The sequence below is a fragment of the Zonotrichia leucophrys genome, chromosome 5 (genome assembly GCF_028769735.1).
Source record: "Zonotrichia leucophrys gambelii isolate GWCS_2022_RI chromosome 5, RI_Zleu_2.0, whole genome shotgun sequence".
NCBI classification, from domain to species: Eukaryota; Metazoa; Chordata; class Aves; order Passeriformes; family Passerellidae; genus Zonotrichia; species Zonotrichia leucophrys.
Genome location: NC_088175.1, coordinates 5,961,779 through 6,250,136, shown reverse-complemented (window position 1 = coordinate 6,250,136; position 288,358 = coordinate 5,961,779). Strand labels below are relative to the sequence as shown.

The window sequence follows — 288,358 nt, the reverse complement described above, 5'->3', positions numbered from 1 at the left end:
GGTGGAAGGGAGAAGGCAAGAAAGAGGTCTGCTGCAGGGAGCAAGTACAGACAGAATCGCTCTTTGCCGGCTCCTCTGACAGAGCAAGTGCATGATTATCACATGAGCCTCACAAAGACTGGAATTAAAGGGGCTGACTCGGCTGTCACATCGCTTCAGCTGCACTGAGGTCAAAGGAGTCCAGACTAACCGGGGTCAGCAACACACAGCCTGGGAAGTAGGGGTCTCTTTCTCAAAGCAACAATTGCTTGGGTCGATAAAAATAGATACCTAGAGCCCATGGTGGCTTACAAAGCTGTCCGTTTATACCAAATTCCCACAAAGTGCTGTATATAATCAATAGTGCTCTGAAAAGAACAGAACCACAATGAAGGCAGTCAGGTGGTCACTAGAAACAAGTGTAAAGGGCAAAACACACAAGGGAAGTCACCACCTGTGCTCACCCCTTAAAGACCAAGGGAAAAAATAATAAGTCTGAACTACTGGCACACAAGTATGATAGAACCCAAATGCAAACAGGTGTCAATGGCATGACAGTAGGGGAGTCTGCTATTTGCAGGTCGCCACATGTCTTCTATATATTATTTCTTGAATCATGTCCCCAACAGAGACTTCTCTTTGCTGATTTCCAGTGATGCCAGGGCTACTGATAAATGTCTCTGTGCTAAAAATAGTACCTATTCTCTCCCATGCCCTCTGTCCCCTTTCAGCCTCCACTTCATATGAATCAGCTCCAAGAGAGGGGCACTGACCTCATCTCACCAGGAATATCAAACATCTCCACAGCTTTGATGAACCTTTTGATGAGAGTGGAAAAAGGAGAAATGTACACATCAGCTGTGTAATCATGTGCTGGATGGGTCTGGATGCATCCTAAGGTTTGTGTTTAAAAGCAAAACCGATACACATCTCCTTTGGTATGCAAGCACAGAAAAGCACCCTTTGTTTTTGTGTGGTTTTGCGGGGGGGGTTTCTGGAGCCTTCAATAGTACTTGGATGGGGTCCACAGAAAAATCTGCTAATTTTGTCATAGACATAGAATATATCATCTTTGCCATTATCATCACTTTCCAGATAAAATCAAGATCAGGATATTAGTGGGCTTGTTGCTCCACAACGTGGATTAAATAATTGTTTCTGCCCAACAAACTCATATTGACCTTTGAATCCTGATTTTTGAATCAGGATTTTCTATTGTGACACTATTTGTGGAAACATACCAGATTTTTATTATAATTTTTACAAATACAATCTGTTTCCCCCTCATTCCTCAAGCCATAGCACTGGGGCATCCTGGTAAAAAACTACATCTGCTGTGACACTGATAGAGTGAACAGAGACAGGTTTTCAAACATTATTCTGCCACAGCTCTTTGTGATCAGGGAACTTGCAAAAAAAAATAAAAAATCCTGAGAGCAAAACAAAGCAAAGAGGGCAACCTGCATGACTCCCAGGGCATCTTCACATGTGTGCTCAAGCTGATTGAGCAGATGAACCTGAGAAACCAAGTCCTTGGGTAAGCTCAGTTACCCTTTACAACCTGACTGTTAATGGCTATGTGTTTACCTGTCCTTGAGGAAAGAGCCTCTGTTGTGGCTTATCAAACACAGAGGAATTCCTGGTGTCCTCAGAAAAGTCTGGGACAAAAGTTAAGTTGATAATTCCAAATACACTATTTGTGCTTAATCATTTGACTGAGTTTAAACTGGAAATCCTGTTCTATGTCCAGTGCTGTAACAGCAGAAAACTACAGGGTTTTTTAATTTCTGTTCTTTTAATCCAATTGTACTGCATATTTTCTGTTCTGTTGCAAAGCTTTAGGCACTGATGGTGCTGTGTCCCCCAGGTCAGAATCACCTTGCAGAAGGAGATGCCAATGCCTGTTGTTAAGGGGTTTGTGTGTGTGTTGAGGCCAGGTGAAGGACAACTGTCTCCACTGATGCTACCTTAGAGGATCCTGGACAAAGCAACACAGAGAGATTCCACAGAGGGAAAGCCAGCACCTACGATGCTTGTGAAGGGAGTGGGTAAAACCACAGACCATGGAATTTGGGCTTTCTGATACAGATGGAATCCAGATTGATGAGAAGATGAGAAGCAGGCACTCCAATCATGTACACTGTGGGCAAGGTGAGGGGCTTGTTCTTAGGGACCTGGAAGTGTTTACTCCTGAGCTGCTGGACACTGAGAAGGGTGCAGTCCACCCAACAGTAGCACTTTCTGTTGAGCATTCTCCACTGAAAATGTTTTGGTTTTCTCTGTAAGCAAGCTTATTCTTGTATCTCCAAAGTGATGGCAAGTAATGCCAATTTGTCTTTCTGTATGTTGTCACCAGCTCCTCAACTCAGCATGTCTTGCTGGTAACTTATCCTTCCATTGCAATAAAGCAGCCTTGGTCTTTCACACCATGTTAAAGAAAATAACCAGCAGAGTACTTAAACCAGGCTTGGCTTGACTGCAGATTTCAATTGAGTTCAGCAGTAAAAGGAAACCCTGTTAGTACTACTTCCCCACAGCTAGCTTTGCTCAATGCCTAGTGTTAAGATAAATTATGTTCTTCAGTGTGTAGGATGAAATAAGAGTTGCTATCACAGCAGGATGAGTTTTTCAAATATTACTTACATTAGGCAGCAATCTTTTGTTCCCACAAAAGGAAAAATTTTGAAAATAGATAACCAAGCTTATCTGGGAGATCTATCACTTGGGGCCATCATCCATGATCTATGTAGTCTCACTTAGTGCAAAGTATATCATTTTGTCTAACAGCCTTTAACAGGGACTTTGAAAGAACTATTATTTTGTTCTGAATGATATACAAACAAATCCAGTTCTACAATTTAATCTCCAGTCATCTCTCTTCATTGTTCTTTTATTGCAAGTATTCCTTGGCATGGTTTAAGAACTACTGAAGTATTTAACTGCTGTTTAAAAGTAGCAGCTATTACTACTTAGACTAGAGGACATAATAAGAGGACAACTAAACAGGTCATTACCTTTGCAAGTAAGGTGTGTATGGAGAAGGATTTAAGATCAAAGAAATTATAAATCCAGTTACTTCCCTATTCTTTGTCTTTTAAGTGAGAAAGCAAAATGAGTTTGCAAGGTTAAGTACAGGGTAAGACTATTCTGAGTCTAATACAAATATGAAGGTACTGTTAGAGAGAATTTGCCAGTGGCTTAGCCCTTGGAGAGCCACTTCTGGGACTGCTTAGGTAGGGATTCTTGGCTCTACATCTCAAATGTAATCAACATTTTGCTTGTAATTCTTGGTCAGTACAGGGGACGCCAGTTGTGAACAAGAATGTATTTTTCATTTAGATGGAGAAAGTAGGGGGAAAGGTATAAGATGGAGTGTCTCGTTTCTCTTGATATCTATCCAAGACCCTAAAAAACCAATGGAAATGTTTTCTGTTGAGTTCACCATGCTCTGGATCATATCCTTACAAAACTCATTTTATTGTCAAGTCCATTCTTTCTTCCCCATTCTGTTGCTCAATTTGCTCTCTGCTGTTGAGAACTTTTTTGCAAATATTAATAAATCTGTATAATCTTTGGCCTTTAGCTGAGTCTCAATTCCATGGCACACTGTTGCACTGTGTGCGTGACTGCATGGTTGAGGGTTGCTCTGGAAATTACTCATAAAAATTAATTGTCTGGTAATACCACAATTGTCAATATGTGTAGGTTGCAGCATTCCCCCTGTGGGCTGTTGTAGCAGATCATAAAACTTCATTTCCAGGAAAGTTTCAAAACTTTTATTTTCTAGGGAACATTAATTATCAGAGTCCAGATGACCTGTCCCATTTCTCTATTAACTTCATCTCTTTTTTTCTCTCATCAGACATGGTAATTTGAAGGCAACTGGCAACAGATCACAAGTCAGGCTCCTGGTTTTATATCAATGTCAGCTAAAGTGTTTAAAAGCAGCCAGACTCATAAGCCTAATCCCCAAACGAATGTTTATATGTGACCATTTCCCCATTGTTAAACTTTTGTGCCAACAGCTGATTTACAAGTCTGACACTTATGCAGACATATGCTTTGGCATTCTGCAGGCTTCCTGAGACTCATGCCCTCCAGCACTGCTTGTTGACCTCTCCTTCAAACTTAGGGCCTTAATGGATCATCACAATGGGCAAACCACTCTGGACCTACATGGTAGTAAGAACTCCAGTCACATCCCCTTTGGAGTTTATACCGATGCATTCTTTCACTGAGAAATTATATTCCCTTGAGACCAAACCTTTTGCAGGTTTTTACCAGTTCTTATGAAGTTCTTACCTGGGGAAGGTTCTCATGCCTAGGATGAAATACATCGAAGAGCAAGAAAACTTCCACCCCTCCTAGATAATCATACTATGATCAAGGCACTGACTGGTGACACAGGAGTCCAGATTTCAAGTTTCTGTTCTGCAAGATGTCAGAATCCTGTATTCCAGGCAAACCTCCTGGCCACCAAAATATCAAGCTCTTCTTGTATTCTGTCTCTCCTGTAGGACCTGTTTCACTTTGTATAAATAAATAACCATTAATGGAACAAGGGCTTGAACTCAGGCTGCCCATTGAACTATTGCATTGGTCATTCCCCAGGTCAGTGAACAGACAACTGCTTGTGTGAAGTTAGCAAGTTGCAGAGCAACAGAGGTAGCTGAGGGGTCCCAAAAATGCAAGGAAAACAAAGAAAACCACTTGGTAAAGTCATCCAGCAGATTATGAAGCACCTGTTTTTCAGTCCTTGATCTGAATGAGGAAGAAGGACTTCTAGTTGTTCTAGGAGTGCTTTGTCCAATCCTATGAAAGGTCATAATTCCACCACACTTTGAAAAGAACTAATACTTAAAAGTCATACTTTCTTCCTTTCTGAAGTAAAAAAAAAAAAAAAACTGAGTGATCTCTTCACCTAACATTCTTCCCAGCTTTGCTGGCATTTTCAAATGAAGACTTAAGTCTATTACTTACACGCTATTTTCACATGATAAATATGAGTTTTACTCATATTTAGTCACGCAGAAAGATAACTGAAAGCAATAGGGAGAATTCAGTGATTTAGTGTAACATTGTTATAAAAGATCATTAAAAGGTAAGACAAGGACTGGAGAGTTTGAGTCCCAATCTTCTTACTTGCTGCTAGGTAATATATCACAATAACTTCAATATTTACATTTGATGGTCAAAAATATTTATTTTCAAGGATCTCTTTCATAAGGAACTTGGATTAAGTTCTTTGGTTAGGAATGAAAATCCACATTTTAGTCAGATTCACCTCTCTATAAGCACATCAACAAATTGGCATTTCTGTAGACATAAGTCTGCTTTTTCTTTAATGTTATATAATCCTTCTCATAAGCACTTGCATAAAATCAGTTAAGAGTTAACCAACTAAAATATACAAATATGCGGGAGGTTTTATGAAGAGCTACAACTTCAAAAGGAGTTGGTTTAGGGGTCATGACCCCATTTTTTGCAATAACTTATGCATCACGAACTTACGTAATTGGCAGCAGATAACATATCACACTCTCAGTTTTATGTCCTTGGTTTGACAACAGTGTCAATTGAAGTATTTGCTAACTGCAGAACAAATGGAGCCTCATAGATGAAAATGTTTTCATTCCAAAACTGATGTTTGTAACAAAACATTCCCCCTTTATTGTTCTTTTTTAACATTACAAAATTCAGTATCAGGAATGGGTAGGGATATACACATAATTTTCAACATCAAAAATATTTCTGAATATTATTTATCCTAGCAAAATGGAAATACCTGAGAAAGGAAAGTATATATTTTTCTAAATAAAATAGCATCAGCACAAAAGAACACATATGAAGTGGCCTTGGATCTCTAAATCTTTGTTATCTTTAGAGCATGAATCTGGTTTAAGATAAATTATCGGGAAATAAGTGACCTGGATTTCAAAGCATTTAAGTAGGGTAGGTTTAAGTCTATGTTTTCCTTTTCCCAGAGATTACGTTAAACAGCAGCCAAGAGGCAAGTCTAGACTGCATCTCTGTGTCAAATCTGGACACCTTTACCATCCACTCACAAGATCCATCCTCTTGGGACACTGGAATCTTCACAAGCCACAGCAGAAAATGCATAAAGCAAAAAATTACTGTACAGAAGGGAGGTATTTAAAAGGAACCTTAGTGACTTCAGGTCTTAATTCCTATTTAAATTCAGTGGTAGAGAGGCCAAAATTCATTGAGTCTCTTTTTGAGTGATCTGAGGCTTAGGAGTAGGATTTGTTTGGGGTTTGGCTCTGACATGTGTATTTTGTAGGGTGCAGTTGTCTTTCAAAACACTTCTTTCTCAACAGTGAGCACACTGACACACATTATATTGACCATAATTCCCAAAACTGTACAATAGAGAGGAAGGGAAGGGTGGCAATTTTATTAATGTGAAATTTTCTGCTTGACCTAATTGTAAATTAACGTTGGGAAACAATTATATGCCATCAGTTTAGTAAAACATTGTGATTATTTTTCATCTGAACCTGAATTTAAACTGACCTAAAGAAAATATGATATGTGTTTTGAAATCTAGCTCAGAGTAGATTATCACCTATTATGTATATTATTTGCTAGACAAGATTTTGAGTCAACTTTGTTAAAAACCTTTGGAATCTGGGAGAGTAAATTGCCTGCAGTGAGACTCCATGATGTAGCTAAACTAACACAAGTTATAAGTTACAGACAAGGAAAAAAAATTATAGCAGGAAAGATGGACAAAAAAATTTAAAAATGGAAAAAAATTAAACTGATATGCATAAGAAAAAGGGATGCCCATTACAGAGTCATAGAATTGTTTATGTTGGAAAGGCCTTAAAACTCACTGGGTCTACCACTAAACCATGTCCCCAAGTGCCAAATCTTCATGCCTTTTAAACACTCCTAGGATAGGTGATTTCACTTTCCTGGACAGTCTCTTCCAAGGCTTGGCAACCATTTTCATGAAAAAAATTTCCAATACCCAATCTAAACTTTCCCTAGCACAAATTGAGTCTCTTTGCTTTTGTCCTACTGCCTGTTACTTGGGAGAAGAGCCTGGTTCCCATCTCGCTACAACCTTCTTTTGGGTAGTTGTAGAGAACAATAAAGACCCCTCCCACAAGCCTCCTTTTCTCCAGGGTAAATTTGGCCTGAAGGGATGCCATAAACTGACCAAAATCCATTTCTGTTTTTCTGTGTAGGAACAACTGTATCTTTCTTCTCAGCAAATTATTTTTTATTTATCCTTTTCCTAGAAACCTTTCAGCGTGGATTTTATTAAACTTCCATAGTGCTTCATTGCCCTTATCATTACAAGCATTTTCCTGATGTCTGACTCAAATATCTCTTGTTGGTATATAATGTTGCATTCAGCTCTGAACAACACACAGTCAAAAATATCTGGATTGTATCTGCCACCAGTACTTTAGTTCATCCTTACATATCATGCTCAGATTCACATAACTAAAAAAACTCATACTCACAGACTTTCAGGCAAAGCTAAATCAGAAAATGCATTCCAGAAGTCCATATAATAATCTCCAAACAGTACATACATGCAGTTTGAGGGACCAGCCCAGAACTACTGCAAAACCTTAAAGCATGCATGACTATGGATTTTAAGCCATCAGCACCAACTATTTTATTCTATATAGTTTTGTTTCCACCCCACACTCTTACAAGGCCACACTACTTCCTAAAGTAGATACAGCTGCTGGCAAACACTCACAGAAGAACAGCAATAGCTGTGATGGGATGGACAAAGCTGTTAATTAGGAAAGAGGAGGCCAAATACAAAAAGGCAGCAAAAGACATTTTACAGCCATTGCTTGCCCTGGCCCTTGTAATATAGAATAATTATGGTCATGCAGCTGTGCAGTCCTTTGCCTTGGGGTGATCAACATCCTGGGTTTGAGGACACAAAGGTAGACTGTAAGAGCCAAGAACTATATTGCCTTTAATAATGTCAGATTTTGATTTGGTATCTTAGAACATTACCAAGGATAAGATGTAACTAAGATAAGAAAAAAAACAAATACTTAATTTCAGAAAACAATGAACTGGCATGACGTTTCTTAAACAATGGAACAGTCTCCCAGACTCTTCCCAGTAATGAAGCCTATTTGTTTGGTGCTTTTATAGCCAGATTGGCAAATGCTAGAAAACAGCCTGCAGGATATAATCTTGCTTTGGCAAGACATTGGGCTGGATGATCATTTCCATCTAAGTTTCCTCCCAGTTCAGGCTCAAGTTTTGGAAACAGAATCTTACTGTCTTACTTTGTATTTACCATTTGAAGCCATATTTCAGCTGGAGCTCCAAGATATGACGCTTAGCTTCAATAAATTCTGGTTAGAGTTCTTGGGATATGATACAAACCTCCTTAGAGACGAGTGGACTGCTTCCACTGCTGTGGGGACCCTCAGAACAAGCCTTTGATACAGAAATGGATGCATGTCTGTGAATGTGTGAGAAGCCAGAGTCACTCACCCCTTTAGGCTGGCAAGAAGCAGCCCAGCATTAGCAGAAACATTGGGCAGCACTGTGAGCAGGTGACTTTGAAAGAGCTACTATTTCCTGCAAAGCAGTGGAACACTGACACAGTGACACAGCTTCTGCATTCAAGCTGACTTGTACCTTGTCAGTCTGCTACGTGCTCAGAGGAAGCGTTCACTTGCTCTCATGGAAATGTCTTCAATTAATTGTTAATAAGCAAAAATAAAATCCCAAAAACCCAAAACAGCTTCTCCCTTTTGACTCATAACATGGTGCCTTATCTTTAGTGCCTGCCATCAGAATGTCAGGACACTGAGGCATGATGCAATATTATTTAATGTCTGATAAGAATCAAGCAAGATGCAATCAAGCATCTTGACCCAACAAAAGCAACAGAAACCAAGGGAGCTGCACTGCACTCACAGACAGCAGTTGAGAGTGTTACTGCTTCTTTGGGGCCAGCTTGTCCTGTCAAAATTTCCATAGTAGTGTTGAACATCCTCCTCTAAAATTTATTTCTTAAAAATATCCCAGTTTAGCCAGTTATAAATGGGTCATCTAAGCCTTACAAGTAAATTTGAAAAACTACAGCCATATTCTTGAATGGAGAGGCCACATTTTTATTTCAGCAATATGGATATAAATTAGAACACTTCCTTCTCTTTCTCAAAATAAAGAACAATGCTATTTACTGGGCTATATATTGTAGCCCTTCAACACAAATACATGCATACTAAGACCAAGACCACCAGTACTAAATGCAGAATAATTTATTGCCATGTGAAAGATAAGTACACACAACACAGCAAACAGAAAAAAAAATTGAGAACAAGTTTTAAAATTAAGATTAGAGAGCAGAAATAACAGGAGAAGAACTTAAACACATTGCTGCCCCAAGAGGATATGAATTTCAATGGAAAATAACTACCAAATGTTTCCAAAGCCAACCACAAAAAATCAAATAAGATTCAACTTAAATGCAATTTATTCTGCAGATTTTGTTGCTATAGAGTCACACATGCATGTAGGATTCATGGTTATTTCTCAAAAATTAAACTCTTCTGGGCTCAGATTTGTGTAACACCAAAAAAGGGTTTTAAAAAGAGAAATCCCTCTATTCTGTGAAACAGTTTCTGGGAACCTTCCTGGAAATCCCAGCAAGACCAGCCAAAGAAAATTATCTATGGGGAATTGTGATTGTTGCAGCAAATGTGAGCTTATACTCTGATTCATTTAATTAAGCTCTTTGAGTGAATAATGGGATACAAAACAAGGGATATACTGAAGGAGAATAACCAAGCTATAACAGGATCTCTCCAGTTATTAACTGTAAATTACACAAATGTAAATCTAGATCAGCAAAAAAGCCCTACCACACTCACATGTTATGATTTTTTAATAGAAGCTTTAAAGCAGCATTTGTCAATGGTGTTAATTTTGAATTATATGGCTAGTGACAATGCTGTATGCCACCCATGATTTCAGCATGCTGGGAAAATCACATTTCTCTTTTGAAGTTATATTTCAAAAAAACCCAATCATTTTTGAATTATATTAGTGGATACAGAGTGAGAGAAGAAAATATACACAGCAAATAAGCTAAAACAAAAAAATAGATGTATAAGAGACACATTAAACGTCCATATTCCAAAGCCCGAGTGACTTTTCATTTCTATTTCAATTGAAATGAATAGTAATGTGCAATAATTGTGGTAGGAAAACAGAAACTGTTCTCTCATAAGCAATACTGCTGCTTCCAAACAACAACAGCACTGTTAACACATTCATTTGTATTGTACTATATTAGTAATAGTCAAAAATTGTTATGAACTTGTGGTTATTGAGTGAAGTGCATTGATAGGTCCATGAATTCCTCTAGGACAAGCACATAAGACACTCAGCAACTATGGATCTGTGGCTGTTGTTAGCATTGTCTTTGAGTAGGTCAGCAGCTACATTTGGGGGAAGACTGGTCTCCAGTGGTCCACAAGTAGATGTACATCTACCCATGCTTATTGTGGGACAGCTTGGAGAGGAACCACTTTGGAGAAATGACATTACACCCTGGGAAGAAGGTGTAACAGGAAGAAATGCAGTACTGAGATGGAGACTGAGATGCTGCTAAGTTAAAACTGATGCTGATAACCTTTTAATGAAGCATAGCAACAGAGATTAAAAGAGGCACAATGCTTTATATTCATCCCTGAAGTTTCTGATGTACCATTCAAAACACCATAACTAAGGCATGCCAGCTTGGACCAGGACTTCCAACAGGTTTTTTTCAAAGTATGTCATGCCTCAGTACGGCCTTGAAAATTTGCCTTAGTCACACCTTGTGTTTCAGATTACTCACAGGTTCCTATGACATTTTTATGTTCAAGCTGGGAAAGATCAAACTGGCCAGCTGAAAAAACTTAATGCACTTCATTTTTCCTTCTGAAGAAATTTTTTAAAAATTTAAAAAATAAAGGTAAACCAAAACTTCAGTGAACAAAAGAAAAACCTACCAGATATAATTTGAAGAGAAGAGTTGTATTTTGGGCATTTATAACTATCCAGTTAAAAATACACCAAATTCTGGGGTGATTTTATATAGCTCAATTACAGCAGAAAAGGAAGGGAAAATTTACACCCCACATTTCAAATGTGTATGGGGAGAGGAATTCGGCATTTGAACAGCTGTCTTATGTGGAAAGGAGTGACTTCATCCCCAACACACAAGATATCTGAGCTGTCAGAAAGCTGCTAACAACCTCTTTAGTACTGCCATCCTCATGTACCTCAGGATACAAAGACCTGGGCTGAACTCCAAAATTACATTGTTCAGCAACTGAATGACAAAAATCCATCTAGAATTTTAAAATTATACATCAAATTAACATGCAGTAAATAATGAATTTTGTGGTCCTTACTTAGTAAAACAATATCCTCACATCACCTTTCCCAGAAAGTGAAGCCTGAGACATTACTGTGCTAAATTAAATCTCATACAAACATAACTTACGTGTGCAGAAGTACCCTGCTTCGAGTGCTTACTCATTGAACGCCATTCAAACAAATGGCAAGTTATTGGGGGTCAGGGGCAAGCATTGCATGAGGACTTTTCAGCTATTCAGAGCTGTGAATCTAAGGTGATGTATTGTTAAATTGAATATCTATACAAGAGGGCTGTGGTTACAGTTTGATGGCAGTGAGCACTGTACTGAATTTAAATGTCACCTTATTTATCATCCTGTATTATTTTTAGAATGTTTAGTGCTAGGAAATATACTTATGCAACTTTAATTCTGTACTAAAAAGCTCTCTATAAGAGAAAAAAGTCAATGCCAGAACTTTCTAGAAAAACTATTTTCTGTTTCTACAATTCCCATAGCTGTGAAAATAAGTACCTTTACAACTATAGTGTATTACCATATTCACCATATCAGGTCATATTGGGAAACTTCCATGCAGGTGTTTCACAGATTATGGCTTGATGTCCAAATGGAAAAAAAAATGCATCAAACGCTAAATAAAGTAAATCATTTCTACACACAGAATGGAGAATAAATGTTTTATAAAATCCTTCTCTGATTGATTAGAACCTAGAAATGAGCACAAGTTCCAAACTCCTTTAAAAGTTATCCATTAAATGCTGAAGGCAGCATCACTGCCTCCTATTGCACGTGCTCAAATTTCATCATCTGCTGTCAGACCAACTGGCCAAAGTGATGGTGGCACCCACTAACTAAGCAACTCCTGTCCTGATTACCCAGATGAGCTGCTGCTCTCAAAAAACAGGGCTGCTCAGCACAGGACCCCCTCCTTTTTCCCCAGTACACACAATTTTCCAGCTTTGTTCCCCCTAAAAAGGTTTCATATTCATGGAGCCTGCTAGGACTAAATTTGAGTGGTTCTTAGCAATAGACAGATATTAGAACCAAAATATTCCCATTAAATCAGCCAGATCTAGGATCCTCCCCTTCTTAATTGTCACCATGACAATGTCAACACTTCAATCATCAGTGCTGAACATATGTGAGATGTGGCCCAGCTTGTCTCTTGGAGTCGTTACCTAGACTGCTTTCAGATGTACCACTGCATTCAGTTTATATTGCTGCAGTTTTCTTCACAGTCAGAAAGCTGGAGAAAAGAGATAGGAATCAGACAGCTCTTGTGGCATAAAGAAAATAGCAATATAATGCCTAGTTCTTAGGTTAACAGAACAAAACTGCTTTAAAGGCCAACTTCAACACCACTGTTGGAAGGGACCGATGGCAGGACTGATTGTTGCAATATCTCTCTGGCATCTGATTCAAAAAGAGGTGTGTGCTTTGTCGCAATAGCTGGGGTCACTGTAAGTCATATGAGGGAGCTGGGTTGTGCAGCCGGGAGAAAGAGAGGCTCAGGGGAAACCTTATTGCTCTCTACAATTACCTGAAAGGAGGTTGTAGCCAACTGGGAGTCAGCCTCTTCTCATAGCAACCAGTGACAAGAAGAGGAAATAGCCCCAAGCTGCACCAGGGGACGTTCAGGTTGGACATCAGGAGGAATTTCTTCTCTGAAGGGGTTGTCAAGCATTAAATGGACTTCCCAGAGAAGTGGTGGAGTCATCATCCATAGAGATGTTCAAGAAAAAACTGGAGGTGGCACTTACTGCTATGGTTTATTTGACAAGGTGGTAGTCAGTCAAAGGTTGGACTCCTTGATCTTGCAGTTCTTTTCCAAACTAAATGATTCTGTATATAGGAAAAAGTTGAGGCTGAGTCAAATGAGGGCAAATATTCCTCATAATGGAAATCTAAACCTTTAATATTGTAGTTCCTTTAATATTATGTTACATCTTTAGTGTTAATTTGGTATAAGAGTAAGTGTTTCATAAGCACAGTTTTATTTTTAAGCAAAGCCTTTGGAATTCTTTTAAAAGATGTTTACAGTAGTTAAAGAAAGATCACATTTTAAAGGTACATTTCTAATTACATTCTGGCAGAACCTTAGCTGGGAACACTACCAGCACTATTTTGATAGCAAAAGCTGTGACAGTTACATCAGCTAAGGTTATCTGCTGTCTGCTTATTATCATGATCAAATTAAAATACAAGAATGTGGTCAGCAGACTCTATATATATGACATAGAACACCAGGGTGCAAAGATTGGGAACAACCTTAGGAAATCTGTAAGCGTACAGAACAGGACTGGAGTATGTCACTGGAAGAACTAAACAACTTCAAGAACTGAAGCAGTATGAACAGGATGAAATCCAGAACTGCCTAGCTCAAATTCATGAAGCTGGCAGCAAAAAATATCACAATAAACTGGGCACTTGCCAGCTGCACGTGGAGGAGAAAACTCTAGATGGTTCAATCAAAGTCAGGGTTAGTATAAGTCCCTAAAGAGAGGCAGCAATGGTAAACAAGTACAATTCAAAAACACATGGGGCATCCAGCAGTGAGGGATGTGCTCGTCATACGTCACTGGAATACTGTGTAAAATTTAGGTCACTCCTTTCAAGGACAGACACAGCTGTGCTCCATATGGGGAAGCCACAGCCACAGCCCTGTCACACGGCCCCCGAGCATGTGCCTGGGCTCCCATGTTTGCGCCTGGGAAATCCCATGCCATGAGCAGGAAACCCAGCCTGTGGAAACGTGAACACAGATGGCCAGCGAGCACACAATCCGCCCAGGCCCCTTCGGTCACACCAGGCTCACCAAGATGGGTTGACTCTGTGGTGTGCTGGCTGATACAACAAGAGAGGCTTCAGAACAAAATGTACCCAAACTTTTCATTTGTCCTTTGAGTTTCCAGTAGATCCAAGCCATATTGCAAAGCAGTGCTCAAACAACACAGCACGTGTAGGGTACACCCAGCATGTCCCTGACATGCCACGCTCCTTGCCCAGGTGTTCAGCTGTCAAGCTGCATCTGTGTTTGTCTGTGACTTCCAGATGCCAACCTGACTGATGAGAATGATTGTGCTGAACCAGTGACCATATGGTCTGCCAAGCCTGCACATGCAAGGAAAAGGCGGAGAGGGTAGAGCCATCTTTTGTTCTCCAATTAATTCCTTCCTATATGATGCAGCAAAATAGACTTGTCATGAAACAGGTGCAGAAAATTGCTTCTAGAAGGATCAGGGAAATGGAAAATCCATCTCATGAGAATAGACTGTGCTCACATCTGAACAAACAGGTGCAGACCAATGTGAGCCTCAGTTGGCCTCATACTGTCCCAAAATCCACATGGCCTGAATTAAATCATTGCTAATGAAGTCTCCAGCAGAATTCACAAGCTCAGGCTTAGCATTCCACTGCCATAGCCCTACAGGCAGCAGGAGAGGCTCAATTCATATCCCAGCCCACTGAGATCATTGGCAGAGAGCTGGGTCTGCCTGTCCCCATCAGTGCCAGCACACCCCACAAGAGTTTGGCTTGATAGTCCCAGTGGAGTGGGGCCCCGGGGGGTAGGACTGCTCTCAAGGATTTTAGAGATCTTTTCCAATCTAATGATCCTACAATTCTTTAATTCACAGAGAAATGGGAGGCAGGATAACTGCCTCAGCAAAGAGACAATGTTGGCACACCAACAAGCAGTGTAAATATGCCATAGATAGAGTTAAGCTGAAAATATGAATAATTCTATCCATTATAGCAGCAAGATCCTGGAAGAGCTCTCACAAGTAATGGAGAAAAACTGTAACAAATTTTAAGGTGATGCTTGATTTTTCTGAACACATCTCCGCCACAGAGGTGTCTGAAACACCCGCAGATGCCGCATAAGACCCCATCCTGAAAATCTCTGTTAGCTGTGAACTGCAAACCAAAATCCAATTGAAATCAGAAATTTAATTAAAAGCAGCACTTCTGAGCCAGCTGCTGGCAGGCACTGTGCTGGTAAAAAGTGACAGCTGCTTCATTGGCAGTACAATGTCAACAACTGTAGAAGAGGCCAAGGAATAGGCATGGGCCACAACTGCTCAAAGATCACCCCACTTTGAAGAAGGTACTTGTAAAAAGGCTTCAGAGGCTTTTGTCTATAATTTCATCAGCTAAGACACTTTACTCCTAGTTTATATCTATATTTTGCTGCTGTCTTCCTTGTTTGTGTGGGGTTTTTTGGCTCAGTGGGATCACAATGCCAATTAAAATTAGTTAAGAGAGAAAATGTCAGGTTTTCCAAATACAACATAATTGTTCTTTAAAAACTATTCCCTCACTACCTTGCAAATCCAGGGTTTGTTTGCAATAAATGCGCACTTCAGAGATCTTTCCCTTTTATACAAGTGGACTTAGATCCCTTTGATCCATTTTATTTGCATATGTAAGTATATTATTCCAATTTTTTAAAAGGAGTTATTAATACTTTTCTTAAAAGGCAGCATTTTCTTGTTTTAAAAAATACAGTCTTGGTTTCAAGTAAGACAGAGTAGCAAGGGATTGGTAGTGTAGCCGTTAAATTAATGGTCCACATGGAAGGGTAGACCATTCCAGGTATGCAGAATAATTCATACATTGAAGACAGTGAATTGGAACCCAAAGTTTCATATCTAAGTTTAAAAGTAACCATTTAGTATTTGGTTGGGGTTTTTTTATCCTGCTAGAGCTTCAGGTAGATGTGATGTGCCCTCAGAAATGATGAGCTGTATCACATAGATCAGCTTGTCACAGTTTCTCCCTGTGAAGAGACTATACTGCTTAGTCTAAGAATAACTTTAAAATTCACAGAAAGTGAGAACTGTTGAGCAGTTAAAAATAAAAAGTCATAGGAGGACACACTGTTAGGCATAAACATTAAGACCCTTCAAATCAACTTGAGCTGTTGAGCTAACCTAAACATTTCAGGTCAAATCCTGATCCCAGTGAATTCAAAATGATTGGCAGTGATAACTAATGTTTCTCCTTTTATTTCTGTTTTGCTGCTAATGAGTATCAGATATAACATTGCAAGACTACACTGTAAACAAAGTGCAAAGTTAATCATTTTCAAAGGAATGCTTTATTCACAGTAGGCTGTGTAGGGAAGGAATTAAGCATGAGTAAATAAACCATGAAGGTAGATGAGAATATAAAGAGAAATCAAAAAATAAGAAGATGCAAGTTAAAAAATTAGTGGGTATATGATGAAGGCAAAATATACTGCTTACGAGGAAAATTCAACAACTGAGTAAAATGCTGAGTAATTTCATTTGTGCATTAAATTATTTGCAATTTCCTGCATAAAAGTAAAAAATAGAACAGAAATTCAGAATTGCCTTGCCAAAGATCTTTTCTTCATCCAAGAGCAGAGGAGCTAGAAGGTTTACACAATTTTATGTCAATTAAAATATTCCATATAAACAATGCATACTTGTCCAAACTAACTGACTTCCAATTCTTTCTGGGCAAAGTCTGAGAAAGAAATACTGCATCACAATATAAAATAAGCAAATTTCATCTATTTTGGAACAAGTGAAGAATTACATGTAGTTCAGATACATCAAAATCTTTCTATCTGGCTGCAGATGCCTATTATTAGGATGTGTTAAACCTGTCCAGAAACTTCTTTCTACTATTGATAAACAATCCACACATTAAATTAGAGATTAAGACATGTATTCCTTCCAGTCCTTATGTATGTTTGCCATTAATCCAAAATAACATTGCCAAACCTCAACCACAGAAATAGTAAAAATAAATACCAAAGGTCTGGGAAGAGAAATCCTGAGGTCACAAAGAGAAGGTAACTTCAAGGGAGTATCCTGGAAATTATGTCCTATAAATCATCATGGTCTGAAAGAAACAAATTCAGCAATTGCATAATGCCATTTTACATGGCTAAAAATAATAAGAGTCGTGGGGTGAATGCCAGGAAAAAAATCACTGGAAAACTTCACAAACATTTATGTTCAAATAAAGGGCTTGAAGCAAGAAAGTTGTTTGATGAGAGCCTCAGTGCACAGCACTGGTGCCTTCCTGCCTCCTTGCTTCGAACGAGTCAGTCATGCTTACAGCAATCATTTACACAAAACTAGACCCCATTATGTTCATAATATACATTTTAGTGATGGTGGGGATAAAAGGTCAGCAGAATAATCATCTCCACTCTATATTCAAAGTAGGCTGATACTCCTGTCTTTCTGGGTAAATTCCTCCATTCTTGCTAAAATGTTTGTTCCTCTGCTCTACAGCTTATTCAAAACCATTAAACCACTGCTGGGTAAAACCATTATATTGTAGAAAATGAGGGTCACCCTGAAGAAGATTATCCTATACATGATCCCTAAAGATTTCCCTTGAATAAATGTTTTTTTAAATGCTATTTTTTCCTGCCTTTCCCTCTGAGTCTGTTAGAGATTGAAAATTCAAACATGTGTATCATTTCAGGCAGGGCACATGCAATCACCTTATAACCTGAGAATTATTAAACTGTGTTATACTGAAATTCTTTATATTCTACTGAACTTGCTAAGGAAAGTGAGATGATGAATATTGGACCCTGAGTTTCCAGAGCCCCTTTATTCTGTTATCATACTACATGGCTTGGACAAAATCACAATCACAAGGGAAGCACCAGGAGTTTTGCTGCTGATCACTCACAGCTTTCATCACACAAACCTTGGGGTTCTGAGGACCAGCCTGTGACAAAGACTGCCAGACAGCAGTAAGAGCCCCCCTTGGCAAAGGATCTCAAAGGAATGGTGTTCCCCTTACCCTGACAGAGTAGTGTTCCCTTTACCCTGACAGACCCAGTCTTTCAACTCTAAACCATCCCAGTAACATTTTGAGAAAACACTCTTGTTAGGCTGCCTTTTGAAAGATGAAAAACTAATCTGAGTTATCAGCCTGCTGTTCCCATCTCTCTAAATAGTGTTAGTATATTGAATTTTTATGTCGTGCACTGAAACATATTCTGTTGTAAAACACTGCACATGGTGAGTTTTGTTACAATCTTCTTAGAGGAGATTTAGATTCAAGCAAATTGCATCTCCTTATCCTCATCTACAGCACACCTGAAACAAAGACAATGGTAGAAGTATTTTCTGTTTTCTGACAAGGACTTCATCTGTATTCACCGTGTATAAAGCCACTGCTTAAGCATAACTCCACAGGGCTCCACTTCTGGACTAGACTGTTGTCTTTGCTGCAGAGCAAACCATTCAGATGGCTGTAATTGTACTGTACTACCAGGGGGTTCAGTCTGAGCTCTTGAGCCACAGAAGCTTTTGAGCAGTTTGCTTGATGGGTAGCAGGGATGTGCTTGGCACAGGGGGTTCTGCATAATCTGATTTCCTACTGATGGAGGTGTGTTAGCAGCTGCTGTTGAAGTTGAAATTGCTGGCTCCCCCCAGAAGCCATCTGTGCACCCTATCCAGCTACATTGCCCAGCAGGACCCTGTGACAGCCACTGTTACCTCCTGTACATCTCCTATGCTCTTCCACTACACCAAAGGGACACTATGCACATCTGCAGTGAAACTTGTTTCTACTCTTACACATTCTCACTATGCAATTCCACCCAGGGGTGGATGGATGATATTGCTAAGTCAGTCTGATGGGATGGTCCTGTTAACCCTGCCTTGGCCACAAGCTGCGGCCATTTCTCTTGTGCTTCCCCTGCACCACAGATGATCATTTCCTTTCATCATTAGCAAGTTTAGGGAACTAACCTGTCAGGAAATAACTCTTTTTATCTAAAGCCAAGTTCTTCTGCCTCCTTAGTCCCCAAAGCAGATCCCTGCAGATAATTTCAGGATCACACAAGACACAGTGCAAGCAGAAGTGAAGAAGAATTAATGGGATTAACTGTTGCACCTTTTGTCATTCAAGTTGCACTGAAAGTATGCTGTTAAGTTACACTATTTTAGGGGTTCTAAAGTAAACCCACTCACCAAAACCATCTGGGTTTAAAAACAGTATCCTTTAATCCAGAATCTTTTAGTTATCTAGTTTCTACCCCAGCCTGACAGGTTGCTGGCACAACAGGGGCACTAGGGAGCAGCCATGGAGAGGCAGGTGCAGAAACCCACTAACACATCAGGGGAACTGTACACTTGGTCACATGGCAAAGCCTTGGTAGATGGCTCACAGGCTCAAGAAAATGTTGGTTTCCACTTACTCAGGGTGAACATTGCACTTACAGACATTTGGCTGTAGAATTAGTTCTCCCAAATTAAACAGCTCTTTCCCAGTTCAACCCAAAGTCAGCAAAAATGAGGGGGAAAAAATTTGAAAGGTTCAGTGCAGGGTTCCTCTTTGTCATATATGACATGCTTGTCATGTATTTGAAGGTAAGAGTGACAGGGTGGGTAGGAAATTCAAAGGCCATGGCTCTACTAGAGATTTTATAGACAAATCTGCAGCACAGAACTTTTTTTCTTTCCGTACTCAAACCTACTTCAGACATTGCCTAGGTGCTTGGATTTGTAAGTTTTTTTCTGAGTCATATATATTTTATTTAAAAAAAAAAGACAGAAGAGAGCAAAACAAGAACAGGTGTCATCTAAAAGTGGGAAAGATTAAGCAAGAAGCAGCTCCAGAGAAACCAGACCCATGCACAATCTCCAGCATATGGTAACTTTTCCAGAGGTGTTGCTCCAAGCAAACAACTGCAAATGGAGATTATCCACCACCAATTTCAGCAATATAACATTTACCCACTTCTTACAGATACCAAACAGGTGAGTAATTTACCACTGCACCACTGCACCTCTCTTCAGTCACCGGGTAGCCACTTAGAGGAGTAGAAATTGTCCAGCTCTTATTTCAGGAAAGACTTTTCCATTTCCTTCACATAGAGTTCTACCACATTAATGACATGGAGCTTAGATGACATGAGAAGTGGAACTCTTCCAAAATACATTTCAGTTCCTGTCAGAAAGTATTGCGTGCCTTTGTGCAGGAAATTATAAAATAGAAAATAAACATGTAAATATACCATTTCAACACATCCTCTACATCAAAGCAGACCTGATGGTTTTAATTTCAGCTTTTTGAGGTTTTGCTTTTATAAGTTGCTGAATTTATTTTGTAGCTCCTGTTTATGAAAAGAGCTTTAAAAGAGTTATAAATTACATTTATCAAATGAAGAAAAACTACAGCTATAAAGTTCTCAGAAAAAAGGAAATAATGTGAACCATGTATGTGCACTTGTGCGAGGACACACACACACAAACTTATGTATTTTTAAGTTAGTGACTGCTGAACCACAGACCACATGCAGAAGAGTAGAAACCACCCATAACCAGATGTGCCACTGTAAAACCCATATTTTAGGATATATTCTATGAAATCCTCAGTATACAGGAAGACATAAGTTCCCACACTATTAATATCAGTGATATGGATTCCTAGAAAGACTGACTACCTTCACACACCTAAAAATAATCCAAGTTCCAACTGGGAGGTGCAGCCTTGGGGAAGTAGAGGGGGTTTAACTGAGTTAAAACACAGGATTTTGAAAACCATCCAGCTCAACGCAGACATGAGAACAGCAGCAAGACGTCACTTCAAACCTTCTGAGAACCAAGGGGCTGCAGAAGGAATTCCACCCTTTCCCACAGAGTTAATACATGAGCACTGCACCTCGGCTGAGCCCATCAGAGCATGGCTTGTAGGACCATGCAGGACCATGCAACCACTCTTTGTTCCACCTGGAAACAGTGGCCTCGAGACATGCTTGAATTTTCCTGCGGCAGCAAAGTGCAGCACTGGGCTAGTGAAGCAAAATGCTTCAGTTCTCTGCTGTATCCACAGCTGAATAGGAAACCCCAATTCAAAGGTTTCCTTCAAGCTATAAAAACAAAGCAAAGCTGTTTACAGGGAATGGAGAAATAGTCATTTCCAAAGTCCCTATCCAGCTGCAAATAGAGTATATAAGACCAGATAGCATTTTTACCTCAGAATATCTCTCACTGATCTAGTAGAGCAAAGTTTGTTGATATTCAGGGTTGCAAACCCATCTGTTTACTCAGGCTTTTGTCTGTCAGCATAGTTTGAAGAGGTCACTTTGAGAGATCAATTTTTTTTCCTGGGGGTTTCTTCAGAGCTACCACAATTTGTTATTGCATCTCTTTAGAGGCTTTAATTTGTGGTTTTCAAGATTGCATAACTGCACAGAGAGGTGGTGAGAGGCCCACATGAATAGTTCAAAATAAGTTTGACAATATAGTAAATATCTACTCAGTAATTTTCCCTGGACTGAGCACCGTGGAATGCCAAAGAAGTTATTAATCAGGCTAGTGGATGAACGTGGCTTTATGAGGGCTGGAGCATGCGTTTCCCCTCAGATGTTAAAATGCTGAATTACCTTGCTGCTGACTCCAACTAAAGATGATCTACCAGGGCACTACAAACCAGCCATCTGATCAGACTGCTCTAAACCAGCCTATTCAGACCCAGAGAAAGAAAAAAATAAAAGGGGATTTTAATTTTGCCTTTTATTTAGGGTTCTTGTAATAAGTTACATAAAAATTAAGCAAGCTGCCTAGCCTCCCATGAGGAGGCTCAGCATTCATTTTTCCATTTCACAGAGGATAGATGGGAGGTACAGACATGCAAAGTCACTTTTGGAACACAAACTGTGCCTAGGGGAACTGCAGGTCCTCGAGGTCTTTGGGAATCTGCAGCCAGAGACCTGGCACTGGCCAACAGGCAGAAACAGAGCACTCAGAACCCACAGGCACATTGGGTTGCATGTCCCAAAGTCAGTGTGACAGGCACCTGAGTGAGTGGCAGCTGCAGCAGTAGCTCAGGGTTGCATGAGCCACATTTGCATAACAGAGGGCAGTGTTCAGCGTTTTGGACAAGTAATGTTCCTTTCTGAGGAAGCTGGTGAGAAAATGAAGTGCATGCTGCAAGCTGGGAACCCTGCAACAATGGAGTGGCAAAGTTCTGAGCAGAAACACTAAATTACATTTAAGCTCTGTACTCCTGGGACAGGTCTCCATCTAGTTCAGCAGGAAGGAATTTGCAGGCCATAAATTCCTTCTGGTGGGTGAAGACTGAAGGTGGCCAGTCAGTGCTCAGCCCTGCACAGTGAGCACTTTGCTACTAGCACACAACCCACCCAACCCACAACGACTCGCGTGTCCACTCTGGGGACAGCACACAGGTCTGCCTGGCGATGCCAGTGAGGTGACACTTGAGCCCTCAGTTTAAGGACTTTGCCAGACCCAGTCCAGTGAGAAGCTTGTGTTTGTCACTTGACAGGTGCAGAGAAGTCCTGCCGGCTCCTCCTGGGACGCCGTAAAGGAGCGTCTGCCTGCCCTGACTCGCTGCTCTCGGGGATGCAGCAGGACCCCAGAGAGCAGAGGGACATCGCAGGCGCGACGCTCTCCTCCTGTCGCCTCCTCCGTCCCCTCTGCCTACCCATTGTCGCGCTTCCCGCAGCACCGGCCCCACAGCGGCCGCGGTGCAGCCCCGTACTCCGAGTGCCGCGTGGGGCAGGTGGCGGGGCCGGGGCAGGTGGCGGGGCCGGGGCCTTGCGCGGACGCCCCGGCCGGGGCTGAGGGGCCCCGCGCTCCCGCCGCCGCCGCGGCTTCTCGGCCAACAGCTCCCTCTGGCGGCCGCCCGCGCCCCTCCTCCGCCCGGGGCAGCGCCCACCGGCCCGCGCCCACCTGGTGCCCCCCGCGCCGGGGCCGCCGCCGCCGCCGGGGCCCGGCCCGTCCAGCGCGGGCCCGGGGGAAAGGGGGGCCGGGGCAGCGCCCGCCGCCCGTCCCGCCGCCGCCGGGGGATGTGGCGGCGGGTTCGAGACCCGAGTGCTCCCGCGGCGCCGGGGCGTGCGGTGGGGCGGAGGCTGCGCTCAGGGGGCGACCGGGCTGCCGGGGCGGGGAGGGGAGGAAGGCGCGGGAAGGGACGCGGCGATGGCGGCCTGTCCCTGTCACCTGCAGGCGCTGCCGGGACGGCCCCGGCCCCGGCTCCCGCCCCGGCCCGTGCCCGCGCAGCCCGTGGGGAGCCGGGCCGGGGACGGGCTGTGCCTGTTGCATTGTCCTTGGTGGGGCTGCCCGTGAGCAGCCGCCGCTATCTGAGGCCAGGGACCCCGGCGGTGCCCTGTGTCGGACTCTCTGCCCAGCCTGATAGCGGCTGCACCCTGCTCCGTTGCACGTCCCTTGCGGCTCCCGCCGGGGCTCTCTCCCCTTTTGTCTGTGTATTTTTAGGTCATTAGAGTGGAGGGGTAGGTAATCCCCAGGCTCAAGTTCCAGAGGGGCGGGTTCTGGACGGAGGTGGAGTCACTTTTCATTTAAATCCCTGACTATAAAATGGGCTTAAAGAGAAGCGGGATCTCAGCTGTGCTGCACAGACCCCGGCACGCAGGGTGCGTGGGGGCCCCCCGGCAGCCAGCGCCCTGCAGCACAAGCCGCTGCGATGCTCCACTCCGTCGGCGTTCACACCTTGCAGCTGCTCACCCAGGCGGCCGCCTGCATCCTCCTATTTCCCCGCTTCCTGCTCACCGCAGTGATGCTCTGGCTCCTGGATTTTCTGTGCATTAGGAAGAAGATGCTGACGATGCCCACGGCGGAGGAGGCGGCCAGCGCCAGCGAGGAGCCGCCCCCCGACGACCCCCCGGTCTGCGTGTCCGACTCCAACCGCATGTTCACGCTGGAGTCGCTGAAAGCCGTGTGGCACGGGCAGAAGCTGGACTTCTTCAAGTCGGCGCACGTGGGTTCCTTGGCCCCTAACCCCGAGGTGATCCAGCTGGACGGGCAGAAGAGGCTCCGCATCCTGGACTTCGCCCGCGGCAAGAGACCCCTCATCCTCAACTTCGGCAGCTGCACCTGACCCCCGTTCATGGCCCGCCTGAGGTCCTTCCAGCGCCTGGCCGCGCACTTCGTGGACATTGCTGACTTCCTGCTGGTGTACATTGAAGAAGCACACCCGTCCGACGGCTGGGTCAGCTCGGATGCAGCCTACAACATCCCCAAGCACCAGTGCCTCCAGGACAGGCTGCGGGCAGCTCAGCTGATGAGGGAAGGGGCGCCCGATTGCCCCCTGGCCGTGGACACCATGGACAATGCTTCCAGCGCCGCCTACGGTGCCTACTTCGAGAGGCTCTACATCATCCAGGAGGAGAAGGTGATGTACCAGGGAGGCAGAGGACCAGAGGGCTACAAGATCTCGGAGCTGAGGAGCTGGCTAGACCAGTACAAAACCCGGCTCCAGAGCCCCAGCACGGTGGTCATCCAAGTGTAAAAAGGACCTGGCAAGAAGCGCAGGGGTGGAGAGGCGAGGGAGGGCGGGAGGAGAGGTGGGGAGGGAGAAGGCACTGCGTCGCGGATGGCAGGAGCTGTCTTCCCGCGGGGACACTCGAAGGAGGCTGCTGTGCGAGCTTTCGAGCAAGACGTGCCATAGTCCTTTCTCTATTCAAATCATGTTGATTTGCCAGCCACGCTCTGTCAATACTGTATTTCCGTGTGCGTTTTGTAAATAACTCTCTTTCTTTCCTTTTTTTTTTTTTTTTTTTTTTTTTTTCCTAGCGTTTACTATTTTTTAAGGAGGCTCTCTTCCTACGGGATCTGTTCCCGGCTGCGTGTGTGCGCGGGTGTGTGTCTGAAAAGTTGTGTACAAGTGCTCCGTGCTGCCTAGCAAGTGCTAACTGGGATTTCTAGTATTTCTTTGTGATGACCGATTTTGAAATGGGTTTCTCTAATGCCAGGAAATCGCGTCTGATGTTGTCAAATACTAGAACTGCCAATAGCCAGAGCTGGACGGAATGTCCTATTTATGTGGGGGGGTTTTGTAAGACGTTCGTTCACCTTCCTTTTTTTTATGAATTTTTTTAAATAATAAAGGTTGAGTAACTACACGTCTAAGGTTGACTGCCTTTCTCTATCTTCAGAGCGCTGCGTTCACTTTCCCTTTTGCCTACCTCGCGGCACCCCCCGCAGCCGAGGAGGGGCCGGCGGGAGAGGATGCGCTGCCGGGGGCTCGGGGGCGGCGGGCTCAGCCTCGGCAGCGGCAGGAGCGCGCACCGCCCGCGACCCGCAGGAAAGGGAGAGGACTGGGTGTCCCCATGGGGAAATCCAAACCTGCGGGGCTCCTGGGGGAGGAGACCGGTCAGGGGGACCGCGTGGTCCCCCAGTGACCCCGGGTTGAGCCCTGAGCCCTAGAGGGCGAAGGTGCAGCGCTGACCGGAGCCGCGCAGCCAAGTGAGTCCCGGCCGAAAGCACAGGCTGGGGAAAGCTGCCCTGGGCGGGAGAGCCGCCCCGCCAAGGACACCTCGTCTCGGGCAGGCTGTGCCGGAGCGGAGCCCGGCCGGGGGCAGCGCGAACCGCACCTGCGGCGAGGCGCGGCTGAGGGGCTCGGGCAGGAGGGCAGCGCCCAGCCCGGCCGTGCGAGGCTCAGCCCCACCCTCGGGGCCAGGCAGATACGCTGGAAAGGGCGCGGGGTGCCGAACCTTGCTCGCTTGGACCCCGACAGGTGAGACAGGGAGTGGAGAGCATCCCGCAACCTCCGCAGGAGCCGGACAAAGCTGCCCGGAGACAGTGGGTCTTTAAGGACCACCCGTGGCGCCTCTGAACGCCTCCACGTCCTTGAGAGCAGCGGGACGAGGCGCCCGAGCTGTTGAGCCCCTAAGTTTTGGAGAGGGGTGCACGGCCCGAAAGCAGGGCAAGCTGCGGACGCCGCTCTCCGCAGCTGGGCACTGATTCGCTCCCGCAGTGCTGAACTGAACCCGCGGGATGCTGTTTGTAAGGGCGTTACAGCCCCTGTCTTGACAATGCTCCTCTGGACCCGCAGTGTTCCAGTCTTTCAACATGCACGGTTTAGACTAGCACGCTTAACTGCTCCCGCCTCTCCCCGCAACAAAAGCAGCACCGAGTGGTCCCTCACAGAGAAACCAGATGCCCCGACCCTGCTCATCCTTCCCCTTCGCCCCCGCATCCCCCCTGAAAATAGGGCCGCTCTGTTGAGGTGTCGAAGGATCCGGCTCAGGTGCCCGCTCCGGGCTCCCCGACCCGCCCGGCCACTGCGCCTGCTCTGACGCGGTCTAAGCCCTTTCAGCCCTTCTTCACCTTTCCGCTGCCCCCAAGAGCCGATCCCCTGGCACCAGGCTCAAGGCACCGGTTCCGCCCTGCTCAGGTGCCTCTGGCTGATGCTGGGGCTGCGGGGCGAGAGCCCACCCTGCGGTGGTCTTGCTTCCCTGGCCGGGCGCTGGGTACAAGCACTGTGAAGTCCCGGAGCGGAGGGGTGCCTCGGCGGTAGAGCCGGTAGGACAGGCTGCGGCAGGGCATCGCCCCGCTCCCCCCTGGCATCACCCCGCTCCCTCCGGAATCCCACCGCTCCCCCTGGCATCACCCCGCTCCCTCTGGAATCACACCGCTCCCCCCGGCATCGCCCCGCTCCCTCTGGAATCGTCCCGCTCCCTCCCCAGGCACGGCAAAGGTGTGTGCGTGTGCCTGAGCCGCGGCCAGCGCCCGTCAGTGCCTCCCGCCTGCACGGGCACATCAGCCTCGGCTCCCTCCCGGCACCCCAGGAGGGTGAGCGCTCCTCCCTGGTACGAGGCTCCCGAGCCCCGCGAAGCTCGCCCTGCCCCGCTGCGGGACAGCAGAGCCCCCGCTCCGACTGCTGCCCGCGGCTCTCGGCGTGGCCCCGGCCCCGGCCCTGCCCTGCTGCGCCTTTCCCAGCCCCACGCACGCCGTGCCGTATAAAACAAAGGCAGAGGAGCAGCGGGTCTCCTCTCTCGGCTACAAGGGCAGACTGTGTACGCGATTGCTTCTTTTTCTTTTTTTTTTTCTTTTTTTTCTTTTTTTTTTTTTTTTTTTTAACAGCTTAGTTTTCCTGACTTTACAATAAAGCCATTCTTTGCTTTCTCACCTCGTTATCTCTTTCCTTTATCCGCTTTTGGCAAGCTTTAGTAGTAATTCCTAAGTTACGGCAAGACCCGGGCACATCCCCACCCCGGCCTGGCCCCCAGGACATTTTCCGGTCATACAGACAGAAATGGTCACTGTGGGCTTTAATAATAACAGAAACAGCCTCATCTTTACTCTCTACTACTAGCAGATCTTGGTCAAAGGCTATATGAGGTCAGGATTTTTTTTTTCCCTAAATAAGTCAGCTTTCTAAAGCTACATTCCTCCTTTAAAGCGAACACAGAGATCTTATTTATCACTTTCTCTTTAATCAGCAACAGAAGAAAAATTTGGTATGAATTCCTGGAATCCCTGAAAGAGATCACACTTTTCCTTTGCACAAATCAAAGTTATCTGCTTCTATTATATCCTCCACTTAAAATGAATCATAAGCCTCCATCCCACTGAGCTTTCTCGGGGATACTTGTTTAGCACAGACGAGAACAATACGCTGTACATCTAAAGAGCCCCGGGCGGCAGAAGCCTCCCCGACTGATACAAAGGATTGAGAAACGTCCTATCTTTAAAACGCATTTTTAGTGCCTTTCCACCTCCCTAGTGCACTACAAACAGAAGTCAGAGAGTGCAGAGAGATTTATCAGAGAGAGATCTGAGTGGCAATTACATGTTCTGTCAATAATTAATTGAATTATGTCCTCATCATAATTGCATACAGTCCTCTAGCCAGGAGGAGAAAGGAAAGAAGGAAGTTGTGGTGTGGTCAGAGGGGGATCTCAGGACATGGTTCCAGTCATTAAAAATGTGATGTAACATTGCAATCTGGTGTATTCTGAGACAAATGGGGAAACACAAACGAAACCAACTACTAAAATCTTATTTGATTTACAGCAGGGAGACAGAAAAGGCACTTGCCTTCATTAGTTGTTTTCATTACTACTTTCTGCTGGGGATTTAAAGGTACTTTGCCATGCAAAGACCAAAGGTCTTGCTCATTTGAACTGTAACCTATATGTTGTAGTCTTTCTATTGTTCACCACATACTACCTGACTACACTGGATGTTTCTGATGTTTGAAATAAAAATTTTAATTGGTCCAGAAACTAAAATTAGTCCAGCAAAGCATCCTATACTCAATACAAATGACACATTCAAATAGTCTTGCGAGAAAATTCTTACTCTGACACTTATTTCTCTGTACTTCATCCAGTCATAAGGGAGATCATCATATCATTATTAATTTATTATTTACTAAGAGCTGTTAGAGTCCTCTTTTGGTACACAAATGCAGGAAAACAAAGAGCTTGATTCAGTTCTCACACAAGTTTTGCACTGATGTAACTTCAATGACACGGGTGTAGTCACTTCAGAACCACCTGGGTGTAATTATGATCAAAATCTGGGCTATTGCACTTCCTTTGCTTTTCTAATGGTTCAAAACCTCTATTTTTCTACAGCACACTGTGGAAGACAGACAGCTGTTTGCATATAGAGCTCAAAAATCATTCTCAAGTTCCTCCTCACTGCCAGTGCCAGGGTCCTATATCCTGCCACAATTTAGGCATGTCAGCACATTTCCTCACCATTCTGCATCCTCCCTACAGCATGAGAGCTGTAAACCCCATCAATATGTGTTTTCTTCCACTTGTTAAGGCAGATCCTCCTGGTGTTTTGAGCTTTAGAGCAGGTAGCTTTTCATTCTAATTGCTTTTAAGACCCAGCTGCCAAAAAGGAATTTGACACCTGCTTCCCTCTTTGCAAATTTCTCTTTTCAGACAAAAGTTTGATGATGCCTCTTAAAAAGGGGTTCATTTATGACCTCCACTTAATTGACTAACTCATTTATTTCTCATCTTCATGGCCTTCCACCTGTTTCTTCTGAGATTTTGGAAGTGGTTTACGTTGGTAAATGCACAAACACTTACTGGCCAAAAACATCTTAACTGGAATTACAAACAGTATTCAGTACTTCCTAAGTGAAAATGCAATACAGGACAAGTTAAAATCCTTCAGCCAGTGTGTTTTGCACAAGAATCCCTCTCAGGGCTTGTGCCCTCAAAAGTAAGGCTCCCTCATTCTGGTCCATGGAGCTCCTGTGCTGATCAATCTTAGAAGATCAGATCTGTATGTTGTTTCATCCCTCTTTGGCAAATTAGGAACTCTATCCTGATTTTGCTCATGAAAGCATTTGCTTCCATTTCCTTTCAAGTAATAAATGTCCTCCATCTGGAAAGGACCTTTAGGACATGGCCATATAGGGTAAGGTAGATCAACCCCCTGCACAAACCCCCAGTGGCCAGAATTACCCCAACACAAAGGTGATCCCTGAAAGTCTCATAAAAATATCCAAGAGCTGCATTTCTTACTGGAATCTCCAAGAATGAACTGGCACATAGTTCCCAGCAGAAGAGCATTCCATTATCCGTTATAAAGCAACGGGCGCCATGGAAAATTATAAACAGATTTGGATTTTACTGAAACCCCTAGCAATGAGGGTAAGAACCATGACAAAGCTTTCATTCTTTTATGCCCATCTTCTCACCATCTTAGGTTTATAAAGCATCTAGTGCTTCAGTGGTCTGCATTTGATGAGATTTTCACATTCTGTTCCAAGTCATCCCGGGCTGGAATTTTAGGGTCATATTTCTATTTTTCTTGCATCTTGATTTTCTTGCCTGAAGAGTTAATCAGGATATATATTCAGGATCACAACATATTCTGAGCCAGAAGGGACCCACAAGGATTACCAAGTTCAGCTCTTACATGAATGGCCCACATGGGAATGACACCCACAACTCTGGCACTATCAGTGCCATGCTCTAACCAGCTGAGGTAATCCCTTGCAATGGCAAAAATTCAGTATAGTTATTTAATCAGTACAGGTTGTCAGGCACAATTTCTCAAATTGTATACCACCTTACAGAAATTAAATGAGGTGTCATTGCATAGAAACTCACTTCAAGTACCATAAATTTTAAAAACTTTGTGTTGAAACATCTTCCAGAGCTTTATCTAAGTTCATATAACTTCACAAGCATAATCATACCAAAGATATCATTAATGCCAAAGACCTGATAGTGAGAATAATTCCTAAGAATAAAAAAATTCAAAGCATCTGGATAATTTTTTTTAAATATATGTGTATTTAAAATACATTTTATTAAGTTATAGATAATGTTTTACTGTATATATTATTACTTTTAAGAATTGTTCTAATGGAAGTGACCCTTAAAAATCTATGGGACTGAGCTGAAGAGATTCTGGAAGCTGCACAATTCCATGCAAGAAAAAAATATTGTTTATTTGATCGTTTTCCATTTGTGATGAAGGACAATCAGGAAAGAATAGGGTGCAAGGCTGCTGTCAACCAGATTTGCAGCACATGGACATAAAGAACATACTGTGCCACCAACACACAGACACATACAATTGCAGAGATCAAAATTAGCCCAAAGTGTATTTGGAACATTGGAAAGGGAGAGGCAGGGAGTTGGGCATTTTATAGAATAAAATAGTTATTTCAAGAAGTGATAAATATACACAATATTTTTTAAATTACTAAGTTAATTTCTGTGTATTCTCACTCAGAAGTGGAACACATCCATTGCATCGTGAATAATGAACATCTTTGAGGAAATGGAAGAGATTAGATGAAACTCAGTTGTCTAGTTCCCTCTATTTCATTTAATCATGGGGGTTTTTTTCCTTTTAACTGTATATTGCCTTCTCTAGAAGGCATACCACTGGAATTATTATGCTGGGTTCTAGTTTATTTGATGTTCATGCAGATCTGTGTGCGTTTCTGTCAGTGTTTAGTTGACTGAAGTATTTTTGATACTAGATAATCGACCATGACATCAAACTTAGTCAATTGTTCTATCTACCTGATTAGAGCAAAAGTATGGTAAGCAAATGCAACAGAAGAATTTGGAACTGTTCCCCAGAACTGACCGTCCAGACCTCTCCTATTCCCATGAGATGTTTTCGGTTGATTCATTCAGCCATAATAAATTCCAGAAGTTATCTATTGGGAGGAACAAAATGGAAGAAAAAAGAGCAGATTGAGGAAGAAATGTCATGAATCTTGCATTTCAGGTTTTTTTACTAACTGAGTAAAAGTCTTCTGCTGCCTTTTCATGAACACAAAGACAGGTTTGGAGGAGCTCTATAGTGATTTACCAGTAGAACTGAAACAAATTGGTACATACCTTAGAAGTACATCTGTTTTCTAAATCTGGGTATGAAGCTACCCAGAAAGATGTATATTAGCACTTCCTGCAGCCACTGCTGGAAGCTGGAAAGATCTTCTTTCTTTTGCCACATATTCTGTGTCACTATGAAATCACTTTGAAATCTTCTGATTTGTTAATAAATCTAATCCCAAGAAAAGAGACTTGACAAAAAGGAAGTTCCAGTTATTGAGTGTGTCCGCTGAGTCACAGTTCATTCCTACATCTGTCAAGCCCCTCTTGCTCAATGCAGTAGGGCAGTGGTTCAGGGGCTGGACAATGGGGAAGAAGCCACTGAGGGCTCTGAGAGGGACCACAGCACTGCACTACAAATTCCTGAGACAAGGGCCAAACTATGGGACAATGAGAAGAGGGAGAAGATTATCCATTCCCATGCACAGATAAATACTGTCTCTGAGACCTGGGGATATTTTTGCTGCCAGGTGAGAAATCAGGGCGTTCTTTGCAATTCCCATGTCATTCCTTTTTAGACGATGGATGCGTCATCATTGCAAAATGGAATTTGGGGTTTTTTGGAGGAGAAATCAACACTTAAGTCATACTTTTGAGCAAGTCAAAAGACACCCAAGGGTATGATTGCCTTGTGTGCTGTTCTTCTTAATAAGGCCAAGGAAAAGCATCACTGGATGGGATCATAATCATCTGCTACTTTAATGCAGACAATCGAAGAAGTCTCCTTACTGATGGCTGTAAATTCATCATTATGGATACCACTCAGAGTCATTTGGCATGACATTTTTTATGCATAGAACAGAAAAGTGCAGTATTAGCTCCTGAGTGATTGGATGAGTTGTACATCCATTAATGTGCATAACAGAAAATGTTTCCAAGCTCTGACTTATCTCTCCTACACAAACTGAGAAGATGCAGATTGACTTGCTGCTGTTTACTCAAATTTTTGGTGCATTTTTTCATTTTATCCAAAGTCCTGTATATTTGAGAACCTATTATCATCATGCATTGTAGATTTTACTGCTGACTCTGAGATTGTAGCAGTCTGGCTATGTTCACATATTATGAAATTTACTGGATGATAGTGAATAGTTGCACTAACCCCATAATGAATAAACATTTCTCAGTTCACTGCTTTGGGAAATGATGGAATTGGTAGACCATAAGCCCAGGAAATCTGGAAAAATGTTTAATCAAATTTTTTATCCACCCAATTGTTAGTTCAACCTAGTTAAAATCCATGTGTCATTCATCTGAAAACTGCAAAATTAGTCCACCAAGAATCCATTATAACATAAAAACATTAAAATTAAAACAAAACACCTTTTGCTCATTTTCATAATAGACCACCTTTTTCATTTAAGATGTTTCATTTCTAAATGTAGCTATATTAAATTTTCCAGAAAAAAAGAAATTCATTTTCCATTTTGGCCAACTCAAAAATATACATTTTCCAGTTATTCCAGCGAAATAAAATATACATTATTCAAATTCCCTAGTCTGTAGTGTGTCTTCCTGTTCATGAATTCTTCAGGAACTGGTTATAAATTAACTGATCAGTTAATTTATGCAAACACTTCCTCAATCAAATTACATGAAGAAATCTCAGCCAAGAATGTATCAACTAATTGTTCACTTAGGATATTTATTTGACTGTGATATAGAGCCATCACTTACATGAATGGTGTCATATTTGCTCCCCTGCTGATTATAAGGCTTTTTTTTTTCAGAGAGGAAATACCAAATATTAAAGTAAATATCAAATATCAAGCAATGGCATTTTTTAGATGTGAATTATCAGACAAATAATCATTAAATGTTTATGAGATATACAAATTTTCTATCTAGACAGCAGCATTATCTATGTTTAAGCCATTGACACATTTTCAGAAGTCTGAACCAACACCTTTTATTTAATAATATGCACAAACTAGAGTTTATAAGACAGACCTAGGTTATAAGAATGCTCTTAAAAATAATAAATAAAAAAGCCTACATTTTAGCATTTAGGCTTCCAATATAAACAATAGGGAGAACTCAACCCTACCTCAGCTGCCAGATAGTGAGGGCACTTACTTTAAGGAGGATGTTCTGGTACAAGCCCAGCCCATGTCCATGGATCTGAACCTGGAAATTCCATAACCTGGACAATGTCATAGCCTGTGAAACACAGAAACCATTTTCTTGGAACTTTAAGGGAAGAGGTACTGGTCAGCACTTGTGGCAAATGGCTGGAGAAAGACTGTTCATTTTCCTAACAAAGCTACTTACTGAGGATATAAAACAGCTGTGTTACAGTATTAAGCAAAATATCAGGTACATGCCTTAACTGTGAGGCTACTATTTAATTCCAGATGACCAACATTCTTTATTTTATTCTGACCAGAATGGCTATTCTGACTTGAGAAAGCTTCCCAACATTTAACCAATATATTCCCTCATGAAAGTACTTAACTCACCAGAAATTTACACATGCTCCAAAAAAAACAAAACAAAGAAAAAGAAAAAAGGAGAAGAAAAAAGAAAAGAAAAGAAAAGAAAAGAAAAGAAAAGAAAAGAAAAGAAAAGAAAAGAAAAGAAAAGAAAAGAAAAGAAAAGAAAAGAAAAGAAAAGAAAAGAAAAGAAAAGGAAGAAAAGTTTTATCTAAAACTTTAAGGTCAGCTCTGCAATAGACTTTTGGACTCACTTATAATTGCTTTCATTGTCTGACTGGTCAACATGGTTACTTATCTTCCCCTGCTGTGCATATGACCAAGTGTTGTGTAGGCAGGCGTGCTGGCCAATAAAACCTCAAAAAGCAGTGAAACATTCCCATCAGTGCAAGCAACCGTTCTCAGTATAAGTAATTGTCTTGTCATATCTCCCCAGGCCCATTCTTTTCCTTTCTCTCCCTCTCTCTCTTGAATTTCCTCAGAAATGTTCTTTCTCCATCAACATAGCCTCATGTTACTTCTCTGCAGCTCTGCTGCCCTCCATTCTAAAATCTGGCATTACATTGAAACTTCCAAGAATTCCATTCTCTGAAGCATTATGAGTCACACTGTAGTCCTCAGCAATATTTTTAAAACACCAATGTTTTTTTAATCACTCTTGAGACCCACAGAAGAAAGTAAGGATATTATCTTGCTAACTTACAGTCGTGGTTGTTTTTTCTATTGCCACCCACACTCTCTCATCTTTCTCCAGATACTCTGCTCCAGTCTCTCAATAGTGCAGGCATATGGTATTCAAGCATGCCAGAGTCTGACTTCAAGTTTTAGTCATTTTTCTTCCTGTAAAAAGGATGGAGGGACATTGAGCCTTGACCATTTGAGAGCTTTCTTTATGGGACAGTTCTATTTGGGTTTATACTTTCAAAAAATTATATGCTGTACTGTAAACCTAACAAAGAAATATCAGGTCTAAGCCATATTTCATCTTATCTGAATCCCAGCAATGCCATGTGTCTGCTATGTCAGAGGCAACACAGAACTCACTGGTCCAACTGTAGAAAGGGGAGAATTTATGCCTGCTTCTGGCAGTGATTTCAAAAAAAGGCATTTTAACAGAGGAGATGGTTATCTTCACGAGCTATAGTTGTAAATAGTATCCCTGATAAGAAAAACATAAATCTTTTTTTCTACTGTTTGAAGAACTTTCCATTTGAATTAGAAAAAATAATCTAAGTTATTAAGCTATAGTAAAGTTATTGGGTTTCAATGCTTGCTTTTTTTTTTTTTTTTTTTGAGCACGAGGATGAGACAGCTTCTATTATGAAAGAGTCATTTGCATCTTAGGACTGAAGTTCCACAAATTGCTGTTATCTGCTGTGCAGATGCTCATGTGACACACTGAATAAATATACCTTAAGGTAAGCACATAACGCTGGACAATGGGTGTTCAATAAAGAAGATCCCTAAAGACAACAGTTATCTGAGTTCTGTAGAGATCAGCTTTTGCATGAAGCACTTGAGGATGGCTGGCTGCCCCATGATAGTTTTTAGACAAAGCTGCCAGGAAATAAGAGGATGAAGAGACCTAGATTCTAAATTACCAGCAGATCATGTGAAGAAAGTACATACTTAGGTCTCAAAAGTTACTGAAAAATGGTCAGTGAGTTTGCCTGTGCAAGAGATGGTTGAGAGAACTGTGAAAATAAACACATCATTGAGAAATGGAGGTAGGATGAGTGAGATTTACTTAAGAAAAGGTGAGAACAGTGTTAAACAAGATAGAAAAGAATCCATATTAAATAGTAGCATTAATGCAGTAAGCCAGGAAGCTACGAGTGATCAAGACTCCTCAAGAGTCACAGTTAGACACGTTTACTCATGTATTTATTTGTCTACATAAAATAAAACACAATCATACTGAAACTGCTCATTTTACATCCTACTCATAGAGGGCTTTTCTGTCTCACTGCCTCATACCAAAAGGTGTGGAAAAGCAATAAACTTGCTTTTTATTTTGGTAGATCTTGCTTCTACTCTGTTTGTCTCTGAGAAATCTTGACCAATTTTTTATTTGATTGTGCCAATACTAAAATTTGGAGTAAGATTTAACTCCTGGGCTGCACCCAAAGCAGTGTGGCCAGCAGGTCAATGGAGGTGGTTCTGCCCCTCTACTCTGCCTTCATGAGACCCCACCTGGAATTCTGCATCCAGCTCTGGGGTCCTCAACACAAGAAAGACATGGACCTGTTAGGGTGAGTCCAGAAGTAGGCCACGGAAAGGAGCAGGGTGTTGGAGCACCTCTCCAGCAAAGAAAGGCTGAGAGAGTTGGGGCTGTTCAGCCTGGAGAACAGAAGGCTCCAGGAAGAATTCATCGTGGCCTTCCAGCACCTAAACAGTGCTTGTAAAAAAGAGGGAGTGCAACTTTTTACACATATAGGACAAGGGGGGATGGTTTTAAACTAAAAGAGGAAAGATTAGTTATAAGGAAGATATTCTTTATGCAGAGGGTAGTGAGACAAAGGAACAGGCTGCCCAGAGAAGTTACGGATGCCTTATTCCTGGAAGTGTTCAAGACCAGGTTGGATGGCTTTTGTAGCAATGTGGTTTAGTGGAAAGTGGCAGGGGGATTGGAACTTGATGATCTCTAAGGTCCCTTCCAACCCAAACAATTCCATGATTCTAAGATGCTATAACTACCAGGCCAAGACATTTTAAAATTGCTTTACTCACTGTGGGCGTTTTTAAGATAACAAAAGAAAAATTTCTAGGAAATAGGTCAAAATATTAACACATTTACTAACCTAATGTTAAACTTTTAAATCTGTATTTAGTCTCCCTCATGTCAGTAAAGTCGTTAATTCTCAGTGACAGATATCCACAAATCTCAATGAATGAGCACGAGCTACAACTTGTCCAAACATCACACTATTTAACAATTCATTATCATTATAGATTCAGGAGTCTATTTAAATACAGGCATCCAGTTTTGAATGTTTGTCACAAGAGTGTTGCAGTGATGAGCTCAAATATTTGGTAACTGCTGATGTCATTGATGAGCGGCAGAGATTTCAATTTTCCACAGAAGATGCTGTTACCAAATAGAACACGTCCTTAAGCCACTTGTTTCTTTATTTTTATTATTTCTAAGAAAAATAATATCCTCACCATCTCTGAACCCCCATCAGTGTGATTTTGTGCCTTGGGCAGAAGAGACTCTAAGGACAACCTGTGGGCTGGGCAGCACTCTTCAGGCTTAGCAAGGAGAATGTCGTCAGTCAGAGAACAAGAGCCGAGGATAAAGATCCAGAGGTTACTCTGAATCATTCTCCTGAATGATACTTCATACTACCTCTTACTGGCTTTTCAGGAATAATTAGAAACAGGCAGCAGTTACACCATTTCTGTAAGTTTAAGGCAAGCTGAAAATCAGAACTGAATTGTTTGTTGCTACGTTTTCAACAGCAGAAAATGTCAAGAGCACAGGCAATTTCCAAATGAATTTACCGACGCTTTATTCAGTGCTTCACAGGCAGAGACGCCAAGTGACACAATAGGGAAATCCAGCACAAAGTATGAAGGCCTGAAAATGAAGATTGTTGTGAAATTTAGAAATGTGATACTGATGTGAATGTGCATGCCTCTAAAGCAGCCTCTTCTATTACAGATCTCAGAAGTGTATATGCCAGACGTAGTTGTGTGAGAGCCAAAGCCTAGATTAATTTTCTTTCTGTAAAAGTTGGAAACATATGTATCTGAAAATCAAAACACAGAAAATAATATCAGAGAGCTCATAAAGACAATAATATTTAATTAGTTACAGGTTAGTAACTAATTAGTAGAGATGCAGGACCTTACCTTAAATGATTTTTTGTTTCATTTTGTTTTCCTTGCATAAAATAAACTTCTGTACTTTGATTTTCACTATAAGCATTGTTTAATGAACTTTCTGGTGCTAATTATTTAGTCAGAAAAATAAGTGGTATTTTGCTCACTTTTACCTTCTTTCTCTATGACAAAAACAAAGAAACAAAATAGTACTAGGAGGAATCAAAGGGTAAGTACCCAAATAATTTAGAAGATAAAGACTGCATATTTTAACAAGTCTACCCTAGTATGGCAATATGATGGGAGTTACAGCTGTGACAGAGATTTTAACTGGAGAAGAATCAATGCAGATCTGCAGATGGAAGTCATGTCTCAAAAATGCATTAGGCTTGTCCAAAGGAGCATGTGGATAGGGCGATCTGGTAACTGCAGTGTTGCAATTCTATACTTGGATACTCTGCTGCATATCTCATGGATTTCCATGGAGCTTGGGGAAAATTCAGGCCTTTTAGAGAACAAAGTTACCATGGCACAAGAGGAATGGTCCTCTTGAATATCATTAGCTGTTCTCAAGTTAGGTGGGAAAAGAAGGGAAGAGCAGCCAGTTGTCAGAAGGGAAGAAGCTGCTCACAGGGTGTTGCAAGGTCTCTGCTGGAACCTCTGCTGCTCCCACTCCTGAGTAACCTCAGACAGAGAAAACAGAAACTTTATATGTTCTGCTGGTGATCCAAAATTACTCAGGACAGTCAAAACCAAAGTTGTGTGAGGCAGAGTACAGAAGCACCTTGCAGTCCAAAATCACTTGATGGTAAAGTGACAGATTAATTTAAATGCCATTTCTAACTAGGGAAGAAAAAGGTGTGTAGACATTTTTGCACATAATGCCTGCCTGATATAACTCTGAACAACAAAGTCTACAGAAATTTTAATGACTTCATTAAATGAAATATTAATTTATATCCATGATTTAGGGTATTTCTGACAGTGCCTTTTAGTTTCATTTTGTCTTTTGGACAACCACAGTATTTTCTATAATTCCATTCAGAGATTAATCTTCTCTGTCTTTAAGTGCTTCATAAGTGCAAACTAATTTTCTTTACAAACTAAATAACTATCATAGAATGAAAACAGATATTTCAGTTAAAGGAATTGCACAAAATGCTAAGAATATGTCAGATAATTCTCTACCAGAAAACTGTCATTTCCATTGAGCCCCTTCTTAAAAGAAACTAAATTAAATTTATGCATTTCTTGGGAAAGTGGAAAAAACTTTTAAAATGTAGACATATTTCAATCAGACATTTCTGGAAAAGAAAAGTTCAAATTTTCACATTATAAAAAATTGCAAGTGTTTAAACTGAGTGTCTTTATTTTAACCAAACAGTACAATTCAAATAACCCAAAGTAGTTTTAAATTGCATCTTTCCCCCCCGCCTCCAGGAGATGTTAAAGAATTTGTCTTTCTTGTTTCCACTTGGGGTGACTTTATTTTACAAAGTAAAATTTAATTTTTTGAAAAACAAACAAATGTTCATTCACTGACCAAATCAGGATCTGTTTGTTCATTACATGTCTTGAGTAGACAACACCACAAAAGCTGGCTTTGAGAAGTTCTTAATATCTCCTGTGTATAAACATTATCTGTCTAGAATTACCTCTTCATAGATTAACTTTCCTGGGTAGAGTATGTCCTTGTTGGTTATTGATCCCTAAAATATCTTTCAAGAGGTTTTTGTGCTTGTAGTAGATACTGAAGCAAAAAAAACGAAGTGTCCAGACAAACCTAGGCTGAAACTAAAACTTTTACTGAAAGATGAGGAAAAATACTGAAAAATTCCCACCGAATTTTAATAGAGAATTTTATATTAATCTTAAAGTTTTTGGTAGTAAAGCACTGAACCATGGTCTGAAAAATTTGCTTCACCTGCTCAGTCAATCTGTAATTTTACATACAGCCCAGCTAAAGCTCTAGGCATATGAATAGTTTATATTAACTACCTGTTTTTAGATTTCTTCAGCTGCTGTTCTTTACCCTTGCAGGCCCTCTGGTTATGTAAGAAATTTAAATGTCTTAAAATAACACCATGCACTATAAAATGTCTGGAGAGAACTGTATAACCTGGAGAAAAGAAGGTGTCTAGTGTAAATAAATACCTGAAGATGTGCAGGTTTTCAGTGGTGCCCAGTGAACAGGACAGGAGGCAATGAGTATCAGCTGGAACCTGGAGTTTCAATCTGAACATCAGGAAACTCTTTTTCCTGTGAGGGTGACTGAGTGATGGCACAGATTTGCCAGAGAAGTTGTGGAGTCTCTATTCATGAACATATTCAAAAGTCATTTGGACAGGCACCTGGGCAAGTTTCTCCATTTGGTCCTGCTGGAGAAAGGGATGGTACCAGCTGCCCTCCAGAGGTTCCTTCCAACCCCAACCATTCTGTGATCCATGATTCTGTGAAATATCACTCAAATTGACAAAATATTAAAGAGGAAAAATGAAAGAATAAAGGAATAATTAAAACAACCATCTTAAACAAGAAAACTAAGGAAAATATGCCTGAGCAACTAGAGCAGCAGTATCTTACTGGTACATTTATTTATAACAAGTACTTAATAGTCAGCTAGGAAAAAATATAAACTGAAAAGAGGACACATGCATCCACAGGTCACCGAAGAATTTCTTAGATAATTTATGAACCACTGACAATTAAACTGGTATGGCAAGAGGAACAGGTACTGAGAAACAAAAAAATTCCGAAGATAGAAATACGGTTACTACTTTTCACAAGGAAGTCCAAGGAATTCCAGTACTTGCTTTCCACTATCTCTTTTCCTTCCAGAAAAGCAATTGGATACATGCTATTAGGAAAAAAAAAATTTATGGACCCAATAAGAGGTCAAGAGCAGACTAGAACCATAAGCAACAGTAGAAAATGAATAGGATCAAAAGATCACAGGATAATTCAGGTTGAAAGGTACCTCTGAAGTTTATCCAGTCCAGCCTCCAGCTGAAAGCAGGGTCAGCTGTGAGATCTGCCCAACATATTCGTATGCAGCTTGGTCTTGAAAAACCTTCAAGGACTGCGCAATTTCTCTTAGCAATCTCTTCTGATCCCTGAGATCCTGAACTGTTATTGACTGACCAAACTGTAAAAAAGTTTTTCCTTAAATCCAGCCTGACCTTTTCTTTTTTTTGAACTTCTGCCCATTATCTCTAATCATCCCACCATGCAGCCACTGGCTCCATCTTCCAAGACCCCCTGAAAGCCACATCTTCTCCATGTTGAACAGGCCTCAGCTTCTCCTCCTGAGGCAAATCCTTCAACCCCTGACTATCTTGGTGGCCCTTTGCAAAGCTTGCTCCAGTTTTAAATTGAACTCACAAATCCTGGGCAAGATGTATAGCACTCTCCCTTCAGATATAACCATAATGCAGTGATGAATAGTCTTTTTAGAACAGCTTCATTGAAGAGAACTGATAATATATAAAAGACACTATTTGAAAAGATCTCCCTATTCAGGAATGAAGATAAAGTATTCCTTAACTTTTAATGAGATTGAAGTCCCACTTACATTATTACATTTAAGAATCTAGTTGCATTTCTTAACAGGGATAGACTTGAGCACATGTTAAAGCACTTTCCTGAATCTGGGCAAGAGATGCTATATGTAAAATACAACCTGTAGCTGGACTTCATATCTGATTACAGTGCCTTTCAAAACTTTACCCACAAATTATTCATATTTTCCCAAAGCCTTATGAACTGCAAAGTAATTAAAAGACCAAAGCATAAGGTAATGGAAGAACACATATCAAGTTGGGAAAGAGGTGGTACCAAATGCAATGGAGTTCACTCACTTAAGTATTACTAAAGATTTCCATTAGCTATCCATGGTGACAGATAAACAGCACTTATATTTGTAAATTATGTTGTGCCATTATAAATGTTAGTGAAAAGATTGAAATACTTTGCAAAGGAGTCTGAAAATATCAGACAATGGAAACCAACACTGCTTGCCTTGCTGATACAAAATTCCTATTAAAACAATAAGGTGTGCAGAATTTGGCTTCTGGAAATAGGAAATAAAGGAACAAATCCAAAGCTCGCTGAAGTAAAGAGGAGACATTCTTCTGACCTCAATGGGCTTTGGATATCACCCAAAATGAGATTCATTCTGGAAAAATGCAAGCTGAAGGAAATAATAATTCAAAAATATCTGGGAGAGAGATGTTTGGAAAACCTGGAAATCAAAGAATACCTAGGAGAGATTGTATAATATGTGATACGTGACAAGAGCTCATGAACACTGTTACATGACTTTTGTAAAACCTTATTAGTATAGAAATGAAGAAAGAATAGATGATAGAAGAAAACCCATTCCATCCAATGAGGGAGCAGAAGTTGCAGGGATATCACATCACAGTGTAGGCAGGTTGTTTTGTATGGAATCTAAAATGTGACAAGCATCAAATCAAAACACATCACCAAAGGCAGTTGTCCATTTAGGAAACCACTAATTTCTCAGCTGTTTCCCCAGATAAGAGTCTGCCAATATCTACAAAGATTAAATGCACACAGTGTTTGCATACAGGAATCCATGGTCAGCCTTCAAAATGGCATAAGTGTCACATTTGTGATGTGGTCCTCTTCTCATTTCAGTGATGGAGGTCTACAGAGACTTTTAAGATTCCATCTTTGCCATTATACACAAACATCCTGTGCTAATCCAAGAATGTCCTCGTTTGGTGGAAGGACACCCACTTTCAATCTCCTGTACACCTTGCTGCTGTCAGATGGAGAAAAGGTTTCAAGGATATAAATACACCTCAGTGGAATGAAGGGCTGACCGTATTGTCAGGATTGAATAGACTCAACATGCATGTTAGAAATTCTCAGGATTCCTGTCCTCAACAATTATTTCCTACTATTTCATTGATGAAAAGTGGATAAGGATGTCTGTAAGCATGGTTTATATAGCAGAAGATGATAAAGGTAGTCCCACCCCAGCTGGTCTGCTGAAAGAAGCACCTCTTCTGTCTCCACTTATTCAGTAAAGGAACCTAAGAATGGTTTGCATAAAGAGTAAACTGAGACTGGCAGGCTGACTAATGCATCTACTGAAATTCAGAATGACTTGATCCTTCTTCTGTGTCACTACTGTTGGCTGTTGAGTTTATTTCTCACCAAAATAACCAAACAAATCTCTCAAACCCAAAGTGCAGCACAAACCATGTGTAGCTCAACAAATAAGATTAATGTGGCATTGCAATTTACTGCTTCATTTGTCCTATTGGTCCTATTGGTTCTATATCATTTTTCTTTTCAGACTTAGATAAGTGAAGACAAGCAGAAATTTCTGATTAAATATATTGGAATAAATGATTATAAGATGATTGTGATAATGATTACAAAGCTCCAGGTTAATCTAGAATGTCTTAAGGTTCTTACACTGTAGATTACATGCTATTTAGTACCATCATTTCTGGTTTAAAATCCTTCTATTCTTAGATTTTAAAGCAAGAATCTTTTGGGGTTTTTTTTTTTTGGAATTGTATAGCTGACTCTTCAGAGAAAATGTTGGAAAACATTTTATTTTGAAATATTCATCCTTATGCTTCATATATTCTTGGACCACTTCACACAAAGTTCAAAGGCTTTTGCTGGAAACTTATGCCTCAACACGACTGCAATTCTGTCAGTGGTCTCAATCCTATGAAATCCTGAGCACTAATTTTGATCAGTTCTCAGGTTTTCTCTGAATCTAATCTTTTGTGACATCATAAAAAGTTTGCTGTAATGAAACCACAGAGAAAGAATTAATTCTCTTGGGCAGGAAGAAAAAGGGGGACATGGATTTTAAAACACAAAGATTGTAAAGTTCTACAATAAAAATGGGAATAGAGAAATTGTGGATAACATGACATACAAGAGAATCCTTCTGAGTAAGCTGCTTTGGAAAATCTTTTTATAAATTTTCAGTATGTTTTTTTGAGAGTAGAGTCCTATGCTCTTACTCTAAATCCTCCCTGACTTTATAAAATTGATACTGGAAAAAATCAAATATCTTTCCTGAAAGCTATAGTTTCAATTAACAAGGATGTTAAGCATTTTTTTCGGATACATGAAAAGAGTGACAGGATTATAGACCACCAAATTGGTGGTATTTTAAGAATCTGACAGGCTCAGCACCATGTGCCATTCTAGCCTCTCTGTGTATCCTTTGTGGTTAAAACTCTTAAGCACTTTAAATTCTTTTGGTCAGTATTTTTTTCCTTTTAGGGGAGACAACTAGAAGCACATTCCAAGTAACTATTTATGGTGTACAGAAAATTATAAGATACTAAAATCACCTCTTTGAAGGTGTTTCCAGGCGTTGTATAGTAAAACAAATATTTTATTTGTACAAAAAAAAAAGTTGTTGTTTTAAATCTAGAATATAATTATCTATGTTCCAAATCAAATGGAAGACAGAAACAGCACAAACAGACAGCAAAATAATACATGTCAAATCCTAAAGCCTCTACTTGGACAAATCTCCCATCAAGCTTTGGTGGCAGCTTTGCCTGATGAAATATGGCTGAGCCAGACCTGAAATAAGGAAAAATTTAAGAAACCACATGAGTGGAATAAGTTATGGAACAACACATGAAATATTTATTTTTGTTTTCTGGGAAATAATGACAATTTAGTGCATTATTAGTATGAAAGTAGAACTCCACTAAACCAGCAGTCCTCAGATACATTTATCCAGATACAACAGAGGACCAAAAAGATGTTTGAAGAAGCAGATGACTTTCCAGAATATTTGATACAGGCTGGAAGAAATATGCGAACAAATTTTTCAAATCATCAAGCTCTGGCAAAAAAAAAACCTGACTGTAGCTTTGCATAACTTCACTTAAAAATGGCTCCATCCTCTCATGTTTCTCCTTTTCCAATGAACAAGACAAAACTGTGGACTGGTCCTGCGCAGATGACATATCTGCTTGTCGGGGTTTGTGGTGGGAAGGAGGCCAAAGCTGCTGTGCTGCAGCCAGGAAACAGCCCTGGGAGGAGGTTCCCTGGAGCTGACACCTGGGCAGGGGCTGGGGGACATGCAGAGTGTCCCACTGGGCAGAGCAGCACTCTGGGAGACAGGGAATGAGAGGAGCTGCCAAGCACCTGCAGCTGGTATATCAGGTCATGCAGCAGGAGACAGATTCTGGCACTGTGCTAGGAAAGTCTGTAAGACATACCCCTATCTGTGGGGGTGAGTGCGTTCTGGAGCCAAATCTATGAGTCTCACACTCGGTGCACAAAAACTTAGCAGCTCAGATGGATGGGTAAAATCTGTATCAGTGTAGAAACTGCATGGCATGAAAGCTTTACAGTTCTGCAGAGGAATCTGGTTCTGCTCTGTACCATCTGTGCACCAATTGTGTGGATTGTTTGTTGAGCTTTGTTTGGTTGGGTTTTTTCATTCGAGAAAGATACATAAGTCAGTAAAAAGAATGCATTTCAGGTCAGTTTAATTCCTGAGCTACTCTTTTTGGACCTCACCACTTCTGATTATAGGCTCAAATTTTGTACAAGAGTTAAAAAGTTTATTTGTGCCTAATTAGAGTTTTCTGCAATTTATTTAATTTCAAAGACAACAATTTAATTTCAAACTTTGCTCAAATTAGAGGGAAAAGTAGAAAAAAACCTGGAAATACAGATAATGTAAGATTAGAGATCTGATTTTCAATGTTAGATCCTTACAGCTGACAGTATATTTCTATGTGCACCTAATACACTCACAGTCTGTTGAAACACAGTGACCATGTGATAGTAAATATTTGGCAGAGCCAGACCATGAAATGGATGCTTCCATTAGGTTGTGCTTATACCAATACTGATATAATGTGTTTGTTTGCATGTTTTCTTACAATATGCACAAAAATTAGACTGAACAATTCTTAGCAACAAGGAAATGCAACAACAAAAAAAATAATAAAAGCTTATACATACATTAAACATTTATATAACAATGCATGTTTTATGCACATATCAATAAACACATTTCAGTCAAGGAGCATGCAGTAAACACATTTCACATGACAATTTAAAATCAATGTCCACAGGTACTTCAAACATACTGTGCCACTCTTGGAGTGAAATCCAAAGTTATTAAAACAAATAGGAGCCTTGCTTAATCAGGATTTTGCAGACTGCAGAAGTCCAGAGGAGGATTCAAGGGAATCCTTGAGGAAATTTAAGATCCTATGACATCAAGGTGAAAAAAGGCATCATTTCTATCTGTTTCTCAAGAGGCTTCTCTTGACTCACAGGAAGCACAGTACCTTATGCTCTCAATCAACTGAAAGCATGATGGACTAAGACTTGCATAAACATTGGTAAATGTCTTACAGGAATGTTTTTTAAAATCATGATGTTCTTTTCTGGCTTCTGGGGTTTTGGCAGGAACTCCAGTCTCTAGGCCCATTTCTGCATACACAGTTTAATGATGGGCTTGATTAAGAGACAGTAATTCCTGAGAGGTTTTGCTATCTTACTTATTGACATGAGCACGAGTACAATGCCAAAATCAAATGGTTACAAATCACAAACCAATGAAAATTCACAGATACAAAAAGCGTGATGGATTCTTTATTTTTCAGGTTTCATTTATTTCTATTGTTTCCCACTACATATGATCTATAATGCTTCATAATATAAGCAACAACCAATCTGGCCCTGCAAGACCTTTTGCCAAACAACAAGTAGCAAAAATGTCAGCCTACATCTGCCCATGAGGGAATTACATTGAGGTCCAGTTATATTTGTCCCAGTAACTCTGTCTGCCAAGTGAGCCAGCTTCCCTCAAATGAGAATTTAAAGGAAGAGCACAGATGTTGGTTCTGGGATAAGCTAAGGCAAGACTGCAAAGGCAAATTCTAGACAGTGAACTCTGTTGCTGGGTAGTTCAGGAGTCAACCTCAAAGGAAAACAAGGCAATAAGTTCATAAAAATGAACTTGTTGACCTCCTACACAGGACTACAAATTTACAGCGAGGTCAGTAGGATTTTTAGGCATATAATATATCTCAGGACAGGACTTAATATGCTTTCAAAACTGGATTTTCATAACTGAAAGGCAATATAAAGCAAACATCCTTGACATCCCCTATATTTAACTAATGACACTGAACTTCAGACCAAATAATTTTCTTTTTCCTCTCCCTGGCAGACTCAAGGAGAAGAATCCTCTCCTGTGGCACTACATTCCATAAAAACTCAGTTTCCTGAAGTCTTCTCTCTTGCAGGAGAAAGTGGAGATGATCCACAGTCTGCAACTCTACCATATATTCCTTTGCTGGAATAAGAAATGTTTTTAGATCAACAGCTTAAGAAGCCAATGGAGCATCTGTGTGCCAACATTTAAGTCTCTTTTCAGCTGTGAGAATTCCATCCTTTCTAAAAGCCTTGCCTTCTCATAGGAAGATGGCCAAAATCTCCCAGATAGGAGTTTGTGGCAGAAATCTACAAATTTGGATTACTAATTACTGCTTTTGAATATATATCATTGCACATGAATACATTATTCTGCATTTCTTGATTTCTATTTTATTATTTCCTTCAGTTTGACCTCCATCTGAATTCCAGTTTATTATGAAATTTTGAATGTTTTATTTTTCTTTCTTTTTCAGTCTTGTGGTTGTTCTCATTCTGGCATTTAGTGACTTTTCCCTTCACTTGTTCCTTTGTATTGCTTTAAGGCAACAAGCCATTCCTGTGGTGCTGGATGGGGATGGGGAAAGTTGCCAGAAAAATTTTTGGTGCACGTGCAGTAAAAATCCTCTCCCCACAAATTCAGGTTTGTAAAAGGTAAGTCTAGGTGGAGTTTCCACAAACAGTGGCACATTGTTTCAGTAGGTAATTGTAAAGTCATAATTTGTCTCAATTATTCACACATATTATATGATTATGTATTTATCACTTACTATGATAATGTAACAAGTATTTATTAGAGATATGAGGCATATTAGACACTTGAATAAGTGCAAGCATAACATTTTTCAATATTCCAAGTATTCCACAATGTTCAATATTCCAAGTAGCACAATGAACTCTCAAACATCTTAGTGCTTACAAATACCATTTCACTAACAGAACAAAAAGTATCTGTCAACCAAATGAAAACATTCATATACAATAAAACACAAATATGTTCTTTGTATCTTATAACATTTGTAGAAAATTTTTAGACAATTCTAATTCTCACATAAAAATATTTTCATCAAATCTATCTATATGAAATTTTATATTCCATTTGCTGTACTAGAAACTCAACAGTATTATAGTCTTCAAGAAAAAAAAATAGTGAAAGGAACTAGATAGATAAAATCCTTGCTTTCTTTTTCATTATTATGACAAACTGCAAGACTCAAATATTGAATCTGAGAATTATACATTATATTGTACTTAACATAAGTGTGATGCAAAACCCACAGATATATTTGGAAAACAAATGAGTTTTACAACTCACACAGAAAGCCATCAAACTGAGAATCAAATACAGCAGAGAAAAAAGCTGGAAAGCAATATAAACTGTGTAAAGGTTAGTGATGGTGCAATGAAACTTTGACTATTGTGTTCCATGCCACTTCAAGAGATGTTTAGCTGAAAGAGAAAGGTGTCAAAGACAAGTAATGAAAATGTGGTTACAGGCACAATATGACCCTATTATAAGAAGAGACTGAAATGAATAAGTGATAATATGACACAGACATCAGATAATTAAATTTTGGCAGTAAATGCCAAGAGCAGTTATGTCCACAATGTTATTTCACAGGAATTCTCAGCTAAGAAATACATAAAGGAAACTTCATGGTTTTGATCACTACTGTAAATGTAACAAAGAAAGAAAATGGAGGGGCTCAGTCATAACCTTCAACTGCCTGCCAAAGTAAACAAGAAGGCGTTTGGTTTTCAGCCAATAAAGATGAAGTGAAAAATGAAAGTGGGAAAGCTCTGCATAGAGCTTTTTCTGGTAGAGAAAGACAGGCAGATGTGCATGATGCTTTATTTATGGCTTTGGTAGAATACAAATGATTTAAAACAAATTGAAGCCCTTTTAAAAAAAAATTAAAAATTAGAGAGTATTAGTCCTTCAGATGTCTGTTGAAGATGTTAAACAAAGTACAGAAACTTGGCAAAACTTGGAAAATCAATCGGGAAAATGCACTTTTCTTTATCAATGTTGTTTCCCATAGAATTCAACTGTGGCATTAAGCTTCCAACTGCATTATCAGGTTATCTAATAGACATTTTTCAAGACAAAACTACCAGAGAACACTGATAGATGATAGATGAGAAAGAGTCAGCAAGGCAGAGACACAAACTTTCTGGAGTTAACACCTTGTACAACAGGATATAAATCAGCACAGTAATGAATTCTGCAAAACACTTTTTAACACATTTCATCAGATCATAATTCATATTTCCACAGATGTTTGACAAAAAGTAATTGCATTTTCCATTTTGGCCATTACACAACTTCCCCAAATCAGTTTTGAAGTTAGCCCTCACACTGCTTCTGCAGATGAATAAATGATCAGTGCTTCCTCCAATTTAGGAAGTGTTGGCACACCACACCACTGCATGCAAATTAATCTTGTTTTGAAATTGAAAGCAGCAGTAGTTTGATATTAGAAAGATTTTTTTTCTAAAATAATTCGCAATTTAAGGGTCATTCAGAGGCAGAGATCAACAGTCCCCAGCCCCGTAAAACTGTACTAGATTGTATAGCAAGAGAGAGACACTGGCCTTTTAGATTCAGCCTGCCTCTATCCATTTGTATGGCCATCTCTTTCTCAATTTCCTACTTCCTTTTTCCCCCTTAAGTAGATATTTAATGATTTCTTTTATAATCCTTCCTGGTAGAAAGGTGAGAGAAGATTGTTCATTGTTAAAAGTGATAAAGTGCTCATTTCCCATTGTTAAAGAAAAAGAGTGGGGTTCATTGGTAATTGTCTTATTAAATACTTGTATTTAATATTTGATGTACTCTTTGACACTATGACAGATCGTTGACTGCAAATACTCCCAGAAATTCTGTCTTCCAGCCGAGGATGAAACTTACAACATTACTTTATGTCAAAATTGAAAGGGAGGAAACTGAAAGATGCAGGAATGGAGAACTATTGCAATACTGTCTCACGTTCTTATTGTGTTCAGTATCATGTAAATTAAAGCATGCTTATCAAGACATTTTCTATATCTTTCCACTAAGTATACCATTATGTTCTATGACATGACTTAAGAAAGCATGAGATCCTAAATTACAAGGAAAGCAAGCTGAAGGAATTATGGAAAAAAAATACTTCAATAAGCAATATTCACCACTAGAGAATCTAAACAGAAAACATGACTATCAGAAGTTCTACCTATTCAGGAGGAAACATTTTAAAATAATTTTAAAACATTTTACATTGACATGTATTTATCTTCCACATACTGAACACAGTGACAAACAAGTGTAACACAAGAAACAAAGCCAATTTTAAGGAAAAAGAAATGTTTGCTATTCAAGCCATGGATCTAGTAACAGATGGAAATTGAACCTTTTAGACTGTTCTTACCATAATGACTACTAGGAGAACTCACTAAGTCCAATTATAGCCACAATTAGCACTTTTTAAGGACATAGATGTATAAAGAACTGAGACAGATCTAACACCAATAAAAAACTACCCTGTTTTCTGTTATGTTGGCTTATCAGTCTCTGCAACTGGAAAAGGATTCATCTTTTTCATCACTTCCCCAGATTTTCCCTGTTCTGGCTTCCAAGGAACAGATTTGTCTTCATGATTTTTAGTGACACCTTCAGTTCTCTAAGAAAAATGCACTACACAGTTTTTTCCCCGTGGTGCAACCCCAGCCCAGTGCCCTCTATCCCATTTCTCCACCAATAACAAGTCACTGGGCAGAGCCAGAGGGCACAAAATGAAGCTTTCCTGTGGTTTTTGGATCATCCCAGTGGGGCCATTGGCAATCAGCATACCTGGGATTGACCAAATCAGAGCACTCTTCTAATAACAGAGAATTTAAATAGAACTTTCTTCCCTTTCCCTTAGGCAGCTCCACGGTACCTCCCACTTGCAGCTCAAGGTCCAGCAATGTCTCCTAAGCTATGACAGTACAGACAAACAGAATCCCAGCACTGTTTAACTCTCACTTCCCAACACTCTCTGTCTTCCTACAGCTCCTTCTCGCAGAATTTCATCTCATGTCATTTATAGACACATTTTAGTTAAACATTATCTGGAGAAGAAATATTAAGCCACAAAGCAGGCTGAATGCCTCTTAAAAAGAAGAACTTCTGACATCAGGAGGTTGTTGATACACAATTATTGTTTATTTAAAGAGCTTCTGAGAAACTGTGAGAAGGCTCATTGCTATTTATCCCAAAGCATGGATGTTAGCCTGCAGTTGGAATAGAAACAGATTAATGTTTCCAATGAAAAAAACCCCTTCTAGCCAAATTTTAATTGAAGCTAGATAGCAATTGAAACATTTTTTTCGCCTGGGGAATTGAAGACTCTGAAAACAAAATTGTATCAATGAATTTGGGATTATTTTAATACTAAAAGTCTAAACAATATAAATTATATACAGAAAACTATTTAGAAATTCTTTTGTGAATAGAGAAAAGCCAAAACTTTTTTGCCAGATAGTACTGAGGTGGATACTGATATGTTTTTCCAATGTGAAAATACTTATCTGTTGGCAATCTGATATCCCCAGCTCCGTCTGCTCATGATCATAGACTAATTCTCAAAATTAATTCTTAAGATCTTCATTCCACAGTTTTAAAAGAAGTATCAATGTGTTCTGAAGGCTTTGTTCTCTCTTAGAATTTCACATTCGTCATTAAACAATCACTTTTCATTGTATACGCTATTTACAACTTGAAGCAATGTTCATCTTTAATAAACAGTGGTCCAACAAATATTCTGGAACAGATTAATTGTTTATCACTACAACTCACAGTCTTGTCTAAAAAGGAAGAGATGCTGATATGCTGTAATTCAGAGAAATAAAAATATAAGGCACCCAAAAGTGCAATTTTTTGCTTTTTTTTTTTTTTTTTTGCTACCAAGACAGATATATTAAAATCTGTTCAGCAAATCAGTTTGGAATTCTTAATTTTTCTAGGAAAGCTTTGTACAGAAGCATCCTCTGTAATTCATACTTACCTTCACACATACACCTTATTAGATCCTAACTAAATACTCTGAATCAAGACCATAGTTGCAGTGTTCTATAAACAAGGAGTGTCTGGAAAAATTAATCTTAAAAGTGTTTGGACCTCTGAAAAGATCAAAACAAGTTAAAGTGTGCACAAAACCTGAGATCATTGTGAAATCAAAATGGAGGGCATAGCTATGCAGAAAAGTTGTGGAGGCTTGGACGGGGAACATACAGGTGTGTCTTAGCACTGCCTAGACTAGAGATATTATACAGAGATTCCATTGTTTTTAAAAGACAAGAACATCATGAGTCCTGAAGAACTGTTTTCTAAGGGTTAACAGTAATGCCATCATATAGAATATTACTGTTATGCACTACTATCTATTCCCTTCAGTAATTAATTATCTCTGGTAAAAGACAGTTTATTCACTTTGAAATACTGCTTGACTTCTTCTCTCAAGTGTTTTGATTGCTAGGCATGCTGAAGCCAGGATGCCTAGCTTGCCAGTTATTTCAATAATCTCTTTCAGTAGCCAGAGTCTCCATCCAAAATCTGAGTACAGAATGTAGAAAATAGGGGCATCCTGTGTCTATTGCAAGTTCTCTGTCTGGGAGGAAACATAAATCAAAAATCTAAAATGAATAATGCATTGCCAAGGCTTACAATCTTCAAAGCCTGTGAAGGCACAGATCATCTCCTATCAGTAATTAGTAAAACATTGTTCCCTTTGCAAGAGAACACTCCTGGCCAACAGAACTGGTCTGAGAATTCTAAAGACTGTAGAGTGAAGCTGAATTCTGGAAATGAAAATGGAGGAATGACTAGACAGCAAATTCTCTGAGAGTATTACATGTCCTAAGGTGGCCAGTGTTCTGTGACTATGTAAATCATCACTGCTGAACAGGTAGGACAATAGAATGGGAACCATGTCTGCCATAGCAAGAACAGTCAGGAGTGATGTCATGGCTGAGAGACCATCTGGCCTTCATTAAAACAGAGAAGGAAGTATTAGGAGAAAAAAACAGAGAAGAAACCATTTGAATCTGTGTCTAGAAAACAAAGCCAAATACTTCAGCAGCCAACACTGCAATGGTGTTGAGAAATAAGCAAGCCCACTTAGACTGAGGAGAGAGGAAGTTGGTCCATATAATCCAATTCAAGAAGCAGACAGCCTTGGAGTGAAACACACACATACCACTGGGTAGTGATATGGAGAATTTAGACTCTCTGGAATGAGCTCTTTTAGTGATCAGAGAGAAGATAAACATAATACAAAAACTTTCATAACTCCTGAGAAGAAAACCTCAAAGTCTAGCTGCCTTTTGCACAGTATTCACATCTTGAACAATTAGCAAAGAGAAAACCCTGAGAAATATGGTCCTAATTGAGAAAACAAAGGTAATCCCACATGTAGGCTTGGTCAGGTGACTTAACCTTTGCATGTTCTGTACAATCGAAATGAGGCTTTGGACTAAATCCTCAGTTCAGGAGAAGCAAATCTATTAATTGCAAAAAAATCCACAAATCATTCCCTTTCACCAAGAGAAGTTCCTTATATGAAGACCAACACCTCTTCTCATACCACAAGGACAAAATTTTGGATCTTGAGTGCCTGTGATATAGCAAAGCCATTGTAATAGCTAACATGGACCTATTTCAAGAACTTGTGGTTTGAGAACAGATACTGTTTAAGACCAGAGGGCATATCTAGGACTTGACTTTTTTCCCCAGCAACAATAACCTTTGAAGAAAGACTATAGTCTCTGAAAAGGTTGATCAGGCAGTAAATGGAAACAGCAGTGCTAAATATGCAAGGCATTTTGGGGGCCTGTTTCTTCAAATAAACACAGATTTGGGGCAGGTGCCAGACTTAGAGGGAGAACAGAAATTTGGGGACTGTTCCTCATCAAAGAGATTATCCAATAAGAGGGAAATACCAGAAGAATCCCCTTCCCACAAGGTAAACTGCACGTCTGTTCTTTCCTTAAGCCACAAGTAACATACCATGCCTAAAATATGAAGTTGTTCAAAGGAGTAACGACACACATTCTTGGTGCACACAATATCACCCTTGAAACTACAGTAGCAATAGGCCTGAAAATGTAAATAGTGTTACAGTGTTTACCTCTGTAGTTGATCACACAGAAAACCTTTAATCCTTCAATGTGTCCAACTGCACATTGGTGCCCAAGGTCCTGCTCCTTAAAACAAGGTCAAAACAGAAAACCATTAATTCCAACAATGCAGGATCCAATTCAACATGTAACACTGGAGGAGAAACTTGTATTTTCAGGTACGTCATTAGTCAAAGACCAACTTCTTAAGTACAGTATTTATTGCAAAAATTCCATGTTAACATAATAAAGGGTTAAGCTGAAATATTTTAAATCAAAACACTTATCAATTCTCTCCACTTTTATCCCTATTCATATCATAACTCCTCAAAAAATGGTGAATTACTTAAACTGTTGCAGCTGGTACAGAATGCATTTTGAATACCCATTAATTTCTACAGCTTAAGCAGCAGTATGCTTTGGCTTGAACAGCCAAAGGATGCCTCAAATTTGATTAATCTCTTCCTCAAATAAGTGTTTTCTACTTTGTGTGAAAAAAAATTAGTAGCCAAACTAGTCAAAGTAGGAAATTAAACAGTTTCAGAGTCAAGAAAGGGCTGAAAAAAACATAAACTACATTAGATATGACCCAATAAAAGAGTGGAATGACCAATTAATTGAGATTCTAAACAAATGTAGAAGTTTGAGGAACACTAATTGGCTTTTTTGCTTCAATTAAGTCTAATAGTATAGGGATAGAATGGGGGGCAGCATTACTGATGACAACAATTAGTCAGGACAGTCAAATCTAAAACTTACTGCTAGCATCTGCAGAATTATGCCATACTGAGACCAGGAAGTAAAATTCATTAACTACAAAGACAGTATCTCTGACTTTGGAATTTCCTGAGCTGTAAACTGCTGGAGCTGAGGAGAATATTCTGACTAAGTAGCAATACATTATTGCCCTGTTTGAATGCTTTTTTTTTTCCAGCAGCATTTTATTTTAGCCAGTGGCAGAGGTAGGAAACTGGCCTAGGCTAACCTCTGTTTCAACCTAGGACAAACATTCTCAAGTTCTTAAAATGGATCATGGATGCATAAAATCAAAAAAGGCAGCATAATACACGAGGTCAAATAATATAAAAATATAATCCCTTTATATTATCATAATGAGGGGTGGTCTGAAGAAGACTCATTCTGGTTAATTCTTTGAAAATAGCAGTTAAATATGCACCAGCATTCAAAAAGACACACAGTACAAATTACTAGGAAAGAAACAGAGATAATTCTAAAACAACATAAACCTATCATGTTCCCAACATCTATAAAGTATGCAGTTTTGACATTCCATCCAGAAAAAAAAATCCTATAAAACAATAATTTTAACTTCCGCAATCCTATAGTGTCTATAAAACTATAGAAAGAGTATCAAAGAAAAAAAGTATGGAACAGCTTCACCTGGCTGTTCAGGGCCTGGATGGGTGCTCTTTTCACTGGGTAATGAACTGGCTGGATGGCTGGGCCCAGAGAATGGTGTGCCTGGATTTGCATCCAGGTGGTGACCAGCCACCCAGGGGTCAGTCTTGGGGCCAGTCCTGTTTAATGCCTTCATCAATGCTCTGATGAGGGAACTGGGGGCACCCTCAGTTGGTTTGTTGGTGCACCAAGCAAGATCTGCTGAGGGGAGGAAGGCTCTGCAGAGGGATCTGGACAGGCTGGGTCGATAGGCCGAGGCCAATGGCATGAGGGACAACAAGGCCAAGCTCTGGGCCCTGCCCTTGGGTCACAACAACTCCTGCAGCGCTACAGGCTGGGGACAGAGAGGCTGCCCAGCAGAAAAGGACCTGGGGTGCTGGTCGATAGCAGCTGAACTTGAGCCAGTGTGAGCCCAGGTGGCCAAGAAAGCCAAAGGCACCCTGGCCTGTGCCAGCAATGGTGTGGGCAGCAGGGCCGGGCCAGGGATTGTCCCCCTGTACTCGGCAGGTCCTGTGCTGAGGTCACACCTCGAGTGCTGTGTCCAGATCTGGGCCCCTCAGCCCAGGAAGGACAGGGAGGGGCTGGAGTGTGTCCAGAGAAAGGCAATGAAGGGTGAAGGGTCTGCAGCACAAGTCCTGTGAGGAGCAGCTGAGGGAGCTGGGGGTGTTTAACCTGTAGAGAAAAGGCACAGGGGAGACCTTATTGCTCTCTACAGCCACGCAAAATGAGGTTGTAGTGAGGTGCAGGTCACTCTCCTTTCCCAGGCAACACATAATAGGACAAGAGGGAATAGCTCCAAATTGTTCCAGGGGATGTTTACATTGGATATTAGGAAAAGTTTCTTCACAGAAAGGATGGTCAAGCATGGGAACAGACTGTGCAGGGAAGTGCAGGGTGAAATCATCATCCCTGGAAGTGTACTAAAACCGTGTAGATGTGGTGCTCAGGGACATGGCTTAGTGGTAGATCTGGCACTATGTTAATGCTTGGACTTGGTGACCTCAGTAGTGTTTTCCAACCCTAATGATTTTCTTTTTCTATGAAAAGAAAAACAAAACACCGCAAGACGCTTCTCTTAAAAAAATCCAGAAGACTAGAAGCAAAAGATGACTAATATTAATGTTGGGATAACTGAAGTCATTAATGTAATTAAAGAGGCTAACAGAGAAGAATAATCTGGTTTTTGTTGCTCTGCAAATAATAAGGCTCCCCAATAGAATCATCACATAGCAAGTGAGAAGAAATATTAAGCTATAATGACCTTTAGTCTCATTTCATGTGACTGATCTGATATTCTAAATTACATTTTGTAAATGGGGTCAAGAACTTATATGTAAACATTCATATAAAAATAATATAAATAGAGCAGTTGCTTACAATAATTATTATTTTATATACATTTATTTTTATGGAAAGAGCTACTTAAAGTTGAATCAGATTAGCAATTAGAGTTCGGGAAAATGCCAGCCACAGTAGTTTCCTGTACATTTTTACACCTTCTTTTGAAAGCACAAATGTATCAGCAATTTTCAGAGACAGGATACAGGACCAGATGGAATTCTTATATTCAGATGAACATAAAGTACAAGCCTTTAAAGTTCTGATTTTTCACAATTCCTGAATAATTTTCATCTCATAGAGCTACATATTATTCCAGGCAATATATTTATAAGGTATTGTTTATTGTTCTGTATGGTTGATATTTCTCAAACCTGTACCCCAGGACTACTTCTTTTAAAATATACTTCTTGTCATGTCCCACAGCCCAAGCATATCCATGTTTTACTTTTTCTTTTAAATTCCAATATGATTTGGGCACACTGAGTAAACAGACTTAATAAGCTGAACTCAATCGTGACTTCTCCACTTACATTTTTTGGCAGAAAATTCCTTTCTGAGTTTCTATTTCAGTGAGATTCACTTAATACGTCCAAAGCTGTGTAGGCTTTGATCCACAATTACAAAGTTAATATATATGGAGAAAGAATAATGCTGGGAAAATGCTCTCTTGGCAAATAGAAGCTAGAGCAAATTAATCCCACAAATTTCCCACCTTTAATGAGTTCAAATCTTGCCATCATTAATAATACTGAAATAGTTATTAACATTTATATAAATATAATGAGAAAAGGTCTTTGGACCTGCCAGCAGGATCGAGAGCTATTGGAACTTTTATCACATGAGCAAGATCAAAACCAAAGCAGCTATACTCATTTTTTTCTTTTGCTTTAAGTAACTCCATAGCCCAGGCATCTGACTATGGTCTTGACTTAAAGTCCTTGGCTATAACCCAAAGCCAGGTTCAAATAAGGTTCTTTGATTCCACACACATGCACATACACACGTTCTTTGAATCCACTCTCCCTGCATGCAGAAGTCAACAGGACTTAAGGGCAGCTCTTCAAAGTATGCCCAGCACTTTGCAGGATGTGGCCCTTTATCCTTATTTGACCCCTTCTTCTGGTTTAGCTCTGTTTTTCCCAGTTCTACTAATAATGTTTCTCTGTATCAACAAATAGTGTCCCAACCCCACTGATGCCTACTGCCATCTTTCCTTGAAGTCCTATATAGCACCTGTCCCCAAGTTACTATAGTAGCTTCTATATTCTATATCATTAATTTTAGAAACTAAGATAATTCTGGAAACCAGGACAATAAAATTCTCACTTGAATTTGAAAGGTTGGGAAATTCTTTAGTAAATGCATAATTTTTCTCTGACATATTGTTTGTTCTATTGTAGTCTGTAAGGAGATGTCTATTTATTTTTAAAATTATCAGGATTGAATTCTCATTGCTCATGATGCTAAAACGTGGATTAGAGTTTATCTTGTCATCCAGTTACTGTAATTTTATTCAGACTGGTAATCTGTCTAAACTGAAAACTTTCTGCCTGTATCTTTAGGTTCTCATTCAACACAAATGACAGCATTAGATTAGTGGGAAAGCAGAAGGATATACATCTAGAGCTTGTTCTGACAGTCACTTAAGATGCATGTCTGTATCCAGGCCCTCACAGACACCACAGCAGAATTCAGTAGTTTATGCACAGCAGTTTTACAAAATTAGTGGTGATCGGTGCATTAAAATGTCATGATTCATCTGGATTTTGTTTATGGATCATCAAATGAACTATTGAAATTTCCTACAAATCAGCCACCAGTGCCCAAAGGTTGCATTTTTAAATACATGTTTAGATACTGAAACAAAAGTGACTTGAGCTTTTGGGAAGACAGTCAGCAATTTGACTGTGAGTCTACAAAGCTGTGAAGGAATCACATTTTAGCACCTAAACTTGCAAATATGAGTTCAAATGTTTTGGACTTTATTCTTAGAGGTCATACTGCATTTAACAATGTAGACATTGAGCGTATCAATTCCCTAAAATTTCTGTTATTAAAGTAATCAACACATTTCCCACAAAGTTTTAGAAGAGACAGGACAGAAGTTTATCTGATTGGAATCTAAATTATGAAAACAGCAGTGCAGAAGGATTTTTCATTACTGGCTTTTTAACAAGAATGTTCCTAATTTCTAGAAGTTAAGTAAAAGGAAGAAAAAGTTGTCCTCCATTTGAGAGACATAAATTCTTTAAAATTTTTTAAATTTTTGCTGTTTACATAAGTATAACCACTTTGAGCTTTGTTTCCAAGTAAATTAAATATTAATTGAGTTTTCATCTTTCCACAAGTCCATTAGTAGCTGTGGAAAGAAAGCAGCCAGCAAGACAGAGAAAAGCACCCCTACTGTAGTATTTGAGACTCAGGTTAATGCATCCCAACTTCTTTAACAGATCTTTTTAGTGTTTAACCATCACACCTCCTTTCCAGACCTCTTTCTGTTCATCTGCAAGAGATATAATATTATTATCAGAGTAATCAGATATTTACTATATTAATATTTTTAAGTGCTTTCACATTCTTAGATTATTGGCACTAAATAAATTTAAATTGCTACATAGAACTTGCAGAGACCTTATTTAGCAAGCCTCATGAGATAGTTTGTTAGCAAATAAATTCTCAGTGAGAAAACGAGCACATTGCTCACATACTAATGTCTAAATTCAATATTTTAAGAACTCCATTCATAGAATCATTTCTTTTTTGGAAAAAATGGCACTAGAAATTGCTTAGCAGCAGTCCCTACTATTGTTATTTGCACTATAACCCATATCTACTGCATTATTAGTACTAGTGCATTAATCATATTTATTAATAGACTATTATTAATAGATAGAGTAGGTGATTCCTGCACGCTTGTCAGAAAAAGTTACAGTGCACACACCAAGTCACACATTACAGATGTTAGATGATATTACAATATAACATTATATCACATTAAATGCGGTGCAGAAAATGAACTAAAATAAAAAGATGGGTGGCAGTACCCTGTAGAAACACTACTTTCCCAAAGTCTGTTTTATACACTACAATGACTTTCTATTTTTAAGTACAATTTAAGAGACAGAATTCTACAATCCGTTTTAAAATTCTTAAAAGAGAGATATGAACGATGTTCACTACAGAGTTTTGGAGCCACCAATGCCTTTGGAGGCAAATAGTACAGCTGAATGGTCTAATGGGTGTTTTCAATCAAAATATATTGTTCTTATTCCATGTAGGAACTGCATTTTAACATATGCCACAGCTCACTCCTACCAATGAATCAGTGGTAGAAATCCTAAAAAAAGCTGACCTCTTTTCAAATTTGATATTGCTGCACTATTGCTGATCTTGAAACAGGCAATTGATTCACCTTGATTTAAACATACTTTTTAATCTGTACTATGTAAAATAATTATTGATATCTGTCCCTAGTTTTGGAGCATTTAAATGTAATCAGTTTCCAAACTAAAGACTATTTTCTTACTCAAGCACTTACCAAAAAATCAAGCCAAAACAACTACAAGAAAACAAGGAAACTTCAATCTGGAGCACACTCCATAATGTTCCATAAGCCATAGGCACACATGTCCAGAATGTACAAGGATATTAGATCTCTACATTTTCATAATAAATATCCTTTCATTCATCATTTACTTCATTCTTGATATCACTCAGTTTTCAGAATCCTTCCTTTTGATATGAAACCAATTTTTGTTTTTCACTGAAATCAGTGAGGGATTCAAGGAAGAGGCAAGTCAGGGAAAAACCCCAACTCTGTGCTTTTACCATTATATTAAATGGACTAAAACAAATCAAGAAAAATTTTAAGCAGTTAAATAAATACTAAGGGAAGTTCAAACATGAACATTCAAGAAAAATGGAAGTTGTAACATACTCTAAAAAGCGCCTGATTCTTTGATCGCAGATCATTTCTATGTACTCAAAATTCACAATAACAAAAAAAGGAATGAAAGGGCAAAGAGAGCACAGTAAGGACAACATCTTGGGCTCCTCATCCAGGTGTTTTTCTGCTGCTGATAACACTGAAAGGAACACACATTCCATTAAACACTTCCCTGTACAAGTGAGTGTCTCTAAAACACCTTTGGAGGCATATTTTGTGGTCCATTCAATATAATCAACTCCTACAGTCTAAGCTAGTGACTAGACAACTTTTAAGGTCCATTCCCTACCAAAGCATTCTATGATTCCATGAACTGACAACATGAGCAAAACAATTCCAGCCTCATGTGTATCATAACTAAGGTGAAGAATTTGACTGGTCCTCTGTCTGTAATGCTGCAAGAACTGATGTAAAACTGAATTTAGAATCTGAAATTTCTAGGGTTATCCCTGCTGGTCGTTTGCCAAAAAACTCAGCCCATTATCATTAACATATTTTGAATCATCCTTCAGCAGTTTTGTCAAATAATTCTTACAGAGGCAGTGCTCACATATACATCTGGTTATTTACTGTAGTGAAGCTCAGGAACATAAAATCTTGCCCTTTGGTTCCCACCCAGGCACCCCCCACTATAAAATATCTTCTATTCAATATTCTGAAGTTTTTTGTGCAACTTGTATACATTAGAAAAGAATAATAAAATATGCAGTTCCTTTTAGCAACAGCAGTACTCTTCTACAAATCTCAATTCTTTTTTAGAATGATTTGGTAAATCTGTTAATGCCAGTGAGAATTCTCGTTGTGAAAGAACAGCCACATCAGGGACTAGTCAGGAATACAGAAAAAGCAGAGTACTGTGACTAATATTGTTAATGCCTCTTTACACAAGATTACAGAGTCACATTCTCAAATCCTGAGGGGAATTTGGCTTAGTAGTTCACCCTCTCTGATACTTTTAAAGAACAGAATGTAAGGTGCTAAAAATATTTTTTGGCAAGAAAATAATCTGAGACACTCTTAGAGGTAAAATAATTTCACAGTAGGTGGGTGCAGGCACAGGAAACAGTTTGGAAGGTAATGAAGAAACTGCAGTTTGTTGTGATTAACAGACAAAATAAAATTATGGAGTCATGTTCTCCATTCCTCAAAAGAAATGTGATTAATAACAAACTTTTTGTAGAAAGTATCTACTTAATGTTTTTCCTTTGAGCAGCAAATTACTTTAAATAGTGGTATTATAAACAACAGGCATGTAATGAAAGAATGGTTAGAATGCAGATTCCCATGGGATTTTTTTAACTGTCTTACAATATATCAGAAGCCATGAGTTTCTTTTATTAGCTAAACAAGCAAAAAAAGTACACAGCATATAAATTAGTATTTAGTTAAGCATCTTTAAAAGTACTATTTGACTAATATTTTTAAGTCCTCTATTCATAAGTTTGTGTTCTCAAACTGTAAAGGAGCATGGGGAATTTAATGATTGATTTTAAAAGGTAATATCAATAAGGAATGGGTATTCTGTACTGAAGAGAACAGGAAGTGACATAATTACTGAGAAAAAATTAAGAATTCATGTTATTTTAGATTATTATATCAACACTACAGCACTACTTGGTTTAGGCAAAATGTTTCTTATTCCTAAAGCACTTAGTCCTCTCACACTCTGTTACCAGCAATTTTTGTAGCAGTGATTCCCAGGAGAGACCTGCTGAAACACAGAAATAGGCACTCCCTGGAAAAGCTGTGTGACTCCTCTGTCTGCTAGCACTTTTGTTACACAATATTTTGACCAAAACATTAAGAACTCTTGCTTAATTTAGAAATTTGTTTTCATTTCATATCAGTTTCATTTGTTAAGTTATTCAAATATAGAAATATCATCTCCCATCACAAACCAATATGTCAGTGACCATATTCTTCATTCACTCCTACACTCAGCAACTTCTCTTTCAGAGAAGGGCAGTAAAACAAATATGCACCCAGAAATGGTGCCATTTTCAAGCTGAAAAAACAACTCCCTCATCACATCAAAAGAATCGTGGTTTAAAACATGAGGCATTAAATTTAATAGCAAATGGCTCCCAGAGCCAGATAATGAAGTATTTTCACAATGGTGAGTACTTACTCTCTTATTCTTATAATCCCAGCTCAATTAACAGGACAACTAATTTTTTAAGTGGCCATATTCTGGCCTTCTGTTCTACTTGGTAATAAATTAGTAGGGTTTTTTTTTGTTTCATACTACTGACAGTATGCAATATTATTAAAAAATTAGAAGGACATAGCTTCTTTTTCAACATCCCCAGTCAACTTCTCTTTTCCTCATATAAGATTCAAAATCTCTATGAACATGAACCTGCCTGTAACCTAGGCCTCCACTGAATCTCAAGAGGAGCTATGCCTTTCACAAGCCAGATTCTGATTTATACCCTATTTAGAGATATTTGTTTGAAAGTCAACAATGTGAAAAAATAATGCAGTATTTTTTTCCTCATAAATTCCAGAAAGCTATACATTCAAAACAAGTTGGTTTTGCTCACAAATTGTTACGAAAAAATACACCACCATATAAAGTATCTAGTAGTAAAATAGATTTTTTTTAATAAACACTTTTTTTTTCTGACTTCACATTATGGAAAATCACAAGGCTTTTTTATCCCAGAAAGATGAAGCAGCTGGTGCAGAACCTGACTGGAAAAGGATTCTGCTCTCTGTAGTTCTATAGTATAAAAACTACTTTACAGCCACACTTCATTGTACTTTCGGCTCTTATGCAGCCTATTCAAATCAAATAAATTCTCAGCACATGCTTATATGATCTGTCTATTCAATTTATATTAAAAAGTAATTCTTAATACTTTCCAGATATTTAGCTTGGGCAGCAATACACATAAGAATGAGCTGATACTTAATAAGTTTTGCATCAAATCTAAATTACAGCAACTGAAATCAATGAAGACAGATTTTCAGATTTGTTGTCATAGCCCTGCCACATGCAGTTGGTCTGCTTTCTCTGACTTGAGGTCTCAGGGCCCTTTGTTTAAGACTGATTGCTTCCAGATGTATGGGATAGTGTCAGTGGAGAGAAAGAGAAGGTATACTTCACACTGGAGCAATTGAAAAATACACTCTGCAAATGAAAGTCAATTTCTTCAATGTATTTATTTATCCTCTCCTCTGTTACATGCTGAATTATTCTTTCTTATGTTTTTTAGTCAAACTCCAGAAAAACAGAGACTTTTTACCTGCACAATTTCTTAACCATAGGACTCTGCGCTGCCCTATTCAGGGCAAGACAATAATCCTATATCCACTGGAGAGCACTGGAGAGCGCTGGAGAACACTGGAGAACACCTGCCCTACTGGATTGCATTCTGGAAGCCTTCTGAAAAGTGACACATTTGCCATATGAAAGATCAAATATTCTAAGCATTGCACACAGTACATTATTACACCATGACAGGGGCTGTGGTTATTAGTGGGAACAGAGTAAAATTGTGCCAGACTGCAAGGTCCCATTCTCCAGATCGTTGGTATTGGCAACTGCTATCTGCACATGGCATTGTAGCTCTGCATTGACCTGTGAGAAATACACCTGACTATTTTATTTCCTGTATTTCACAGATTTCTAACTGAAGTGAGCACTCTGCCCTTATTGGACTCTCTTTTGTGCAAATCAGCTAGCAGCAGGAATTTCAAAGGAGCAGATAAAATGAACCATGTTGTAGGTCAACAGAGGAGGATACTATCCAGGGAGCTTTCACTATTCTTCCTGTGTTGTCTGCCCTGCTGATCCATTTCTGCAGAGCTAGCAGTCAAGCTCCACTTGCAAATAGGATATTGGGTAAGAAAATCTGTGTTTATTACAGAGCTCTTCTACTGTCCATTCTGTACTTCAATGAAACACTGAGAAAACTCTGCACTGGAATACAAAGCAATAAACCATAAAACTTCCTAGCCAAATATAATGTTTCCAAATGTTTCAGAATAATTCTTAAATTCCTACATTTGTATTTAAGGTGAGAGTCTTGCAATTATAAACATGTGACACTGCAAATTATAATTAACATTTGGTTTTATTGTACTTCTTATTACATGAACAGTATTTTTTCAGAAGAAAACTTTGAAAGGGGAAAAAACATACATAGAAGAAAATATTTCAAAAAACACGGTCATCAAGTGCATGCAATTTTCAGTAACATAATATCAAATTAATTTGGTTTTAGCCAACAGGAACATTAAAACATAATAACCCATATAATCCTAAAACTCCATTTTCTTATGCCCTTAAGTTATTAGTTCTGGATACAGAGAATCAAGAAACACAGAATTCAAGAGAGTCAGGCAAGTGGAAATAGAAACAGGAGACAGATTCACCTGGTGGTACAGACCTATTGAAGAGGATGTGGAACTTAAGTAAATTTTTTACTCTTTCTACATCACAGGCTTATTTTTACACAGCTCAAGGGATAAAGAGAATTATTTTGGTCGCCTAAGATGTAGGACCTGTCTTCATATAAACAGATCACAGCCTGTCACAAACACACAGTTCCCTTTTACAGATCCTCTAAAGCCTTTCCCCCAGGATATCTGGATATTATTTCTTCCTGACATAGCTCTTCATTTCTTTATTTATCTGCAGAATACACATAGCTGAGGCAGAAATTCTGGGACTTCTCTCTATTTCACATGGACAATGTGAAAACATTCAGAGAAGAACTAGAGGGAAAAAGAACAAGTCAATCTTCACTGGCAATTCAAACATTGCCAAAAAAATCACTGAATGGCGCTTTCTGTCATTCGCCAATCTGAAATGTAAACTTCTAACTGAATTTTTGGGGGCTGGAGACATACAGTTAAGTCATGAAACATAGTGTTATGCTCTGACATACAATTTTTTGTCACTAGCAATGTGAACTGGAATTAAACTCATGAGTCAGAAGCAAGAGGATCCATAACTCAGTGTAAGCCCCTGAGTAAGACCTTTCAAGAGTTGTAACATCTGAACTCTTGGCACAGTGTTTCTAAAACAACAGCCTTCAGTCATAGCTATATCCCACCCTCAGTGGTGCACTGCTTACAGTACTACGAGTTCTTATTGACTCCTTAAAAATAATTGTTGCCTCTTTCAAGAGAATTGTTTCTTAACTGGTTATTGTTCTATAGCTACAGTTATGTTGTCACAAATTTGATGTTTTCCTATTGCAGTTTACCACTGCAGTTTACATTACTATAGCAAACACTGCTCAAGAGGGTTGTGGAACAAAGGCAACAAGACAATGACTTGTCTCTGTGCACATGAGCTGTCCAAATCAAGCATTTCCTTTGGTCCAAGTACAGACCTCAGAAGGAAAAAAAAAAAGGCACTGCAAAAATTTTGCAATATAAATTGAATGCAGGAGAAAAGTATGCTACATTTTTATGTTCTTTATTTTTGCTTTTGTTTTTTAAGAACAAGTCACATAGAAATTAAGAATGTATTTAATTTGAATTCTTTGTACAGAACTGAAAAGCAACTTGGCACGGTAGGAACAAATACACTTGTGAATTAAAAAATTAATTTTTAAAAAACAGATAAGTTATATGAATATCATATATATCATTGCTAGTAGAAGCCCTTTAGTACCCAGTGCTCATATTTTATGGAGCATTAAATGGTAACATTTAAAAGGTATAATGCCACCTCCTAAAACATGTCTGCTAAATCTGGGTATAGAGAAGAAAAATGGAAGCATTGTTAAGCCAGGTATGTGGTCCTCTCACTGGACCTGATACACAAGTGAGCTGGCTGTGTGTCAAATGGTCTTCAAAAGTAAAATCAGAGCAGTGGGAACATCAACATGTTCATTCCAATCTGTTCACTTGCTTCTCTGTTTCCTGCTTTCACTTGGCCTTGGATCTATGTGGGGCATGCATGAATCATGAAGCATCAAAACCTCGTTATTCCCAAAATACATGATGAAATATTTAGATAAGATTTATGCAAAATGGGTCAGAATTTCTAAAAAAAAAAAAAAAAAAAAAAAAGACCCCCTAACAACACAAATACACAAAATACACACAGAGAAAAAAACCCACATGGAGCAAAAACCCACAAAAAATGTGACATAGGATTTTTAGCATTAATAAATTTAGAAACTTCCAGAGCAGGAATATTTTTAGAGAATGAGTGAGAAATAATTTAATTTTTTGTACTATCTATACTCACAGTAAGCAAATACTCTTTCAATCTAGACCAGCCCTTTTAGTGAATAAGTTTAAAAAACTGATGCATTGAAATCTGAGTTTGTTCTCTTACACCAAATTTTTCCTTTACTTATTTTTCCTTAAGTCATATGCTGGATTTTTGAAATTTCAAACTGAAAAATAAGAAATTAAGAATATTTTATGTGGTTGTGGATAACAATATCTAGAGACACTCTCACCATGAGAGTTAGACTTTAACAGCAGGGTTGATGAGGAGACTAAAACCAGCTGGTGGTCAAACATGTTAAACACAGAACCTATGAAAAAGTGACCATAGCAGAATACAATTATATAAATTCAATATTTTGGAAAATCACAAAAAATCATATATATATATATATAGGTAAAATATATGTAGTGCCACTGATGCTGGTGGCTAGAGCACTTATTACCATCACTTTGTATGCAGCATTCCGTTAATTGCTCCTTGTTGTGTTATGCAGATCAAAACTCTGAATTTATGAATAATAACGACGACACCCCATCTTTTCAACACACACAAACCAGTCCCCAGCGCTGGAGCTGGGGCCTTGTGTTAATACAATCTGCCACTAGAGGATAGTGTTGCCATATGGCTATGCACACACGTTAGGAACAATGAGTACATGAAATTACTGTAAAGTTCAAGTTGCTTGTTTTCTAAAGCCAGGGGGGAAAAATTGTTTCAATAAAGATTTTTTCCCCTGAGAAGCCCTGAAGACTATATTTTTAATAAAAATTATAGAGTAAAATCACATTGCATAATTGTTTATTAGTTATTCTTAGTAATTTAATATGTAGCCTTAGTAATCTCTATTATGTTCTTTGTTTTCAAGGAAATTGGATTAATGCACCTTGGGGTGAGTGTGCTACCTGGGAATCTCTTGAAAGGACACAGCCTTGGTGCAGGGGTCTGACATAAAGCAGGTAACTGAATTTTTTTGTAGTGGTACTTGATATGAGTGAGAGTTACAGGTGTCAGACTTGAAAACTGACTGAGTGTTCTGAGCTGTAGGAGCCAGGTCAGGCCAGGCTTGGGAATACTCACTTATGGCAATAGCAGGGAATCAGAAACTCACTCCTCATACATTACTGACACCTTCACCTCAGCAAAGCAGAGATAGATTAGCCGCAGATTTTAATTAAAATGTGCAGATCACACTTAGGAGAAAAACCTGTGCAAGTTTCAGGAATAGGCTGTATTAAATAAAAAGTCACAGTGAATTGCTGCCATCAGGAATAAGAAAGGAAAGGAGGGGATACTGTCTCAGTCATCCCCCACAGTTCTACCTGACACTCCACAAGTTTCTCAATGTTCAAAATAAGAATTCTAATTTCAATGAGACAAAAATCAAAATCTAACTTCAGTCTGGTCATGATATGGAGAGATATTCTTCCATGAAGAGGGCCAGGATACATTTTACATACATGTTTTCAGCATACATGAGCAGAACCTTCAACTCATTTGGACCTATGATGACCTTATGACGTTATTTTACACAATGAACACCATACCCTTCAGAACCAGAGAGCATTTCTTCTTCATGTTTCTTAAGTGCTCACAATTTACATTACTAACATAACAATACTTAAATAAGGTGTCGATTTACTGAGTTATTTTGTATTACTTTAATTTTTAAAGTCCATAGAGTCAGGAATTGTTAATATTTGGAGAAGGAAAACAACAGTACATGTGGCCTAGAAAACGCAACCTATGAGAGAGATGAAGAATCTGAGAGTGCAGAATTTTAGTTCTCTTTCTACAAGAAAAAGGCAGTCATAAAAAGAGGATCATTTATTGCTCAATGTATTCACTAGAAGGAGGACTGGAAGAAGCACAGGAAATATTAGTTAAATATTGAAAATAATTAAAATATACATAGTGATAATTCTGCCAAGCAGTAGAATTAGACTCACCAAGAAGGCTGTGAAACCTCTACCAAAGGTTTTCAGTAAATTTAAGGATGTTTGTCATATATTATTCAGGAGAAAAATACTGACAAGAGTCATAAGTTATCATGGATCATCTCTTCAGGCATATTCCACCTTTCATACGTATTTGTAATTCTTGTATGATCCTAAACTGTTGCAAGACAAAAATTTCTAATCATTTGCAATCTTACTAAAATCAATAAAAACTGGGAAAATGGTATTGTGTCTGACAGGTCCACTCATGTTGTTAGCAATAGTAATATGGCACTTTTAGGAAAAGGGATCTGAACTAGGTATATACAAAAGCTATTAATAATTAAGAAAAATCTGTCCCCATTGTTGATGACGTTCTTTCAGTTATGAACACATACTTAACACACTTTCTCCAAGCCCTTGTACAAAACCAACCATGTAAATAATTCCCTCCTCTTCTCTTAGCTATCAGTTCCCCAATAATACTGAGCAACATCCAATCTCGGAAACTACTAACAATTTCTGAAAGTTTTTTCACAGTGCTGAAACCAGTCAGTAGAAAAAGTAAATAGTAACTACTAAAAACAAAATAACCCAAATGCTTCAGCTTTGTCATGCCACAACTGAAGTATTCTTCTTTCAAATAGAGTTATTTAAATTCACTTATGAATATAATTTTTTTAGGTCTTCTTAATTTAAAATTAAGCAAATTTGGGTAATTTTGAACCCAGCAAACTCCAAAAACATTTAACAGGGATTTTTTTCCTGTGAACTGTTTCATTATGCATTATATTTCTCCAGCTATAATCAACTTGCTGTGGTTGTTTTCATAAATGTATTTTACCCCCATTTTAGCAAACTTTTGTATTAACATCTTAATAATCAAGCTTTACACTTTATTGTTTGAGAGGATATTTAAACAATAAAATTCTGTGTGTGATCTCTGTATTCTAAAGAAATCCACCAAATCTATCAGATCTTCTATACTATGAACTGTTTCTTTCAGAGAAGAGTTTGGGTTTTTTGGCTATGACTCCTGAAACTGGTTTTAAGTTGCAGTTCTCATTTTCTTACAAATTAATTTTATTTTCCTTGAAACATCTGCAACAGCTATTTAATTGCATACAATGTCAGAACATGTGTCCTGGGTTGCTCAATTAAATCATTGTTATTACTATTACATAATGTTATTATATCTGCACTAACAAGGTGTTTGGCTGTAGGTATGAGTGTTCAGGCACATTCAGTTTTGCTTTTAAATGTACACGATTAAGCAACTGTGAGTAGATAACTGCTGGCAAATGATCTTCACAGAAATGGCCAAGAGCTTTCATAAAAAAAGAAGTTCAAATACATGGTCAACAGAGGTACTAAACTCTGATCTATGAAGTATTTTAATCAGCATTAAGTGGGGTTTTTGGGCAAGGAGACCTGAATTTCAGATTCTAGGCTATGACCACTCACACATTACCAAGGGTCATCAGTATGATTATTCTTTAAATTTAATCAGCAAGTCACAGAGATATTAAGAAATTATTTTCTCTCATATCTCCCCTTTCAATCTCTTGACTTTTGTGATATGGCTATGAAATATTCTCCAATTGCCAGTGACTGTGGAGGACCTGGATTTTTAATGTCAGAGTTGCAGCTGGCTTTTGTAATTCAGACACTTTTTGCATAACCTAAATAATGAAAACAAGAATGTTTCATTCCACCACAACACCCATTTCATCATTAATATAAGGGCTGTATCTGAAGCTGAATTTGAACTCAGGAATTTACTCATGCCACTGAGTCAAGCAAGGATGTGACCAACGAGTTACAGTGAACAAAGTGGTGTAGTAGATGTAGAAATACTGATACTAGCAAAAATGAGATACAATTTGTCCCACTTGAAGAATAGCAATAAATAAGACTGCTAGAATATTCCCATCTAAACCAATTTAGGATTGCACCTGTTTATCTACATAACCTCTTTAGAGTTTCTTACAGAAAAATGAATACCAGGAGCAGAAAAGGCCTGGATGCTGGTCCTTGTCCTGAATGTTAAAACCAAAATGAGCCATCAGACCAGCAAGGAGAGCAGTCTGCAGTGAATCCTTAGAGATGCTGTAATTCATGCTGTCAGTAACCTACCAGGCACTGGTTGCCATAGCTATAGCTCCTCTGTCCCTGTGTACTGCAGTAACACAATCTCAAAGCCACAAAGGCATTAAACCTACAGAGATCTGTGGCAGAGGTAAACAGCCAAGCCTTTGGTGGTTTTGGCAGGTCACAATATCTAATATTAAAATTAATTTTTAAAAAGTAATAGTCTAAAAAGAACTTTTATTTTGCAAATGTCTTGGATCAAGGATGAAACCTGCATGCCATTTTCTCCCAGGCACATAATTATTTTCCAAGTGTATACAAACCACCCTTTGTAAGGAAAAAAAAAAGATCAATACTTAGAAAAAAACAACACTTCCAGAGACATTAAAAACTTAACAGCTAATACAATCTTGTTTTGGCTGGAGGCTTTAATCTGACACTTTTCAGACCATATTGTTCATCAATTTAAAAACTAAACAGCTCCTCCAAATGATAAAACTGTAAATTATGGGTTTGAATGGCTTAAGCTCTAATGCAATAATTGTATTGTGCTCCGTGAAACTGTCAATTAAAAATGTTAAAACAGTGTTCAAAACAAACAAAATTCTCTAGATATTTCTGGCTATTTTTCTAGCACTGACTTTTCAACAGAGCTGCATATGTCATATGCATTGTCAGCATTCATCTTAAGTCTAAAGCATTGCATTACTTGTTTCATAGCATTAAATGATTTATATTATCAAGCACTAGATTGGTTGTTATAGTTATAATAATAATATTATACAAGTTACTTTTCTTTTTTCACACTCCCTGTTTTGGAAAACTATTTTGAAACAGTGATAAAACTTATTAATGTAGTATAGATTCTTATGAAAAAACTAAGCAAACTCATACTCCTAGATCAATTCTAATTTCAAGTCATATGCTTTAATTCCTTTTATCCCCCAAAACAGAAAATACAAAAGATCTTGCCATGGCTACTAAGGAGATCCTGGAGCTCAGAAGATAAATAATGCTGCTATAGCTCATGCTGGAAGAACTAGCAGCAACATAAAAGCTAGAGCACATTCCACAAATACATTATTAATGATGTTTTCTTCTCCAATCAGCAGATGGCCACTGAACAGCTCAAGTGACTGGTAATGGGATACTCAGCTTTTCATCTCCAAGTATCTGCGTCAGGTCTGTCTCGAGTGGGTTGTAGCTGAAAGGTACAATTTGACAAGCATTCAACAGCAAAAATGTGATAGCCAGGCTCAGTCTAGAGACTCTGCTTTTCCTGTGCAATCTGGTTAACAAAGCTGCCATGTCCTTTTCAAACTCAGGGTTGAGTAGGCCAGGAGACTTGATTATCCTTTTACATCTAAAGGGTCAGCCCAGCAAAACAGTTTTGAAACCCAGGTGCAAGTGGGACAATGGACTCAGTGGTCAGTTTCCTTTAGTGTCCATCAGGTGTTTTTTTCAATTGCTAGATTAACTTTTAAACACACAAACAAACAAATAAAAAGACAACAAGAACAAAAAAAAAAAAAACTGAGATGAAGGGGGAAAAAAAGTAGTGTAATGAGACAAACTACTGTTTTCACAAAGTTTTTCATGAAGGATGTGACGTGTTCTTCTGCACACTCAAGGCACAACATTTTTCATATGGATACAGTATGGATGCAAAACATCTGTACTGTCAAAAAAAGAATTAGTAAATTGATAAAATCAAGGGACTGTAACTCCCTTCTGCAGGATACCTGGCATCTGCTGTTCTCAACTAAACTCATTATGTTCAGCAATTTCCATGAGCTTTGAATTTATTAGAGGTTTTTTATAACCTCACTTAGGTTTTCAGGGAATCCAACTGAAATTCAAGGGATTTCAATACAGACTCAAAGGCTGCCTTCATTACCTTGAATCTGATAGAAAAATTAGTCATAATGTAGAAGCCTTCTTTTTGTGAAAAGAAAATTACCATCCAGGTATACTTGGAGTAAGCCTAGAAATAGACATCTTAAACATAATTAATCAGTCAATTTCAAGCATAAGGTCAGTATCATGAAATGTTTTTTTATTATAATATTTTTGAAAACGTATCAGGAATGAAAGGGAATTCTACATGTAAAAGTGCTGCAGACACCTAGGAGTCGGTGATAAGAGTTGTTGAGTCAAAATTCTTAAAAATACAACTTTGTTACCTCCTTGGCATCCACGGACATTATGGTTTCTTTCATGTCAGTACAGAACATGAAGACAGGTGCTAAAGACTGCTCTCTGACAGGATTGAATCCCTTAGGTTAAAGGTGGCTAAACACATAATTTAAATTATGTGTATAATTTCTTATTAATTAACTCTGTATACCTACAAAAACTGATTACAATCATACCTCAACATAACAATTGAAATTCAGTTTGTACTTAAAGCTACTGGTCATCACTGTTGTTAGAAACACAGTCCAGATTGCCTTCTTCCTTATTCTAGGCACTGTAAAGACAAATTGCCATAAAGATAGACAAGAGAGATAAAAGATGTGAAAAAGAAAAAGAAACACAGAGATTAACTTGCCAAAATCACACTGTAAATTAATGGTCAAATTAAGAATAGAATTCAGATAATTCAAACTCCAGTCTGTTGCTGAGCTCACAGAGTATTCCCTCAGGCTTTTTCTCAGACATTTTTATTAGCCGTCAGTGTTTACCGATACTAATTAATGTTAGACCATAAAAAGACCTTTTAAACATGAAGCATCTGAATTTACTATCTATCAAAATACCACTTCCTCTGTAACATTTACAAAACAATCAAGTTGACTAGGAGGCTCCTGAACGTTCTTACTGCACCAAATGTATTTAAGGTTTTCACTCAAGCCTATGAGAGCCTTTTGGGCCAGCTGATGCCTCACCCTCTTCTGCAGCCAAGAGCACGCACAGGAGTGCAAGGGGCAGCATTAGGTGATGGAATTTATCCTTCAGGCCAAGCAGCACTGGTCTAGACACAGCTGAGAAGCCTGGAAAGGCACCATCAAAGCTTGAACACTCATGGCAGTGACCAGCGAGCCTTTGCATCCCTTAACTTATGCATACTTAATAAATTTTACTATTTACTTGCTCAGCTTTTGGTCACTTCCCCCTCATTCTGGTTTCTAAGCTACAACTTATGCATATAGGTAATTTAGCACATTTAATTCAACAATACCATATATGGAACATACTGCATGGGAAAGACATAGCTAAACCAGATATTTCTGTGAAAATTACATTTTCTTACTAGTATTTCAGTTACAGTTCTATAATGCTTCAGCCTTGAATTAAAACCCCTGGTTGGGTTCATAATACAACTAAATAAATAAAGAAATCTTTAAAGATTTGACATTAATTCATCTAGTTTCTGACATTCTAGATAAATATTAAAACGCCATGACATATTTAGCAGAATGAAAATTCAAATGCATGTTGGTGTTGTCAGAAAACTTGAGGTGATGAGTTGGATTTTTATATAAATGTGTGTAAAGAAACCTTTATTTATATATCTTATGTACCTTATCTCGTTTCTGTACACATTTTATTTACCTTATTACCATTATCCTCTTTACATATATGAAAGAAGCTTTAAATGTAAAGTGCCTTGGGAATTATGAACAGCCACTTACCAATATGTTTCTTTTCTCTGCTAACAACAGGGATTTTTCATTTCAATTTATATTAAAAAGCAGATAATTTTAGTTCAAATGCCTTTTAACTCTTCCTTAAAAAAAAAAAAAAGATTACATAAGGAAATCTGGGCATTTAGTCTATAAATTAGAGAACACAAGACAGGCAAAGGGCTGCCCATAAAACCATCTTGATAGCCCCAGTGAAAAAAGAGAAGAACAGCTTTCACAATTGGTCCCTGAATCATGTTACAAGCGTATGGAATGCTTCCCTGAACAGCCAAGAAATGTATGAACCTAGAATCCTCAGATAAAACTGAAAATAAATACATGAGAGTAGCAATAAAAGCAAAAGCAGACAACATACAGCATGCTGGAGAGACCAGAGCTGGTTTGGAAAATTAAACTCTAGGAGAAGAGTTGTAATTAATCAGCTGTGCTGATATTGATACATGCCATTTTCACAGCAAAAACTGTGGACTGCAAAAGAGGAGCATAAAGTTAAAAAAACCCAAGAACCTCTGTGAAGGAAATGGATGAAATATAAAGATTATGTGTCATGATTCTGTGGAATGCATGCAGGAGAAAAATCTGTGTCAAAGGCCTTGTTTTATGACTTAGTAATTGTCTACCCAATACCTCTAATCAACTTCCTGATGTTCCAAAGAATTTCTAGCATACCTAAGAACTGATGATAAAATGTAAATATAACTCATATCTGTGTCAAATTTCTGAAATAAATACCAAACATAAGATGCAAACGAATTTAATGTTGGGGCAAAGTTTGTACAGGCATACCAGACAGTCAGCACACAGCATGATATAAATACAGATGGAAGAGAAATCTGCAGTAAGTTGGTCTAACACTTCCTATTGTAAGACTCTGGTTTGAAATGCTTATAAGCTTTGCCAATGTTTAATTGCTCTGTCTAAATTCTTTCAGAATATCTGATTTTTTAAAACCTTCAGTAAAAATGGAGCTGACACCTTCTAAAATGTGACTAAGCAAAAACATTCTGGTTTGATGAAGGTAATTTATTCTTAATGACTCTTATATTGAAATACTGAATTTAGAATTATGAATTCCTCAGACTAGACTGGAGCTCCTGGAGTGGGCCCAGCTGGAGGGCTACAAAGGTGATTAAGGGACTGGAGTGTCTCTTTTATGAGGAAATGGGTTGAGGTAGCTGGGCCTGTTTAGCCTCAGGAAAAGACAACTGAGAGGGAACCCCACCAGTGTCTACAAGTACCTGAAAGGAGAGTGGCAAGAGGATGGAGCCAGGCTCTCCTTGGTGGTGCCAAGCAACAGGACAAGAAGCAATGAGTGGAAACTGATGCACAGCAAGTTCCACCTGAACATGAGGAAGAAATTCTTTACTGTGCACTGACCATGCATTGGAGCAGATTGTCCAGAGAAGCTGTGGATTTTCTCTCACTGGAGCTACCCAAGAACCATCCGGATGCAGCTCTGTGCAATGTGCTCTAGGACAACCGTGCTTGAGCAGGGAGGTTGGACAAGATGAACCACTGTAGTCCTCTGAAACACAACCTATTCTATGATTCTATGGCTCAGGATTTTTACCAACCAGTAGAATCCACAGCTGAATTAGAAGCCAAGGCTTCCATCACAATGCATAAGGAGATTGTGAGCGCACCTGCAGTATCAGTTTGAATTACTGCCTGTTTTGTTCCAAGGTCCTCTTCATTAGCATTCACTTTGTGCACATGTTTGATTATTCCTGGAATACTCTCTGAATCAAAATAACAAGGCTTGCTCTTAGAAAAATTCTAGAAGCCATTCAGTGACTAGGTAGTTCTAGGAAAGGTATGAGAACAAAATCTCTTGGCCCAAACCTCCAACATTATTCTTGCAAGCCTTTGCCCAGCATGACCCTGTAACATGTCTCTCTGAAACATGGCATAGTAGGAGATAAGTGGTGTGTCAAAAGCATTTCTCCTTCCATCTTGGGTAAACAAAAAGATTTTGTTATTAAAGAACCTTTCAGAATTGTTCAGATGTCTCATATGCAAGGATAGACTTTAAAGTGCCCAGAGGGAATCGGTCTGGCAGAGGCCTCTAGATTATCACAGCTTTTGAAGACAGGGAACCCTGACTGCAGGAGTTACCCTGCCTACCAAAACAGACCTGGTGAGGCTGCTTCATACTGAGGGATTTTGGTGCAGATCCAGGACACGATACTTAAACCCAAATTTCATCCTTCCTAAGAGCTGGCCTGATCACAGGATCTGAGCACAGCAGAAGAGCAATGTCTGTGCCACGCATGCAGAGAGGCTGTGGAGGCCTGCAGAGCTCTGTCAGATCCCTGCAAAACTCTCTGAGATCCCTGCAGAGCTCTGTCAGATGCCTGCAGCTCTGTCAGATCCTTGCAGCTCTGTCAGATCTGTGCAGCTCTGTCAGATCCCTGCAGAGCTCTCTGAGATCCCTGCAGCTCTGTCAGATCCCTGCAGCTCTGTGATCCCTGCAGCTGTCAGATCCCTGCAGAGCTCTGTCAGATCCCTGCAGCTCTCTCAAAGATCCCTGCAGCTCTCTCTAAGATCCCTGCAGCTGTCAGATCCCTGCAGCTCTCTCTAAGATCCCTGCAGCTCTGTCAAATCCCTGCAGAGCACTGTCAGATCCCTGCAGCTCTGTCAGATCCCTGCAGCTCTCTCTAAGATCCCTGCAGCTCTCTAAGATCCCTGCAGAGCCTGCTCGGTGCAGCGGCAGGCAGCCTGCCCTAGGGGGAGCGAACCAAAAGCGCTGCTGGTGGAAGCTGCTCCTCGCATTCTGACAAGGCAGCACGGATTGCTCCTGAAAATCAGAAATCCAGGGTATCCATCATCTCAGGAGCTGGACACTCCTGTGCACACGCAGACACGGAGCCTCCGGAGTCCACAAACTCATGGCACTTGCAGGGTTAAGTCCTGAGCATGCCTTCTGTGTGTGTCTTTCAACTCTTCCCACACTGAGATAAAAATATACGGCTATATTAGCTATGACCAATCCTAAAAACGGCAGAAAAAAGATCTGAAGTGTAGAAGGAGAAAATCTTGTATGGCATCAACAGGAGGTACAATTAATTGGATGTCTTCATTCATTCTATAAATACCAACTTAAATATGATAAAAATGAAAATGTAGGAGTTTTAGCTGCAGTCACCTTTATGTTACTAGTCTCACTCATCTGATACAAAATTAATCTTTCCTTTGATATCGTGTGGGAAGAAAGAATGCTAGTACATGTATGGGAACATTGTATTTAATGCAGCAAAATCCTGGAATGAACAAAGACTGCTAAAAATTGCACCAAAACACACCATAAAAATACTAAATTTGGACATGAAAAAGAAATGAACTATCAAAAATAAATATGTCCCTTCTACCTTCTAAATGTTAGTCAGATTAAATTTCCTAAATTTCAAACAGATTATTATATAATGTTTTCAAGTAATGCTTAACTCATTATAGAGACAAAAAAATAAACCCACAGAAATAGAGGAAATATGAAAACAGACATCCTAATTTATAAATGTCACAAACAGAGTTAACAGAGTTGCCTTTGAGGTTTTTTCCTGAAAAGATTCAAGTCCATGACATACAGCAAAGTCTTGCTTTTAAGATCTTTTTATTTGCTTCACTGAGGCAGAAGAACATCAAGAGATTTGTACAAAGTGTTTTAATGTTACTATTTTTGTAATTCCCATCTCTCTCGAATTTGGGTATCAGCACACAAATTCAGGCAGTCCTCATAGGAATTGGCATTCTGGATAAGACAAATGGTTCATCCGGCTTAATAGCCTGTCTTTTACTTTGATCATCCTCTGAATTCCCCAATGTAGGTCATTTTAATACTTAATAACCACTGTGGTAACTGTGGCCACAAGCAGATAAAAATGTTTTAACTTTCATTAGATATCATTAGATATTTTTGTGATATATTATTTGTCCAGAATACTTCTGAATCTCTGTATAGATGCTTGTCATGGTTTAATCCCAGTAGTCAGCTCAGCATCACACAGATGCTTGCTCACTTACTCCTAGTGGAATAGGAGTGAGAATCAAAAGGGTAAAAATGGGAAACTTCATAGGTTGAGAAAAACACAGTCTAATGTTAATTAAAAGAAAATACACAAAGAAGAAAAGATTAAAAAAACCCAAAACAATTGCTCACCACCAGCCAACAGATGCCCAACCAGTCCCCAGGTAGTGCCAGACCCAGACAAGCTCCACACATCTCCATCCAGTTTTAGTGCTGAGCAAGACATCATAGAGTATGGGACAACCCTTGGGTCAGCTGGGGTCACTGTCCCAGTTGTGTCCCCTCCCAACCTCCTGTGTACTCACAGCTTCCTCATTGGTGGGGCAGGGTGAGGAGAAAAGGTCTTGAGGTTGTGTAATCACTGCTCAGCAATAACAAAAACACCCTTATGTTCTTAGCACTGTTTTCACCACAAATTCAAAGCTCATCTAGCACCATAGAAGCTACAAGGAAGAAAGGTAACTCTATACCAGTTAAAACCAGTACGATGCCTTAGTAACATTCTGCATGAGTTGTCCATTCTCATTATTTATGTTTTTCAAGTTTATTTTAAAATTAAGTTGGCCCAAATAGAAATCCAGAATCCATGTGCTAGCTAATACTGAAAATTCTTAAAGCTAAGATCCAGATAGCATAATCAATCACACATGAAATTTTTTTCATTTTTTACTAACCCAAATTTTCCAAACATACAGAGCAATATTACTACTAGAAGGCATCAAATATGATGCTACTACACATACATATATTAATTATGGTTCTGAAAATGTACCTCTGATTCTGTGTTAAGTGATGCCAATAATTGCCATTTGTAATTATGTGGTCACATAGAGGGCTAAAATATCATGTTGTTTAGATGCAAGAAGCGCCAAGCTCGACCTATTACTAATAACCTCAAGAGTCTGACTTTTATACAGCTGTGAATAAATTGTTTTGCAACCTTTACAATACTGCAGATTGTGACAGCAGGGCATCCAACACTAATGGATTTTAAAATAATTGAGAATTAAAGCTTTATAATTTAGATTGAGAGCAGCACAAGAATTATTTAATGTGATTCAGGGTAAGCAGAATGAATTTGTGCTTGTAGAGAAAGTTCCTGAAAGATGTTTAAGCTTTTTTTGTGAAGTTGAGTATACTGGTTTTGCAGCTTTTGGTGTTAGATTGCATAGAAGCAGAATCTATTGCAGGTGCTGATTAAGTAGTTTGTTCCCTCAGTTAGTTCCTTCAGACATAATCTGCCAGTTCCACTATTCTTGCCAGGAAAGTTACCTTAAGTAGTATTTTGGCTCGTGCAAGCATGAGAAAAAAATGTTTCTATTTCAACCCATCTATTCCAGCCTCTTTACTGCCATTGGTCCTTCAGGTTTCAGCTCTCTCTGTCTGACACAGTGTGCCAGACAACCAAAGCCTGCACCAGTCAATGAAGAGATGTTTTGGGAAACAGCCTGACAATGTTTGACAATTATGTATTATGATGACAGTTCACTGGCTGCTAAAACCTTGTCCACAACTGCTGTTGCATAGTTTCAGCTGAGCCAAATTAAGAGCTTCCTAGCAAAAGGTCTCATTGTCTCCTGTCACCACTGCTCAGTTAGTTTTCTGCCATTTTAACAAGCTGAACTGGCACACCACCCAATTAAACCAGAGACAGGGCACGGGAAGCAATAAAGCCATGCAACTGGGGATGGAAGATGTTATCCCTGTCACAGTGACAGTGGTCTGTTCAGTAAACTCAGGCCAGAGCATGACTGCTCAACCACTGTAAAGGGATTAAAAAACAAACAACAAAAACAAATGAAAAGCAATCAAACAGACTAGAATATCCAATACAGCTGGAGAAGACTAACTGTGTAAATATTCCCCTTTCATTGGCACACAGGACACTTGGCCCAGATTCAAGCTATTAAGTATTATCCAGGTGTTTTACACAATACTTGACATTATTTGGTGGCTTAACTTTTGCAGATTTAGAGAATTTGATCAGTACAGTAAAAAATGCAAATTGAAAACTATGCTACATGCATTAGTTTTTGACATTTTAATTAGAGTGATAACCTAATCCATGTGAATATGTTCTGGCTTTTGAAAACACCCAATTTGCATAAAATGGTCAGAAGTTAATGCAAATATTAATATAGTCATATTCACACTCAAATGACATCACCTTATTTACATAGTTATTCCTACTCCATAGCAGAATAATTAGGCCCACAGTGCCATATCGTTGTAGTAAAAGTAAGATTTCATCACAGAAGTCACATATCTTAGTCTCAGGTTTTAGGAAGGCACTAGAGCATACAGACAGAACTATTTTTCTTGTAAACCTCCTCCACCCACTAATTATTTCATATAATAGAGCAGGCCTTGAAAAACACAATTGCTTTCTGTTACTGGTGAATTAGACTCTGCAGCAAAGCAAGGTGAGGGGGAGTCAAGTTTTCACAAGAGTTTCTACATCTGTGGTCACAAAGAAAACCTCATAAATGTTAACTGAGTCAGTGCCAACTTTTGAACCTGCATTCAGTTCAACATATTGATTCAAGGTTTCCCAACTAACAGCAAAATAAGGACAGACAATTCTTTCTGCTCCTGCTCAGAAGTACTTGGGTAAGAATGACACTGACAGAGTTTTTCCATTATTTAGAAAAACTATGAGCCCTAGCAGCACAAAAGAGGCCAAGAGCCAATGAGAAACTCATTAAGCTGCTTAAACTGATCTAAATCTAGGCTGTTGAGGTCACATCCCGCCCCCGCCACATATTTCCACCCCCTTCCTTCAGCCAGTGTTAGTGTTTACAGAAGCAGGTGGTGGTGTGCCAGTTCAAGGCAAAAAACAAAACCAAAAAAAACCAAACAACAAACTCCAAACCAAAACTAAACCAACACACCAACACATCCTTTTGGGAGGATAGTTTTCAACCTGATCAATTCTATGAGCAGGTTTAAAGAGCACCAGCATCAGTGCAGGGGAGGGAGACAGGAGCACAACAGCTGGGAATTAAGAGTAGTTTAAGCTTCTACAAAACTGTAACCTAACAGAGAAGTGGAAGCTCTTGAGTTTATCCCCAGCCATGCAAACCCTTTCACACACTGATTAAACTCCAGACTACAGATGGAGGTAGATTTCTTTCCTTTGCTGTCTATTACTATTTCAAAAGCCCATGTTATTCTGTTAGTCAGAAATGTCATTTATTAGTTGCAACTCATTCATGACTGGCTCTCAGCAGAGGCACAATGGTGATAACTGCACCTCATTTCTAAGCTCTCAAACCAGAGATGAAAGGATAAGAGGCAGACATAATTTGTTTCCTAGCACTTAAGAAACAGGAAAGGAAGAGGACTGAAGTAAGAGGAAGCAGCACTCCCCAGCCAGTAAATTCCTTTGCAGTGCCGGGAAAATGGTAAGTTTGTCTTTTTCACCACAGCAAAAGCAGTGTTCCAATATAGTGGATACAAGCTGATACAAGTATCTAACATTAGGTACCATCCCATCAGATACCAGGGTTTGCTGGATTTCCATATCCCAAAAATGAGAGAATATCTGTTTGCTCTTGCTGGGTTCGATACTCACAGGCTGGGTAAGGAATGAGATCAATGTCACTTTTACACTGTATTTATTAAGGTGCAATTTTTCTATCCTTTAGCAGTACAACACAATTAGAATTTAACAACTACATCCAATCTAAATTTAAAATATTTTATGTCTTGATGCTATTAGGACTGCTAATGTCCTTTGCACTTTTTCCTCAGCCAACAATTAATTTGTGGCTTAATCTGACCATGGGAGAAATACAGTTTGTACATTTTCTAGATGGAATATTTGCACATTTATTTGGCATCAAGATTGTTCTAAATTTTGCATTCTGGTTTTGGGAGATTAAAAAGTTATTTGTTTGGACAAAAAAATTATCTCTAGTACAGGTGGGCATGACGAAAACATGCACAACTCAACTCAGGCTTTTAAAAGCAATCCAGATATCGTTTCAAAACGATAGTCTGCAACTTCCCAAAGTTCACCTTCCCCACCCACGTGCTGCAAGCGCATATTGAAGTACTCAAAATGATGATGGACACGCGGGATTTGCACGAGAGGGCCAGCTAACTTCAGGCATGCCCTATGTTGGTTTTTTGTTGTTGGGTTGTTTTTTTTTCCCCTAACGTTTCCGCTCCCCAGTGACGAGTGCCCCTCGCCCAAGGGCGGCGGAGGCAGCGGCTGCAGGGACTCCCCGCTTCCCACGGGCCGCCACAGGACGAGCCCGCCGGAGCCTCGGGGCCCTGAGGGCACCTCAGCCCGTCCCGCTGCCCCGCTCAGCCTGCGGGAACACCCCGAGGCGCGGCCGGAGCCCGGGCGGAGCGGGGGAGCCGTCGGGAGAGCCCCGATCCCGCCGGGAGAGCGCCGGGGGCGGAGGCGCCGCCAGCCCCGCCCGCTCGGTGACGAGCGCGAGCTGCGGCCCACGTGACGCGCGCAGCCAATGGGCGGGCAGGGCCCGCTCCCCGCGGGCGGGGGAGGAAGGGGGAGCACCAAGGCCGCCGCGGAGCGGGGGAGCGGCAGCGCGGGGCGGGCGCGGCGCGGAGCTGAAGCGGGGCCGGCGGGGGCTGCGCCTCCGCGGCCATGCCGAATAAAAACAAGAAAGAGAAAGTGAGTCGGGGGGGGAATCGGGAGAGGCCGAGCCCCGCGGGGAGGCTCTGGGGTGCAGGCCCCGCAGGGAGGAGGGGCCTGGGGTGGGGGGCGGCAGCGGCGAGCGGCGCCCGTTCCCAGGCGCTGGGAGAGCCGCGCGAGGGGCAGCCCCGGGTGAGGGCAGCTCCGTCCCTCCCGCCCTCGCTGCGGAGTGCCGGCCTCCCCCGGGTGCCGGGGAGGGGGCAGCTCCCGGCGGGGCCTAGGCCGGGGGTGCCGAGGCGGGGTCCTGGTACCGTCTCGCCGGCGGCCGTCGGAGGGAGGGAGTCGGTGGAGGGCGGCCGTGGGTTTGGCGTGCGGGGGAGTGCTGGAGGGAGGGGATGGGAAACGTGTCCTCAGCCCGGGCTGGCTGAGGCGGAGCGGGGCTCTCGCTCGGGGCTGGCCCGGGGGCGTTGGGGAGGGGGAAGGGATTATTTCCATGGCAAGGTGGGGGCGTCCGTGCCCACGGCTGCTTGCCGGGGCCCCGTCCTGGGAAGTTTGGCTGCTGCGTAGCTCTGGCTGCGGTGGGGGTTGCGCTTTTGGGATCTCCATAAGTATTCAAGGAGCGCTGATCGCCCCTCGGAAGCTTTCAGCTCTTTCTCCTGACAATAGAATGAACCGAGCTTTGGCCCCGCTTTGCCTCAGGCTCCGGGGAGCGATTTGTCTGGCGGCTACGAAAGGGGCTTGCACAAGTAATGATGGCAGAAAACTTGTAAACCCGGCAGGAAGTTAGCTGGATTGCACTTTATTTTGTGTGATAGGCAATTAGCCGTGAGTGGCAGTCAGAAACAGTGAAGTGTGCTGTCCTCCTCTGCCAGCTGCTGTCCCTCTCCACCGCTTCTGTTTAGCTTTTAGTTTGTCAACGTCATTTTAAAATTGGGTGTAGGGAGGTTGAGTGTTGAGGTTTTTGGGAGTTGTTTGCTTTAAATTTTCCCAATATCCTTGCCCCTTTCGATGTTAAAAACATTGAAACTTTTTTTTTCACTTTTCTGAGAGTAACAAATCTCAGAAGTGGTTGAAGGACTCAAGGTAAGTACAATGCTGTGATGCAGAAAATTGAGTTGTGGGCCTACTTCTAACAGTGGACTTTCTAGCCCCTAGAAGAGACAAAATAATAAAGTGTAAAACGTGTACTATATTGATGCTAGTTTCAAATCTAAACTAAATATAAATATTTCTGAACCAAAAAACCAAAGACAGCAAGGTAGTAAAACTAAGTAATTTCTTAGACATAGTTCAAAACATTTGCATTCTTTGTCCCTGCCTGCTTACCTATGTGAAAGCTTATCTTTATAGGTGAATTTTGAGGCATAAATAAAACTCCAAAGTCTTTCTACCGATAAAAAATGATTAAAGTGGCTTTGTGGAGACTTACAGGTCAATATTATCATCTTCCAGGTAAATTGTATCATTTTTATTCTGCCAATTTTATTACTTTTAACAAGTATCTAAAAAAGCCTGATTCCTCGACTTAAGAATCTGTCTCGATCTCCTTAAAAACAAAAACTGAAACTGCAAACTTTTTTTTTAAGGAACCTGCAAAATCAGTTAAGAGTGGAAAAAGTGGCAAAGATGGACAAGATAACCAAGAACATGAGGTAAATATTACTAAAAACCATAGTATTTTTCACAGTTATTTTAGTAACTTCTATAAAGTGCTTTAAGGTTTTCTACATTGTTATTTTGACATTATGATAGTTTTGAGGGAAAATGAGGCTGGAACTACTGCCCTGGTATTTGGCAAGATATAAAATGATGCTTTTAAGAAAGTCAGTTTTATTTAGAGTAAATAAATATTTGCTTGCTACGGTCTTAAATAGTCATGTATGCCCTTTTTTGGTTATGAGATATACATCTGTCTTATTTTCTGCTTTTATTGTGAGTTTTTGGGCTTCTCTTCTTGTTGCTCAATGTCATTTTTAGAATTCTCTGTAATTCCCAGAGGTCTCTTCTCTCAAACTGTCGATGCTGGCATGTCAGTGAAGTGTCAGTAGCCTGGTTTATTGTCAGGAGACCTTAGGCATAATCAAAGGCTGCCAGCTGTTGTGTTGTGTAGTTCCTTTTTATAGGTATATGATGAAGTGTGCCATTTTTGACTAATTATTCTGTTGATTTTTTTTCTCCTCCTTCATTTCTCTCTCTTTTGCCCACTAGCAAGGCACAGCAACTTGAAAAGGGATGATTAAATCATTATTTACTCCCTTGCACACGTTCATCCAGCAACTCAGAATTAGTAGTTTGTTTGATTTGGAAATCCACCATTTACGTTAATTTGCTGAAATGTCCTTTAAAATGTTCTTGGTAGTTTAAATGTAAAATGGTATTCTGAAAAGTTATGTATTTCAGCCTCTGAACAATTCTTGATACTGAAAGATAATGTTTGAGAACAAACCACTGATCCAGCTTTCCTGTTTTTGCTGTCCTGAAATGACTGTTAGGGGTAGGTGGGTTGGACTATTTATTGTATGCAGCTCAATGAGTTCTCATTTGTCTGTTGTGCAGAGTGATTCATGCTACTGTCATAAATCAAGAAGATCATTAAAACTTGTAATTTGCGTGTAAAAGTATTTTGGTAAATTCCTGTAAGAGTGAGTGAGTTTTGATGGAGGGAAGCTAGCTACTAGAAAGGATCTCAGCTGCCAGGGGAGAATGTAGAATGAAGTGGGAAATGTATCAGTGTAGATGTTCATAGTGGTGTAAATAGGTGTCCTTCATTGTGATGTGTTCTGTCTTTGCAGTATATTGCTATGATAACAAAGACAGTGTCACTTGGCCATAATTTTAATTCCTGGGTAGTTGTAAGACTCATTATTATCACCATCTTTGGAGTACATTTGTTGACTACTTGTTTTCTCAAGCTTCTGAATGACAAGTTTCTGAAACCAAGACTAATTTTCCTATTCTCTCTTGGTACTTCAGGATTGAGTGTAAAGCTCCCCAAGATAAGTGAAGAGCTTTGTATGGTAGCCTAAAATGTGTATGTGGGTTTCTTTGTCATTTCTTCCTGTCTTTGCAGATCTAGATTTTTGGGTTTTAAACTTGAAATGTGAGAGAGATGAATCTCAATTGAAGAATGTTTTACTGTTCATACACTGTTTCCTTTGTCCATTCCGGTAGAATTCCCAATGAAAAGTACAGTTTACTTGTCTAGGATACTTGGCCATATGTGAGCAGGGGCAGAATGGGAAAGGAACTGGGAATGTGACTGGCACATGCAGTATGGTTGTCATTCCCAGTGGGCATTATTTAGTCTCCATACAGTTTTAAACACCTCAGTGCTTGACTCATTATCTTAATTAATAGAGTAATTGCACACAAAATAGTAATGTAGACTTTGCATTCTAATGTGGCTGGCTGTAATCCTGCTGGATGTTAGTTGGTGCTTGTATGAGCAGAGAGGAGGCTATTTATTAACACAGTGAAGGTTGGTAAGTACAGAAATATTCAGGAGCATCCTGTTGATACATTTTTAGGTTTCCTTTCTCTTCGAGAAAGGTTGTTGTCCTGTGTCGTTCTACATATGTTTTAATATGGCTTTTAAAAAATCCTCTCCTAGACTATGAGTAGGTTTGGAAATATGGTGGTTCATTTCAGCTTTTTGTTTCTCAAAATGCATTTAATGCATATGCATTTAATGCAAATGAATTTAATGCAAATGGCAGATTGTAAAGACTAGAAACCGCCTGCTGTTCAAAGAACAGGGACAACACAAGCAGCAGCATCCCACAAATACTTTATTTATAGATACTTTTATAGCACTTAACTAAATTCATGATGCCTTGAACTTCTATAGATAAAAAAAGTAAAACAGATCTTAGTATTTACAAAAATGAGCATGTGTTTTTCCTGTCTTGCAGTCAGAGAAATGAGGTTTCAGTTGATGGAAGCTGTACAGCAAGTTTGAAAAGGGATTGAAATGATTCCTGGTATACCAGGTCCAGAATGCCCATGCTAAAAGAGGGTGAAAATCACTGAAGCTGATGGTTTTTGCATTAGCTGAGTGTGTTTACTCTAAAGAAGCCTTGCTACATGTGAAATAGCAGGGACCTCCCTTCTGAATTGCTGTGTGGTCAATTGCTGATGTTTGAGGAGAGAAAATCACAGTAATGTTTATGTAGGATCTTCCATCCTGGTATACTTTCCTTTAAGCCAGTATGTGGTTTAGAAGGTTGTTTAACTGGAAGCTGTGTAATATTAGTATTAAATTATTAATTATGTAATTGATGTTTATATATATTTTTAAGATGTATTTTATATTTAGGGTTTTTTTCCCCAAAATCCTGCTTAATGTCCCCTACGTAGGAGCACTCCTGTTACTTTGATTGTCCTTCTATTGTTTCCATTTCGTTTTGTGACAGAAACCAGAAATGCACAGTCTGTATGAGGTGAGGGCACCTTGTCCTTCTGTACCCAATGCCATTACTCCAGTTTCCAGTTGCATGTTGCTCATTTATTGAAGACTTGAGAAAAAAGCTAATATGATTGATCTCCTGTCTAAGTTTATTTTGTAACCTGTTAGTAAATGGTAATAAATTAGACTAAATAGTTGCCAGAGCAGTTAAATCTATTCCTTTAAGTATAACCTCCTATTTCATCAGTTAGTCCAGCATAGTAGGGTCTTTAGGTTGTGAACAAAGACTTAGTCTGTTGTGTATTGTTTTTCCCCTCTATGGGAGTAGTGTCTCTGCTCTGGTAAATTCTTGGGGCCTTTGTTTAACAGTGCCCAAAAACTATACTTGCACCAAAAACTGATACTGAGAATTAAATCCACCTGGATGTGGTGATTGGCCATTCCATTGGCTCCTTGTGGACATATGCCCTGTGATCTAACTGGCTTTTGAAGGAATTATTTATCTGCTGGATAAGCTTTGTTGCAGAGTTTTGTTTTGTCACAGGGGTGTGGAGGTCTCCTTTTGAGTGGAGGCAGTAGTAATTTATGGACAGTCTTGTTTAGAAAAGGTGACTGGGTCATAGTTAATGACTGTTGAAAAACATAACCTTTTTCTAGCTCTAGAAAAACCTAACCTAACACCTTAAATAATTCAAGTGCAGTACTTCAGCAGTGGTTTTCAAATACTACCACAGAGGAAGGAAGTTAAAATTCTAACCCTACATACTCTTTATTTCTGACTTTTTTTTGTCTGTGGGAGAGTAGGTGGTAAAACTTGCTCTTTTCAGCAGTCACTGGAACAGTTCAGGACAATTAATTCACAACTGTGATTCACCTGGGGGATGGAAGGGTCAGAAGTAGCTGGTGGCCTTTCATCCATGACAATAGTCTGGTATAAAACAAGGTGACAGGGAGTGATGGCTTCTTCTGTGTCTAGCTGGACTGGCCTAAATTGGCATCTAAATAAAACATCTAAATTTAATTTGTTTTTATTTTCAATCCAGATGCTGAGTAGTCTGTAGAAGGCAAAGAATATTTTTGTTGTTTGAGAAAGTATTGGCTTGGTGACTATCAGCAAATGAAAACAGAAATTATAAGTCATTCCTCTGCCATGCAGAAAAGCAAACGGAAAACTAATGTGGTTTTGAGAAGCCTCTCTCTGTGTGTATATCCTCTTGTTTCCACGTGCTGTCCTTGTTGGTTCTTTCTACTTTAAAGGTATTTTGTTGTGGGGTTTTTTTCCTTCTTTTTAATGTAGGTAAATCAAAATGTAATAAAATGCAAATTGTATTAGCCATTTTTCTTGCTGTGCAAGAAATGGATCTATTGATAGCATATGTTGCTGATGTTAGACTGTAATCACTGCTGAGACCAATTTTAAAAATAATTTAAAGTCTTTTAAGTGCTGATCCATGCTTCTATCCTGCCACTGTCTCACAACCATCACTTTTCAGTAGGTGTATTACTGTAATGGGTTCCAGTGCAGAAATTTTGTAAGGCTTTGTTTTCAGAAGTTTTTCTTCCCTGCTTTTTGAGGCCTTTTTAATTTAGAAGTTAATTTCTTAAGCTACTTAGCATAGTGGGAATACTTTTCAGTAAATGGATTTTCCAAAAAATTCTAGAAATCTGTTTGCATCTTCAAAACACATCACCACAAGTAATGATTTTCATCCCTCTGAAAGAACCTCCAGAGGTGGCTCTCCAGTTTTCCATGATCACCTTTCCTCTATTAGCCAGCACATGGTGGGGAAAGACTGTCAGTATTCTCACTACTTCTTTAAATAATTCCTGACTATATGAGCACAAAGGATTGTCACTTCCATTAACGGTAGGAAATTGCAAAAGGAATGGTAGTAGAAGCAGTGTTGATGTTTTTTGCATGGCTTTTTAAGCTGAGATCACATGTGGAAGTATCCTAACATTTAAAGGAAAGCAAGGAATAGACAAAAGCAATAAATCCAGCACTATTTTGTGTTAACAGGTTTCTGTGATCAGCTGAAGTTACTCAGAATGTTGAGTGGATATTCTCTATATATGCTGCTTATTTTTGTCATGTTTACTGTTTGTGATTTTCATTGTTGTGCTATTTACCCTGAGAAACAAACATACCTGATCTTGAAGATGGGGACTGTTACACAGTGTCCAGTTTGAGACTGGGATTTTCTACCTCAGAATTTTTTTAAGTTACACTTGAAAGCCTTGGCACAAGTAAGCACTAATCTGGCAGTTCATTTAGACACCAAGGCAGAGGAGGTTGAAGTTTGGGGATTGGGGAGGGGACAAAGTTCTGCAGTTGTTTTGTCTTCCTTGTTAACATGTATTAGGACTGCTCATAAATAATTTCTTGAAATACCTTCTTGTCACAGGTAGGTATTTATCCACTCATGTGAATAAATCCATCCATCATTTAGGTCATTTCTGTTATTGTTGTTCAGTTGTAGAATCACACAATGGGATGGGTTGTGTTGAAATGGACCTTAAAGTCCATCTAGTCCCAATCCCTCTGCCATGGGCAGGAACACCTTCCATTAGACCAGGTTGCTCACAGCTCCATCCAGCCTGGCCTTGAACACTTCCAGGGGTGGAGCATCCACAACTTCTCAGGGGACACTCTTCCAGTGCCTTACCACTCTCACAGTAAAGAATTTCTCCCTGATATTTAATCTAAACTTACTGTCAGTTTAAAGCCATTCCCCCTTCTCCTGTCCCTACGTGCCCTTGTGAGCAAAAGTTTCTGCATCTTTCTTGTAGGTGCCCTTCAGGTACTGGAAGGCTGCAATTAGGTCACCCCTAAGCCTTTCTTCTCCAGGCTGAACAAACCCAATCCTCTCAGTCTTTCTCCTAGCAGAGGTTCTCCATCCCTGTAATCACCTTTGTGATCTGCCGCTGCACTTGCTCCAGCAGCTCCATGTACCTCCTGTGCTGAGGCCCACACAGGTGGATGTGGTGTTCCAGGTGGGGTCTCAGCTGAGCAGAGCAGAGGGGCAGAATCCCCTCCCTCCCTGCCTGCCCTGCTGCCCACGGGGCTGTGGGTGCAGCCCCACACACGGGGGGTTTCTGGGCTGCCGGTGCCCATGGCTGGGTCATGTGCAGCCTCTCATCCACCAGCACCCCAAAGCCTTCTCAGCAGGGCTGCTCTCCATCATCCAGCCTGGATGGGCACCAGAGTTGCCTGGACCCTGGTGCAGCACCAGCACTTGGCCTTGTTAAAGTGCATGAGATTCACATGGGCTCACAAGCTCAAGCTTGTCCAGGCCCCTCTGGATGGCACCCCATCCTTCAGGTGTGTCAACCCTCACACCATTTGGGCAGTTTCTGTAACTCAGTAGCACTGCAGTTTGGAAACGTGCCATTCACCATCTTTGAGGTGTAAGATTGTTCTTTACTTGTTCTTGCTAGAAGCTGGTGTCCTCAACAAAGAGATACATTCAGCACTGACAGGCGTCTTCATCTCATAACCCCAGCTGGGCCCTGCCTCTTCTCTTCAGTGGTGAGCCCCAGCTGGACAGGCTGCAGGGCCAGTGCTTTCATGAGCCACTCCCATGCAGTAGTAGATAAAGGTGATTTAAAACTGCTGGTCTTGCATTTGGAAGAAGAGATATATTATGAAATAAAATTGAAATTTCAACCAACTTGTCCTCTCGAGTTTGAATCATGGAATGACTATAAATAGACCGTGTTAGACACATTATGTAGCTTTCTAGGGCTATTAGTTTGGGATTTTACTCATAACATTAGCAAAACAGGATTTTAAACCAAAACTGTGTATGAAATTGGGGTGGATTTTCTCCTGAATCAGTTATAATGGATACAAAATAAAGTCTGTAGGCTTTGGAGTGGGTTTGTTTAGTTTTAAATTGGTGTGCCAACTTCTTTAAGAAATTAATTTGAAAGTTTTGATCATATCTTGAAGTTCTCATTTTCTTTCCTAGAGAGATTATTTTAATGGGTTGATATAACCATTAAAAAATACTTGAGTGTCTACACCTACTTGAGTGTATATACCCTCAGCTACTCTTTACTGAGTAAAGAGGTGCCATGTGTTATTCTTAGAGCATCTGCAAAACTTTTTATTTGTCTTTAACTTCTGTAATTTTCCGATTTCCAATTTTTATTGACATCTTGGCGTTTTGATTTTGGCAACTGGAATTGTCTTCTGTCTTCTAAGCAAAGGCACCTTCATACTGAATAGTGGAGTTACCTTAATGGTGTTTGTTATGTAACTTTAACATTATGCTTCTAAAATTAGTGGTGTTATTAAAGTGTACCAAACACTGCTGTATACGAGTATTTTGTTACCGAAAATGGGACACTTCTGAAAACAGGATCTTATACCCTTCTACTTCTTACACAAGGCTGACAACTGCTTGTGTAACATATGAGGTGTGAGAACAGTGTGTGGTTTGGTACTTGCTATCCTCTGCTTCCTAATGGTGTTTTTAAGCTCTCAGAATCCTTTCTGAATGGAAGCAGCACAGCAATGAAGGTGAAGGCTGTTCTAATGGAAAGGAACAAAGGGACTTTCAAAAATGGATACTAGCATTTTGTAAACTGAAAATATCCTTTTCATCCTTTGTTTCAAATTGCTTGTCTTAAACTTTTTCATAAGAGTTAAGGCCTACCACTCAGAGTACTCAGATGTACATTAACACATGTAATACAGAATTATTAATGTAGTTATCTCTTAGAGAATACAGTGAGAAAAACAGGTAGCTGTTGAATCTACCCATATGTTCAGACTACAAACATACCTTGTGTGCATTTTCCCCCCCTCAATTTCATTTGAAAACAGAATAAATTTGTAATTCTAGAAGTGGGATGGTAGGCTTTGGGGTTTTTTGTTTGTGTGTCCTTCCCTACAACAGGCTTAGAGGGCCATTTACAGAAACCAACCAGCCAAAAGCTAGGAAAAAAATCCTGGCCTATTCCTGAATATGCTTCTTAAAAGATGACTGCCAAATATTATAATTTGCTACACATTTATAGTGACTTTTATATACTTCCTCATCACTTCTCAATTTAGCAGTCTGAAATACTGACAAGTATTTCAGCAACATGTTAAATAAAAGCATATGAGAGCCAAAGATGAAATGATTTGGTGTAATAGTTCTGTAGGAAGAGTTACAGTTATTATTCACACAATGGCCTGGTTGGAAGAGACCCACAAGATTATCTAGTTCCAACCTGCCATGGTGAGGGACACCTTCCAAAAGACCAGATTACTTGTCATGGACTGTAACTCTCTCAAAGAGCATCTCATACAAATACCAAATTGGTGGGCAGGAGGCAAAGTAAAAAAAGATTTCAGTATGACTGTGTGAAGTGAGAAGCTTCTATGAATAGATCAGGGAGCACAAAAATATGGACCTCAGTGGTAAAGCCACATGTGAAGTTGCCTTAGCTCATCAGTAGCTGTATATAATTAAAATTTACAGTGGTGTATAGGAGTTGGTGCCTAAAGCAAATGTGTTAGTGTGTGATTTCCTTCCTTACATATGTGTGTGCATATGTATATGTACATACATATATCTAAAAAGAACAAGGGTAGTTTTTGTTGGTTTGGGGTTCTGTAAAGTAAAAGGATACTTCAGGCTCATCTGAGAGAAATTATAATGAAAATCAATAAGTAAAGTAATTGAAGCCAGGCCATCCTTTATCCAGATTCTTCATCCCTGTGTTCGTATAAATGCTTTGAAATAATACTTAGGACATTATCTGGTTTAAATCTTATTTAATCAGCTAACTGGTGGTTGCAGGTAACAATTTTTTTTTTTCCTGAGGACATTTCTTGCATTGAAGTTTTGTGATAGAAGATACATTAGGAACCAAGTGTTGCTTTGCTGCTTTTTGTGAAGTACCAGGTGCTCACTGATGGTGGTGTTTCAGCAAAAACAAAGCAGTGTCAATCCACTTGAAGCCTGAGCCTGGGCATCCTCTCATCTTTGCCACTACTCTGCAACCTTGGGCTGAAGATCTGAGCTCTGACTAAAGGGAATCAAATGTCAGCTTATTCCTGGAGTATATTAGTTAAAGCAAAATTAAATTTACAAGAAGCAAATGGAAAACAAGCCTTATGCTACTGATACTTAATTGTGAATGTAAAATTATAGTCTATTAATGTCAAGGATGCAGCACACTGAGCTGAAACATGGGACTGGTTTGGTGTGTTGCAAGTCTGGTCTGTTACACAAAGCTGTGATGATACAATTCTTTAGAAGATAAAATTTGAGCCCTGTGTATAAGCAGCTAACAGGAAATACAAGCAATGCTTTGTGTTATGAAAAATAAACAGCAGCAAGAAAGGCAGGAAAGCTTCAGCAAGTTGTGGATCAGACTTCTGAAGTGGTTTGTGACAGTAAAGTTTGTTGTGGGCTCCACAGCAAAGAGGCCCAGATGGCCTTTGGTGCTTGTAAGAAACATCCCAGGCACTGACACAAGTGAGCAGATTCTGTGCTGTCTCTGGGAGAACCTTAATGCAACTCCATAGGCAGCCATTGAGAGTAGCCAGCATAGCACTGCTGTATGTAAATGCAAAATCATAGTTAAACAAGTACTACAGCATAAATCTCTGAGTGCTAAAATACAGAGTTTGGCATTACTATCACGTTGAAAAGTTAATCTTTTTGCTTATCATTAAAACAGCATGGATACTCAAAGCTTTAGGATGCAGCTCTTGCTGTAATAAAAACATAGTAAGTAATGCTGAGATAGACTGGATAGTAATCTCCAGCAGTAATCTCAACTACTGAGAGTGTTTAACAATAATAAGCATATTTGCTAGAAAGGCAGCTGCAAAGATCATTCTAGCAGCCAATCCAGGTATCATTCTGGCAAGTGATTTTGTTGAGGAAAAACAATAGACATCTAAATTGCCATCTGTGTGAAACCACCCAGAGTCTTCAGCACCGTAAGCTGCCTCTCCAGAGACTCCTCCCTAAGATGTCTGTCCAGACTGGCTTGTGGTGGTAAAACTGGTGAACAATAATGGCATAGTAGCAAGAATCTTCAACAAATAACTTGGGGAAACGTCTGCTGTCCAAAATGGTGCCCTGCAAACTTGTTGTTTCCCTGCTGTTTTTAATTGTGTTGTTTATGGATCAGTGTTCCCTTTTATGTACCCAGTGTATTCCCTATCAAGCTTTGTATAGTTTGTACTGATTCTCTGTAGATTGAAAATATTGATGTTAAAAATCATATCTACTTGTTCCATAATAAACTCTGCCAGCACATGCATGTGCTAGAATTACTGCAGACTGTCTGAAAGCTCTGTCAGGCCTTATCTTTAGTACCATTAGTAAAAAGAGCTAATTCTGATGTTATCCTCTCAGAAGTCATGTTGAATTGCTGCTGGTAACAACACAGCCTTGAAATCAGGTGACACATAACTGCTCTCCTGCTAGTGATGTCTTGAACAACTTGCCTTGGTCTCAGCTGCTGATGTCACCAGCCCACTTCCTGTAGGTATGGTGTGGATATATTTACCAGGCTGATGGCAGCTGGGCCATATACCAGATACTATCTGTCCTTGTTCCCACTCCAAACCAGTAAATGAAGATCTGCCAAGGAGAGAGCTCTGTGGTAGTGTTCAAGAATTCCTGGAGTGTTCAGAGATTTTTCACACTACTTTGAAGTTACTGCAGAAGGGAAAAGACTACATGGAAGGCTCTTTAGCTGCTCTCCACCCATTTTTGACTCCTTGATCTTTGATTTCAGTTGTCATCTCAAGAGATTAAATTAAATTCAGCTTCTCAGCCTAATTACATTGATTATGTATCAAGCCTCAACCTGTTAGCCAAATTATTTTGGTTACATACTGGGCCCTCATACAGTTTTGAAAATCAAGTTGTTAATGTCCCTTTCATGTTTTGTGATGATCTGTGTTTAGTTTCAGTAACCTGTATTTCAATTTCATTTTAAACATGTTTTAGATGTAATCCAGAATGCTTTCATAGCATTTTCTGAGGCTGCCTTGGCAAGAAACAAGCTCTTCTGGGTGTTGTAGATCAGACCTCTCTTTATCTTAATGAAAAATAAGTCCATGGAGGCTATTTACTCTACCAAAAGGAGAAGAGGGAAGGGATTAATTCTGCATTAAAATAAGCATTTTCCTTCTGTTTCAGATTCAGACTGATGATTCTTTTAAAGTGTTCTGTGCTTTTTGCTCTGTGTACTTGTATTTCAGAGGGAACCTTAATCATGTGTGAATTGGTACAGGGCTCACCTACCAGATTCCATGGTCCAGAGCTTTTTCTCAAGGTTTTGCTGTTGCCATTGTGGAATGGTGTGCACACTGATATAAACTTGAATTCAGTGGTGATACTTATTAGAAGGCAGAAATGTGTCTATTAGTCTTAGAGTGATCTGTGTGAAGAAACACCATATAGCCTGTTGCCCAGCACTGTTTCTTCAGGCAGAGGATCTCTACTGCCTTGTGCTTAGGAGATCTGATTTTGTCACTAGTAAGCCATCCAGTTTTTTAAGTATTTTAATGACAGATGCATCAAGATGATTTTACTGTCATTTTTAAATCCTCACCCTGCTCTTATATCTTAGAAAGCAGTATGCAAGCTTGCTGCATCATTATAGAATTGACTTCACTTTAGGCTTGGCTTGGTTTGGCTTTTGATTTTGTGGATCAGAAGGCTTTGTGTCCTTTGGTCTAATTCAGTTACTGTGCTTTGAAAGGTAAGGTCAGACTGAGTTCTTCTGCTTGCCCTTGTTTGTTGAGGTAGCTTGAAAAGCATTTCTGGGAGACTGTCAGAAAGGGAAGATGGATTCTCCTGAAAGACTTCCTGATGTACACAGCATGCAGGGTGGATCCTCCTCCCAGGTCCCACCATACTCTCCCTTGTGTCTCAGGTAGTTGTCCAGAAGTAAAAGTTGCATTGTGGGATGCTTGATGATGATCAGATTAACTTAAAAAGAAAGACTGGCTATAACTGTAGATGTGCTTGCTCTACTCATGTCTTTCTTTCCCTGGTTGCAAACTTGGTGTTGTGTTCTTATCTTTACCTGCCTGTATAATGTCAGAAGAGTGAAAGATCCAACTTTGCTCAAAAGAGTGATGTTAAGAAAAGGAATGTACCACGTCCTGCTTGGTGCAGGATTCAAGGGATGCAAGGGCTCTCTGCCTTGGAATTGTTGTGACTGGCAAAAAACCTTCTCTCCTCCCCACCTTTCACTCTATTGAATTAATTTTAAGCTTAGTCATGGCCACTGAGGAACATAAGCTGTATATCTTCAATTGTTAAAATCAGAATTTAAAAGTTGAAACCACACTTAAACTGATTGTCTTAATGTTCATTGAAGTATGTATTTAAAGCTCTAGCTTTTCAAAAATAAATTGATCAGAAAACCTGAGGGTTGTGTTTTAATCATGACTTGAAGAAACATTCTCAGTGTGACATTTTTCAGAGCAGTTTGTGCACATTTTTAGATGTTTATCAGAACTTTTGGAATTGATTGTGTCTGGTGCACATTTTTAGATGTTTATCAGAACTTTTGGAATTGATTGTGTCTGTTCATATAAACATTTGGGTAGGAGGGAGTTGTTGCCAGAACAAGGGCAAGAATAGGTTTTGCTTCTTCTGGTCATAGAAAGAGAATTGATAAAAAGGTGTCTGTAGCCTGACTGTTCTGGTGTCAAATACACTGAAGTGTTCACTGCTGTGGCAGTGTCCAGCACTTCCTCTTGGGAGCTGTGGTGTCTGTGCTAGTTTGGTTTGTTCCTGGGAGGAGGAAGCTGAGCTTGGCTCTTCCATCTGAACTCAAAATCTCTGTACTCTCCAAGAAAGTGCGTTACCTTGAAATCTTTAGCAGATGAATACACAATTGTTAGTCTGAATTTGTTTGCCTTTTTTAAAGAGATGTGATTAAAATTGCTGAGCTTTGTGGCTTAAGATGACTTAACTCACTTTCTGGGTGCCCTTCTATCCAATGTTGCTGCAAGCTCTGGAGCCCTGGAGCTCTTCCCTGGTAGCACCATAGTGCCAGTTGCAGAGGTCATTGGGTACAGCTGCATGGCACTGAAATCATGGTTTAGAAATGATTCTGGCAGCTTTCTGGCATGTGCTGGCTGCCTGGAGCATGACTGAAAAGCAGGGGTGATCATGCTTGAGGTGTAGGAAGGAGGAGGAAATCTGATGGATAAATGGTCCAGTGATTCAGGACTAGAATTACTCTGGAGTCATCGCTTCTAGATGGGAAGTTGCCATAGCAACAAAAAATGCTTTCTTTCAACAGTTCTAGTCAGAAATGTTACCCATCCTCTTAAATAACCACTTCTGGCTAATTTTAGAATTTTTCTGCAATTTAGAATACTTGCTTCCCTGAGGTGTGTGCATGTGTGCAGACACATGACAGCACCTGTTAATTTGAAATGAGAATTTGTTTGGAAAATAGAGGAAACAGGAAAATGGCTTTTCCTGTTCTAAGTAATGAAAAAATACAGGTGGCAGTGGAAAGTAGCCAGTTCAGAAAAACACCATTAGGCTCAAAAACAATATTGAAAGTACAGAATCCTGTGCAGTAAAAATGTTTATGATGCATCTTAATTAGCATTTATTGCTTAATACTCAGTAAGTTATTGCTTCCTAATTCTTAGTGCTTTTTCTTTTAGTTTAGTCTATTAATATTTTGGTTTGTAATGCTTTTTAAAATTTCAATTAATGGATAGAAATTACCTTGCAGATCACTTGTATTTCAGCATAAGCTTTTTCAAGCATTTAGTGTCTGAGATTGAAAAGTGAAATACTCTGAAAAATGCAATGTAACAGGTATTACTTGTACATAAATTCTTTCAATTTGCTGATGTATTCCATTTTTACTGGAACAAGTTCTAGAGTGTTTTTGGTAACTGTGACTTATAATATTCACTGTACTGTCTCCCTTTATTTGTTCTATAAGGCTGTATAAGGGGTTTTGCTTTTATAATATTAAATTTGAAAAATGGTCATCTTATATGGAATGAAACCTAAATTTTGCTCTCAGTCATCCTTGATATATTAAGTGCAGTGTGTATAATATAATACAATTGTTAATCTATTCTTGAAGTATATATTCTTTCCCAGTCATACTACTAGAACAAAATTGGAATTAAACTACTTTGAGTTACCTTTTGAGTCTTGGAGACTCAAAGGGTAGACATTTATGTATGGTAACATTTCCATGCATGCTGAATGTATACACTACAAAACTATGCAAATTGTTGATGAATAAGCTTTTCTGGAAATACTTTTTAGAACATTGGAAGAAAATTGGTTTCCCTTGGTTTAGCACTATCTCTATGAAAATGTTATTCCATGCAGGACTGAAGCTGCTTTCATACCTGTAACACTTAACAAAATTCTAATTAAATCAAGTCAAACTGCCAAAGTACCAGTGTTACAACTTGATTTCCATCATGAATCCCATTCCCATCTGATTTCTTTCCCTATTGCTTATCTTATGGGCACTTTCTGAGAAGAATATGGTCTTTCCTGTAAGGAAGAAGTGCCAAGGTATATTTTAAGATGTATGTGCTTCTAGTTTGCAAATTTGAGAAACTTCTACAGCAAATTGAGGGCCTGCAAAATGAATTACAATATTGCAGCAAGAGGTCCTTGTCAGCTGTTCATTTATTTTTAGCTTAGATCACTCCTAGATGTTTTATCATTCTAGTAATGAATGTCTTGAAATTATTCATATTTTGAAAGTTAACTATTGCCTCCTTTAAACCTGCTTTTCCTCCTTCAAAAAAAAAAAAAGGAATGAGAAAGGCAGCACCACAAGTTCTGACAGGCTTTTGTTAATGATGCATTTTATTCAGCTTGAGAGAGAGCAAGTGTAGTCAGTGGAATAACAACAAACTGAAAACCTGTAGTGGGAACCATTTTTTTGGATTTATGTTATAAACTTCATACAGAGGTACAGTGACAGTCTAATAAGAATTATTACAGTAAGAGCAGCTTGCTTTGAGTAGGCAGTAAACCATGTTTTTGAAGCTGTTAGAGCTACTACAATAGTAAGACTCACTCCTTTAAGTTTGTATCAAAGCCTGACTGCCCTGGCCAAGCTTAGGACTCTGTCAGCAAGGCACAGGATGAACAGGCAGTGAAAGGTTCACCAGCTGTAAATAGACAAGTTTCTCTGGTCCCTGTGAAGATGAACTTAAATACCTAGGAGACCTGGACTTCTCACGTGGGGAGAGGTGAGAGTAGCTGAGGAACTGCATTATTTGAAAATATCTTTTCACTTGTCTGGTAACTTCAAATAAATGGGCTACTGCATATATCAAGGTGATCTATTCCCATCTGTATGAGGGCTGTGGTACAGAAATAAATGCTGAAAAGATGAGCAGAATAGGTGGCAATACATTCAGAGGATGAGGGATACAATAGTTTCATTAAAAGCATATTCATTTTCAGTTATTGCTGTGAAGATTTTTATTTCTAAGTCCAGCTGTAATTAACTACTTTAATTTCTTTTTAAACAGGTGTCAAACAAAAAATCAAATAGTGCTCCTCCCCCAGCACAACTATCTAAAATCAAAGTACCAGCACCACAGACTGTAGTGAAGAAGGAAAAGCGTCAGAGTTCTTCAAGGTTTAATGTTAGCAATAACAGGGAGCTTCAAAAACTGCCAGCTTTAAAAGGTATGTCTTTCCAAAGTGGAATTACTCTTGTGGGGAAGTTTGGGCATGAGACTGAGAAGCACCTCAGCTGTCATACTTCTAATATCTGGACAGCATACATAATACATCAAGTGTGCACATCTGCAAACTGCACATACTTGCACTGGGTGGTTTTTTCTTTTGTTTGATCTCCACTTGAGGACTCCCAGTATGTTGCCTTCTTGGCAATCAGTGTAGGCAATGTCTATGTGACAGCATATTCACTCATCTCACATAAAAGCAGACTATTTGGGATCTCTTTGCAAAATATTAGGCATCTGTCCTCAGAGCAGTGTGCTCAAACCTTGCTTCATTTGTGCTAAAATTTCTCTTGATACTGTTAGAAGATCTGGTCTATCACTATGTATGGGTCTGGTTTTCCTGAGCATGGGTCAGGCAGAGTGGTGCCTTTTTAGTGCATATGAATTTTTCCTTGATTGGAAAAATTTGAAAAGTTGATTTTAAGGCTTTTTTTATCTCTTAGATTTATATTTACTTCCATCTGTGACAAAAAGATGATGATAATTGATGGGTCTTCTCTTACTAACCCAGCTTTTATAATTTTTATTTGCTCTGAAGGCTTATTTAGAGGAAACAAGAAAAAGGCAGTTTTGAAACAAAAAAAAAGCAGTGTGTACTGCTTTACAGTGTTCAAGAGTTCAAGATTGCCAGTGAAAGCCTAATAGATCACTGAAATGTTGAGTAGTACTGGTGTAGGCAATGTGAAATTATTGGGAAAATTATTGTATTCTTTCCTCCATTCATCATTTTCTTAATATAATAAATTAGTGATTCTTGAAAGTACACTCTGCTTCTCAGCCTGTCGGAATTACACTGCATTTCATTCAGATCAAATGAGATTGCAAGATTTTTCTCTTTGTACAGATACTGTATTTACAAAAAGAATCTAAAATACTGTCCATCATATTAATTTAGCAGCCTATATATACAAGATGCTGTTTAATATGTTTCAAGACTAAACTACTGCTTCATTGAAACTTCATTTCAATATATGAATTAAATTTTTAATAAGACTATTTGGCACCACAGATTATGAATAATAAGTTCTGTCTTTTAAACTGACATAGAAGGTTCATGCACAAGCTGTGACAACCAGGGCATGAGTGACATGAGCAAAAGAGACTGAAGTAAATTAGTGATTTTTATAAGAAGTTATGCATACAGAACCTTTTGTTCAAAGACTCAGACAAAAAGAATATAATTTGTTTCTTGGTCATATTTTAAATAGAGTGGTTCTAGTAGTGCCTGGAACTGCAGCTCAGGGATACCAGAACTGAGCATGCAATTACAAGCAGTATGGACAGAGAGCTGGAAATGGGGAAAATGAGTGCAGATAGGACAGGGGAGAACTAACCCATCCTACAGTAGCAAAGGTGAAGTTTAAGATCTGTTTCTGCCTTGGCTCTGTTGCAGTCTAAACCAGTAAGCCAGTGAAATGCAGAAGAATGTTACTTGTAGTTGGAGGAGGGAGGAGTAAGAAAAAAAGAAAATTCTTATAAACTGTCTGAGGTATTTTCTCAGAGCATTCTAGCACTTTTTGACACAGTGTACCTATTTGTGAAGAAATGGTAGGAGTATTGTGCATGGTAATTGCCTTGAGTCTGCAATCACGCACTCCCCCACGCTCAGGTGAAAGGAATGAAAAGATCTTGAGCTTCTCCCTGGAGCTGTGTGTGCGTCCCCAGGTTGTCAAGGGCCAGACTTTGTTATGGAGCACTGGTGCAGTTGTTGATCCACTGAGGGGTAGTAATTGCCACCTTTCACTAGTCAAGGCAGGAATAGCTCTGTTACCAAGCTGTACCCAATCTCCTGGCTCACGCCAGATGTCTGCATAATGGCTGTGCTCCCTGCATGTGCTTACTCCTGATGTAATTCCAGCCTGCTGGCCTTGCTGAGGATACTGTTGGCCACTCATGCTGTTCCTCTAAAAGATACAGAGATACTTGACTTAATGTGCATTTAGTGGGTCAAGTGAATCTGGGAAACTTTCTTTTTGGCTATCTTTGTGTGTTGTTTAATGTCTCTGTCTGGACAGGAGTTAAATTGGACTGGCAGGCTATAATTTAAAGGAATGAAATGATTAAGACAGGTTTGACTTCTGTGAAGTGCTGGGAAGAACATAGTGTTCCTTCAGGTTAGCTGCACTTAACCAGTTCTCAAACTCCTGTTACTCATAACAGGTGGCTGCATTTCTATGGCTACAGTACCTGGGGAACCTTTCTTTTGTCTGTAGTAGAGCAAGAGGTGTGTGTTTTCTTACAAATGTTGCAGGGACTACTGTGTGGTGTGATGTACTTTACATGAGACTGTATTTTAAGCACAAAATATAGAATGGGGTTATCTTTGCATACTTTAAAGTCCATATGAAATATGTGGAAGCTTGTAACTGGTAACATCTAAATGACCTGTGGTATTGGTGAAGTAACCACCTTTCTTCTGTGCCACAGGTCTGGAGATGAGGTCAGCAAATCACTTGAAATAGTGGGAGGGAAAGGAGGAGCTGCCAAGGTGGCTTTTCATCAAGATTTCTTATTTAAGAAATAGCTTTTTGATCTTCAGGCATGCTGCTAACTTTCTCTTGGGTGTTGTACCAAAGTGCTGATGATAAGCCTCTGGAAATTCCAGCATATTTGCTCTGGTGACTGGTATTAGAGTGGTATGATTTGTGTTCATTGGAGCAACTTAAGACTTATGTTATGCACCCTCAGATTATCCAGGAAATGGAGGAGCAGGATAGCTCAGATAATGCACAAAGAAAGGGAAACAGATTATGAATTAAGAGGTTTTAAGAAGAGAGCTGAATGTAGAAAAGAGAAGTCTCTGATGTAATTGGTTTGTGGAACATCAAGATCCACATATGAGCAAAGCTGCAAACTAGTTATGCTCCCTGCAGCACAGTGCAGTGCAACCTGATTTAGTTGGGTACAACAGGTAGCTCATCTGCCCACAGATAACCTAAAGTATCTCTGGAGAAGTGCTTTTAGAACAGTGCCACACATCTTGAAAAGATCTTACCTATTTTCACCAAAAAAAAAAATCTGTGCCATTAAACTTGTGCTTTGTTGATTTCTGCTTATCCAGTTCCATTTGTTAGCTAACATTGGTGGTACAGGTATTTAAGTTACAGAAAATTGATTTCTATTTTAAATTGTTAATTGAGAAGAAATTATACTGGACCTAAAGATGTGTTTTGTTTTATTTCATTGTGGTTTGAAAGCTTGCAGACTAATGCTTTGTTTATATCAAATATAAATGGCAAAGGGTGCTTCAGCCTTCAGAAACATACCAGTTTCTTAATTTTTAGTTTCCTAAGAAAGCAATTAGTAATTTAGGATATGTTAAAATCAGTGTATTAAATATAAAATATTAGAATTACATAAATAGTTAAAATTGTTTAAAGCTTTAAAAATGTGTTCTCTGGGAAATAAACAGTGTAAGTGTTCAATATTATTATGTAAATATATTTTAAAAGTAGCATATCCAAGGTTGTGCACACTTGAGCACTGACACAGTGAAGAGAGTTTGTGTTCTTTGCATGCTCACTTCAGCTTTATGAGGTAATTTTTTCATAGTAAGTGAGATTTCTAACTGTGCAAACAGGTGAATGTATTTGTAAGTTATTTTCCATGAATGTGCTAATTTTAGTAAACAGTAAATGTAGTAAACTGTAAAATAGAGAAATGACTGTACAAAGTGTTGAGATTTTTAAGGATACAGTCTGAATCATGACAATATGAAAGAAAATGTCACAATGAGAATTTTAAAATATAATATTAAAACACCCTAAATAGGATAAAATGTTTCATGCACTGTCAAATACAGTTGTGTCACAAATCTAACTTTAACCTTCCAGTAACACTCATTAAAAGCAATGTTCCCTGTCAGTTCTAGAATAACAAATTTGAAAAAATAAGTCAGTACTACTTAATATTCCAAAACGTTGCAAACTTTCCCAATGAACATATGTTAGTCATGCATATGTAAATTTGGGCATGATTCAAAAATATGCTTTTTTGGTAGCATTTTCATATATACTTTTTTCAAGCTGGGTAAAATCCTTTTACAGCCATATAAAGGCCTCTTGGGATGCAGTGTCATGATTCAGTTTGTGCATTTGGGATTGAAGGTTTTTGTTGGGTTTTGTTTGGGAGATTCTTTCAGATAAAAGTGAACATTGTTAGATACAATAGAGATTGGACATCAGCTTTTATTTTCAAATACAGTTCTCAATGTATTTTAAAAGTTTCTATTTACCTCTTGGAGTTGGACTTCTTATCTCAAACATGTGGATACAATATTCTTATACATGTTTTTATGAAGGTAGGAAGAAATAAGCTACATTGACAGCTGAGGAATGTGTAGTGACTTAGTACTGAGAAGTATAGAATTGGTTTTTTAATGTAGAATATCTGCATGTGATAGGTTTAAACAGATTCTGGTATTTGTTGTTTAAGATCTTACCACACATTTTGATCAGTCCTGGTTTTGATCTTCTGATGATGTCAGTTTCTGCTTTAGCATGATTTCAACATCAGAAGTACTATTAGTCATATCTATTTGAAAAACCCAAAAACAATGCAAAAAAAACCTACTCAATAAAAGTGGGGGGGTGGAAAAGAAAGGAACATGACAGGTCATTTTTCTGAGCACATTTCATGCAGAGAGCATGGTTCTTGTTTTTCTTCAAGCAGAGACTTCAGAGCTCTGCCAAATTCTGACTCTGTTCTGTGTAAAAGAACATCAGGGTGGTGTCTCAACTTGTCTGCCTGTGATACAGGACTCTGATAGGGAGGCAAGCATTATTAAAGCTTTCCTAATGTTTTTAAGTTGTAAATGGCTGTCTAGGAGATAGCTCTGTTTTCATCATCATAAAATATTAAAGTCTCATGAATCAAAGTTGCAGAAGAGGTGACTTCAGTTTGAGTCTGATACCTAAAAAAACAATTGTACCAAATTTTGATCGATAAAACTGTTGAAACCATGAGGAAGGAGGAAAAAGTGAGAATTGCTCAAGGAGTCAGAAATGTAAAATTATTGTGTGTTTTTCACAAGTGCAGACTACCAATAAGTAAGCAAAACTGATATCAAGTAAATGAGAAAGCAAGTCAAGTTTTGTTCTCGGTACTGCAGAGAAATTCAACCATATATGTTGATAGTTTCTACAAACTCTTATTGGAATACATTTAAACTTAAGCAGAGTCTGTTACCTGTTCATTTAAAACTAGCTTCTGTTTTCAGACTGACTGGATGCATGCCATATAATAGAATTTGTGAGAATCATGGCACTAATGGGCTGCTTTGGGGTTTTGAGGAGCAATTTTCATATAAGCTGCTGAAATTGGAGATCTCAAGGTTTAAGATCACTTTCATTGCAGAAACCTATTCCTGCCACTTGTAATTTATTAGAGGACAAATATGCAGTACTTTGGCTTTCCAGTTTAATTGTACTTCTTATGTGCATGCATGGCAATTCAGGAATTGTGTCCAGCTGCAAGGTGGTAGCATTCCTGTTTAGATAAAAGTATTTTATGCAAAGAAAGATGGTAGATTAAACAAGATAATGCTGCTATAAAATATAATTTACCCTAATACATAATTCATTTAAAAGGCAAGACACTGAGGCAAAACAAATTAATTCTCATGGAAAATATCAATGAATGCAGTTTTGTGAAACAGATCATTCTCCTCTCCCTCATATGTGACCTATAGAGGAGTAACTCAGTATGCTAAATGCTGTCTTTCTGGTCCTGACTGTGTTTGTGCTTTTATAGGCTTTTTTGGCAGCCCAATGTTGTATTTATTTATTGAACTGGAAAATACTGCAGAAGCTTGTTCTTTCCTATATGAGTATGGTTGAATGTGTGTATTGTCAGTGAATGTATGTATTGTATCATGTGAAGGAACTGGAGGGGCTTTTTATCCTGTACTTTAGCAACTTTGTCCTTGAACATTGACCTTAAAAGTATTTTCAGTACTGCCTAAACAGACTTTCCTGTACTGATTTTTCTTGTAGATGTTTAAAATAATCATTAAAATGTCTGTGGTAAGCATATACATTTCTTAAACCAAAAGCTGACAATCGTTTGGTGCTCATACAGGAACATACGATCTATCAGTGGTTATAAAGTATAATTATATTAAAATATTCAGAAATTATCCAGTCTGAATTGCTATGTAGCATTTTAAAGATTAAGAAACATGATACCTAATGAATGAAGAACTACCAAAAAAAGAAGGTTGTAGAGGAAAACTACTTTGCTTGAGTATGTGAATTCTTTTCCTTCAGCTAGCTTTACATGAAATCATAGGCTTGGATTAATGAGCCATTTTTCATTTCAACTGCCCTATCAAACACCTACTCATTAGTCAGCAGCTGAAAGTGTTAGAAGAATGCACTACATCTGTCACTGGCAGCATTTCCTACCCGACTTGTTTCCACTGAAGTTTGGATAGAATCCATAAAAATAGGATTTAAAATGTGGTATTGTCTTATTTTCTAGATTCTAACCTGTATCTGAATTCAATTTAGATCTCTCTTAAAATGCCTTTTATTATGCCCTCATTCACAAAAGAACATTTTGTTCCATTGCATAGATCCTCATTATACTCAGACCTTCACATTTTTGCTGCTGCACTGAACTTCCTTCTTCTTAAGACCTCTAGAGATCAAACATTGAATTTTTACACATGAATATCAATCAGTGGTTGTTGGTTAACTAGCCTGGTCTCAAATTTTTACTCTTTAAATGTTATTTTTACACTTTATTTCCTAAAAGTGGTATGTGTGACCTATGTAATAAGGCCACAGACATCAGTGAGTTTGGTGTTGTTTCGGTGCATTTTGCACAGGGCTTGATTAAAGTAGTGCATGCCAGTATTTGAAATGAGCTTCTGCTATCTGCCTTAGGAATTACTTTTTTGTACCAATGCTATTTTTAAAACAGGTTTCTTTTAAGGTAATGGTCTTATACAGCTTTCTAAACTCAACCAATATCTATTGGTTTTTCTTCCTGTCCCCACTCACAAAAATTCTTGAGTATACAAGATTGATTGAAGGAAAACTTGGCACTGTTGAACCTGTGTGCTACAGTGACTGTGCAAATATTAGGGAATCCAGGTAGAGACAGGAAATCCAGTCAGAGACATTTACCAATTCCTCTTTAACCAAATTTTGCTGTACTAGAAGGAGTGAATATTATAAATTTTTCAGTGAGGAATTGTCTTTTGCCGTGCTTGAGTTTTGGAAATTTTTAAAGGAAGCTGCATGACAGTTCATATCCCTTTCATTTATCCAGGTAAGTATTTTTTCTTATCTCTTGTATTTCTTTTGATAGCCAAGTATTAACATGGTGTTTACTACCTGTTTCTCTGAAGAATTTCCTCTTGGCTGTCCTTGGATTTAGTCAGAACCTAGAAGGAGAAGCCCATATCCTTCTTATTGCTGCAGGTTCTCCTCCAGAATGTGTAGTGTCCAGTACCTTTCCTTCTCTAAAACAAAGTTACTGTCTTTGAGTAACTCACTGTTCAGGGTTGTGATGAGACCCCCATTTTCTTATAGCCTGACATCATTTATGAGAACAGTAAGTTTAGTGTTGGTTATAATTGGAGGAGGGGGAAAAGTAAATTATATTGCTCATACCAGAAAAAGCAAGTCATGTTCATTCCTGTCCCTTTTTTGGGTGTCTGTCTGGTGGGCCAGATAATGGAATCACCATGGCTCAAACTCACCCTTTTCTCATTTTAACTGTGCTCAGTTTCCTAATCTGGTTCAGCCATGCAGCTGCACAACCCTTGTACAGCAATTTCAGACACTTGGGCACCTGAGCCTCAGAAGAGAGGGGATTGCAGCAATAGCTCCTGTAGGTTTAGCTCAGCCTAGACTGCCATGGAGCACAGCCTGAGTTAGCAGAAAACTAACCTGACAATGAAGTGGCTTTCTGTTGGCTTAGGGAACTACACCAGCTCAGCTGTGGGTCTGATGACCACTAAGCAAATGAGAGCAAAATATTTTCAAATGTAAAGCAGAAAGGAGTGCAGGAAGGGGCCTGAAGCAGCCTGCAACAAGGCTGGCTTAGGTTGATGAGAAATAGCAATTTCAGCAATTGTGCCTTTAGTAACCTTATATCTCAGACTAAATTTCTTCCCTTCCTCTCTCAATCAAAAAATGAAAACTCATACAGCCTGAGAGGTAACCAAGCCAAGTGTCTTCATATAAGTAGAAGTTTGTGCAGTTTTAATTATATTATGTTGTCGATCCTGCCGTTATCAGTTAGAGTAGTAGGTGGTGTAGAAAGGAAATAAAGGCACCTTTGGGCAGGTGAATTTGCTATATTTGTTGTGGGCTGATGAGAAGCAGGGTGAGTGGTTGTTTTTAAAATCAATAACCCAAAGGGAGTGTTTGTTTTTGAAAAAGTGGCACATAGCCTCCAAATGTAAAGAGTATTCATTAGCTATAACGCTGGATCCTAACTAAAGGATCTGATTGTAAGGCCCCTTCCAACCAAAAACATTCTATAATTCTAAAAAGTTACACAGTTATATCCTGAGAACTTTAAAGGATTTTTCCTTCATTCCCATCATTGGAAAGTTAGAAGTGATGAGCAGGGTTCAGAGGAAACCTGTAATAGCTACAGTCTCACTATGTTGTCAATATGGTTTTTTGTTCATTTAATTCTAAAAATCGATAGCTGAAGTTAATACTGTTTTTCATTTTCTTGCAACAGAAATGTCTTCATAAATTTGTTAAAGTAAGCTCTTCTTCCTCCCATTGATCTTCATTAGCTCTGCTCCACTTGCACTAATATTCTTTCTCTTCCATTAGGAAGTCAATTCCTAACTCAATTTTCTTTGCAATTTTTTTCCCAAATGAAGTTGCTCAAAATAATTCAACTTAAATAAATATTTTCCTTTGGTGGCAAATCAAATATTTTAAGACTGAAACAAAGGGAGTGTATAAAAACCTCCTGAGCAGAATGTACTCTCAATCTGTACAATGGTGAGAAAACTGTAGATGTTGTTAACCAGCAAAAGATCTAATGAAGACCAAAGTACTTCAGCTTCACTAGTGTCCTGTCAGAATTACACCAGAAACACACTGGCTTATGGGTATCTTAACCAGTTTCTCTGTGGTTTTTAAAGTACTGGACTCAGACCTAACAGAGTCCAGCAAAAAAGAAGAAATGAGAACACTTTTGCAAGAGAAAACTTTCTGAATGTGACTGAGTCCTATCTGCCAATAGTATTGCTAGTTCTGTGAATGTCACATTTACTCTCTAATGAAGAATTTTCTAGGGGGCTTGACTCTTAAACCACTACCTAAAATTTGCTAATGAACCTCCAACAATAAAAGTTATGCTTATGTATAAATTAGGAAATGGCACTGTAACGAATGTTCCCTTTTTGCTCTGTTGTGAGTTGTGTCCATGGCCACAGGGACAGCCTTCCTGGCCATTTAATCTTTGCAAGCAGTTCCAGAGAGACAGAGGCAGCAGCTGCCCATTAAAGCAGACATGAGTAGAGAGGAGTGATAGAGCAGCTGTTCTTAAATATATAGTTACCAGATAAACTGGAATTTTTAACCTTATTTTTGCCACTTTGTACTGTGGTTTATTACTATAAAATAATCTAATTCTGCTTCAATATCAGGAAAAGAAACAGAATTTGCTACAAGATCCTGCATGTGAAAATACTTCAAAAAATACCCAAGTTGTTTTGTTTTTTTCCTTCATCCATCAAAATCTTGTAGAAAACCCTGTTAGAGGTCAGTCTAAGTTTTAATCTAGTTTTTTAAAAGGCATATGTCTATGGTAGTTTTTTTATTTTGAAAGGCTAAAACTCACATTGAACTTGTTGACTTTAAAGGTCTCTTCCAACCTTGATGATCCTATGATTCTAAGGTATACTCAAGGGATATATAGATAAAAAACATGACATTTTTGAGGATACACCTTCCCTGGTTTTGCCTACATTGTGAGGTCAAAGGATTTGAATCTTTGTAGTCTCAGAAAAGAGGTCTAAAAAGTTCATGTGGCTTGTTTTGATGTTGTCAAAAGGAGGATCAACTACATTTATGTCACACATTATGTTTGGTCATTTTTTAAATTACTAGAAACTTTTCAGGTTTTTTTTTTTTGTTTTTTTTTTTAAGTGTGCTTATTGTGAGAGGATTTCATTTAATTTCTAACCTAATCTTCTTTGAGGTAGAATGCATTTACTGTTTGTAGTGCATGTAGAAAAATTAATTCCTTCCACCTCCATAATTACTCTTTAAAATACTTGGCTATTCTCAGTCAAGTCCATTTTATTTAAAAACAAACAAACCAACAAACAAACAATCTACACACCACATCAAACAGGAGCTTTATTTTTTTAACTAAGTAATATTTTAAAGATTTGTTGTCTTTGGGCTTTCTCATCAGGTTTACATCCAGAATATACTACTTCAAATTGGGCCTTGTCAGCAATCATTAAATCCAATTGATTTCTTTGTGTGTCTTATGGATGATATTCTTCTTTTTTATATCCCAGTTAGTCTTTTCCCTTCACCAATTGAATAATATTCAGTACAGCTCTAACTCACCTTTGACAGTATATTATTGTAGTGTGATGTAATTTTTCTAACCAGGTACACATATGCCCTATAATTTGTTTTTATATCAATTTTTCATCAGCAAGTTACTTAATGAAAAAGTGTCCTCTGATGTGCACCCTTTTTTTTTTCTTTCTTGAGCAGATATAAATTAAGACAGTGTCATAGATTCAGTAATCTACATACTCATTTGCACTAGTATGTGACATACAGTATTTGGGCAGAAGGACAGATCTGGAGACAGCACAAGTAACAGTGCCAGTTTCTCTGAACATCACTCCCAGCAGACAAAATGGTCCTTCAAATAGCTCATTGTAAAAATAAATGTGCAAGTCTCATGACCAAAAAAAAGGCTGCTCACAGTTGTGTTGTAAGTACCTTAAATAATCAAACTAACAAGTTCAGAAATTGTTATGCTATGCCTTTTTTATTGTACTTCCGAGATATTGCAGGAAAACTGCTTCCATGTGCTTATATATTGCTTCTTAGTAATTTTCTTTACTTTTCAATAATAGTTTTAAAAGTTATTTGTAATTACTGATCTTTTTAGAAAGGAAAACCAGTATTGTGCAATATCCAAATTTAGAAACATTAACATAAACTGAAGGCAGACCCATTTCTAGATTGATAGAAGTATCCAGGTCCATTTCTAGATTAAAAGACATATTCAGCATGAAACATGAGGTTTTCATCTGCTTGTCATATATATGCGTTTTTATTTGTTATGTACATACTAGTAACCAGTAGTGAAACAGTGCAAGGAATGTTTATGAGGTTTTATATTTCTTAATCAACAGTAATAATCTAAGGACCTGTATCTTACTGTAAACCAACTACCTTTTGTTATGGCCCTTGAAAGCTGAAGTTGTAGATGTTACCCTCAGTGCTGTGTTTTTCCACGGTTAAATTAAACATTGGTTTGATAATCCTGAGAAACCGTACTGAAGGAAAGGCCAAGGAATGAGGAAAAATAAAACTGCATGCGCTCTTTCTAGCAGGTGCTACTGAATATTATCGAGGGGGCGGGGGTACAACAGCAGCAATGAGATCATCCTGGCAATAATAAAAAACCCGAACCCAACGCAGCAGGGCCGTCATCTCCGCAGCCGCTCCGCCCCTGCCGCGGGCGGCGCGGGCCGTGGCGGGCGCGGGGGGAGCCCCGCACCGGCCGCGCTCATTCGCGGCCTCCTCGGTGTCATTTGAAGTTGCAGCCGTCGGCCAATGGGGCTCCTCCCGCCCGCTGACATCACTCCCCAGCCAGTTCCCTCCAGCTGCAGAGCGCTTCAGTTTCTGTCTTTTTTTAAACTAAAATGGAGGCTGGTTTCTTGCCTTAAGGAATACAGTGCCGTGCCTGCTGGAGCCTAGATGTTGACATGTAACAGAGCTGGCAGCAGGATGGTGGTTGACGCAGCCAATTCCAATGGGCCGTTCCAGCCCGTGGCCCTTTTGCATATTAGAGGTGAGTTATTGTGCGTGCGAGAGTGAATCGCGACCCTCTGACGAGCGAATAAATGGCTATTGTGGAGCTCGGAGAAGGGGAGCAGGAAGTCCTTTGTAGCTCAGTCCCTCTCGGTTTGGTACAGCCGCGGTAGAACCGGCGGAGAGCAAAACCCATTTTCTGTTAAATGTGTTCGGGGAAGGTTTAAGAATTCATGGTGGCATTGCATACATAGTTAAAAGCAGGTTTTACAGCTTTCTGCCGTAACTCTCCCATCCCCCTTCCAAGCTGTGCTGATGTCAAAGGATGTGAAGTCACTACCCCAGAAAGGTACTGAGGGGGGCAGGGAAGAGCCAAGTTATCCCTATAGCGTTTCTAGAGAATAAGGGCAAACCTTTGGTGTGCTTCAAAGCCTTTTTTTGTTTGAATTGTTCGGATAGAGCTGCCTTAAAGTGCACTGCAGCTTGTGAAAGAATTGAAAGTGTCAGAGAAGGAGGGGGGAATGAGATGTGACACTTACTATGAAAATATCCTTTATGTATTTGGAAGGCATTTCCTAGAAGAGATGCGGTTTGGCTTTAACAAGCAAGCTCTTGTGTGCCTGCCGTGTTGTGCAGTTCTGAATGTTCAGTTCTTCACAGAATGTGTTCTTTTGGGTTTATAGAATAAGTGCATTGCAAATTACATTTTCTATAATTTGAACATACATGTTGGTATGACGCTTCTGTACAATTGAGTGTGTATCTCTTGTTCTGTATTTTCTACGTAGTAAAATTTTGCATTGTGTTGGGGGTTTTGGGTGTATTTTTTAGCTGGCTTTTAAGCAACCAGTCCTTTTTTTAATATCTGCTGTAGGGTATTTCTGGTTTAGAACTTTATGGAGGCAGAACATGTATTAGCTGGGATGAGCACATCTTGAACAATGGTATTTATATGCAAGAAACATAGCTTGTACCGTTCTTAATTCTTTGCTTCTCAGCTTTCACTGGCACAGGCTAGATGTCAGTACTGGAAAGAATTTTTTTTTTTTTCATTAATATTCCATACCCTGAAAAAATTTTGCTTTGGAAGTTTATAAACCCCAACTGTTCAGAAGTCTGTTCTTTTAAGTAGGAACATGGGTTTTCACGTATTTAAAAATCATGATTTCTCTTTAACTTTTAAAAGAGCCATAACCTGCTCTGTCTGAAGTGGCAGTAGATGAATTCTAGAAAACTAATTTTGATCTGTGACTGGGGAGGAAATGCAGTAAAATTCCATTGATTTCAAATAGGGACTATGCTTGTTGTCAAGGGAATAAAATGGAGCTGCCTGACCTGTGGACAAGCCTTTGCTTGGCACTCTGTACAAATCATCTTCATTTTCAGATAGGTGTTGCCTTTTGGAAGGGGAAAAGCACCACCTTTTAAAGGTTCAAGTTAGAAAAACAAACAAAGGTTGGAATCAGAATGATGAAATATTGCAATGATTTTCCTTAATCCTTTGTCTCAATATGATAACAGGGTTCTTGTCATTGAAGTCCTTATCCTGCCTTTGCTCCAATAATACATAATTGTGGAAACCATGGATTTTAAGAAACTGTTCTGAAATTTATTTTCCCAAGACCTGCATTTTTGGTGCACTGAATAATATAGTAGTAAAGAAGAAGTTAAACGGTCTGTGGTTTAGGGTTTTTTTGGGTGATACGGTTTTTTTTCTGTTTGGTTGGTTACAGCTTTTCAGTGGATTATGAGAGTAGAGTTTCTTGTAAGCAATTAAAGAATTACTGGGAGATTGATTGTTTTTCATTTTTCAGGTGGCAGGAAATAAAATGGGTTTCTGATATTATAGCCCAGAGGAGTTGCTTGACACTGGGAGAGCAAAGCATCTCTTCCATACACCCTGAAGTGTGCAGAAGTTCCTTTGGGTTTTTCATATGTACCTCAGCAGTTCCTTTGGGTTTTTTATGTGTACCTCATGTCACCAGCTGTGCTGATATTACCACTACTGATGCTTCCAAAATGAAGCCTGTCAGAGCAATACATACAAAACTCTAATGGCAGTAAAAATTAGCTGGTAATTCTGAAGGCTAATGACACATTATTACTGTTTGTCCCAATGCATGCTGCTTTTACAGTTGTCCTTTTGCATCATCTGTTGTGTAATATAGGATTAAATTTCTAGTAGAAATGTTCCTCTTGGCAACTGTAAGAGCTAAAACTTCAAGGTCAAGGACAGGGGGTAGGGGCATAAGCCCCTTGGGTGTTTCTCATAGATATCGTTTGTTGAAATAGAAAAAAAATTCTTAAGCACCAGTTCCATACATTTTGAGATGGTGTAGGTACCATATTTGAACTCAATCTTGCTTCTAAAAAATATGTGAAGCCTTGTGGACTAAACTGTTAGTACTTAATTGAAAATAAAAATTGCATTCTTACTTATAAAGTTAATTCCAAAGCACTTTCTGTACCTGGATCATATGAAATATGTAATGCTTGCAGAATAAAAAGGAAATTTTTAGCAAGCAACAATATCATGCCAGACATTGTTTGTCGTGTGCATCCTGAAGTGTAAGGAGCTTTGTTGTCTGGGTTGCTTACAGCTTTACATAAGCAACACAGTTGGAAAAAGATGCAATTGATTTTTAAAAATTATGTTAAACTCTTGTGAATAGGAAATAAGAATGTCAGAATTTTACTGACTGCCGTTGCTGACCCTGTTGTGTCCAACATCACCAAAGGAGGAGCAGTGGGTACTTGTAGGGTAGGAGGTGTCATGGCCACAAATACCCCATCCTCCAGCAGTTCATTTGGCTGCCTGTACTCAAGTTCATCTTGGGTATGGTGCAGCCACGTAATCCTGAGTCAGAGTGCTGTGGAAAGAGCTGTGAGCGTGTTGGGGTTCCCCTTTGATTCAGGAGCTGGCTTTAGGCTCAGGCCTGTGGCCTTGGTTGTTGCCTCAGCTGTGTGGTTGTCCTGTCATGTGCCTCGCTGGTCTGCATCCTGGTGTGTTGACTTTCCATGTTGGTGTCCCTCTGCACTGAGCACTTGTTCAGCAGCCCTGGACTGTCAGCTGAGCCTGCTCAGTGTCAGAATAGCTGCTCTCTTCTCTTCATTCATGTACTGCAAGACTGTGCCCTTTGTCACAACTGTAGACTGTTGGCAGTTGTTCAAGAGCAGTGTGTAGAAATCAGAAATGCAGGTGACTTTTGACCCACTGCTGGGAAATAACAAGCACCAAAAGCGCCTAATCCACACTAAATGCAAGTGGTGTGGCACCATTGCTGTATGTTATCTGATTGTGCTGAAAACATTGGCTCAGTGAGAGTGATTGGCCTGCTGGGGTAGTGAGTCTTCAGTCAGCAACAGGCTCTCCTGGGGATCTGAGCTGTGCTGCTGCTGCATTGGTCTTTCTAGAGTACAAAGGTAGCTGAACATTATGCCCTTGAATTGATTGTCACTTATTGCCATCATCAACTGAAAACTTAGTGGTATTGGAATGATATAAGACTTCTAGGAAAATCACAATTTCAGTTTAAGCAGCTGTTACAGCCATGGAATAACTGCTGTGGTTTGTGATCCTGGATGGAGGCTTGACCTTGTGAAACAAATGCAGCTGAAGGAACTCAGCATGGGATATCTGCATGGAGAGCTCCTTTAGGATCTTTGTGCATTGACAGGCCACTTGCAATCAAGGTGACACTAAAACAGCACAATGGGTTATTAGGTATCATGAATTTAGCACTTCTGCAGCAAGGAGGGAAGCAGATCTGGATGGTGTTTTCAGGATCCATCCCTCCATATGGAGCCCTTCTGGCAGCCAAAGGCCCGGGGTGATAGAAGTGAATTCAGGGCCCTGACAGGATGAGCCACAAAAACAAGGTGAGGCTTGGGGAAAGGAGACATTCTGATTTCCATCTCAGCACTTCAGTCAGAGAAAGCAGCTGTAAAAGCTGCATGGATTAGGACAAACAGTAAACGTTTGCCACTAGACTTCAGAGCTGCCAGTTCATATTTACTGTTGAGTGTTCAAAACCATAACTGTAGTACAGCGTGTAGTAACAGGCAGAAAATAATAGTAATTCATTCTGTAGGCAGAATATGAATTCTCAGGGGGGAGGAGATGTTTTTCATTAGGAAAATGTGTTGATACCAGTGTTGATGACAAAAATCCCTTAATATTGTTTTGTCAGAGCATAGAAGTAGCCCAGATGCCAATGTCTCCATGAACGCAAGACATATTTTGAACAAAATACATATAAAACTCTCTTCTGATCTGCAGTGGCAGAATTAGAATGTAAAGGTTACTTTTAATGGCTTGGTTGCTGACTGGCTGGAACTGGTAATGTCTGTTCATGCTTTTCAAAAATTATTTTCAAGATGTTTTGCAAGACATACTGAAAATTGTGTGGGAAGAAGGGTGAGAACACCCTGATACTATGTTAACTCAAACTGATACTTCCTGTAGGCCATAACATGTTTCAAATATCTCATTGTCCATCCTTCTCCTTTGCCTTCCAGAGCAGCAAATGTTTTTTGACAGATTTGACTTGTCATTATTGAAGTTACTTTAGATTTTGTGCAAGATGCTTTGACTTTTTTTCAAAGATTATTTATGTTAACTTTGTCCATTTTTTCTGTATGCTGCTTGTTCATCTTGTCTGAGGGATCATGGAAGGTATTTCAGATTCCACCTTTACATAGTGTTCTTCAGGGCAAAAAATGTCAGTGGTAGTGTTTCTGTGATGTAAATATCTGAGTATTTAGACAGAAATTTGCATGTTCCTCAAAGGTGGTGAAAGATCTTAGTTTAGTTGGGCAATTTATATCTTAAAGGAGAAAAGCTTGGCACTTTCATTTTAGAAAGAATCCATTGTGTGTTTGTCTTGGAAAAATAATTGACCTGGAAATACTTCTGTCTAACCAGGGTTGCTAAAAACTGTTGCTAGACTGTTGCTTTGCAGGAATTGTGTCTGAGCTAAAAGAAGAATAAAAAATTATCCATTCTGTAATTAAAGGGGAAGCAGAGCCCAAAGCTCTCACTTCAGAAGTAGTGCAGACCAAACTCAGCATGCAGAACAGCAACCATTTACCTCATGATGTACAAAGGAGGCTGAAAGAAATAGATTTGTTTGGCCTAAAGGAAGGAAGGTTAAGGGGAGATTTGATCCTCAACTAACTGATGGGAGGCTGTAGAGCAAGTGCCGTGCTCCTCTCAGAGATCCACAGTGGGGGAATGAAAAGGAACCAATATGACTTGGCAAACTCTGGAGATTGCAATTGTACACAAGGCGAAAATATTTTCACCATAAAAGTGGTTAAAAGCTGGAACAAGATTCCAGAAGGGGCTGTGAAATCTCTGTAATTGGAAGTACTTTGACTGGAGAGCAGCTGGGTTTATGTAGTGGGGGATTAGAGTAGCAGAAATGACTGTCCCTTGTGGTGAAAATTATTCTATGATTCTGTCATTCTCTGGTTCTTGTGGGACCAAAAACTTATTGACCTTGCTGTAGCGTAAAAAATTACAATATTAATTTAATCTTCTTTTTTGTTTTCCCCCTCAAGTTCAAAGAACAATATTCTTATTGTAAACTCCCTTTATGCTCCTTCTTTTCTTTTTAGTTACTAAGGCAAACTCTTTAATACTTGGTGCTAGTATGCCTATTAGTAGTACTTTAACTTCTGTTAACTCACAGTTTTTGGCGTTAATGGTGTTTTAAATTATTCTTACCATGTTTTAGCAAACTGTTAAAGATGGGTGACTGGAACTGCATGCAGTATTAAAAACACTGGCATGCTAAAAGAATGTTTTATTCATTTCTAAATCTTCAGTTAGAAGCTCAGCAGCAGTCCATACCTTCTGAATAAGATAGAATTAATAAATGTACACAGACAGCTATTTCACCCACATTTCTTTACATTTTTCAGCTTTTGGAAAGCTCTAATAGGTTGAATTAACTTGCTCAGAGATTTTTCTCTAGCCTTTTTTGACAAGTTTGAATTGACAATGAGCACAGCTTTTAACAAACTGTGTGACCTTGCTATTCATCTTCTGTGGTGTTTATGAAAATGTTGAACAGTGTCATTTCTAACACATCCTTACAACATGTTTGTAGTAATCTTCCTGCATTATAACAACATTATGTTAAAAATACAAAAATCCCAGGATAATTGTCACTTACCAAATTTCTAATACTTTCCAAGAACTTGATGCAATTCAAGCATAATTTCCTTTACATGTGCTGAGCTTGCCTTCTTGGGGGTAATAATATTTTATTACACTCTGAAACTAGCCTAATCTGATTATAAAAGCATGCCAAAAAAATCTCAAAGTCACATTTCATGATACTGGTTTTTTCCTCTTAGTATTTTCTGCAGCAGAAAATTAATCTGGGTTATTCCTTCTGTATTTTCTGTGTAACCTTAGAATGCATCTTGCACCATCCACCTAAGTAGGTATTTTAAGGATGGTGAACTTATTCAGTCTGAGCACATTTGTTTATTTAAATCCTAATTTTCTTTAATTCTTTAGCACATTTAAATTCAGTCAATATTTAAGGTACAGTCACTCCTTGTTGTAAGAAGTGAGCAGTCTTCCTGGGAGGAAAGGTGGATAGAGGAGACATCTTAATTTTCTTCTGAGATGCTTCCTTAGTAGTGATGAACTGTGTTACTTCTCTGAGTGAATTTAAATTTTAAAATGGGAGGCTTGTTTGTACCTTTGTGGAAATATTTCCATGCAAAAGACCTTCAAAACTTTTTTTAGTCTTTCCAGTCCAATAAATGGAATTTCCCATGATCAGCACGTGCCTTCTGTCCTGCTTGTGGGTCATGGTTGGGTTTTGATCTAATGGATAAACCTCAGTTGAGATTTAAAGGAGATGAAAATGCTTGTTCTTCCCTTTTCTCCCCCATTAGCCAGTTATAATTTGGTAACCTGAAGGGGTGAGAACAGGTATCAGCCTTGTGCTTGGGCTGTTATGTTCCTGCCAAGCCACCTGGACTCCCTCCATAGGTGCATGGCCTGACTCCTGGAGCTCATAGTCATCCATCTTGCCAAAAGTTTCCAACTTCTCCTAGAAAATTCTGAGCCTGCTGCTGTTTAACATTGCCTAATGACTTGTACACTTCATTGTTAGCTTTGAAACCCATCCACTGTTCCTTTCTAAAAGTGTTCCCTCAAAAAATAGAAGCAAGGCCATCTTCCTCAAGGACAAGCAGCAGTTCTGTTCTTAATGAACTTAGGCCTCTTGTATATATCAAATTATGAAAACTTTCATATGTTAGCATTAGATAATCACCTGAATTATCAAAGGACTGATATTGGTACAAATGGCTCTGTTGTTGTATTACTTCTTGTACTGTTTTGCTAGATCTTTTGGAAGGACATTCAGACATTGCCAGACATAGACTCATGGTTTTTTAACATATATACCAAAGAAACTCATGCAGAGTGGTTTTAATATTTGACCAAAGGCAAGTTTAAAGGAGGTTATTTAGTTATTATTCCTGCTGCCTTTAACATGGTGACATGCTTATTAACTCTCCACTTACCATGCAGCACTTTCTATCAGAGAGTGTATTTTACCTTGCTACTGCCTTTACTCTTTGTTCTCTGTCACTCCTCCTTTCTTGACTTTTTTGGGTTGTTTTTACCTTCATATAGACCCCTTGCCAATATGAAGAGTGTATGTATGGGTTCTTCTGCTGGAAACAGTGAGGATGTTAAGTGTTCACACTGCATGTGAAATATCTGAGGGCATGACTGTAAAATGTCTCTAGAGGGGACTTTTTGTTGAGCTAAAAATACCATGAAATTGTAGGAAGGTAGTCAGCTGGAATTTTTACAGTACTTTTACTGACTCATGGAGTAATGTGCATGCCCTTTCAAGGAAGCAAAAATGGATGCCCTCAAATTTTTACTCATACTGTTTTGTGGTGGTTGCTGTGAAATACATTTTAAGGTAAAATTAAGTGTCATCTGTTTCTGTGGAAAATTTTTATTTCCATTTCTGTTTGAAGCTTCTAATAAATAATTTAGACTTCTGTAAAATTAATTCCATGTGCTATCAAATAATTAGCTACTGAAACTGCGCTGTAAACCACACACAGCAATATTTAATAGATACAGGGTTATTTGCATCATATGTAGACAAGATGTTCATCTGGGGGAGGTGGCTTTTGTGCTCTAACCTTTGTGCTGGGGGTGGACACCTCATACAGGTAAAGCAGCAGAGTCTCAGCAGCCTCCCAGAGCTGTGTGCACCACCCTGTCTGAAGTGATAAAACTGAGATAAATGGCACTTGGAGTACATGATGTTTTAAAGCCACATCTGCACATCCTTTCATCAATTCCACATAATCTGCATACAAATCATGTGGTACCATTTCTGCTATAACTTGCCAGTGGAGTTTTCTTTAATAAAAGTATAGTCAAACTTAGGGGTGGGATCTGACTCTGCATTGTTATCAGTAGTGGAAGTGACAGTTTTGTGTCAATTTTCATCACTGCTCGTGTTACTGATAATGAGCTGAATTTCATGAAGAAAAAATTATACATAAAGTTTAAAATTTAAAAACTAATTTTAAAAAATGTTCATTTGGGACTTTTCTGATTCTAGAAGCCTACCAATTTGAAGCACTTTTTAATTTTAAAGATTTTTATGGAAGTTTTTTAAGTTGCATTTTGGATTAAATCTACCAGCTGTGTGGCTTCACACAGCCTCTAGACCCAAATCCTGTTACTACTTTTATATTTAAAGTGAATGTATAACAGTGTCCATGATGTGTCAAAGGTGTCCTGTGTTCATTTACTCATACTGAAAAGTAAACTTGAACAAAATTATCAAAGCCTACAAAAAACCAATGTGATGTCTGTTCTTTGGGTGTAATAAGTTTTTCTTCAAAAAATTTTCCAGACAAACTAGTTGTAACAATGGATCTTTTTTCTAACCTATTACCATAATATTTTTATACTTTTTGCTCCTGTTACATCTAATCTGTATAAAGTGCCTTAAAATCCAAAAATTGATCCACTGAAGTTTTTTGAGGTCTGTCTTAAAGTTGTTTGCATGCAATAAAAACTGATTTGTTCTTGTCCCAGTAGAAAATGAACATTTTTATGGCTTTTGAATCAGAATATTACACATCCTCTCAAAAGCAAAATTTTGAGCCTGTATTTCACTGCATAACTTTTCTTATTTCATATTGTTGGAAACTCGGTAATCATTAATGTATCTTAAGGAACAAAGCATTTCAAAACTTGTAGTTAAATGGAAGAAATTAGAACAAGTTCCTTTCATTGCACATTAAATCTTCTGTTTAAAAGGGAAAATATAAATAGAATAATAAATATTTTGAAAAATGTGCTGGGAGTAAGATGTTTTAACATGTCCAGGACTTCTGGACATGTAGTATGGAGTCAGTCTTGGATTCATAGCTAATACAGCAAATCAACTTGTTTTTGCCCTGTAAATGTACAAATTTCTTGGAGGCTCTAATTTAAATGTGTTCCATACTGCAGTTCACACTCTTTCTCCTGTGTGAGAGGGGTGGAAATTATCAGCAGAATGTCAGCTTTTCTGGCAGCCAAGCAATAGGGACATTTTAGCTAATAGGTACATTCTCAGTTCTTGCTAGAATTCCTTTGTGAGGCTGGAGATTAGTTTGACCAGAGACTGAAGACATCTGTTGAACAAATGTGTATGTTTTCAGACAAATGTGATGTGAGGAAAATAATGTTGGATTATGCAGGAATAATTTTTGGGTTAAATAGGAAATCATTATGCACATAATTCCTGAAAAACATGCAGGTATATTGTGTATTCAGTCTTCTTAGATGTTGAAGGCGTGTATTTTTAAATGGGCATAGTTGGCGTTCTACTTTGTTTTAGTCAAAATTTTCATTGCTAGAAAGTAGTTTTTATTTCCTAACAGAGAACTGCTCATAATTGCTCTTAGCATTTGACATGGCCAGCATTGACTGCTAAACAATTTACTGACCTAGTTCTAAATATATTTCTTTATTTTCTTACCAAATCATTGTTTGTGTGCTGCTTGATCATTGAGGAAAACTATGCCCTGAATTGGAGGTTTTTTCCCAGTGGATACGAAAAATCAAACACAAACAAAAAAAAATCCCAAACAATCAAACAAAAAGAACCCAAACCAACCAAACAAAAACCCTACCCCCCCCCCCCCCCCCAAAAAAAAAAAACCAAAACCCAAACCCAGATACATACAAAAACCACCCTGTACTAGAGATAGGCTTGCTGTCTACTGAAGTCTGTTAAGAAATTGCTCTCAAGAAAACCACAAAAGTCCTGTTGATTTCTGGTGAAAGCACTTTTGCATATCTTGTAACGATGTGTGACAGTTTGGGATGATTTAGACATTGATCAGCCATTCAGGACATTAGTTTGCATCTCAGGCTCAGTGTGACCTGTGCTGTTTAAGCTCTTCCTGTGAGAAAAGACTTGCCCTTCCTATTTCTAATTTTAAATAGAGTGGATCATTTAGAAAACTAAACCAGGATTGTCCTCAAGGAAGGTTTATGGCAGTTTTTGTTAATATCAAAATAAATGTTTGCTTCAGACAAGCAAGGATGTGCTTATAACTTTAACCCGAGTTCCTGTGTGGGGATTGGGTATTTGCTTTAGGTTGCATTGGAGTGTGAAACACATCAGGTTTGTTCACAGAAAAGCTGGGGGGAGCTTTTCTTCCTGCTTTGTAATCTATTGTGTAATCTATTTCTAAGCCTACACAAAACCCAGCTTGTGATATCTGTTAATGATTATTCTAAGTGTCATCATTAAATTCACCAATTTTGGCATCCAGCAGAAAGCAAGCAGCAGCCCCCAGGTTTAGCAAATGTACAGAGAGTGAGGAGAGGGGGAGGCAGTCTGACAGGCTCTGGAGAAGGAACTGAGTTATTTTACATTTTGGCAGTTGAGTGTTCTTTGAATTGTATTTATCACGATGTGTGACAGGTACTATTGACTGACAAGTTACTCAGACTCAGAGCAGTATCTGACTAAAATTAGGGGTTGGTGTGTGGAGTTTGGGTGTGTTTAAGGAAACTGTGCATTTGCTTACAGCAGATGGGTAGGCTTGATTACCTGATATTTACTTCATCCAAGTGTCCAGAGTGGCAGTTTATTCAGGTTTGTGTATTTCTTCTTCAAATCTTCTGACTTACACCACACACTTCAGTAATGTTACAGAATATTATTGAGGTCTGGTCTCACAACAGTAGTGCTTCATTTTCTCAGACAGACTGTTACATATATTTTAAAACGATTTTAAAGTTTTCAAGCACATTTGAAGATGTTGGGTAACTTGAGAGTGAATTCAAGTACGCTCTAGTGGTTGTTTTCTCTTAGTGTTTTGTGTTTAAAAGTGAGATTTACTGTCATATTAACTGTGTGTGCACCAGAAAGCTTTACTGAGAGTTCTTTGTTTGATTTGTCTCCTTCCCCATTAAGACACTTTTTTTTCTTCCATTGTCTGTTTGATTATCCTCCTTGCCATTTTTCTCCCTAATTTTCAGGTAGAATTTCCATTTCATTAGCTCAAGCCCATTTCGGCTTGTTTCACATGTCATTTCCTGTATAAGCATTCCTGCTTTCCTCTTTATGCTACATTGCCTTTAAAATATTTATGCAGTTATCATTGCTTTTACTTTTCACTTTCTGTTTTTAAATGTTTTAATATAGTGTCAAAAATCCTTATTTCTTTTAACCATATTAGAAATATCCTCTTAAGGTTTTTGAAAATTTCACATAGCTTCTAATAAAACAGTTGACTTCTGATAAAACTCTTTTAAAGCAAGCTCTTGGTTCACAGTGGCATTGGTCTGCTTTGGAAAAATCATTAGATAATATGTGTGCATATTATTCACTGTTGATCTGCTCTTATCATCATCAGACTTATGATTTACACCTGGAATAAAATTACTGGCAGTAATTTCAGTGTGTCAGGTTGTTTAGTATGTAAAAATTATGCCAAATAGTTTAAAATGACAGCAGATTTTTTTTCCTATTTCGTTATTAATCAGTCCTTAAAATCTCCCATCTTAAATCTTTGCCAGTTAAATGTCATTACTTAGTTCCTCTATCCTCAAAACCACAGTGCAGTCTCTGTTAGGAGCTGCCACCAGTGCTGGATTCCCCAGTGACTGGAGATTTCAGAGGGGATTAGTGTTGTAAAGCACCTGCTTTGAGCTTCACGCTGGGACTGACAAAACATGTGCTTCCCATTCCTTTCAGGCTCCTTTAAACTGTAGGATTCTTGAGGTGTTGTCCTTTTTTTTTTTCCTCTTTCTTTTTTTCAGTTGCTGTTTAATTAGTCTGGTAATAGCTTATTTGATTCTAACAGCCTTTTTTTTTCATTACATGAAAAAAATATTACTTTAAAAGCCTCGTAATCAAATGAAAAGCCACTCTTTTGTATGAAAATTTAGCCAAGAGATTTCTTTATGTAGAAAGAAAAAATCTTAAATGCTGTGTACCTTAATGAATTCCAACATGTTGCTCTTGTCTCCCCCTCCTCACTTCTGTATCATAAAATCACATCATAAAATGGTTTAGTTTGGAAGGGACCTTAGAGAGCATCCAGTTCCAGCCCCCTGCCATAGGTTTGAACACCTTCCACCAGACTGGGCTGCTCAGAACCCCATCTAACCTGGCCTTGAGCACTTCCAGGCATGGACATTCTCAGCTCAGCCTGTTCCAGTGTCTCACTACCCTCTCAGTAAAGAATTTCTTTCTAATGTCTACTGCACCGACCCTGCCCTCTGTCAGTTTAAAGCCATTACCCCTTGTCCTGTCAGTCCATTTCCTTGTAAAGAATCTCCCTCCAGCTCCCTTGTAGCCCCTTTACATACTGGGAGGTGCTGTGAGCTCTCCCCAGACTGCTGTGAGGTGCAGAAGAGCCCAAACTCCCACAGCCTGTCTTCACAGATGAGGTGCTCCAGCCCTCTGAGCATCTTCATCCCTTCTCTGGGCTCACTCCAGCAGGTCCCTGTCCTTCCTGTGACAGCACCCCAGCGCTGGGCACATGACTGAGACTGTTTGCATACACAAGCTGTCACAGGTGAAATAACTTTTTCATTGTAAGTGGAGTTACAGCTTGATCCAGGCTGCAGATTTGCATAGGAACAGTATCAGGGCTGTTGCTTTATTAAAAATATAAAGTTTGAATGTTTATTACTAAACAGAACTTGTTTGGTGGAAAGAAGACATCTTTGAATAAGATGGAGTATCTGAGTGTCCAAATATTGAACTACTTGAAAATTAAATGAAATAGACTTGCTTTTGAAATTTAGGTAGATGTGCCACATATTTATAATTTTAAGTGTTGTTTTTAAGCCTTTTTTTCTATCAGTATTTAGGGAAGTAATTATATTTTGTGTGTCTATCACATTTTGGGTGTCAGCTTTTCAGTTGAAAATGTATAACGGTGGCAGATAGGAACAGTGTAATTTTTTCAAATACAGGGAAATGAAAGGTTGGGTTTTTCCAGTTACAAATTTCTGTTATCTGAAGAGCAGCCAAATGGTATTTCTGGCTCAGTTCCTTGAATGCAGAAGAGTGGGCATTGGCCTGTAATTGCAGCTAGGTCTCATTGCCACGTCTCTGGGGTACCTGCACGGGTGCTGAACATCGCAGGCCTGCAGCAGGGCAGCTGATACAGATGAAGGACACACTTGGGAATTTTGGTTTGCTGTCCAAGCACTGCCTGAGACTGGAAACTTCCCTTGTGCACCCACCTGCTCTTCTCAGCTCACCTTCCAGCTGGCCTTGAACAAAACAGCTTTTCTTTGATAATAGCTGGTTGGAGTAGTTAAGTGTTTTCTTGTAATACTTATGGAAGCTCTAAGTGCCTGTAAAATGTTTTTAATTACTGATCAAAAGTTGTTTGGGAGTCATGAGCTTGTAGATGAGACAAAGTCTATCTGCTTTTCAGTGCCCTATTTCTGATGGGAAATGTCTGAAAAAAACAAAACAGGGATGTTTACAGGTCTCATACATGGTAGTTGGAGAAGGACCTTGAACTTACAGTTCAATTCTTTTAGATTAAGCCTGTATTCTTTATGACACTTTATAACACTGACACACACTGACTTGTACATCCCTTAATCTTCAATAGTGAGATAAAGAACAGAAATTAGTTCATCTTCTGTACCATTTAAAATGTTTATATGTGGTGCTCTCTTGAGCTTAGTACTAGCACTCTGTTTTTCCGTGAGTGTTCCTGTGACTTTTTGGTAATTGTGGTCACTTTTCTTGTTTTTAAGGGGTTTTTTTTTTGGCAAAGAAATGTTTCTGCAGGGTCAATAAATAAAACAATATAAACAGCAGCATCTTCTATGTATTTGTTAGTCCAGTGTATCCATACAACATTTTGCCTGCTCTGAGGTATCTGCAGCCAAACTCCCACTATTAGTTGCTAGTTATAGTATAAAATGTATTGTGTATAATTTTAGTTTTTTCTGGTGTTCTTTGAGTTTATTTTTATATGCTGCTAGAAGAAATAGCTTTAATTAAATTTGTCCGTGCATGAATTGGAAGTTTTCTTCCCTGTGCCACCCACTTATTTCCAATATCATGTGTTAGGATATAATTCTGTTAATGGGAGACTGTCATCTTTAATTGGTGTTAATTATTGTCATCATGATTTCAGTAAAATCACTAAAAACTATAAAGAGTTGGTTATATAATAGAAATGCAATAAAAATCATTCCAGAATAGCATGTCTTGCTTTGAATTAGAATGGTAGTTACACAATTTCAAAATAAATATTTTAAATGGAATTTTATCAGGTGTTGATTCAGCTTTTGTAACATCCTTTTTTTTTCCAATTCTTCACTTTTTTAAGGATTTGATCCCTAGTTTTGGAAAAAGTATTAGTACTGGTAAACACATGTTTTGACAAATTATGTTCTTTCCGTGCTGTGTAGCTCCTCTGCCTTTGTGTCTGGCAGTTTCCATTTCTCTTACTCAAGGCACTGGACTCTATTCTTTGTAAAAATGCTGCTGTCATTGTCAACTGAAGTGTTTCAAGAGAACACTGCAAGATACTAGAGTCCCTTTCTTGAAGTACAACTCTATAGGGCATCTTACAAAGGTTCAGTAATGCTGCTTTTTTTGTCAATGAACATCAAATTTAAAATGCACTAATACTTTTGACTAGCAGAAGGGACCATGTGACCAATAAATTAGGGGATATCCTCTGGGTAGCACTCTGCTTGACAATGAAATGTTATTTTTCCAAATCATTAACAATTCTAGTTCTTCATTAGGATTGCTGACATGTTTCATGAGATGTTTTGTCTACTTGCTAGCAGGCATCATCCTCATGCTTGGGCTTTGCTCTACACCATTGTATTAAAGAAGCAGTTACTTTCAGCATATGATGTTCCATTTGTCTTTTTATCTATGACCTTCTAAGAAAAAGGAGCTACTTCTCCTTCAGTGAGATAGGGACCTGTCAGCCAACCAAATCTCGTACCCTTGCTAAGCTTTTATATATAAGTAAAAAGGTATTCACAAAATTGAAATTGATTTTGTGTTCTGAATGTTTGGGGTTTTTTTGCAAATTGTTAACCATCTCTGGTTTTCTGTTTTTAAAATGATGTAATATAGTATGTTTTACTGACCACAAATTGTTTTGTGGTAGGAATTGCATCAGCTCTTCTCTGTGTCAGAATATGACCTAAAACTTGAAATTCAACCTTATTTCAGTTCCAATCTGTACTAGAAATCAGCTGTTTCATGTGACATCTCTAGGTCACCCACTTACCCTGCTTTGCCTTTTGTCCTCCTTTCAGCAGCTATTATATTACACTGTTGTCACAGAAAAATGGGCTTCAATGAAAAAGGTAGGGATGGATCTGTCATCAGTGCCCAGTGATGTCACAGTTACAATACATAACTAAAAATAAGACTTCTAGATTTGAAGGAACATAAAAAATATGATTGAGAAAACAGTAAGATCTCTACACTCCTGCACAGCAAAAATATTTGTGTGTCATAGAATACTGAACATAAGCTCAGGCACTGAAAACACAAACTTCCGTGTTTTCTGGGGTTTTTTTTACTTTAGCTAATTTTCTTAAAAACAGGAAAATTTTGTTTTAATATGAAGACATCTTGCTTTGTTAGCATATTCACAGGTTTTAGCTCTTTAGCTGGTCTATACATTACAAAAGAAAGGGTGCAGACCAGTGCCACATCCTGGCTGAGAAACACGCGAGGTCCAGGACAGCTGCCAGTGTGAAGTCTGCTTGCAGTGAACTCACAGTAGGAATTACTGAAGACATGCCTGAACCTTCCAAAGAATCTGTTTCCATACTGAGTTCAGTGTTTGAATTTAAACTTTTCCAGCCAATTATTTGTGTTCTGCTGAGGACCTGGTATCTGAGTACCTCTGATCTTTACCTGGCTGTTTCAAAGGGAAATACAGACTGGAAGTAGTGCCTTTCAGAGTGAGATATTGGTCTAGTTAATCTGATAATAAAAGCACAGCTTGTATCGGTTATGAAGTGGAAAGTATCTTATTTTATACTCATCAGTATGCAGAAAATCTGGTAAGGCCACATGCTGAGATGATGTTGAAAATTTTATACTGAATAGCTGTTTCTGTATTGATGCTGTTAAAACAGAAGGGGCAGAGCTTACATATCTGTAGATTGTATGACTTGATCTAAGAGTTACCCTGTAATTGTAAGGAAAAAACCCTCTAGACAACCCAAACAAGACAAAAAGCTGATCCCTCAGTCCCAGAGACATATCTTACTCTCATAATACCTATCATCTTTTGGTACTTTTTCCAGTGCATATTTCTCTTTTACAAAAAGGACAGTAGGATAAATGATGCAGGCTTAGGCATAAAATATGCCATAATAAATTTCTGTAAAGGTGTGTCAGGAATTGATGGACCTTCAATGCAAATATGAGACTGACCTTCTTTGGGATTACAACAAACTGTACTCTGTTCCAGTAGAAGAGCAAAAATAGTACTCATTTAAGATATGAGTGCTGACAGGGATAAGTGTTTGGACTGCATAAAAAAGATTATTCTCCTGCTACTGTTAGAAGCAAGTCCTGTGAAAATTATGTAAACCATTGCTACCAGTTGGAGAAGGGGAGCAGAATATATGGGATTTTGGTTTGGTTTGATTGGAAGTGATGGTGTTTGGGTTTTTTAAAAAAAAAAAAAAAACTTTGCTTAGTGAGTAGCTCTAAGTATCAGTTCTGGTGTAATTTCAAGGAGTAGCTTCTGAATAATTATGACCTTCCCACAGTCATCAGGGAGTGGAGCACCAGAGTTGCACAAGCAGGGAATTTTTTTCCCTAATGGCATTCTCTTCAAATATGCCAGTTAATTAAGCAAATGGAAGTGAGGAGTTATCACTTAATTAAACTGGAAGGTGATGTAGAAATCGGCCTGCAGTTAACTGAAAGAGCATAACCAGGTAGTCCCTGGCAAATGTCTGAGGATAAATGACTTATTGGGTGTCCCAGAGCTGCTCTGCAGGTGTGCACACATACTCTGTACAAAAATTATGGGCTACTCAGTCATCATCTTAACCACCTTCTGCTTGGTATCGTGCTGAAATCATCCTTTCAGGCCTTAAAAGTAGGGGTGATCCTGATTTGAAGGCAACTACTCCAGACAAAGTACTAGAAGAGATGTGAGGTGCAGACACTTGAGAGCTGTGGATGAATACTCCTAAAGGAGGCAGTTATGTCTCACCCAAATAAACAAAACACAGTTCTTTAGAAACATGTGTGGTTTTCAGTCTGTATAAAGAGGATGTCTCAAATAATGAGGATGACTGAGGTACTTAAAATAGTTAAGCCACCTCAGAATAAATGGTGAGGGAGGTGGCTTGCCTAGCTGAGGGTATTTCTTGATCTTTTTAGTTGTCAGTCTTTAACTTTCACTATTAGTGGTAATTACATCTTTAATGCTTCCTCTCTTTAAGGTTAGTGTACTGTAATCACTGTAATTGTATGTCCATTACTTGTGTAATTATAGTCTGTATTTAGGTATTGGGTTTTGTGGAGTATGCATTCATAGCACAGTATCCCTGAGTGTAACTGTTGTTATGCTTTGGGTAGAACCTTTTCTGTTTTACAGTTAATGGGGGAACCACTGACCACTCCAACCATTTTGTATGTCTGAGACTTTTTACATTCAGGTCACAAATTTGAGTGGCTTTCAGCATGCAGGCTTCTCAATTAATTACTTTTTTTGTATTTTCTCAGGAGAAATTATTCATTACATTTTGATACAAACAAAAGCACGGATATTCAGATGCAAAATTTGTGTGGCTTTGTTCACGACACTCCACAGGAATTTTGGTTTATTTGTAAGAACATTGTTGCTCTGCATAGGGACACCTATTACCTAGCACCTTCTTTCTACTTCTAGAATTCTGCACTGTCTCAGGTGTCTTGGTGACACCAAAGTCTATAACTGGCTGTGGTTTCTTTCATGAAGGCTGCATTTTTATTCTGTATGTTCTACAGGGCTATTACTATACAGTGTTTTCTTACTGGAATTTTTCTTCAGAGCAATTAGGCACAAGTAACTTTAAAAAATTGCCAGCTGTTTTAAACCAAATAAGTCTTCCAGATTTACTATATCAAAAATACTTTGGAAAGCAGCTTCTCTTCAAGAGAGGAGCTATTCCAGCTTTGTTATCATAGGAAGTTTTTCAGGCACTTATAAGGAGAGCAACTGGTATTTAAACAACTGGACTGTAGATCTGTTGCACATTCAGTTAATTAGATTGTACATACACATGAGCTTGTATTCAGTAATACCACTTGAAATACTTGGATGGTAGCTGTTGCTCCTTGTGTAAGAAAATTCTTAGCATTTTATGATGACTCTAAGGAAAAAGAAAAGCTCATCAACTGGAAGAAGTGGGAGTAAATTGTAGAACTATTTACAAAGTCACTCTAGTCCTATTTTTTAACATGCTATTACTGCCTTAACAGTTCATATCTTGCAATAAAAAAGTCATTATGCAGAAACATAAAATGTGTTATGGTAAAAACTTAGGCAGACTCTCTGTGGTGTGTTCACATTTAATTTCTTAAGCTTTGTGCTGTAATGATGTCGCCATTTTAATTGGACACAAGTTTTTGCTGCAGTCAAAACATGGTACTGCTTTCTTTACCTCTGGCCAGTTATCTAGTATTTCCTAGATATTTAAGTCCTGATCCTGGAAGTTTTTGCTATGTATAATTTGTAATCTCACATATATCTGTCATTTTAATGGCTCATGGGATTACTTAAGCAAAACACAAAGCGTATGCAGGCATTTCTTCAAGTATGTATTTTTTCCATGCAGTGTCTGCTTCTGGCAAGGGCAAGTTATGCGTCACTGTTGCAATTTTTTAAATCATCCTGATATGTACAGAGTATTTCAGTGGGGTTCATACTCTGGAACATGATATTCCTGAAAGTTGTGTGAAGATTTAGAAAGTTTGCTTATAATCTGAAACACTTCTATACCTGTGTTTCACAAAGTGGAAATGGGGAGGCCAGTGAATCCACTACAGTATAATTTAAATATTGTATAATTATTTTTACTTTTCAGATGTTCCTCCAGCGGATCAAGAAAAGCTTTTTATCCAGAAGTTACGACAATGTTGTGTACTTTTTGACTTTGTTTCTGATCCACTAAGTGACCTAAAGTGGAAGGAAGTAAAACGAGCAGCTTTAAGTGAAATGGTAGAATATATCACACACAATCGCAATGTGATTACAGAACCCATTTACCCTGAAGTAGTACATATGGTAAGTGTTCCTGTTTATGATTCGGTGTTGCTTCTTCAGTGTATCAGTTTATCTTAAGAAATTTTGATGAAATCTTCAGAAAAGATCAACTATGTTTGCACATCTGCAAAAGAATAACAGGACTTCGAAATTTTATTGCCAATGTTGATTTTTCTTTTTTGTAAGACAGAAACTAGACACAAATATGAGGCAGAATTAGATGATGGGTAAAGTTGGTAAAAACAAAATCTTGTATTTATAAAAATAGGGAAGTTAAATACATGCATACATATGTGTATGTGTGTATATATATGTATATATACAAAACTGTTTAAAAACATGTAAATTGTAAATTTGAAATTTTAAAAAATTGGAAGGTTAGAATTAATATCACATGTGCAAGCTTGACACTTGTAATCCTGTTCAGTACCAGAGACTGACTTTATTCTGTGTTCAGAGGTGAGAATGAGAGTCAGACTTTATTAAGCACACAGGATGGCAGATGAGGTTTCTGCTGAGCAAGTTATGTGAGCCATTCAGACCTGCATTGTCCCTCCCTTCTCAATATCCAAATCCTGGCTAGCTAGACTTAGTTTATTTTTCTGTTGTCTGCAAGTCCTCTGTAGAGGAGGAGATCAGGAAATTACAGCAGAGTCTTTCAGCTCTCATCATGGTGGTGAGCAGACACCAGAGGCGTGGAGTCGCAGTTGGGTTGATGTCTGTAGCTGTTGTCTGCAAAACCCTGAGAACAGAGTAGTTTGAAATTCCTAACTAATAAGCCTACAAGAAGCTCTTGGCTGTTTGTAACAGGATGGTGTTTCCCAAGGCTTTATAACTTAGGGTGAATTTTCAGTGGGTTGAGAAAACACTGCTTCTTTAACATTTATATAAACTTCAAATTTAGTAATTCTCCTGCAAAACAGAGGCTTTGAAGCTTCTTCAAAGATTTTAAGGATTTATAGTATGTTGTGGGATCTCAGCCCCTCAGGACTGAGGTGCCGAGTCACCGAGACCACCCTTGGGGGGCTCGGGAGTCCTGGAATGTTCCAGAAGTGTCTGGTGGCTGGACTTTGATCCTACACAGGAGACGACACCTGTATGAGGATAGGAGGATTTCACCGGAGTGAATGGTGAAGGGATTAGTTAATTAGAGAGTGAAACACAGGGTTTAGGATTTCTGTACAGGGGGGTTTAGAGAAGTAAGATGGAGGAATTGGGGCGTGTCCTGTCCTTCTTCTTCTTCTTCTTCTCCTCCATCTTCTGTGGTGATGGTGGCACTTTGGGATTGGTCATTACTAAAAGTGCACCGGGCAATAAGGGTGAAAGGTATTGGGGAAAAATGATAAATATTGTATACGCAACTTTGGGTATAAAGATAGGTGACCGCCCGGAGGGAGGGGAGTGTGCTCATGGCTGGCTGCTGAGCAGAGCTCTGTCGGGCCGAGAGAAAATCTTTTAGATAAACAATTAATAAACACAGAGACCAAAAGAAGAACTGAAGCCTCTTCTGTTCCTTTGAAACGCAGGCTGCTTCAAGGCCACCCCGGGCCTTTCCAGGCCCTCCAAACAGCCGAAAACCGGACAGTATGTAGGACAGTGCTTATAATGAATATTGTTATCTAAATCAGCCTTAAGTGTTTACTGAGACAGAAGTTATTTTCATGAGAACTTCTGAGAATATGAGGATTACACATAACTCTGGATGTCAAACATGTACCCAAAGCATTAAGGATAGTTAATAAGGAGATGTGGGATCATGGCTTTTCCCATGTTGTGATAACTTATTTATATCTCTGGGGTTTTTTCCTAATTGATTGCTTGTTGGCACTGGTGAAAGGAGAGATATGAAGGAGGATAAGCTTGCTGAGATTTTCTTTGGGTAAAGTGGAGTTCATGATGAGGTCTTGAATACCAGTGTCAGATATTGGTGCTTGCTCTGTGCAAGAGTTCTTAACTGCCCATAGTTCATTGCTTGTGCTTTCTATGCCTGCATTATTTTCCTCCACCAAACAGTTGTGGCCAGAGTACATTTGACTGAGGAGAATGTGTGCTTTCTTTGTTTTCAGGTGTACCCAATGGTAACCAAGTCTGCCCTTTGGTCAGTTGAACAAATCTTGCAGCAGAATTTGGCTGCTATATTGGTTCCCTGGGTTTTGCCGGTAGCAGGCAGTGTTTGAAAATTCTTTTGGTGACATTAAAATGCTTTTTATCTGCAAGGGTCTGAAGGGTATGGAGTTCCCTTGCATTGGTTTTACATAGCACTGTGAGAGACACTGTCAATGAGGGCACCTGGACGGGTATTTTGGGGTTAAATTCAGATAGGTTTTTTTCCCTTTGGTCATTTGTTGAAACAACTGTATACTTTCTGCAGTAGTGTTATGATCTTTCCTTCAGGCATGTATGTCTCAATTGTCATGAACATTTGCTAAGTTCTAGACATATATCTAAATTGACTGTGGGAATTTTAAGGAAAATAAATGTAATGTCTTCATGTACTTTAAAACTCTTCCAAAAAACATTCATAAGTTATGTGCTGCTACTGCCACTGAATTATATTAGTGAGGAATAGCATTTTCAATAAAGTTATCAGGATCAAGAAATGCTCAGATTTGAGAATGGTTCTCAGTTTGGAAAGTATGTGGAGTTGGCAAGAGAGTTGGGATTTTGCTGTGCCATTCTGCCAGACTTCACAGCTTGGAGGTTACTTGTTTGTGTACATGTGTACGTGCTATATATGTGTGTGTGTGTGTGTGTGTGTACAAGTTCTGTTTGGTATTACTAAATTATTACTTAGGCCAATTACTCAGGGCAATGAATTTCACAGGTTATCTGGCTACTAGAAATAAAATAATGTTTCCTTTTCCATAGCTTCAAACATTCTTTCTCTCTGACAAAATAAACATTTACCTTATAATCTCATTCTGCTTTATTCTTTATAGTCTTAATACTCATGTCATGTCTATCCACCCCACCCTTCTTTTTTTTTTTTTCACTTTAGGTGTCCTGCACTAAATTATAAGATCTTTTCTTTAAGTTATATATTCATCTAGTGGCTTAGCTAATAACTTAGTGTTAAGCCTTTTTTTCAAAAGGTGTGAGAAGTTAATTTCTAAAATGGATTTAATGTTCTTCTTTCAGAGTGGATTCAAGAGTATTTTCCCTTTCTTCCTCAAAGTGCCAGCTGATATGTCCTTCAAATTAATTTTATATTTCTAAGCAAAGATGTGATGAAAAAGGAAATGTTTTATTAACTGCTTGTTATACAAGTTCCATTTCCTAGGTGTAATATAGTTAAACTATTATATATATATTAATAACTATATATAACTATATTATATATAGTTTAATATAGTTATTAAACTATATATTAAAAAACTATATTTTAAAAAAACTAATATAAAATGTGTAGGCAAATGTCTGAGTAAATTTTCTAAATGTGCATGATGTATTCAGGGTTTTGTGATGAAAAGCATCCATTTCAGACTCTTACTTAAAAAATAATAATGCTTTTTCTTTAGCTTGTTTTAGCAGAAAGCAGGGCTTTATAACAATATTCTGTTGTGCATTAGCACATAAGGTATTTTTTTTAAAATTTTTACTATGTATAGGAGCAGATCTAATTTTATTCAGCGACTGACATGGTTTTCAGTGCAACTTCTCATGCATTATTAGAATTACATACTTAGTTATACCTATGTGAGCTTGAGGTTTTGTTGGTTTTTTTTTTGGTTGGTTTTTTTCAGTTTTGTGTTCAAAGGGGCAATGCAGGTGTGGTGTTGTCTATCTTTGCTCTAGAATAAGAGGGGCTGCTGTGAATAGAAGTGTGCAGTTGTTGCTCTGTTAAGTATAAGGCTGGCACAGAAGGCACAGACTTTGAGTTTATGTGCTCTTCATTCAGAGCTGCTCACATCAAGCTTCACCCAGGCTGCTCAGCAGAAGGGAGAATATGTGTAGCATCTCTGATGCCTACTTGAAAATATTCTCATGTTGTATGAAATGGGCCACAGGAAAAGCAGGATTTGTGACTGCCATTACAGCAAAAGCCCCTGAACTGATAAAAATTCAGGTTGTTTTCTTTTCCCTTTTTGTTCTCCCATCTTCCTGTTACGTCCTTTGAAGTCAAGTGCTGGCAGCACTGACAGAATTTTGGCGCACTAGGCCAGTGCTCATGAAGACTTGAATTTCATAAGTTTGGGGGATCTTGAGGAATTTGGTGGGAGGAGGAGCTGGGGAGGAGAATGTTTTTCAGTTGTGCTGTGTTTATTTATACTTCTGTGGGAAATTTGCCTTAGAGGAGATCAGGCTTTGCAGATTGTGTCTTGTCTGTTTGGTCAAGACTGCGAAGTTAGAAAAAAGATCAGCCATTTAATGGGTAAAGGACTCACTGATATTAATTCATTGTAAATTTTCCTAAACCTCAGAAGGGTGGACAAGAGAGACAGGCAACAAGAGAGTTTCAGGTTTGTGCTTTCAATACAAGATCCTGCAGCTTGATTTAAGCAGTTTTCTATTCTGCTGGTCAGGGATATAAAATGTAAAATAGATCACATCAGGCTTCACTGGTTCCATTTCTCATGGAAAAAATACTCTCTAGGTTTTTAATCTGTTTTCTGTTTTGAAAAATAAAAAGTACAAAACTTGGTTGCTAACACCTGACATGACCCAGATGGTTTTTTTTATAGTGAGAGCCTGAGACTTGAAGAATTCTTTAGATAAGCATATTCTTCCATTTGTTTAACAACCTCAACAAGTTTTAAATTTCAAGTCTGGTCTTCCTGGATTTGTTTTCTTGGAAGACCACTGATTATTGCAAGTTTTCACCATATTTTTTAAACAAAGGTCAGAGGTGGTTAATCACTTATGTCCATGCTTTTAAAAGGGTAACATAAAGATATATCAGCTTTAGTTTTAATTCTCTGCAGCAGTAATTACTCTGACATGTCAGTCTTGGTGTGTATCAGACCTCTATGTCTGCATTGCTTGAATGAAGGAATATTATGCAGAAAAACAGAGCATCAGGATGACTTTTCCCTCATGGGAATAAATGTAAGCCTTGCAGATTTAGCTGATGCAGTTTGATACTGCCTCCCACTGTCTGCTCAGCCATCTGTCAGATGGGAGATGGCAGGACAGACATACACATCCTCCTTGGCCCTTGTATGTAGACAAGCACTTGAAAGCACTAAAATACATTTGTATCAACAGCTTGAAAAGTAGTTCATGTTTGCAGACCGGTCCACTTCCATGAGGATGCTAAATGCTTTTCAGGGGGTTCAGGATTCAAATATTAAAAGGATGAGGGTGTGTAGTTCTTCCCCCTCAGTGCTGTGTAATGTCAGGTACATGGACATGGCTTAAGAGAAATACCACTGGGGAGGTTGGTGTTGTGGAACTTGGTTTTGAAGTGTTCCCAATGTGTGCAGCTGCTATGTGAAATGAAAGTAGTATTTTACAGAGAAAAACAGATGTGAGTTATCTTTGGTTTGCATCTCTACTGCTGACTTACACTTCTGCAGGTTGCTGCAAGGCCTTATTAAGTGTGTGTATATTAAAAAGTTTGTGTAAACATTTGACATACATTTGCTTACATACATGTCTGTGTGTAGAGAGATCAGAGCAGTATCCTCATAAAACACATCCTGACATTTGTTTTGTGTTTCAGAGAGTACTTAGTGCATAGAAAAGTGTTGCCCAAGTTAGAACTATGTAAAGTGTGAATGTTCCTCACTGTTTAAAATACTGCATTATATAGCGTGTATTTTTGCAAATGTTAATTAAAATAGTTGATGTAAAGAGTTCTTAGCCAAAACTATCTTGGAAGTAATTTTTTTAGTCATTCAATTGTTTCAGAGGTCTTAAAGGCACGTTTAATTTCAGTTTGCAGTTAATATGTTTCGAACATTACCACCATCTTCCAATCCAACGGGAGCAGAATTTGATCCAGAGGAAGATGAACCAACCCTAGAAGCTGCATGGCCTCATCTACAGGTATTTCATGGAGGCTGGAACATCACAGTCTATAACAGAATTTTGACATTAAATTCATTGTTTATCTATTCTAAATTGTTTAGGTTATGTGTTTATCTCAAAACAGTTACTTTTCTATGTAATTTTTAAAACGTGTTTCTTGCATTAAAACTGAATTTAAAAAAAAACAAAACAGTTATAGGTTAAAGGCTCATTGTTTCTTATGGTAGAGATGTAACTGCTGAGATTTTAAATGAGCTTCTATTTGTCACTGTGAATGCTTTGATCTGGCTCTGGCACAGCTTTAGCTTTCAGAGGTACCCTGACAAACAGAGGAGAGCAGAGACTTCTTGGAACATGGACTTCTGGGCATGATAAATATTAGATTACTGTGTGTCACTTGAGTAAAGTGTAGTGATGGAGCTCAGCAGAATTTCTGCAGTTTAAATAACCTCAAGTTCTTGTAATTTGTCAGGAGAGCAAGAGCAAAGCCTTCACTGTGTGTTGTATAGATAACTATAACTAAAACCATTTTGCAGTTCTGAGCAACTAATCAGCAATTTTAGTAACGTGATGCTTATAAAATGGTTCTTGTTTAAAATACTAATCCTGGGTTTTTTGTTGTTTATTTTTTCCAGCTTGTTTATGAATTTTTCTTAAGGTTTTTAGAATCTCCAGATTTTCAACCTAATATAGCTAAGAAATATATTGATCAGAAGTTTGTATTACAGGTGAGGTAAAAAAAGATTTCTTTTTTAACTTCAAGCTCGAAATTATTTTTACAGTGCATTAGATTCAGTTAAAATACATCTTTTTTCCCTCTTTTCAGCTTTTAGAGCTCTTTGACAGTGAAGATCCACGTGAAAGAGATTTTCTTAAAACAACTCTACACAGAATATATGGGAAATTCTTAGGCTTAAGAGCTTACATCCGGAAACAAATTAATAATATATTTTATAGGTATGTCAACATCTTTGTATTATGGTACATGTGATCAGATAAGCAATTAAAACACTCCAAGACATTGCTAGCAATTTTTAGAATTCTTTATATGTTTATAGTCAATATTTCTGCATCTAATAATAATTAATACCACTCTGGGAGATTTAAATTAGGGTAGTCTTGCCTGTGGCATATATCTGGCAGCTGAAATTTGAGTAAATATATGATTTAGTGGGTGATTTGGTATCTTTGTGGGAGGCTTTTTTTGGGTGGTGAGGTAGTAGTGTTTGTAATATACTATTGCCTTCATAAGGTGTGGTTCTTTATAATGCAGAAAATGTGCTGAAATTGAATGACTGAGGGATCTGTAATTTGCTTAAAGGAACATGTCTGCTGCCTCTTCTTTCCTCAGAATTGACATGTGCAGTTGAGCTCGTGTGAAATATTTGTTTGTTGCCTAGAATGAACTCTAGTACTATCACTGATACAAACCACACTATTACCAAAGCTCTTTGGAAGTGTGTTTTTGCTGCTGTTACATCCAGTGTGAATGAAAGATTGTGGTGCCTGTTTGACTTTTTTCATTTTGATACTCTTTGCTTTTCTACAAATAATAATGCTGTGTATCAGTTTTACATCCTGCTCCTTCTCTGCCACTGTTTTCATCCCACAATGAATGTATGGTGGTACCTCTTTAAGAAAGTAGCAAAGAGCTGCCTATGGCAACAACTGAGCCTTTGGAAGGGATACAGAGCAGCTCCTCTAAAATAATTAGTGAGCCTGTAATAATTAGTGAGCCTGCACTGTCTTGCAATCAACTGGAAGTTGACTTCACAGGACAGTCTTGACAGGACAAGTGAAGAGTCAGTATATCCCAAGGAAAAAGTACAAGTGGATCTTAAAGATGCAGATTTTTTCCCCCCACACATTAATAAATTTCCCAATGATTTTATTAAATTAAATCCAAAATGCATAATTTGGATTTGGTCAAATTTGTCTGAACAGATGGTAAAACAGCATCATAGCACATTATATGCACTTCTGAAAAGTGGTTTTATTTGCCATTTTGATAGTTCTGATGCTAAGTTTTTTAAAGACTAAGAAATTGGCTGGTTGTTAGATCAGTTTTGTATAGTTGGTATAAGAGAGTTTTCCATCTGACATGTATATGGGAGGTTATATAACTTGCACAACTATGAAGCTGTGGGAGAAAAAGAAAAGCCAACCACAAACTTAGACAAAACTTAGCTGTATAATATTTAGGAGCTCAAGGTTTAAAAATTTTGCATCCAAATGTAAACTGGTGCACTTGTTTATGATCACCAAGGAGAAGTTGTTCCAGCTTGTCTTGAATTAGTGAATTGGGCTGTGTGAAATGATGTGTATGTGTACACATACACATGAAATATGTGTACAACTTTAAAAATATTTAATTTTCATATACTTTTACCTTCAAGTTTTCAGTTTATTACTGTGCTTACCTAAGAAATGTGTGGCCTTCATTTGTCTTTTAGTCGTTGACCAGAATTACATTAATTCTCTCCCCATAGTGTCTTAATCTATTTTTTCCCAGAAGTAAAATACTTTTTTAAAAAATTATGAAACCTGTATCTGCCTATTAATTCAATCCAAACCTTTTTGCATCACAGTGTTTAATTTTGCTTGGAGTTATATCCTGAATTATATGGAGGGGATCTTTAAGAATTAAAAACTGTCACTTCCAATATTCTGGATTAAAAGTAGCTTTTAATATCTCAGCCTATGACAGATTTTCAAATTTAAAAAATGCTTTCAAATTAGTGGAATTATTTTCTCATAAGTGTAAATGTTTATAACTCTGCAAATTACCTGAAGCCATGCATAGAACTTTGTCAGTAAATTTACACTCAGGTGAAGGAGCCTGAAAGGTGACTACCTAATAAATTACAGTGCTCTGTCTAAAGAAGATTCAGGAAAATGTGACTTCCTTTGTTTATTGCAAGCCTTTTGTATGCACAGAGATCTGTAATGCCAAAAAGCTTTTTACATCCAGAAGTAGTAACTGTTTGAACACCTTGTGCTTGCATTTGCTATAGAAGGTTGAGTCATGGTATTTAATTGTGCCAGATACTCTTGTGTTATTTTAATATTTAAAGTGTTATTTGCTGTGTTCAGTTTTGCATTATTAAAATGGCATAAGGTATGAGTATTGGGAAAAGCTTGAGTGTAAAATGTGGGAGAAAAGAGCAAGCAGGTGTGAAGCTTGAAAGCAGCTGGGTGTGCTACTGATTTTTGTTTCCAGAAAGTTTCTTTTCTGTTGTGTCTCTCTGCTTTCCTTTTACTGAGTGACTGAAATATTTGGGTAATGATAGATGGTATTAGATTTGTATCTGTCTTCAGCAGTAAACCAATAAAATGTTTCATTTATTTAGGTTTATTTATGAAACAGAACATCACAATGGCATAGCAGAATTACTGGAAATACTGGGAAGGTAAGTTGTAGATTTTGTTTCATTAAACTCACTTGCTTTTATGAGTAGACTTCAAAAATTCAGGGGATTTTGTGTAAGATTGTAGAAACGTGGAGAAAACTTGAACCTTGTGGTCATGTTTTGGGACATGACAATTTTTGTCATGTCTCAGCTGTAGGTATAGTTGTGTGCAGCTTGGAAGAAGAATTTGAGACTGCTGAAAAACTTGGTGCAGGTGTGGACAGAGATTGATCTGACTATTCTATTCATTTGTAAATATTAGAAAACAAGCCCAAGAATTTTTGTGTATCCTGCACATTAGTGCAAACTTCCATATAATTACTGATCTTTATTTTTAAATTTCTTTCCCTGGCAGCATAATTAATGGATTTGCCTTACCATTAAAAGAAGAGCACAAAATATTCCTATTGAAGGTTTTGTTACCATTGCACAAAGTGAAATCACTCAGTGTCTATCATCCACAGGTAAATTTTACTTTATGTTTTTCATACTAGTGTTTAAGTAAGCTTGCTTGAAGAGGTTGGGGACTTGAGTAAGTCTGCTGTAAATTCAGTTCTAAGCTCTAAAACTTCATTGCTAACCAGCCTGGGAGAAATTACTAAACACATATGTCTGTAATGTTTCACTTGTTGATAGAAAAATTAAAAAGAAAACATGTGTGCTCACAATAATACCCTTTCTAAAAGCACTGTAGTGTTTATAGATGAAACATATGTAGTAGTTGGTTAATGTGAGAGTTCTTAGTATTTATCCACACAGGATTTTTTGTTTATCTTCTTGTCTGTAATGTTTAGACATTAAAAAATTGCAGAAAAGTATGGTTTTAATGAATGTCATTTATAAATACTTTATTCTAAATTACATGAAGCAATTCAGCTGAATTCAGTTTGTTGAATTTCCTGTTTTGAAAGGAATTGGGAATTTACGAGGACATCATTATTTAATTCAATATATCCTTTCAGAAGTACACAGAAAAAAGGGGTCTCCTGAGTTGTACCATGCTTTTATCCATCAGCTTACATTGATAGGCATAGTTATCATTAGTTGTGATATGTATAAAAATCCCAAGATTTACAGCTGTTCAATACACTTTTATCTAACTTGGGTTATGAAATAGAATATACTTACTAAATCAGCACAGGACACCAAAATGTTCGTGAGTGGGAAGCACTCTATAGGACAAGGCCATGATTTTTAAATCCTGTATTTGAAAAGATGAAGTGTGATGAAATACAAAGTACTGGGTCTAAAAAGAAAGCATCATCGTGTGTATCTACATTATAACCCAGGAAAAGATGAGAACACACTTGCAAAGGTTGGAAAGAATTGCTGAAGCCTGTTTACCATTCTGTATAAGTTGTCTGCCAAATAGGTTTTTAAATTCTAAATTTTTTAAATTACTGAAGAAAATTTTATTTATTTATTCTAATTTTATTAGAATTTTATTTGAAGCATTCAAAATTGTTCTTGAATTATGCTAATGACTTCAAAATGTGTTCAATTTCATAGTGAGAATTAATAAAACTCTTTTTCTTTTACTGTAGCTGGCATACTGTGTAGTTCAGTTTTTAGAAAAGGACAGCACACTTACAGAACCGGTAAGTTTATCTTGCTATTATTACATATCTTGAACTATTAACACACCTGACATCTCTAGACTGTTTAAGGAGGTTTGGGAATCAAAGTATTTATTTGTAATTGTTAATATTTGAGTCAAATATTTAACCATTTTGATTATCAAATTTAGTTTTTTCCAGCAGTCGTTCAGAATATCTAAAACTAACTAACACAACATTTATAGTACAGGTCTTACAGAGACAGATTTTATTCTGCTGATTTTGTTCTGGCTGAGCAGACAGGAGATGGTGGGTCCAGAAGCAGTTTAGTCAGAAATTAACTTGAACTGTGCTCTGTTCAGAGATGGATGTTATGATGGAACAGAGATTTCTGACACACAGCTGCCTGTTGGTGCAAGGCTTTTAAATCAGATCCTGTTCATGTCTGCAAGCCTTGGACAAAACCAGGCTTTGGTCTGGCTGCACATAATTGCAGAGATGAATAGTTTTAACTGTCCTCTCTAGTATCTAGTGGTTTGCTTCATTACACCCAATATCAAGTAGGTAAGAACCAATCTGTTTAATCAGTAGATCAATAAAACAACTGCTGCTAACAAAAGTGCAGATTATTAGATTGTGACCATTTCTATTGTAAAATGGAAATGGGATTTCTTGAAACAAATGGAAGTATACACCTGAGCAGGAGTTCTCTTCTAGCTGGAGCTTTTAATATTTAATAAGATAGCAAATGTCAGGCATTCTGTCATTTGTACTATATGAGATCTTGTTTTCTTAGCTTTCTTCCAGCATCAGATGGGATGTTGCATATTTCCTACTAGGAGTCCAGAAATCTAGAACTAATATGTAACCGGGTTTGTTTCCTTTTTTGATCCCAAATTAGTACATGATTACAACTTTCTTTAAAAAATTAGCACACACATCAGCAAAGTACTGAGTTCCTCTTCAAAAGATCCTGGTCTTTGCTTCCCTTTATAATTGTCACGTGAGAATTTTGATATCTTATTTTTTAAAATCTGTGTATATTAACCAAGGCTTCATTGAGGACATAATGTCTGCTTTCATGATTGAATAAAATATACTTGAAAGAAGCACTTATTTCTCAGAGTTGTCTTGTCACTGATGATATTAAATATTGCTTACAGCTTCTATATTTAAAAATCATAGAATCACAGGATGGTGTTTTCAATGTTCCTGGTTTGCTAGGTAAGCAAGCTGGGTAAATAATTTATTAATCATGAAGAAAGTTAAGACTAAGATCATAGTAAGATAGTCAAATCAAAGTTTAAGAGCAACATACCTAGAATAGTTGGTCACCAGTACTTCAGGCATTTATAATAAATATTTTGTTAAAATATATTGATAGAACTTATTTGCTAGATTTTTGGATTACATCCCCAGGAAGGTAGAGATTTAAAGCTGCTGTCACTTTAAATTTGTGCAGGTAATTTTCCTGGTAATGTAGTAGCAAATTTGGACTTTGATCATATGGAGTTAGATATTAGGTTTTCTCTCTAGTATTACGATTATTATTTTTGAACATGTCTTACAGACATAGAACTTTGTTTTCTGAAGAAGTGAGTTTAGACCTATTAACAGTTATTTCTGTGACACTGAACCATGTCTGATTACTACTGTCATATGGGACAAGAAATCACAACATTTGTGTTCTGCTTAAAATACCAGACTTATTAATGCATTATAATTGAGTTCAAGATAAAGTGAAATTATCATGAAATTATTTTATCTTTGTCTCTACAGGTGGTAATGGCACTGCTGAAATACTGGCCAAAGACTCACAGTCCAAAAGAAGTCATGTTTTTAAATGAACTAGAAGAAATTTTAGATGTTATTGAGCCATCTGAATTTGTTAAAGTTATGGAACCTCTCTTCAGACAGCTAGCCAAATGTGTGTCCAGTCCACACTTTCAGGTCTGTATTTACTGCATGTACAATGATACCAGAATTTTTGTACAGCAGACTTGTAATGTATTATTCACCATAATGAATTTTATTTGTTGCAAAGGAGTCTTCAATTCTATGTCAAGTTGCAGGGATCCAAACATTAGTTTTACTGTTTGTTCTCAAGAGTGCAGTATGTGCATTCATTTTGGGAGATTCACTTCAGTGTTATGCTTACTATAAAAAGGCTGAAAAACTCAGTGTTTTCAGAAGTACCTGAACCCTTTCAGTATAGTGTTTGCATTTCACTTCTTATAATACAAGTTCTGCAAATACTGGTTCTTTTGGAAAGTATTTCTTTGCTTGAATTTCAGAGTTCATGGGTTATAGATTGAATCATGACCCTATCAAGGTAAAAAGCAGTTTTTCTGTCTCTCTTTCCATCAGCTCCATGACTCTCATTAGCACTAAAAAATCCAAGTCTGATTTGCAACTTTTCTTACCTTTCCCTTATATTTGCCAAATGTTATGATTATTTGCTCTGTAAGAGATTGAAGAAGTGTTCCTTTTTTCATGTTGTCTTAGGTTGCAGAGCGAGCATTATACTACTGGAATAATGAATATATTATGAGTTTAATTAGTGATAATGCAGCAAAGATTTTACCCATCATGTTTCCATCCTTGTACCGGAATTCAAAGACGCATTGGAATAAGTAAGAAACACTTGTACAAATTTCTGCTACTTCACTTCTGTGTAGTTGTAGGTTTAAGAGTTTGGATCTGTGAGTTGCTAGTTTAACAGTGTGTTGAGCTGTTTATTCCATGATACTGAAGTTGCTGGATAAAGAGACTGTTGTTGTCAATTCTGAGGAAGTATTTAGAACTGTGGAAGATAGCTTTCCCTTTTTTAATTAAACAAGAGAGAGTGTTTTAGTGCATCTAATCCATGACATTCTTCTATAAATATGGAGCAAATTTGGCATTCATCTGTAGTTCAGATACTTCTAAAGGCTTAACTTTGATTTCTGATCACTAACCTATTGCTGATCTGCATTTCTTCTGCATTCTAGTGAAATACGTTGTAGATCAGATAATTTTTTTCCCCTTCTTTTTATTTTCTTTTTGTTTACTGCTTTTTTCCTTCTTTCTCCATTGATTATTTTCAGTTTTTCCCCACAATAACGTAGTACTTACGCATGAAAACAGTCCTGGTCAGCTCCCTTCTGCAGCTGTTCCATTGTAAAGTGCCTCTTTGTTTGAGCTATTGTGCAACTGCTGGGATGGTGACAGTATCCCAGTCTGGCTCTAGCAGTGAATTGAGGACTGCTGATGGGCTGGCCAAGAATGAGTAATCAGTCTGCAATTAAACTCTAGGAAAGAAATGGAGAATAAAGTGATGTTAAAGTGGTTGCTTACTGTCACTGGGTGCAAGCAGTAACAAATAATGTACTCATTAATAAAATTCCAATTCAGTGATGCAGTTGTACATTGTAAATGTGGGTTGCTGTTGGTTATTTTTTTCTGACTTTCAAGGTCATGCATTCATTTTATTCTGAGTAAAAGTCATGCTACCAGTACAGCTGCACTCTTACTTGTAACTCCATACACAATACAAAGTGATCATTTAACAGATTGCTTTTTGAGCAGCAGTACATTATAGCTTGGAGCTGTAAATTAATCTGTAAAAGTGCCTTATAAAGCAGATTGATTTTGTGTAATTTTTGTGATGTTTTCAACTTTACTTTTCTAACACATTTCTTAAGAGTTCTGGCATAATTGCATTGAACTGAGTGCTGTTGCTGTGTGGCAGTTTTCAAAAGGAATGGGGTCTTTTTTGCACTCCTTTTAATTACTAACTCTTTTTTTTCTTCAATTTATCAGTTGCCAGTAAGTTATTACATCAAGATCTTTAATGCCATACTACATTTTCCTTACTAACCCTTATGGGAGTAGTGTCTGCTACTAAATTTCACAACTAGGCCTGTATTGATACATGTAGTATTAAGAGTGAAGTTCAAATGTCAGAAGTGTAAGTGATAAGTAGTACTGCAGAGTAAGAAAACTTTATTCAAAGTTGGTAATTTTAGTGTTAGGTGTCTTGTGGGTAAATTGAAACTTCCACTAATTAATTTCATTTCCACTTATTCTGAAATGATGTAATTTTCCAGTTATGTAGGCTATTGGCTACTGTTGACCAGAAAAAGTAGATTTCAAAGTTTAAAGTACTCTGAGTTTCAACCAGAAGTTTTACTTATAGGACAATACATGGCTTGATATACAATGCTCTGAAACTCTTCATGGAGATGAACCAAAAACTGTTCGATGACTGCACACAGCAATTTAAAGCAGAAAAACTGAAGTAAGTTTTCATGTCAGTGTGTCTGTCTGTTCTTGAGTAATTTGTTCAGAGTGCTTTAGCTCTCAAAAACCACTGTGTCATTAGTGGGAAGTTGCCTATTTTATTGCAGCAGTCTCAAAGTTGACTTGCTGAAACTTCTTGTTATATGTGAACTGTAAATCTTAACAAAGCGCCTCATGTAGGCTTAGACCTCATACTTCTGGGGTCACCATCTTCCTAAAAATTAAGTTTTTGAGAGGGACACTGCTAATGGTGGAACCAGTGTAGAGAATCTGTTGAACAGTTTAGTTTAGTTCACATCCTGTGTTTATTTTTGCATGCTTTATTTACCCAGTGTTACTTCCTTTCATGTTGTCACTCAGTCTGTCCCAAAGTACCTTCCCAGTATTTTTCAGCATTGCATTGTGTGTAAGTATATCTTCATATTATTCTAGAAGTTACCTGAAATCAAGGTGTTATTCTACTGTAGTGCAGGTCTCTAGTACAGATTTTATTTGATGGAAGAATCCTGCTAAAATGAGATAGAGAAGTCAGAAGTATTCATGGTTTGGATCTCATTTTAGGGGCTGAAAGCAGTTAGTGGACTAGCAGAAGTGGGTTAGTACCTACTCACTAACTGAATATGAAATACCTGGATTTGAGTTTTATTTTAAATGTCAAAGTAAACAGGGATTCTTTCAAGTAGTGGTTCAGATTAGACACCTATTTTAAACTGATATACTGGAAGTATACAGATTCTCAATGTAGATTGATTTGTCCAAGTTTTGAAGTTCCTTATTAGAATTCAAGCAGAAATTATCTCATACAGTATCAAATTCTTAAGGTTTGTGTGTTTATAGATGACAAAATATAAGCATTGGCTCTTCAAAAAAAGACTAATTCTCTTTTTCCTGATTGCAAGTAAGTGGAACCCCTTTTAAATAAGAAATCAAATCTTTTCTTCTCTGATTTTTATAACGTTTTTGGATGATGTTCTGAGTATGAGCTAAAGCAGAGTGCTGAGCGATGAGCTAGCAACACAAAACCAAAATAAAAAATCTCCCCCCACATAAGAACTGAAAAGGGGGATGGTTGAAGGGTTCCTACCTCCCATCTTGAATTAATTTAATTGAGATCTGGAGGCAAATTGTGGATGTGCTTGGATACAATTGCTCTTCCTTTTTTTTTCTTGACATTAGGGTCATCTGATCTGTGCATTGAGAGCATTTTTAGTACTCTTAGTTCAAAATTATTTTAAATTCTACCAGCCTTCAAAGACAGGTGGATCTTTCTAGTCTCTGCAAGAAGATGTTTATTTGTAAGAAAGAAAGATTTTACATTTTCAAATTGCATTAGGCATAAGAAAACAAACTTTTTCTACTTTGTTAAAAAAACCCACAAAACCAAAAAGAAAATGATCCACATTTATGTCATCTCTCTGGACTTGCTGCTCCCTAGGATGAGTGTGGTTTTGTTGGGTACTTCTCTGTTAGAGTTCAATTCAAAATGTCTCTGGTGCCATTTCCTTTAACCTGTTGCCTGAAGCCATTGGGCCGACAAGTAAAAATCTCTGCCCTTTCATGGTCAGTTGTCAACTTCTTATTTACTAAAAGAGCATTCTGATATTAGAAATAAAACAAAAATGTGCTTCAGCCTAGATCAAAACTTCTTTCTGTTTTAATTTTTGCCTTTAACAATGTACATGTACTAAAGATAAGCTGGTATCAGCCAGTTTGTTGCTTTCATGAGAAAATCTTGAGTTTTTCCCTTTTAATGTTGATTTGAGATCATGGGGTATTGATATGATGCAAGTTATCCTGTCAGTGGTGGTGTTTTGGACAGTAGACTCAAATGGGTATAGGTAAACAATTTATTTTGTTGAATTCTTTTACTTCTATATGATTTTTTTTTCCAGAGAGAAGCTAAAATTGAAGGAGCGGGAAGAAGCATGGGTTAAAATAGAAAATCTAGCCAAATCAAATCCCCAGGTATTTAGAAAAGATTAACATGATCATGTTTAAATACTCTAATATTGTTAGATATCAGTGGGGGAAACAGGTCTGACTGATCATGGAAATAAAGGAATTTCACCAACTGTATTATGAAAGATACACAATAAAAGTACTTTTCAAATTTTTAACCTTTCTCTTGTGCAAGTAATTATTTTTTTTAAAAAAAGGTTTCTCAAAAGTATGATATGAAGCACTTTTTTCTTTCCTTGTAATACAACTTTTACCATATTGCAGTTTGAAAAGTTATTGTGCAAAATTATGGAAAAATGTAGAGAGGCCATAATTGGTTTCTCTTGAAAAGCTGTTTTGCAAACAACATATTACAAAAGAGATCTTTCTGCAAACTGAGTTTTGACTGGTCAGTTTTCCTTTGTATCAGATGGATTAATACTGTATGTTCTTGTCTGGTGCATTTGTTCCCATACTTGCACTGGGCTGCTCTGCTGGTGAACCTGCTGCTCAGGTATTTCCTGCAGGAACCATCCTGTCCAGCATTAATGATGTGGCTCAGTTATGATAACAAAACAAAGAGGTCCTTTAGACTATTCATTGGATGCTGAAATTACAGGAGAAGGAAATGGTTTGGCTTGGATCCTCCCCACACCCCCTTCTTTGCTTGGAGATTGCTTGCCAGTTTTCTTTCAGCTCAATCATATGAACAAAAAACCTCCAAACATTCAAATTACTTCACAGCCAGAATTCTGTTATACTGTAGCAAGAAACTTAATGTACTATATATTTCCAAAACCATCTAGCTGAGTTTAAAGTGGTGGAAGAGGGAGAAATGGTACTCTGTAAACAGAAGTGGGACACTTCCTGATCTCAGAGCTATTTTAAAACAGAAAGTATGAGGTAATCTCTTTTTCTAAGAAAAGGAAATTTGTGAATGTTTTTTTCCTCTTGGGTTATTTGCCAGGGAGCAATTACTAAACTGTTTAAGTAAAATCTATTAAAATTAATAAAATGTCAGTTGAGAACAGATTAATTAAATGAATCAAAAAGGACTATCCATGTGAATGCAATAATTGACTTCCACTGACAAAACATTTCTCTAATGACATAAGTCATACAAAAGCATTGCTTGAAGAGAATTTGATATACATGGTCACTTGCTATCACAAATGATAGGCTATTGCCTGTTTGGCTAAATAAGTGGATTGAGTTGTAGAAAAATTCAGAGTTCTATGGTATCAATTTCCTTTTCTTTCCAAGGAACTTTTTGTAAATACATTTTCTGATGCTGGTTAACACTACCTGTATACAGTATGTTCTGCATAGTCTGCTTGAAGAAAGCTAACATATGGAAGAAATTTAAAATACAAATTACTGAATGCTCCACTGAATTTGACATAAAGATATAAATGCTTTTAATGCTCTAGATAATGGACTTTTAGGAGTTTCTTTTTTTCTGAAATGTCTATTGACTTTCTAGTTTGTCTAATAACTGATGATTCTTGTTATTCAGACCTGTTCCTGATTCTGCATGACACAAAAGTACAATTTAAGATTTTAAATCATTATATTTATTAAATCCTTGCTCTTAGGGGTTTTTTAAATTTTTTCTCACTTGCATTGAGTTATTGGTACCTGGTTATTACTCAGATACCAAAATATTCATGAGGAAAAACTGATGAAAAGGCCTGTGTGTGCATGTAAATAACTTCTGAATTCAAAACTATATACACATCATCTGAAATAAAATAAGATCTGATGTATTGAGATTACTGGGCAACAAAGATATTGGGGTTTTTTAATTCCTTAAGTACTTTAATAATTGTTTTTCTTTCCAAAGACAGAAAAGGGGTTTTTTTTTGTTTGAAATCATATTAAATGTATATTAGTTATATTTGGTCTTTTAACAGTGTAATTTTTCTTCCAACACAAAATTGCATCAGCAAGTAAAATTATTGTGTTTGGATTATTATATTGTTCACAGAGCACTTGACAATGTATTAATAAGGTTTCAGATTGCCAAAGTAGACATGCAATACTGAAAAAATCTGAGTATTTTAAAATTGAGTCTCAGATAATCAAACCATCTTTTTTTTAATGCCTACTGTATTTTTCAGCAGGATATTTCTGCCAAGTGTGAAAGTATTGGAGTTCAGTTCTAAAATCTATTACTTAATCCCTGGATGCATAAAATATTGAAGTTAATCTCAGATAACTAGTCATATCAATCAAATGCTCAAATACACTCCTAGTGTTTAGTTATTATGACTAAGATGATTATTTTAACATTTTGCATTTTATTAGTACCCCACCTACAGTGACACGAGTTTGCTGAACAGTCCTGTTGCAATGGAAACAGACGGGCCTTTAATTGAAGATTTGCAGACGCTGAAAAAGACAGTGAAAGAAGAGGCTTGTCAGGTAAAGCCTTGTGGAGATAACAAAGTGCTCCAATTTATGAATTCATTTCTTTAGGTGACTGTTAATCATGAACTTGGCTTGTATTTTCAGCCCCATAACCATTTGTTCTGTAGTAATAGGCTTCACCAGTCTGGCAGCCAGAAGTAGTGTTGTGTGTCTAATGCCTGTCAATCTGCTACATAGTCTCTTTTAAGGTTTCTTCTTAGAAACTTTGTTGGACGGCTGTGACTTATGTTCCAATAAATCCTGGCTGAGTAAAAGCCATGCAGTTTTTAATAAGGACTTGTTTATAGTCCTTATTAAAAAAAAAAAGAATAAACAAGTAAATTAGGGTAGGTGAGACAGATATGGGAACTACATAAAGACACCATTATAAAGTTAAAGGTACTTTGTTAGGAATATTGTCTGGTTTTGAGAGAGCATTGGTAAAATTGTAATGATGTCATAATTGTTAATAGCTTAGAATTTCATAGTTGTTTCTAGTTTTCCTCTTAGCAAAAAAAAAATTGGTTTTAATACTTGAAACTGCATAGATGGTAGGGTAAAGAGGAGAAAGTATAAACTTCTTTCCAGAGATTTTTTTTTTCCTGTAAGTGAGTATACTGATGTGCAAGAAGTACTCTTAAATAATATTTAGTAATCAGTATGTTTGGCTAACTTGGTTCTGTTTTTATTTCAGGCACAAAAAGATCAGAAAAAAGATCGTCCTCTTGTGCGACGCAAGTCAGAACTGCCTCAGGATATCTATACCATGAAAGCCTTGGAATCACATTGCAGAGCTGATGAATTAATATCACATGATGGGCATTAAACTATTACAGTGAAATATTATTTTGGAGGAAAAGTTGTTTTCTTTTCTGGACTCAGTTCTACAGTAGAACTTAATTTTTTGTGCCATACCAATCAGTTACACACGAAGTCAAAGCTTTCTTCAACCCATTTCTGTAGGCAATAACTTAATAGAGTATGCAGCTCAAGATTAGTAGTTCAAACAATGGTAAATTACCCAGTTCCATTTGCAGAATATTGGGTTGACTATAATCAAGTGGACACAATTTCCTGGAGGTGTTGTCATAGTACCAGCTAGCTGATATCATGCAGTTTTTATAGTCACATTTGAGAAAAACGTTCCATGAAATCTAAATAAGTGAATGACCAATAGTTGGTACTAATGATAAATCTGTGTTTTCAGAAGGAAAATTATTTCAGATATAAGTATTAAACTTTTTTCTAGGATTTCTCAGCTTTACAGTTGTTCCAACATTATTGCTGTCTTGTTATATACCAGCAGTTTTGAAAATACAATTATTCTTTCGTATTATAAAACATGGCTTACAAACTGGTAACATTCATGACAATCCTCAGTCATCATTCCTTTCTAAGAATTCTGTAAATTCATTTCTCTTTTACTTAGGGTAAAGATATATATATATATATCTATATATACCACATCCTAATACTTTATGTATATTTAAAGCCATATCTTCCAGTCTTTAGTGTGTAATATGGCACCAGTATTCCAGATATGAACTGGTAGAAGAATTTTTCCTAAAATGAAAATTTGTTTATGACTGGGAATAGACTGAATATAAAATTTCATTTTAATTTTTTTCAAGTCAATAAAATAACTCTTTCACTGTTTTCTCCCTTATCTGAGCTTTTAATACTCAGCATTTTTCTTGGGCTCTAGGAGTTCAATATTCTGTGGCAGATACTATGTGTGATTTCAGTTGCATCAGTTTTTATCTGAGAGATGAACACATCATAAGCTTATTAAAATTAAAAAAAAAAGAAAAAAAAGAACAGACTCTTGAATTCCATTCTGCTTCTTTTTAAATGAGTCTAAGAGCTGAGGAGATAGTGACCATAATTTTACCGTGAAAATATTTTTGTTGTTGTTGTAAAGAGCACATGTGCTGCAAATACACCTCACAAGTGAACTGAAAATGCATCTGAGTTGCTGATGATCTTCAAATGCTGCTATATATTCCACAAGATTACTTGCATGTAATGAGCTTTTTGTTGTAGATGGAAAAGCACGGGAGGAAAATCTCTTTTAAAATATAGTGCTTTGTCTTCAATATTTGATTTCTCTCAGGGTGGCCAGTATTTTGACTTACTTATCCTGCTTACAAGCTGTTTGAAATGTGTTCTGCTATTCTAAATGGGTGATTAGTTTCTTTTGTCTCTGGCAGTAACATGATATAACTTAATGTTTAATGTCTTGATGCATAAAGAGATAAAAAACGTGGCTTCTTTAAAAATAGTTTTGTTTTACTTTTTAAGGAAGTATAACATCTCCTGCATCCATAAAAAAAAGTATTGCTCAAAGCAGACATTCATAGTAACCTTGTGCAGATGTAGTGCCTGCTGTTCGTTGGTTGCATTTAACATTCAATTTCCAATATTTGTTACATTGTCTATTGGAAGAAAATTGTGAGTGGTAAATATTGGCTTACAACACCTAAATTTAAAGACCAACCCAACCTTTAAGTGGAATGTCCACTGTGTCTGAAAACATTTCCTGTAAAACTTGAAAAAGAAAATGCTTTACCATTAGGATAAACTATATGAAAACAGTTTAAAGATGCCTTCTACTTTTGAGGGAAAAAGGGTGCTTTTTTAATTGTGTAAAGCAACGTCTCTGTATTTTGATATACCATTGTTTGAACTTCCATCTTTAGCTGGTAGATTATCAGTTACCTTTGATTTTGGGTGTTCAGTATGTCTGTGCAAGAGATTGCTGAAAGGAATTATTCTTATGTTACCCAAGGGGGGGGAAAAACCCAACTGTATATCAGTGTTTGATTGATTGTGTGATACTCAACGTATAAGAACATCTTTCACTGTCTAGATTTTATTTTTATTCTTTATTGAAGATAAACACTCACCAAAAAGGGAAGTATTGTGATAATTTAGATGCTTCAAGTTCTCTATAAAGGCATATTTGAAATTTTGGGTCACCAAACATTTGCTTAGGCAATATTCCAAAATCTTACCATCACTAATGGTTTAGCATGTTTGTTATCAATATTTATATATTTCGTATAATCTTGTACTAAACAATTCTAAGACTAATACATCCAAAATAAAAAGAAAAATTAAAGTAGAATTTTGGTGACTGTTGTTCTTCATAAAGTTCTGTCTGATACCTTCCCCCATTTTCCAAAATTACACCTGTACATCAGGAATGTCGAAAGTAATATTACAAGTGTCTTTTTAGTGTGGCTTTAGTATGGCTTCATTTTAATATTGTACATACATTGTACCTTGTTTTATGGTAATAAGTAATAAAAATGTAGACTTCATATTTTGTACAGAATCGTCCTATGTACAGAATAAAAAGTTCCTAGAAACAGCAAAAATAGGTAAGTGGCACAATTATTTTTCATTAGACAATATCTGTAACATTATACGTTAGTGGAATGTTAAGTTCAAATGTACCTACATATTTTTTAACATTTTGTAATTCAATTTTTTGTTCTGGCATTGTTTCTGAAGAACTTCATACACCTGCCATTTAATATGCTTTTATCTAATTTTAAAACTTAAAAAAAAAAAGGTGTATTATATGGACAAATAAAGAACATGTGAATTTTACTTGCTCATCATGAAACTAAGTTTAACACAAGGTGTTTGGGAGTGTGTTCATATTATCACTGGTAGCAGACTCATATGTACAAATTAACTTCATAAATTTCACAAAAGCAAGACAAAATTATGAAAAGGCCATTAAGTAAATAAAAGAAAAAGCAGGAATGATTGATATTTATTAGAAAAAGCAGACTTTGCCTGTAGAACAGCAATCAGTACTAAAATCTGGTAGTGCTCTAATCTACAAATAGAAAAAAAAATCTTTCATACCATAGTATTTTCCCCTGAAACATTCCTGTATTGACAGGCTTCAAGCAAAGTAGCCATAAAATCTGGGATTATTTTGTGGTACTTGATACACAATCAGGTGGCAAGGATGTAGGGAAAAACTGAAGTCTGCAGTAAGGCTTGTCTTCCCTCTGCAATCCATTAAAATCTTCAAAAGGACTGAGGAAATGAGTTACATTAAGCTGACATTGAGTAATTGGGGGAGTTGGGGGTGGTTGGGCCTGGGATCAAGAGCTGTCTACTGGCTTCAGTTACAAATGTAAGATTGGAGTTACAGGTTAGGTCTGTGTAGTGAAAGAAAGTTTTCTGCATGAGCTCAGTCGTAAACTCATCAAATCATGAATGAAAAACAAGATATTGAATCAGCTTATTCACCTTTGGAAATCAGGGTTAAATACATCTCAAAACACAGTGTTTTAAAATACTGAGAGCAATGACATTTTTTCCACATAAATACATTAGTGAGTTGCCAGCTTTTTCAGGAAATGACCTTTAATCCTTTCCCTCTAAGGGAATTAGTCTCAGGGCTTTGACCAGCAGTGGTTTTTGGGCACTGCATTCATGGTTTGGCTTTATAGAATTGGAAAGGAAGGTGCTAGTGTAGCACATATTGCTTGTGTTTGGAGATGTGTTCGTTTGCTTTATCCACCTTGCAAACATACATGCAGGAGATAGCTGTGATTTCAGGTTAGCCATGTTCTGGATTGTTTCATGGGCCACCCACCTAGAAGTGGAGCACTTCTGCCCCTTGGATCTTGTCCTTACTGTGTGCAGTGATTGTGAAGACTCTGACTGTGTATAGCTAATTAAGAAATGCCATTCTAATTACCATATCGCTGTCTCCCTGGATTATAGTTTCTTTTCTATGAGGAGACTTGGCTTGGGCTGTCTTTACTTTATGCAGTAAAACTGGATGTAGTTAAACATTTTGTAATAACAAATTCCCGAGGGAGCATTGACTGTGGAGCTGAAAGAAGGCAGTGCATTCATTATTCCTTGCTCAGCTCACTGAAGAGCAGCACGGCTGCAGCTGGCTCTCGCTGGAGCCAGGCACGCGGGGACTGCATTCATTCCCTCCCCAGGGAGGTTTGTAAGCACTGACCCTGTGGTGAGGAGGGGAGAGGGCAGTCACATAATTGCCTTGAGCTATTTTAGGCATTTTTGTGATCCAAAAAACCACACTGAGCAGGTTCATGCTAGCATGAAGACCCTGCCATAGTAATTTTTCTAGTACAGTCGCTGTAGAATTAAAGCTGCAGGAGGATTAGAGATGGGAAAGGAGGTGATTTGCTCTAATGGTTACCTCATGGGGTATTTTCCTTTGGTTTTGGTCTCAAATACTACCAAATTAATATTAAGTATAGAAAAAAATCCTTTTTTTTCCCCTGCTGAAGTTCTTTCTTTTATAAATTACAAAAAAGGTTTTGTTTCTACATACATTGTATTGCATTTTCTAGGAGTAAGTCTTGTGTCTTGACAAGTCCTATTTTCATTATGAACCTCTGAAATACATGTCTTTAGTTAAATTACATGGGAAATGTGTCATATTGGCAGTCTCTCCCTTTGGATGGCTGATTGCAGTGGCTTCTCACACCTGTAAGAAGGGCCAGGTCTTCTGTGTGTCCAGGAAAAGGACATAGATAATTAACTAGAACCAGATCAAGGCAAATTATTTTTCACCCTGATTGACCAAGTAAAGCCTTTCCTCTCTCCGTAGGCTTTGACTGCAGAAGAGATCTTATGTTAAAAATTAGTTTATCTTGTCTCTGCCTCAGTTCCCTTTAACTTAATTTGCATCTTTCTTCTGCTCCCCTTAGCACAGTAGATAAAGCTGAAGAGATTAAAGGAATACAAAGTCTCTACCTATGCTGGCTTTTACTTGCAAGTGGCCTAACACTTGATATCAGAATTCAAGACTTGTTGCACATTGAGGATTTCTGATTTTAAAACTTAGAGTAAGATGAGACTTGTTGAGGATTTTTGACCCTACTTTTTCTGCAAGTCAGCAGCAATATATATAAATATTTACTTGAATTTTAATTTCCTATCCCTGTCCTGCTTTCTTCTACTTACTTCCTTATTTTCCTTATTAGCATTTTTTCCTGGCAACAGTTTTACAGCAGTGAGATATTGTATCTTGCATTGTAAGCTACAGAAATTGTGTGACAGTTTAGCATGGCAGATGATGACTGCTCCAGAAGAATGAGCCTGCCTGTACTTGGAATCATTGCTTGAGCTCACCTCCAAAGAGATGCCAAGTTACACTTGAGATGTATCTAGATTGCCTAGGATTATTATCAACACCCTTCTAATGAACATCTCCACATCCAGAATGTGAATTTAACCTGTGGGTTTGGGGTGCTTGGCCTGTGCTGATGTTTACTGTGTGGATGTAAGAAGTAGCTAATTCTCCCTGCATTGGAAAGCTGTCAGCCAAGACAGGATAGCCTGGGTGGAATTCAGACAGCTATGCAAAGTTAGCACTTTTTTTCATACAAAACAATCCTGAAACAACCTGAATGTAGAAGAATTACAAGGTGTGGACAAACTAGACTTCAGAAAATGGAAATAGGTGAGTGTTGTTTTAAACACTGTCTCAGTAACCATTCTATGAACAGAGCATTCAGAGATGTATCTACCAGTATTTTTCTTCATCAAAAAATTACCTTGGTGGGAGGGGGTGTGTGCTAAATAGGTTTGATTAATCAAAAAACAATCACTTCTGGTCGTTTTGGTTCTTGCAGTTGAAACTTAGTTGCTGAACAAATAATTTTTCTTCCAGACAGGAATGTTTGAGATTTTTATTACTTAACAAATCTGTTTTTTCAAAGGTAAACTGGACTCATAAATGCTTTAGGAGCCTGCCTGAACACGGCATGCTTTTTCCCTTGGTAGAATAGAGGAGCTGGGATGTGTGGGTGGGCTTTGCAGATTTCTAGTGTCCTAGCTGGACATAAACACTTTAATTCTGAGTTACATTTGTGTAGAGGCTTACAGATCAGGTCTTCCTTTGCTAGGCAGGATATTCCACCCCAGCTTCCTTATTTCTTGGGCAGTACATCTGAACAGATCCTGGGCCTGGGGGTCTGTGTATTTCCCTGTGAATCTATTGGGAGGTTCAGATGCAGTTTTGTATGGTTGTCTTGCTTTTGTTTTGGGGACAACCCAAAGAAAACCCATTCCCTTTTCTACTTCCCTATGAGCAAAAGCTGGAGTTTCTGTGAGTCACCCACCATCCCTGGTGTACTTTTGGGGAGTCAGTGGAATTGCTTTGGAACTTCACTGCCCCCTCCCCTCTCCCAGACACCTCCAAACGGCAGCCAGGACTGGGGGACTTATTTGGGCCAGGAGGAACAGGATGGTCCATCTCAGCAGCAGTGAGTTAAACTCATCTGATACCTCCAGCAGTCAAACATACATTGAGATGTGGCAGCTGTAACAGATGTTTAAGAATTTTTAAAAATTAAATTCTTTCATTTTTAATAAAATCCCCTTTCTCACTGAAGTACTCTTTGTCCCTGTCTCCTTTTATGTCCTTTGCTTTTGGGAAGCAGTTTCAACAAAGACTGGGATTAATGGTTTGGGTGCCAGATTGATTAAACAGTAATTAGTACATCAGGCTGGCTGGGCATGTAAAGCACCGGAGATACTTCACTGAAGAAGGCTTGCGGTTGGCCTGCTGCTTTCTTCACAGGAATATGTAATTTTCGCCACCTGACCTAATGGCTTCTGGCCTAATTTTTCACATGAAATAATCACTATTTACCTTTGAACAAACTAGCCTCGGGCCTGCTTTATCTTCCGGGTAAGGAGGCAGCAGCGGCAGGGCACATCTCCCGGCTGCTGCTGCCAGGCCTGTGGAGGGGAGGCTGCTGCATTCCCCTTTTCGCTCACATCCCGCCCTCTCCTTCCAGAATAAACCACTGTGGAAGGGATAAAACCCTTGCGGAAGGGTTCCTGAGGGGAACTTTTCTCTAGCTGAAAGGAGCTTACAAGAAAAACGCAGAGGAGCTTTTTACAACATGTAGTGACAGAGCAAGGGGAATGCATTCAGACTGAAAGAGTAGGTTTAGATTAGCTTTTTAGGAGGACGTTCTTTACAGAGGATGGCGAAGCACTGAAACGGGTTGCCCGGAGAAGCTGTGGGCGCCCATCCCTGACAGTGCTCTAGGCCATGTTAGATGGGGCCCTGAGCAGCCTGGTCTAGTACAAGGTGGTGCTGCCTATGGTAGGCGTGCTGAAGCCGTGATTTTTAAGGTCTCTCCCAAGACAAACCGCTCCATGATTCCACGAATAGGCGGCGGCGGGGAGCGGCCGCTGCCAGGGCGGGGCGGGGCGGAGCGGGCCCGCCCGTCCCAGGCTCCCCCGCGGCGCGGCCGGGCGGGGCTGGCGGCGCGGCGGGCGGGCTCAGCCGGGGCGCGGCCGGGCGGGCGGAGCGCGGTGCCGGCCGGTGTCCCTCTGCCTCGGCATGTCCGACTCCGGCGGCGGTGGGGGCGGCGGCCCCGGCGGCGAGGAAGGCGGCATGGAGGTGTCGGGCTCGGCGGTGCAGAACGTGGCCGACGTGTCGGTGCTGCAGAAGCACCTGCGCAAGCTGGTGCCGCTGCTGCTGGAGGATGGCGGCGAGGCGCCGGCGGCCCTGGAAGCGGCGCTGGAGGAGAAGGGCGCCGTGGAGCATATGCGCAAGTTCCTCTCCGACCCGCAGGTCCACACGGTGCTGGTGGAGCGCTCCACACTCAAAGGTGAGGCGGGAGCGGAGCCGCCGCGGTGGCAAAATGGCCGCTGCCGGCCGCGGCCGCCGCCCTGCCGCGGGTGGGAGGGGCGCGCCTCCGCCGCGGCCCCGCTCCGCGCTCCGCCTCAGCGCGGCCCCGGCCGGGAGGCGCCGCGCCGGCCACCGCGGCTTCGCTGTCGGGCTCGGGCGGTGGCGGCACAGCCTGGGCTGCGGGCGGGTCCCGCTGGCCGCCGGCCCGGCCTCCCCCGCCGCCTTTGTTCCGCGGTCCGGGCCCAGGCGGATGCGCGACGGGGCTGCGGGTTCGCTGTGGGCGCAAATCCGGGCGTGCTGCGGCGGCGGCCGGCCCTGCTTGGAAAGGCACCGAAAATGCTTTGTCAGCCGGCCGTGGCAGCGCTCGTGAGGAAGCCAGGCTGCTCGGGAAGTGACCTCCTGGGCGAGGCAGAGAGCCGCTCTGAAACAGAGCGAGAGCGCCAAAACCCCGGATAAAGGGAAAACCAAAAACCCCAGCCTGAATCGACCTGTAAAAAGCGTTGTTTCATGGTTAAATAGGGAGGTCCTGTAATTGACAAAGGAAGATGTGGGCCTTGCCGTGCCTTTGTTTCGTTATCAAAGCCTGGTGGCCGTGGTGCTTGCGCTCAGAAGCGCATCAAATTCTGCATGAAATACTGCAGCCAAGCTGAGACTGTGCCTGAAGTGTCTTTGTTACTCTTGTGCTGCTGTAACTGTTTATTTCGAAAATAACTTATCAACAAATCTGTTGCTAAATAGGATCTTAGTGTCACAGAATGCAGCCTAATATACAGTGTCAAAATGCAGCAAGGTTTCATCAATAATGCAGGCTTATACTGTTAAACAAGCCCGTCCAGTCCGTAAATGGCTACCTGCCTGCCAGCGTGAGCTTGCAAAATTCTATTACAATTCTGAACCCCTACTCCTAGTATGCTGGTGGTTCTGTTCCTGTATATATCAAATCCTAATAAAATCATATTTCACATTGTGCTCTTTAACATGTCAATAAGAAGAGAAACAATTTAACATCCTGATATATGCCCTTCAGTTGCTGCACACAGAGAGGAACATCAAGAAGGTTCTTTCATTCACTGTCTATTAATTGTAAACTTCAGATGTTGCTTAAAAATACCCCATCGTTGTTTATTTTTTGCCTAAATCCAGGTCACCCTCCTCTTTCCCCTTCCAAAGTTTGAGATGTCTTTTCCAGTAGGGTTAATTTTCTCAAAGAGAACAAAAGAACAGCTGTCTTTATGAATTCATGATACAGTGTTAAATAAGGTTTAAAGAAAACCATTTAATATTAATGCAGATGACTCTTGCATTTTTGCTATGCCTGGATCATGAGAATGGTTATCCCTAGTTAAGGTTGGAAATAATATCGTGGTGATCAGTTATCTCCAGGATCATGGCATAGGTATTCTTATATGTATGCATAAAAAGAAATTGAGAGACTCATTACATGTCAAAAGCCAAATACTAATTTATGATGCACAGATGCCATTTCTGTCCATGTCTTCTGGTTTAATAGCAGTTACTTGGATTTTGTGAGTGACAGCCAGGTGTTCAAACTTAACAGATCTGAAATCTCCAGCAGCATATGGAGAGCTCTGACACTGCTAAAAACTGTTATTATTGAAGCTTGTCCATGGATTGCATTGCATGAGGTAGATTATTGATTACAAGTACAATAAAACAGAAGCCTTATTTCTGCACAATGAAAGCTGCTCTCTGGATTCACCAGCTCCCCAGCCTGCAAGGGACAGAGCAGGACAGAATCTGCTGTAATGTGTCCAGCCAGGAATGACCACCTGCACTGGAATCACTGCATTGCAGCACGGCTGCCTGCATCCTCAGCAATTACATCATCTGTGATGCACTGAGTACTTCCCACGGCTTGGCTTTTTGTTCTGCCAAGACATTTTTGTTGTTGTTGTTCAGAGACTTAATTTCCAAATCATTTTCAAAGCAGATGCCTGAAAATGCAAAGCCACCTTTGGAAGAAAAAAGCAGCTGTTTAATGTTCTCACTGAAGCATAGTTGTCCTGGCAACATACCTCTGCAAATAAATGCACATTCTGTATTGCAGATTTCTCTCTCATATAACTCTTCTGTGACTTATAATTCACTTACTGTAATGCTTTATTATTTTTATAGCAAGCTAAATCTTAATGGAGTTTTGTTTAAAGATAATGAACCCATTCTGCATCTGAGACATATTGCAAAGCTACATTTGACCTAATTTAGTTAATTAAGTTGGTGTGGAGCTTAAAGGTTAGGAAATAGTCTGATAACAACAGAAGGTGGTTGAGTAGGAGTGGCAGATGTGTTAGAAATTATTTCTTACATACAATATTTTTTTGCAGAGGATGTGGGAGATGAAGGAGAAGAGGAAAAAGAGTTCATTTCCTACAGTATCAGCACTGACATTCATTATGGAATAAAGTCAAACAGGTGAATTAGTAAAATAGATCTTAACATTTCTACTCTATGTATGTAAAACTTGTATAAGCAAATTTACCTGCTTTACCTACAAATTTACCTTCAGTTTGCCTATTGCTTTCAGGCAGTTTTTTTATTCAAGCTTGCCAAGGCAGAGGCTCTAATAAAAGAAGGGTGTGTCATGAGGCTGAAAGGAGTGGACCTAGGACTTCTAGCTATGGGGCTATTAATTTTGGCTTACATGCAGCTGTAACATACACAACTTGGGTTCAGTATTCTTTGGTTATGTCTGGTGGTTACATATTTATTTACTATTTATGCCTCACTTATATTGAGGCATATTTGACTCTGAAGCTTTATAAAATGTGTTTTGTCTTTAGTGTGCCTCTGTTTCAGAGTCCTTATTGATAGTTCAGCTTGCTTATTGCTGAACTGTAAAGATGTATTTATTTGGAAGACTTGTATTCAAGTCTCTTAGAAGAAAGATTGTGAAGTGTGATGATACTTTTTAGATTTTACTTTTGGATTGCCATTTGACTCCTAACCTTGCAGTCAGGTTTAAGCTATTGTGTCACTGAAGTGTCAGATGATTGGTCAGTAACTCTCTTCTCTGTTCTGCAGCCTGGCGTTCATTAAACGCACAGCAGTGATCGATGCTGACAAACCAGTGTCTTCCCAGCTCAGAGTGCTCACTCTCAGTGAAGATTCTCCATATGAAACACTGCACTCTTTCATTAGCAATGCTGTTGCTCCCTTCTTCAAGTCCTATATCCGAGAATCTGGCAAGGCAGACAGGTAATTCAGTAGAAATGCTGCATTTCTGTGCTAATGAACTGAAGTGTTTAATGATTAAAAAAAGTAACAAACAACAGTGACTCTTCAAGATGAATCACATGAATTGTTTTGGCACATGGTTGGTATGATGCTGTTGCTGACTCTGGGGAAACAGTTCAGGTCTAAATGTGTTATGTATGGTTTTTTGGTTTGCCTTCTTACATGTAAACCTCTGTGCTTTTTCAGGGATGGAGATAAGATGGCTCCTTCAGTTGAGAAAAAGATTGCAGAGCTTGAAATGGGCCTCTTGCATTTGCAACAGAATATTGAAATTCCAGAGATCAGTCTGCCCATTCATGCAACCATTACTAATGTTGCCAAGCAATGTTATGAACGTGGAGAAAAACCAAAAGTTACAGATTTTGGTGAGAAGGCTGAGGATCCATTGTTCCTTAATCAGTTACAGTCTGGAGTCAACCGCTGGATTAGAGAAATACAAAAGGTAACCAAATAAAGAACAAAGGGAAAAAGGCAACTAAGTAATAAGAACTTCTGTGTAGTACTGTGTATCTTCTTCACAGATTAACTGGTAAAATGCTGCTTGTGCAGGATGCTCTGAAGATCTCAGACCAGGTTTTAGACTCACCAGAGACATTGGTCTAAATTAGGCTAAGTCTAGTCTAAAATTAGGCTGAGCCTAGTCTAAATTTGGAATCTGGTCTAAATTGTTTGACAAATAACCAAGAGTATGACTTTGTTTTACATGTTGTAATAGACTCAAGTAACTGGCAGTAATCTGTGAATTTTGTAACTGTTCTTCAAGTCTTTACAGATTGGTACAGCAGATTGAGGAACACATCTGATTTGGCCTGTTTTGTTATTTGCCCCTGGTGCATCCACAACCACAATGGTTGCTCCAGCCCTATCTTATAATCTCATACTTCTACCTGTTACTTTTCAAAAGAACTGCTGTTCTGTTGGTGTTACTCAAAAGCAGCATCTGAGATACTAGTCTGGCTTTTTGCCTCTGTTGCACAGGAAACACCTATTGCTCATGGAGCAGTGTTGCTTAAGAGCATAAAACACTTGTTATCTTGCCTGGCTCATCTGCCTTTGACCAGAATACAGACACTGCTCAGGAAAGCAGGCAGGTGACATTTTTAGGCTATGCTGAAGATTATTACATGAGAGTCCTAAAACCAACCTTTAGGATCTTTGGAATTACACTTTTCACATGTTGCATACAGTTCCTACACTTGTCAGAGAATGAGTGCCAGAACTGTCTGAGGTTGGGTTATTAAAACCCCGCAGTTTTTGCATGTTTCAGTTATATTTAAGCAAGTTTTTACAGCTGAAGCATATAAATTAAATGCTTTTCTTTCTCCCTTCTCTTTCTCTCCATTACTTGCAGGTGACCAAATTAGATAGAGATCCTGCATCAGGCACTGCATTACAGGAGATAAGCTTCTGGTTAAATTTGGAAAGGGCTCTGTACCGCATTCAGGAAAAACGGGAAAGTCCAGAAGTTCTGCTGACTCTGGACATTCTGAAACATGGCAAACGTTTCCATGCAACTGTCAGCTTTGATACTGACACAGGTAAAATATCTGTTCAATAACATTTTTCTCAAATGTCATACAGAACTGTTAAAAAACCTGAACATTGTGCTGCAAAGAGCAGTGCTGTTGCGAGGAACTTTGGACTGGTTACAGGTAGAGATTTAGGTCAATGAAATGAAAAGTTATATTCAAAATCTTTTCCATTTAGGTCTGAAACAGGCATTGGAAACTGTGAATGACTATAATCCACTGATGAAAGACTTTCCACTGAATGACTTGCTGTCTGCTACGGAGCTGGACAAAATCAGACAGGCCCTTGTTGCAATATTTACCCATTTGAGGAAAATCAGGAACACAAAGTACCCAATCCAAAGGGCATTGCGTTTAGTGGAGGCTATTTCAAGAGATCTGAGCTCGCAGCTGCTTAAAGTGTTGGGAACCAGAAAACTGATGCATGTGGCCTATGAAGAATTTGAAAAGGTATGTTTATGGCTTTGTGATACTGGTTGCTGTATTTTTGTGTTGGACAGTGACTTTCAGGCAGGATTTAATTTGGGAGCTGAATTTCCTGTTCTAAAACTTTTTTTCAGGTAATGGTTGCATGCTTTGAAGTATTCCAAACCTGGGATGATGAATATGAGAAGCTGCAAGTTCTGCTGAGGGATATTGTGAAGAGAAAAAGGGAAGAGAACCTGAAGATGGTGTGGCGCATCAATCCTGCTCACAGGAAACTCCAGAGTCGTCTTGATCAAATGAGGAAGTTCAGGCGTCAGCATGAGCAGCTGAGAGCTGTCATTGTGAGAGTCCTGCGACCTCAGGTAATCCTGGTTGTTACAAAACAGAAAATCTGAGTGGCTTCTTCAGGAGTGTTACTGTTACTTGAAGTTAGCAACACAAATGTAGTGTAACATTCAGTTTCCATGTTTAGTTTTGAACGCTTGCTAATAGGCTTACCTTTCATTCTGACTTACATTGTGTAATACATGCTTGTGTTAATAAACTCAGCAAGTCTAGACATAACACAGAGGAGATTAATAAATGTTTAAATCCTTGAACTTGGCTAAACCACAGTGGAAAATGAGATTATGCTGCACAGTAGTGGAAGTTTGCAAAGTAACTGTGCTGCCTTGTTCCTACTGGATGTTAATTCTGAAGCATGACTGAAAGTTTGTTAAGAATTTATCACTGATTGGCTGGGGGTTTGGGCAATATTTTTTAGAACCAACTGCATTTTGCTACTTCAGGGAAAATTTGAAGTATCCAACTCACTAAACTGTGATTCTAATGTAGGTAACAGCTGTTGCCCAGCAAAATCAAGGAGAGGTACCTGAACCACAGGATATGAAAGTAGCAGAAGTCCTTTTTGATGCTGCAGATGCTAATGCAATTGAAGAAGTCAATCTTGCTTACGAGAATGTTAAGGAAGTAGATGGATTAGATGTTTCCAAAGAAGGTACAGAAGCCTGGGAGGCAGCAATGAAGCGCTATGATGAAAGAATTGACAGAGTTGAAACAAGGATAACAGCCCGTTTGAGGGACCAGCTCGGTACAGCGAAGAACGCCAATGAAATGTTCCGAATCTTCTCGCGCTTTAACGCCCTGTTTGTGAGACCTCACATCCGCGGCGCCATTCGTGAGTACCAAACACAGCTGATCCAGCGTGTGAAGGACGATATTGAGTCTCTTCATGACAAATTTAAAGTACAATATCCACAGAGTCAGGCGTGTAAAATGAGTCACGTTCGTGACTTGCCTCCTGTGTCTGGGTCTATAATTTGGGCAAAACAGATCGACAGGCAGCTCACCGCTTACATGAAGCGTGTGGAGGATGTCCTTGGCAAAGGCTGGGAGAACCATGTGGAAGGTCAGAAGCTGAAGCAGGATGGAGATAGCTTTCGCATGAAGCTCAACACTCAGGAGATCTTTGATGACTGGGCAAGAAAAGTTCAGCAGCGCAACCTTGGCGTGTCTGGTCGCATTTTCACCATCGAAAGCACTCGTGTTCGAGGCCGAACTGGAAACGTCCTGAAACTGAAAGTCAACTTCCTGCCAGAAATAATTACACTTTCCAAAGAAGTCCGAAACCTGAAGTGGCTTGGTTTCCGTGTCCCACTAGCAATTGTCAACAAAGCTCACCAAGCAAACCAGCTCTATCCATTTGCTATTTCTCTCATTGAAAGTGTCCGCACATACGAGCGAACATGTGAGAAGGTGGAAGAGCGTAACACTATCTCCCTGCTGGTCGCTGGCCTGAAGAAAGAGGTGCAGGCTTTGATCGCAGAAGGAATTGCACTCGTGTGGGAATCATACAAGCTTGATCCATACGTGCAGCGCTTGGCTGAGACTGTCTTCAGCTTCCAGGAAAAGGTTTGTGTTTTCTGTCAAAATCTGCAAAACTTTTACATTTATAGTTCAGTAATGTGTGGTTATCCAAAAGTGTCACTGGATAGCTGAGAACCAGTTCTGCAGCTCTTGGTTTAAGTAGGTGATTTAGTCAGCACAAATTGGCCAACCGGATGGATCTTTTAATAGTGCTAAAATTGCTATTAGCAGTACTGTTTTCATTTGATATTGCTAAAATCGATGGTTTGCTGCATCCAAATAAAGATACATGATTAACCATTACTGAATTGTTGTTTCCTTGATCTAACCTGTCAAACTAAACATCTCATTTTTCCTAAACTGTCTTAGGTGGATGATCTGCTCATTATTGAAGAGAAGATAGACCTGGAAGTGAGATCACTGGAAACATGCATGTATGATCACAAGACTTTCTCCGAAATCTTGAACAGAGTTCAGAAAGCTGTGGATGATTTAAATCTTCATTCATACTCAAATTTGCCAATCTGGGTCAATAAGTTGGATATGGAGGTAGGTTTGAGATCGAGGAGTAGTGTATGTTTAGAGGTAACATTTTATTCAGGTGCAAAATGTATTTTGATTATTGTCTTCATAGTCACACCAGAGACTAAATTCTCATTCCCTGAAAATTTCAGTGCATTTTTGGTATGCAGAAGATGCAAGACTGTGTTGGGGTTGTTTTTTAGAATTTTGTGATCAGTAATTCAAGGGGAGTTTGTCTTTTGAAGAAAAAAGTTTGATACAGTTTGACAGCCCAGAGGATGCTGGGGACCAAGGTAGATACAGTGCAGTGGAAATGTGCTGTCCTGGTAGCAAAGACTTGTTGCCATCATATTGTTTGCTTCTGCCTGTTAAGTTTCAGGTTATTGGTCACTAGGCTAACTTCAATATGATTAAAATTCTTTAATTACATTAAAGTCCATGAGGAGGAGAAGAAGTTTTGAATTATATTCAGTGCAAATTTACCAAAACTCTTTAATTGTGGAATGGTTTGGGTTGGTAGAGACCTTAGAGATCATTTAATTGCAGCCCCCATGCCATGGGCAGTGATGCCACTGATTTGGTAGCTCAGAGCCCCATCCAGCTTGGCCTGGAACACTTCCAGGGATGGGGCATCCCATAACTTCTCTGGGCAACCTGTTCCAGTGCCTCACCACCCTAATGCCTAATCTAAACCTCCTTTCTTTCAATTTAAAGCCATTATTCCCTGTCTTAATGCTACAAGCCCTAGTAAACAGTCCCTCCAATTCTTGTAAGCCCCTTCTGGTGCTGGAATGGCTTAGTGAAGGAGCACTTGGTTCTTTGAGGTGCTGTAGTGTGCCTGTCAGAATGTATTGATAGTGGGATCTTCATGCTGTGAGTATGCAGGTTTTTCCTCCAATGTGCCTCATTTTCTTTAGATTGAAAGAATCCTGGGTGTTCGTTTGCAAGCTGGACTGAGGGCCTGGACCCAGGTTCTTCTGGGACAAGCAGATGACAAAGCAGAAGTTGACATGGATACAGATGCTCCTCAAGTGAGCCATAAGCCTGGTGGTGAACCCAAGATCAAAGTAAGATTTCCTGTGGGGTTTTTTTGCATTAGTTTTTTTTTTTTTTGGTTGGTTGTTTTTTTTCCATATTGTCAATTAGCTAATGCAGAAATTATTTCTGAGGCCTATATGGTAGATAAATATTTCTTCTTGCATCTGTTTTTGGAGAAATATTTTCCTCCTTCTATTTAAGTGCAAGTTGATTTCTTCAAGTCCAAAACTCTTGTCTATATTTAGCAGTATCTGCCAGTAAAATTGTGTGTTTTTACTATTTTTGCAGAACATTGTACATGAACTAAGAATAACCAACCAGGTGATCTACTTGAATCCACCAATTGAAGACTGTAGATACAAACTTTACCAAGAAATGTTTTCTTGGAAAATGGTAATCCTGTCGCTGCCAAGAATTCAAAGTCAGAGATACCAGGTAAGTGTAATGAAGCTGTATCTAAGTCAGAGCCGTTGCTTTCACTTAGTAATTAACTGTCCTCAATATATTAGTGTGTCCATCTAAAACCAAACCTGTGTGCCCTGGAAATTCGTGTATATCACAAGTGTAACTGTGGTTCTTAGGTTGGGGTGCATTATGAGCTGTCTGAGGAAGAGAAGTTCTATCGTAATGCATTGACAAGGATGCCTGATGGCCCTGCAGCCCTGGAGGAGTCATACTCAGCTGTCATGGGAATTGTGACTGAAGTGGAGCAGTATGTCAAGGTAGGAGGCTGGCAGGATATAATGGAACCCCTAAAATTAACATGGACTTTCAGTTTTCCTGGGGTCTGGAGGGAAACACGTTTTGGAATATACTGGAGAAGTTCTGAACATTGTGAAATACCTCCATCAGGTTTGGCTGCAGTACCAGTGTCTGTGGGACATGCAGGCTGAAAATATATACAACCGTCTTGGAGAAGACCTGAATAAGTGGCAGGCCCTTTTGGTTCAGATAAGAAAGGCAAGAGGAACATTTGACAATGCAGAAACCAGAAAGGAGTTTGGACCTGTTGTCATAGACTATGGCAAGGTAAGAGATCTTAATTATTTGTTGTGATAAATGCATTGAATTTCAGAATAGATGTATAACAGAAAATAGCAAGGATGACAACTTACTGTTATGTAACATTATTCACTTGTAGGTACAATCAAAGGTGAACCTGAAGTATGACTCCTGGCACAAGGAGGTGCTCAGCAAATTTGGCCAAATGCTTGGTCAGAACATGACAGAGTTTCATTCACAAATTTCTAAGGTAAGAAAAGTCCTAATTCCAGTTTTTCACTTTCAGATCCACTGTTGTAGAATGCTAAAACACTGATTTGTGCCCTTAACAGTCCCGTCAAGAGCTGGAGCAGCATTCTGTGGACACTGCTAGCACATCAGATGCCGTGACGTTCATCACATACGTGCAGTCCTTGAAACGTAAAATCAAACAGTTTGAAAAGCAAGTTGAGGTATGTTTGTTGTCTTTTGTTAATGATTCTGACTTGTGGAAATGTCAGGCTTAGCTCATAAAATGCAGCTTCATCATAAAATAATACTCAGGTTCTCTTAAAAACAGATTTAAAATTTGTATTCTGAAAAATCTTGTGAGCTCTATAGTGAGCATTTATTAAAGTGTGTTTATTTAGCCTTGCAGCTTAAATTTTGTGTTTTTAACTTAAAACCACTGTGTCTTGTAGCTATATCGCAATGGTCAGCGCTTGCTTGAGAAGCAAAGGTTCCAGTTCCCTTCCTCTTGGCTCTACATTGACAACATTGAAGGAGAATGGGGTGCCTTCAATGACATCATGCGGAGGAAGGATTCTGCCATTCAACAACAAGTAGCAAATCTGCAGATGAAAATAGTTCAAGAGGATCGTGCAGTGGAGAGCCGAACAACTGACTTGCTGACAGACTGGGAGAAAACAAAGCCTGTAACAGTAAGTAGTGATGGTTAATATTCAGTGAATGAGGTAGATTTTCTGCATTCAGTTTGTTTTTATGCTTTTTTGCAGTTTTTCATTTTAGGTGATTCTTTTTAAGGGTTCTATAATAACCTGCTAGTGTGTTGATTTTTGGCAATAGTTTCAGAGGAAAATTTACCATTAAACCATAGGCCTCTCTTAGGTGTAGAAAAGCAAATTACTTTATTGACTAAGGGAGCTTTGTCTGAAACAAGTATGTGTCAGAGGTATGCATGTAGGAGGATTCAGAAGCAAGCTGCTTTTTGCCTTTTTTTTTTCTGAAGTGCTTTTTAGTAAAGCCAAAAACTGCATGTGAAAATGAAATGGGACTTATTGTGGAATATGTTGTCTTATGGTCAGCAAAATGGAAATGTAAAAAAATGAAACAAACCAACATTTATATTTAGTCCCCACTTTTAACTTGCCTTCATTGTAACTGTAGGATTGTTGGATTAATGTATCCTGTGCAAACTTTAGGGAAATCTGCGTCCAGAAGAGGCTCTCCAAGCTCTTACCATTTACGAAGGAAAATTCGGCAGGCTGAAGGATGACCGTGAGAAGTGTGCCAAGGCCAAGGAAGCTCTGGAACTCACAGACACTGGGCTGCTCAGTGGCAGTGAAGAGCGTGTCCAGGTACAACCTGCTCACATACCTTCTTGCCAGTTTTGGATAAAAATGTTTCAGTTCCATCATTTTCTCCCTCGGGAGAGGGACTTGTAGTGTGTGCTGTACCAATATCAGGGCACAGTCTCCACACTGACTCAGTTCTAGCCTTCAGAGCTTGTCTATGATCTCTTCCTTGACTGTCTTATTTGAAACTGTTCATCTTGGTCACTTGCTGTTGCAGTTCTGTTGAGCTGGCAAACTATCCAAAAGTTTTTGATGGATTAGAAGTATTTTGTTTAACTCACCCGTGCTATTGACTTTGAAGAAATTAGGAATAACTACTGATGTTTGTTACATTCTATATTACAGGTAGCCCTTGAAGAGCTGCAGGATCTCAAAGGTGTCTGGTCTGAACTCTCTAAGGTCTGGGAACAAATTGATCAAATGAAAGAACAACCCTGGGTCTCAGTACAGCCTCGCAAGGTACTTCACTTTTGTGTACATGAACAATATAACTGCTACAAGTATATGTAAATTAGGAGTTAGACCTCTTGAGACAGACATGCTCTATTGTCAATCTAGATAATTTTCAGTGTTTAGGTACCCTTTTCAGTATCTTGTGAGCATGTTTCTTCTGAAAGTAAGATAAAAAATATTCACAGGATTGTCATAATTTAAGTAATCCTACAGGGAATTTATGCAGCTTCCGTAGTTTGAGATTGGACTGCATCTACAGAGAAGAAACTGCTGTTTTTAAATAGTCTGTTGGACCTCATTAGAGAAACTTCATTGTACAGTTGAGTAAACAGCATTGATTTTAGTTCAGTGCTCAGGAGGTAAAGAGCAGAAAGAACACTAATCTATAAACTAACTGCCTGTGACAAGACTGTGTCATGAATCTCAATCAGACCAATAAAATTACATTCTCAGCTGTAACCACATCTTAGGCAAACAAGGCTAACACTTGTAAATGCTGTCCTGTTGCTGATGTGTCATTAGATAAAGTTTTCCATAACAAATGTATAGGTAATTTGTACGGTTATGTGCACAGGACTTGTAGAGAAAGATTTCATTGCTTTTGTGCCACTGACAGCTTCGACAAAACTTGGATGGTCTGCTGAACCAGCTGAAAAACTTCCCTGCCCGTTTGCGCCAGTACGCCTCCTATGAGTATGTCCAGAGACTTCTGAAGGGCTACATGAAGGTAAGCTGCCCACATTTATAAAGTGCATGTGTTTTATAATCAAGTTCAATGATGTAACTTGCTTTCTTTTCTTCTGTAGATAAACATGTTAGTTATTGAACTGAAATCCGAGGCACTTAAAGACCGACACTGGAAACAGCTGATGAAGAGGCTTCATGTTAACTGGGTTGTCTCAGAATTGACCCTGGGCCAGATCTGGGATGTTGATCTGCAGAGAAATGAAGCAATTGTCAAAGATGTTCTGCTTGTGGCTCAGGGAGAGATGGCTTTGGAAGAGTTCTTGAAACAGGTTAGTATCAGTCCTTGTATGTATGCATGTAGTAGCAAATCTGAGGGTTGCTGTTAAGCGGTGACTTGTGTAGAGTAAACTTGTCACTCTAAGCTGTTGAAGCAAGTGCCAAGACTCCATGGTTTGCTCTGTTTTGGGCTACAGTTTAAAGCTTTGCAAACTTCCTCTGATGAAACTTGCATTTCCCCAAACTAATTTGGGAAAAGCAGTTCTTGGTAGTGACTGCTAAAATCCCACCTTGAACTGCATCATAGCTTCAATATTTTGAACAAAAGCTTAAGCGTAAAGCCAGAATTTTCAGGTAAAAAATAGTATCTGGTTTCTGTAATACATTTCTACTTTGTAACTATGTTGGAGCAGAAATTATTGATGTCATATCTTAAACATCTTTTTCTCCAGATAAGAGAAGTGTGGAACACCTATGAACTGGACTTGGTCAATTACCAGAACAAGTGTCGTTTGATTCGGGGGTGGGATGACCTTTTCAACAAAGTCAAGGAGCACATTAACAGCGTGTCTGCCATGAAGCTGTCACCATACTACAAGGTAAAATGGAGAACAAAGCTAAAGAATTTTTGGTTATTTCTGCTTTCCCCTTCTGTTTAGTTTATATTTTTGTCAGCAGGGACTATATTCACTGTTTAAAGCTGACAGACTGTTATTTGTATAATGCATACTTTGTAACTCTCAAAAAACTGTTTCCTCTGATAATTATTAGTAGATAAACACTTTATAATATTAAAATGAATATTAATGTAGTGTTTAAACTTCAGGTGTTTGAGGAAGATGCCCTTAGCTGGGAAGATAAGCTGAACCGTATCATGGCACTCTTTGATGTCTGGATTGATGTCCAGAGGCGGTGGGTCTACCTGGAGGGTATCTTTACTGGCAGTGCAGACATCAAGCACCTGCTGCCCGTGGAGACCCAGCGGTTCCAGAGGTAACTTTGTCATTTTGTTGTTTTCTTGCCTCCCTTGGGGCACCCTGTGGGCAGGCCTGAAACTTCATGAGTCACTGTAGCACTCTCTGAGTTGAAATACTGGCTGAATTCTTACCTGCTCCAACTGGATTACAGCTGCTGTAGGTACAAGTTCATCAAGCAAAGAGGTGCAACTGTGGCAGAAAATGTTTGTAGTAAGTGGGCTGATGTACAATTTTTAGGAGATGATTTGGACTCAGGTGGTTTTCCTTGCTAGTTCCTATCAGTGAGTTCAAGGATTTTTCTGGCATTGTGGCTGCAACAAACAGGCAAATTTCTGTTGCTGCAGCCTTTAATGTCACCCTTTAAACATTATTTACTTCCTCTCTTTTAAGTTGGTCTGATCATACTTACTCATTCCACACACTTCCAGTCAGATCAAAGAATCAGATTTATGTGTCACTTCAGGAAGTAAAGATAATTAGATCTGCTCTGGACTTGGTAGATTGAACATTACAAAGGAGTTAGATTTTGTTGTTGAGGGCTTGAGGCAGATAAAGAGTAATTTGGGGAATTTAAGCTTGTATTCCCTAGAGCTGCTGCAGCCATTAGAGGTGGAGTGGTCATTTAGAGACAAATAACCTTGGTGTTCTGTAGGCCTGTGGTTACTGAGTTTGCACTAATGCATTGTGTTATTTTACTTGCAGCATCAGCACTGAATTCTTGGCACTCATGAAAAAGGTGTCCAAATCTCCACTTGTGATGGATGTTCTGAACATTCAGGGTGTGCAGAGATCGTTAGAGAGACTGGCTGACTTGCTTGGGAAGATACAGAAAGCCCTGGGAGAATACTTGGAAAGGGAGAGATCCTCTTTCCCTCGGTAAGCAGTTGGCTCCTGAAGTAATCTGATGTTTCTGTGCAGGAATTGGTGTACTGCTCTGGAAAGCCTCTACCAGTTCTGTGGTGCATGTATATCAGATGTTATGACCATTTATTTAGGTATTGTCTATATACATAATTCAGTTACAGCTACTTCTCCCGAAGTGGGGCTGAAACTTCGCTTACTTGCTCATCTGTGTCTGGTTTCAGGATTTGGGTATTGCCTAAGCAACCATTGCAGCTGATTTCTGTAAACTGAAGAGGTTCTTCTGCCATTTGATTAAGGGACAGTGTCTGAATTGTCATAGTCCAGTATTTAGGTCATTGATTTTGACTTACCTGTAGTCTTCAGCTAGTTTGTCACTTAGCATGAGAAAATAAGAGTGAGGGAGGTACTGAGTGGGAGTTCTTCTTCCTGACCGGCTATTCAGTCCCAAACTCTCCTGTTGCTATTTCAGAGATGGCTAAGTAAAGAAAATTATCCACACTATGGAGCATGTATACACTTCTGTATAGTACAGACCACATGAACTTAAAAGTAGTAGTGAGGTATAACTGCTAGCAAATTTGTGGTTCATGCACACTTGCACTGTTGAGGAAATGGTTGTCAATTACTTCCATGTAGTGGCCATGGATGAAGCATAAATTATCAATTAAAAGTGATAGTTGAAGTTCTGATATAGATATAATTTTTGTGATTAATAGATTCTACTTTGTTGGTGATGAAGACTTGCTTGAAATCATTGGAAACAGCAAAAATGTGGCCAAGTTGCAGAAACACTTCAAGAAAATGTTTGCTGGAGTTTCTAGCATTATTCTCAATGAAGACAATTCTGTGGTTCTTGGAATATCCTCACGTGAAGGAGAGGAGGTATAGCTGCAGTATTTCTTTTTAAATAAAATTCTGAAAATAAATGGATGTGTGCTGACTTAAACCTTTAATTCTTGCAGGTGCTGTTCAAAACACCCGTCTCCATCACAGAACATCCCAAGATCAATGAGTGGCTCACTCTTGTTGAGAAAGAGATGAGAGTCACCCTTGCTAAATTGCTTGCAGAGTCTGTTACTGAGGTAGAAATCTTTGGAAAAGCAACTTCAATTGATCCAGCAGTCTACATCTCTTGGATTGACAAATACCAGGTATTAATGTGGAATACTTAAGGATACTGCAGCTTGGTTACTTCAGCAAGGAAAACTATCTGATGAGGGTTTTTTTACACAGGCTCAGCTTGTTGTGCTGTCAGCCCAGATTGCTTGGTCTGAGAATGTGGAGTCAGCCCTCAATGGTGGAGGTGGAGACAACAGCCCTCTCCAGTCTGTGCTAGCCAATGTTGAGGTCACACTCAATGTCCTGGCAGACTCTGTGCTGATGGAGCAGCCACCCCTTCGCAGAAGGAAACTGGAGCACTTGGTAAGTAAAAACTTCCTTTCCTCTTCAGGGTTTACAGGTGAGCATTTTTAAATTTTGATGAAAAAAATTGATCAGTCTAAGATTTACTGTTCCTCCAGCAGAAGATTTAGTGTGATTTAAGCAGTTACATTAAGGCCTGATCCTTAATGTAGGTGGTGGAAGTTTTTCATTCTAGTCAGCTTAATTCATGATATCATATGATATGCTGTCTCAGGAATTGATCTTCAAACTGGATCTTCCAGGTATGGAAGTTTACTGATCTTTTCATTCAGATGTGAAATACGTCATTAGGTTGCTTATTATTGTAATCATAATATGCTTTTGATTGTAGATAGTGATTGGAGGTGGGGGGAGAATTAAAATGATCCTGGGTTATTTCTAGAGGGAAATACCTGGTTTCTGGCAAGTAAAATACCAAGTTCAGTAGTGTAAGGGATTAACAGGCTAACTGGGCTTTGTTGTAATCTAGGAAAGTCATTAAGAATAGTAGGCAACGTTGATAGTTCTGGACTTGCGGCAACAAATTTTAAACCAGAGACTGGTTTTAAGTCATGATTTCTAAGTGATGGCAGTTCACTGTGCTAATCTGAGAAGCTGTAGGGTTCCTGTCTTTACTGGCTTGTATTGTTGTGGCCTTAAGGAGTTCCTTCCTTTTCCAGATCACTGAGCTGGTGCACCAGAGAGATGTTACAAGATCACTGATCAAAAGCAAGATTGACAACTCCAAATCCTTCGAGTGGCTCAGCCAAATGCGGTTCTACTTTGACCCAAAGCAGACAGATGTGTTGCAGCAGCTCTCCATTCAGATGGCAAATGCCAAATTCAACTATGGCTTTGAGTACCTTGGGGTTCAGGATAAGCTGGTGCAGACTCCTCTCACTGACCGCTGCTACCTGACAATGACACAGGCCCTGGAGGCAAGACTTGGAGGATCACCATTTGGTAAGTTTGGGAGACAAGTGTATAAAATTCTTAAGTCTAATATATGTGAGAATGAGTGGTTTAGGTCACTTAAAGACTCACCAGTGAGGAATCAGTAAAGGCAGGTTTAATAGGGATTTGTAAAAGCACAGCAAGTTGTATGGCAAGGTTCATTTTATTACTTACTATATAGATAAAGCACACAAGGAAAAATCTGATTACAATCTAAAATGGTTTATGTGGAGACTAGGGACACAGAAGGACAAGCAGGGATAACAGTAAGGGATGCAGAGGGGTAAGGGAGACTGCTGTTGTGTCACAAGGGTCAGAGTGGACTCCCTTGCCAAACTTAGCTTTAGACTGGATCCAGTTTAGGTCTAAAGGGTTTAGAAAACTTCGTTATCTAATCAATACAATAATATCAGTACTTGAACAATTTATGAATTTAAAACAAAAGTATTCAGTAGGATTTTCTATAAGCACAGCAGTAATTTGACAAAATATTTAGAGTAATTATAGACCTAAATTTGCAACACTCGTAAGGCACCCAGGCATGAAGTATGTGCAAAGGTATACCTATGAAAAACTCACATTAAATTCAGTGAAATACATCAGATGCCTTTGCATCTCTCCAGAGATGAAGGGTTGGGTCTCAAGGAGTGGGAGATATCAGTGCAGGTTCAATTGTCAACTTTCAGTGGCAATCCTCCATTGCAAACTGGAGAGATGACAAGCTCCAAGAGGCATCCCACTGGGAGGGTGATCCTGGTCACAGCCTCAAGAGTCTCACTTATGACCACTGTTTATGGAGTTGCAAAATTACTGATTTTAGTCATCAGTAAATTTCCATCCTGGCCACAATCCGAGTTGGTGGTTGCTGGAACTTTCCTTGAAAAGTCCAACAACAAAAATATTATTCTACTTGCTCTGTTGTTCAGACAGAAAAAAGAGAAGTCTCAAGGCTATTTAAGTAGAAAACAGGAGGTTGTTTTACAAGGGAAGCTGTGGGAGCAGACAGGGTTTCTGATAACCACAAGGGGAGCTAACTGGTGCTGTTAATGTAGGCCAAGGCTTAACAAGCATTCCTGAGACGGTAGTGTGGCCTAGGATGGAGTTCAGGGGATGAACTGGGGAAAGTATGTGCATCCCCACGATACAGTGTTAATATAAACATGTAGGACACTTCTAACTAAGACAGCAAAGAACAAAATGGTCTTTTGAGGGAAGTCAAAACAGTTTTAGGTTTTGTTTGAAGCCTCTTGATTGAACAGGCACCTTCAGAATCCACATGCTGGCAGATTACACAAGTTGGCAGTGCTGTTCAGATGATAAATGCTAAAGCATGTCCATCCCATTTCAAAAACAGGTCCTGCTGGGACTGGGAAAACAGAATCTGTTAAAGCTCTTGGACATCAGCTCGGCCGCTTTGTGCTGGTTTTCAACTGTGATGAAACATTTGACTTCCAGGTAAGCTGTTTGATTAAAACAGTGTAGTCTTTGTTAACAACAAGTAGAATCTCTTCAGAACCCTGAAACAGCCAACAGTGTTTATTTTCAAGATGATTATGTGTAAGTCCTAACTGAGTTGGTATCTGTTGGTCATATAGAACCTCTGTAACAAAAAAATGCCTAAAGCAGAAGTGGGATGGAACATTGCTAGAGCAGAGGTTCTGTGCATTTGAACAGGTAGTTCTGTAACAGCAAATGGAGGGACAGGAAGTACAGGGGCAGGGGCTTAAGACTGGCTTTAGGAAAGTATCTTAAACTATGTAGTTTGCATTGATAGGACTGGTTTAATGAGGAATAGATGAGAGTGTGAGATTACTGAAGTAGCTGTACTATTACCAAATTATCCTTTACAACACAGATGTGCAGTTTACCTCAATGTGTGAAGAGTTCTTCAAAACTAAGAAAATTTATCCAGACATTTGAAGATTATTGACATCTTCAAACTGAGAACCTGATGAAATGTCTCTAAACTGTAACACAGCAAATTATCTTAAAATGAAATCCTTGGTCAAGTGTATAGATAAAAAACAATATAAAACATGGACAAGGAAGCACTAAACTTTATGGATTCTGCCTGTTGTTTTTTTCCTCTGCAGCTGTAATTTGACCAGATCAGAATGCCATTTAACCAGCATTTGGCTTGTAGGAGTGACTGTAAGAAAATGCCTAGGGAGTGTTGATATCACAGATAATGTGATCCTCCTTGCCCCAGCTCACTTCCTCCCTCTGACAGTTGGAACAATCAGGATGTCCCAGTGGAAGTGTTATTCTGTTCATGCTCCAGTGAACCTTTTTTAATGTACCATTTCTCCCCTTAAATCCACTTACACACTTGGTTCTATAATATCTTTACCAAATTGTTCCACTGTGCACTTCATGAAAGGGCAGCTTCTTTTTGTCTTTTTTCAATGATTCCTAAGTTCTTGTAGTAGAAAAGACAGTGAATAATTGATTCATATTCATCTGAAACCAGTAGATTGTAGACCTCCATCATGTTCCCTCTACAGAATCTTACCTTAAAGGTTGTTCTTTATGTAGAAAGGTTATCATACTCTGGCCATCCAACTTGCTCTTCTGAAATGTTTTGTAATTCTTGTACCCTCCTTGTGATAGAGGACTGGAACTGCACCTGATGTTAATGATATTTACAAACAAAACATTATGCAGTGGACTTAGTTTGCCTGTTTTGGAACACACTGCAGTTCAGTGTGAGGTACAGGGAGCTATGATCCGTGGTTCTGCAAAGCAGTGAAAGCTAAACTTCAGAACCCTTTCATAACTCTTACAATACTACAAATACAGTAACAGACAAATAAACACAGCTTCTTCCTGCCTTGGATGCATTGTATAAAGTGCTCTTCTCTGCTCCTTTTGCCAATGCAACTGAGTGAATTTCCCCCTCTGTGTGCAGGCAATGGGACGAATCTTTGTGGGACTTTGCCAAGTGGGCGCGTGGGGCTGCTTTGATGAGTTCAACAGACTGGAGGAGAGAATGCTCTCTGCAGTTTCACAGCAAGTTCAGTGCATCCAGGAAGCCTTGAGAGAGCATTCCAACCCCAACTATGACAAGAGTATGTAATTCTTCTCTAACATCCTTTGTTGCTCAGCTATGTTTCTTGCAAATTGTGAATAATAAAGCTACTTTATGTCAAAACTTAAATATCTGATGTAACTTTCAGCTGGTAGAAGTTTATGTTTGAGTTTGAGTACTGGAGAACCTGCTGTCCATTACTGTGGGAAACTAAAATAGAATAATGTATGACTTCAGTTCTCAGAGTGATGGATCACTGACTCAGGTATAACTAAATGCACTCTCTTTTCAGCTGCAACACCCATTACCTGTGAACTGCTGAACAAACAAGTCAAAGTGAGCCCTGACATGGCTATCTTCATCACCATGAACCCTGGCTATGCAGGCAGATCCAATCTGCCTGACAATTTGAAGAAGTTGTTCCGTAGTTTGGCAATGACAAAACCAGACCGTCAGTTGATTGCCCAGGTCATGCTGTACTCCCAAGGCTTCCGTACTGCTGAAGTTCTTGCCAATAAGATAGTGCCATTCTTCAAGTGAGTAACAAGTTTGGCTGCAGTCAGTAATAATAGAACTTACTGTTCAAAGCTGTAATATTCTTTGTAACTCACTAAGCACATTGTGCAGCAATCATTTCAAGCAATAGTTTCAAGTAAAGAATTACATTTACTGAGTGTTATATTGTTTCATACTGAGAATTAAATTGTGTTTTGTCTCTTGTGCTTCTTAGGCTTTGTGATGAACAGCTGTCCTCCCAAAGTCACTATGATTTTGGCCTGAGAGCACTGAAGAGTGTGCTGGTTAGTGCAGGTAATGTGAAGAGGGAGAGGATTCAGAAGATAAAGCGGGAGAAGGAAGAGCGTGGGGAAGTCGTTGATGAGGGAGAAATCGCTGAGAACTTGCCAGAGCAAGAGGTAATGTGTGTGCAAAGTTCTTTACTTCTGTGATTGAGGATGCACACTAAACAAAGAAAGTAGCCTTTCAGTGTTTACCATTTAGTATTAAGCCTTGTGAACAAAATAATTGCAAAAAAACCCAAAGGTAATTTGATAGCTTAAAAGCACCAAGTTGAACACAACTTCTAAGTGCCTGAATCATAGTGAAAAGATTATTCATATGAGGTGGTGCATCCATGACATTTATTGCTGCACAGTGTCTCAGCAATTAATGCCAAAACCATAAAGAAGAGACTTAGGAAGGACTTGTATAAACTGCAAATCACTAGGAAATCATTGGGTAGTTCCAAAGTTGAAACCACATCAGCAGTTGTTATGACTAAGACTACCCTGGTCTGTACTTATCAGTAAATTATTTAGTGAAGTATTCCTTGTCAAATGCGTTTGGTGAAGTGAACTTAACAAATCTTCAATGAAATGTGACTCTCTCTCTGCAGATCCTGATCCAAAGTGTATGTGAAACTATGGTGCCAAAACTGGTTGCAGAAGACATTCCACTGCTGTTCAGTCTCCTTTCTGATGTATTCCCTGGAGTGCAGTATCACCGTGGAGAGATGACAGCCTTGAGAGAGGAACTTAAGAAAGTGTGTCAGGAAATGTACCTTACCTATGGTGATGGAGAAGAAGTTGGTGGCATGTGGGTTGAAAAGGTAAAATACCAAACTGAAAATGTGCAGTTGAAGTTTATGTTTAAGACTAAATTTCCTTTTATATTATGAAAAGTCAAAAGCTTTTAAAGTTTTCTTGTCTTAAATGAAAACTGTACCTAAAAGCTTAGATTACCTGCTGAAGTTAATTGGTACATTATTGTGTCACAGGTTCTTCAGCTGTATCAGATTACACAGATAAATCATGGTTTGATGATGGTTGGTCCCTCTGGAAGTGGAAAGAGCATGGCCTGGAGAGTGCTTCTGAAGGCCCTTGAGCGGCTGGAGGGTGTGGAAGGTGTTGCTCACATTATAGATCCAAAAGCAATCAGCAAAGATCACCTCTATGGTACTTTGGATCCAAATACCAGGGAATGGACAGATGGCTTGTTTACACATGTCCTGAGAAAGTAAGTCTGTAATAGCACAAATACAAAATGGCTGGTACATCTGTGCCTAGGATAAACTCACCTTAATTCTCTCCTTCGATGAATATTTTCTTTAATATAGAATCATAGACAATGTGAGAGGTGAACTACAGAAACGTCAGTGGATTATCTTTGATGGTGATGTAGACCCTGAATGGGTTGAGAACTTGAACTCTGTTCTGGATGACAACAAACTTCTGACTCTGCCAAATGGAGAACGTCTCAGCCTCCCACCAAATGTAATGTTACTTTTTTTATGTTGTGTTTATGTGCTGTGTATAAGCTTGTTGGTTTAATTTAGTATGTACTAGTGTTGTGCCTCTTTCTCATCACAAGCAAAGTAATACTGAGTTCAGATTGTAGTATGCTGGAGTAAAGGGTTTTTGTGGAAACATTTCATGTTACACTTAGTCTGACCCTGTAAGACAAAATGTGTATTATATAAGTCTTATGGTAAATGTCAATAATGATGAACTTACCTTAGGGCAGTATAATGCTGATGTTAATTATTCAGAGTCTAAATGCAAATCTGCATATTTTAAAAGCTCTCTGTTTTTTCAGGGAAAGAGTGTTTGTATTGTTTTGCTTGATTGTTTTTACTCCTAAATGTTGTTTAAAATTTCTTTTTTCAGGTGCGTATCATGTTTGAAGTACAGGATCTGAAATATGCCACTTTGGCTACTGTGTCAAGGTGTGGTATGGTCTGGTTCAGTGAGGATGTTCTCAGTACAGACATGATATTCAATAACTTCCTGGCCAGACTAAGAAGCATTCCTCTGGATGAAGGTGAGGAGGAAGCTCAGCGCAGGCGAAAGGGCAAAGAAGATGAAGGAGAAGAAGCAGCATCCCCAATGTTGCAGGTATAACTTAGATTTCATTATGGGATAAAGTAGTAAAAATGCTTGTATCACAGGTACACCATAGTAGAATTTATGACAGCCTATCAAAGAAAAGCTGACTTCCTCTTTACATATTTTTCCTTTTTAATTTTTTTTAAATATGAAGCATTTCAAACCCTAAACAAAATCTTTTCTTTCTGTCTGGTAGTCAAATGAAAAGCAAACGCTTAGAGCAGTGTTTATCTCCCCCAACAGATTCAGAGAGATGCTGCAACAATAATGCAGCCATATTTCACATCCAATGGCCTGGTGACCAAGGCCCTTGAGCACGCCTTCAAGCTGGAGCACATCATGGACCTGACGCGCCTGCGCTGCCTGGGCTCCCTGTTCTCCATGCTGCACCAGGCTTGCCGCAACGTGGCCCAGTACAACGCCAACCACCCCGACTTCCCCATGCAGATAGACCAGCTGGAGCGTTACATCCAGGTACGTGCAGCCTGCTCTTAGTGACTCCTGTGTTTGCCTGGATTTGAGTTACTCACTGGGCTTTGTTCCCTTACTCCAAAACCAATAGCTGCTGCTCTTGCTTCTTACAGAGGTACCTGGTCTATGCCATACTCTGGTCTCTCTCTGGAGACAGTCGTTTGAAAATGAGAGCGGAGCTGGGAGAATACATCAGGAGAATCACCACTGTGCCACTGCCAACTGCACCCAACATACCTATCATTGACTATGAGGTAAACCTTTCTGGTGCTAGAAATGTTGCTCTTTCATTTTCTTAAAAGCTTACTTTAGATTTTGGAGGCAAACCTGGAGAATAAACTGCTAGACTACCTTAAATTTTACAGTTTCATACGTCAACAAACACATAAAATTTGATGTCACTTAAAAAAAAAAAATAACTAAGGTTGAGCTGGATTCCTATTCTAAATTGTCTAACCAATTTTTTGTGCTTCTAGGTGTCCATTACAGGTGAATGGGTGCCATGGCAATCCAAAGTTCCTCAAATTGAAGTTGAAACACACAAAGTTGCAGCTCCTGATGTTGTAGTGCCAACCCTAGATACAGTTCGCCACGAGGCATTGCTGTACACTTGGCTGGCAGAGCACAAACCTCTGGTGCTCTGTGGACCACCAGGTTCTGGAAAGACCATGACCCTTTTCAGTGCTCTCAGAGCTCTGCCTGACATGGAGGTACACAAGAGACTTGTGTGTGTGTATGTGTGTGTGCACATGGGTCTGTGATTAGTATCAAGTCTTTAATATTTTTAAGATTAAAGATAGCATGGAATTTATTTCCTAGCTGAAACTCAGTGATAGCTTCACCTCAGTCAGTCATGTGTATATACAGTAAAAAATAAAAATCAGGCTCCTTAGCCTAAAGCTGTTTTCTTCCTTTGCCACTTCAGTAACAGAGAAGCATTCCTGCATTCAGTATTTAAAAATACTGTGCAAATGTTTAAGAGTAGCTCTCACCCTTCTGTGTATTTAGGTTGGGTGACAGTTACACGAGGCTGTCAAGTTCAAAATACAGGGTTGGGCAGGAAGCATTCCTGCATGGTAAAATGGAGACCCTGCAATGGGAAGCAAAGAGTATCTAGGCTGTACATAGCTGTATATATGTGGTAATATACTTGTAATGTAGATGGTGTATATACTTCCATTGTGAACAGCCAAACATGCCTGTTTCCAGGACTCTTGATACACTCTCTTTCAATCCTTAATGTATTTTAATTTTTTTTTTTCACTATACTCTTTTTAAGGTGGTTGGACTCAACTTTTCAAGTGCTACTACTCCAGAACTGCTGTTGAAAACTTTTGATCACTACTGTGAATACAGGCGTACCCCTAACGGAGTGGTGCTGGCTCCTGTGCAGTTAGGAAAGTGGCTGGTGCTGTTCTGTGATGAAATCAACTTGCCAGATATGGACAAGTATGGCACACAGAGAGTCATATCCTTCATTAGACAGGTTTGTATTTCTTTGTAATCAACTGTATCAGAACAGCTACTTATCAGTGGAACATTTTATTTCCCTATATGATTTTATTTTTGTTTTTGTTCCAGATGGTGGAACATGGAGGATTCTACCGTACATCTGACCAGACATGGGTGAAACTGGAGAGAATTCAGTTTGTTGGTGCATGTAATCCACCTACTGATCCTGGAAGAAAACCTCTGTCACATAGGTAATGTGTCTAGTAAATTCTAGGTAACAATGGAATAGGAGTAAAAACTAAAGTATTGGTTATGTAATCTGTTCTTAATACACTTGTTTAACAACAGCTGTGCTGAAATTTTGTTCCTTGCTTTTGCACTATTTGCTACTTGGTTCTTACCATGACAGCCCAGCAGTGAGCTCAGAATTAGGCTGTTGAATCACCTGTCTGAAACACTTGAGAATGGGAGCAATCAAACCAGCTGCAGCTGCTACTGATGGTTTCGAATCAAGCAGTTACTGAATTTTGGCAAAAGGTAACAAAGAGAATACAGATAATAATTTGACTTTCTGTACTGTGAAATATGCTAATCTTTCAGATTTTTACGACATGTTCCTGTGGTTTATGTGGACTACCCCGGACCAGCTTCTCTTACTCAGATATATGGAACATTCAACCGTGCAATGCTGAGGCTGATCCCATCACTTCGCACGTATGCAGAGCCTCTCACTGCTGCTATGGTAGAATTCTACACAATGTCTCAGGTAACTTGTTAAGGGCAACTCCAAACTCCAGTTAGAATGCTTTCTTCTATGCTTCATTTAGCATGTGTTGTTAGCCTTTCACATGGATAATATGTGTACAAGAACTCAACTAATTACGTGAGTTCTGGCAAAAATGACTGAATTATGCTGTCAGAGTAATGTCTTGTAATGCCAAGTCCTGTAAAAAATATGTTGCAACTTTGAGATAAAGTAACTAATTAAATTTAAATTTTTAGGAGAGATTCACTCAGGACACACAGCCACACTACATCTACTCACCTCGTGAAATGACTCGGTGGGTGAGAGGTATATTTGAAGCATTAAGACCACTGGAAACCTTACCAGTTGAAGGCCTTATCAGGATTTGGGCCCACGAAGCCTTACGTCTCTTCCAGGACAGGTAAAAAATTCATGAGCTGGGGAAACAAAACCATAAAAAGTTGCCTACTCCTTGCCAGCTTTCGTTAGAACATCAAACTAAAGTGTGTTTAATATAAAAGCTGGAATACCAGTGAGAATATTTCATTTCACTGCAGCTTGACTCTCTTAGGAGTCAGATCTGTACAAAGCAAAAATACATTTCAGCCATAGTGCTGCTATGTGGTGTGATTATGTCCTCCCATTACAGAGGGCTGTACTCACTGACTTAATTCTTTATCCAGACTTGTGGAAGATGAGGAGAGACGCTGGACTGATGAGAACATTGACATGGTTGCTCTGAAACACTTCCCCAACATTGACAAAGAAAAGGCTATGAGCAGACCTATCTTGTACAGCAACTGGCTGTCAAAGGCAAGTAAAAGTTTAAGAAAAAATAAACCCTGAAATTAAATAGGTTAGATGCAATTGAGTGATGCAGCTCTTATTAAAGTGATAGTTGGTGCCCATCATGCTGTTAAATTGATTTCCAAGAAATTTTTACTATGATTATCTGAAGTGAACTCTGCCACAAATTTCATAGCTTTTATGCCAGGGATGCTATGGTAAAAGCCACCATGGAATGTAAAGGCAGTATTAAATAATATTTCTGCAGAATATTGTGACACTACCAGGTGACAGTTATTCCTTATGGAATCTCTTGGATTAGGCAGTGACCCTTGAGCAATCACCCTGATATTACACATTTTCTGGTGACCTGTTTCTTATAATCTGAAATGAATCGTCTGGGTAACCTGTACAAATCCTGGTGAGTTTAGGTAAAAGTCTACCTAGCTTTTAGGTAGGTAGTGATATAAGTAAGTGACTAGGAAAGGCTGTTTAAAATAAACTGGGGAAGGGATTTAGTCTTTAGTGCGACTTCCCAGTCTCTTTGGTAACTGGCAGCACACGCTCAGCCTGTGGTAGGTTCAGTAGTTCCAGTGTTTAAACCCCTTGCTGATACCTGTAGCACTCTAGGCAGTGGGCATGTTCCTGTGCAAGTTAAATGAGTACAATGTTCTTAAGCTTTTGTAGAGAATTATTTCTTCAAGTATTCTAGTAGTTCTGCTTTGGTGTACTCATAAATTTACCCCTAAGCAAATCCCTTAATCTTAACTTCCATATTGTAATGACTGTATTGGTTCTTTTAGGATTATATTCCAGTGGATCAGGAAGAATTGAGAGACTATGTGAAAGCTAGGCTTAAAGTCTTTTATGAAGAAGAACTTGATGTCCCACTTGTCCTGTTCAATGAGGTCTTGGATCATGTGTTAAGAATTGACCGGTAAGTTCAGACTTCCATTGCTGCTCATATAAGCAGTACATAGAGTTACTCTAAACCAGAATAGCCTCAGACCAGAGCAGGAATGGAGCATGGTCTCATTGATGTCTATAAAAAATATACTGCCAGCCTCTAGATAGCAGGATCCTTTCTGGAAAGGTGTGTCAGTTTTGGTACTAACTTGTAGCTTAGATGTTCTAGGAAATGCTTCAGTAAGTTGCTAACACTTATCAATCACACTTGGTTGTGTTCTTTTTCAGAATCTTCCGTCAGCCACAGGGCCACTTGCTGCTAATTGGAGTCAGTGGAGCAGGGAAAACAACCCTGTCAAGATTTGTTGCCTGGATGAACGGTTTGAGTGTCTACCAAATCAAGGTTGGTGTGCTAAGTTTACTTCTAAAATGCTCTAAGTTGAAACTCCCACTTATATATTGACCCCTAAAATCCCATTAAAAGCTAAACCAAAATGTTAATGACCCATGTAAACTCTTGCCAGGTTCACAGAAAATACACAGGTGAAGATTTTGATGAAGACCTGAGGACAGTATTGAGACGCTCTGGCTGCAAAAATGAAAAAATAGCTTTTATTATGGATGAGTCAAACGTCTTGGATTCTGGATTCCTGGAGAGAATGAACACTCTCCTAGCCAATGGAGAGGTAAGAAGATTTTAAATAAATATTTTTTGCACCTTTTTGCAACCATAAGCTACAACAAAACTTACCCTTTGATTTAGGTTCCTGGTCTCTTTGAAGGAGATGAATATGCTACCCTCATGACTCAGTGTAAAGAAGGAGCACAGAAAGAAGGTTTAATGTTAGATTCACATGAGGAACTCTACAAATGGTTCACCAGCCAAGTTATTCGCAATCTCCATGTAGTGTTCACTATGAATCCATCTTCTGAGGGCCTGAAGGACAGGGCAGCTACCTCTCCTGCTCTCTTCAACAGGTAATTGCTGCATATTCCAATACATATGGTACATTACAGGTACCATTAAAACACTGCTTTTGGGGAAGTCTTCACAAATCCTTTGTATTTCAGATGTGTCTTGAACTGGTTTGGAGACTGGTCAACTGAAGCACTGTACCAAGTTGGCAAAGAGTTCACAAGCAAAATGGATCTTGAGAAACCAAATTACGTTGTGCCTGATTACATGCCAGTTGTGTATGATAAACTGCCACAACCACCATCGCACAGGGAGGCCATTGTTAATAGCTGTGTGTTTGTTCATCAGACTCTTCACCAGGTATGTTATTACACTGCTTAACTTACACTTACCTCTAGGCCATGGCATCATTCACAAGTTTCCTAAAAACTATGATCCTTGGCATCCAGAAAATTTTTAAACCAGTGCATACTCTACAACACTTTGTTCCCCCAAGGCTAATGCTCGGCTGGCGAAACGAGGAGGCAGAACCATGGCAATCACACCACGCCACTACCTGGACTTCATCAACCATTATGCCAACTTGTTCAATGAGAAACGAAGTGAACTGGAGGAACAGCAAATGCATCTGAATGTTGGTCTCAGAAAAATCAAGGAAACAGTTGATCAGGTATGTATTCTTAAAACTTTCCCCTCTGTAAAACTGAAGTGAGTGAATAGATCTCAATGGTCAATATGAATTCTCTTTTCTATCTTGCAATCAATCGTAGGTGGAGGAATTGCGGCGTGACCTAAGAATAAAGAGTCAGGAGCTGGAAGTGAAAAATGCTGCAGCCAATGACAAGTTGAAAAAGATGGTGAAGGACCAGCAGGAAGCTGAGAAGAAAAAGGTAAAAATTTTTGTTAAATCTCTCTACATAGGAACTATTTTATTTACAAAACAGAGCCTACAGTCCAAGTGCTGGAAGAAGTTCAGCTTCTAAAAAGCAGTATTTTTGTGAAATTTCCTTACAGGTTATGAGCCAGGAGATTCAAGAACAGCTGCACAAGCAGCAGGAAGTCATTGCAGACAAGCAGATGAGCGTGAAAGAAGATCTTGACAAGGTGGAGCCTGCTGTCATTGAAGCTCAGAATGGTATGTTAGCACCCCAAGAGATCACACTGTGGTCTTGGATCTAAAACTGGTCTATGGGAATGTGTTTTGTGATCTGGATTGATCCTGTCTAATAAAAGTGTAGGCTCTTAGCATGGGGCTGAGCAGAGTTGAAGAAATCCCTTTTAAATTCACAGTCTTTGAGCTGTGATTTTGTAGTTTGGTTTTTTTTTTCCCCTGTGTGTAACAGTACCAATCTGATTCTTGATACTCCTTCTATGGCTTGTGGCTTAGTTTCTGGCAAGACCAGCTGTAGAAAGACCAGTGGTGCCTTGCTGCTGAACAGACAGTATACAGTCAAGCTGCCCATTCATTAAACTGGCTAGACAAATCACTGGTTTGAGTGAATAATTTTTAGGCAGCAGAGTAAGTTGCCTGTGCCCATTTGGCAAGTTGACATTCATGAATGTGTATCTTGTAATGTAGTAGTTATTCAGGAGTATCTGCTTCTCTAATAACCTTATATTCCTTTTTAGAATCTTAAAGCATTTTTACAGATCCAGGCTACACTGCTGGGCTTTGCTAACTGTTTGTTTTCTTCCCAATCAACACTGTTCCTCTTTGTGGCACTGGTTAGCTGTGAAGTCAATAAAGAAGCAGCACCTGGTAGAGGTGCGTTCCATGGCCAATCCCCCTGCAGCAGTGAAGCTGGCCCTGGAGTCCATCTGCCTGCTCTTAGGTGAAAGCACCACTGACTGGAAACAAATACGTTCCATCATCATGAGGGAGAACTTCATTCCAACCATTGTTAACTTCTCTGCTGAGGAAATCAGGTGAGGTGCAACTGTGAGATATTTATGTGAACAAACCATTTACAAAGAACCAGGGGGTCTTAACTGGACTTTGCTCTGTGTAATTGCTTTGGTAGCACTTGACTTCTTTTGACACCAACTTATTGCACATGGTGAACATGCAGCTGGTACAGGAAATAGACTGCTGAAGCCAAGGTGTATCATGAAAATTGGGGCAAAGCAGCTGCTTGTTGTGTGACTTAATGACATGGTTGCAAAGCAGTGTGTTGGTGTCCAAAGCCACAGTCAGTTGAAAGTGGTTTTGCAGCAATAACAGACCAGGCTGCTGATGGCTTTATTCAGCTTAGGAGGTCAGCTCCCTAGCTGGCTCTAACTGTGAGCAGAACGTCAAACTAGAGACATCTAAATTCCCTTCCAGCTCCAGAGTTGAGCAGTTTGTGAATGACTAATCTTAAAATATTAATAAGTTTTTTTTTATCACCTTTAAGCTGTAGTTTCTGAAACAACATGTTGAACATCCCAGCTACTACTCAGCAAAACTGACAGGAAATGTTTCTTGGCAGCTGTGGAAGGCAGGCTAGACAAAGGGATACTGAGCACCTGTATGCTGACATAGTGTACTCATGCTGTCTGTATAAATTTTTCCCTTGCAGTGATGCCATCCGGGAGAAGATGAAGAAAAACTACCTGTCAAATCCAAGTTACAACTATGAAATTGTAAACAGAGCATCACTGGCCTGTGGACCTATGGTGAAATGGGCAATTGCACAGGTAAAGTCAGCTTGAGGAAGCAAAGGCAAGGTGAAAAGAGTGAGCCAGAAGGCACATGGCAATGTCTAAAGGCTCTGAATTTGCCTTTATTCAGCTGAGTATTACAAGCTATTTTGCTTCAAAGAAATGGGGTAGATGGTTTAGATGAATGCTAATGGAATATATATATAGTGTCATGCCAGAGAATTATTGGCCAGTTGTGATACAGCCTCTGCACTGAATAACTTTGGGTTTACAGTGAGCACTGGTGGATACTTTCTATATGTGATATCATTCTGCAGGACAAGGCAGTTGTCCAGTGGAAAATGAAATGCAGTCCTCTTAATGAGACTGCATTTGTCTTGCCTCAGAGTAGGACACACTCAAGGCAGACTTTTACGTTTCCTAAAGGAATGGGCTTTGGGAATCTTGCCCCCAAAGCAAGGTACCCAAGAATGGTTTTACTTGCCTGTTGGTGTTCCAATAGAGCAAAATTCTTGGCTCATTAAAACTGTGCCTGCTTGGAATGGCCTTGATCTGGAGAGACTCTGTTTAACTTGAATCTTGCCTACAGGCCCTGTCCTAATTGTTCTGTGGCTTAGCTTTACTCATTTCACTGCTGAGAAGGGCAGATTAGAACAGTACTGGCATGGACACCCCATTGAATATTTATGTAAAACAATGCTGTGCACTTCTCAATGGGGTCTGAACCTTTTGAATGACGTTGTGTAAATCTACAGAGCAGTACAAGGATCTTGCAAAAAGCAGTTACTTATGTTTCTGTGCTTAGTTTAAACTAAGTTACTTAAAACAGTTACTTATGTTTCTGTGCTTAGTTTAAACTTATTGTCTATCCTAGGGACTGATAAACAATACTAAGTTTCTCTTAAGTAGTTACTAACTCTTACACAGATCAGAAGTACATAAATTTGAAAAGATGCAGTTGATAGTATATACCTGAATGCTGTGGTTCCTGTTAAACTGTCATTTTAGAAAGTGTAAAGGTTCTATTTTCCATTTGCAGCTGAACTATGCTGACATGTTGAAGAGAGTGGAACCTCTACGCAATGAGCTGCAGAAGCTGGAGGATGATGCCAAAGACAACCAGCAGAAAGCAAATGAAGTGGAGCAGATGATTCGTGACCTTGAGGCCAGTATTGCCCGTTACAAAGAAGAATATGCAGTTCTGATTTCGGAGGCTCAAGCTATTAAGGCAGATTTGGCTGCTGTTGAAGCAAAAGTAAGACTCCATATACCAATAATTTTTCATTCTTTGATCTTTGACAGTCTGAAATTGAATCATTCTTTGAATTTGAGAGTGATTGCTTCCGCTGTGCAGGGCATTTGAGCTGCTTCATCTCTGGGTGTCATGAGGCTTTTCAAGAAACCTGTCTGGAGTTAGAGAAATACCAACTCATGTTGCTGCTTGATTAACAAGACAGTTCTCATAAGGTTTTAAATATTTAGAAAGCCTTTGAAAACAGACATGGATGTATTGGGATTGTAATGTCTTAACTGGACTTGAAGGAGGGGAGTATGGATTTCTCTATGTGCTTGATCTCATCATTAGTATGTTGCTACTCTATTAGTACTTAGCACTTCTAAGTTCCTCAAGGTAACAGAATCAACTTAATAAATTAACACTGAAGAGCCCCAAATTTATCTCATTCTGAGCTTTTAAATTTAACTTGGGCCTTGAGTCTGAATTTAAGTGTTCTGAGAGACTTGTAATAGAAGAACATTTCATCATCTAAAGAATCTACCTTCACCACTTATTTCTAGGTAAACCGTAGCACAGCTCTTCTGAAGAGTCTTTCTGCTGAACGTGAAAGATGGGAGAAGACAAGTGAAACTTTCAAAAACCAGATGTCCACTATTGCAGGAGACTGTTTACTTTCAGGAGCTTTTATTGCCTACGCTGGCTACTTTGATCAGCAGATGCGTCAGAATCTGTTCACTACATGGTCTCACCATTTGCAGCAGGCAAACATCCAGGTAAAGATACAGTCATGATAATTAACCGTGAATTGATTTACTGCAGGAGTTAAACTTTAGGGTTGCTAGATAAAAAATGGAGCTGTTAGAAAGCTGTTGCAGCTTTGTAGAGCTGCATGTACTTAAAATGTCTTCACCAGCTGGTTGGAGAATGTCAAGTTAAACATTAACTTTGTTTGCTTCCTGCAGTTCCGCACAGACATCGCAAGGACCGAGTACCTTTCCAATGCCGACGAGCGGCTGCGCTGGCAGGCGAGCTCCCTGCCTGCAGACGACCTGTGCACAGAGAATGCCATCATGCTCAAACGCTTCAACAGGTGCTTCACTCTTAGATGTGAAGTTCTTCAGCAGTGTTCTTGCAGTAGGCAGGGTTTGCACCTATTGAATCACAGTAGGTCTTGCAGAGCACAGTTTCACTGGGGTGTGATGTTCTGATGTTCATAAAGGCTTCTCAGCCATGTGTAAACATAAAAACTTTCATCCACCCTTGCTTGCCTTTTTTTGCTTAGCTGTTAAAATAAGTTGGCTTGAACTATTTTGATATTTGAGCTGTTTTGTTGCCCAAATACAAACTTATCTTTCAAAACTGAAATTAATCATTGAACCTGCCTCAGTTTAGTGAAGGAATAAACAAGGTTTTAGAGGTGAGACTAATAATGCAATGTAAATTCATAAAACTGCTTAGACACTGTCTGCAGTCAAAACCTAACTAATGAAAGTGTTTTATTACTGATTAAGGTATCCATTGATCATCGATCCCTCTGGGCAAGCTACAGAGTTTATCATGAATGAATATAAAGACCGTAAGATAACTCGTACAAGCTTCTTGGATGATGCTTTCAGAAAGAACTTGGAAAGTGCCTTGAGATTTGGTAACCCACTTCTTGTTCAGGTTAGTGGCATGATTGTGTAGAAGCTATTTAAATTCTTGAATTCTGTCCTATGTATTAGAAAAGTTTGCAATTGTTCTCTTGCATGTTACTATCATGCAAACAACTTTATTTTCAATTTACAATTTAACAAGTAAACTAGTGAGTCATGCGGTGTTAGTCCTGAGAAGAATTAGTGAGCTACAAAATCAGAAGAAGGTATTTACTTTTCCACCATTTCAAGATGAAATTCTTTTATTTCGAAATGATCTTTCCATATTGTAAAATGACTTGCAACCTATCTGTTCCTTTGTTTTTATGTGCTTTCTCTAGTCATAGACAATGGCAACTAATACAGTTAGTTATCTAGAATTAAATCTACTCTGAATATCAGGGAGAAATTTCAGTAATATGAAGAAATAGGCAGCTATAGGAATAATTGACTTTCACTTGAAATGGGTATGTTTTTCACTTCTTAGTATGGAAATGGAAAAGATCAGTAACTGTTGCTTGTGCTGTTTAGAGTAGGCCTTACCTGCAGTAGAGCTAACAAAATTGCAGCCACTAGTAATGCTTCTCTTCTGTACCTGTGTAGCTTAACTACACATCTAAAGTGCAGATACCTTCTGAATGTGATCCCTATTCCAAACCAACTGCCAATTGTTTGCTTACCAGAATTTTAAGCCCCTGTTGGATTGGGAATTTTAGCTTGAGACATTTGCAAACAACAGTCCTTAACACACCTGTCTTTCTAGGATGTGGAGAGCTATGATCCAGTTCTGAATCCTGTTCTCAATCGTGAAGTCCGAAGAACCGGAGGCAGAGTTCTGATTACTCTGGGAGACCAAGATATTGATTTGTCACCATCCTTCGTTATCTTCCTTTCCACCAGAGATCCAACAGTAAGTAAATCAAAAGCAGTCCTGTTTGTAGAAATGGCATGTGAGGAGAGCTGAGATAACTTTTCCATGTTTCCTGTGACAGGTTGAATTCCCACCAGACCTCTGCTCTCGTGTTACGTTTGTGAACTTCACCGTAACTCGCAGCAGCTTGCAGAGCCAGTGTCTGAATGAAGTCCTGAAAGCTGAAAGACCAGATGTTGATGAAAAACGCTCTGACCTCCTCAAGCTTCAGGGTATGTTTGCCAAAGTTAACTTCCCCCTGTTCTAAAATACAGTGGGTTTACTCTAAGAGCACACAGTGCTCTTATCTTCATACTCTTTTTTTCAGGATGCCCAATGGCAAAGTACACACATTTCACATAATTCTTTAACATATCTGTACAATATGTATGTATGACTTTTTTTTTCTTCTAATTCAGGTGAATTTCAGCTGCGCCTACGTCAGTTGGAAAAATCCCTACTCCAGGCACTTAATGAAGTGAAGGGACGTATCCTGGATGATGACACCATCATTACTACACTTGAGAACCTGAAGAGGGAAGCAGCAGAGGTCACCAGAAAAGTAGAAGAGACTGATATTGTCATGCAAGAAGTAGAAACTGTTTCCCAGCAGTACTTGCCTCTTTCTACAGCATGCAGCAGTATCTACTTTACCATGGAGTCACTGAAACAGGTAGGTTGAGTTCTTCCTCTCAGGAGCTTTGAGTGTTTACTGGTTAAAGCTAAATAGGCATTGCCCAATATTGCAGTTTGGTGGGCTTACTCTGTTGGTTATCGAACAGCAAGATTGTGGAGAGAAAAAATAAACTCTTTTCTCTTTCAGATACATTTCCTGTACCAATACTCCCTCCAGTTTTTCTTGGACATCTATCACAATGTCTTGTATGAGAATCCAAATCTGAAGGGAATTACAGACCATACTCATCGTCTCTCAATCATCACAAAGGATCTCTTTCAGGTTCAGTTTTTTAATTAATAAATGTAATTTTTAAATAATTTTTGAAGGGTCAGAGTTCAAAGCTTCTTACACTATTACTGTGTTTTGTTCCTAGGTGGCCTTCAACCGAGTGGCACGTGGCATGCTGCACCAGGACCACATAACATTTGCCATGTTGTTGGCCCGTATCAAACTGAAAGGCACCATTGGGTAAATGTTTGTTTCCTTGCTTCACTTTAGTTGAAAAAGGGAGGGCTGTCTTGAAGGCATCTAGCTGAAGTCTTCTTTTCCCTTAACATTAGGGAGCCCACATACGATGCAGAATTCCAGCACTTCTTGAGAGGGAAGGAGATTGTACTAAACACTGCATCTCTCCCCAAAATCAATGGTTTGACTGTAGAGCAGACAGAGGCAATGATGAGGCTGAGCTGCCTTCCTGCATTTAAGGACCTTGTTTCAAAAGTTCAAGCTGATGAGGTAAGTGGTGCCTGGGGTCTGTCTCTCCACTGCACTATTGTTAAGCTTTTCAGGTGTCTGCTTGAAAAGCTTCATGCTTAAAAGCAAACCCTCCTGCTGTGGAAAGGGAAGTCCTAAAGATTAGCTAGTTGTAGTTGTAGAAATGAATGTTTTTACTTCCCTCAGTACTTCCCTTACTAACCCAGCTGTGAAACTTGTAAATACCAGCACCATTTATCATTCAGAAACAGTTTCACCATGCCTCTGGCATTGTGGTTGACCAGCTTTGCTTCCCATGGTAGCAGAAGGTGTGACACTGCATATATTTTGCTGCATCACTATTGTGTGATAATTATGCAGTAGAGGGGAGCAGCTTCAGCCACAAATAACTTCATTATGGTGGGCTCTTGGACATGCCTAAGTGCAATCAATTTGGATAGTACTCAGCTGCTGAACACTGCACCTTCTCATGACTGAAGTGTTCAAAGAGTAATACATCTTTGTCTTGACTGTGAAACTGTGTCATAAATTATATCCATATCTTAAATAGTACCTGTTTGGTTTGCCCTGCCTAATTTTTATATTAGAAGTTGAATTCTCTTTACTACATCTAATTTTTCTCGAACTGTTCAGCCTGGGGTAAAATAACTTATAACTTGGCCTGGGACTTGAGAGAGATCTGTGGAATCAGGTGTGCTGGAGTCTTATCAGTGAAATGAGGCATATCAGTGAAAGGATTTGGCACATCTAAGGATAGGATAATAGGCAAAGTGTAATTGGAGTTTTACATACACTTGCTGTATGTTTCTGACATCTTGAAAGTCAACTTCAGGTTTTTTACTTTTTTTTTTCAATGCAGCAATTCTGCATTTGGCTGGACAGCAGTTCCCCAGAGCAGACTGTACCATACCTCTGGACTGAAGAAAAACCTGCAAGTAAGTGAATGTGCACTGTTGTCCATATCAATCCTGCTGTACTGATCTAAGTAGTTACTATGATTTCTATGATTTTAAAAGCAATTCTAAAGTAGAATTTAATTTTGGACTATAATGGTTGAGAAAATCATAAGGTTGGGATTGTATAAGAACCTCAAGTCTGGTGGGTTTGGTTCTGGGTTGTTTTGGGGGTTTTTGGGAAGTTTGCTTGTTTTCACTGGATTTTTTTAAACCAAACTGTCCTAAGCAGTAGTTATTACACTTGGTTGCTGCACCTTAACCTGTGATCTGGTCTTCCACTGAGGATGAAACGTAATTCTACAATCTCATTAGATTACATAATAGTTTGGATTAACCTTAGTCATTGCCAATCTGGAGATTTCTCAATACTCTAAAAAGCTCCAAGACACAGATCTTCTGAGGACAGGGCTGGTCTAGTAGACCTGCAGTTGTACCTAAGCATGAAGTTACTTCTTGCTACATTAGTTGTCAGTGCTAATTTTTCAAGAGTGAGGACTTGAGGGTAACTGTTGCCCTTCAGTTCCTCCCCTGTCTGTAAGGTAACTTCAGGAAGTGTTGCTGTCTTTGATCATTCCATGCTCATTTCTGTCACTTGATAAATTAAGGATTCTAAGCTCTTCTTTACTAGCTGCTTATTGAAGCTGCTGGAGCATTAACTGAAGCAGCTCTAGGTTATCTACTGTATCCATGCTAGTCAAGCATTTTATGAGTGAAAAGATGTGAAAAGATCTGCCGTCCCTGGAAATTAAAATCACTCATGTCTGTAATTGTAGCCTGTAGATTTTGTTAACCAGCTGAAGCTGTTAATTGTTTTTTCAGTCGTCAAATTGAAAACAGAATATAAGCATTTAATTAAAAAGTTGCATCAGATCTTCCAAAAGGATAATTAACTTTCTAAATATGTAGTCTTCAGAACAAGATGGGGGGAGATTGAATGGAGAATTGAAGAGAGGAGGGTCCATATAATTCTGTCTCCTGTTTCCAGCTCCCATTGGACAGGCCATCCATCGCTTGCTTCTGATCCAGGCCTTCCGTCCGGATCGTTTGCTGGCCATGGCACATACCTTTGTTTCCACAAATCTTGGAGAGTCTTTCATGTCCATTATGGAGCAGCCTTTGGATCTGACACACATTGTGGATACAGAGGTAAACTGCTTGGATTTGAAATGCTTAGGGCCACCTTGCCTGAGTTCCACAATGAACATTTCTTCCACTTTCTCTTCTCTGGTATGAGTGGATTTTTTTTTTTTAAGTAAAACTAAGAGTAACATAATGGTTTTAGTTGTACAGAGGGAAGAAACACTAAGCTTACTGCACTGTCATATTTATCTAGTGATTGATTCATATCCTTTTCAACTTCTTGGAGCACAGGTGAAACCAAATACCCCTGTGCTGATGTGTTCGGTGCCTGGTTATGATGCCAGTGGTCATGTTGAAGACCTTGCAGCTGAGCAGAATACACAGATTACTTCTATTGCTATTGGTAAGAGCATTCCTTATTTCAACATCTAAGCATAAATGAAATTGTTAGCAGGAAGAGATTTAGCAACCCTTCTGTCTTTCAGGTTCTGCCGAAGGGTTTAACCAAGCAGATAAAGCAATAAACACAGCAGTGAAATCTGGAAGGTAAGTTCTGTTTCATTTTCAGCTAGAATGCTGCCTGGTGGAAAGGTAAAAGGGGGAAGTTTATTGGTTAAAGAGATAAAACTGTGAGTAAAACAAAAGAGTAGGCTTATCTTTTGAATTTAAGTTTGTAATAGCAAGCACATCTGTTTAAATATTTTCAGGAGAAGTAGGTTGTACCTGCAAAACAAGAAAGTTAACTCACTTACAGTACATAGTAACTGATTCTTTGTAGAAGGCAAGTTTAAAAGAGGGAGAAAAATCTGTAGCTTTGATACATTCTGTTGCTCTTTGTGATGATCTCAGCCAGGATCCATAAGCTGTTCACTAAAAAGCACTTGTTCTGTTTCAAAAATTCACAGATGGGTTATGCTAAAGAACGTTCACCTGGCTCCTGGCTGGCTCATGCAGCTAGAAAAGAAACTTCATTCCCTGCAACCCCATGCTTGCTTCAGGCTCTTCCTTACCATGGAGATTAATCCAAAGGTAATAGTGATTTAAAATTCGGTTATCTTGCTGAGTAACTGGCTTGCAGAGCTACGAGTGCTTCCCAGGGAAGGTTCTGTCATGACTGCCTTCTGCAGTAAAGAAGGAAAACACACCTGTCAAGGTAGTTATTATCCTTGTTTTCTGATGAATGAACTGTAGCTGTGAACTTGATACTGTTCCTTTTGCTGATTCCCCTAATCACCAAAAAAAAGGCAGTACTTCATGTGCTCACCATGAGGTTTTGAAGCTAATGCAAACTCTGCTGGGATTTAATTTAATGAAGGCTAAAGCAGCTGGATTTGAGCTTATTGATCTTGTCTAGGTACCAGTGAATTTGTTACGTGCTGGCCGGATCTTCGTGTTTGAGCCTCCTCCTGGTGTAAAGGCAAACATGCTGAGGACCTTCAGCAGCATTCCAGTTTCTAGGATGTGCAAGGTGAGGCTGTGGTTTGTCTTGATGAAACTAATTGAAGAACATGTTTGTTGAAATCTTACCTTAGATGATAAAACCTGAAATATTAAGATGTACTTGAAGTGTTTTTTCTCTCCTCACCCAAGCAAAGTAGTAGTTGCTTTTTCTGTTGGTAGAATGTATTCAGTTTCAGTGGCGATCTAGCATTAAATCTGATACTTTCTAGTCTTTTAGCAGGCTTTAGTTTTATCAGTTCACTTGAGTAACAGTTGTTTGGTTTTGTGTTGGTTTTTTCTCCCCACTTCTAGTCTCCAAATGAGCGTGCTCGTTTGTATTTCCTCCTTGCCTGGTTCCATGCCATCATCCAAGAGCGCCTGCGCTACGCTCCCTTGGGCTGGTCCAAGAAGTACGAGTTTGGAGAGTCTGACCTGAGGTCTGCCTGTGACACAGTGGATACCTGGCTGGATGATACAGCAAAGGCAAGTAGTGTTGTGTGCTTAGGCACAGGTGACACATTACTTTGGATCTTCACTGAAACAGTCTGTTCTGGAAAAATTAAGGAAGTTAAATGAGTAGGCACAAAAAACCTGTTGGCAATTCAACAATTGTTTCCTGCTGATTATAGGGTCGCCAGAACATTTCCCCTGATAAGATCCCCTGGTCTGCACTGAAGACACTGATGGCCCAGTCTATCTATGGAGGGCGTATCGATAACGAATTTGATCAGCGTCTGTTAAACACGTTCTTGGAACGTCTGTTCACCACCTTAAGTTTTGACAGTGAATTCAAACTGGCTTGCAAGGTTGATGGACACAAAGATATTCAGATGCCAGATGGAATCAGGTATCATTTTTTTCTTATCCTGATCTCTTATGTACGACTTTTTTTTTTATTAGAGAAAATTGTACACAAAGAAAAAAAAACCAAGCATATAATCTGTATTTCTGTGCTGTGTGAACATCTGTCTCAGGCAAAGCATTACCTTGGCATTCTAGCAGAGGAAACCCTTTAATGGATATTAAAACTCTGCATTGCAGGCGTGAAGAGTTTGTCCAGTGGGTTGAGATGCTCCCAGATACACAAACACCATCATGGCTGGGACTGCCAAATAATGCAGAGAAAGTTCTTCTCACCACACAAGGTAAATCCAGAACTTAGCAGTGTCTTCCATAGAGTACCAGGCCACCATTTTAACTAAAAAGCAGAAGAGAAATACAAGTTTTGCTAAAAAGTCAATAGCTTACTTCTTCTCCCTCAACATAATCGGTTTTTGAGTAATCCAAAATCTGACCAGGAGCCTGTGGATCAAAAAAAGCCAGTTCCATTTAGTCTTCCAGATGGCAAGCTCCTATCTTGATCCTGGAAAGCTTTATTGTAAGCTTCTGGAGCCACCTGCAGCTGGGCAGTTCTGAATCTTAGGTCTAGACTAGGAGTAATGGAAAGTCTTGGTTCCTACCTGTAGTGGGATGTTGTAACCTTGATGCCACTGCTTCCCTAACAGCAAATCTTCTGTTTTAGGCATAGATATGATCAGTAAAATGCTGAAGATGCAGATGCTGGAGGATGAGGATGATCTGGCTTATGCAGAAACTGAGAAGAAGACAAGAACTGATTCTACATCAGATGGACGCCCAGCCTGGATGAGAACACTGCATACCACAGCCTCTAACTGGCTTCACCTTATCCCACAAACTCTAAACCATCTGAAGCGGACTGTGGAAAACATTAAAGTAAGAACTATGTTTTATTTCATGGGGGCATAGGAAAAGCACAAGGTGCATTGTGATTTGGAAGTACCAACTACACTGCTGAGGGGTCAATGGAACCTGTGTCAATGCTGATTTTGAGTGCCATAACCATGTAATGACCTGCTTGGTTTCTTGAAATGCTCCTAAAACCTGGTTTATGTCTTTTGGGTAGCATTTGAAGAAATGCAATGGCAAACAGTCTAGCCCGGCAGTCTGCATTAATTGTTCAACTGTGACTTCTACTTTCTTGCTTCTCCAAGGGAGAGGAGATTGTTGGTTGTAAAATAGCTTCTGAAATCACTTTGTGCACCACAGTGCTTGTAGTCAGAGTGTTACTTCTTCATCCACTCAGAATTTGGGGGTTGTTTTTCATAGCCATTTTCCAGCAAGACCTTTGATCTGCATCTTACTTGGAATGTTTTGACCATCAGGATCCTCTGTTCCGGTTCTTTGAGAGAGAGGTGAAGATGGGAGCTAAGCTGCTCCAGGATGTTCGCCAGGACCTGGCAGACGTGGTTCAAGTGTGTGAAGGGAAAAAGAAACAAACCAACTATTTGCGTACACTGATAAATGAGCTGGTGAAAGGTATGGCAGTTCTAACCAGCACCTCCAGGGCTCTCTTTGCTGCTTGCACTCTGTAAGAGGCTGCTGTGGTCAGCAGCTTAAAAAAAAAAAAAAACAAAAATGGTAGAAAAATGTGGATAGACTTTGTCACTTGACACAAGTAATACTTAAATTTGAGCATAAAATTGACTTGATATGAGATTCCAAGTTGAGATTGATAATAGCCTAATATTTAGGCTATAATAATAATAATAGTCCATCTTTAATATATTAGGCTTTTTTGTATAATTTATATTAGCAGCTTAATTTCTAGGCTGAAATCTTACTATCTTCTCTCAGTTTCTGACTTGTGACAGAACAAAGCCATTTATACCACCATATGAGCAGTATTGGTCCTATAAAATATTCAAGCTCTTGGAATTTCTATTTAAAGATTGTACATGTGGAATTTTCACAGTCATGCTGTACGTTGTAATACATGGTGATTTGAACAAAAGCATTTTCTGAAACACAGATACTCAGCCTCTTCAGCTTTTTCTAAAGAACTCAAACGTTCATGCAGACCTGAAGATTAGGTCTTGCAGTAAAAAGCTGTGTGTAACTGCAGCTGCTCTTGAGGGGTATCTGTAAGTGGGTGGCATTTTAAATACAAAGCAGACCTAGAGGCCATTTGCTCTGTAATCTTTGAAAGTGTTTTCACTTACTGAAGGGCCTTTTAAAACAGAGGCTGATATTCCAGTCCAGGTCTTCAAAGTTTTAATATAGTGTGTAATTTCCACCTGTATATGAACAAAACTTAATTCTAATCACATCTTTGTAGGTATTTTGCCTCGTAGCTGGTCTCATTACACGGTGCCAGCTGGTATGACTGTTATCCAGTGGGTGTCTGACTTCAGTGAGCGCATTAAACAGCTCCAGAATATTTCCCAGGCAGCTGCATCTGGTGGAGCAAAAGAACTGAAGGTACTTTGTGCTGACTTCTCAGGGTTATTGGTGGAGCTGGGTAACTGCTTTCTGGAGTCTTCACATCAGGACTTCTAAATAGCCCCTCAGTCAATGAACTTGAGTCAGTGTTCTCTGAAATGTCTGTAAATACTGCTGAGCATCTCCTGATCACAGCATGATGAGGTTTAGCAGGGTAACTGTGCACAGAGATCAGAGGGAGCATTGGTATTGTGGAACAGTGGGAGACAAAGCCTTAGAGCAGAAAGCATCTTAGCAGTTACACTGTGTTCCAATAGTAGCAGGAACATTTTAATGTAAATAGATTGCTTAAGTATTTATAATAGTCATTAATTAATACTGCAGCTGAAATACTTTTTATCCCCTATATTTTTTCTCCTTAAATAGAACATCCATGTGTGCCTGGGTGGCCTGTTTGTGCCAGAGGCATATATTACTGCTACAAGACAATATGTTGCCCAGGCAAACAGTTGGTCCCTTGAAGAGCTCTGTCTCGAGGTCAATGTTACAACTACCCAGAACGCAGTCCTGGATGCCTGCAGCTTTGGAGTCACAGGTAAACTGAGCTGAAGGAAGGGAGCTTGCTCTGAAATGTTTTCAGAAGCTTCTTTATTAAATGGGCTATGTCAAATGAAAAAGATGCTATTGTTGAGAAAGTTAATACACACTTTCTGAAAGTATTTTCAAATTAGTTTGATATTAGTTCTTAGGGAAGTACTTCAATTGCTAATAAATCTCGAGACCAGGATCTATATTGAAGTGTTATTGCATAGTGTATCACTTACAACCTCTTCATTTTGCATTATGAAATACTTCTCATTTAGTGGACTTAGCCCTTAAATGACACAGAAGGAGACAGCCTTTGGATGTATGTAAGCTCTTAAAACTCTAAACTGCATTGCAATTTGCAGGCCTGAAGCTCCAGGGAGCTACGTGCAGTAACAACAAGCTGTCGCTTTCGAATGCTATTTCAACTGTCCTGCCCATTACACAGCTCCGCTGGATCAAGCAGACAAACGCTGATAAAAAAGCAAATGTTGTAAGTATTGATGGAAACATTTAGATATCCCTAGCAGTTCTTTCCTAAGGCTTTATGGATACTTGTACCGGGCACAACAAATCAAATTAGTGTTCTCTAATTACTCTTCTTATCTGATTTCAGGGCTAGCAGCAAACAGACCTGATGCTGACTTTGTAGATGTCTTTCCTTTGTAGATAGATAAAAAGGAGAGACATCCAAAAATACTGTTCAGTGCTGTTCAAGTCAAAACTCAAATTTATATCTATAGCAGCATCTGTGAGTTTATTAAGTCTTGGGGGTTTTCCTCATATTTTGAGTACTGAGTTGTCTGAGACTGAATTCCCATCTCATTGGTATCATATAGTGTTAGAGAAACCTGTAACACTCTTCAGCTGTCTTACAGAACTCTGCTATATTCTTGTTTTTCCCCAGGTTACTTTACCAGTTTATCTGAACTTCACTCGTGCTGATCTGATTTTCACCGTTGACTTTGAAATTGCCACCAAGGAAGATCCCCGCAGCTTCTATGAGCGTGGTGTTGCAGTTCTCTGCACTGAGTGAACAAATCTATTTTCACTGGTTAATGCTGTAGTGTCAGTCTTCAATGTAGTGCTCACCTGTACTTTTGTAATCAGGGTAGGTTAGCAGATGGATTTGTGTCAAGTTGGCTGGAAAGGTGACGGTGCAGTGGGAAGCTGATAGGCCAGAGAGATTTCTTTGAAGGAAGATTGAATGAGGTTTTTAGAGGGTTATTGGTAGATGTGATATTTGATGGATTATGTTATATTAAATAAAATATATAACAAAACTTTTGACCATGTATTTCTGTTAATCTAATTCTTAGTGATGATTTCTGTCTGGAAAACCTATACCCATGATCTTTTGAGAGAATAACTATGAATTGCTCTTCAAGCTAACCTGCAGTAACAGGAACCTTGGAGTGCAAGTCTGTAGTGCAGTAATACACAAAACCTGACATCTACTGTGACAATTCAGGCCATTGCATTAATTAATTGCAATGGACTGGGTCTGACTTGAAGTAACCTGCTACAATGCATTGAGAAGCTGGAGCATCCTGAGCTAAACTTTCTTGTCCTATTGACCACAGAGCTTCCTCTTTCTCAAACTGCATTTGTGGAGAAATATGTCTCCAGATTTATGTCTCAGTAACCCAAGAGGAGGCTATTAAATGCTTACACAAGGAGTTACAGTATTATTTGAGACTCTCACATGTGACCAACCATTACTAAATCAGGAAAGCTGAGAGTTCCTGCTATTTGCTTGGGTTGCTGTAATGGTTTGGGCATTTGCTTGCTTTTTCTGATCCTGAATTTGTTGGCTCAGCATTTCTACCTTTCTGATCATCCTCTCAGCACAGCTGTCCTCTCTGACAGTGGCTGAAGTCAAGTGTTCAAAGGCATCTATGAAGAATGTGGGTACACAGCTTTCTAATCTGAAAACAGAAATCTTGGGAGCTCCTTCCTCCCCAGTTGCTCCTATGAAAGCAGTGACTTTGATCAGCTCCAGTATTTTTCTGTGATAAGGGTTCCATAGTACAAGCCTGGACTGGGAAGAAAAACTGCTATCTCAGCCTGCCTCACATACTTGTTTTGGTCAGAGCTTGCTGTTTACTGAAACAGAATTCTGCTGTCTGCCCTGTCCACACTGTTTTGCAAAGTTAATCCCTGAGATTAAACTGTCCTGGTTTTGTTACTTTACAAAGTGTGAATCCCAGACCAGTGAATCACGTGCAGTTTAATAACCTTTGTGCAGTTCTTACCCAGTTGTGAGGAACAGAGATAAGAACTACATGCATCCTGATCCAAGATGAGGTGTAGCCATAATGCCTTTGCTTTGTCTCAGCCTCTATGAGAGACTTTGCTTTCCAGCACCAGAATATGTTGGAACTGGTATCACTGCCTCCAGCATAGTTTCAGTTACATTGTACAGAAGGAAAGCAGCATGCTCTGGGTACCAGCTGCAGTGTAAGTGTTAGCTTAAATCAGGAGCATGGCACTGAACATGCACCTTCCTTCCAGCAGCTGCTCTTTGTGCCCAGCTCATGGACCTGGGCTGTGCTACCACTTACAGCTACTGTTAAAACTCTGCCCAAACCAGTTCCACCTATTGGCAAACACTGATGGGGAGATCAAGAGTCTCAACTATCCTAGAGCTTGAGCTTCCCAAACTCTTCTGCATGTTAGCTTCTGCATTAGGCCTGAATTAACAAAAGGTACAATTTCAGGCCACAAGTTAATCCACATCTGGATTCTCATACTGAGTAAACATATTGCAATGAGTAGATACTGTCCTATATGGCTTACCTTTCCACTGCTTTCCTCTCCTGTTGTGTTTTTTCCATGCTGTGTGAAACAGCTGCTTTTAATGAAATCTCTTTTGGTGAGTTTGGGGGTTTTGGCTGCAGTTTGAAAGTCAGGGGGTTCAGTTTTATTTGGCCTCAGCTGATGGGGCTCACAGCTAGGGTGTCTGATAGCTAGGACTTAAAATGAGGGGCTTGGCTCCCTCACAATATTGTATTCCTAAGCTTTTCACACATCTTCCTTCCAGAGAGAGCTGTAGCCTGGCTGCAGTACACACCAATCTATAGCTACAAGTGGTTGGTTGTTGGTTTGTTTGGGGTTTTTTCAATTAACTTCACAGTTTTCACTGCAGCAGTCTTTGCCCCTGGACAAGTCAAGGGGCAACCACAGTAGCTTCTGTCTTGGGGCAAAGGCCTCTGAAACTTACTGTTTAACCACATATGTTCCAAGCTGATTAAAAACCATTTCCAGCTGAGATAATAAGGATGAAAGAAAAGTTACTTTAATAAAATAAATACACAGGTGGAAGGGTGCAATGTTAGCAGTTAAATAACATTTTGAGTGGCTTTCCATCCTATGAAAGAAACTGGAAACTAAAAATCTCTGCCAGTTGTACAAAACAAATGCTTCCACAAGTTGCTGGTACTAACATCTTTCAAGCCATCATTATACTTTCATAGTTAGTAGTTCCCTTCCCACACAAATGGACTACCCAGATTCTAAACCTGATAAAAGAAATTACCACACAGGAAAGGGAGATCAGAGAGACAGATGTGCTCCCTAACTGGCCTCCCATCTGTGGGCACCATTCCTGCAGCTCCTCAGTGATTGCTTTCACTAAGCAGCTCTGAGCTCATGTGTTCCACATCACATTGTAAACACTTTTCTGGCAGCTACACAGAAACTGCCCAAAACATTGGTCAAACAAGGAAGGAGCAGCTGTGTTAACAGCAACTAGGCAATTTCTCCCCTTTGAAGGAGAAAATAAATGCTGGGTTGCCAGTAGCTGCAGTCAGTTCAGCGTGATGCAGTTCAGCTGTTGGGAGTCAAGCCTGTGTCGTTCACCACTCGAGGGAGGTCAGACACAGCAGGAGCCAGACAAGACCTGAAGCAGGTGCCAGACAAGACATAGCTGTTGGAAGATAATTGCAGCCAAGGGGCCATTCTTCATTTCCTCCTCACAAACCCTTGGCAGTGTTGGTGAAATTACCCTGAAACTGAGCAGCAGCTGCCTCCAGGTGCTGCACACAGGAGCTGGGGCTGCTGCTCCCAGAGGACCTGGGCACCGAGCTTGTCTGTCATGCTGTGGCTGTACCTTTGCTAGTTTCCACTGGAATTGCCACACAGCTTGTTTGGTTCGGTTTTTCAGGTGGATCTCAGAGCTTGCTGTACAGTGCAGTGCATTTGTAACAGGCTTGAGGCAGCCTCATTAGTTCAGGTACACCCTGCAGAAGAAATCTCTAGCAGAACGATCCTTCCTTTTCAGAACAGTCTGTCCAATGATTTATTCTTCCCTTAGATTAAGTTGCACGGAATTTCTTTCTCTTCAGTTTTTCACCAGCACTCTCTGTGGCAGGAATCCCGTGTTTTCTTTTAATCGTGGGCTGCTTGGCCATTGTGCCATCACAGTGAGCTGCGAGCAGGGGCGGTGGAGCAGTGCCAGCCGGGGCTGCAGGGAGCTCCGCGGGGGCTGAAGGGTTAACAGCCCTCGGTGGGGTGAAGCCTTCTGAGCCTGGAGGCGGCTCCCGTGATTGCCACAGATGCTGCTCCAGGCCAGGAGGCTCCAGGGCTGCTCTGCAGTCGTTTGCTGCCTGGATTTCTCTGACATTTGGGGGATTAGGGAAGGATTCTTCATCTTCTGAAGTAGCAGCATCCTCCAGAGGCACTGCTTGTGAGGCGCTGTTTATCCGTGGTGCATCCTTCATACCACAGTCAGTGTGAACAGATGCATCTTCTGAATCACCATCATAAGGATCTGAAAACTAAAATAAACATCTCTAAACATGGTGGATGATTATTTGTCCCTAAAAAAAACCCCAAACAAGATGCAACATACAATGGAGTTTAAAATCCCTTTCAACCTAAGTCACAGACTTACTGTGGAAGCTTTTCTGTTTATCCACACACTCCCTACCTCTGTTTTAGTTTTTGGATGCTACACCAAGAACTGTGTAATACCAAAACCTACCTGTAGTCCCCTGGATTCCTTTGCTTTCTTGGGTCCTCCAGCAAGTGGGCTAGGCACAACCTATTTAAGAGAAGTTAACATAGGTTTATAAGGCACTTTCCCATAAGTTACCAAATGAAAAACAGAGTAGGTGGAAATCTTAGAGAGGAGGAAGCCAGATTATCACTTTGCTAAAAGAATAAAAAGTGTGTCTCAGTCTAACTTTTAAAAGCTTGGTAAAGTTAACCTAAAATAGAGCTGGGGTAAGTCTTAGTGCACTTAAAGCATTGCCCTAAGGAGAACAGTGAGTAATTACATGCCACCAGAAAAATAAACCAAACCAGCACTTAAATGATAGTAGTCAGATACAGTTTAGAGACCTTCCCTCCCACTCAGGTCCCTTTCTGTTCTTTCACATGGGGATGATTTGAAATCCTGAAATAGTGCTAAGAGTCTGGGCCTGTTAATTTAAAAAAAAAAAAAAAAAAAAAAAGCCATGTAGGGAGACTCCCTTTAGAAAGCAAACCCCAGGTACCAAGTCTCACAAAGGAAAAGAAGTTAACAGCAAGGAAAGGGGGAAAGTTCTTGAAAAGGATCCACCACAGGTGTTCAGAGTACACCCCACCAGTCAGTGCTGCTTCCAGTGGGAAGGAGGAGAACTGAGCACAGCTGAGACAAAGCAAGGCTCAGGAATTGGGAACCAAAGGCTTTATCAGAGGAGCTGAAGTCCATACCCGTTTGTGACCTTGTATTCTTGTGCTGCTTCAAGGACAGAGACACCCCCACAAAGCCCTTCTGCTTCTCCCAAGAGCACAGAAATTATCCTGGGCCCTGCCTCAGCAGCCTTGGTGAGAGCAGCCAGCTCTGTTCAGGCTGGGACTGTGCAAGCCCCCCTTCACCCTGCCCAGCCATCACACAGCTGCACTTCCAGCCTGGTTCTCACAGGAGAACAGGCAACTCCAGCCTTGCCCTGACCTGTCTGGAAGGTGAAGTGGTGGCAGGCAGTTTCTCCAAGTCACAAAGCACAGTGAAACACAGACCAGCAGTGAGCATCAGTTCCAGAGTTTTACCCACAAATTAAGTGTTTTGTTCTCCACTCCAGCATCAGGCCTTTTTTCATCAGCACTAAACACACTGGTTTGGCAGAACAATGTTTAAGAAGCTACCAATATCCATAACTAACTGCCACAGCAACAGAGCTGCTCTTCATATCCTCCAAAGGGGACAGTTAGAAGGCAGAGGCTCTCCACCCAGAGCTGCTGAAAGTTAACCACCAGTAACAGCTCAGGTCAGCATTTTCTTAGCAGGTGTCTGCCTAAAACACTCTCTCTCCTGCCTCATCCCCCTAGAATCAACTTTTATAAAGCTAGTAACAGTTGTAAGAAAGAGCCTCATGGAAAGGGGAGTATTGGGTTCAAGGTTGTTTTGGGTTTTTTCCAGGCACAAAATCAACAACCCCACAACATGCCTTGGAGGCTGAAGGAAGGGTTGGATGCACATCGGGGAATCACATCAGCATCAGACACTGCAGTCAGTCCTTACCTCTGCCCTGCATTCAGACTCAGACTCTGTGCTTGACTCCACTGTGCACTTCTGCTGCAGAGGAGGAAAGGAAAGAAATTCCACTCAAAGTAGAAGTTACTGCAGCTTCAGGCTGAAGCTTAAGTTCTGGTACCAGCTGTAGGTGCTGGGTTTCTCCAGAGCTTCCCCATCTGAAGCCAGCTTGTCTTCCCAAATATCCCACAGTTGTGATGCTGGTTGGGTTGTGCAAGTGTGACATAAGGGGAAAACAGAAGCCTCTCTCATCACTCCTCACCCCAAAACCACAAAGGGAAGCAGTCCAGAGCACGCCTTGCACTTGCTAACAATGGTTACTCCAGCCTTGTGAGTAACTTTACAAAACATTTTTTAGTTTGCACTGTGGTTCTGTTTGTTTCTTTGCAGTTGGTAACCCTACAGCTCAGAAATGTAACTGCAGATGAATGACTGATAACACCCTCATTTTTTCTAAAGCTCTTGCTTCGAAAGAGACCTTACAAACAAAGAGCTCCCCTCGTCCCCAGAGGGTAGCACTGAAGAGGAGGAATTACCTCCATCCCTCCCATTTAAATTAATTTATCCACACCTGTTCTTCATGCAATCTTTTCCAGCCGAGGCAGCTGCACCATCAGGCCAAGGGCAAACCAACAAACACTTTCTGAATTGTCTTTTACCAGATAGGTAAAGAAAGTAGCAATTTTAAAAGTTACCATGTATTTTCGTGCCAGTCTTTCCACACAGTCTGGGCTTTTAACAGAATCCTCCTTTTCCTGAGCATCGACTGAAACAGAGGATAGGAGAGCACATTAGAGAAAACCTTCTCTGAGATAAAATGCCCAGACTTGGCTACTCCCTTTAGGCTAGAAAAGCTGATCAGTCCTTCACATAATCAAAGGCAGCTTCTGTTTAAAAATAAATTAGAAGCAGCCACTGTCTTCTACCACAACAAGACTTCATTCATGAGGAAAATATGATTTTTTTATAGAAGCTTATACCAGACCATAGAGGGTTTTTTTCCTTTTCTTTTAAGCACTGCAAGTTTTCTGAATCCTTAAAGAGGTATTTGTGCTGAAGACACCCAACCAGACTAGAGAGGGATAAATGCAAAGCTGTGCCATCAGCCTGTTCCAGGTCCCCGCAGCCAAAATTCAGCCCCTGCGCACTCCCACATCCCCTTCCCCGCTCGGGGCTCTGTCCCAGGGGCTCCCTTTCCCTCCCTCCCGTACCCTCCATGTCCCGCCCGGCCTCCCGCCTCCTCCTCCGCCGCTGCCTCCTCCCGGCCGAGGCCATGGCGGCCCCGGCGCCTCCGGCTCTGCCGCTTTATGGGCCGGGCCCTGCGCCCTCACCCGGGCCCGGCTCAACCTCCCGCACCTGGAGCTGCTCCTGCCGAGCACGAATTGGGCAGCAAAACTCGGGAGTGAAACCGTTCCGTGAAGGAAAATCCTTTGTGCCGCTGCAAGGCTTCAGCGCTGCCTCTGTGGGGCCTGCACTCCTTCAGTCACTGCATTTTCCGTGTGCATATACAATACACACATATATATTATATATGTATATTTAAGAGTACACATTCCCAGTTTGCAAGGCCTCATGGCCAGGGATGTGATGCTTCCCCTCTGCTCTCACCAGTTTATTTTCTGGAGCCCCATTTCCTTCACAGGACCCTCAGGCTGACACAAGAGCCAGCAGTGAAGGGGAGCCCCCTCTTCACCCCCAGTTCCCTCCAGAGGCAGCCAGGGTGACCAAAGATGTTTATTCTGTGAATTTCTGGAGCAAATGATCTCCCCTGGAGCAGAGGGACAGTTGTAGCTGGACACATAAAACTTTCTGAGCATCTTCTTAATCATTTACAATCCAGCACAGCAATTTTACTGTTCTTAAATACCAGGAGCAGTATTTTTTCAGAGTTACCAGAGAGCTATGGATCAGGTCTGCTTTTCACAAAGAAGCAGATCTGACTTGACCCTTTAAAAGCCACATCTCCATTCCCTTTCTTGTTTTTTTTGTTTTAAATAAGAAATTAGGAACTATCTTTTTTTCCAAATCAAATTCATTTTCTTGCCATTACCTCTTTCCTAGCTGGCTTTCTTGCACAGTGCAGAAGGTACTACTGTATAAAAACCTCAGCAAAACAAACATCTCACTCTAAAGCCAGCAGTGTGTTATTGCTCTGAAAAGGCACCAGGAACAAGTCCCAGTGGGGGTGGCAGTGACAGCAGCTGTACCAGGAGCAGCTCACAAGCCTTCACCCATCTCCAGCTGAGCTAGACCCTATTCTTACCACTCTTTTATTCCCCATACCTACCTTTCCATCTCCTTACCTTCTCCACCCGAACTAAAAATCTGATGATTACTCCTTCTCCATAGAATCTCCAACCATTTTCAAAACATAGCAACCAAGAACCTCACTCACCACCCCACAGCACCTCCCACTGCTGAAGTGGGAGCTGAGGAGGCTCCCTTAGTGTTAGTGCCTGCAGCTCCAGCTGAGCTCAATGAGCACGAATGACCATCCTGCCCCACCCAAACACAGGGCTGGGACTCGTTACTCCCACAAAGGCTGCCCAAAATTAGCTACAGATTCTCGTCAGCAGTAAGGTCCAGGTTCCATGGGCTGCTTGCTCTGCGAGGGGCTGCAGGTGAAATGCTGGCTGCAAGGGAGAGAGAGCACAGCCCGAGTGCCCCACAGCACCCCGGGCCCTTCTGGGCAGGGCCAGGCAGCAGGGACACGGAGCATTCCAGGGGAGATCTGGGTGTCCCCCTCCCAGGCACACAGGGGATGCCATTGCTGAGCCCTGTGGCTGCAGTGGGGATGAGGAGGGGGCCCGAGGGTCCCAGGGTGCAGCAAGTTTGCTCCAGGGTTCATTCCCATCATTTCTCAGTGCTCTGGCACTCCTCATCACTCTTGGCCCTGCACAGACCTTGTGCCAGCCCCACAAGCTCTGATTTCCCTTGAGTCCAGGTTTCTTATGCTCTGGCTGCCCAGTGTAATGCAAGGAATTACTCAAAAACACCCAACACGTTCTCAGGGCAAGAAATACTGCAGATAACATGCAAGTTTCACCTAAATTATTCTCTTAAACTAGTTTTCAAGAGAGGTTAAGATTTGTGCCATCACTGACCAAGTGCAAAAGCTTTTAGCATTATGTAAATTTTAAATCCCAGTGTTACTAATTGGAAGACCCTTTCACCATTTTTTACACAAGATCTCGTAGAATAGATTTTAGTCACAAGTCACGCATACCTTAGAATCTCCCTTGATACTATTGAATCCTATTTTTTGACACTGAGGTCTTGAGGCATTAACTAAAGCTTGCTGAAGTCTGCTCTTCTGATAACCTCCAAGACTGACCATCACAGAAGGAAAGCCTTTTCCTCCTATCATTGCTTCTGTCACCCACACACCAAACTGGAAGTCAGTAATGGAGCACACATTAGAAACTGTAACTCCCTTTCTGCATCTGGCTTGATGCCATGTTCGTTATTACAGCAGCAGTACAACCATCACTGATAGGAGTGGCATTGAACACAGCGACACCTCAGCCAGGCTGAGCAAACAGCTCCTGAGAGACACAGGACACTTGAGATCACAGCACACCTCAGTCCCCAGGAGGAACCCCAGCTCCTGCCTCACTGCCCAAGGAAATGATGTCCTGGCTTTGACAGTGCTGCTCTCACTGGTGTGCAGGCACCAGTGCCTTCTGCAGACTTTACTGAGGTACCCATAATTAGAAATTATTTTGAACATTTCACGTCATGATACAGAATGTGAGGTGTGAAAGACAAAAGCCCCACTTGTTACACACGTTCAGCCTTCAGCAGTTGTGTAAGCAGCACTGAAACAGTTGATTTTCATACCCATCTTACTTCTCACCTTTGATAAAGGATTCAGATTTGCAGCCGTGTAATCACCTCAGTGTGTTGAACTGACATATAGGGACACAAGCTTGAATTCCTCAGCTTGCAATGTTATCCACAAAACACAGATTGGCCTCTCCCCACTCTGAGGGCTTTGACATAAAGATCTCCTTACAAACCACATCTTGTCTGACTTAATTTTGAATTGGTTTGCATGAAACAAGAGTTTAGGTACCTGTGAAATACACTTAGGACCAGAAACTCCATCTTTACACCTCACTACAGAAAGAACACCAACAACCAACACACCAGCATAATACATATGTGAATTATTTTATACTGGAAACTCCTCTGTGTCATGGAGCAGAACAAATGGACACAGGAAACCTGCAAGATCAGTTGGTCAGCACCTGCCCTTAAACCCCTCCTCCTCCCAAACTGGTTAATTGAATTTAAGACACTGTACCAAATAAAACCTGCCCCAAGTCAGCAAAAGGGCACCCAAGAGGCACCAAGGCCAACTGCTGAATGGAGCTGCTTGCAAAGAATTTCTCTTTGCTACTCCACGACAAATGCCAAGGAATACAGAATGCAGCACAACCACCCCATTCCCTGGCAAGCTCTGTGATGGTACTGGCAACTTCTCAGGTTGAAGTTCTTGATCACCTCCCAGCAGCACCACAGAACAGGGGTGCAGCTCCATTCACCCAGACTTCAGAACAATTGCTGACCCATCCCATGAACTATACCCCAACTTGGAGCACATCACTTTCCCAGAGACCCCGCCTGCTCTGGCGTGGCACTGGAGTTGCAGTGGGATCACCAATCACACCCCATTCATTACACACTGAGGGCAGCAGCTGCAGCTCAGGATCCACAACAGCAACTGATGTGGGCACGGGCAGGGCAGTTTTGTTTCAGTGTGAACAGACAAGTCAGAGACACAGCTCAATTCTTAACACTTTTATTCTTACAGTTCTAGGTTTGAACTGTACATGCAGAGTTGCATAAGTCACAATAGAGATTTACAGTGGATTCTATTCTATGGTAGAGTGCAATCCAGAATCCTTGAACAGTATAAAAAACAACTTTAAACATCAAGACCTTGTTAGGAGCAGAAGGATTAAAGCTTCCCCAAGAGATTCAGCTCTCCTAGATACCTAGTTACTAGGTACCATATATGTTAAACACTTAAGAACTGAAGAACTGTGTAACACTAAACAAACTTGAACACCCTGATGTCTTCCCATCTTCATTACTTCTTTCCACATTTCTGGCAATTAAGAATAAGTCAAAAACCCTGCCACCTGCAACCAGCTAATACAGACAAAAATAACTACTTCTTACTTGCCTGTTTAGGGTTGTACAGTGTTAAAGAAAATATTCCCTCAATGGCATTTTTATCTCACATCAGCTGAAAAAGCAATGTAACAAAAATAAAGGTATAACATCTTCGAAAATAAATATAAAGAGGGAATGCAGACAAAGTGTCAAAGATTTTTTTTTGGCAGGTAACATTCATAATATACAAAATATAACTTATTCATATTAGCCAAGGAAACATTCATGAGTTCCTGTAAACTCGTTTAATCCACCTCCTCCATGCGTGATGTGTCGTCATCTCCTTCAAGAGGAGGCATCTCCTCAGTGACAGCTGGACTGGCTTCCTCTGCAGCAGTGTCATCCTCATCGATGCCTGTGCAGGAAACACACACCCATTAATGCTCACAGCACAGCCCAAACCTTTCATCTCCCACCTGAGGGTTCACCTTCCACACCACCAAGGAGGACCAAGACAATGCACCCTGAGCGCTCAGGAGCCAGGACAGACTGGATAACTCACCCAGGCCAAGTTTGATCATTCTATAGATGCGGTTGGCATGTGTCTGAGGGTCTTCTAGGCTGAAGCCAGAGGACAGCAGCGCTGTCTCATACAGCAAGATGACAAGATCCTTCACAGACTTGTCATTCTTATCAGCCTCTGCTTTCTGCCTCAGTGTTTCAATGATGGAATGGTCAGGATTAATCTCCAGGTGTTTCTTTGCTGCCATGTATCCCATTGTGGAGTTGTCCCTTAACGCCTGGGCTTTCATGATCCTCTCCATGTTGGCAGTCCAGCCATACGTGCTTGTTACAATGCAGCATGGAGAAGTAACTAAACGATTGGACACAACAACCTGCAGGGGGAATGCAAAGCACAGGTTTGCAATTTAAGCATTTCAACAAGTACAACTGATTTACCCTATTCATTTTAGAATGACTTTACCACACATGTAAAACCAAGTACTACTTTTACCTTTTCTACTTTCTTTTCAAGAATATCTTTCATTATCTTGCAAAGATTTTCAAACTTTGCTTTCTTCTCCTCCTGTTTCTTTTTCTCCTCCTCATCTTCTGGAAGCTCCAGACCCTCTTTTGTTACAGAAACCAGGGTCTTGCCTTCAAATTCCTTCAGCTGCTGCACACAGTACTCATCGATGGGCTCGATCATGTAGATCACCTCCAGCCCATGTTTGCGGAGACGCTCCACAAAAGCAGAGTTGGCCACCTGATCCTTTGTTTCACCTGCAACAAACAACACCACAGATGAACCCCAGCACTAACAGCAGCTAGTTCAGTTTCTGCAGAGCCTGTGCAACAGCTGTGGTGCTTCATGGCCCAAGCACAGGAGAAAAAGGCACCAACAGCCCAAAACACACTCAAGCTGTTTAAATTGACACTCCAGCATTCAATACTCTTAACTGATTTTGAAGCAAAATTTTATTTCCTGAAATATATTTTTTACAGGCCACTCCTGCCAAGCAAGGCAACTGGGGACCCTGTAACATCATTTATAAAGCCCCCAGAAGATAAACCTACACACAACGCTGGCCTGACCATTTCAGGTCCCAACTCACCAGTAATGTAGTAGACGTGTTTCTGGTTCTCCTTCATCCGAGTGCAGTAATCCTTCAGGGAAACCATCTCATCACCAGAGGCAGATGTGTAGTACCTCAGCAACTCTGAGAGCTTCTTGCGGTTCTGCGAGTCCTCGTGGATGCCAAGCTACAAAAAGCAAGAATAAAAATCACTTAGTGATTCCTTCAGGTAAATACTGACCTGCCAGAGTCACCAATCTGCAACTGCAAACATCAGCAGTGCTCAGCAGAAAGACTACAAACCTTGATGTTCTTGGAGAACTGCTCATAGAACTTCTTGTAGTTCTCCTTGTCTTCAGCCAGCTCAGTGAAAAGCTCCAAGCACTTCTTCACCAAGTTCTTCCGGATCACTTTCAGGATTTTGCTTTGCTGCAGCATTTCACGGGAAATATTCAGAGGCAAATCCTCAGAGTCTACCACACCTCTCATGAAATCTGCAAACACAATTACCTTTGTTAGTCTCAAACAAATATTACCAGTCACTCTACATGCATGTGCCTCTGCCCATTAGAAAGCATCAATTTGTTTCCATAGAATTCCAGTAAATATTAATTAAGCAGTACTTTTAACTGCTCAACAGCTGTTCAGAACTGAAAATTTCCCCCTTCCAAAAGCAAACCACAGAATAGCTAAGCAGTTCTTCTAACTTCTCAGGGAACACTTTTCCCAGAATTATACTCACTCAGGTATTCAGGGATGAGCTCCTCACAGTTGTCCATGATGAAAACTCTGCGCACATACAGTTTGATGTTGTTCTTCTTCTTCCTGTTTTCAAACAGATCGAAGGGTGCACGCCGTGGGACAAACAGGAGAGCCCTGAATTCCAGCTGCCCTTCCACAGAAAAGTGCTGTGAGAGAACAAGATGATAATTTTAGTCAGTTTGCCTGGTTCCACTGTGGTAACCACTTAAGAGCTCTTCAAATGCAGAACACAAACTGCAACACACTGGAGGATCAGATTACAGAGCAGCTGAGACACTGGTGAGGAACAGCCTGTCCTCAGACAGAAACACTCAATTATGACCAATTCAGAACATTTAGCTCCTTACACAGCATACTGAAATTTAGAAAGCAAATGTGTTCTTATGACACTTAGCATCAAACAAAAGGCACAAAACCTTTTCAATGACAAATTACAAACATTTTTTGTATTTATATGTAAGCTAGTCTTAAGTTCAATTAGACAGGTTGGCTAAACTGTTAGCTGAGAAAGCACCTCTACTCCTGACTGCAGGTTTAATTCAGACTATGAACACCAGTGCACAATGGATTGGTTTTAGCAGTGTGTTAAAGTGTATGTAAAACATACAGCTTCAGTGCTGTGTGTTTATGTATCTACAGATACAGCAACCATAGTAGTGTCTCAAGAGAAAAACTTACTTTGACAGCCAGGTGGTCTTCCCAGTCATTAGTCAGACTCTTGTAGAATTCTCCATATTCCTCATTGGTTATGTCATCTGGATTCCTGGTCCAAATGGGCTTGGTCTTGTTGAGCTCTTCCTGATCAATGTACTTCTCCTTGATCTTCTTCTTCTTCTTCTTATCTCCATCCTTCTTCTCTTCTTCTTCATCAGAACCAACATCCTCAATCTCTGGTTTGTCCTCTGTCTTTTCCTCCTTATCTTCTTTTTCCTCTTCCTTTTCCTCAGCCTCATCATCACTGACCTCCTTATCACGCTCCTTCTCCACCTACAAAACAGTATCAGTACTTGAATTGCAGAAGCTGTAAATTCAGTAATTAACAGTTCTAAGTACCCCTTGCAGCCTCACAAAACCAGCAGACTTCAAGAACATGGTGTCAAAGTTCTCCCTCCCACACTCCAAGGACTCTCATTCTGGGTGCTGACAAGTGGGTGTTTCCATATGCTATGAGCCAAATTCCTACTGCTCAGTTTCATTACACTGAATGGCTCCTAACAATCCATCTAGATTAACTGTTTGGAAAGAGTACTATGGATTGGAAAACATTGTTTTTTTTAACATAGTCCTGTGAAATACGATTTTAAGTAACTACATTTCCCCAGAGCTTCCTCAGTGTAATATCTGAAAGAACTGAAACTAATCAAAGAAAGATTGACTGCTCCTTCTTAACTCCCATTTGTGAAACTGATAATACTTATTTAGCATTTCAAGCAGGGTACGTACAAAGAGTGTAATGGGGTAGCCAATGAACTGGGAGTGCTTCTTCACGATCTCCTTGATGCGCCGCTCCTCCAGGTACTCAGTCTGATCTTCTTTGAGATGCAGGATGACTTTGGTTCCACGGCCCAGAGGTTCACCTAGAACAGAATTTACATATTTTACCTTGCTGTAGCAGAGCACATTCAATTATTAACTCTTCAAAACGCACACTGCTCAATCAACCATTTTTTCACCTTAGCAAAATGAAGCTTCTGTGTATATATGCTTTCTCAAGTTTACTACATATACTTCAAAGAAGCTTCAGAAAAGGCCTACTACTCAGTTCACAGTCTTTGAAGACTCTGCATACAAAGTTGTTTTCCAACAAATGCTTTTCCATGTGTAAACTTTGAAAGCTTAATGCACCAATCACCCGGGCATTCCATACGTATGAAATCGTGCCAACTGAAATTACAAGATATGACCTGGACCTATGCTTGATGTGACACACTTTTTGTAGTAATTTCTTTTATTTTGTGTCTTTTTCAAGTCAGTTTGGCAATGCACTGTTGCCAAACATCTTTAAGAGATGTCACCGAGCAGGAACCCTGAACACTCACCATTATCCAGTCTGACAGTGAAGGACCCTCCAGCTGAGGACTCCCAAGCATACTGCTCATCATCGTTGTGCTTGGTGATCACTGTCACCTTCTCAGCAACCAGGTAGGCGGAGTAGAAGCCAACACCAAACTGGCCAATCATGGAGATATCAGCACCTGCCTGCAGGGCTTCCATGAAAGCCTTGGTGCCAGACTTGGCAATGGTACCAAGGTTGTTGACCAGGTCAGCTTTGGTCATGCCAATGCCAGTATCCACAATGGTTAGAGTGCGATCATGCTTGTTTGGAATCAGGTTAATTTTCAGCTCTTTCCCAGAATCCAGCTTGCTTGGGTCAGTCAAGCTTTCATACCTGATCTTATCCAAAGCCTGTAAGACAAGAGACATGCTTTATCATTCCCTGACAGCTCCCAAAAAACTTCAGTAATTGTCAGAATTAACCAGACTACTTTTGGTACTTACATCTGAGGAGTTGGAGATCAGCTCACGGAGGAAGATTTCCTTGTTGGAGTAGAAAGTGTTGATGATCAGAGACATCAACTGAGCAATCTCAGCCTGAAAGGCAAAGGTCTCCACCTCCTCCTCCATTGGTTGGTCCTGAGTTTGCACAGCTTCCGGCATCTGTGAAACGAGAGGGAGGAGTTGAAATTCCATCCAGAACAGCTTACCTAACATAGCCTCTTACAGGCAGCGACAATAGCGTTCTGAGATTAAATTTTATAACCACGTGGTTTCAGCACCAGAGTAACACACACACACAAAGAAGCCCTTCCCAGACCTTATTTACAGAGAGTAACTATTCAGAGGTTTTAAAGAATGCGGAAAATAGATTACAAGACTTCTACAACAGACTTGCATTACACTCATTTTACTCTGTAGCACCTAAGGTAAGACACGACTGCTCCGCTCTCCTCCCTTAATTTACGGGTTGATATACGACCTTTATTTTCCCGTTTCACACAAGTACCTAAAATCTTTACTTGGATTAATTCTCTCTTAGCCGCATCCCTTGACTACTCTGCATAGACAGCTATCCCCACCTCTGACTTAGATACCAACACTACCCAGCCGGACTCGCTTCTCTGGACAAATATTTGCATTAATGAAAACTCGTCCTTCACCGGCTACAGCTGCCCGTTTACCCCCGTTCGGGAGCCAGACCGTCACCCGGCCGAGCAGTGTCCCGGCCCAGCCCCGCTGCGATGGCGCCGAGCGGAGCGCACCGAGCGCGGGCCCGGCCCCGCCGCGAGCGGCCCCGGCTCCCCCCGCCCGCGCGGGACCGCGCCCCGAGCCCGCGGGCGGAGCGGCGCCGCAGCGCCCCCTGGCGGCGCCCGCCGGCACCGCGAGACCTTCTAGAAACTGCCAGAGCCTTCCCTGGCTGCCCCCGCCTCCCGCCCGCGCATTCCCCACCCCCCCCCAGAGCGCTGCGGAGCGGAGCAGCCCCCGAACCCGCTCCTGGCCCCATCCCCTGCCCGCCTGTCCCCTCACGCCGCTTTCTCCCCATCCCCCCTTTTCTTTCCCTCCTCCATCCCCCGCTTTTCTCCCGCTCCTTCCTTCCTGCCGCCCCCACTCTCTCCTCCCCCCCGCCGCTCCCTTCCCTCCTGGCACTCTGCTCCTTTCCTCTAACCCCCACTCCTTCTCCCCGTAATACCCCATCCTTCCTCCTTATGCCACCTATTTCTTCCCCCATCTCCGCCACTCCTTTTCTCTTGCTCCCGACCCGGTTTTCCCCCTCCTTCCCCCCCCCTCGCCCCCGCCGCTTTCCCGGTCCGGCGCTTCCCCACCCCCCCGCTCCTCCATCTTGCGCTCTCATAGCCGGGGGCCCATTCATTGAGAGCGGATCTCTCCGGCCACCCGGTACCTCCGCACCGAGGCGTCCTCGGGTCAGCCTCCCACAGCCCTCCCGCGCACGCTGCGAGGCGGAGGGGGCGCTGCAGCCGCAGCCCAGGACACGAACAGCCTTCCCTGACCGCCCTCTGCGCCCGCCGCTCCGCTGCCACACCGGCACCCCCCCAAGGAGCGGCTCGCTTTCCCCACCTCCACCGCCATTCTTACAAGAATGCAAAATTAGTAAGCTAGATTAAAAACCGTCAAGCCCAGTCTTTTTTTCACCTCTACCCAGAGTGTAAGCCCCAATCACCTTTCCCAGGATCTACAGAAGCACAGAGGAAAGCACGATCAGCGCCACGCGGCTCCTACAGCACACCCCACCCCCACCACCCACGCAACTCCGCACACGAGCCCCGCGCCCCAACCACCGGGCCCCGGGGTTCGGACGGAAAACGCTCCCTGCGCCGATCCACCGTCGGCGAGTGCCAGCTGCTGCCCCCACCGCTCACCTTGGCAGGGGGACGGGGCGCTGCTCTCCGCACTGACGCTGTGACACAGCCCACTCGCTCCGCTGTAGCCTCTCTAGTGCGCGCTCCCCACAGCCCGCCCGATTTATATACGGCGGGACCCGCCTCCTTCCAGAACCATCGGGAACCTTCACAGCCGGCGCGGGGGGGCGCGGGGAGGGGGCCGCGAGGCGCGGGCGGAACAAGCCGCCCGAGGGGCGGGGCCGTGCCGCTCGCAGCCAATCGCAGCCGTCCGCGACAGGCGCCGCGGGGCCGGCGGCTGAATGGGCGCGAGCGCGCGCGCTCCCCGCGCCCCGCCCCGCTGCGCCCCCACCGATTGGCCTGGCCGGGACTCCGGGGGGAGGGGGAAGCAGGAAGGAGGCGGGCGCGTGCGCGGGAGCCGCGCGGGGCGGCGCCGAAGGGGCGGGGCCCAGAGCCGTTGCGCGAGTGCTGTATGACGTCACTCGCTGCCGAGCCCCGCTCCGAACGTCCTAGAAGGGGGCGGGGCTGGGGCCGGGGTCCGGGTCTCTCCCCCCTCATCCTCCTCCATTCTCCCCCCGCCCCCGCGGAGCGGCAGGGAAGGGCCTGGAAAACTCGGGGTGCCCCCTCACCCCTGCCAGGAACGGCCCAGGGCTGGGGTGCGTGGCGGCTGTCACCCTCTGTATCCCCGTGCTGAACCCCTGTCTCCGCTGCGCGGCCGGTGCACCGGCGTGAGGCTGTGCGGGGGCGCGGGGGTGCTCAGGTGTGCGGGGTGCAGCTGTGTAAACGTGGGAGAGTGAGGGAGTGCGGGGTGTGTGAGGGGTGCAGGTGTGTGAGGGTGGAAGAGCGAGGGTACAGGAGCGTGAGGGTGCTCAGGTGTGTAAGGGTTGGAGAGTGAGGGTGCAGCTGTGTGAGGGTGCGGGAATGCGGGATGCTCAGATGTGCGGGATGCAGGTGTCTGAGGGTGGGAGCGTGAGGGTGCGGGTGTGTGAGAGTGCTCAGGTGTGTGAGGGTGGGAGAGTGCGGGGTGCAGGTGCGGGACTGTGCCGGACGGAGTGCGGCTGTGCAGGTGTGCGGCGGTGCGGAAGTGAAGGTGTGCGGCTGCTCAGGTATGCAGGTGCAGTTGTGCGAGATCAAGGATTTAAGTTACTTAAGGGTTTAAGGTGCGTGGCTGTGCAGGAGTGCGGGGGTGCAGGAAGGTGTGCGCTGTGCAGCTCTGTGTGTGTGCAGGTGGAGGTGTGCGCTGTGCTGTTCTGTGGCTCTGTGTGTGTGCAGGTGGAGTTACAGGCTGTGCAGCTCTGTGTGTGTGCAGGTGGAGGTACAGGCTGTGCAGCTCTGTGTGTATGCAGGTGGAGGTGCGGGCTGTGCTGCTCTGTGCAGGTGGAGGTGTGCGCTGTGCAGCTCTGTGTGTGTGCAGGTGGAGGTGCGGGCTGTGCAGCTCTGTGTGCAGGTGGAGGTGTGCACTATGCAGCTCTGTGTGTATGCAGGTGGAGGTGCGGGCTGTGCTGTTCTGTGGCTCTGTGTGTGTGCAGGTGGAGGTGCGGGCTGTGCAGCTCTGTGTGTGTGCGCTGTGCAGCTCTGTGTGTGTGCAGGTGGAGGTGTGGGCTGTGCAGCTCTGTGCAGGTGGAGGTGTGCACTATGCAGCTCTGTGTGTGTGCAGGTGGAGGTGCGGGCTGTGCAGCTCTGTGTGGCTCTGTGTGTGTGCAGGTGGAGGTACGGGCTGTGCCGCTCTGTGTGTGTGCAGGTGGAGGTACGGGCTGTGCAGCTCTGTGTGTGTGCAGGTGGAGGTACGGGCTGTGCAGCTCTGTGCAGGTGGAGGTGTGCACTATGCAGCTCTGTGTGTGTGCAGGTGGAGGTGCGGGCTGTGCAGCTCTGTGTGTGTGCGCTGTGCAGCTGCCGCCGTCCCCTCGGCTGGGACCAGGGGCTGCGGGAGGGCGGCACCGCTGCCCCTGCCCTGCTCCCCCTGCCCTGCTGGCCGGGCAGGATCCGGCCGCGCTGCCGGGCGTAGCCGGGTGAATCACAGCTTAGGGATGCTGTGGTAACGCGTTTCGCCTGCTCAGGGAAAACAACACCGATTCTCACGCAGCAGGTATAAGTCTGCGGGTTAACAGAATTCTGCCTCTCAGTCTGTGCATTTGCACAGGGTAAAAAGAGCCGTGGGACCGAAGCCAAGCAGCTCAGCAGACCTACATAGCTATGCAGTTACTTAAGGATTTAAGTGCTAATAGTAGACATGAGGCGTTGGCCAGTGCTGCTGGGTTTGTAACAGCCCAGAGCCTGAAACCCGCTGGGATTCTCAGCCTGAGCATGGCCTTTGCCAGTTCATCTGGGAAATCTCGGGTGATGTTCAAAGGGCACACAAGAGACACCTTTATACATACATTTACATATGCTGCATAAAGGCTTTGATATGTACACATCTCATTATACCAAGCAGCTCTGTGATTGCAGCATTTAGCAGGGCGGGTATTTTTATATCCTGAATGACCTGATTGGGAGCAGGGAGTTAAATGCAGATCTTCCACATCTCAGGAGAATGATCTGCATCCCATGTGTTCCAGACCAGACTTCTAAAACTTTCTTCTTGGAGCTGATCCACTTTCGAGGATATAAATACCCAGAGAAACTACATGTTAAAATTATGCACTGATGTAAGCATGAATTTAGACATATCTCCTTGCTCTAAAGAATGGCTATATATTTGAGGAATAAAAAGAATGTTATTTCTGTTGCAAAAATTTATCTCAGGTGCAACTTCTTTCCATTTTCTTTTGGCTCTTAGATGTGGCCCAGACTTCTATCTAGTTCAACATCTGTCTGACTTTGGGGAATTGAAGTTTAAGTTGCCTAACCTGCCCTTCTCCAAGTTGAGTGTCTAAAATAGACTGGCTAGCATGAATTAATATTCCAAGACTTAGATCCATTAACACATTTAATCAAAAATCCTCATGCTGAACTTCATGTCCTTTGTATGGGTTATCCTGCAGTTTTAACCCAGACAAGCAAATCTGGTTGGATTGGGGTGCACTGGCTTCATTTTTTTGTAGCTTTGTGTTTTCAGAGAGTTTTCAGTATTCTGACAAGAAGATGCATTAAGTACACATGTAAAACATGCAGGAACACCAAGAAATTAAAATTACAGCTTGTATTGCTGCAGTTTCTGCAATATCTGGATCAGTACATGCATTGGTGCAATGTCTTAGAGGACTCTGCCCTTCTCAATCGTGGTGCTCCAGCTCTGACCCAAGCAGTTGGCCAAAATACAGGATCCTGCAGGTTAGTTAATTAGGTGGAAAAATTAATCATGGTGTCAAAAACAGAAAAGGGTGTGTAAATGAGCTGCTGCTCAGCCCACAGGAGAAATCAGACTGTAAGGGTGAGGTTATTTGCTCACCATTCTAAGCCACTGAGAAAGTTGGCTTTTAGCCAGTGCTCAGGCTTGAAAGTTCTGCGTTTATGTCTGGTTCACCTTCTTGGTGCTTACTTCGGCTGTTTGTTTTCTGTAGTGCCTTCAAGCTGGATTTTGGGGTGCTTCTCAATGCATTTCTCTTCCTTTCTCTCAGACACATGTGCCTGTACCAAGAGCCTGTGCACCAAAATGCTTTCTTGAGTACGACAGGTTCCTTTCTTTGCACAGTGACTGTGATTGCAGTGATCTGACAGCTGCTTTGCTTGTCTGCTTCCATAAAGCAGCCTTGTGGCTCTTTACCACTGCCCTGATAAAGTGTGGCAGTTACACTCAGGCATAATGATGTAACTTTCATGGTTTTCTTAGATTAAAAACAGTCATGGTATAGTGTAAATACTATAGGATGTGCCTTTTAGGCTGAAACCCTCTTACATTCAGATTCCAGGGAGGGAAATGCTTTCTAATATGTACTTGCACCAAAGTAACTTCTGTACTTCAGAAAATGGCTGAGGTATTGCAATATGTCCAAGCATTTTATCCAGCAATATCCTGCTAAATTTGCTTGTGTGCTCTCCTTTTGAGGTGCCTAGAATTTTAAGGGTGCTACTTTTATAATAATATTCAAGATTTAAGAAAGTATTTTCCTTTCTAATCTCTCAATTAATGTGGGCCCAGTGATTCAGACTTAGGGATATATGTCATTTCAAGCATGTGAAAACTCATGGAAGGTTTTGCATATGTCTGCAGGATCACATGCCTTTATACTGTCTAATCTCCAGTCACATCATTCTGTTTTCTCTTTTGTGGTTGTGTTATTCAGCTTTCAAAAGCAGGCTGATTGCTTTTGTCAAAGTTGTTTGACAAGTGCACTGGGAGAATGTAATCTCATACCAAACCATCGAAGTTTTCCCAGCTCTGCTTAATCCCAGTTCCTCTGTGACTGTGTAAAACACATATTTTCTTCATGACTTGTGAATAACCTGTAGTCTTTTTATTCTGTTATGCAGTGAGGGCTAGCAAATATAGACATTTTGTTCCTATGGTTACTCTATTTTAACTGGTCCCAGTTTTTTATTGCTTCACTTTTAGGCTTGGAAAAAAAAAAGGTTCCTAACTTGGTTTGTGTCAGAGTTAATTTTGGAGGAAATTCTGAGCGAGATCAATTTTTCAACCAAGAGATTGTGCTGGTTTTCATCGGGTGGAGGTAATTTTCTTCACAGCAGCCAGCATGGAGTTATATTTTGAATTTGTGCTGCAAACAGCGTTGATAACCCAGAGATGTTTTTGTTATTGCTGAGCAGTGTTTGGACATCATCAAGGCCTTTTCTGCTCCTCACACTGAGCCCCAGCAAGGAGCCTGGGGGGCACAAGGAGCTGTGGGGACACAGCTGGGACAGCTGACCCAGCTCACCAACAGGACACTCCTTACCAGAAAGTCTCCCCTGTGCATTTCCTGGTTTCCTGAGGATTAGTCCCACACTTGGTCTCTGTATACATTTGCATCCTCTTTAATAGGATCTTTAATTACACAATTTCATAGAACTCCTTGCTATGTGAAAGTTATTTAAAAAGAACAAAGCAAAAGCTGAAAGGAAGGTATTTAATGTTCAAGGTGTTGAAATAGCACACAGGAAAAACTGGGTTTATTCTTAATTCAATCAAAGGCTTTTTCTCTGTTGCTGGAATTTTTTTTGGTTTTTATAAGCCACAGAGAAATTAAAAAATGTTTGCACAAAGAATTTCAATTCCAGCATTTAACTTGACTTCTGAGTGTTTGGTGTTGTAGCCTTAATGCTTTTATAGCATTGCTTTAAAATTAATTTTGTTTGAGTTCTGAAACAGTTTTGCCATGTTATATCAGTGCTTCAGGGTTTACTGGAGGAAAACAAAACAGCACTAACTGAAACTGCTTAACAGTAGATTTCAGAAGAATGATGTAAGTATAAAGATGTGGTAATATATGTCTAGTTTGCTTTAAGACATGGAATTATACATGTAAAATCTGTGTTATCATAATGAAATGTAAAGCTGGGAATGGGTATCTGTCTGAGCAAAGCTTCATGTTTTCTTAAAACTGCTTCCCAGGCTGTGTTCTTTTGTGCTTTCTCATTGCTTGCTGGAAGCTAAAGTGATCATAAGATCTGTAGGTCACAAAAAAAGGTGAGTCATTCTAGAAACAGGATCAATAGTCACTTAGAAGAAATATTTTTCTGGTGAAAAAGCTACTTAAGAGGCAAAGAACAAAATCGATCTCATACAATGTAATTGTACTGAAGAACTGCAGGTGGCAGCAATAATTGCATGGACCATGGGCTGTGTGTACACGTTCTTTTTTCCTAAAAGTTTGTGCATCTTGAAGTATGTGTCAGGGAGTGTGAAAACTGTCAGTAATTTCTCTCAGAAGGAATTCTAAAAGGGCTTACTGTTGAACAAGAATATATTTGTTGTAGCTAAAGTCAACAATTCCACTACTAACAAATGCCAATTATAATTTATATTATATATACATAATATAACATATATAATATGTTTCTTTAGATATGTAAAGCTCAGCTGCATAGGAAAGCTGAGAGAATGAGCATGGAAAGGCCTGGATTCATGGGACATTAATAAGGTCCCAGAATAATTGTTCAGGCTTATCATAAATTACTTTTTGTGGTGTTTGTTACAAAATTAATAGGTTAACCGTATAAAAACTCAAATTTGATATTTTAAATTTTTCTTTATCTTAATATTCCCTTATGACTAGAACAAAAGTTATTTTCTTTATAGTTTTAGATCTTATATAATGTTTTATACTTTCCCAGAGTAAATGCATAATTTTGTACTTCTTAGCTGAAGTTATATGTACAAATCAAGCATCATACCTATGCCAACTGAGCTATACAAGACACTTTGTCTTCCACCAGGTTAAAAGTTCTTCTCTGGTTCTGCTCTTTGTTTTATGAGCATTTTAACATGACTGTGGTGCCTTTTGTGGAAATGTGTGTGATCTCCATGTAGGATGGGACCAAAAAACCAGGACACAGTTACATGGCTTGGAGAGTCACAGGAGAATGTCATGCCCATCAGAGCTCCCTTAAATCAGGAACAGTTACATAAAACTGTTAACTTTGGAGGGAGAACAAGAGGTATGATGGCAGCTGTAACTTTTATTATCCATAGTTAAGAGCTTTGTTCTATTCATAGCCAGAAGTTTCAAGGGATCCTAATTCAGAAGGACAAGAAGCTTGGAGAAAAAGCCCTTCCAGACAGCAGAAGGTTTGACTAAAAAGTCCCTAGACAAACAAAACCCTAGACTTCCCATGAAGACATTAAAAACAACAGTGATAGTAAAGTTACATGGTTAAAAAAATAACTTAATAGAGCCCCAGTATCAGTGAGCCTGGAAATAAACCTGACACTCTTTCCCCTGTACATACTCATGTTGTAGGAGTTGAATTCAGTATAACAGTAAGGTTGGGGGTTTAGTACCTATGACAGCTGGGCACTGCTGCATATTTTATTATTATTTACTTATTTTGTGTGCCTGGTAGGTTTGGAGACAAAACTCTCCTTCAAGCCACCTTCTAAATGTTGGATACTATTGGTAATTATGTCACAAAGGATGTTCTGTATTCACTTACATTCTTGATGCAATGGTATTGATTTTGCAAATTACTGACAACAGGCAACTTTTCAAAGTTGAGTTAGGTGATTATGACACGAAAGAAAAGTTGATAATAGGAAATAAATTTTCAATTCATTTTAAATGGAGGCACAAAAGGCAAGTTCTAGTCCTGGGTTTTAAGCAGATAAGAACGATCATGTATTTTGGCATTAGGTAGATTTTCTATAAAGAAGATATCTTTGAGATCAAATTGCTCTGCTGACTTCAGCAAAAGGAAGAAGAAAAATTGTTGGAAAGGCCTTCATAGTTCAGGAACACTTCCAAAGCATCTACTTCTTTATAAGCACATTTCCTAGAAACAAAGAGAAAAAATCCTTCATAGATAGCTTTACCTTAGAAATCAGGGAAAGAGAGAGCAATCTGATACAGAGGTCACACTTTCAGATTTAGTTGTGAATGGAATTTTAGTTGTGTAAAGAGCTGAGAAAGTAGGTTTACTAAGCAGTGATAGCTGGAATCAGGGTGAGCTAGATTAAAAAAGAAATCAATTACACATTTTTATTGAGGATACTGAATATGCAATAACCTCAATCACTCTACTTTAAAGAGGGCACAGAAATTGAAAGAATTGAAGAATCTTGCCGAACATCTGCTTAAATTTGTGCTAATTTGATAAACCTGAGTCTAGAAAGAATTTGCATGGCAGATTTTTAGATATTTATTGAGTGTGAATTACAGCTCAAAAGTAGCTCTGGTGTCACACAGCCAAGTTACCTTGGATGTGACCAGTATGAAAGGAATTCTGTGAAAAAGACGTAAAGAGGCCTTGGCCAAGGCCAAAGAGGTGTCCAGGCAGAACACCCCACAGTCCAGAGAGCTGTGTACAAACTTGCTGTCTTTTTTCCTTCTGAAGGTCAAGGAAAACTTGGAAAAATTTTTATTATTATCACCTTTTTAATTGTGCTGTGCTGCAATATCTGTGAAAAAATATTTGAAGTCAGCTATTCAGAATTCAGTATATGCTGTGTGCTATACTGTGAGTCTGCTACACACCTAGAGGTTTCAAATTTCATCATGAAACATGTTTCAATAAAGGTTTTTGAGGTCATAGAAATTTTTAAAATCTACAAGCTCAGGATCCACATTTTTCAGGACAGGAGATTGTGAGCATTTAAAATAGATGTGAATGAGGTTGATTTTGTTCTAGTATTTCAAACAGGATATGCTCCTTAATTTGACACTCTATACTCATTTAAAAAAAAAAGGGCAAGAAATTAATTAAATTTGTCCATATATTCTAGATAGACCCTTTTTTCATATTCCAGAAAGTACTTCCATTTTATTACCAAGATATTGATGGGATAAAAAACAAGATACCAAAATTATGGAGTGCTTTCAGATAATCACAGATTAAGGCTTAATAGCTGTCTGTGATGAACACTCTGCTTAGGCACAGTTTAATGTTATTTTCTTGCTGTGTCAGACAGATCAAAAGATTTATTTCTTGTGAAAAAACAGGAGAACTGTGAATCCCAGCTTCCTCTCCACAAAAGAACGCTGGAAAATAAAAAGAATAGTAGCAGTAAGATATTCTGATTAAAGCTGACTGTGAGTAGGTACTTTGAGAAATTTTGTCAAGAGCTGTGTAAGTGCTTGATTAATCATTACAAATTTATCTGTGGCTACAGGAACCAGGCATAGTGAATTAGAGGGAAAAATCGGGTTTCATCTCTTTCAAGGAGATGCTTGCTGCCATACTGAGGCAAATCTTGTGATGTAACTTGGCTCTTTATGCTGAAATCCTGCTTTGCAGTCAGCTGAGCCCAGGGTATTCTTAGCCAGTTAATATGCAGGTCAGTATAATGCAGCTGCTCTGCTCTGGGAAAGTAGGACACACACAGCTACTCCAAGTCACCAGGTTATTTCCTAACCAGAGGGGTGCTGGTTAACACTTGCCATGAAATACCTCTGCCTATTCCCCCTACATCACTGACAAAACAAAACAAGGAAGAAAACCCCTCCAGAATGGGTCTTTCAGCACTGTGGGAGTTGCAATGACTCTTGTGATTGACAAATTTAAAACTGTTTCAGATGCTGACAGCCCAGAATTTCTTCATTTCTGCTTTATTTGGATTAGATATATCTGAAAGAGTGGAAGTACTTTTGTTTTGTCAAATTCAAGTTACTTTTTAAATGTCTAGTGTTTAAAATAAAATCAGCAAGTTCACTCTAACCAGTCAAGTTCTTTATTATAAAGCAAAACTATTTTTAAAATTATGACAGAATGCATTTTGTGTTCCTTGTTTTGGCTGTCTTCACAGTAGATCCACAAAGCTAAGTTGCAGGAAGGGGCATCAAAGGATTGGGACAGTAAAAGAAGGGATTTTTCAGCTTTTCTTCCTTAGGGCATAGCTGCTCTTTCTGATGACTTACCTAAAATTGTGTTTCCTCAGACCATTTGTTCAAAGTGAAATCTCTCTCTTGGTTGTGGTTCTACAGAACTGTTCAAGTTTGTTTCATCTGACAGAAATACAGTTCTGAATTTATACTAAGAATAACCATGATGGCTTGGCCTCCTTCTTTGTAGCTCAAGACAGAAAATTACAGGAGGGCATTCTTTTTCTAGAAACCTCTGCAAGTCACATTCCTAATACATTATTTAATTTGCATGTTATTTCCATCTTGATGAACTTCCCTGCATGTCCTTGGCTTTGTATGAATAAACATAATTACAGGTCATATGAGATGTCTTTCCAACTCTGCTTTGCAGTTTTGTGGAATTAATTCATTAAATAATCCTGATGCACCTGGCATTCAAAGTACTTTTAAAAAGTACCTTTCTAAATTGCTTTCTGCTCATCTGTTCTCACTTTTGGAACTAGAGCCATAATATGTCTGGCTTAAAATCCAGAATTGCTAGTTAGTTACTGCCAACCAGACCTCTTTCAGAAGCATATCTAAATACATCAGGAGATTTTTTTGGCCCTAAAAGCACAGCTTTAGTAAATACCAATATAGAATGCATAATCAGAGTTTACTGCTTCACCTGAATAATTATGATCTTCAGCTAGAAGCACATATTTTCGTTGCCAAGTAGTCCAGATTTTAACAAAAGCATGAACTGTGTCTTACTAAATTCACTAAGATAAATGTTATCTTTATAAGATTTCCTCTGGGTTGGTGGAGGAGAAGCTCCGTATCTAGACTGATATATGGGATAACTCTGTCCTACATAGGCAGTACTCTTTCAGAGCTCATTAGGAAAGCAAACCAAGAAATTATCACACAATAAAGAGTCCTTCTTGCAAATGTTAATTCTGGCAGTACAGAGCCATCTCAGTTAATGTTGTACTAGCAGCATCTGGGAATGATGCAAGGACATTAGGTATGCAGCTAGTGTTTCAAAGCATGTACAATTAGCATCTCAAACAAGGCACTTACAAAGACTGTAATTGGATAGCTGATGAATTGAGAATGCTTCTTCACAATTTCTTTGATTTGCCTTTTTCCTAAGTATTCTCTTTGGTCTTCCTTCAGATATAGGATAATCTTTGTTTTACAGTCATGTGGTTCCCCATGAAGGAAATACATGTGTTTTAGTGACAGCACAAATGGACAAACAGCAACCTTTTTCTGAAATTAAGAGTTAATACAATTGTAATAAATTCTTAATCATCACTGACTACCTGATAATGCTGAGCTGGTGTTCTATACCTGTTCTGTGCTCCAACAAATGGAACAACTAAAGCAATTATACCATTTCAATGTGTATTTCCCCCAGCTTTCAAAGCCCTCAGGAAGCACAGCAATACAACATATGAACTGCAAGAGGAAGTCTATAGAGCAGAAATTCATTAAGTTTGACCTTTCTCTTTAAATGTTACACACACTAAAAATGAAACACAGCAGTGCTGTATCGTGTGATGCACATTCATTCTCTGCTGCACAAAGTTCAGTCAATGATTATTACCCAGCCAGGCAAATTTGCTGCTGAAGGTAGAGATCCTGTGCCATCAGACTGTGCACCTGTGCTCCCACTCTGTTCTTCACAGTGTTCAGTTCACTCTCACCAGCCATGAGACAGAGAGCAGTGAATTCTGCTGACAAACATTTACCATTATCAATGACAGCAAGAACCTGGAATGGAGGTGACCCTCCTACTGCCTGTCTTTGCTTTGTGACCACGGTCACGTTTGCAACCAGGGAGGCAGAGAAGAAGCTGACCCCAAACTGACACCAGCACAAGCCACGTTTCTATAGGAGCTCATCTACTGGACCTCACAGTTTTCATGGGATCAGCTCCTGTGCCTGCATCCAGGATGGTCAGAGTGCAATGGTGCTTGTTAGGCCCATCATTCCCAGAATGCAGCTTGTTAGGGTCAGTCACAGCCTCAGGTCTCATCCTGGCCAGGGATCACAACAGAAGGCTTGAGCATTCTCAGGGTTGCAGTTAAGAATCCAGGCTGTGTTTTACTGGCTGAGTCACATTAATAGCCAGATTACTTGCAACCAGTGATTTGCTAACTGCCACCCTCAGAAAGTTTTTCTTGCTGGAATGGAAAGTGTTGGTGAGCAGTTATTTCTGCCTGGAAGGCAAGAGTCATCTTCTCTTCATCCTTGGGCTGATCTTCAGTTTGCACAGACTCAGTGTTAATAAGGATACACCGAGTTGAAACCTCACTGCATGTACACCCACACATATACTTGACAGTGGCACATATGTTCTTAAACTGAAAAAATATAAATAATTTTTCTTGAGAGCATAGGGCAGAGAAATTTAATTGTTCAGAGGTATCATTAATAATCCAATATACATTTTAGATTTTCCACTGATTTCTTACTTAAGATAAAGATAACATAGGATGAATAATTGTTTAAGCAAGAGGAGATCCATAGGCTTTTTAATATTGTCATGTTAGATTGTATTATAAAGTAAGAAAAGTCATCACAGGATTTATTTTCACAAATTAATTTCGCTTGTACATTCTAAGACATCCCAGAGATAAAATTTTGCAGATTGGACAGAATAACAAACACAAGATTTTCACTCTCCTTTAGCCAAAATACTACCTCAACATGAATACTCTGAGGTAACTCTTTAATTTTAACAATGAGCTTGAAAATTCTCTGGGGAATGGGAGATACTGGCTCAGTTGATATAATGATGAGACTAACACAGATTTGTTTATAGTCCCTTCAAGTCATAATAAGACTGCAAAGAAACACATTTTGTTGAAGGGATATGTTACAATGTCCCTTCTCTTGATCATTTAACAGAAACCAAGTCTGAAACTGCCTAAAGGTGTAGATTTGCTCCTTAAGATAGGCTATTATTTCCTGTTCCTATTGAAGTTCTTCTTAAACAACCCCCTTTGTTCACCTCTCATGAAAGAAGGCCACAAGGCCCTGGTGTCTGGCTACTAGCTGTTTTTATTTTGCCCCAATTCTCTCCTGTCACAGCTGTGGGAAGGAAAGTAGACAGCAGAAACAGAATCAATTATAATTTAAACTGACTAGAAATACCATGATGAGATTATGTTTGAATTTTCCAAAGGGAAGTGATGGAAAGAAACAGCCTGTAGCCACATTTCAGCTTACATTAGAAGAGTAACTAATCTTCATCATCTAAGTCTGGCAGTAAAAGAATCTTTGTCATCACTCATCTTTCTACAGAATTAGTGTAGGTAACCTTCAAGCCACCAAAAAATAAAATTAAAAAAAAAGGCATTAAAAATCATCCCATCTCTTGGTTTAGACATGCAGCAGAAGGAGAGTAGAGAGAAACTGAACAAGACTCCTTGGGCATGGAGCAAGTTCAGGCAGCCATGGAGAGTGTCTTAGTCTGACCTACCAAATATCAAAGGCTGACAGGGTTTGCTAACTCATTTACTAGAGGCAAGCAGCCTCCTCGTTTCTTGTTTAGAAACTAACATCATGATCCTGCACTTCAAAAGAATTTCATAAAAATTTATTTTTACAGAAGGTAAGTAAAATGCTTCTTACTCAAAACAGCGTTGATTCATATTGATATTGCACAAAAATAAATGATCATATTAAGGGTAAACTTTCAGGATGATGGAGTGTTTGAGGCTGGGAGGAACCTCATCTTTCTCTGCTCAAGCAGGGCCACCTGGAGCAGGTTGCCCATTACTGTGTCCACTAACAGCTGCTGTGAAATGAACTAATTGCTGGGTGACATCCCTTTGCATTCACAGAAAGTGGACCACAGCCCTCCCAGAAAAACACTGAAAGGTAAAGTCTCTGTAGGAGCAGTGGGCTCAGCCCTGGCACACATGGCCTTGGTTGGAGCAGCACCAAGGTTCAGAAATGGCAGATTTCCTGGGAATGGGGGTGACTCAGGTGCACTGATGGGCTGTGCATGTTTCTGGATGCAAACAAACAAAGTGACACCCTGACCTGGGAGATGAATCCATGAAAGCAGAAGAGAAGCTCATGAGCCGTGGTACTGCCATGGTACTGCCATGCTAATGAGCATTCCTGCTGGTGTTTGTGCCCTGTGCAGTGGGCAAAGGGAGCAATGCAGGGTCCCTCTCCAAGCCCTGCCACCCACCTAAGAGCTGGGACATGAGTGCAGCACCAGGGCTGTCCAGTTTGCAATGCTGTTAGAACTCACCAGATGGGGCTAATACAGCAAATATAAATATTCTCGATAGGAGTCATATTGAACAAATATATAGAGATAGGTAGAGAGAGCAATATATATTTGTGTATATAGCACAGGAGTTTTAACCTTATAAAAGTTGTTTGGTTTCTTTTTTTTTTAAGTTAACCCCTTCAATGAGTCCACTATTTTTAATAGATACTTTGTTAAATTAATTTTCCATGAATCATATGTTTAACTATTCAACCATTCTCTCCCACCCCACAAACCAATAGCTGTCTCAGGAAATCTTTTGCTTGGATCAGGCTTGCTTATTTTTAACTTTTAAAAAACTCTATAAACAACTATAAAACCACATATATAAAAGTTGAAGGTTTATGTTGAGATCAATTCCTAATTATTATACTTTTATCTATGTTTAAATAAGTGAAAGTTGTAAACATCAGTTTGTTTATAAATGTGCAGAGCTTTCCCTTCTCCTTTGCAACACTGATGCAGAGACTGATCCTGTCACATAGATCCACCCCGCAGATTTATCTTCCTGTAGAGATTCAACATATTTAGACATCACTGCAGAGTTTTAGTTAACTGATTAAAAAAAAAGGAAATATCTGTATGCCAGTGCATATATCAAATGTCCTCATCTGTGTCACATCACTGAATCAAGAAGTTAGTATTTGAAAATTGAAAGAAATTCCCTGTGAAAGATGTCAGACTGGTGCTCTCTGTATTTTACCATGCCTATAAGAAGCAATTCCATCATTTTTACTACTGAAAACAAGGAAAATACATGAAGATTTAATACACATCTACCCTACATTTGATTTTAGCTTGTTATACCTACTCATGAAAAGAAAAATGACAGTGAACAAACAGACTTCAGATGGGATTTAACTCAACCAACAAAGCAGCTATTAGAAAATGACATAAATCTTGTTATACCTAGCACCTGGCCTTAGAAAGATGGAGGCTAAAGACAAGGAAAGTCACAGGAATGTGCATACTTGATTACATGATTACTGAGAAGTGCTTGTTATATAAGAACAATATTGTATGAGCTGCATAATGATGATGGTTTCAGATAAACCAGAAAAGCAGGGACCCAAGAGCCTACTCTACACAGGTAATCTTCTAAATCACACCTTTCTTTAGTAACACCATGCCTTGCTTTATGTATGCAGTGAGAGAAAGTGAGGAGAGAGATTAAATGTGAACAAGTCTCATTAGGCATGGAGAAAGTCAGACTTTAGACAGACACTTAGGCTGCTGAAAGCCTGAGTGATTATAATTTTTTATGATTAATTAAATTTTGTGTGTGATGAAATTATAAGGTACCTATGGTAATGATGTAAGAGTACATATGTAATAATAATAAATAAATACCCTTTCTCCTCAGTTTTGTCATCTTGTAGATGACAAAACCCCAATCATAAAAAGCTATCCCCACTTTGATGGAAAATACTGTACTGGTAAATTTTATCTAAAAAGTTGTACATAATCTTCCTACATATGAGTAAGTTCTGGACACCAGATGGGTGGAAAAGCCATGTGAATTTAACTTATGCCCTTCTAGACTTGCAAATGAAAATCAGTGACCACATGACCATAATGAAGCCAGTACATAATGATGACCAGAATGGAGCCAGCACATAATTCAGGGAAATAAACTCTCCTTTCTTTAAATGTGCAATGATTCAACCAGCACTGAATGAACAGCCAGCGCTGTGCAGTATCCAGAGCTCCCATGCTTCAGTGAGCTTATGGAAAAACTCATAAAAATTCCCATTAGATGATCATTTATCTAAAGCTTCAATGCTTCATCTAAAACAATTTTGAGACAGTGATTCCAGCCATGGAAATGAAATTATGCTTGTGACACTGATAGATAATCTCCTCCTATGACTGGACAGAAAGCAGATAGCCATGCTTTTTCTGAAGCTCTCTGCAACCTCTGAGATGTGAGAAAGGTGATAAAGGAATGAAGAATGTGCTCACAAGTTTTCAGTTCCTCTTTGTGTAATTCACCAAAGCAACAGAGAAAGATCTCACTATCAGCTAGGTAGGTGACCTGGGGGACACTGAAGAACCTGACATAAACTTAAGATGCACATGCACATACCTGTCTTCTGTTCAAAATGTTCAGAGGCTCCTGAATCTGGTCACCTTTAAACTAAGACCGTTTGTTTGTGGGTTTTTTTTATGCCGGTAATGCTTCCCTTTCCTTGACTGTTAAAGTCAGTTCTTTCCAAGGACACCTTTCTCAGCTTTCCTTATTTCTTGTTCTGCTTAGGGACTCCTAAATCACACACTGGCAGCCACTTTTCTTGCATGGTTGACTGTTAACTCACTGTTGCAGGTTGCTTGGCTGACCTGCAAGACTCATCAATAACCAACCATGCATTATTGTAACTCAATAACCACAAGCTTCCCAATGCAAACCAGCTGAGTGAAACAGCCAGTTCTGATGAAAGAGAAAATAATTTTGAAGCACGTATTTGCTGAATCTATTGTTTCTTGAATTACAAACATTCAAGTGTCTATTGCAGACTGCACTTTAGGAGTGTCCTTGGCTGTCTCAATGGCACTGCATTCTCACACTGCAACACTGTCTAGAAATTCCAGTTTTGTGAGAAACTGAGCTGCTGCTGCTCACCAACAATCAGAACTTATTTATTCACAGGTTGTCATTCCTCAGCTGATTACAGCAGTACTGTTTATATGGACAATATGTCTTCCCTATTTAGGGAGTTTTGAGAAGTACATAATGCTGCAGCACAGCTTGGAAACACAAGTTATTTGTAGGTATATCAAACCAATCTCTCTGGCTTTCCGTAGAATTTAAATTAAATTCAATATCTCAGTCTTATCTTCAGAGAACATAATTTCCAGCACAACTACAGTTCCAAGATAATAACTGTTGTTGACAAGAACAGCACTCCTGGCCATGGAGGCAAGGTACTCTTTTCAGGAGACAATTCACAGAGACCTGATTGCAAACAGCAGAATGAAGTTTTCCAAAGACAACAACAGAGTTCACCCCTCATCCTATCCCAGCTACAAAGCAGACTCATTTTACCTTGCTTCCTTCAATCCAAATGTCTGTTTTAAAGACGTTTGTTTCTCAGTAATTAACCCTCACTCTATGAAAACAAAATGTTTCACATGCTCTTGCTCCTCTGTGGAAGGATACAAGTATAAACAACATGAAATGTGTTCTAGGAGAGCAGAAATTTCCTTGTGACACCCTTTCACTTTGCAATACATAATGCATTACCTCACATATTTAATGTTAAATGTATGCAGTGGTTAAGAAGAGATTCCTAATGCAAATAAGCAGCTATGAAACTATGCCAGAAACAATAACTTCTCATGATGAAAGCAAGTTAAATGTACTTTAAAGACCCTGTAAGTACTTGAAAATACATTTCCTTTTTCTTCTCCCCATATTAAATGGAACTTTCATGCCACCCTCCCACCAGCACAAACTTTTGCCTAGCTCAGATGTGTTCCTTACATGTCTCTGTACCTGTTAGTAACTCACACACATTCAAAAGTTATTAAAATTTGACATATTGCAGAGCTTTTGACGCTCTTGACTCTTAAGCCAGTCACACTAAATGCCTAAATTGTTTTGGGCATCAGAAGTCCCAGAAAGACTTGACAGACCTGCTATAGCTGACAGACAGTGCAGAGATGGTCTCCTGATTTCTGCAGCATAATCTGCAGGCAGTGCTTGCTGGAATAGACAGTTTGCCTGATGCAGTATGGGTGTAGTCACCCTGCTCTTTTTTTTTGTCTCAGAAAAGCTGGTAAAAGCTAATACCAGTTGCTGCACTTTTTGGGAAGTAACAGACAACATTCAAACTCAAACACAGGAAAGTTTTGTTCATAACTGTTCTTGCAGGTTCTTCATGTCCAGTAAAAGCACTATTACTATTACATTCTGGAAAGTTGCAGGACCAATTTATGTCCTGCATAAAGCAATCTCAAAGGACCACACTATTTTATTACTCTTAGTGAATTTTGCTCATGTCTGTTTTCCAATTTGCCAAAACAATTTGCAAAAAGGTGAAGGCACAATACAGCAGTGATTGTGACTGACTGCAGTTTATTGGTTGTGTGGTGCATACAAAACAACTCATTTGGGGTGTCCTCATGAGATCGTTTCAGAACTATCATCCTTGGCTGGCTTGAAACAGAATAATTTTCAAGTGGTACAGGGAACTTTTTCCATAAGATTTATCTCTGTAATATCTTTTTCTCCTAGTATTTGATGAGCATTGTTGATGGGGTTGTACAATAGTGTTCTTGTGACTTGCAGCTGTGTTTTTCAAATGAATATTTGTCTTGGATTCTCCGTGGAATCTCTCAGCAGCTTTTATTGATGTTTCTTGTAAATGTTAAACACTACATCAATTCTTTGACTTTCTGCACCATCATGTACTGCTGATAACCAGGTACTTGTTAACTTTGTTTATTCTTTGGATCACACTCATTCCATCAGTGACAGATGGCCTGCTGTGGCTTCAGTGTGATTTGCATTCCACACAGGCCCTCTACCAAGGTTGCCTGCTTTCTTCTTCAGAGTGATCTATCCTGTCTTGTCAGTGGGTAATGAATAAGACATACTGAGTACGCCTGCTTGGAGCAACACTTTTTTTTTTAAATTTCGTTGTTGTTGTTACATCTGTTTTGAATATTACTATTTAGAGATCCTTGCTGTTCCTGCTCTTCTTTGGTGATTCTTTGGTGGAAGAAAATACTCTTTCTCTCTGTAAGTCCATTAATGAAATTTCTTTATGAAACAATCACTCTTAACATGATTAAAAAAATGCAGGGCTGCTTACCTACTTTATGTGCTTTTAGGAGGTCATCAATACCATCTGGCAGGACTGGCTGATAAGCTGACAAGATCCATTGGTCATTATTGATTGGCTTTATCTTAAGAATTTCAAGCAAGTCTTCAATACTTGGCCTTTTAGAAGTCTAATCATCTGTACTTGTTCAGTATTCACTCAGATACATACTCTGTTCTGGAGATTCTTGGCTGTTTTGTGTCTCTCAGCTATTTTTGACTAATATTTTGATGGTCAGCAGCAAGACAGTATTCAGCACAAACAAAATCTCTTTGAACTTAATTGACTTGAAACTAAATCCCTTTAACCCCCTGCAGTCTGGAAGGCTGAGTGGACTTCTTCAGCTGAGCTGATGTAATGGAAAGCAGGAAGGTCCTGCTGTCCATTCCCTTAAGGAGTCAGTGTTTTTTGTTTAACCATATTCATTTCACATGTGCAAGGTGTTGAATTGTCTATCCATTTACCTTTCAGAAATGGCTCCTCATGAGGTCAGGAGAGGACTGTGGCTGGTACAGGAAGGAGTAGCAGCAGACAGTCATAGTCCAGAAAGAAGAGAGCAGGACAATGCCTTTGGTAGCAGTCATGTTAGAGCCACACAGCTACAGCAGGAAACTATACCTTGAAAGTGTGTTTTTTTATTGTTAACTTAAGATGTTCTAATTCTGTGCTGCTTATCTTCCCCTAGTCCCACATTCCCAATTCCTTCCTTATTTTGGCTCCAGCAGTTGTGTGGTGAGTTGAATCAACCTGGCTGCTGATCAACACTTTGCTTACCTGAGAACTCATAATTTCTCTGTGTGTTAATTTTCAGGTGGATCTGACTCACCCTTTGGTTGCATGATTACTAGAACTGATGCAAGGCAAGAAATGGAAATACCTGTAGAGGAGGGGCCAAAATCTTTTTTTTCCAGCTGGAGATCAGTCTTAGATCAGTTTGAGTCAGTCATGAGGCTGTAATCAAACAAACTCTTAAAGCTGAAACTGCTGTCAGAAGAAACAGTCCTGCCTCCCTGCCCAGTGAATGCAATCCTTCCCAGCCCTGTGCCACCTCCATCTGATATTGATCTGGTTCCCCATGCAACACAGCTTGGCTGCATGGCTGCAGGATGATCAGAACAATGGGGTGAGTGATTTGATAACCAGTTTTTCAGGTTCACACCTCAGGCCAACTCCCAGGCCTGGCTCTGCCTGCAGCAGGTTGGAGGCTGGTGCAGGGCTGGAGGGATGGAGGCACCATCTCCATCAGGGCACCTGAGCTTGGCATGAAGTCAAAGCACAGCTGCACATCTGGATTTGCTGTTCCTACACTGACAGACTGCCACAGCAGGAACCTCACCAGGCTCCAGGCACTGGCAAGTCCCCTATGGGCAAACGAGCCAGTGGAGATGGCCAGGGCTGTGGTGCCTCCCTGTGAGGTGAATGGGGACTCTCACCTGGGAGTCATTGCCCCAAAACCAGCGCTGCACACGGACACCTCCTGATTCCAGCAGCGGGGATCACCCCACCCCACGCTGTGCTGGCACTGATGCCCACATCCCAGGGCAGCAGGGCCCTGTGGGGGCACAAAGCCCCTGCTCATGACCTCCCTCTCTCCCATCTCCAGAGCAGCGGCCCATGGAGCCACCATGCTGGGTGAGCCTGCTGAGGCCACACCTGCAGCGCTGGTTGCGGTTCTGGGCTCTGCAGCACAAGGGAGATGTGGAGCTCCTGGCTGGGTCCAGTGGAGAGCTACAAAAATGATTAAAGGACTGGAGCATCTCTCCTGGGAGGAAAGGCAGAGGAGCTGGGCCTGTCCCGCCTTGAGAAAAGCTGACTGGGAGGAGACCTCATCAATGTGTATAAATATCTAAAGGAGGGCTGTCAGAGGATGGAGCCAGGCCCTCCTCGCTCTGCCACGGGCAGAAACTGATGCACAGAACTTGCACACGAACATGAGGAGGAACTTCTTTACTGTGCAGTGACCGTGCACTGGGACAGGCTGCCCAGAGAGGGAGTGGAGTCCCGCTCACTGCAGACACCCAGGAGCGCTCCGGCGGCAGTGCTGCTCTCCGGGACGGCCCTGCGGGGCCGCGACGCCGAGCGCGGTGTCCCCGGCCGGGCCCCTCAGGCACGCCGCGCCTCCCGCCCCGAGCCCCGCCCCAGCCCCAAACCACGCCCCTTTCCCCGCCCCCCGGGCGCGCGGGCCCGGCGCGCGCGCAGTCGCGCGGTAAACAGGCCCCGCCGGCCCCGCCTCCTCGTGTCGCCCCCGCGCGCAGGGGCCGCGCGCGCGCCGGCGGCTGCGCAGTGTCGGCACATCCGGGCACTGGGGCAGGATGAGCGCTCCTTTCCAAGATGGCGGCGGAGGGAGGTGGGAAGGAGATGAACGAGATTAAGACCCAGTTCACCACCCGGGAGGGGCTGTACAAGCTGCTGAGCCACTCGGAGTACAGCCGGCCTAACCGCGTGCCCTTCAACTCGCAGGGCTCCAACCCCGTCCGCGTCTCCTTCGTCAACGTCAACGACCAGAGCGGCAACGGGGACCGGCTCTGCTTCAATGTGGGCCGGGAGCTCTACTTCTACATCTACAAGGGGGTCCGCAAGGTACCGGGGCTCCCCCGCCGGGATGGGGCGGGGACTCTGGGGGCTCCGCGCCGCCCGCCCGCCGGGGTGCGGGAGCCCCGGGGCCGCGCCGGGGGCGGGGGAGCGAGGCCGGGCCGCCCCTCCCTCGCCGTGCCCCCTCCCCCGGCCGCGGGGCCGGCGGCTCCTCGGCTCCCGCCGAGCTCCCGGTTAACCGGGGAGCGCCTGGCGAGGGGGACAGCGGGCCTGGGGCGAGGGCGGTGTGAGGACATCGGTGCCGGGCCGGTGCTCGGGGCTGCTCCAGATACGGTGTCACCGGCGGGAGCTCTGTGTGTGTGTGTGTGTGGGCCCTGTGCAGGGATGCGATCGCTTGGGCCCTCCTTGTGCGGAATGAGGGCTGGTTGGCTTTCCCTCCCTGGGCCTCCTTCACCTGCTGCTTCAGGTCAGAATTTGCTGGACACGCTAATGCCTGTTGTGATTATGGTGGTGTCAAATCCCTGCTTCCAGGATCTTCCGAGCTTTGGTTGCATGGCTGAAGCATTCCGTGCAGCTTTAGGCCTTTGTTATGACTTAGAAATGTGGGTTGGTTTTAGAATTGTTTCTAAATGGGAGCGGTGCAGTGAGATGAGTCTTAAATATCAGATAATTGACAGAGAGAAAGTTGCTTTTGCAGGAAAGAAGGATTGATGTACTTGAGAGAGAGACTCCTTGCTTGTCATTATTGGATGCAGGACAGTGCACGCTTTCGATCTCTCAGGTCACCATATTTATGAACAACCCCTTGATTTTATGGGATTCAGAGAACAATTGGGAATTTGCCGTGCTAGGTGAACACATGATGTAAACACAGATATAATGAATGTCAGCTGTTTGTTTCACATAGTGGACGTTTGTTATTTTACATGCTCGGGTCTCAGGTGCCATCATGTGAGTACCTTGAAACCTTCCTGCTTTTAGCTCACTATTCAGCATGGGATGGGGGCACAGGGAGCTAGAGACTCGCAGGAGGCTGTGCAGGAAGCTCGTGGATGAGCAGGGGATTATGCCTGGATCTGCTGTGTCCTGGGTAGTGCCCCCAGCACTCCTACTTTCTGTAAAATGTCGGCACAGCAGGAGTTTAAAGTCTACGTGCTTGTTTGTTGACTGTGACCTAACAGATCTGATATGTCTTGTATAATTATATGTGAAAGTGTGTCTGTGTGTATTTAGTTTCACTCTTTAGTGAATTTTAATAATCTAGGTATGTTTCAAATGGTGCTTGGACAATGGCTTCTTTAGGCATACGAGGAGTATTTAGTATTGGACTGTATTCCCTGCTTACAACCACTTGCAGTCTTTACAAGGTATCCTGAGGAGCAGTATCTCTGAAAATCTATATCCTAAATCGTTGCTGTGTTTGGGTCTTGCTATGTTTGTTTTTTCCATGCAGAGTTCTCTCCCTCAGCTCACAGAGCAGGCCTTTATGTAGTTTAGTAATGGCACATGTGATTCTTGCAAGTTCTCTTAGTCATCTCTTGCCACACTTCTGAGAAATAAAAATCTAAAGGCTGGAACTTCGTTGACAGTAAGGAGTGGAATAATTATATCAAATTACAAAAGACTTCTTGAGCTGGGTATTTGGATATTGTTTTAGATGCTAAAAGCTACTGGTATGATGTACAGTAGCTGAGAAATTTGAGTTTGTGAACTCAGGAGGCATTTATACGTGTGACAGTGTGAATGTGAAACACTTTTTTCTCTCAATAGAGTGAAACATACACATTGTTAGGACAGAATTAATCTCCATGACCTTTTACAGTATTAACTATGTAAGATAATACTGCATATTCTATATGTATAATACTTTAGTGAAGTGAACCTAAAGAAAGAGCTGAAATAGATTGACTCAGTCTAAGGAAAACTTTAAATGAAATGGGAAGAGGTCTGACTTAAATCTGCAATACTTGCTGCTTGGGAGTTTATTTTGGAACTTCAGTTGGAAGTAACTGTTTTGTCTGTGTACAAAAGTGAAACAGGAACAGGCTGCCAGCCTGTCAACTGATCATGTGAACTTTTCAGAATCAAAAGTTCTGTCTTGTAGCTGTCATAAAGGGGAGAGAGCTATTGTTACCTAAATGGACAGGATGTAATTCTGCCTTAAACCGGGCAGACTGTCACATTCTGTGTTCCTTCCTGTTCCTGGGAGCAGGATGGGGAGAGGGATTTGATCTGGTTAAGACCAACCTATTTGTGCTCCTTGGCATAATACAGGTGCTGATAACTTTAGTTTTAGCTGTTAGTTCATAATTATTTATATATCCCTTAAAAATTTTCCCTGATTACTTAAAGATCATGAAGTCATATTGCAGTATTGAATTGAATGTAATGAAGATGTGCTGTGTAAATATATCAGATCACTGTGATTTTGTCTTTTTATTTTTTCTTTTTTTTTCATTTTTTTTAAGACTTCATTTGTTGATGGGGAAATGCTATATCTTTCCTAAAATGAGTGAAAGAACCAGCAGGACTGTATTTTAAGTGACCATGTCTGTTAGGTGCTGAGATAATTCTTGCATCAGTAATCCTTTGCAGATCAGTACACATTAAGGAAGAGCAACACTTAAGCCATGAATGACACTTAAGGATAAATAACCTAATATTGAGGCAAAGATACCACTTGGAAGGATATTTCTTGACATCAATAATGCTAATCTTTCTTCTTTTAGTTTCCTTTAAATCCTAAATGCTTTGTGTCTGCTATATCTGGTTTGTAAGTCACCTTTTTACATGAACTGCTGATGTGTGTGTTGTCTTAGGAGATTTAACTTACATAAAGAAAAATGTTTCCAGGTAACCTTGATCCTTCCAAGGCACCTGGTGGAGAAGTTAGGTCTGGCATCCAGGACAGTGGTGTGGAGATTGGAGTACAAATGGACAATCCTAAGGGTTTGGTAGAGAGACAAGAGCTTTGGACAGCATTTGAGGCTGTCTCTAGAGACTTTTCAAAGCAAAAAGGCACTTTCTCCCAACTTCATTCTTCATCTCTTTATGAAGGAAGCTGAGTTTTTACTATTTTATTAAAAATCTAAAAACATTATTAAAAAAACCCCTGATTTTTTAAAAGTAATGAAACATTGCAGCTGTCTTTGTGTTTATAAAGCATTGCAGACTTCCAGAAAACTCCTGTTTTCTGATTTGGATCCACTAAAAAAAAAAGACACGGACCTGTAGTTTAGTAAGAAGTTAAACTGTGACAGAATGAGATGTGGTTGGTTTACTTAGATAAGTATGTAATTGTTCTTAACTGCACTGAGTGTCAATGGACTTTCCCTTTCAGTCCTCCTTTACTTTGGCTTTCAGGTGAGATGTGTGCAGTGATCTCTCATTAACAGAAGGGGTGAATTCCCATGAGCTCCCCTGATCTGTGACAGCTGTAAGTGATGGACTGGCAGTGTGGGATCCTGCTGGCAGAGTGCTCCATCCCCTTGTCTCTGGCACTGCTCAGCCTCTGGTTCAGCCAGCTCAGCTTGCTAAACCAGCTGCAAAATCTGCAGTTGTTGTGGGCAGATTTCCTCTTGATTTGGTGACTTGGACGGTGTCAGCTTGGGGCTGATGAGTGCGGTGACAGCAAGGAAAGGCTGGAGGGGCTCAGCCCCTTCGCTGGCCTGGGCTGGCTGCTGGGATCCACTGCCTTGGAGGCCTCTCCTGAGTAAAGCCTCTGCTTCAGCCTTAAGTCACTTCTGGAATTATCTGTTCCTGAGGGATTGTTGACTTCATTAAGAGACTTAGAGGTGTTAACAGAAGCTTTTCCTGTTATTTTAGGCATTTCCCTCTTCATGGAGTGAGATTATAATGTAACAATTCAAAATTTATTCAAATTATGATGCTCTGATGCTCTTGGTGGGTTGCTTTTTCCTACAGCCCCTAACCAGGAGTGAGGGCTGTTACTTGATTTTTGTTTATAAGACAGTCTTGAAGGACGTAAATATGGTTTGTGGCTAGATTTGCAAAATGATTTATTAGTTGATTCATTAGGCTGGAAAAAGAGAGTGCTATATCATCTTCCTTGCCTTAGGAGTGGCTGACAAGGCAAGGCTTTCCAGCCTGCTGCTGACATTAACTATCAAGTCCTTTTCCCTTCCTGCTAGAAAGCTTCTGCATTTTCCTTGTAGAAGTTGTGTGTGTGGTAATGTGTTATTCTCTGTATGTTGTAAAAGTTTCTGGGCAGGTTCATCTGCAGCTGTCATTGCAATGCAGGTACAGGTTAGCAATAGTGTTGCACAGTGCACAGGCTTAATTTTTACGTAATATATTGAGAGGTTATGAAATTTGAAAGCATAGTTTAGCTTATTACAAGAAAACCTTTTGCACTGTAGTTAAATTCTGGCTATATACTCTTTGGTAACGTATGACAGACTTTCTTAACATTGGTTGTTTCATTTTTTGAAATCACCTCTTTGCAAGAAGGGCTTTTGTCTTTAGTTTGACCTTTTTCTTGCAGCTGCCTGAAGCAGCAGTCTGTTAATAACTTTGGAATATTACAGTGTGTTGCAGTAGTGTTGGATTAGAAACATACACAGGTGATAAGCACAGGTTGCTGGAGCCATGGAGGGCAGAATTTGTTGACTGTCTTTTTAAGCTTTACTTGAGCAAGTGTCTTGGAAATTATATTTGTACTAGGATGAAAATCATCTCATATCTCAACTTCTTTTATTGAGAGTTGGCATACTGGTAGTGCCTGCTTATCAGTAAAAAGACTGATGTATAGGATTCCTTCCTTTGCACTTCTCAAAATGACTTTTTTTTGTGTCTGGTTTGATTTGTTGTGCAGTTGAAGAGTGTTATCCTTGGTGGTGACTTTCATTCTATTGACTGTTCACCTGGGAACTTGTTGCAGTGACAGAATGGTAATGGGTGACATTTGTCACTGTGCTTAATATATTGCTCTGAGAAGAGCAGTGTCAGGCAGTTCTAGGTTGGAAGCTGGGATGTGTGGAGAAAACCATCACATTTTCTCAAGATGTGGTGGGAATGTGAATTTATATTACTGTATGCTTATACTGATCACTAAGCTGTGTCAGGCCTCTGAAAACCATGCACATTTTAAAAGCATCTATGAGCTATAAAAGTGCTGAGGTTTGTAAGGACTTTGCAAGATCCAGTAGGTCTGTAGCAGAGGGAAGTATATCCACATCTTAGTGACTGGTTCTTGCCCTTGCAGTAATGACAATTCCACAGTTTCCTTCAATAACGATTTTTGGTGTTCTCTTTCTTCTTCCTCCAATATCTGACTGAACTTATCCTTCAGGGAGAAAAGAGAAAGCACACCAGGCTGAATGCAGTTATTTCGTGTGGACATTGAGGACAGTTGACTATTGCCTTTGGCTTTGCATATTTAAAAACTTGTTAATTTGTCCACTCAGTTTTCCTAAGGTAAATAAACCCAGCTCTTTAAGCCATTTTTCTCAGAGTTCCAAATGTTTAATTGTTCTCCTGTATTGGCTTCTGTTGTCTTTTATTAGTGGTACTTAAAGCAGACCTGGACCCAGTGCTTGCACTGTGACTTCAGTACAGAGCAAGGGAGAATTGTTGCTTGCTGTGTCTGTCTTCTAATATTCTTGCTAACATATTGAATAGTGTTGACATTTTTGAATCCTCCTTATAGTGATGACTCACTTGGATTGTTTCTTATCATATTGCTGCTTTTCTCCATTTTTATCCATGCCTTGGTTTTTGTGGATGTTTATAAATGCCATGTAGCATTTTCATTGAATTTTGTTCTATTAAGATTATTAGAGTGGTTTTATTTCCAGTTCTGTGCTGCATAATGCAACAAATCCTTCCAGTCTTGATGTTACTCACAAATTTGATTTGTACTCTCATCTATTAATGAAAATTTCTCATAGAACTTAAAATCCATGTGTTGGATTTGCTGCTGATGTTTCTCATTTCTCAGGTGTGTTGGATGTGACTCTTTTCTGTTCCTCTTAAAAGGGTGTTGTAGATTCCTTTTTCAAGAAATCCCCTTATTTCCTGCTGAGTTTTTTTCTTCTCTTTGTGTTGGATAATTGCTGTTATATTGGGACTGGGCAGTCTCATGGAGGTATTGTGGCTGGATCAGCAATTCTTTACCTCTTGATCTGTGGTTGTGAAGGTGTTTGAGAGCCTCTTGGAAATTTGTTTCAGGTGTTTAATGGGTGAATCTATTTACCCCTTTGAGTTCTGTGATGTAGATAGGTACTGTTCCTAATTCTAGCTGTGCTAGGGACTGACAGACATGTTACAAAGTAATTCTGTAATCTTTCCTGAAGGGTACAATTTTTAGTGATGCCTTTTTTTCCAACAACACTGCTGAAGGAAACAGTGAAGAGTTAATGCAGATTACAGATGTGTAGGTAGCTTTCAGTGTTTAATTTTGTTATGAGGCTTCTACAGAGCAGCTAGGACTGGCTAGAGTGAGATAAAAAGCCTAAAAAGCTGCTTTAAAATGACAGTTACACTGTTAAATGTTTCTTGCTCTGGAGGAAGATGAAATATCTATGGTTGACAGAGCTTGCAAGATGATTTTTATGTAGGAAGTGATATTAGTCTGTAGTGCTTTTTCTTGTCCTAGTCTGTGCTTCGAGCCCATCTCAGTGTTTGACTTGAGTGGGCTCCTGCCCTGTGCTGGCTGAAGGATCGCTCTCTGAGGGGAGGGGCTGTGGCTGTGGCGGGGCTGGGCTGCCCACGGCCCCACCTCGGCACGCAGCATTTTATAGGCACTCAGTTTCTCTCTGTGTCTTTGGTTGGGGTTTTTTTGCCACAGCAGTTATAATTTTGGAGGTTTTTGTTTCGTATTGAAGTGCATTTGTGGTAATACTGCACTTAGTTGAATTCAGTTGGGGAAATTAATTTAGCATAAAGCCAATAATTGTGGCACTTATTCTTTGCAAATTGACAAAATTTTAGTCATAATGCTTCACAGATGCAAAGAGGGGTCATTTGTAACAAATGCTTCTGTGCCTGTGGAAAGTTTTATGGGGCAGCTTTGTCAGAATATTTATAAAAGTGTTGTGCTATGTGCTTAAATTACAAGGAGTTTGCATTACACATCTGCGAGTCTCCAAAACACTTAAATAGTTAACTGTTAATAGTTCAAATGTACATTGAAGGTGCCTCAAACTCTAATTAAAGGCTGCCTAGGCCCACGTCTGAGAGGATTGCCAGCCATAATTGTCTTGTTTGACATTCTAGAATCAAATTTAATGCCCTAGTTTGAAGTATTATTGCAGTTTTCTGGCTAAAGGGACCCATCTGAAGTACTTTCTTGTGAAGGATGTGTACCAAAAGGCCACTTGCTATCCAGTTGTCATGACTATGAGTTGACACACTTGGACAAATTATTATTTGAAAGTAGTGCCATTCAGTGCAAAATAGTGCCTAATATTTCAATTATCTGTCCTCTTAGAAGGCATAAGGAAAAGAAACAGTAACATTAAATGTGCTATACTTCAAGTATCAATATTTGGTTGTGTCCTTCTGGGAAACAGAGTATTTTTTCTTCCTTACTCCACTTGTAGGCCCAAGTGAATAGACAGCTCATTTTTTAGCATCCACCTCCCAGCCATTCTTGCCCTTGTAACTGGAGCAGCTGCTGTTCCCTGTTTGGCTCCTGTGAGCACTGGGGGTGCCCTGGCTGCAGCCCCCCGGTCTCTGTGGGCAGGACCAGCAGCTGCTGCAATTGAAACCTTTCCAGGGGAAGTGTTGGAACTTGCATTGGGATTTCTTGGGCACTGTTCAGTCCAGCTGTTCATAATGGATTGATAGATCTCTAATAGATGCTTTCTGCAAATTGATTTCGGTTTTGCTTTACCAGATGTATTCGTTCTTTAATTTCATGGGTTAATAATAATGTTTATGTGTGGCTGTAATGGTAAAAAAAAAATTATAATTTCTTATTACTACTTTTTAACTCCATGTGGGATTGGAAGGTGACTGGATTAAGAAGTTGTTGGTTTAATAGTGTGTAATTTTTGTACTACTAAAGATTGTTCTGTGTCAGACAAAATACTAGTCTAAGCAAGAAATTTAGCTTAGGAGCATGCTGGTGTAGGGAGAAAACATTGCATGTTATGAACAAATGTCATTATCCCCAGTTTCCTAGTAATTAAAAAAATATTTAGCAGAAGTTTTAGATATATTTTTTTTCAGGGAAATGATATGATGCGAAAGTTGAAGAGGATTCAAGTTTATGGTTTTAATTCTCCCTTTCAGCTAAAGAAAGGGGGAGCAATGACAACAGGAGAGAGAATGGATACCAAGATACATTGAACTGTGTGTTAAAAACCCACAGGTGTGGTGAAAGAAACAATTTGAACAATGCCTTAAGGACACTTTGGCCTGCCCAGGGCTACAGTGCCAGGGACAACTGTGAATCTCAGTAACATAAATGTCTCCTTTTCCTGACTTACAAATGTAACCATAACAAATACAGAATTCTAAAAGTTGTAGTCTCATCCTATTTTAACTGTGGCAGCTTATTTCTAAAGGTGTTTTGGTATGGTTCTTTTAAGACTTATAGAAAGGTTATGTGCAGGTTTTCTTGATATTTGAGGTGGGTATCAGAGCATGACTGTGATTCATGCTTGAAGTTATCATTGAAATGAAATTTTGGCACCAATTGTAAAGACTTACTTTTGTTGTCTTGATTTTTCTGGTTTTCTATTGGTAACTGTCAGTAATATAGAAAAATAATTTTGAATTTATTTGTTTTTTACATCACATTATTAAGATTTAAATTATAGTCTAGATGTTTGGATTTGCATATTTTGGTGGTTTGAATGGAAAATACTATTTCTTACCATCAGCTTAATACTGTATTGTGAAGCCATAGGTGAAGGCTTAGTGTGCATTTTTCTTCAAATTTTTGCCTTTCCTACAGAATAGCAAACAGTTTGATTTCATTTTCAGACTTCATTTTTAAATGGAAGTATTTCTAAAGATTGCTTTTCTTCAACCTTTTTAGTAAGAGTGGGCCAGAGACCTTCAATAGCTACCTACCTGTTTGCACTTAAGATGTCAAGAGGGTCTGTCTTTAAAATAGTAATTTATGAGGGCAGGAATAGCTGCATGATTAGGCAATACCATTTTTGAAATTTGATATCATCTACTGCCAAATGCTATATTTCTTACCTGTTTTGCAGCCCATTTTGCATTGTCATTTTGAGTCAGTTTGTATTATTATTTACTGTCCATAAATAACAAAATAATATTTTTTTAAATGTACCTGATCAGTGTGATATATTGATCCAGGAGGTTTTTTCCCAAAGAAGAATTTCAGAAATACAGGGTGCAGCTTGTAAAAGTGAGATGCTTGTATTGACTAGAGAGTTATTGCTATTTAATAGCATGAGCTGTGTATCTCAACAGGTGACTTCAGGAAATGCCTTGCTGTTACTTCAGTGTGAGCTGGTGCTCCCTCCCCTCTGAAGGCAGCTGTGCAGTTCCATTCACGTCAGTGTAACACAGGGGATGGCCTCTCCTGCCTTCAGCACTGAACTGTGCTCCCTTGTACAGAATCACTTCTGTCTGTGTCATGAGCTGTTTGCTGACACCTTCAGAGTTTTAAGATGCTGTTCCAGGTGATGTTTCTGACCTAAGAGCGTTGGCAGAACAGCTTCTGTGCCAGTGAAGTGACTGTTCAAGTGCAGTTCTGTGTTTTAGCCAAAATGCTGCCTCTGTAAATTCTCTAGATGGAACTGGGATAGTTAAGCGTGGGCACATGTTAGCACTTCTAAATCAGAAAGATGGGGCCAACAACTGTTCTAAAGAACTCAAACAAATGCCCAGGTTAAGATGCCTTTAGTGATGCTCAAGGTGATCCACATCTCTCATTTTTAGTGACAGAGTACTGGTTACCAGTGAGCTCCTGCAGCAGTCCAGTGGCAGATGCTCAGTGCTCTGTGTGCTGCACTCTGAGGTCTCTGGTCCCTGTGAACAACAGGGAACACCTTGTCCTGGCTTGGCCAGGCTCTGGGGGGCTTCTGCTGGAAGCTGCTGTGAGAAGCCCAGGATGCTGCTGCTGGCCAGGGCTGAGCCCATCAGGAATGGTGGTAACACCTCTGTGATAATATGTTTAAGGAGAGAAAAGTTATTGTGCAGATGCATCTGCAGCCAGAGAGGAGCAGGGCGAGAACGTGTGAGAGGATCAGCTCTGCAGACACCAAGGTCACTGCAGAGGGAGGGGCAGGAGGTGCTCCAGGTGTCAGAGCTGAGATTCCCCTGTGAGAGCCATGGTGGGACAGGCTGTGCTCCTGCAGCCCATGGAGGCCCTCAGGGATGCAGGGATCCCCTGAAGCCCTGGAGCAGGCCCACATCAGAGCAGGTGGGTCCCTGAGAGGAGGCTGTGAAGCTGCAGGAGGCCCAGGCTGCAGCAGGTTCCTGCCAGGGACCTGTGGACCCATGGAGGGAGGAGCCCATGTGGAGCAGGTAGGACTTGGGACTCTGGAGCAGGCTGTGCCTGAGGGACTGAGATAGGAAAGGTGCATGGAGAACTCTGTCCTGTGGGAGGGACCCCACCCTGTGATGAACTGACTGCAGCCCCCATTCCCTGTGTCCCTGTGCTCCTGGGGAGGAGGGAGAGCTAGGAAGAGGGGAGGAGTGGGGAGAAGGTAGTTTTAAGGTTTGTTTTACTTCTCATTATCCTGCTCTGATTTTCTTAGTAATAAATGCAGTTAATTTCCCCAGGTCAAGTCTGTTTTGCCCATGACAATAATAGGTGAATGATCTTTTCCAGTCCTTAGCTCATGAACTTTTCACTATATTGTTTTCTCCTCTGTCCAGTTGGGGAAGGGACTGATAGGACATTTTGGTGGGTGTTGGCATCCAGCCAGGGTCAGCTCACCACACACCTTCTGCAAAAACATGTTGGGCTGGCATTGATCTGGTTAATGTGTGTGTTGTGTTTGTCAGGCCTAGACTGATGGAAGCATTGTGTGTACATAAGAGGGAGTCAGAGGGGAATGCTGGTAGGATCGGGGCCTGGAGAAGCCCAGTCTTAGGAGCCTCGGAGCAGCTTTTGCTGTGCTTTCTCTTCACTCATCTGGGAACCTTTCCTTCATTTCTGTCTCCCCTGGTTAGTAGGTATCTTGCCGCTGTGGCACTTGCAGTGCAGATTGATACAAAGGAGAGTTTAGATTCGGACAATGTGTGAACATCAGTGGTGGTTAAAGGTGTGATTATTTTTGACAGCAGAGATCCCTGGTGTGCCTGCTATCAGTCTGCCCTTATCAGTGGGTGGATGATTCAGTAGCTGGGCTGTGCTGGGTGTCCTCAGAGTCTCCTGGGAGGACCTTTAGCAGAACGGCTGCGTGTGGGCACTCAGTGGGCAGCACGGTGGCAATAGACAGTCTGATCACTCCCTCCCACACTTGAGACAGAAATCACCCTGAGGAAAGAGACACTGTTGTGTGACCATTTGGTATGTGGAATACTTTTAGCCCTTTGATGGCAATTTTTAAAGAAGATTATTAATGGCAGGCAAAAGGTTGTGGGTTTTATCACATAATATCTATACCAGTGAAACTGCCAACACTTATTATTACTTAAAATATCTTAATACTTTGCTTACTTTAAAAGAAATATTTTTATTGAGAAAGCGCTGCCTGAATTTGGTACATATTGGCTTTTGTTCTAAAAATTCTGAAGGAGGATTCTGCTTTTCAGACTGGGTGATATCCTAGAACTTGTACACATGGGGTTGTGGGAAATCAGAGTTCACTATATTTGTTTTAGGGATTTGGATTTGATACTTGTTTGCTAGTAGCTGTGTTTGTTTTGCAACACTTTTCATCTTACTGGGCTGGATTGTAATGAAATGTCTTCAGCCCCAGAAGGAAAATGCATTGCAAATTAACAACTGCAGGACAATAGTTAGAGCAAATATGTTATTTGATCTGTCTGTTACTGTATATGACCACAAAAAGCATCATCCAGTGGGCCTCATCCTGGTTTTGGAGCACAGGTTAAACATTTGTGCAGTATTTTATTCACCTAACTTCTGTGGGACTGTTCTGGTGCTCTTAGGATAAGAGCCAGCTCCATCTTATTTTTAGTACCAAAGTAATTAGGGCTTTGTTCTAGTAATATTTTCTTAATATGCTGCAACATGATGGAATTATTGATAAAAACTCTGTATCAAAAATGTCCAGCATTCCTGTAGGACTTGCAAAATCCAACAGTAGCCAGAAGAGACATAATTCAGACTTGCTGGACAGATGTGACAGTGTCCCATTTGACTTCTATTGAGCTTTGTAATGAAAAATTATAAATTGATTAGCAATTAACTGCTACAGTGAAATAAGTTTCTATAGCAACAGGGCAATGCAGGGTACAATTATTCAGACTGCTTTCCTTACCAGATAATTTTTTCTTCCAAGCACTGAGTTTACACTGTTGGACTAAAACATTGTTTTATTATAGCAACGGATAATCCTCAGCTTTTGCTGCTCTTGCTTTTTAATTTTTTTTCCTTCATAAAGAAATAAATTTTCCTCTTATGAGCTGGAAAAAAATGGAAGAAACTTTCTGAGATAGATAGCAGTGTGGTAGACTGGTGGAAACTCAACCTGCAGCTATTTGCCTGTATGTTACTGGTATAATGAATGGAGTTATACAGAATATATTGCTATGCAGTATGAATTCCTATTTCACTTCTGCCTCTTGACAGTCTACACGAAACTAAACCTGGTCTAATTTAATAATAATGGTGATCATATAATAGCTTACAAATTTCAAGTAAATTAATTTAGATAAGTTGTAATGCTCATTCCCTGAATCAGCCAGATGTGGGGTTTTTAAAATTTGTTATGATTGTGTTTAAAGTCTCTGTATTTGTTTTTTGGTTTCAATACTTCTGAATACCTTTAAAGAGAGGAATATTCTACTTTAATCTTCACTCTTAAAATTGGAAAACATTAGGATTTTGTCAAGGGACTGCAGATGTTTTGGGTTTTTTGCCATAGAACACACTGAAAAAGCCAACTTTTAAGTGTTACTATATTTTGATCATTTTAAAGTTAGAGGAGATGAAATTTTAACAACTTAAGTGATGAAGCTACAACAGTCCTGTTTTTTTAACAGGACTCTTAGTTTTGTGTTAAGTATTTTAAATACACTTCACATGTCTGACCTTGTGGAAGAAAAAACAAAAGCAGTTCTTGCTTTTGTCAGTCAGCCTCAATGTTTGCTGTTGTTGTATTGCATAAGTGCATTTTTCCAGGATTGTAACAAAACCATACCATTGTTTTAGGAAAGAGAAAAGTAGGATTCAAAGCTAAAGTGAAAGTACTGGCTCTGAATGAGTGAGTGACTGGAGCCCTGGTCCAACAGGTCAGGTAACTTTTGTGTGTGTGCATGGGGAGGAGGCGATCAGCTCAGAGATGATGATGCCATTAAGTCATGCGATGTTTCCAGTTTGTTCCATGTTTTGGGAGCCATCTAAAAGCAGTCTGCCAGCTCTAATTTAAATAAGTGTTGCCTTTAACAGGTATGACTTTTTAACCAGTTTTGCTTGCAGAGCTGAGCCAAATTAAACAATTTCCCAGTGAAAGTAACTTACTAAGTGTTTAATAAATATTGCAACTGAGTGTGTGAACCAAATGAGAACAGCTGCTGAATTGTGCCAGAATGTGTGGTTATACTTGGAATCCATTTGATATTTACATACCTATTTCCAATGTTTTAATTTGTTTTGTACATCTAGTACATGTATTCTTATCTTGGTTAAGCTCATCTGAATTATGCCTCACTCAGTGTTAAAAAAGGTGAGAAAGACTGATTATAAGTGTAGGCAAAAGTGTGACTAGACTGTAGGAGGAAGTAAAGGGATCCACTGGAGAATAAGGAGCAAGGGGGAGATCAGAAAGGTAACTATTATTTTTTTACTTTAGAGCTATGAATCTCTTTTAAGGTACTAAGAGGATTAGAATTATAGTTAACTAAGCATAAATATTAAGTGAGACTTGCAGAACTTAATTATGAAGTGTAGTTAAGGAAAGAAATAATTGTTACAGTACACTTCACTTTCTCAGTTCCTCAAAAGTGAGGAGACAAAAATGTGTGTTTCAGTGCCTTCCAGCCTTTACAGAAGGTGATGTGTTCTTCACAAAGCTTGTGACAGTCCATAAGTAGTATTCCAGCACAAACTTTATTTAGTGCCTGTGAATATTTGGAATGCTCTGTGCTATTCTGAAATCAGTTGCTTTTTAATTCACTCTATTCCTAACAGTGAAAATTTCTGCTAAAAACCTTCTGACTGCCTTTGGCTGAGTGACTGGCAGGTATTTTTGCAAGGCTTATCCTGGATTGTATTCAGATAGAGAAAAACATGCAGGAGTGCAATTCAACACATACCCCACCATAACAACAAAAACAACAACAACAAATCCCCTTTCAGTTTTAGCTTTTGAAATTCTTACATTGTAGACTTCTGTCATAGGGATTCTTTTTTGTTTTGCTGAAAGTAAAATGTTGTCTCCCTGTGGTGGGAAACATTAATGTATAAGGTGTATATATAGCCAGCTTTATTTGAAGTTCAGGCACTCAGCCTTTGTAGTGTAACACTTTGGTAGTAAAGGAGAGTTGTAACTTACTAAGTTCATGTCCTTGAATGAAGTGGAAATTCAGATCCATATATTAGATATTAAAATTGAGGGAATTTTAGAACATGGAAATTCTGTTACAAAATGTGGAGAGAATTAAAAGCTAAGTTCTTTATATCTGAGACAGCCATTGGGAAGAGACCTTCAAGTTGAGGTCTTCTAGGAGTGGTTTTGGAAATAGAATTGGTGAGGCTGATACAGAGAAGCAAGAGCAAGTGCATGGTGCTCATAAGGACTTTGGGATGCATCACTGTTCACAATCAGAGTTACTTTATGAGGAGAAACAAACTGATACCACAGCCATAGGTGAAGTGAAAATTTATTTAAGAAATCCCTAGGGAATTTTTGCTTCAGCAATAAAACTTTGAGAAGATGATACACAGAGTGTAGTGTTGATTACAAGCTGAGGCAGCTTCTGATACAGCTGTTGAAGGCTGAAGGACATAAATGCAATTCAGAGATGTATCAAATGAGGTTTACAATAGGAATAAAGAAGGTCTTTAGTGCTATTGTACTAGGCTTTGAGAAGATGGCTTTAATATTGCAAGAAATTCTGGTTACTTGTGTTGAAGGTGATTTTTAACTCCTGCTACTGAAAGAGGATGGTGTCGAATGTAAAACTGGAGAAAGAGGTGTGTGATTTTAATTTTCTGAGCAAAATAATAAGTCACTAAATATCGTTTTTGTCACACTATAAGAAGAGAGGAAAGCAGGGAGAGAATAAAGAATACAAAACCTTCCCTGGATGTATGAAACATTACCAGATCTCCCACACTTCCCCATCATGCAAAATCTACTATTAATTTGGAGTTATCCTGCTTTTGAGCTGCAGGATGAAAATGCTGTGACCCTAAGGGAAGTCCAGAATAGGTTTTAACAAGAAGCAGAACGTTTCCCCCAGAAGCTTCTTAGGGCTGAGCCAGATGAGCAGAGTGAATGAAGGCAATTTATTTTTAGTGATACAAATCCAACTCTCTGTGTGGTACCCAGTGAGGCCACCTTACTGCCTTTCAGATCAGGAGAGGAAAGGACTGTAAGGAGCTGGAGGCAGTAATGCTCAGTGAAAAAATGGATGTACAGCTCACTTGGCAGATAGCATGGAAAGAGCAGGAGATTTTTAATGGTAACTAAATGGATGCTAGAGTATCTCAGTAGTTTTGTGGGGAAGCTTTAGGAGGGGATTTTGTATTTTGTGTATTTTTTGGAGGTGGTTTTCTATATTCTGAGTCTCCATTTATACAACAGGTCAGAACTATTTCATCCTGTCTTAAACCATGAGCAGAGAAAAGGATGAGATTTTAACTGGTGACCAGACAGCTTTTTTTTTTTTTAATCATATGGTGTAATGAGACTGAAAAATATGAGCAGTAAGCCTGTTTTCTCAGGTTTCCCTAATCTGTCTATTTACTTTTAAATAAAATTTTACTATGCTGAGCTATTTGGCAAGTTTTGTAGGAATTGGAAAAGATTCTTGTGCTCAAAACAGATGTTTTCTTATGATCCTTTGTTTGAGAGAAATGTTTGAAGAAAGATCTTTCTTCAAAATGGAAACTAAAAGAAGCAAGCAGCTGTGCTTTGGCTTTGCCCTCTTAGTGTTTAGTGTTAATCCTGGAACTTGGTTAGCCAGTTACCTGGCCCCTCTTGCCCTGGAACAGAGCAGGTTTCCACCAGGGGAACAAGCTTTAATGCAGAAAACAATCCTTCTCATTCAAATGTTCTCCTGGAGCAAATTCTCCTTTTGGACATGAGTGCAAACTCTTCTTTCAGAGGGGAGAGGATAGAGTCAGATAGAGACTGCTGTTCTAATGTAGCTCCTTCTAAACTGAGTGTACTCCTTTCCTCCCCTCTGTGTGCATTCTCCTTATCTGGTAGCTTTTTACATACATCTTTGGCAAAGAAGTTTCATTACCACCCTGCCATTTTAAACAGCAGCAAAAATCCTTTGAGGTTTGTGATACAAGGTGATTCTCCAGTATGAGAGTGGCTGCTTCACTCTTTGGAGTGCTTAAGGATGTTAATGTATCTTGATCAATATGCAATGCTAAACAGTTAAATGGAATTTCAAGTAGAGGCTCAGGCTGCTTGGTTACCATGGCAAACACAGTAGGAAATCCATGCCAAAGTTTGGAAACAAAGATACGCAAAAGAAAACTTGTAAACCGAAATAATCACTTTGGAGAGCAAATATACTTGTTTATGATTTATTAGAGTCTGGTTCCCAAGGAATACAGTTTTAAAATCCTATTCTATTAAGCAGATCTTAATTGCCAGTCCAGAGTTTTGCACAAAGGAGGCAATATTCACAAGCAGGGAAGAGTGAGATTCTTTGTTGGCTTGCCCTCTAACTGTAAGGGCATTGAGTGAATAGAGTAGCCTCTTGGAGACAGAGGAATTGAATTACTGAAGTACTGTAATCAAGGTTGACATATTTTCAGTGTGCAGTGCCTTGTTTCACAGATGATTCAGTCTTGTCTCTCTAAAATTTGTCTGTGTTAATGATTCTATGTATGTTAGATCACATATGTATGCTGTGTAAATATATGTGTATGATCTCTGTGTATTTCATGGTTTGTCTATGTTCCTGATTGCATATATATCCTTTAATTACTTGTGTATATTAAAGATCTTGCCATATTTAATTCACTTTCCCACAGTTGTTTGTCTTAAGGCTTGCTACCTGTAACCAAGGTCTTTATGTGAGTATTTTAACAGGGTGATTTTCAGTTTGATAGGTTCCCTGTGTAATCAGCTTACTGTGAACACAGTATTTGGTATTGTGGTCCTGTCAGGATGCTGTGGCAAATCTGATCCTTTTGCATGTGACTTGCTGTGCAGTTTTCCATAGGTGTGGTCACATGCAAATTATGCAGTTATTTTTCTCTTTCTGAATGTAAACTAGTATGTATATTTCCATGTATCTTCTCCAAAGTCTCATCCCCCAAAGGAAAGCTGTTGCACAGAAAGCCAATCTGTGGCTTGAGGGAGACACTACTTTTAAAGATTTCCTGAAGATCCAGGTTAGAGCTGGCATTGGGCACTGTGATCAGGAGCACCTACCCTAACATGTGACTCTACCTCATCACTTTATGCATTGCATAACATGGATTGGAGATTATGGTAGGCAGTTGGAGGCTCAGGGAAAGCAGTTTAGGTTATTACTGAGAAACTATGATGAATTTGCCTCTGTCTTTGTAACACTTGGTCTCTTGGGAAGGGAGGCTCGCTGTTGTTCTAACTGGGAAGGAGTGTTACTGGAATGTGAAATGTTGGAGGTGATGGAACAAACAGTTTATGAAATGGTGTTCAGGAGTTCTGGTTGTGAACAGTAACTGTTATATTGAGTTACAGGTTAGTCTGCTTTTTGCTGACCTCTTTAAGAAGGACTTACTGAGCATGTTTTAATTAAAACAAAAGTGGAACGTGAAAACATCTGGAAGATTATACTAGGGCTTAACTCAAAGGAAAGTAAGAATTTAGAAGGCACAGGAAGAGTTTTGCCACTGATTAGCCAGAGTAAATAAAATGTTTCATCCCACTAAGTTTAACATAAGGTAATTTATAGTTATGTGGTATATCTAACTTCAGGAGAAGAAGTGAAAGGGGAAGAGCAGCAGAAGTTGAAGATGGACTGATTTGACTGAGTAACTGGCAAGAGGCAGCTGTAAGAAACTTGGGAGATGCAGTTTGGATATTTGAGTGAGCAGCAATATGTGTTCCCACTAATCTCTTGGTGGCACACAGTGGAGGAAAATACGTGAGTCAGTTTGGAGCTACTACACAAGAAGAGTGGATTGATATTGGAGATTGCTTTAACTGATTAGTATTTGAGTTCTAACAAATATTTATTTAGTTGAGAAATGGAATGAAGAAGAATATTAGAAACAAGAATTGAATAATTCATGCAGTACTGTATAAATCAGTAGGTCCATCTCTTCTTATAGGTCTGTAAAAATGTATTATTACAGAGATATTCAGAGAAGTGGTGAAAATTGTGGCATCTGAAAACTTTTATGTAAATACTGAGGACAGGACTAGCTTACTCTAGTAATCAATATAAGTGCTGTGTATATGAGGAATATTAGACATCATTGTCTCATGTTGGGAACAAGGTGGTGTTCAGTAAAATCAGAGTGGAACAAAATTCAGAAATTACACTTTTTTCCACATATTAACTCATCAGGGTACCTTGCTTCAGTAATATAAGTGAATAATGAACAGGAAGTTACAGTTAAAATCTGGCAATTTTTTCAATTCCTTACAGTAGTTAATGCAAAAAAAGAATCCTGTGTTATTGACCTTCCATATTTACATTATAAATGATTTCATGAAAGAAATCTAGAATAGACAATAATCCATTAATGCATCTGACTTCATGAGTTAACTTCTGGAACATATATCTGCTCACTGTTGAAGAAATGGTTCTGGAGTAAAAAGTCTTGGCAAAAAGTCCAGTTTGGAGTCCATAATTATCAAGTATGTTTGTGCTGTGACTTAATTTGGTGTCTTAATTGTTAAGCCAATGAGGGGGAAACCAGTGTAAAAATGTGACCTGTCACCCATGGTTTATAAATACCCCCAGAGATCATTATTTTGAACTTAAAACTGCACAGTGAGATCTCTTTCTTACATATGTTCTTAAAAAGAGCTGAGTAGGGGGAGAAGAGGAGGAAGGTGTCTGCATCACATGCACAACATCCGTGATTCTGAATCAGGGTTCTGCTGGAGAGGTTTTTATCCAGCAGGCTGAGTTACAGTAGAGCCAAAGTTCTGCAGACCAGGCACTGGGAAGAGACAATAATGCTGATATCAGAGCTTCTTCTCCCTTTTTCCTAATATAAAAAAAGGCAAGTAATTGCTTAAACCAAAATAGAACATCTAATTCAGTTCATGTCTGTTGGGAATGTGTGATACAGTGACTTTACTCAGAGTTGTTTAATTAGCCTGTTTACAGATTTAGTGTGACCAAATGCAGAGCACTGGAGTCATAGTCTCAGTTTTTATCTGAGTTGATCATGTCATTGACTGGCACCCACAATGAGGAGAACTTTGCAAAAGGAACTGTGGGATCCCTTTTGTTAGCTCTTCTTCAGCATGGGTCTCTGAGGGATTGTTTAGAGGCTCAAGAGAAGTTAAAGCTCATATATTCTTTTTGTCTCATAGTGAAGCAGAGTTGTGCAAAGTGTGTAATTCAAGTGCTTTTAGTGAGCAAAGGGAGCAAGTTTTCTTCTGCAGGTGAAATAAAACATTGACTTTGTTAAATATGGAGAAACAAACACCTTTTGAAAAGTTACAGTGTCCTGTCACTTGCCTGAAGCTTTAGTGGTTTGAGTATAGTGCAGCTGAAGGTGCTGGAGTTGCTTGCAGTGCTTCTGGTCAGCTCTGTGGAGTGGGCAGGCGGTTGGGTTTCTCCTGGAGATGCCAAGCTCTCAGACCTTGTCAGGACTGAGCAGGATGTGCTCTGGAGAGCTGGCATGGGCAGTTCCTTAGAACAGTTTGGGTCTGACCTGGCCCTTGAACTGCGCTGGCACCAGCTGTGTGTTCTGGTCGTCCACTCTAAAGCAGCAGTGTCAGCATGGGTGAAAATTGAACCAAGTGAGTAAATAACACCTTGAACTGAAGATGCTTTAAGTTTCTAAAGGAACAGTTTCAGGGACTTCAGACCTCTCTTGGGTTATGACAGGTGGAGGCAGCAGCAGCATTCTGTGCTCAGAAGACAGAAGGATTTTTGTGTGGAGGGGTTCAAAAGCTTGTTCCAACTTCCCTTAGCCTCCCTGGCCTGCAGTAATTCAATGTGTTGGTGTTTTTGTACTGTTTAGTGCCCTTTGCTCAGTCTTAGAAATGAAGAGTAAGTTGATGCTGTATACACCTGTGAAGTGAATGGGGTCTTGCAAACAATTTTTTTTGAGTCTGCTGTTGTGAGGTTTTGGACACTTCTTAGAAATAAAAATATCTGCTTTTTCTAGGGTTATTGGTAGTCTGGTGCTTTCACCTTAGACAACTTTCAAAAGAATGTGCTGATCTATACTGTAACCACAGAAATGTTTTGGTTTATGGCCCTACTAAAATGGAGTTAACATTGTTATGATAAGCTGTAAATCAAACAGTCCTTTATGTGTGTTCTTTATGGTGTTCACATCTACTTTCTTGATCTTGTCAATTATATAACCATGGGTTCAGTTAATATGACACAGATTTATTTCAAACCAGTGCGTGCTCTTTGCTCTGTTTGAGTGCTTAGAGTAATTCTTCTGGAAACAGAATATGATTATTTTATTGGATCCTTCAGAAAACTGCACTGATCTCTGCCTAAATATGGATTTATGTCCAGTTATCTGGTCTAGAGCTTTTCTCTAAATGTAGGTGGTCACAGTTGTCTGCTGTATGAATAAATGCTTAAATCTTGTTAAGTAATGTTTTTCTCCTTTCAAAAGTCATGTATGTCTTGTATTGCCCCAAGTGGGAATTAAATCTAGAAGGGAGAAGAATATCAAGTAGCTTCCCAAATTTGCGAGCGGCTTTGTACAAAATTGATCTTTAAGACTTTGTTATGGATGAATTGTGTGGAACACTTGAAAAAAAATTAGGTTAAATAAAATTACTTGGTGTCCCTGTTTTACTAGCAGAGCTGTTCTTACAGAGTATCCTAGAAACTGTCACATGCCTTAAGTGTTCCTGTTCAGCATTTAATCAAGTGCTTTGTAACTTATAAAAAACCTTCTGCAAAGATACAGGAACCCATTTATGAGGAACAGTATTGTGAGTGGCAAGCTATTGATGCTTCAGTTCATGGAGTTGGAAGATCAGCCAAATTTGAAATGGAAAACTAAAAATAATATTTTTATTGAAGCTTAGAAATGTGACTTTAATATAAAGCAGGTACATTGAATGCAATATGGAGACCTAAAATTTCCTTAGCATTAATGGCTTTGCAAGGCTCAGGAGACATTTAAAACTACTGTGTGTACACACACAACACCTATTATGCAACCCTTGAAACTAAGCACATCACTCAGGTATGGAGAAAGCAGCTCACATTTATTTAGGAAACCTATTGTGGCTATAAATAGGGCAACTTTACAAATGGTGATTATCTACTCGCTTTTTATTGAATCCTAATGAGAATTTTTATCCTTTTTCCCCCCCCTTTCTTTCTCTTTGGTTTCTAAGTGAAAGCTGAGAAGCTTTTAAACTATTTTAAGTTTTCGGAGGGGGCTTTTGCAGTGAACATGTGTTGCCCTGTACAGTGCCTGAAAGGTTTGTGTACCTGAAGAGATGCTGGATCTGAAGGGATGATGTGAGTTCTTGCCAGACTTTAAACTTTCTGCCGAGAAAGCCAAATCAGCAGTCTGTCAGCTTAGGTGCAGTTATATTTGTAGCAGCCAGTTTGCTACTGACAGGCTGTGGCACTGTCAGCTGCACTGAAGGGTGTTTTGTTAGGGCTTTGTACTTGCAGGAAGTGTTGCCTGGACTTTCTGTTGTGTATTTTATATAAACTAAGCAGAACTTTTGCCCTACATCAGTGGTCTTTATAGGGAAAGACAACCATCTTGTTCCTGGAGTTTTTTTGCTTCCTGAATTTCCTTTATGATGCAAACCAGACCTGTTAAGTAAGCTGGGAGTGGCCCTGTTGCTGCTGCTTTGCTTGATCCTAAGCTTAGGATTCCAGGGCTATTCAGGTGGGAAGGAAGCTCTGAGAGTCTCCAGTGTAACCTGCACAAGCAGGGTCAGCTGTGAGATCAGATCAGCTTGAAACAACGGTGATGTAACTAAAAATTATTCTGTTGCTAATATTAAGTGATCTCTATTTGGGCTATATAACCAAAAAATCTGGAAGTTCACTCCTGCATTAATAAAGTGGAGTGTGAAGTATTGACGCTGGTATTTCTATCACGAACTTGTGTACAGAAACAAGGATGGAGTTGGCCAGAAAAATCTACAGAAGTGCCTGGGGTAGCTCTGCTTTCTTGTGTTCCTCAGTTCCCTTGTCCTTTGGCATGTCTGCAGGAAGGAGGAGGCCAGCACAGACACGGAGGAAGAATGAACAAGTTTAGTTTTCCCTGTCCTTGCTAATGCAGTGAGCAAGTCAGGGAGGGTTCTGTCCTGTTCACAGGAGATTGTGTAAAGCTGAGAGCTCCAGCAAGGCTTGCCTTGCCTCTTTTTTCAGCCAAGTTTTAAAGAGCATCTGGGAAGTTCTACGAAACTCACTTAGTAATAATTCTAAGAATTGATTTCTTTGTTACCTGTACAGCATTATAGCACAATAAGCATATTAAGCTCAACTTTCACTTTCCCTAGACCAGGGACCATTAAATCTCTGGACAGCAAGGTGTGGAAGAGATAGCAAGTTACAGGTAGTCAGGTACAAATTCCAAGCTCCAGAAATACTGAGGAAATAGTTTTCAAAAGTACATTGTCTTGGTTCTTGTGTGTCTTCTCTTTTATTGTGCACTAGAGCTGTACATACATAGGCAATCTGTAATTGCTGTTCAAGATCAATTCATTCTCTGGACAAGAGGTATTTTCTTAAGAGGATGTTTTGGCAGTAAAATTTTTATTAAATGCTTCACTATTCTGTCTCAATCTCACAGCTATGACCCATTGAAAGCCAGTCTCCTGGCAAATGTAATATTAAATACTATTAAGTATCTAATGGAAGCCTTTTCATGAATACAACTGAAATTACCTGGAATAAATTAATAAAGTAATTAATTTAATATCTTGGCAATGTTTTCAGCTTGGAAAGAATTGCAGCATGTATGACACATTTCATTCAAGTAAAATTTGCAGAAGTTGCAAATGTAAGTTAGGAAAAGAAAAGATACAGGAAGAAATAACATCTGTCAAGGAGTGTGATTAAACAGTGACTTAAAATAATGTGATTCACTGTTTAGGCAATCTTATTATGAAAGCTCTAAGTCTTGGATCAATAAAATAAATCTTGGATAGATATTAATCTTTGGCTTTGACCTTAGAGTTACACACAGCTACAGAACCAAGGTTATTGATGCCCATCCTAATCAGGCATTTCAGGCATCCGAATTTGAATGCTTAAAATTTGCTTCAAACCAAGGCAACTGTTTTTTGTTGGTCTTTTCTGCCATTTTTTTCTTAATGTCTATGTAGTTAAAGCTATGATTAATATGTTCCATTTGACTGCCCTTCTACTGGAAGTCATGAGTCCAGGGTGAATGGGCTACTGTTAAACTGTTTGATTTTTTTTTTTTCTTTCTTCCCTCCCTCCCCAAGAGAGTGGGAATAGTTTTGTTAAAACAGTGTGCTGTGAGAGTTTAATAAATAAGAATAGGAAGTCCCTCAAACAGTTACATGGTTCATGTTTTATTTCTAGAGTATGAATTCATCATGCAAACCTAAATGTTCAATTTTTCTTCTGTAAGCAGCTGTGAGGCTCTCTTAAGGTAGGGTTTTAATCTCCTCAGAGACAGGACTTGGGAGCTGTTGATGCCCAAGGTACAGCAATTTTGTTCGCTGGTTTTATAGATGTGTGTGAGGTTCCTGTTGTTGCCCAAACCTGCTCCTCCTTGTCTCTTTGCCCAGGGGTGCAGTGCCTCTGTCTGGAGGAGCAGACTTTGAGCACAGCTCTCAGCTGGCCAAGGTGCCAGGCCCAGAGCCTTGGCTAGCTGGGATTTACTTCAGCAGGGCAGGATGCTCCTGATATTCCTGGCCTGCATCAGCTGCCCCATTGTGCTTTCAGTTGTGATTACTGGAAGTGGTGCTCTCATCCTGAATCATCCACAACTGAGGCAGTTTCTCAGAGTGGACAGGCTGGAATAGTGCTGAGTGTTTTTCAGAAGGAAATTTTAAAAGCATTGGGACAGGCAGTGTGCAAACAGCTTGCTGCCAGCTGCCATGGTGAGGGTGTCTGCTTCTGTGTTTTTAATCTCCATGCCTGGCAACACTTAATCCCAGGGTTTTTCTGGGTTTTTTCAAAGTACATCACCACTTCTAAGTGGGGGGCAGTTCATATCACCTTGTTCAGTAGACAGTGTCAGCTCCTAGGATTTGATGCTTTTTTATGGACAGGATCTCATGTAAAAGCTCTTCTCTGAGAATCACATCTTTCACAAAATAGCAAATGGGTTTAGTGGTGAGCTAATGAGAAGCTGACTCCCATGCATGATTGAATTTTATGAGTAAGCACTTCTCTTGTTCTTAGCAAAATCCAGTAGCAGCCTTCATGCAGAAATAAAGAAAATGTCTCCTAGCTGCTGTGCCCATTGATTCTTCTCTCTCTCAGTTAAGAGAGATGTAGACCAAAGCAGTGTTTTAGTGCTTGTAGATTTGATTTATCTCCATGAGACAACTGTGCTGTAACTGGAAGCAGTAGCTGCATGTAAATAAAAGGCAAGGCATCCCTGTCAGCAGAAGCCTGGTTAATTCTGGGTTGAATTAGTTTATTTATACTTCATTTAAGTTCAGACAGATTCTCACTGCCATCTGGTTCCCAGAGAACAGCTAGAATAAGCACAGTGAAGTCTGTGCTGAGATTTAATTTATCAGAATTTCGTGTGTTGCTAGGTCTGTTACCACACAATTTCATGCAGCGGGGAACTTGTCACACCAAAGTTGTTGGACAACAAAAACAAAAGCTAGTGATGTAAAACCTCACCCAGACAAAAGAGCAAGGTGTAGTTTGAACATAGCCACCTATTTATTGATTCTTTGCTGCTGAAAGGGACAATGAGGATTCAGGGGAAGGTGGTAATGCCTGTATCCTCTGCTGGCTGGGACAGTCTGTGGTCTCTGCTCATTCAGTAGGATTCAGGCCAAGTAATTTTTACTTTAGAATGGATCTTTGTTCTTAGCATTGAGTCCTGCTGCAACTTCTGTCCAGAGGAGAGAACTTTGAGTCTCATAGTTTTGCTTTAATTCTGCTTTATTTGAGGTATGGCTATGTGTTTGTGTAGCTTGCTCTTCCTGATAGAAATGCTACCCCAATTCTGAGAGCTCTCTCTTGACAGCACTTGCTTACAGTGATACAGGACAAGGGAATGTTGCACAGTCTAAGACATAACTGCAAGGCCTTTAGGATTTGATTTTTCAACTTCACATCACAGATTTACATCAACCTGTGAGCTGGTGAAGGCTCTGTGGCAGGCATGCACATTATCCTGCCATCTCCCTGTAGAACTAGTATTCTATTTAATTTCTCCTTGAAGAGGTATTGGTAATATTCTCTTTTAGCTTAAAATGGATCTCTGGAGTCTGGGGAATAACCTTTTAGTCTGCTGACTTTAAAAATTGTAATACATCATCTCATTTTGGAGTTTTTAACTAGGAGACCGTACACCTGATTAAACTGGTTTATGATATATGCTGCAAAACATCAGTGCAGCTTTAATACTGTTGTGTATGAGTGCTTGTCATGCATATCCTGTAGTTAAATTTGCCTTGGAAATGGCTCACCTGTGTAGCTGGTTAGGATTTTTCCCTGCTGACAGGTCTAGTTTCTGTCTGTGTAGCTCTATGAATACCAAAGATGTGCTGCTCTTCAGTCCTTGTCCTCCAAGGTTTAATGCTCTGGAGCAATTCTATTTTATGTGAAGCTTGTTTACTTTCTCTTTTATTGCTGGCCTGATTTCCTCTGACTAAATAACTGCAAAAGTATATATCAAAATTAGAATCTGAGCCCCAAATCACAGCTACATCTGAGGCCTGTAATATTGTCTGAGTATCTGCAGCTTTCTAATTACAGACTCTGAACCTCGTAAATAGGGAGGTTAAAAAACAAGGTTGAACCTGGTGTATGATCTTGCATATTAAATGTGTGGGGTTTAATCTCTGGATGATGAAAGATTGAGTTGTCTGTTCAGAAGTGATATGGGGATAAACACGGGTGACACAAGTGAGGGAGCATTTTAAATTGCTTTTCTGTTCCTTTTGATTCTTCTGACACTTAGTGCTAGATCTTAATTTGTTTATATTGAAATTCCTCAGTTTTGTTAGCACTTATTTTGTCTGAGCTATATTTGAGTTTTGTTTTCAGAAGCAAATTACTTTGTAGCTCAGTGGTGTAAAATGTATTTTATAATCACAGGATCAGTATCTTGAATCACTGTTCTTAGAAAATGCTCTCTTTGGAGCTGGTTGATCATTTTTTGTGGTTATGGAGAACAATATCATTTGTTTGCCTGTTGTTAAAGGATAGACTTACAGTTCAAGAGTTGTGTGATTGAGAATATGGTATTTTTAATGCAAAATTGGTTGTACTCAATACTGGGAAAGTGCTAGTAGAAAAATAGAAGATTTCTTGTCTTTGTGATGGCTCTTGGGGCAGGAGAAGCCTTCTGGTATCTTGGGGACCCACAGGAGCCTTGGTGCTACCGAGGGGCTGGCACTGGTCTGTCACTGCTGTAGGTGCAAGGGCAGGAGTAGTTTGTACACTCGCTTAATATAAAGAGAGAAACATTTTGATAAGATCTTGGATGTCTCATAAATGCAGAGCTGCTTTTTAAAGTAGGGTTTTGTGACTGCCTAAATTGTAGTGTGGTATGAACGTTGCTTTCAGCCAGCTGTGGTTATGTGCACATACTGTGATAAACTGAATTCTGTTTGCTCTCTTTGCAGGCTGCGGACTTGAGTAAACCAATAGACAAAAGGATATACAAAGGAACACAGCCTACATGCCACGACTTCAATCACTTAACAGCCACAGCAGAAAGTGTGTCTCTTCTAGTGGGCTTCTCTGCAGGCCAGGTCCAACTTATAGACCCTATTAAAAAAGAAACTAGCAAATTATTTAATGAGGAAGTAAGTAGAAATCTTAATATTGTTGCATGCAATGTATTTGTGATATTGAAGTTTCTAGATTTTCAAAGTTCTGTAGATGTGGCTCCATTTGCCTGTGTAGCTTATTGTTCAGTCACTGCCTTTGTTTTTCAGCTGTTCCATTGCCTTGGAGTACTTACATAAAAATGTTATTCATTGTGAAAAGATAAAGGCATCTTGTGGGGTTTAGAATTAAAAATTAGCATTTTCTAGTTTGGGTAATACTGTAACTAGCATTGAGGACAGTTTACAGATGGAAATAAGGTCTACAAATGTAAATGTTACTGTGTCTGCTCTGAATTCAGTTGTTTCTGAGGCTTCTGATTGCCAATGAAAAAGAAAATTTTAAGCCACTATTTAACTCACATTTTATAGTCAAAATATTAAATAAGTTAAAAATATACATTTGTATGGTTGGGGCATTACAGCAGAAGCTGCCTATATTCCTAAAGGCCTGCTTGGATAAGAGTAGGCTGTAAAGCTGAGTGCCCAGAAATGCTGAGGGTTTATGATGTCTTGGCCATGTGATGTTCAGAAGGAAACTCTCCATCTGCTTTTTCTGTCGCTGCAATAAGGAAAGATAGGAGGAGTACTGTGGGGAGCACTAATGCCAGGTTCCAGAACCACTGCCTCTGGGTATCTGATAGCATTGACATTCTTACAGGAATAAGTGTCCAGATGCCAATAAGGAAAGAAACCTGGTAACTGGGATGACTTGTGACAGCATTTTCTGCAGAGGAATAAGCTCTGGGAATTTGGGTGGTTTGGGGGAGGTGACTTTCTTTTGGGGATTGTTCTTCTGCTCCTTTTTTGTTTTAATTCAGTTCTGTAGAGAGGTTTGCAGGTCTCTTGGTTGGTTTTGTTTCTTTGCTCTTCTTTTCTTTTTTGAAATTTCACATCTGGATTCAAACTTTACATACAGATGAAGTTTAGCCTTGCTCAGCTTTCAAAGTTTACCTTTCCTCAGAGAGATGTGTTGCCTTCCTCCTTCCTTGTGCAAAGAAGATTGAAGTATTGTTCTCACTGGGGATGTTTTATAATTAGATCTAATTCCTCCTCAGCTTTCTAAAAGTAGCAACATGTAGATCAGAAGAGGGGCGTTTTTCTTCCTACCTGGCCTTGTCCCAGCTGCTTTGCCTCTGCTTGTGTTGAGTGGGAAACAGTGCTGGAGAATCTTTTAATCAGTCTTTTGTCTGTTGGTAAAAACCTCTGTATAAGTAGTTGAATTGTTAATTTTAGCATTGTCCTACCACCCCCACCCACCCCTCCAAAAGTGTCTTATTTATTCTTGTAGGATAATATTGTAAGTATTAAGAAGGGTAGCAGACATACTCTAAACAGCTGGTTGCATATCACAGAGTAGTTCCCACTCCTGTAGCTGAGCTGAGTTCCTTTGGAAAAAACTTCTGCTGGAATAGTTCTATCAATGCCCAGTGCACCTTTCCAGGCCTTGATGGTGTCTGGTGCCTCCAGTGCAGAGCTGTGCTGCAGCCTGAACAGCTCCTGTGGTATTCCCCACATGCTGGAAGCACTGCAGCCACTTCCAGCAGCCAGTATTGCTTTTTGTCTGTGCTTTTGTCACATTACTTCAGTGGGATGGAAATGTGGCCTTTGACAGTTTGGTGGAAATTTAAATGAGGTGATCTCTCTTCTACCAAGCTAATGTAAGGATTTGCTCAGTGCTACCAAAACTGCACGCAGTAGGCTACAATAAATGACAAATTCTTGTTTCCTACGCTGACCTTATCTGCAGTTACAGCCAAATCTAAAACTGAAATATATTTTTATTCTGTTGATTACAGTATTGAAGTTTGCCCTAGATGTGTTTGTAAGTTCTGACTTGTATTTGAAGCCCCTTTCAGAGAAACATTAGTGAGCACTGATGTTTGAACCAGTTCCTTTGCTTCACGATGAAGGTGCCTTTTGGATTTGGAATATATTTTGAGTTTAGACAGTCTTTAGGAATAACTGTAGGCATAAGGTGGTCTAAATGAGTGTGAATGTTGTTCTACAGATCCAGCACTCATGCTGGAGGTAACAGAATTCACCACCTCTCCTGTGAGTTATTGGTGCTTCAGGGAGCCCAGAGCTCTGCTTTGCCTATCAGCTGTGGTAGAGCAATCAGAATAGCAATCAGAATGTATATGATACATGAAATAAATCAACTTGTTATGATAGGTTATGTTGAACATAAAATACAATAGCCCTAGCATTGTCTTAACCTGTTACTATTTTTAAAAAATTCTGTTGATATAAAGGATGATAGGGACTTGAAAAGCTGAGGTGAGCGATAGATACTGTGCAGCTTGTGGGTGCCTACATAAATCCATCTGTAGCCACAGTGGTATTCCTTCCAGCTGTGTCAGAATTAAAGCTGTGGTATTTTCTTACTGCCCAAACCAGTCAAATACACCTCACAGATTCAGTTTTCCAGGCAGTGATTGGTTATTATCAAATTAGCCAGTGCTTTTTCATCTTATTTTTTAATCCTTTTTTAATTTAAACCAAAGCCTTGAGCTACATTTTTTTTTCTAATAAACTCGTCCTGTATCTTTGTTGCCAAAGCTGTGTAAGGCCTTAATGCAGATTTCTTTGACTGCCTCAGATTTTTCAGTCATTTGTGGCCTGTGTCTGTAATTTTGTCCCTTCAAGTTCTTCAATACATGACCAAGATAATCTTGGCAAGTGTTTCTGCCTGGTGAGTGAAGCTTCTTCGCTTCCTGTTCCTCCATCAGACTGAACATAAGCTCTTTATCTCACATCCCTCACTGATGTGCTGATCCTGCACTCAGACCATTCTTATAATGCATCTGCTGCTCCTACTGACTGCAGGTCTGGCTTTGTTGTGCTGCAGAACTTAATGAACCCAACTGAAAGCTTTTAAAACTCCTGAAAGTCAGAACTTCAGAGTTTGTATCTTGAGAAGGGGATGCATTCTGGTTGCTTGTACATGTCAGATTGGAGTCCCTCTGCATCTTGTCTTCCTGAGCTGATCTGTCCTCATTGCAAATTGTAATCTGTTTTTCACAGCCTCCTTGAAGTAAAGATCATGTTTGCAGAGTTTCTCTGCAGTATTAAGGATCACGTAGGCCAACATGGTTATGGACATAGAGTGCCATTTCTGATACCAAAGTTGAGCAGGTGCTCTTACAAATAAAGGTTGTATGTCAGATTGAGCTGCTTTAGAAGAGAGCAAGAAATTTTGCTTTTGTTGCCATACTGGCAATGAGAAGATTGGTGCCTACAGGAAACCAGCTGGGCTGGTGTTCCCTGCCCATGTTCTCCTACTGTGTGCCAGGTAACTTTCTCCCTAATGTTTCTGATGCCATCATTATTGAGACATGCATGAATATATACAAGTGAATATATGACAAACTAGTTAAAATATTACAACAGAATCAGAGACTCTATTATTTTAAAGCTACTCCATTTGAAGGAACAGTGCCATATTTAGTAACATCTCTCAGCTCTCAAATGTCCCATGGCTGTTTTAACCAAAGAGAAATTACAGGAGAGAGACTTTCTGGCTTTGTACTGAGGTTGAGAGCAGCAGAAGTGTGATCTAAAATGGCCAGGTGCTGCTTTCCAGTGACAGTTCCACAACAGATAACAGCTGATGTATTATCCATTAGTTTGATGTTTTTGTGTGTGATAAACAGCATAGCAAGGTTTGAGGGGGGAGAATTCTTCTTTCTATTTTCTTTTTAGGGCTTTTGCAACTTGTTCTGGTATTCCTTAGGCTCTTTATATTTGCATTCTTGCCTTTTGTGTAGCTCAGCTCTTCTTTTTGCTTTCAATCAATATGCCAAATACAAATCTTGAATGTGCTTGTAAAGAATTACTTGTCTGCAAGTTACAGCTGAGTGGTGCCATGGACAAGTGGTAAGTTGTGGAAGTCCACCAGAGCTACAGAAGTCAGAGGAGTCAAACTTCACCTCTCAGTTCTTAGGGCATTGAAGACATTATTACCAGGAGCGTTTGTTTAATGTGTGTGCATTCTTTTGCAACGATGAACTCTATTAAAACATTGTTTTAAAGGAAAGTGCTTCATTAAATGGTAACAGAGCATTGACAGGTGCTTGGCTATTGAAAGAAAAATAATTGGAGGTTGGGGATTCCAAGGTGAAAAGTTGGTGATGTCTTGTGAGTTCACGCAGCCCGTGCATTTACCTACTGACTTTCATGGTAACAGGGTCACTGTGTACGCAGCTGCAGCCTTTGCTCCCTGAATCAGTAAAAGCTGGTAGATTTTTTTTTAAAGGTTGGATTTTATTTGTGATTTCAGATAAAATCAGAGCCTAAATTTACTGTTGTTGATTTGTAACCTGTTTGCTTATAATCCAGATGAGTAACTGCCTTTTTTCCCCTTTAGTTTATTCAGTGTTTTCTTGTTTCCTTCTCATGCTCTTCAGCCTGCACAGGGAAAAGTAAACCAAAGAGCACTGACTTTAGATTCCTAACAGATTGGCTTGAGTGAAGTACGGTCTTTGTGGCACATGACTGGACCATAATAATAACCTTTGAAAGTACTTTGTCTGAAAATAATTTCCCCTTTGCTGCCTGATAAGTTTTAGCAAATACAGTAACCAACATAGTTCCTGTCTAGAAAGTTAAGTTCACTTTATTTAAGTATTGCTCCTCATCCCCCAGAAAACTCAGATTTACAGTTAATCATGGAAACTTTAATTTTCAGAGTTTCTGATGTGTATCTTCTTTGTTTTTCACAGAGACTAATAGACAAGTCCCGAGTAACCTGTGTAAAATGGGTACCAGGTTCGGAAAGCCTTTTCCTAGTAGCTCATTCCAGTGGCAATATGTACTTGTATAACGTGGAGCACACTTGTGGTACCACAGCCCCGCACTACCAGCTACTTAAACAAGGAGAGAGTTTTGCAGTGCACACTTGCAAGAGTAAATCCACAAGAAACCCTCTGCTTAAATGGACAGTAGGTGAGGGTGCCCTGAACGAATTTGCCTTTTCCCCTGATGGGAAGTTCTTGGCGTGCGTGAGCCAGGATGGTTTTCTTCGCGTGTTTAACTTTGACTCGGTGGAATTGCATGGTACAATGAAAAGCTACTTTGGAGGACTGCTGTGTGTGTGTTGGAGCCCCGATGGGAAGTACATAGTGACAGGAGGAGAGGATGACTTGGTGACAGTTTGGTCTTTCGTGGACTGTCGAGTCATAGCGCGAGGCCACGGACACAAATCGTGGGTCAGCGTGGTGGCCTTTGATCCGTACACCACTAGTGTAGAAGAGAGCGACCCCATGGAATTTAGCGGAAGCGATGAGGATTTCCAAGACCTTCATTTTGGCAGAGATCGAGCAAATAGCACACAGTCCAGACTGTCCAAAAGGAACTCTACAGACAGTCGTCCAGTAAGTGTTACGTATAGGTTTGGTTCGGTAGGCCAGGACACGCAGCTGTGTTTGTGGGATCTTACAGAAGATATCCTCTTCCCCCACCAACCTCTGTCAAGAGCAAGGACACATACAAATGTCATGAATGCCACAAGTCCACCTGCGGGAAGCGGTGGAACTAACCCAGGAAGTAATGGAAACAGTATCACAACACCTGGAAACTCTGTACCCCCTCCTCTTCCGCGGTCAAACAGCCTTCCACACTCTGCAGTCTCAAACGCTGGCAGTAAAAGCAGTGTCATGGATGGTGCCATTGCTTCTGGCGTTAGTAAATTTGCAACCTTATCGCTACACGATCGGAAGGAAAGACACCATGAAAAAGATCACAAGAGAAACCATAGCATGGGACATATATCTAGCAAGAGCAGTGACAAACTGAACCTAGTTACTAAAACCAAAACGGACCCAGCTAAAACTTTGGGAACACCTCTCTGTCCCCGAATGGAAGATGTTCCCTTGTTAGAGCCTCTTATCTGTAAAAAGATAGCACATGAAAGACTGACTGTGTTAATTTTTCTTGAAGACTGTATAGTCACTGCTTGTCAGGAGGGATTTATTTGCACATGGGCAAGGCCTGGTAAAGTGGTAAGTTTTAATCCTTAATGCTGCATCAAAGAGCTAGAACTCTGAATAGATAGTTTTCTTGAAATATAATGAATGTTGAATATAAAATTTCTTTATGCTTAATGTAAAAAATTATCCTCAGAGCCATACTTTTGGATACTGCATGCCATATTTCTGAATGATTTGAAGTGTCTTGGATACAATTATTAAATATAGTTGCCTTCCAGCAGAAGAAATAAATACTGTGCATCTAAACTATTGATCAGTGTTCTTATACTTAAGCATAACCACAATATGGTGAAAGCTATTTATGTAAAAATTGAAGTAAAACCTGTCAAACACTAAAATAATCATAATCCTTCTAATGTTTTCTAAAAAATAAGCACTCCCAATGAGAGTAGCTTATGAAAAGCTGCTGCTTCTAAGTCTAATGAGAAACGTGAGCCTCTGAAAAAGTGAAAACCAAAGTGTTTTATTCCTCCATTCTTTTCTGTGGTGGCCTGCCATTAATGTGAAACCACTTCTTATTAAAACATCAGCCATTTTATGCACAGATTTGTGAGCCCTGTACTGACTGTAGTTTATGCTCTTAAATTGTGAATCAGTATTAACAAGGAACTCTAATTATAGCCAGGTTTTGATTTATGTATTTAAGTTAGGGAAAATCCTGCAAGCTTTCTCTCAGTAGTTTCAGTGTTCTGTTCCTGTCAGGTTTGTTAAGGCAGTTCAACCACTACAAGCTCGTGTTTTTGATGGCACCAGTTCCATCAGCTGAACCTACATTAGTCTAATACTAGTTTTCACTCTTGTTGTTGATGCACTTGAACACCTATAATATTTTATTTTTCTTCTGTCCAATGTATAGATAGCTAAATTTTGACTGAAGCTAAATGTGGTGATTCTTACATTAAAAAGTACTTTGTGCTACAATAGCTCTGCTTGCCAGCAACAGTTCAAAGGAATACAGCTATGAAAACATTTCCAGAGTTGATCTGAGAAAAAGGACCATTATTTTTGTGAAAATTTCTGAAAGGGGATGTAGACTATCACCTGAAGTGAGAGAAATGATCTGGTAATACCTGAATAATGCCATGTTGAGCAACTTAAATGAAAAGCTGTTGTTTGTTAGATTTTAACCATTTGGTTCATAAATCTGACTTTTGAAGTAGAGGTTCTGTATATATTTAGATACCACATCTTCATTACTATAAACTTGCAAGTAACACTCAATTATTTTTCTTAAAATTGTTTGTATAATGTAGGCTTTTTTGAGATCCTATCAAATTTCTCTCAGCATACGTGTGCGTAAAAATCTGTGTCTGCTCTGCATCTTAATGCATATTTAAAGGTTGAATCTAAAACTTAAAATTGAAAACCCCTTTATGGGAGAAGGGAGGAGGGTGTTACCTGAAAGTATTTTTTTGCCTGAGAACTACAAATCCAGCATTAATTAAAAAAAAAAGCCAACACTCCCATAAAACACTAAACTATTTAAAATGTTTGCTCAAAATGAAAGTATTAAAGCAATTATACTTTTGTGACTCAGTGCACTTCACATCTTATTAAATACAGCAGTGCCTCAGATTGCTATTGTGAGCTACATTTTCTTTTTTTCTAAAACTCCTTTGGATACTATTAAACACTACACTGTCACATTTATTTTTCAGTGGCTGAGGTGGGTTTTGTTAGACTGAGTATAACTTAAATATTTTTGTGTATTGACTTTGATTTGGAATATGACATTTCAAATATTTCAGAGATAAAGTATGCAGTACCAAAAATCAGGATTTATGTATTGGCCAATATGGAAAACTTTAACTACAGGTAAGTAATTTTCATGCTGAAGTTATCACTTTCAAAATTAATATATTGCACACTGATGTAAATGCCATATTCTTTAGGATGTATTTACTTAGAAATTTACAAATTATTTTGTTTTTTTGATTTCACTTGCATTTCTAGTGAGCTCACTCTGCTGGTAAAAACTAAATTTTGGTGGCATGTTTACAGGGCTTTGTTAGGAAAATACTTGTGCCAGAAGGACGTTATGAGCATCCTTTTTGTTTATAGGAAAGCACTTAATTTTATTTAATGAGAATTGTCAAAGTATAAAACACTCATGGTGATGTCTTTCTTACTGGGTTATATACCATCATTTCTGTTTCACCAGCTGTTTTATCCTAGCATGTCCCATTACTCTGGGGTTTAAAGTTGCTATTTCTAGTCTTCCTTTGACATATGGCTCCCCAAGTGATCTTAAAGCTCTGTCACTTTTTTGTCTGCCAACTCTATAGAGTAAAAGCCTCTGAATCTTGCTGCTGCTTCCATCATTGCCTCAGAAGGCCTTCATTAAATTGGTGCCACTGCCAGCCTGAAGAAAGAATTGGATGGAAAAGCAAAGGAGGCTTGCAGTGTCTAATGTAATTGCCATTGAGCAGTGCTACCTCTCCCTCTCATTTCCAACAGCCATCAAAACATGTGCTGGATAATTTGACAGTGTATGACAAATTCTGTTTATTTTTCTGGTTGGGCTTGTGCTGCCCTGAGTGGAAAATAAATCCAGAAGTGTCTGTTCAGCCATGATCCCTGTGATAGTTGATAGTCTGTGCATTGCTGACGTTGTCCTGACAGTTTGTTTATAAACTTTCCAAATTACTGCTTCAGTGTGTACAAAATCATACCTTGAGCTTCCTCACGGGATGTGCTGTTCTTGCATTGCACTTCCAGAACTGCTCTGCCAACTCCCAGTCAGTGAAGTGAAGTGAATGGCAAAATTCAATTAGAAACAAGTTGGATGAAGTTCAGGGTTCATTAGTTTCAATTTTTTATTCTTTTTTTTTTTTGTGAGCTGATTTCTGTGAAAGGTTCAGGGCGGTCAGAAAAATAGGTTGCCTTAACAAGAGTGTGAGCTCTTCTCCTCAACATGGTGACAATTAGCTGTCATCTCTCACCCCTGTCTTTGCCAGGCCCTGATGGGAAACCTAAACAGGATTACAGAACTGTTGGATTAATCTAGAAATATAGAAACAGAATTTGGAAGGAATAAAAGTAAACTTTATTGTGCTATCTTTATAGCTACGTCAATCTGAATTACAGGATCTGCGGAAGCAATTAAAAAACCCCAACAAAAGCAACCCACAAAACCCCAAAGTGGTACTTGGATATGCAAAATAAGTTTTCTCTGAACTCAGTGGTCAGAGTAACTGCTCACATGATTTCTGTGTTGGGCTTCAGAACTGACTGTTCACTGTCTGTACAGTGACTCCATTTTCTGGGAGTGAAAGTTGCTGGGGAGTTCCTGTGTCAGAAAGCTCAAGGTAAGATTCAAGCTCAGAAGCACCCCCGGGTGAAATGGCAGTGTATAACCTAGCAAGAGAAACATCCTACCACTTTGTAAAACAAATGCACATGGAATTTATTTATTTGACTTATTGTACAGGAAAACTTAGACTTAAATTATAACATCCTTGAATTTTCTAGTTAACTACAATTGTAGTACAGTATCATGTTTTAGTATGGCTTCTGTTTTAGTGAAAGTACTTAAACATTCATGTACTATATTTGAGTGAGACAAGCAGCTATACATACTAATTCTTCCTCAGTGGAAAGGAGCATTTCATCATTACAATTGAAGTTCAATTGCTGGTATTTAAGTACTATCAAATAGATTTCTTTCAACGTGATACGGTATCTGTATAAACTTCAGGGATGATTATAGTTAAACTGAAACACAGCTATACAACTTCAGGTTACCATGCGAAAATTGGAAGCTTTCTGTAATGTGCACAGTAGCAAAGTTGCACATGGCATACCCACATTATCAGGGTGAATTAAACCTAGAGTACACTGGTGTGATATTTATAGCAAGGTATGTGTGTGTGCGTGTGTGAGGAGGTGTGACAAGTGGCTCCAGTACAGCCAGGGGAGACCATAACCCTGGAAAGGCATTATGATGAGGATGTCTGGATTAGGAAATAACATGACTTTTACTAAACACTTTCTAGAAAACCCATGTTCTGAATTATCACCTCTTAAAATTTGAGTATGTACTTGGAATGACTGTATATGTCGGCCCCTTTAACAACATAAAACTACTAAATTAATATTTAAATTGCTGGCCTGCTTATGTTACAATAATAAAATTTGTGTCAGTTAATTTACTGTCAATTTACATGTAAAGATTAAACTATTTTTTCTGCATTTTATGATTCTGTATACTGGAGTTTGTTAAAGATTGACATGTTAGGTGATACTGTACAAAATTGTATTGACTACCTTTAGTGAAAATCAAAAGTAAAATTCATATGTATTTCCTTTTTACACTTCCATCTAATTTCTTGACAACTTGAATAAATTTCATAGAGCCTTTCTAACATGAACTATTGTTAATTTAACTGTTGCAATAATTAAGCTTTAAGAAGTATTGTTGGTATATTTATAATTTTAAGAAGATCATGTTTGTTTCATACTGCTTATTTTTAGCTGTTCTATTGTCACTGTTACAGCTGAAGAACTTTACTAAATACTTGACATTACAAAATAACTTGCTGGGGTTGTCCTCTGTATACTGATGTTAAATAAAAATGTGTGATTGAACTGTAAATGTAGATAACTTTCAATAGTCCTTTCCACATTTGAGTTTTAATTTATCTTGCAGTGCTTAGGTGGTCTTATGCTCTCACACTGTGCTGAACAAATGGCCACAATGAAACTGTTAACTTGCCATGCTTTAAAGTAAGAAGTTGATCACATCTGTAACCTGCTCTGAGAGAATGTTTCATCTCAAGACTATGCAGATGTTTTGATGTTTAAAGCTTGCTGATAAGGTCATGACTCAAGGTAGCTATTTTTTTTAGGACTAGAGTACCATGAAACAGAATACTTACCAAACCACTTTTCAAACTTGTTTAAACTCAGATTCAGCAGAACACAGACATGGCTGTCTCTAGATTCTCTCTGCACACCTGTCCGGCAGGAGCTGGGGCAGAGTGTCGTCATTCCTTCTAGGACTCTACAGGAGCTCTTTCCTCTGTGGACTCTGGTGCAGGGTATGTTCTTTATTCCAGCTTTAGATCTTGGTGTTTGCCTAATGATTGCTGAATTTACAGCCCTGAGGATATGGCTCATACAGGTGATTCAAGCATTTTCTGTCTAGGAGAAAATAGGCTAGAATGAAAATCATCTGAACTAAAATAAACTAGACGAAAACTTTGCAAAATTTCTTGGAGCAAATTTAGGTGAAGACTTCAGATGTTGCCCTTCCTTTTGAGGGGTTAGGCATTGTCTCACCTTTGCAGCAGTGATTCTTTGTTAACAAAGAAAAGCCAAACAAATGCTATTTACTGAAGTGTTTCAGAGGCATTTTTGAGGAATTTCAGTGTAAAAGTGAGTTACTTTGGGTCCAGTCTGACAGGGAGGACTCGTTTGTCTCTTATGTAGAAATACTCTGTAGACTAAAGCTGAGGCAATCATCTTATGGAAACTTGAGAACTTTGTGGTACTTCCAAGGTATTGACTGACCCTTGTGATGTTCTATACATAGAACATTGATGCATATTTAAGAACAGGGGCTAATGAAACAAAAAATGAAATCTGCTTGAATGCTTCTGGAACATCCATTTATATCAAATGATGCAAGAACTGGTTGGTCAAACCAGTTTCCCAGTAGTCAGTGTAAGCCTGAGACAAAACCTAGCTTCCACAGGTTTTCTGGGCAGAGAAGGTATTTGGCAAAATATGTCTTGAAACATGAAGGTGTCATTTTACTTGCCTTTAATAATGTTGCATAAGCTTCTCAAGGAAATAACTTTTAAGACAATGTTATTTTCTGGGTTTTGAAGCTGGATTTTAGGTAGGTGCTGCTCAACCTTATCAAACTCGTTTGGCTCCTTTCTTCTAAGACCACAGTCACGTTATGGCTAACTCATGTGGGGTTGCCTTAAGTTATATCCTTTTCCTTGACGTTTTCCCTGGTTTATCTCAATTTCATTATTTTCTAAACTGAAAATTTTACACCTTACTGACTTTTGTAGTTCAAGAAAAGTAGAGAAACAAGAGTTTATAAGCCTGTGAGCCCTTAGTACTTGAATGCAGCTTAAGGTCCTATTTTTTGAGCTCAAGTCAGGTTTCTGCTGGCAAAAGCCTTTTTGCATTTTCAAGCACTCAAGTAGTTGCATCTTAGTTTTTTTTTCCTCTTGGACCTGCATATCTTCCATTCACCTAGTGCCACTGGACAGATTTTTAGTTACTGATGGTTTTCTACCAGCCTTGAATTTGAATTTTTTTTTGTTGACAGTGACCTCTGTTAAGAGAAACTCCTTTATATACACAGAAGAGAAGTTGCAAGTGAAACCCTAAAGGTGCTACAGTCTTTTATAAGGTCTGGTGTCAAATGGTTTATGTATTTATACTTTGTGTAATGTTATCAGAACAGAGAAAAAAAGGCAAATGGAATACAAATTTAAAAGCCCATTTAGTGAACACAAAAACTGTGCAAAGACAGGCAACAGCTTTGTTCTATCCCCTAAATCCCATACAGAATATTTCTCTGCAGCATGTTATGTGAATGAACAGCCTGTGCTTTCCTGAGCATTTTTATTAAATTAATTTTATTGCTCCGTTAGAGATTAATATGTGATTTAGTGAGTATATGCAGTTCAGAAACTTTTGCTGTTAAACACTTATTCTTTGGATAAAGAACTTGATGATTTTGTTCATGCAAGTCTTAAAACCAGTGCAGCTAATTTACCTACAGAATTTTAAACAAATGTGAGAAACCTCACTTTGGTTTTTGTGTCTCAGTGCTCAAACACTGTAATGGGCCATGGGCTCTTTTCTCATGCGAAGCTTCTGTCCAGAATACTTTGTAACTCTAGTTATGTAGTAACCCTAATTACTCAAAGAATATCACCATTCTGGCCAAAAAATAAACTACTCCTGGAGTATTTTTCAAATAATAACTTCCCATTATTTTACATACTGGCAATAGTAGAAATGGTTTACCAAACCAGTACCATTCTTGTATGGGCGTTTGTTAATTCAGCCGTATTTTAATTGGTTTAATTGCATTAGTGAAGTGTACTATGAGACTTTCTTTTTTTTACATTGGATTGCTTGTTATGTTGTACCCTTTATTTTTTCTACCTTTCAATTTCAAACCAGAAAGTAGAAAGGTGAGCAGAGTTTGACATCCAGCATGTTCTGAGTGCCAGCAGAGCTGTTTCCCTGAAGGAGACATGCACTTCCTGGATCCTGCTTGCATGTCCAAACTTGCTGTTTGTTATCTAGATTAGTGAAACTGTGTATGATTGCACCTTTGGCTCCAATTAAACAGCTTCTAATTTAAATTAAGAAAATATTAACTCAGTGGCTACTGTTTACTATTTTCCTATTTAATATTGCAATATCTTCCTGTTTTGGTTTTTTTTTTTTTTTAAACACAGCAATTACATGCTGATCTTTCATGGAATTATTTTCTCTTGTGAAACATTATGTTTCATGTCTTTGGAAAAAAGCCCCAGACTTTTGTCTGGATTGTATGTGGAAATTTTAAAAATATACCCACCCGTCTCCTCACAATCCCATAAAGGGGGAGGAGGGTTTGTGTTTGTGCTGCTGCAGTGAACAGACCCCAGCAGGTGAGCGCCACAAACCTCGGGTGCAAATGGCTTTCCTGGTTGTACTTGTTATGGCTTTTCATTCCTACCCATGCCAGCGTGTTTTTACCAGATGTGCAAAGTCCTGTGTGTTTCAGGAAGTCAGAGAATGCATGGATAAACAGGATAGCCCTAGCAGCCAGAGCTGAAGCAGCCTGTGCTCAATACTCACAGCAGTGACTGACCTAGGAAAAATGACCCCATCCTCTGAGAGCTGCATTGCTCAGCTGTGGAGTGTCCCATTGAGATGACAGCAGCTACCTCTGAGGGTGGGATGAATATTGTTTTACTAAATTCCTGTCTTGGAGCTCATAACTCTTCCATTTCCCACGCCTGCTAGACTCATATGCTGACAAAATACTACTGCTAATAAAACACTACATTTATTTACAAAACTTTGAGCAGTGTCTTAATTTGTTCCTGCTGCTTGCTCAGTGGGATCTGTTTGTCCTTAAGCCTGAAGCTGCTGCACCACACAGCAGAGCTGCAGCTGTGGCTCTGCTCTTCCATGTTTCCTGGCACAGCTGTTAAACAGGCTCACTTGGCTGTTGCTCTAATAAGTTGCTGCAGCTTTTGTTTCATCTTTTCCCACCTGATAGACTGGGTGGTTCCATCACAGAAAGCACTACACTCTAATGGCTTTCTTCTTTCTTTACAGGCAGGAGCTTTTTATATTTTTTCATTACCTTACCCATTGTATTCTTCCAGAGAATGTAACTGCAACTGTTCCAATCCCACACCCTTTGTATCACAGATGAGATTAACTGAGAACTTTTGTATCAAAATAGTAACTTTATTTGAGCCCTCACTTGCTTTTCTTAGGTTGTTTTCCTCCATGTACTGTTACACTGCACACAACCTTGTGAATAGCCTTGCTTGGAGGCTCTGATCCAATGGCAAAATGCTGCAGAATTTTTGTTTTAATCTGGACCCACTGAGAACTCACCACCTTGGTGAAACTTATGTGCCTAAAAACCAAATTCATACTCTTTGCTTTTCTTGTATGAACATTTAAGATTCTTCTGAAATCAAGTACTTGGAAGAACTCACAAACTTTCTGGTCTCTCTCCTGGGAGTGAGTTTCTGAACAGCATCATAGCCTAGTCCAAGTTTTAAGGCAGTACTTGCATACATTTGTTCCATCTGCAGAAGCACAAGGAATATTGGTCTTGAGGTTATTTCCACTTCGGTGTTCCTCTGGCTTGCCTGCTCAGAGCTGCAGAATTAATTCAGAGCAAGGACTGAAATACAAGGAATTCCTGGTACTCACTGAAAGCCATCTGCACTGAGCTGCTGCTCTTCAAAGCAGGGAGCATTCACCACCTATGAGGTGTAACCAGGACTGACTCCTTGTTCCTAGTCTTGGAACTTGCATTCTGGAGTGGCTCACAGGGAATAAGGCACCACACTGAATTTCAGTATGTGCTGCCAGTTTCTAGAGGAATCCTAGGAAAATAACTTCATTTTGTTTCCCAATAATTGGTTGTGTTACAACGTAAATCCAATGCTAGAATACACCTTATTTCTCCTGTATAGGGTGGTTATGAGCCTGTTGGAAAAGACTTGACATTATGCCATCCCTAGAGCTTCCTGTGTGCTTATAAAGCACATATTTGCATATGAACAGTTTGGATTGCTGATTTAATTAAGATTGAAAATAATACCTTTGGACGTCTTTTTCCAGGGTACTTCAAAGTTGCTTAGTGGATGTAATCTTCTGACAAGAAAGACCTTCCAGTTGCTGCTGGATTTAATAGACTTGTGAAGAATGCTTCAGTAATGAACTAGTGAATTCTGATTCAACCTTGTCACTTTCCAACAAAACTTCCCTGGTAAAAATTTCAGAAGTGCTTCAGTGGCTTGTTTGCTCTAAAGTTCTGCCTATTACTTCTTTCACCATCTAGTCCATAAGTAATAACTAGGAAACTTTTTGTTCTCATGAAATATGCAGGATCTTTGTACATCCTGAATGTCAAGTGTAGAGAACAACCCACTTCAGTCTACCTCAACAGTGTTTCAATCAGATATTCCCTGCATAAAGAAATACAAATAAAGGTGTTTTTCAGGTTCTTTCAGGTGAGGTCTATGGAAGGCACCAAGTTAAGTTCCATGTGCTTTGTTGTATATAAATGTCATATGGACCATATGCAAATACAGTCTGCCAGAAATCCTGCAAACTACTCAGGTTCATGACGTGTCTGAAATGATCAGATGTTTTTTTTTAAGAAGAAGGGCTTTGGTTTGAGCAGAAATTTGATGACTTGAATCCAGTCAGTCTTGCCCTCTTTCCCCTCTTTCCACTTCTTCTGAGGTCAGGGTTTACTTCCATCATCATGACCTCTCAGTTCTTGGATCCAAGTTTGAAAGAGCTCCTGTAGATTCTGAAGAAGTGACATAATTCTGTCTTCTGTCTGTATGCTAATTGCTGCCTGATCTTGTCTAGTTTGATGGATCTGAGTCCCAGGATCTTAATTTTGAGGTAAGAACATAAGCTGGGAGCTGCTTAGAGGAGTTGCTGAAAGTGCATTTATCATTCCTACAAGGTGAGGAGTTGCATGGGGATATTTGCTGGTGTGCTTCCAGCTGCCAGTGTGCTTCCAGCTGCCAGCATGCCCCTTGGCCTGCTGGCACTCGCTAGAACTAATGACCTTATAAGGCTGAATTGTATTTTGACAATAAGCTTTTCCTAAATAAGCCTGATAAAGTTATTTTATGTGAATTATTAAAAAGTGGTTACTGTGCATAAATCTGAAATGGAATCTGTCCATTGGTACCCAGAGGTTTGATCTGTAAGGTGAAGTTGCTTTAATCCAGAGCAGCAGCCTCTGTGTGGTGAGGGGCACCGTGCAGGCGTAGGGCTGTGTGTGAAACAAATCTCTTGATTTGAATGGCAGGGTAGTTAGAAGAGCTGGTACCAAGTTTTCCTGAGTGTGAACTTAAATTGTAATAGGAAATCTCTACTGAACTCTTGTCAGTGTTTAATTCTGTTTTAAAATTACCAAAACAAATATTTGGTTAGACAATCTATTTTTCTATTCAAACCATGTAATACTCAATCACATACAAGAGATGAAGTGTTTCCCTGTATCAGGTCAGGTGTCAAACATTGATATTGCAATAGATTTTTTTGACACCACCCCAGTAAAATGCTGTTCACTTTTTTGGTGTATGATTATTAAAGTTTCAGAGTTCACTATGAGTCCAAGTGCAAGGTAGATTAAACCAAATGCTGGGATCAGATCCAGTCCGTGTCATAACGCACACATTTCTTCTGTCTGAGAGCTCTCTGTGCGCTGCTTGCCTGAGATCGTGCTGCTGGCTTAGAGCCTTTGGAGGAGGGAAGGTGCTGATGTCTGAAGTAATAAACAAGTGTTGGTAAAAATCAACTGTACTCATTGTAGGTTGAGGTTAAGAACTTTATAAAATTCTTGTCAGGTTCTCTTGCTGGATTAATGTAAACTGCTTTGTTTGCAGGGTTTATTGTCATCCCAAAACCAGGCCAATTCTCCAAGTGGAACTGTAGTATAGCCATCACACTACTGCTAGCAAATCTCTGAACGCAGGACAAGAAGTAATGACAGTGGAACCACGAGCTGTTCTTCAGGCAAAGAGCATCACAAATTATAATGTGGCAGAGTGTAAACATGGAATTATGTGAATCACATAGTGACTTGCAAAGGACAAATGTAAGGAGTTCTCACTACAGCTGATCCTGCTAGGCTGCTCACCTAAGGAAGAGTTTGCATTGGAGAAAAAGCAAAAAGCTTCCTTTAGTATTGCAGGAAAAAGTAGTAACATTTTTGTTTTCTTTATACTTTTCAAGTCCAGTGTAATTTAATCTCTATAAATATATAAATAAAAGATATCTATATATATATATATATAGTGTAAAATAAGATATGTTTCTTAAATTCAAGTAAGTTCAATGGTTAAACTAGTACTTCACCATTGTTTATTTTGCACTGATTTTTTTAACCAGAGATGGCTAGAAGACAGCCTGGAATGCACTCATGGAAAATGAAAGTCATTACTTTCTGGCTTCAAAATGTTTTTCAGGAAGATGGATGCTGCAATCATAGATTTTTTTAAAACAAAATTGTTTTGCACTTAAATAGTTTAATGCTTATAGAGAATTACTTTAAAATTGGTGTCCAGACACCACAAAAACTATGTTGTGGAGAAAAGATCCTTTGTATCTATTAAACATTTATTTTAATATTGTTGTTTCCAACTGCAATCGGCTCTGTATTATATGTATAAATAATGTAATTCAGTGATGGGGGATGGGAGTAATGGATCATTACACTAGAAATTCTCATTCATTTAAGAAAGTGATATTTCTAATTCAGAAAATACATATTAAACGATCTTGAATATGCATTTTTGTTTACTTTCTGTTCAAATCCAATCACTTTTGATGTAACCAATTCTTT

At 39.8% G+C, this 288,358-nt stretch overlaps 6 protein-coding genes across 11 annotated transcripts; 4 read left to right on the top strand and 2 right to left on the bottom strand.

The window, feature by feature from the left end:
* The first annotated feature begins 23,359 nt into the window (after positions 1-23,359).
* Positions 23,360-24,663, top strand: DIO3 (iodothyronine deiodinase 3). The gene has a single exon (XM_064714415.1). It carries the CDS (start codon positions 23,808-23,810, stop codon positions 24,630-24,632), a length of 825 nt encoding a protein of 274 aa, XP_064570485.1. The 5' UTR covers positions 23,360-23,807; the 3' UTR covers positions 24,633-24,663.
* A 58,472-nt stretch (positions 24,664-83,135) lies between these two features.
* On the top strand, positions 83,136-152,680 carry PPP2R5C (protein phosphatase 2 regulatory subunit B'gamma). Of its 2 annotated transcripts, XM_064713729.1 has the most exons (16): positions 83,136-83,281; positions 84,829-84,894; positions 100,159-100,318; positions 131,977-132,176; positions 138,033-138,143; positions 138,761-138,853; positions 138,952-139,082; positions 141,476-141,535; positions 141,891-141,999; positions 143,080-143,133; positions 144,871-145,041; positions 145,597-145,724; positions 147,269-147,370; positions 149,265-149,337; positions 151,618-151,734; positions 152,414-152,680. In XM_064713729.1, exons 1-16 carry the CDS (start codon positions 83,255-83,257, stop codon positions 152,543-152,545), a joined length of 1,734 nt encoding a protein of 577 aa, XP_064569799.1. In that variant the 5' UTR covers positions 83,136-83,254; the 3' UTR covers positions 152,546-152,680. The 2 variants fall into 2 exon arrangements, with proteins under 2 accessions (XP_064569799.1, XP_064569800.1); XM_064713730.1 differs by lacking the exons at positions 83,136-83,281; positions 84,829-84,894; positions 100,159-100,318 and adding an exon at positions 112,189-112,404.
* A 7,359-nt stretch (positions 152,681-160,039) lies between these two features.
* On the top strand, positions 160,040-204,797 carry DYNC1H1 (dynein cytoplasmic 1 heavy chain 1). The gene is made up of 78 exons (XM_064714549.1): positions 160,040-160,355; positions 162,721-162,808; positions 163,418-163,591; positions 163,817-164,072; positions 164,982-165,168; positions 165,338-165,609; positions 165,720-165,947; positions 166,420-167,496; positions 167,821-168,000; positions 168,891-169,040; positions 169,300-169,446; positions 169,593-169,733; positions 169,864-170,040; positions 170,153-170,263; positions 170,346-170,465; positions 170,694-170,933; positions 171,435-171,590; positions 171,933-172,046; positions 172,657-172,767; positions 172,847-173,056; positions 173,456-173,602; positions 173,830-173,996; positions 174,683-174,856; positions 175,561-175,726; positions 175,807-175,995; positions 176,078-176,266; positions 176,926-177,208; positions 178,554-178,654; positions 180,108-180,267; positions 180,520-180,763; positions 180,958-181,141; positions 181,621-181,833; positions 182,002-182,240; positions 182,341-182,497; positions 182,891-183,118; positions 183,353-183,583; positions 183,694-183,834; positions 184,057-184,290; positions 184,860-185,066; positions 185,162-185,283; positions 185,633-185,798; positions 186,035-186,198; positions 186,461-186,590; positions 187,367-187,500; positions 187,758-187,872; positions 187,994-188,155; positions 188,233-188,447; positions 188,541-188,745; positions 188,882-189,055; positions 189,156-189,275; positions 189,400-189,520; positions 190,116-190,311; positions 190,944-191,061; positions 192,065-192,280; positions 192,823-193,035; positions 193,225-193,352; positions 193,774-193,927; positions 194,660-194,806; positions 194,889-195,039; positions 195,226-195,479; positions 195,630-195,764; positions 195,859-195,953; positions 196,046-196,220; positions 197,059-197,134; positions 198,141-198,301; positions 198,527-198,638; positions 198,721-198,781; positions 199,141-199,264; positions 199,590-199,703; positions 199,988-200,158; positions 200,305-200,522; positions 200,717-200,820; positions 201,198-201,409; positions 201,859-202,012; positions 202,812-202,954; positions 203,342-203,510; positions 203,866-203,993; positions 204,408-204,797. The coding sequence occupies exons 1-78, from the start codon at positions 160,085-160,087 to the stop codon at positions 204,534-204,536; spliced, it is 13,950 nt and encodes a 4,649-aa protein (XP_064570619.1). The 5' UTR covers positions 160,040-160,084; the 3' UTR covers positions 204,537-204,797.
* A 1,587-nt stretch (positions 204,798-206,384) lies between these two features.
* Positions 206,385-211,292, bottom strand: LOC135448243 (uncharacterized). The gene is made up of 5 exons (XM_064714025.1): positions 211,229-211,292; positions 210,713-210,783; positions 210,006-210,059; positions 208,485-208,544; positions 206,385-208,278 (listed from the first exon to the last, which is right to left on the bottom strand). Exons 1-5 carry the CDS (start codon positions 211,290-211,292, stop codon positions 207,817-207,819), a joined length of 711 nt encoding a protein of 236 aa, XP_064570095.1. The 3' UTR covers positions 206,385-207,816.
* A 3,513-nt stretch (positions 211,293-214,805) lies between these two features.
* On the bottom strand, positions 214,806-222,057 carry HSP90AA1 (heat shock protein 90 alpha family class A member 1). Its single transcript, XM_064713393.1, has 11 exons — positions 221,854-222,057; positions 219,977-220,135; positions 219,517-219,883; positions 218,921-219,054; positions 218,156-218,464; positions 217,458-217,623; positions 217,019-217,209; positions 216,755-216,902; positions 216,154-216,422; positions 215,701-216,034; positions 214,806-215,553 (listed from the first exon to the last, which is right to left on the bottom strand). The coding sequence occupies exons 2-11, from the start codon at positions 220,133-220,135 to the stop codon at positions 215,444-215,446; spliced, it is 2,187 nt and encodes a 728-aa protein (XP_064569463.1). The 5' UTR covers positions 221,854-222,057; the 3' UTR covers positions 214,806-215,443.
* Positions 222,058-242,607: 20,550 nt separating this feature from the next.
* WDR20 (WD repeat domain 20) lies at positions 242,608-287,740 on the top strand. 5 transcript variants are annotated; one of them, XM_064714659.1, is made up of 5 exons: positions 242,608-242,906; positions 270,086-270,268; positions 275,014-276,291; positions 281,188-281,318; positions 287,400-287,740. In XM_064714659.1, the coding sequence occupies exons 1-4, from the start codon at positions 242,658-242,660 to the stop codon at positions 281,275-281,277; spliced, it is 1,800 nt and encodes a 599-aa protein (XP_064570729.1). In that variant the 5' UTR covers positions 242,608-242,657; the 3' UTR covers positions 281,278-281,318; positions 287,400-287,740. The 5 variants fall into 5 exon arrangements, with proteins under 5 accessions (XP_064570729.1, XP_064570731.1, XP_064570734.1 ...); XM_064714661.1 differs by lacking the exon at positions 281,188-281,318 and having other exon boundaries at positions 287,400-287,738; XM_064714664.1 differs by lacking the exons at positions 281,188-281,318; positions 287,400-287,740 and adding an exon at positions 285,610-286,509.
* The last annotated feature ends 618 nt before the right edge of the window (positions 287,741-288,358 follow it).

What these genes read in the sequence shown, in the direction of transcription:
- LOC135448243 (XM_064714025.1), bottom strand. Translation starts at nt 211,292, where the DNA reads ATGGCCTCGGCCGGGAGGAGGCAGCGGCGGAGGAGGAGGCGGGAGGCC. An exon ending in GGCCGGGCGGGACATGGAGG is followed by an intron (nt 210,784 to 211,228) that starts GTACGGGAGGGA and finishes CCTCTGTTTCAG; the next exon opens with TCGATGCTCAGGAAAAGGAG. An exon ending in GACTGGCACGAAAATACATG is followed by an intron (nt 210,060 to 210,712) that starts GTAACTTTTAAA and finishes CCTCCTCTGCAG; the next exon opens with CAGAAGTGCACAGTGGAGTC.
- WDR20 (XM_064714659.1), top strand. Translation starts at nt 242,658, where the DNA reads ATGGCGGCGGAGGGAGGTGGGAAGGAGATGAACGAGATTAAGACCCAG. An exon ending in GCAAATTATTTAATGAGGAA is followed by an intron (nt 270,269 to 275,013) that starts GTAAGTAGAAAT and finishes TGTTTTTCACAG; the next exon opens with AGACTAATAGACAAGTCCCG. An exon ending in GGGCAAGGCCTGGTAAAGTG is followed by an intron (nt 276,292 to 281,187) that starts GTAAGTTTTAAT and finishes GTTTAAACTCAG; the next exon opens with ATTCAGCAGAACACAGACAT.
- HSP90AA1 (XM_064713393.1), bottom strand. Translation starts at nt 220,135, where the DNA reads ATGCCGGAAGCTGTGCAAACTCAGGACCAACCAATGGAGGAGGAGGTG. An exon ending in GCTCATCCCTGAATACCTGA is followed by an intron (nt 217,210 to 217,457) that starts GTGAGTATAATT and finishes TTGTGTTTGCAG; the next exon opens with ATTTCATGAGAGGTGTGGTA. An exon ending in ACACGTCTACTACATTACTG is followed by an intron (nt 216,423 to 216,754) that starts GTGAGTTGGGAC and finishes TGTTTGTTGCAG; the next exon opens with GTGAAACAAAGGATCAGGTG.
- DYNC1H1 (XM_064714549.1), top strand. Translation starts at nt 160,085, where the DNA reads ATGTCCGACTCCGGCGGCGGTGGGGGCGGCGGCCCCGGCGGCGAGGAA. An exon ending in TGAGTGTCTACCAAATCAAG is followed by an intron (nt 187,873 to 187,993) that starts GTTGGTGTGCTA and finishes AACTCTTGCCAG; the next exon opens with GTTCACAGAAAATACACAGG. An exon ending in CAAAAGTTCAAGCTGATGAG is followed by an intron (nt 196,221 to 197,058) that starts GTAAGTGGTGCC and finishes TTTTCAATGCAG; the next exon opens with CAATTCTGCATTTGGCTGGA.
- PPP2R5C (XM_064713729.1), top strand. Translation starts at nt 83,255, where the DNA reads ATGCCGAATAAAAACAAGAAAGAGAAA. An exon ending in TTACTGGAAATACTGGGAAG is followed by an intron (nt 141,536 to 141,890) that starts GTAAGTTGTAGA and finishes TTTCCCTGGCAG; the next exon opens with CATAATTAATGGATTTGCCT. An exon ending in TAGCCAAATCAAATCCCCAG is followed by an intron (nt 149,338 to 151,617) that starts GTATTTAGAAAA and finishes GCATTTTATTAG; the next exon opens with TACCCCACCTACAGTGACAC.